The 236,866-nt window shown below is 44.1% G+C and overlaps 1 protein-coding gene and 1 pseudogene across 1 annotated transcript; one reads left to right on the top strand and one right to left on the bottom strand.

Annotated features, from left to right (window-relative positions):
- Window positions 1-23,645: 23,645 nt before the first annotated feature.
- LOC783590 (poly(rC)-binding protein 1-like) lies at window positions 23,646-24,295 on the top strand (annotated as a pseudogene).
- A 3,288-nt stretch (window positions 24,296-27,583) lies between these two features.
- Window positions 27,584-171,495, bottom strand: ABCA4 (ATP binding cassette subfamily A member 4). The gene is given in 50 exon segments (NM_174221.2): window positions 27,584-28,381; window positions 29,888-29,974; window positions 31,251-31,500; window positions 33,455-33,547; window positions 33,635-33,738; window positions 34,620-34,754; window positions 36,344-36,485; window positions 38,525-38,631; window positions 39,999-40,061; window positions 40,488-40,608; window positions 43,790-43,919; window positions 44,499-44,622; window positions 47,380-47,527; window positions 48,747-48,862; window positions 55,194-55,371; window positions 57,285-57,454; window positions 57,704-57,778; window positions 57,908-58,013; window positions 59,379-59,411; window positions 60,901-60,995; window positions 63,728-63,914; window positions 64,703-64,801; window positions 65,286-65,410; window positions 66,009-66,268; window positions 70,739-70,787; window positions 71,156-71,361; window positions 74,700-74,784; window positions 75,863-76,056; window positions 76,986-77,123; window positions 77,604-77,743; window positions 78,667-78,798; window positions 85,655-85,829; window positions 87,763-87,852; window positions 91,125-91,190; window positions 96,967-97,171; window positions 99,040-99,261; window positions 106,247-106,469; window positions 108,680-108,856; window positions 109,512-109,717; window positions 123,249-123,446; window positions 124,311-124,427; window positions 125,046-125,185; window positions 126,208-126,448; window positions 128,712-128,801; window positions 145,760-145,957; window positions 151,316-151,443; window positions 157,678-157,817; window positions 160,379-160,520; window positions 161,899-161,992; window positions 171,330-171,495. Coding segments are annotated over 50 exon segments (6,846 nt in total). The 5' UTR covers window positions 171,396-171,495; the 3' UTR covers window positions 27,584-28,345.
- Window positions 171,496-236,866: the final 65,371 nt, after the last annotated feature.

Below are 236,866 nucleotides of genomic sequence, written 5' to 3'. Positions count from 1 at the left end.
CTAAACTGCAAATGAGCATCTTTGCCACTGTTTGAAACCTATTTCTCTGTACTCTCTGTTCTGAACCAGATGTGTCTCCTCGCCTGTCCACCTGCACACAGACTCATCCTTGGAAAGCCCACGTGGCTGTCTATTCAGCTGGGCATCTTTGATTCTCCCAGTAAATTATCTCTCCCCTTCGCTTGTGTAGCCATCCTGTAGGTCCATGCAGCAGTCTCACACTCACTCTAGTTAGGGTTTCCAATCTGTTTTCTGTACTTGACCATGAGTACCTGGGATAAAGACGTGACTTCCTCATTTTTGTGGCCTGACAGAGTGATTTAATTGTCTTTGTATCACTGTATTCAGCAGGTTTCCCAGCACCTGATAGCAGATGCTTAGTTAATGTCTGTTGACTTGACCATGTGAGTAAATCATCGCAGGCTAGTGATCCAGCCAAAAGACAGGATATGGTATCTTCTCATTTCAGCAGGTATCTTGGAGCCTCCAAACAGCCAGTAGCAGCTGCATGGCTTTGCTCTGCTCTGTTAATCTGTGCATCTGACGGGGCAATCCTTCTCCTCTTGTGCTCCATCTCCTTCCCATCAGCCACCCCTCTCCATTAAGAAGCAAATTTTCCCTACCCTCTGCATGGTGCAGTGGAAGGGTCACTGAATTTGGATTAAGTCGACCCAGGAACTCATCCTGGTGCCTCTGTGTGACCTTGGACAAATCAAGTATTTTTTCTCAGTCTCAGGTCTTCCTACTGCACAATGGCAGGGCCAGTGAAGTTTGACTACAATGAGAAGTTTTAGAAGTGCTCACGGGTAGAGAGCACTTCTTTGACTTTGTAGATCACAACAAAGTGTGGAAAAATTCTTCAAGAGATGGGAATACCAGACCACCTTACCTGCCTCTTGAGAAATCTGTATGCAGGTCAAGAAGTAACAGTTAGAACTGGACATGGAACAATGGACTGGTTCCAAATTGGGAAAGGAGTACGTCAAAGCTGTATATTGTCACCGTGCTTATTTAAATTTTATGCAGAGTACATCATGAGAAATGCTGGGCTGGAAGAAGCACAAGCTGGATTCAAGATTGCCAGGAGAAATATCAATAACCTCAGATATGCTGATGATAACCACCCTTATGGCAGAAAGTGAAGAGCAACTAAAGAGTCTCTTGATGAAAGTGAAAGAGGAGAGTGAAAAAGCTGGCTTAAAACTCAACATTCAAAAAACGAAGATAATGGCATCCCATCACTTCATGGCAAATAGATGGGGAAACAATGGAAACAGTGACAGACTTTATTTTCTTGGGCTTCAAAATCAGCGCAGATGGTGACTACAGCCATGAAATTAAAAGATGCTTACTCCTTGAAAGAAAAGCTATGATCAACCTAGACAGCATATTAAAAAGCAGAGATATTACTTTTCCGACAAAGGTCCATCTAGTCAAAGCTATGGCTTTTCCAGTGGTCATGTATGGATGTGAGAGTCAGACTATAAAGAAAGCTGAGGGCCGAAGAATTAATGCTTTTGAACTGTGGTGTTGGAGAAGACACGAGAGTCCCTTGGCCTGCAAGGAGATCCAACCAGTCTGTGCTAAAGGAAATCAGTCCTGAATATTCATTGGAAGGACTAATGTTGAAGCTGAAACTCCAATGCTTAGGCCACCTGATGTGAAGACCCTACTCATTTGAAAAGACCCTGATGCTGGGAAAGATTGAAGGCAAGAGGAGAAGGGGACAACAGAGGATGAGATGGTTAGATGACATCACCGATTCAATGGACATGAGTTTGAGCAGGCTCCCAGAGTTGGCGATGGACAGGGAAGCCTGGCGTGCTGCATTCCATGGGGTCACAAAGAGTTGGAAACGACTGAGCGACTGGTCTGAACTGAAGGGAAGAGAGCAACAGCTAGAACTGGGGCCTGGATCCTGCCTTCAAGCTCTGTCTTGATGTGTTTTTATTTGCTCATATATATTAGTAATATTTAGTTTGAACAAAGTGTTCCTCAGTCAAAACATGTTTGAAAATCCCTGGCATAGATGAATTTAAAATCCTTTTCTTCTTTCTATTATCCAGACTTCTTCATTTGCTAATAAGAGAAAGGCCATCCTAGTCTTCTGAAAAGGATTACTATTGGCCAGGAAGATTTCTCCCTTTGTAGTTTTCTTAAAATTGAAAACTAGTCATAAGTCCCGCTGGTTCTCTGAACTGACTTGATTTGTACAATCCTGATGTGTTTGTATGTTTATTGTCTTTTCAACCTTCGTTCTCAGTTCATGCTGAGATTTGCCAGTTGACTATAAAACACACCTCTGTGGTGAGGTCACCCTGGAGATTAGCTTTCTGCTCTAAGAGATCAGAGGCAGGCCCAAACTTGCTTTCCTGTGAGTTGAGTAGAAAGAGAAGCATTGGGCATTGGCAGAATTCATTTTAACATTCAGCATTTAAAATGCATTTATTAAAAAATATTGAGATGCAAATTAAAATTCAATGCATTCAAGTATAAAAGAAAAAAAGGCTTTTGCTGGATACCTACCGTGTGGAAGGTGTGCTGGGGGTGATGTGGGGAGTAAAAACAATAATGTCTTCTCTTAGGGAGTCTATAGACCAGAAATCGTTCAAGAAATAATTCAATTAACCTAAAGATTTGAGGTTCATGTTTGTTTCCTACTGAAAATAAAAAGAGAACTTGTGAGCCATTGTGACCTTGTTGGTATGACCTTCAAAGATGCCTTAAGTTCAGACTTGCTGTGGGGATCAGAACCTGAATTTTCTGTTTGTTCATTAATGGTTCAACGGACAGAAGGCATGTTACTAACTCTGATAACTGTTACTCAGTGACTGAACTTCTGTTTGTATCATTTTTTAAAATGAAGCAAACTCACCAAACAAAGTGTGGACTTTTGCCCCCACATTTTTCCACGTGAAGTCACTCAGCCTGGAGCATGCTTCTCCTTATCCTCAAATCTCCTTCCTGTTGTTTAAGTCTCTGTTTAGAGTGTGGCTTCCCAGGTAGCGCTAGTGGCAATGAATCCACCTGCCAATGCAGGAGACACAGGAGTTCTATTCCTGTCCTTTGGGTTCTGTCCTTGGGTCAGGGAGATCTCCTGGAGAAGGAAATGGCAACCCACTCCAGTATTCTTGCCTGGAGAATCCCATGGACAGAGGAGCCTGGTGGGCTGCAGTCAGTGGGGCTGCAAAGAGTGGGAGATGACAGCACACAGCAGCACATCCTTTGGGAAGCCATCCCAAGTCCGGGTTTATGCACCCTTTTGGTGTGCTCCAAAATAGTCTTGTACTTACCCTTGATATAGAGAGCACTTGTATTTTACTATAGCAGTCTATTTCATTATCACTATAGTCTGTAACATTAACTTCTTTGTAGGACTTACTGGGTGCTAAGTGTAAACAGACTTAACAATGTATGAATTCACTTAATCCTCTCATCACTATGAGGTAGGTCACCATCACCACTGTACACATGGGGAAACAAGATACACAGGGGCTAAGTGACTTGCCCAGGGCAACAGTAGCTAGTACATGGTAGAGCTGGGATCCTAATCCAGGCAGGCTAGCTCCAGAGTCTATATTCCTAAGCATGATGCCAGGACAGTCTTGCTTGCAGGTGTAGCCCAGGGCCCAGAAATTTGCTTGGCACATAGAAGACATTAAGGCACTTCCTGCTGGAAGAGAGGATGAAGCATGACCCTCACCTCCAGGCACTTCCTGCTTGGTGGCCTGGTCATTGAGAGCACTAACATGAGGGTAGGACAGAGATTTCAGGAATGCTATAGACCCAGGGCTGAGGGTGTGAGGAAGAGAGAGCGACTCCTGCTATCTGGGAGCTGGAGACTGACCACGTGGGCTCAACATTCTCCCGTAGGGAGCCAGCTAGGCTCTGCCAGGTGGTGATTGCCCTTTCTGGTTTGTCTGGACAACTTGGAACTGTCTTGTTCTGAACGTTGAACTAGTCACCAGATGACTTCAATTTCAAGAGAAATATTATATATTTGATTTGTAGAAATCATTAAAAAACAAATATACTCCCATATGTAAAAATAGATACCCAATGGGAAATGGCTGTATGACTCAGGGAACTCAAACCGGAGCTCTAGAAAGGTGGGATGGGTTGGGAGGTGGGAGGGAGGTTCAAGAGGGAGGGGGTGTAGGTACACCTATGACTGATTCATGTTGATGTATGGCAGAAACCAACACAATATTGTAAAGCAATTATCCTTCAATTAAAATGGACAACCAACAATAAAACATTTTCTCTCAATGCCAAACAGCTAAAAAAAAAACAAACTTTAAACTTGCAGGAACCATTTGCACAGCAGAATTTCCAAAACACAAAGAAAGAGCAATTTTCTTTTTAGAAAGATATTGAGCCTGAACAGCTTGCATGGTGGAAGCTACCCTGACCCTCCGCTGTTCACAGAACCGCAGGTATGTGGAGGGAGCAGGGTGTCAGCACCGGTTGGCTGAGAGGAAGGCCTGAGAGGACCATCCCTGCCTGCTCATAACTCTCTCATCCTGAGTGCTAGCTGCTAAAATTAACAGGTGCTTTAACAGCACTCATTTATACAAGTTCAGGTATGTTTTAAATTAGAGATTAGATACATTACAGCAGGAATGTGAAAAAATTTTGCCTTAACAAAGTCTATGCTTGGTCTTGCCCCCACTTCCTGTACCCACCAGACTCCTTCACAGCACGTGGGTGCCTGGCCTCCTGCCCGGGACCTCTCCAAATCCTCCCCCTTCCAGTGAACCTTCTTGAGTAACTGCACGGCTCATTAATCTCTCAAGTTTTGGAAATACTACATTTGTGGTTGGTAGTAAAAAGGTAAAGGTAGTATTACCTGATGCTCTCCCACATCAGGCTGTGGGGCTTAGGATCTGCTTCTGCCAGCTTTTTGAGCATGCCACTAACCCCTCTGAGCCTTCGCACTAGTGACAGCTCCTGCAGCAAGGGGTCACTAGGAGGATTAATTAATTAACATCTCACACCACAGAGATGTGGTGTGAGGCGTGTACCACCCCGTCATGGGCCAGTCCTGTACAACAGGACCCCATCGGCCTCTCTTTTTCTCTGGGTCCTCTTTGTTCCTGGTGGTGTCCCAGAAATGACTTGGTGTTTGAGGCAGTCCCATCACCCACCACACCGCAGACACAGGAGCAGGGAAGGTGAACAGGGACTGAAGCTACAAATCTAGTGTCTTTGTCCCTCCACGCAGGAAAGATCCCTTCTGGGCTACAGAATGGAATGTGCCAGAGCAGCTTAATCACTGGCTTATTTATTAACCAGCTCAGGGAGAGTTTGGCTGAGGAAGCTAACATAGATTTGGGGCATTAGTCTTTATTAACTCTATTGCCTGTCTCATTTTGATCCTTTGGTTTGAATAAAAAAATTAAAAAAAAAGGACAGAAAGAAAGAAAAAAAGAAATTGAAGCTAACCCAAAGAGACAAAAAGGTTTATTGCCCCAGAGCTGGCAGAGACATCTGGGGTTCTGCTTCTCAGTTCCAGGTGCCATCTGTCATCATGTATCCTGAATATGCACCCTTCTTCCGGTGGTTACCCCTCTACAAAGCAGGCTGCAGGGATTTTTCATGAGATTAAAAAGTAACTATGCGGAAGGTCCCAGTATGAGTAAAGAAAAGCTCACTGGGGAGGAAGCACCATAGCCTCCAAGTCAGAAACTTGACTTTGAGCATCCTTCCCGCAGTGCTGTGCTGCCAGGGCAGAAAGAGATAGCAGATCTGAGCTGTGGGGATTCCTGGAGGGTCAGAAATAGGCTGGGTCTTTGGCTGTGGGTTTCCATTTTTACAGTTCTCAGTTGTTCAATCAAAAGTAGCTGGAACTGTGGGGTGGTGAGTGAGGTGGCATGAAGAGACCTGACTTATGGGCTGTGGGATCAGGATTCAATTCTGACCATGACTCATAGGGAAATTCTTATAAAAACACCCCATTTCTCTTGGCAGACATTTCCAGGCTGTAAAGATGCTGACATTTGCTCAGCAACTATCTAGGCCCTGTGCTGTGTGGTTGATAGATGTCGCTTCATTTGATTCCCGTAACAACTCTGCCTTGTAAGCCTCCCAGGTAGGCCTTCTGTCTGCACTCTGCAGATTCAAAACTGAGTGGCAGAGAGGTGGGTAACTGGCCCAAAGTCAAATCATTAGAAAGAGGCAGAATTGAGACCGGAAGCCAGGTCTCACTGATGCCCAAGCCTGTGCGTGTAGCAGAATAGAAGAAAAACATCAACGAACTTTCCTGTCCCCCAGTTCAGTGAAGTCACTGGGAATAGATGTGTTCCCCTCTACCTTATAGCACTTCCCAGGTGGCACTAGTGGTAAAGAATCCACCTGCCAATGCAGGAGACATAAAAGACTCAAGTTCTATCCCTGGGTCAGGAAGATCCCCTGGAGGAGGGCATGGCAACCCATTCCAATATTCTTCCCTGGAAAATCTCATGGGCAGAGGAGCCTGGCAGCTACAGTCAATAGGGTCGCAAAGAGTCTGACATAACTGAATTGACTTAGGACACGCACACTCTACATTGTAACATAGGCAGTAGCTTCCCACATCTAGCACCTTGGAAACAGGGTGTGGATTTGGCTCTGGAGTTGCCTCAGGGAGGGAGGCTCAGGCTGGTGACAGAACTGTGGGGCCGGTGACTGCCTGGTCTTGGAAGAAATAAAGTCCAGGTAAAACTTATACCCTGGGAAACGGGGTGCAAGGAGGCCTGTGTCCTTCCCTTCAAAGGAAAGGTGCCAGTTCAGTCTAGATTTGCTTGTTTGTGCAAAGCACCAGCTGCAAAGGCCTTGGTAAGATTCTTGCCCTGTGACCCAGATTGAATGTCTGCTGTGAGGAGCATTTGTACAAGGCAGGAGGATTTGGGTTGGTCTGTATCCAGGGCTGAGGTCAAGGTTGGGTGGAGCCCAATTGATATGCCTTTCAGATTGGTCAGCTCTTCTCCTTCCACCCCCAGGGTTTAGCCAGTACCTAGCCTCTACTCCACAGACCCTGGGGCGGACACAGGGGCTGCCAGGCCTGAGAGGTGAAGGCATGTGCCCACAGTCACAGCGAGAACTCCAGCCCCACGGTGCTTTTCTCTGTCCTGCCAGGCCTGAGACTCCCACTTGTTCCTGGTAAATTGACATACCAAGAACTTTGTGTGGGAGGCCTGCAGTCCCACTTAGCTCTGTGAGCATTTTAAAAATGTTAGTTATTTGTAATTGAAGGATAATTGCTTTACATCATGGTGATGGTTTCTGCCATACATCAACATGAATCAGCCGTAGGTATACATATGTTTTCCTTTCCCTCGTGACCCTCCCTCCCACCCCTCTAGGTTGTCACAGAGCCTTGAGTTCCCTGAGTCATACAGCAAGTTCCCACCGGCCATCTCTTTTACACATGGCAGTGGATATGTTTCCATGCTACCCTCTCCGTTCGTCCCCCCTCTTCTTCCCACCCTCCATCCACAGATCTGTTCTCTATGTCTATGTCTCCTTTGCTGCCCTGCAAATAGGTTCATCAACACCATTTTTCTAGATTCTCTCTCTCTCTATATATATGTGTGTGTTAATATATGATACTTGTTTTTCTCTTTCCCTTTGTGAGCATTTAACTCTCTTCTTATGTTCTCTTCCACGAAGAGACATTTTAGTAAGTGCTGTTATTTCTTGGTGTTTTGCCACTATCCTTCCCTCGGGAACTGTGAAGAGCTTACATGTGGGTCAGTGAACATGCAGGGCCCTCCCATGAGGATGCCTGCAGGGTGAGGCCAAGCCAGCATGTTCCTCTTCATTTAGCAAATGTTTACGGAGCCTCACGACCAGAACTGGAGGCCATGGTGGTAACACTCTCACTCTTGCTGGACGAAAAGCTACCAGTCAGCTGGGGGCTGCAGACATGTAATCAGGCAACCATTCTACAGAGTGGTGATGTTTCAGGGCGTCAGGAGCAGAGCTGCTGGTGTCTCACCCGGGGTGGGGGGCCCTCAGAGGGCCCCTCAGGGAGGACTCTGCAAGGGGTAATAATGCAACTGGGAATGGAAGAGTGAGGAAAGGGGCAGGTGAAGGGTAGAAAGAGGAGACCACTCTGGGGACCATACCTGGTTTAGTATGTTCAAAACTCAAAGAGGAGATAGATGAGGCTGGAGAGGAAGGCAGGGGCCAGGCCTTGTGAATCTGGATGAAGATGCTGGACATTTTCATGAGAGCAGCAGATCATGAGACCTCGGTTCCATCTCTCACTTGCAACCTAGTGTGTGTGAGAGAGAAACCCTCTGAACCCTGTGGTGACTGCCCCCAAAACAGTGAGTTTTTCTGAGATCTCGAAGGAGAACAAGTCAGGGCCTCTATGCCGGTGATAGTCACTAACCCTGACATTCCACGCTGGCCACCAAAACAACTTTTGCCCCTAGACACGGTTCAGTTCCAGAACCAGTTCAGGCCTAGGAAGCTCCTATGTATCCCTGTCACAGGTCACAAAACACGGGATGACTAATTGTGGACTGGTTCTCTTACCAGCCATGCTCTAGAGCAGGGCGCCATCCTTGAAAGGCAAATGCCGTATCCTGTGTATTTTTTTTTGTTTTTCTAAGCGGGACTATCTTTTTGTATGTTACTATTATGAAAGTAATATATGTTTCTTAAAAAAAATGAAACATCCCTGAAATGTATAAAATAGAAGGTAGAATTTCCTGTCTCCTCTCATAATTCCATTTCTCCAAGAAACCATTATCCCTCCAGACTTAAAAGAAATGTATGTATATATGTATGTCCAGACATTTTCTGTTGTAGTATCCCAAGTAAAACCAGGCTCTCAGGGCCCTCACAATGTCCTCCAGTTCTTTCTGGAAGTCCCCAAAGGGTGTCTCACCTCTGTCCCTAAACCTGTCTGCTGGTTCTGTCTCCATATGGTAACTTCTAAGTTTCTCTTTGCCCCTGCTTCTTGTGTATCTGCCCAGAAGCTTGGAGAAGTTAACAGAAACCAAATGTCAAAGTCCATGCCATGCAGTGCTATTTCCAGATGTCTCCAAAGTGTCCATTTTTTAAAAAACACTGTCCAGTTTTTTGAGGCCTATTCACTGACAGGTGCAGACCTGGACCCACAGGGCAGGGAACTCACTGGTACTTCTCCGTCCTCACCACTGCCTGGCCTGTCAGGAACTTATCCCAGGCTGTGAGCCTGCCCTGCAGGTGGGAGAGCAGCACTGTGAGCAAAGAGTGGCTCAGCAGCGCGAAGGCTGTGGGCTCCACACACGGGTGTGCGCTCACAGGTCTGCCAGCGGCTCAGGGCCGTGTGCAGGTTACCACGCCCCGCATGGTAACGCCCGCTGCCTGGAGCTTGCAGTCCCTGGCTCAGCAGCTGCGCAAGGCCAAGACGCTCTCCCAGGTAGTTAATGTAGGCCTTCATGCTGGGTTACATCAGGAAGAGCCTGTGGAGCAGGGAGTACAGGGAGGGGCTGTCCCTCCAGTGCTGGTGCTCCAAAGGTTCCAACTCTTGTTTGGCAGAGTTGGGATGTTGAGCTTCGGGCAGAGGTGGGGAAAGGGCCACCTGCTCACTGTGTGCCAACCACCCTTTGTCACTGGGGTCCCCAAGGCTGTTCTGCTTAGATCCCCAGACTCCAAACGTCTCTACTGAATGGCTTCATGAGCTTCTCTGCTAAAGACTTGTATTACCTCTATTAACCCTCTTATTGATCTACGTTGAAATATTTATGTCAGTTTATATTTAACATTGTTAGTCTTGTTATTTTTCCTTAAGAAGTTTCAAAAGTTATTTAATTAAACCCTCTAATTTTCCCTTTATTACCTCTGTGTTTTCTGTTCTGCTTATAAAGGACTGCTCCCGTCCAAGATTAAAGGTCAAGATTCTTTTGTAGCAATGTAGGAATTGTATATTTAAATTAAACACTTTCATCTACCAGGATTTGTTTTTGTGAATGTCATATATAGAGTGGAATTTTAAAATTCTCCATAGAGCTGAGTGTAGAGGCTAAAAGCTAAAAGAAGAGATGGAGGGAGCAACTCAGCTGGCTCTTGGATGCCCTGGGGAAGCTTGTTTGCTGAAAACACAAAGAATTGTGCTCTTGGCTGGCTTGGAGTTCCATCTGCTTCCTGCTGAGAATGACTCTCAAACCTTGTGTCTTTATAGCCAGTCTTCCGTGTGTGATTTTAATCCAGGCTTCAGAGGTTGAGAGGAATATGTTCAGGGCTGCATTCTGTTGATTGCGAGGGGAAGCTGAAGAATCACTGTGGACCTCACTGAGTTTCAGAGAGGGCCAGAACTCTTCTGTCCACAAGGTCTGGCTCCATCCTGGTGAGGTGGGCAGAGAACCATGAGTTCTTGAGTAGCTCCAAGACCTATGGCATCAAGTGGCATGCTTGCTACCTCCTAGCTAACTTTATTAATGTTGGGTCCTCAGTGCCTGGCGTGTGTTGGGACCTCAAAATATTTATTTGTTGAGCTGTTAAAAATCTGTTAGGAAGGAATGGGACTCCCAAGGAGATGATGGTCAAAACAGGAGAACTTTAATGGAAGTCATATATAGGATGACATCTATCATTTGCTCATTCAGTAAATATTAGGCGAGTGCCTACTATGTGCCAGACACTTTTCTAAGAGGTTGGGTGTGTCATTTTTAAAATAACAACCAATTCTCTCCTTCTCTAGCACCATCTGGGTGTTCACAGTTCAATTCTGACACTAACTGCTTAGAGTTATTGCAGACTCCATAGGTTAGGGCTTCCCTGGCATCTCAGATGGTAAAGAATCTGCCTGCAATACAGGAGATCTGGGTTTGATCCCTTGGTCAGGAAGATACCCTGGCGAAGGAAATGACAACCCACTCCAATATTCTTGCCTGGAGAATCCCATGGACAGTCAGGAGCTTGATGGGCTACAGTCCATGGGGTCACAAAGAATCGGACACGACTGAGCGACTAACACATAAAGGATAAAAATGAACAGCCAGATGAAATGGTACATAGACGAGATCCAAAAGGGTCTCAACTGCAGGAATTTTTGTCTTGGTGGAGTCAGGGTACATCATGCTCCAGGCATGCAATTTTGTTCAACAAACTGAAAAGTGCCCTGAATCTGTTGCTTAGAATTTGTATGAAAATGAAAGTGTTATTCATTCAATTGTGTCCAAGTCTTTGAGATCCCATGCGCTGTAGCCCGCTAGGCTCCTCTGACCATGAAATTCTCCATGCAAGATTACTGGAGTGGGTAGCCATTCCCTTCTTCAGGAGATCTTCCCCAGAGATTGAGCCTAGGTCTCCTGCCTTGAAGGCAGATTCATTACCTCTCAGCCAACAGGGAAGCTCTTTTGTTTAGAGTTTGTATAGGGAGTCTCATTACATAGGCACAATTGATTAAATCATTGGCCATTGTGACTGAACTCAAATTTCATCCCTTTTCCCCTCCTGGAGGTTGAGTGTGGGGCTATAAGTTCTAAACCTCTAATCATATGGTCGGTGTTTCTGGCCATTAACCTCCATCCTGAAACTATCTAGGACCTCACCACTAGTCACCTTATTAGCTTAAATTCAACTATGATCAGGAAGAAGCTCACTATGACTAACAAAATACATTCCCATAGCTCAGGAAATTCCAGGGGTTTAGGTGCTCTGTGCCAGGGACCAGGGGAAAAAATCCAGTTATATATGTACCACAATAAGATATCTTCCCTTGTGGGGGCTTACAGTCTGATGGGAGAATATACACAATAAGTCATATGATATGTTGGAAGGTGATAAATGCTTTGGGGAAAAAAAGGCAGAGCAGAGTAAAGGGGGTTTGGAGGGCAGGTGGGTAGGGGTGACAAATATGTTACAATTTTAAAAATGTTTCTGCTGAAAACTAATTTAGTTTTAGACAAACACCCAAGTACTGTGGTTGTAGCAGAATAAAGTGGTTGAAAGAAGGGACATGGAAGGAGGGCACAGTAGGGAATAAAGCATATGGTTAAAACAAATTGCTTTGATTTATTATTCTCTCTATTGATAAAGATCTGAGCTCAGTTTTGGCTGGTCAGCATAAGACAAGGGTAATGTCAGCAGTAACTCTGAGTCTGGTTCCCAGCTAATTTGAGGCAAACTTAAAGTACTGACTAAAATCCAGCATAGAAATGTGATATTGCAGTCGTGTGTTCTGCTTGGTGAGCCAAGTACAGATAGAACATTGATCAGATGGGCGTGAAAGAAGCTCCTTTAGAAATGGGGTCTGAGGGGCCAGCACTAAAGTCCCAGAATCGGCATGTTAATCTTTTCTTCCCTCTTCACAGAGCTGGATGTTGACATTCTTGTGATGTTGCACTCATTTGTTTCTGTAGGAAAAAGCTTCAAACAAACTCTGGGGTTCATCAAAACATATGCATTCCTCAGATAGCTGTATTAAAGTCTCCTTGAAATGACTGTTATACCAACCATCTACAGAAACCTAGACCTGAGGGTGGGTTTAGAAGACTTTTGGTCATTTACTTCAACTCCTGTTTTTATAGATGCAGGAATTGCCCAAAGATATGGCAGAGAATTAATAGGAATCACATTGCCTAACTTGTTATATGGTGTTTTCCCCATCCTATTGTTCTATCCATACAATAATTTTGTGCTTAGAATTTAGAGTTAGCTATATGTTATATTTTTATGAATAAATATTAGGAACAACTACTTTCCTTTGCTAAAAACTCTGCCCCTTATATGGGTGAGTCCTGGCAGCCATGTTTCTACCAGGTAACCCTGCTCCAGAACTGGCTGAATTAGTTGGAAATATTCACTTCTCATTCTGAGAATTTGGCCTGAGTCCTGAGGCTGGGAATTGAGTCATGTAAGCTGCCTCACCTGTAGAAGGAAGGTCTTTAAACTCCCTACTGAAGCCCTTACAGGTTTCCCTGGTAGCTCAGCTGGTAAAGAATCCACCTGCAATGCAGGAGACCCTGGTTTGATTCCTGGGTCAGGAAGATCCCCTGGAGAAGTAATAGGCTACCCACTCCAGTATTCTTGGGCTTCCCTGGTGGCTCAGATAGTAAAGAATTCACCTGCAATGTGGGAGACCTGGGTTCAACCCCTGGGTTGGGAAGATCCCCTGAAGGAGGGCATGGCAACCCACTCCAGTATTCTTGCCTGGAGAATCCCCATGGACAGAGAAGCCTGGCCAGCTACAGTCCATAGCAAAGAGTTAGACACAACTAACAAAGAGTTAGACATGACTGAGCAACACACTGAGATCCTGCAAGTTGTCTTGCCCTAGTTATTGAATTTCATACTTCCAATAAAACCACATTTTATTTATGCTAAGTCAGATTGGTTTCTGTTATTTGCAACCATGACATCTTAGCCAGGAATCTTAGGAGCTGAGGACAGTTTCTTTCAGACATGAATTTTAGGTTTAGAAGTCATGGTTCTTTTGTTGTATGCTATTCATCATTACCATTTTGTTTATAATATTAAATCATGAGGGTTTATATGAAGACTTAGTCTACTTGGAACTATGATGAGATTGAGCAGTCATTGTGAGGGACTTGTTCTCAAAAAGCTTTTCTTCTGTGTTATGTTAAGAGTCTTGACTTGTATATTAAAAATACTTCTACGAGACAGTGTGGAAAAATGCTTGAGTGTTCCAGAGGGGAAACTCATTTCAGAAACAACCTCAGTTTCTTTACCTGGGAAGTAGTGCTAATAATATTGTCATCATAATGTGAAGAAGAGCAAATTACATTAAATGAAATAGATGAGAGAACACATGGGTGGTGAGAGAGGCAGACTTTGGCTCAAATCCTACTCTGCCTCTCATTAGCTGTATGGATTTGGCAGATCAATCTCCTAGAGCTTGCATAGGCTCATCTAAAAAGTGGGGGTAAGAGTAGATACTTCAGAGGATTATCTTGAAAGCTTTTTTTTTTTTTTTGTCGTGGTAACTTGACAAATATCAGCGCTCCTCCCAAACCTATTATGTCTTTTCAGCCTTATCTGTTTGCCATGGGTGGGTTGCAGAGTCACAGGCTTTGCCATGTGATTATTACAGCTTAGGTAGCTGGAGGCTATGAACTAAGCTGACAGTTTGAGAACGGGGAGGACTCAGCCCAGTCCATCTGAAATACGGTCTCTCAGAATGACCATGCAGGTGCACACAAAGCCTTTTGTATAGCTGTTAAGATGAAGGGTGGCCCAGCTGTGTGTGTGTGTGTGTGTGTGTGTGTGTGTGTAAATATTGGTCTCCTGAAACTCACTTTTGTCATTTGGTGTCTGAAAACTGGTTGAGCATCTTTGAGTAGGGTCTCTGAGCTGAAGGCACTTGGGAGGGGAGGCAGTGGGGCCCCCGTCTTTGAGTCCCACCTTAATGGCACTATATAAACATGCTGTGGGGCATCCTAGGCCAGTAGGCCGCACAGAACCAATAGGTAGGGTTTTTGTTGTAATTTTTGTTTATGCCAGGTGGAAATTCTTGATTATAAGACCAAGAAATGGCTGTGTTTTCCAGACAAGGCAGCAAACCCAATTTTCTAGCAACTCATTAATTATAAATATTTTTGATACCTATGTTGAAACGTACCCTTCAAGTAAACATATCAAGTTAGATATTAGATTAGATCTTTTTAGGTACCAGTTACATACTCACAAATGTTATTAGACCTCTCTCTCACACATGCACACACACACACACACATGTGCACAAATTATATTTACATGTGTTTGGCAGATTTCCCCAGTGGTACAGTGGTGAAGAGTCTGCCAGGGGACATGGGTTCAATCCCTGGTCCGGGAAGATTCCACATGCTGTGGGGCAACTAAACCCATCCACCACAACTACTGAGCCCAGGCACTCTAGAGCCTGTTCCACAAAAAGAGAAGCCACAACAAGGAGAAAGAAGCCTGCACCCCTCAACTAGAGAGCAGCCCCCACTCACTGCAAATAGAGAAAGCCTGAGCACAGCAATGAAGACCCAGAGCAGCCACAAATTAATAAATAAATTTAAGATAAATAAATGTTTATAGACTAGAATCTGACTGGCAAGTTAACACAGAAAAGCCAAAATATTTGAGGTAGTCCCCCTGATCCAAATGCAATCACCTTCTAATGGCTATTTAAAGTACCTGAACAAGATTATTTTTCTTCTCTAGATCCCCAGTGGGGTCCTGCCAGGTGGTCAGTGAGGCTCCATCACAGAAAATACTAGTCAGGATTCAGCTGGCAAAGGGGCAATCCTGTAAGCATAAGCCAACAGCATTATTCGGGGAGTATTCAGGAAACATATGTCCCAGGCTAGAGTCTGGTGCCTGGGCAGTGGCAGAGCTGAGCTGGGAGGACTTTGGCTGGGGCTAAGAGTGGGGCCAGCCTGACCACATGAAGGTCTCTTGGTCATTTCAGACCTGCTCATTGGAGTAGCTGCTTGGCACAGGGAGCCAGAAGATGCCCAAGACAGGATTCTTGCCCTTTGAGATGGTAGAATATGAAACAAAATGTTACAGATCACAGCATGGTCCAACTTTGGAAGAGATGTGACTTTTGCTCTGGAAGAGGCACGGGAAGGTGGACAGGTTCTGGGACTAAAGGCTCACTGGGCTTGGATCTAGGTGTGGGTGTGGGTGGTGAGTTGGGGTGAACATCACCCAGCCTCCTATGCTGTCAGCCAGCATCAGTCCGCCTGAACGTTTTACCATGGTCAGAATCATCAGATTATAAGAAGGCAGTTTTTGCAGAACTGCTGCTTGACTGATTCAGCAGTTCCAGGAAATGAGTGTGGCTTTTGGTTGGAATGTCATTGTTGTAGCCATCACAAAATATTTATCAGTGTATTTATTGCCATTGGCTGCAAGAAACTAGGCCATGCTAATCAGGATGGGTTCAGCTCTCTGAGGTGACATTATTGGCATTCCAGGGGAAAATGCTGATGTGGCTTGCACCCAAATCCCCCTGGGTCTTTATTAACCAAATGAGCACAGGTTCTGTCCTGTCAGGAGCTTCTGTAGCACCAACAAGACTAGACATGGGTCTGCTCCACCCGTCTGCCCCTTTAAGAGTCTGTGTCCTCCAGCATTCAGAAGTTCATCAGTGGACCTGGAGCCCCAAAGCTTTCCTGCTTTCACAACCAGTACCTCTTGTTGCCCTGGATTTGGAGCTACAAAACGTTCAGAACAACAGGCCAGGAGCACTCAGGCATAACTTTCCCAGTGGACTCCCTTCTTAGGAGACTATCTCTTTCAGAGCCAACTCTGAGCGCTCCAGGCCCTGGGCAACAGAAGGTTACTAGGGGATTATCAAAGGATTAGGGGCTTTTGCTGAGTGAGCACGTATGCATACTTTCTGCCAGAGCGACTTTTCTGAAACAGATTTGATCATGCCACCCCTCTATGACTCCCCGTCTCCTATAACTGAATTCAGAAAAGTACTGCCCAAGCATACTCTGCATCAGATTTACTCAGCAGAGGGAGAGGTTATTAAAATGCAGATTCCTGGGTCCACTGCCTGACCTGTTGAATCTAATGTTCTATGTGCAGGGTTCAGGAGCCATAGTTAAAAATGGGGTCCCTCACTGACTCTTATGTACACCAAGAATCAAGATACATTACAGGATAAAGTCCAAACTGCTTAGCCAGGAAGACAAAACCCACCAGAATGTGGGTATGCCTGCCTCTATCTTCTCATCCCTCCTGGAAGCACTTATCCACCCCACCCCGCCACGTCTAGACAAACTGATGCACAGAATTAGGGTCTCCCTCTACCTAATGCTCCCATTGCTTAAAACACTCTCCCTCCACTACCTCCCCTTCCCCATGTTACTCTTTTATTCTTAACGGTTCGCTCCGCTGCTGCCTCCTCTAGGCGCCTCTTAGCAGCATCCACACTGACTCCTAACCATCTGGGACTTGTCTTTCTTCCCACTGGACTCTGAGCTCCACAAGTTGGGACTGTGTCTTGTCCTGGTTCCCCAGTGTGCTATGTTCCCTGGCCCTTAGTAGAGGCTCAGAAACAGTTGAGAATATATCAAAATTTCAAGTTAGAGGCACTGCAGGCTTGGGTCTACTTGAGTTGAGCACATCTTCTTAACAAAACCCAAATATTGGTGGTAGTAGTTGTTTTTAAATTCTGGTCTCTTAAAGACAACAATGGAGGGACTTCCCTGGTGGTCCAGTGGCTAAGACTCCGTGCTTCCAACGCAGAGGTCCTTGGTTCGATTCCTGCTCAGGGAACTAGATCCGATATGCTGCAACTGCAACTAAAGATCATTCTTACCACAATAAAGAACCCCAGATCCTGCGTGCTGCAACTAAGACATGGTGCAGCCAAATAAATATTTTTTAAAAAGACAGGAATGGGAATAATAAATTAAGTAATAAACCCGAGCTATGAGATTAATTATATACACTTTACTATAAATTGTTAGGCATTATATATGCAACAAATTTCAGATGGGGGTACAATCACAATTTGGTTACGTCCCATCTGTGCAAAATCCCATTCAGGGGGCCAGATTTAGATGATGAGGGTGTTGAATAGGTGGGCAGCTGCTGGGAGTTGAGGAACCCAGGGCTGAAACTAAGATAGGAGTCAGGACCTCCAAGGAGAAAGGAGTCAGAAGTCTGGGTCAGCACTAGCAGGCATACCGAGGGTTGGGGCTTCCAAGATTAAGTATCCTTACCAAAGCCTGAAGGCAGCAGTTTGTAGAGCCATGAACACCACCATTATCAAGAGTTATGAGCTGGATGAGAAGTGGGCCAAGAATGTGAAAAGTCTGGAAAAGGCAGGCTGGCACTGTTCTCCAGGAGCCCTTGGAACAGCGTGATGGTCTCCGGGATGGGGTTTTATAGTGAAGGCCCTGCTTTAAGAAGGTCAACTGAAGGTAGCTATGGGACCTAGACATAGGTTCATGGGAACATGACACCTTGGGGAAGGTGGGCATCTGGACAGGATGGTCAGGTAGCCCTGATAAAATTCTTACCAGCCTCCTTCCCTCCTTCCTTTAAAAATAAAGCTGTTTATTTCTCACGGTTCTGGAGTCTGGACGGTCTGTGATCAGGGTGTCAGCATGGGAGCGTTCTCGTGAGGATCCTCTTCTGGGTTGTATGCTGCTGACTTACTGTATCTTCGTGTGGCCGAGAGCAGAGAAGGGAGTACGTACAATTATTACTCCGCTTTGTAGATGAAGAAATGCAGGCACAGAGATGTTAAGCATCTTGCCCAAAGTCACACAACTAGGAAGTGGTGGAAGCTGTCTCTTCCCTGGCCACAATAATTCTGACCCTGAGATTCTGGAATTTCATGGTTCTAGGATGTCTAAGGGAGAAGGCAATGGCACCCCACTCCAGTACTCTTGCCTGGGAAATCCCATGGATGGAGGAGCCTTGTAGGCTACAGTCCATGGGGTCGCGAAGAGTCGGACACGACTGAGCAACTTCATTTTCACTTTTCACTTTCACGCATTGGAGAAGGAAATGGCAACCCACTCCAGTGTTCTTGCCTGGAGAATCCCAGGGACAGGAGCCTGGTGGGCTGCCGTCTATGGGGTTGCACAGAGTTGGACACGGCTGCCGTGACTTAGCAGCAGCAGGATGTCTAAGAATCTACAACTCTTAAGGTCCTGGTGGCCCCAAATTCCATCAGCTTGAAGATCTTAAAATTCTCAGATTCCAGGTTGAAAAAGCAAATGCCTGGCATCCGTGGGAGTGGGGGCCCAGGCTGTGAGGGGAAAGGAAACTTTTTTGTTCTCTCTGGCTCTGCTGCTGACCACAACTTCAGTGGTTTTAGATAAGGCCAGCATCCCTTTCCCCGCTCTGGCTAACCTTAAGTAGTGACATTTTCATCGGTGTTCTCCAAAATGAAGTCATTTCATGAAGTGGTGAGCCTCCAGGTCTGCATGTTTGGAGTTTTAGGCACACTCTGAAAACTGTGCTCCTCTTTACAGTGAGGGGTCCCTGAACACTGCTGCCTGTTTTATCTCTGCGCCCTTTGTTTTTCAACCTTGGCCTGATGGAAAGCTCATGTTTGGCCTCCTTGGATTAACCGAGTCTCTTCCCAGAGCTCCAGGGAGTGTCAGCACTGGAGTGTTATTCTGAATGGCTTCTTTAGCTTTCTTAAGTTCTTTTGTCTTATTTCCAGTTTGGCCTGTATCTGCCATTCTTCTCATCTCCTCAAAAGGTTGAATGAACAGTGTTTGTTCATGGGATATCCCATGGAACCATGCTGTTGGAGAGCATCAGAGAGGCAAATTGTTTCTGTGTCCTCCAGCCTCTGTCCCGGGCCCTGGTTCTCCCTGCGTGGCTGTGTGCATGACCTTGGGCATGTACCTGTCTCCAGATGGGTATGGCCTCCCTTACCCCAGTCCCACTACACACAGTTTCATCATCATTTCGATCTCGTCTCTAGCCAACCCTGCTGTTTCAAGCCCAGAGTTTGTTTCTCCTCGTGTTTTCAGCACTGCAGTGCTCTTTGCTGGTTATTGTAGATGTACCATGTTTTTGAGAAGAGGGTGTGACAAGTATATACATGCAATTTTTGGCCCTTTCTTGAGACTGGTCTGTTTCTCTGGTGCTTTTTTAATTTAAAAGAGTAGGAGGTATGAGTGCAGGCTGCAGACAGGACTGGGATCATTAAGACTTGAGTCTGATCCAATCTCTGACATTGAGTCTCCCTCTGGCCTTCTTTAAATTTTGAATGAAATCTGTAATGAAGGGTCCAGAAGTTTCTTGGGGGATATGCTAAATATTGTTGAAAATACTATTTATTGAAAATATCTTCTCAACGGCATAGCTGTATCCTTTGGCAAGTTACAAATTTCTGTTTTGCAAGTCCAGGGTCAGATACCCTCTGCTTGAGCATCATCAGATAGCTGACTCATTTTTTATCAAAACAGGAATATTATGGGCATTCATTACTTGTAGCTATTAAAAAAAACACAAAAAAAAAACTCCTGAGCAAATTCAAGTAGAATGTGGTTATGAAAACCAAGGTCCGTTGCCAAAAAAGATGTGTGTGTGTGTGTGTGTGTGTGTGTGCGCGCGCGCGCGCGTGCATGCATGCTCTGGGCCATGTGCTGTGTTGTATAACACCTGATCCTTGACCTCTGGATGTTATCTGATGAGTAGCTGGTTGGATTTGGGTCATTATGTGCTTTGGGAACAGTTTATAGCCTTGTTGGGAACTACATGACTATGGAGTTTCAATCTTGCTTGAAAAACAGTCTCATCCCCTGGTCCATCTGACACTGCCAAGCTCGATTGCAGGGCCAGCAGTCTTGCCTACTGTGTCTCTAGAGAAATGGTTGTGAATGATCAGCAAGGAGCGGAGCTCATGGCCAGTCATCCCAGACTTGCTGGGAGGGTTTCCAGCACTTGTGAGGACATCTATTTTTCCACACTGAGGTTTACAGGCTTTCTCTGTTAAGGAACTTTAACATCCTAAGCAGCTGCTTGAGTTTTTTGGAGGGAATGTATGTATTATTTCCCCTCTAAGCCAGGCTGTTTCTTTGGGGCTGGCCCAGAGCCTAGTGCTGCCAGTTTATAGTCCCTAGTGGGTTGTTATAGCATTGGATTTGTCTGGAAGAGTCTATTTTTGGTTGTTGGGTGAATCAAAAATAGTATTTCTATCACACCACTTAAGTCAATCAAGCTAGGCTGCTGTAATGTAATGAAGACACAGACTAGTTTGGGCCACCTAATGGTATAGGGGAGTGGGCTGCGCTGCTGGGCAGTTCTGCTCTACACACACACTCAGGGCCTTCTATCTGTGGCTCTGCCATCCTGAATCCTTGAACTTGTCTCCACGGTTACCACAAAAATCAGGTTCCAGTCAGCAGAGCTGGGGAAAGCGCATGGAGGGGCACTTCTACTCCGCTGTCATGCCTGCCACTTCCATTCCATTCTGCTGAAGAGAGCTTAGTGACCAGGCCAAACTTACCACAAGGCTGGAGAAGTGCTGACTCTGCCTGGGCAATTTGGCTCCAAATCACTGCTCTGTTATTGTGGAAGAAATGAGTGGATGTAGTACATAGTTAGGAGCCTCTCCATAGCCTATTCTTTTAAGTCATTCGGCTACTTAATGAGTTCTGTGTTCAAAGCCTGGCCTCAGGGCCGCATTCATGAGTGTGAGGCCTGTGCACTTGTGCTTGATTTAATGCTCTGCTAACGGTGGCACTAGTGGTAAAGAATCCACCTGCCAGTGCAGAAGATGTAAGAGATGTAGCTCAGTCCCTGGGTGGGGAAGATGCCATGGAGGAGGCAATAGCACCCCACTCCACTATTTTTGCTGGGAGTTGCAAAGAGTTGGACAATACTGAGCATCTGAGCACAACTGCCATCTTGAAATTCTAAATAATTTTCTAATAAGCTTTCATTTTGCACTGGGCCTCCAAAATTATGTAGCTGATCCTGCTTGCCGTTTCCCAAATTAGCATTTTCATCCTACCTAGTTCAATATTAACCAAAAATCCATTTTATAGTAAGAGAATCGTGAAAGTCATAGGAGGGATGGGATGCAAAGGCGAGTGAGATTCAGTATCTGGCATCCTCTGACCCAGTAGCAGGGGTGGGAGAAGTGGAGTAGCTGTCATTCAGAAGAGCCCTCAACACACTGCTGTGAATATTCCTGGGAGCAAAGGGTGGCCTCTGATAGAGGTGGTATTGTTAGGGGTAGTGGGTGGCAGTGTAAGATATTAGTTCTGGATAGGATAGTTTTTATTTGTTTTTATTTATTTGGCTGCCTGGAGTCTTAATTGCAGCACACAAGATCTTCGTTACACCCTCCAGTGCCGGGGACCAGCCCCGGCTGATCCAGGGTATTCGAAGGAGAGACGGCATAGGCGAGGATCAGGATACAATAGCTTCAATTAGATATTAATTAAAGATATAAAGAGTAATAGAATAAGGATAGCTCAGTAGGAAAATTCAGTGGAGAAAAGAGGCTGAGTAGCTTGGTTTACGCGGGAGACCAATAAAACTTCAAGACAAGAAGTTTGCACCACTTACGTAGGCCGCAGGCGTCCTTCCGTTCTCCCGAAGGAGAGGAGACACTGAGGCCTCCCCGGTCGGACCTTAGAAGCCCAGGCATAATTAGTAAGCATGGTGGGTTCCGCGCTCCAGATGGAGACTCAGCCAGAGTGAGAGAGAGAGCGACATGGGGAGACCAGTATTTCGAGAAACTGATCCCAATTCTTTATTTTCCAGAGTCTGTTTTTATACACTAAGATGTTATACAAAAGTCACGTGGGGACAGCAGTCCTGACTTTTATTAAAGTCAGGTGCTTCACACAAATGTATACAGAGGTCTTAGGGGTGTTACATCATCTTCTGGCCAGGGGGGCCTGCTGACAATTTACGACCCTCTCCTTGTGACAGCGGTCAGTCAATCAGGACACTTATTTCTCCAGGGCTGATTATTCTCAAAACAGACGCCACCCAAGTAAAGTTACATTCCTACAGGGTGAGGGTGTAGTGGGTTTTAGTTAAGGAAAGAATTTACTTAGCCTAAGGTCTAACGTGATTAATATCAAAGGTTAATACTTATTTCTTCTATATATTCATTAATGTGTGTAAGGGCAGGGGATGTGGAGACTTAGCAACAAACATTGGCTCAACAAATGAAAAACCCTTCACCAATACAATTTCTAATCAGCCCATTATACTTATACTAATAGTTTTCTAACTTTTCTAAGGAACCTGTTTTTAGAAGGTTTAAAGCATCTCGTGCCTCTCACGGTTGGGAGGCTGTGAGCAATCACATGTGGCCGGACGAGCCTGTCAGGCAGGCTAGAGAACCTTCAGAGGAGTTTGTAGGTTAAAACACTCTTGTCACACCCAAGAGTTTTTATTGACTGGAGCTCTAGGTTAACTCCTTCTCCGAAAGAGGTGGTGGGGGACAGCCCCCCGTAAAGTCAGAGGTGTAGGTAAGAGCACAAAGTAGTAAAGTAGGCAGGCTCTGGTTATGGGGGTAGACGCTCGAGGATTTCCAGGGGGACTCCTGAGGCTCGATCCCGCCTTTGCGTATGTCGAGCCTCCTTCCTCATGACCTTTGCCATGGGCGGAGTACCTCACTCTGGCCCCCAACACTCCAGGATCTTTCTAAATGTGGTACGTGGACTCTCTAGTGGTGCACAGGCTCAGCAGTTGTGGCACGCAGGCTTAGTTGCTCCACAGCATGTAGGATCTTAGCTCCCTGATCAGAGATCAAATCTGCGTCCCTTGCACTGCAAGGCAGATTCTTTACCACTGGACCAACAGGGAAGTCCTGTGGATAGGATAGTTTTTAAATGAACTATTTCAAGCCTACAAAAAGTAGAGAGAGTAATCTTAAAAATACCTATGTATCCACCAGTTGGTTTTATCAACTCTTGACATATGACAATGCTGGCTTCAGATATTTTTAAGAAATTTGAATATTACACATACAGTTAGACCTTCCTTGCATCTCACCCTGAATGTCATTCCCTCCCTCATACCTAGAAGCAGTCACACCTGAATTTGGTGTTCATAATCCTCAAGCATAATATTCTTCACTGCACACACATGTAACTATAAATAATCTTTAGTGCTTTCATGTGTTTTAGATTTTATAAAAATGTCAGGGTACACTATTTAGTCATTAATTCAACAAATATTGATACTTACTGAGTGGCTCCTACGGCCAGGCACTGATCTTAACACTGGGGATGGGAAATATGCTGGGCAGCTTCACCGAGTGGGCCATCATCATCGCTGGCATGCTGTGCTCTATCACCGAGCGTGCCAAGCAGCTCTGCCTGGGCATGCTAGAGATGCTCTCTGGGTCCCCAAATGAAGAGTCATGACCATTTGTACCAGCCCATGCCGGATATCTGTCATCTGTGAGGGCTGCCAAGGTGGGTGCAGTGATGCTGCAAGCTATCCCTACACTACCCATGACCCAGAGGAACCACGACTACATGCCTACTCAATTCAAGGGCAACACACCATTTCTCCACTCCATATGGCTAAGTTAAACCAGATGGCATCACTTTGCTGTGATTCGTGGTGAGACTGGATTTACCAGAATTGACTCCAGCTTTCCAGAGATAAAAGGCTATTGGGCAAGTTTGGATGCCTTTAGTCCAACCACCCACGAACGCACCATTCTAAATAGCTTAATTGGTTAGTCAGGGGCCAAGGCACCAACATTAATGAGATTTGCCAGATGTCCAGGGCCCAGATCAAAACTGCTGACCCAATGGAAGGCTGTCCTGGAAGGCAGATTGCTATCACTGATTCTGTGGCCAGTGTTAGTGTGGCCCAGAATCTAATCAATGCCAGGCTTTCCTCTGAGAAGGGCAGGTGCTGTAGCTAGAACAATGTAGGTTCACTCATAAACTTTTAATCTTGTGTCCATATAATCGAATTGTGTGATTTCTGGTCAGTGATTTTCAGGTTTTAAATTATTTCTAAGTGTTCAGTTTCTATACAACTTTTTATCATTTGCTAAAAATTTAAAAATCACATTCTCTGTTCAGCTGTTAATGCTGGGATTCGTATTTAGTTTCACAAGCTTTTCTGTTTTTAGTTTTGTTTTGGGCTTTTTGGCTCATGAAGTATAGTTATATTTGTTGATAAGAAATGTAAGAGCAGAATGTTACACTTAAGTTTAGTTCTGTAGTGCCAAGAATTTAAAAATTAAAAATGGTTTGGTTAACAACAACCAGAAAAAACAAGAAACTAAACAAAAATTTCTGCCCTCATGGAGTTTGTATTTAGGGGAGCAGAGAAACAATAAACAAGAAGAGAAAGTAAAAACATACAGTATGTTTGATAATATAACTTCCAAGGATTTAAGAAAAAGCACAGAAGTGGGTATGATGTCAGGATGGGGATGGGACAGTTGAAAATTTAGATTGAGTAGCCAGAGAAGGTCTTGCTATTACTATCCTGCTGCTGTTGGCTATTTTGCTAATCATTAAGTTTTGAGATTTATCTATTTTGAAATATATATTTTTAATTAATTCATTTCCACTGCTATATAGCATCCATTGCATGAATTGGAAACAATTCATTTAGTTCATTGCACTCTCTGGCCCCTTCAGAAAGTTTGATGACTCCCACATGAGAATGTGGGGATGTGAGAGTTGGACCATAAAGAAGGCTGAGCGCTGAAGAGTTGATGATTTCAAACTGGTGCTGGAGATGACTCTTGAGAGTCCCTTGGACTGCAAGGAAATCAAACCAGTCAATTCTAAAGGAAATTAACCCTGAGTATTCATTGGAAGGACTGATGCTGAAGCTGAAGCTTCAATACTTTGGTCACCTGATGTGAAGAGCTGGCTCACTGGAGAGACCGTGATGCTGTGAAAGACTAAAGGCAAAAGGAGAAGGGGGCGGTAGAGGATGAGATGGTTAAATACCATCACTGACTCAATGGACATGAGTCTGAGCAAACTCCAGGAGATAAGAGAGGACAGAAGTGCCTGGCATGCTGCAGGCCATAGGGTCCCAAAGAGTTGGACATTGCTTATCAACTGAACAATAACGCATGAGAATATTAATACCACAGAGACATTGGCTGTATCTTGTGCCCTGCTTTAGACCCAGGATGTGGAGCACTGGATGCTCCTGCCCTCTTCTCCCCTCCTCTCTTATCTTTTCCTTCTCTAGCTGGCATTAGAGGATGGACTCAGCAGTCAGTATCATTCAAGACCACAGAGATTTCCAAGCTCTGGCGGAAAACGAGAATAGCACAATTGCAGAGCTATGTGCCAGGGATCCTGTCAACTAGGTGCTGTGTGTGCAGTGCTTTGTAGATGACGTGTCCTTCCTGAAACTCACCACAAGCCAGGACTAAGGGATTTGGCTACAAGGTGTTGTGGTCCCTTAGGAAATTTGCTAATGTGCTGAACCAAGAGGATGACTGGTTTGGCCAAAGCTTGAGCCTTGATATCAGACAGCTGCTTGAAAAGCTGAGTATGTGTCATGGTGAGCTTTGGGAAAGGCTCTGAGGAGAGTAGCTTTGAGGGATTCCCATATCATGTATGTCTCAATTCTTAAAGTAATAAACTAAGCAAAGAAACTGCTAAATAACGCCCTCCTTGGTGAGGCAGGCTCAACTATCAACTTCTTGGATTCCTTGGAGTCCTGTGTTGGACGGTGGTGATGCAGAGCCAGCTGCCCCATGGCTTACCCCTCTTTTCATCGCTTTCCTGCTTTCCCAAGGGCCCTCAGCCATGAGCAGACTTGAACCTGAGAGATCAAGGACCATCTGTGACCCAGGAAAGAGGCCCACTGGGCCCTAGAGGCAGACTTTACACCAGCTGGGCAGGGAATTCTGGGTCTGATGGGCATGTGTCTTCAGACATGCGAGTGAAGTAACCAGAGGAGGACCAGAGTGAGGCCTGAAGGGAAGCCTGGATGGCCGGCCAAGTAGTTGAATCCTTCTGGGACTTGGTTTCCTTTTCTGTCAAAATAGTGTAAATCAAACAATTACATAAGGATTTCATCTTTGAAAACTGAGCCTTTTTTTTTTTTTTTTTTTTAGCTCTACAAGCCTTTAAGTCTCTGAATCTGAAACTTCTAGTGCCTCTGCTTTCTTGAACTTGACAAACACCTTGGACAAATGTGGCAGCAGTTACGCCCTGTGGATACCAGGAGTCTTGTTCATCTCAGAGGACCTGCTGAGGCATTGAAGTACCACACTGAGGAAACCAAGCCCCAAATAGCCTGGGTCCAGAGGGCTGAGAGCTTCTGGGGCCTGTTTCAGGAAGGGGATACTGCTGTCCTTCTAGGGGAAAACCTTTCCCCTTTCTCCACAAGCCCCTCAGGCTGCTGGTGCTAACTTCCTCCTCACTGGTCCTGGTGCAAATACTTAGGCTCTTCTCCCAAGCCCAGCGCTCTGCTGACCTGTTTTCTGCCCCGCTTTCCTCTTCTTCTTTCTCTAGGAGATCTAGAGTAGCAGGAACAAACCAAGCTCTCTATGAGCTCTTTACTTAGACTGAAAGAGATCCTCTTAATCTCAGCTGTTCTAAAATCTTGAGTTCCCCAAAGAAGAACAGGAAATTAGAAAATATGGCAGCAAGTCATACTCCTGAAACACCTCCCAAGTGGTCTTGTTTTCTAAACTGACTCTTTCCATTTTCTCCTCCTCTTCTTTGTAAATCTCTCTTATTAAACCAGATTGGGAAAGTTTTCAATAAATTAAACATGTTCTCAGGAGATTTGGGTCTAGTTTCCCACTTGAATTCTCCTCAAACCCAGGCTAAGTATGTGCATGCCTCCTCCCTCTCGAGGTTTCCCTGCTTATGTTTCACGACTAGTATTTCAAATTTTTTATTTATTTATTTTTTGTGGTACCTTGTGGCTTGCGGGATTTAGTTCCCAGACCAGGGAACTAAACCTAGATGCAAATAATACCCAGCTGACAGTGGATAATGTCTACACGCATTGCCAGTTGGGTGTTGTCTCAAACCCTGTGAAGCAGCCTTGACATGGAACATCGAGACTAGCTCATTACAGAAGCTTGCTGTGACTGGCACTCCTGGGGCAATTACTCTCACATAAGCTCAGGCAATGATGGCAAGCGTTATGGGTATAGGGAATGTCCAAAACTACACCAGATCGTGCACGCAGGGAGAGGAGTGAATTGGGATAGTTTGTTGAAAGTATGTTTGCACTTTATTTTCTCTTGAAAAATAACACACACATACATACACACACACAAAAAGCAGATCCACTTGAAATAAGAGCAGTATGGAGGCCACGGGCAGGAGGAAGACGGACCAAGGCTTCTCCTGTGGTCTGGACGAAACGCGTTTTGTACTCCTTGGTTGGGTAAGTTTCCCATCAGGTGTTTCAGGTGAGCGAGTCAGTTCCTGTTTCCTTCTGAAAAAGCCTCCATTTGGAGTCTACTGTGTGCCTCCTCTGTGTTCATTTCTGCTGCCAAGGGATTGCTTATGCTGGCTGGTGTGAATGACCATATGGCAAAGGCTCCTGCACTTTCAGCTGCCTACAGTTCTTTTTAAGCTGCAGCAGAAAACCTGGGCAGTGTAGAAGGAGATCAGGTGGACTCTCTTCATCTCGGTGTTCTGGTTCGATGGCGTTTAGACTTTAAGTCAAATAGCCATCAGTCAAGCTCTGAAGGAAGCTCAGCTGAGGGCACTGAAGTCTATCAGATCATCCAAGTTTACAGGTTATGTTTATTTCCTTGTCTGTAATGTTTGGAGCCGATGATCCTGCAGGTTCTGACTCTACGATCCAGATGTTTTAAAGATTCATGCCCCACCATGCACGTACATGTTGACATGTGTGTTAGCCACACCCTCTGTAACATTTCTCATGGTGCCTTTGGTTTGTTTTTTTAGCCCAAGGAAGTTATCATGTCCTTACTGTCTTAAAAGCCAAGAAATCATAATTAAGGTCACCCTTGAGGTGCAGAATTCCCTTTGTCCACTTCCTATAGAAGAAAATTGTTTTAAAATGGGATAATGTAAACAAAAATATAATTACTATTTGTTTCATGACATTTACTTATGTACAATGCTCTGCAGGAGGGGTTTTGCAAAGCTTTATAAAGGTTGTATGTCACAGAGTCAGGGTTAGGTTTTGAACCACACATTTATTATGGGAAAATGCTGATTTAATAAATATACGCTGCAGTAGGTTTTCTAGTATCTGTATGCTAAAATGTGACAGACAAAATAGAAAACGATCACATCTAGTAAGAGGGAAAGTTTGGAGTTAACTGCTGCAGATCACAGATCATGAATGCCCCTTGTCAGGTCCAGAGATGACCTGGTATTACCCCTTTATGAGGGCACATGCCAGCTGGGGGTGAGGAGATCACTGACAGTTTTAGGAAAAACTTTTGGAACCAAATTATGTATTTTGAGTTACAAAAGGAATTTGTAACTGCAACTACTTTCAAAGAATAATTTTCTGCTGGTGTAAACAGCAAATATAAGATTTATAAATCAGAAAGAATGGCTGTAAAATCTCAGCAGAACTAATTTTCCCTGGACAGATGCCTTTACGTAGGTATTTCTGGGCAAAGTCAGCCTTGCCAAGTAGCCATTAGGTCTCTGCTGGTCAAGAGAAATGGGGAAAATGCATCACAAATAGTGCCTTGGAAAGGAATGTTTCAATCATTACCTGCACCTGGTTTTTCTCATAATCAGGAAACTGGAAGGAATGAGAACTTTATGGGAAATTAGGCTTATTGAAAAACATACTTTGATTTTATTTGATTTACTCTCCAGGTAAGTCAGGAGAGGATGGCTGAATTAATTTGATCCTTTAACACCCCAGGCTTAGGTCGCCTCCGCCAGGACTTTCTCCAGCTCTCTTTTGTTCTCTTTCTGGGGAACTGGGATGAATGTGTTCCTTACGTGGGTGCTGTGTCAGGGCAGGAATGTGGAGGCACGTATCCCAAGAGTTATGACAGGCCAGGATACATACCTTTTACTGTTACTTCCTTCATCATCTTGAAATTTTTATAAAGAGCAAAGAGCCCTCTTCATAAAACAGAGAATGATTTTTAGCCAAATGAGACCACCAGTGAAATGAGTGCCAGTTAATTTCCTTACTTTGAAACTCAAACATAAGACCAGATGTATATATCAAGTATCCCAACAACTGAAATATTTTAATATTCTCTCCTATCTTCCCTGCTTATTTCCAAAATCCAATTTTTTTTTTTTTGCTATAAGCAAAAATATATGAGAAAGTTCTTTTCAAAAATGTTCTCCGATACCATCCAAAAGTTTCCTGATTATAAAAGGAAGGTACACAGCTACCTTCAGCCCAGACAAGTGAGGAGTGGCAGGGAGGAGGTGAGGGCTGCTATGGGTGGGACTCTCTGCAGGAGGCATGTCTGGGGCCCCTGCAGGCCCAGTGTGTCAATTGGGTCCCTGAGCCAAGGATCTGCCCCAAGCAGTGGACAGGGAAGGGGTGGCAGGGGTACCTTGGCCTGTCGGCTGGCTCCTGCAGCTCGAGGGTGCAAAGGGAGGTCGTAAGTTTCATTCTGCTGTTTAGCAAAGTTCACAAATACCTGGAGGCAAGAGAAGGGCAAGAGTAGGTGGATAGTTCCAGAAAAGGGCGCCCTCTACCTACCCTCCCACCCACTCACTTTGTTGTTTCCCACAGTTAATGTACAGCTCTGCTGGAGCAGCCTGTGTCCTGCCCAGGGCACAGGGCTTCTTCTTAGACTTGTGAGCTAAGCCAAAGGCTTGCCCACAAGAGGATTATGGGTAAACGAGGCAGAGTCTCAGCTAGTGGTAGCCTCCTAAACCTCTACAGGAATAACTAAAAAATCAAAACCAGGAAGACGGGAGCTGATCGCTCCAGTTTTCTATTCTCAATTCAATGTGCAGTGTGACCAACTCTTGTCTCTGCCTCCATCTATTTATGCTGGCAAGAAGGTGCTGGGAGCCAGAGAGTAAGCAGAGACTTGCCTGTTTCTACTGCTATGCTGAGTAATCTTTAAGGATATTTATTTTAAAAAGAACAAATAAAAACCAATGAAACCCAGAAACAAACATCCATATAGATGAATGGATAAACAAAACATGGTATATACATACAACTGAATATTATTCAACCTTAAAAAGGGAGGATATTCTGACACAGGCTCCCACATGGATTTACCTTGAGGGCATTATGTTAACTGAAATAAGCTAGACGCAGAAGGACAAATACTGTGTGATTCCACGTCTTCGAGGTATGTAGAGTAGTCAACAGAATGTAAAACAGTGGCCAGGGGAGCAGTTCTTGGGAGTTACCGCTTGATGAGTACAGAGTTTCAGTTTGGGAAGATGAAAAATTTCTAGAGATGGATGGTGGTGATGGTTGTACAACAATATGAATGTACTTAATGCCGCTGAAGTGTAATGCCACTTAAAAATGATAATTACATATATTTTACATACATATTTTACCACAATAAAAAATGATCATGTTAAAAAAACCTGACACATGGCACATACATTTATCAAAACTCACTGAATTGTACACTTTAAATAGGTGCATTCTATTGTATTTAAATTAAGCATCAGTAGAGATGATTTGAAAGGAAAAAAGGGCCATCGCCACAAACTGGGAAGGAGAAAAAACATCATAGTGTTGTGAGGAAGAATGCTGTAAAAAAGTCAGTGAAGTCTGTTGATGACTGAAATACTCTTAGAAAACCATTTCTGAGTTTCCAAGTTTGCCCTAATGGACAGAGGGACTTGGTACCTGGGCACATCCTCCCTTGCCCTTGTGTAGATTCCAGCTGAGCTGGGCACTGCAGCCCAGGCTTTGCCCAGCTGGGCACCCCCCAGCCTTGCCTGGTCCAGTGTGGTCTGCGTGACCGAGTACTCCTCGATGAGCAGGCTGTCCTTGTGGGAGACGAGCAGCCGGAAGATCCTAGCCAGGGAGGAGGAGGAGACCTGGAACTGCAGCATGTTATAGTGCCGCTCCCTCTGGACGCTGCCTGGGAAGTTGCCCTGGAAGAACTGCTCCACCGGACCCAGGTCAGGAAGCAAGTCGTCCTTTGGGGACCTGATTTTCATCGTGACAATGTAGCCGTCTCCAAACCTGGGGGATGCACATGGCGGTGTGGAACAGGCCTGTTAGCAGCTGGATCTAAGGAAATCCTGAAATGAGGACTAGACTTATCACAAATATTGGGGATTAAAGGCCCATACTATAGATCTTGAGAAGAGAAGGAAGCAGCTACCCACTCCAGCATTCTTGCCTGGGAAATCTCATGGACAGAGGAGCCTGGTGGGCTCCATGGGGTCGCAAAAGAGTCAGACACAACCTAGCAACTAAACCAAAATAGATCTTGTGTGCATGTTTAAAACTAGGACCAAAAGGGCCATGATGGTTCCTGGAGAGGTGGTTTGACACTAGTTTTTAGAGGTCTTAATGCCTCATGTGGTGAAGTAGGTCTCCAGGTCTATGTCACACCTTCCTGTGTCCACCTTCTGGAGACACAGGTGTTCCCTGCTCCATTCCCTTTAATGTATGTGCTGAAGTCAAAGGTTGTCTGAGCCCTGTGCAGAGATCACAGGCTGCCCAGGGCTTCCTCAGAGGTGGAAAGACTGCCTGGGCCTTTAAGAGACTGGCCTGGTGGGAGAAAAGGCTTGGGAAGGCAGTGCTTCCCTGGGGAAGCTTCCAGAACAAATGGAGCTGCCAGATCCAGGGCCATGGATGCCTCCCTCCTTCACTCACCAGGTCACTCGCATGTGGATAAAGGTCCACTAGAGAGTGAGTGCACGGCCAGATGGCACCCCTTCACACTTACCTCATGGTGTAATTATTTCAGTGCTCCATCCAGGTTCCAGGGTTGTTTCCCTTTACAATAAAATGCCTTTACCTTTCACCCCCAGAAAAGTGACCATCCCTCACACAGGAATGTTCCCACTCACCTGCTCTCCTACAGGAAACTGAGGACTGAGAGGGAAAGGGGGTAGGGAGCATCCGTTCTCCAGCAGGTGGACACTGGAAGCTGCTGACATGGGTCTGGTGACCTCACATGCTGAAGTCCCTGTATAGTGTCCAAGCTGTAGTTACTCAAGACATTATGGGTCTAGTGCCCAGATGCAGCTAACCTATTAGACCTTCACCTCAATTGTTGTTGCGTGTGATGTGTTTGAAGCCTGATGTGTGCTGTGCAAGACACTCCCCTGGAACATCGAGGCGAAGTGTCTTGGCACAGATGCAGTGGGTTATGTGTTCCTCCTTTCACCAACTGCCATGGTGACTTTTTCTATTCTGGGCTCTCAAAATGTGTTTGATAAATAAGTAATAATTTAAAGTCCACCCTTCCTAGTTTATAAAACATATCAGAAGGCAAGGGAGTATGGCATTATTATCCAAATCTTATTTTAAGTGATTGTCCACTTTGGCACACAAACTGTTATTAATAACACGTTATTTATAGCAGTTTACAATTTATCAGGACAGGATAATCCTACTAAAGATTACTGGCATTGCTGGTTTGTCATATAATACATGGTTATTTCCCAAACTCAAAAGCATATGATTCTGTATTTTCCAAGTCTCCTGTAAATATGTTATAATACTTACATAATTTAAAAAATAAAAAAGAAAGAGAAAAAAAAGCATATGACATGCCAGAAAGAAACTGACTGTTCAGGCTGTTTGGTCTCTGGATTGCTCCTATGTTGGTTGTGGACTCATTAAATAGGTCACGGGTTCTGGACTGTTGGGATAAGTGGTGTGATAATGAGGCAGTAGTAATGACCCTCTCTCATCCCAACTGGGCTCTGCATTTTCCCCTTTCAGAATTCCCATCTGGAGCCTCAGCAAGCCTTCAGCCACAGGCCGTTAGCCCAATAAAGAAGAGCTACATTCAGCACGCCGGTTTTCTCCACCTGCTGCTGCAGAATCAGGCTCAGATACCTCTGCCCATGGCATGGGGGAGCAGCAAGACATCTCACGTGTCAGAAAAGAGCACAGGGCCTTGTTGACTCCCCACTTCTCCCCCGAAGGTAACAAAGGCAACCCCCCACAACATCCTTACTTGGACTTGAGGTGCTGGATGGTGCCCAGACACTGAAAGGCGCCCTTCACCATGATGGCCAGCCGGGTACACAGGGCCTCGCACTCTTCCATGCTGGGGGCAGGGAGAGAGCAGGTGAGGGCTGAGAGGACTGGACTCCATCACCCGCCTGCCCCACCTCAGCCCCTGGGAATCTCTTGCCTGTGGGAAGTGAGGACCACGGCTCTCCCTTCTCTGATGATGCCCATGATAGTGTTCCACAGCATGCGGCGTGCCTGGGGGTCCATGCCTGTGGTGGGCTCATCCTGCGGGGAGGCAGAGGGCAGAGGGCCAGGCTGGGAGCCAGCCTCCCCCAGTTCCTGCACCCTCCTTGGCTGCACCTTCCTCTCTGAGCAACATTGCTCTCTGGCAGATAGTGCACAAAGTCACTCCCCAGTGGGCAAGAGCCAGGGAAGGGAGCACAGGCCATGGAAGGCAGGGGGCGAATCAGGAGCGTGAAGAAACATCAGCACGCCTCTAGATCTGTAGCCCATGAATGACTTAAAATTCATTAAAACAATGATAGAACTATGTTTAAAAAAGAAAAGAAAATTCTCTACATGTGCTTGCAAGGAAGCAGGAAGAAAGCTCAGGTGACTTTTCAGGGTCCCTTCAAGACCCATGCCCTCATGAACCCCAGACTGCCTGGGAAAAGGGCCTTGGGCCTGGTCTAGCTTTGGCGAGAACCACATGAGCCTTTGCTCCAGGCCAGCGCTCCTGTCCAATTAGGACCTCAAAGAGGCAACCCACTCCAGTATTCTTGCCTGGAGAATTCCATGGACAGAAGAGCCTGGCAGGCTACAGTCCATAGAAAGAGTTGGACATGACTGAGCGACTTTCACCTTCACAGTCCTCCTCAGGCAGAAGTAAGTTTTGACCAGTCACTGACATTCTGCAGAAGGGCTGAATTTCCCTGCTGTGAGCCTAAAGCCCCACTAGAGGCTTCCCAGGAACTCAAAGTAATACTGTGTATTGACTCTGGTTTCCCCCAAGAGCTGTGAATCAAACACTGGACTGATTCACTCAACATGAGCAGTATAGGAACAACCCAGACAGAGACTGCTGCAGTTCCCAAATCTGCCGGCTCAACCACAGAGATGCAGCCCTCGGCTCTCACAGGCCCTCAGGTGGCCTCCAGGGTCCTCACCAGCAGCACCAGTGGGGGGCAGCCTATGAGCGCAATGGCTGTGGAGAGTTTCCGCTTATTTCCTCCACTGTAGGTGCCGGCCAGGCGGTCTGCATAGAGAGACAGGCCCAGGCTCTGAATACTCCAGTTTGTCACCTAGGGAGGAGAAAGAAATCCCATTTGGGAAAAACAAACAAGCAAACACCCCACCAATTCAAAGTCTTGGGCTCCTAGATCTCACTCCTCCAGGATGACAGACTAGTGAGGCTGAAACGTGATGACTTATGGAGTGGCTCATGGCCTTCAAGGGCCAGGCGCCTCCTTTCCACCCTCAGATCCTTAGATCCCGCTATGGTTTGGTCTGCTTCACATCCATTGGATGCAACTCCCTGAGAAATAGTCTTCAGCCTTTCCAGAGCGGGACAACGCCTCTTACCCAGTGTCCTGGATGGACTATGGTTAGGAGTGGAAGAGGAAGAACTCTGGCTCCAAATGACATAAACCCACTTATTCATTTACTTAGTCCTGTAAAACATGTAAAATTGTTTCAGGAGTGCTTTTCCCATGCCTCTATAAAAAACAAATCGACTAAGAAGAGCTCATAGTTTGTTTGTAGTTCTTTCTCTCCACTCTGCCTGCCCAGGACCGAGGATACACAATCAAATATTGTGTCATCAGCTATTTGTATTAGTTCTTTTCCTCCCCTTCCGTATGATTATTACATTCATTTGAAATAAAATTGGATTAATTGGTTTTAATTTGCTTTCAGTGTTAGGATTTCTTTTTGTTTTCACTTTTACCTCTTTCTCATTCTTACTGATTTAGTTTTATTTTTTGAATATGTAGAATGTTAGTGATTCCAAATAGTTTAGTGATTCCAATAGTTTAAACTATACAAAAAAATATCCTGACAGAAGTGTTATTCCCTCCCATTTCCCTTTCACCCTATTTCCCTCATGCTGATCACCACATTCGTTGTTTTCCAGTTAATCCTTCCTGTATCTCTATTTGTAAAGGTAAGCAGACATATTTATGCTTTCTTATTTGTCCTACTTTCTTACATGAAAAAGTAGCATTCTACCTGTGCTCTTTTACACTTTGCTTTCTTCATTTAACAGTATCTGCTTGAAAAAAAGTCGGTATCATTCACAGAGCTATTTTTTTGGTTTTGATTTTTCTTTTTGGCCACACCAGGCACGGGATGTGGGATCTTAGTTCCCCAACAAGGGATCAAACCCATGTCCCTGGCAGTGGAAGCACAGAGTCTTAATTGCTGGACCACCAGGGAAATCCTGTTTTTTTTTAAATAGCTGCATAAGACCTTGTTGCATGTATTTATGGCATAAATTATTCAATTTCCTATATACCTGAACATTTAGCTATTTCCGATATTTTATGACTAAAGTGTAGTGAATATGCATTTTTGAATACGTCTTTGTGTACTGTGGGATGTGTGTCTTCAGGGTAAATGCCCAGCAGTGGGATGGCTGGATCAAAGGGTAAATGCATATATCATTTTGTTAGATAGGACGGTGGGAATTTTTTTTCATCTGCTTTGTTGACTGCTATGCCCTTGTTTTCCAGAAGAGTACTTGGCACACAGCAGACACTCAGTTGAGCATTTGTTGAATGAATTAACGGATAGCATGCTCTAGTTTTCCCATATCTAAATAAATGCATTCTCATGAAGCAGGTTCATGGTTTACCAAACTATTAACTGGACACAACAAAGCAAGCTAATTTACCCTCTCAATTTCCTCTGCTGGTACACCTCGAAGCCGGGCATAAAGGTAAAGATGTTCTCGCCCAGTAAGCAGGTCATCGATTGCATCAAACTGAGGACAGTAGCCCATACTTTGATGGACGTCAGAAATATTGGTCAAAATACTGCAAGAAGAAAAAACAATTAGTAGGTTTCCTTCACAAAATGGGTGACCAGAGATCTGGGACTGGAGGAGTTTCTGCCAAAACGATAATAAAGCTCCCTCTCCTCTTTTCCCATTTTTGCTTTAAAAATGTGAACAACATTTAGGAATCAAAGTAGGGGCTCTTTGGTTAGAAACTGATAAACTCCAGGAGTTCTGAGCTTTGAATCCAGTTGGATTCTCCTAGATTCCCCTATCTAGGATAAACTGAATACCTGTTACCCGAAGACAGCTGTGCTTTTAGATTGGATCACCTCATGTGTGAATTTAAAAACAAAGGGAAGATCAAACTTAAGAAAATGAGCAATGTTTTTTGATCCCTTTCAAATATTTGGGAAGTAGCTAGAGAAGATGCATGCTTCCCAATGGAAGTGAACTTTTCAACTTGTATTTAATGACAGAGATACTGTCAATGAAAGAGGAACCAATCAGATCACCACACAGAGCAAGAGACTGGCAGAAGAGATGAAGAGATGAAGTGAGTTCTATCAACTCCCTCTAATCAATATATTCTCCTCCGCTAAAAAATATATTGCCTTGATGAAAAAACAAACTGACCATAGACTGGTCCAATTTTCTTCCTCCTTCTCTCATAGCTTAGGGTCTAAGAATGAAGGATAGATGCAATGGTATGGGACGGAGAGAGGCCATGTACTTCCCTACTATGACAGAACCTCTTAGGTATGGCCAGTTAAAATCGCCCAGGGAAGCAAGGAGGGTACTTCACCAAGTCCACTGGAACTACTACACTTAAGAGCCCCAATCCTGTGCCTTAAACCTATAGTTTCTTTCTAGCTTCTGTCTTGACTTTACCTGTGTTTCATTTTGATGTCTCATGGTAAGTCTTATTTCATCCCCTTGCTCTCCACTCCCTGCCCTCTCCCCTTCTGTTTCCCATCATGAAGTCATTTACTTGGTTGTAGGCCAAGCTAGATCTGAAGATGAGATGGAACCAGTCATGGCCTGGCTCCACCTCTGCCATTCCCTTTGCTCTAGACCCAACATCAAGGCTGGGAAGGCTGGGGAACCAAATTCATCCTGTCCGAGCCAGTGAAGAATGCTTAGGACTCTCCTCACCCAGGGAGCATTGGGCCATGTTGATGATGGCTTTCCCAGGTAAGCAGAAGTTGGTTTCATGTCAGCAGTGCCTAACTCCACTCATAAACCAGGACAGAGATTTTCTCTGGGCACAATATGTGTGAGCTCTGCTATTCCAGGAGCAGCTTGTAAAGAGGCAGACAATGCCAGCTCATGTTTTCTGTCCTGTCCTGTCCTGTCCAAGACCAGTCTGTTTCCATGTTCCTTATTTCAGAGAGCAGCAGGCACTCTCCCAGAATCCAAGAGCACATGCCAGTTCTCCCTTTATAAAAGAATCTTGGCCAGCAAAGCCAAGTGTTGGCACAGAAATAGCCAATGCAGATTAAAGCTTCCAAGGCTCCTGAACAAGCGCCATGTAGATACTCAACCCAGAGAAAGGGTGCTTCATCACAGACGTTCTTAATCTGGGTCCTAGGGGTTCCTGTAGGGTCATAACTGTGCTTCAGGGCTCAGTTAATTCCCTGAAACTGTTTGTAAAGAACATATGAAGAGAGGTAATGGGAAGCAATTTTTATAGGTACAAGAATCCCAGGGACAGGGGAGCCTGGTGGGCTGCTGTCTATGGGGTCACACACAGTCGGACACGACTGAAGTGACTTAGCAGCAGCAGTGTTCATCACATGATCAAAGGGTCAGAGGCTTATGACCCACAAAGGATGACCACTGATTTGGTGCTTCCAGAATTTTCTGAGAATTCATGCTAATGGAGGAATATTTTAAAAATCACAATTCAATTCAGTTCTCCAGATAGTCTTAGACTTTTCAGACCGTGTTTGCTGGGAGGTCTGTACCTCCACACAGATCTTTCAGGCTCTCAGAGTCATCCTCAGGTACAGGGTGGGGACGAGGACGTGCCTCAGGACCTGGGAGAGACACCCTGAGACAGGATAAGTGGACACTCACCTCTTGCCTGCGACAGTGGCATCGCCTGAGGTCACTGCGGTGTCCCCAGTGAGCATCTTGAATGTGGTGGTTTTGCCAGCTCCGTTCACACCCAGGAGACCAAAGCACTGAGGGAGAACACACAGAATTGGCCTTGCCCTGGAGCCCAAGAAGGTCAGAGTGTCAGGCCCCAGGGCAAGTGTATGTGGTGAAGGGAGGCATGCTGGACCCATGCTGCCATATAAAGGTGATTAGTCATTTATGGCGTATGGAAGCAGAATGTGTCATTTGGCATGAGGGTGATTGTAAGCTGAAGGCAAATCGGAAGAAGCAGATATAAGACAAGCTGTCTGCCCTCTCCTTATTTGCCTCAAAGCAGGACATAAATTTACAAGGTGTTCCCTTTTCCTCTCTATCAAGATGGACAAAAGTAATCACTGGAGACAACTTTAGACTCTTACTAGCCTGGAGACGACACTGCTGCTGCTGCTGAGTCACTTCAGTCGTGTTTGACTCTTAGCGACCCCATGGACCGCAGCCTACCAGGCTCCTCCATCCATGGGATTTTCCAGGCAAGAGTACTGGAGTGGGGTGCCTTTGCCTTCTCCAAGAGATGACACTAGAGGAATCTATATCACAAGCTTTAATAACTAGCCTTTATCTGCCATTATTTACACATACAGGGCTTCTCTGGTGGCTCAGATGGTAAAGAAACTGACTGCAATGCAGGAGACACAGGAGATGTGGGTTTGATCCCTGGGTCGGGAAGATCCCTTGAAGACGGAGTGGCTACCCACTCCAGTATTCTGGAAAATTCCATTGACAGAGGAGCCTGACAGGCTACAGTCCATGGGGTCACAAACAGTTTACCCATACACTTGCCTGCAACCCACCCTGCTAGAAACTGTAAGTCTATCTCCTTTGCCTTGTAACTTCCCTAAAAATGTATTGTTCCTCTGCTAAGGTGCTACATGAGCCCAAGTTCCCACCACCCCTTTGGGGTAGTCATCTTTCCTGCGCATGTGCACATGCTAACAAGCTTTCTCTTTGCTTTTCTCTCGTTACTCCATCTTTATCAGTTCAGTTGACAGAGCCCTGGCTCCAGAACCTAAAAGGGTAGTAGGAAGCAGAATTTCCCTCCTTGACAGTGACTGCTGAGCATTTGAAATGCATCTACATGTACTATGAGCTTAAATGCACACTAGATTTTGAAGATTTAGAACAGTAACAAAAAATAATGTAAAATATAAAAAACATTTTATATAACTTACATGTTGAAGTAAGTATATCTGATACTACTTCAGATATATTGGACAAGATTAATGATTAAGACTAATTTCACCTGCTTTTTCCCCTATGGCTACTAGACAATTAGAATGACCTACGTGGCTTGTGTTTTATGTCTGTTGATCAGCTCTGTTTCAGAGGGGACCAGAGACATGCATGGGAGCTGGTTTCCTGAGGTTCTTTCACATGTGGCCCACAGAGTACCCACCTCTCCAGGGCGGACTCCCACACACAGCCTGTCCACTGCTGGGCTGGAGGTGCCTGAATAAACCTGCAAGATCAGAGAAAGTGGACTGAGGACTAACAGAGGGTTAAACAGGGGGAGGGCAGGAGAGCAAACGATGGCTTAGGTGAAGGTTACACATCGACATGATGTGCACAGAGGTGCTGTGAGCGCTGAGAGCGTTGAAGCTGAGCCTCTGTGCAGAAATGGAGTGCAGGAAGATTCATTAGCAGGGCTCAGTTGCAGCGGCTCTTGCTGAGGCCCTGTGTCAGTGCTCAAGATAAATGCTAGGGAAAGAGCATTGAAAGTTCTTGGAAGACTAGTTATAACAAAGATGACAATCTCACATAACACTGGGGAAAGGAATTGCTTGCATTAGCATGTTGCCTATTCTTCAGAAGGTAAATTACAGCTTCGTGCCATCTTAGTCCAACTGGCACCTCCAAACTAACATTCCTGTATCTATTCCCTTACCTTGGTGAGTTCATTTAGCCTTAAGATATCAGTTTTATTTCCTCCACTAATAATTCTCTGCCTTTCTTCAGCCACATCATCATCTTCATCTGTGATGGGCTCCTTTGCAGGCTCGGTAGTCCTAGAGGAAGAAAAGAGGACGGAGGGGGCTGGTTCACAGTGTCCTTAGCGCTGTCCTTTCATCTTACCCTCTGCTCATTCACTGGCCTCGACCCCAGCCCAGCCTTCCACGCCTAACGCTTGGCTCTCAAAAGGACTCTGCACAGGAAAGGTGTCGGGCATTAGGCAGAGAAGGCAAGCGCTCGAGACCAGAGTCTGCCCTGGTCTCCAGTCCTGCCTCCCTGTCTGTGACTGTGGGGATGTTGCTGAACCTCGCCTCCTTCAACCATAAGACAGGGAGGGGTGGTAAGAGTGTCTACCTCATGGGATTGTGGTAAAGATGAACTTGGCACAGGGTCTGGCATAGAGTCAAGACTCAAAACGTGGTAGCTGCTGTCATGATAGAACCCTTCATCTATGGTAAGCACTCAACAAATGATAGTTACTAGCAACCAAGCCTCCTACTTCTTTTAGTCCATCAGGTTATCTCCTGTCCCAAACTATAGTTTTCCATCAGCTGTAGGTTAAAATCCTAACTCCTCAGCTGAAATCCCAGAGACCTGCAGTCAGGCCCCACCTACCTTTCCCACTCATCCTCCCATTAATCTTTCTCCTTTTTTTTTTTTCATTCAAAAAATTGTAGAGGGTTTTATTATTGCAGTTAATGGTATTATTATTGGTAGAGTCCCTTGGACAGCACTGAGATCAAATCAGTCAATCCTAAAGGAAATCAACCCTGAATATTCATGGGAAGGACTGATCCTGAAGCTGAAGCTTCAATACTTTGGCCATCTAATGAGAAGAGCTGACTCACTGGAAAAGACCAGTGATGCTGGGAAAGGCTGAGGGCAGGAGGAGAAGGGGGCAACAGAGAATGAGATGGTTGGATGGCATCACTGACTCAATGGACATGAGTTTGAGCAAGCTCTGGGAGATGGTGAAGGACAGGAAAGCCTGGCGTGCTGCAGTCCATGGGGTCAACAAAGAGTCGGACGTGAATTAGTGACCGAACGACAACAACATTGGTAGAGAAATTACATTCCAAATGGCCTGGCCCACCCAGTTAGTGACTCAAGAAACAGAGAGTAGCAGAATTATATCCAATCTCCTTATTGTCCATTTGAGGAGATAGGTTCACAGGGGGGCAGGCGCTTCTGTCAGGTCAGGTCCTGCAGCTCAGAGCCCTGCCTCCTTGCACTGGATGGTTCCCTTGCAGCACAATTACTCTCCAGTAATTAATTCAGTAATACTCAAACCCTTTTGAATATGTACACTCAACATAACTTTGAAAAGCTTTAAGTAGATACCTAAATTTTCTCCCCACACGTTAAAAGGTGGTTTTTTTTTGGCCATGTTGGGTGGCATGTGAGATCTTACCCATTTATCTCTTGGACTGACTCCTCCACCAACCCATCTACCCATAGCTCCCTCTACCCATCTACCCATAGCTCCCAGCCCAGGTTAGGCTTTCCCAGCTCCCAGCTCCTGCAGGCATTTCCAACGGCTCAGTGTTCTTGTTCTCCTGCCCTGCGGAGCAGAATCTCACCATCCTTAACAACACAGCCTCTTCTCTGAACACCCTGAATACCCTGACCTACATGCTCTCCTCCATCCATCTCTGGCCATATCCAGTTCATTACAAAGTTTTGTCTAACAAACTTCTTACTATTTACTCCATCAACTTCTTTTACTTCATCTCCTAACACCCTCGTTCCTTTCCAGGCTACCCCTGTCTCTTGCCTAGGTAACAAAGCAGCTTCCTGTCTGATCTCTCTGTTTCTAATGCTTGCAGATCATGTCATTTCCCTGATTAAAACACCCCAACAACTTTTTGCTGTCCTCAGGCTTATATTCTAAGTCCTCACCAAGGTGAGGGGGCATTTCATGACCTGACTCTGCCTTCTTCTCCAGACTCATCTCTCACCACCCCCACCCCAACCCTCTCCTTTCACAGCCATCCTGAACTCCCCACATGTGGGCATACCCACTACCAAGAGCACCCGTTCTTCCCTCCTCTAATTTCTCTCCTTTCCTGGTTGTTTCTCAGGATGGGCACTGTTGTCTTCTTGAAGCCAGAGATTCGGAACACTTCTCTGGTCCTCTTTCTGCTCTGATACAGAAGGACACACTTGATGTGTTGACACCAGAGTTTGAAGCTAATGCGTCTGTTTTAGTAAATAACTCTTGCTTCTCTCCCACCCAAGGCCTCTTAAAGAGGTGCCTCCCCTCAAAAAAAAGAGGTGGTCAAAGCTGCAGAGCGGGGCCTGCAAGAACTGAGGGTCCCATGGACAAATCCTCATGCTAGAATCACTTTCTGGTCATGTTTTTTTATTCTAAGTGTGTTGACATTCATTATCTTATTCCACCTCTTTCCAATAACTCAATTCCCTGAGGATTAAAAGCTAAAGATAAGTCCTCTGAATCTTTATTTATATGTGACCACATTTGGCCTGAGAGGGTAAGAGGGTAAGGGACAAACACTGTCTAGGAAAGCTTGTTCTGAGTGCCCAGTGACTTGCAGTTCAGGGCTCTGAGCCGAGGCCAGTAAGTATCAACTTGGGTTGCAGAGGGGGCTGCCTTCTGGAAACCTGAGCACCCACTTCAGAATGAGGCAGGGCCTTGAGCAAGAGAATGGGAAGAAAGGCATGGCGGGGCTGGGTCTGGGTTGGCAGACAACCCTCTTGCTCCCCAACCAGGGGGGCATGACCACTGCTCCACCCCCGCCACACTGCACCTGGCCGCCTTCACCTCAAATATCACCCACCGCGTTACTCTCTTCCCCCCTCTGCCCTGTCCCGACTCTCAAATCTCTAATTAGCAAAGGGGTCTGATTTGTCTATTTCCTCATGAATGCATGTATTGATTTCCTAGTACTTTGGATATCAATTAATCATTATCATTTGTGATGCTATGATCCAATTTAATATGATTATGTTTATTAAATGAATGGGATTAAATACTAGTGATTGAAATTAATTGCACTGTATTCTAAACACTTTAAAATTTTCACAAATTCTAATGTGACTGTTTTAATGTGTCTCTCCTTGCATTATTCAGAACAAGCCAGGCTTTGAGAGCATAACAGTCTTTATGGAGTGGGGCTCATGAGGAAAGAGACGACCACATGGATGTGAAATCAAGTCCCCTGACTGACAGATGTGAGGAGCTGGGCTTGGTGCCCTCGGGGTGGTGGCGGAGCATACCATCGGCTGAAGAAGAACTGGTATTGGATGAGGAGCGTCAAGAGGAAGTACACCACACCTTCTACTGCCATGGCAGCCAGGTTCTTCCCAATCAGGTCCCACTGGAATGGATTTGAAGAGTGCTCCTCACCTGGGGATGCAGACCACCAGAAAATGACAGGTAAGTCCTGCTGCCCAGCCGTCCCGCTGCCCCAGCCGTCCCAAGACCTAGTTACAACACGAGGCTCAGCTAGACCACGCCTTATGCGAGGGATTAAGTCAGTGACAAACCCGAGTCTCTGTGTTGTGTTTAGTTTCTCAGTTGTATCTAACTCTTTTTGACCCCATGGACTGCATGCAGCCCGCCAGGCTCCTCTATCCATGGAGATTCTCCAGGCAAGAATACTGGAGTGGTTGTCATGACCTTTTCCAGGGGATCTTCCCAACTCAGGGATTGAACCAAGTCTCCTGCAATGCAGGTGGATTCTTTACCATCTGAGCCATCACCCGAGTCTCATATTGGCTCAAGTCAGAGTAGGAACTGTCCCTGATCCCTCCTATGCTCCTCAACCATGGACACAGAAGCACCCTGATTCCTTCTAGTACCAGGAAAAAATCCCAGACCAACCAGGTGCCTCCAGCCCCAGTCCGGGCTGCAGGTTGGTCATAGAAACTCCCAATGGAGCCCTCCCAGTCTTGGAGGATCCAGGGCCACATGACTGCTACCCACCAAACCGGGCATAGACGTCTGTCACTGCCTGGCTCAGTGCCAGGTCAATGAGACCCCGGCCCAGGCAGAAGTGGGGGAAGATAATGAGCAGCTTCCTCAGCATGGCATTGATCCTGAGCAGCGTCTGAAATTTAGAAAAGCAGGACAGTCAGTGATGGGGCCAAGCCTGTCCGCCCCCTCCTGAGTGGAGTAGGGCCAGGGGATGGTGTGCAGCCAGAGGGGCCTGGCTGCTGGAGGGATCTGTCAAGCAGATAGGAGGCTTGGGAATACTCACAGGAGGTGTCCCTAGCCAGCAGCCTGCTTGGGGAGCTTTCACTGCAGACTCACTTTGAAATTACACAGGAAGCCTCCCAGGCTTTTGTTACCAGGAGATGCAGCAGCTGCTGGGCCTGTGGCCTTAACTCTCCCTCCTTTGGTACAGCTGCGGGCTGCGTTGGGGCTCAGGCTCTGTCGCTGGCAGTGTCGTAGCCTAGCTTGTACCAAAGCGGAGAGGGCCCCTGAGCATCTTCTAGCTCTGCCTCTCAGCTCCCAAAGGACAGCAATGGCTGTCTGCAACTGTCACCAGCAGAAAAGATGGCCGGAGATCCTACCTGGTGCCTGGGTTGTGCTGGGGGACTTATTTTTCAGGTGGTAGATTGTATTTGCTGTATGAGCCTCAAGTGTCAGTGTCAGGCAGAGGGACACAAGGGGCTGAGGCGGACCTGCTTTTCTGGCCCATCTCTGCCGTACAACCTCCTTCCTCTCTGGCCTCTGCACTTTTGCTTACATCACCTCATCGCCGTCTATCTACCCTCCCCACCGTCCCCCCACACTCTTCCTGGAAGGCACTACGTTCTTATCTCTAGGCCCTTGCACTTGTAACTTCTATTAACCATTGCTATTAGTGAAAAGAATGCTCTTTCCCCTCCTGTTCTCTGGTAGATTCCTGGCCTTCTTTAGAAACCTAGCTCAAATACTCTCCTCTCGCCTAAACCTTTCCCGGTTCCCATGGAAAAACATCGAACCCTCTCTTAGAGGACTTACCACATCACCACGATTAATTTTTTTTCCTACCTGCATATTTTCTGCACTAGTCACTGCTGCCCAGAGAGCAGGGACTGGGTCCAAATTATTTTGGTGTCCTTCCTAAGCACCTGACACCTGATTAGCTCATTGTAGGTACTTCACTGTTTATTAAGTGGGTTAATAAAATACTACTTATTCCAAGCCAGGTATGAATTGAATTCCTCTATCGAGGCCCTGCTGACCCCACAGTCCAGCTCTTTTGGCCTACTCTGGTCTGTGGTGTTTTATCAGTCTTGCTCCTTCAATGTTCTGTCACACACTGTCTCATGGAAGGTTATGAACCTCCGCTTATATCGGTTCCTAATTCAGCATGCAGATCATTTCCTCACCGGAAGGGAGTTCCTGGGGCCACACTGGTTTATACTGGCACATTCATCACACAGTGCTCTCCTAGTGGATGTCTCTGTGACCTGAGGAGCCTCCTGTGGGATTCTGGGAATTTCTGCAGCATCCGTCTATTCCACAATTTAGGGGGAAGCAGCCAGCTTTTTTATGCAGGGGAGGGGTACGCACTCAGTAATTGTTGGCTAAATGAGTGCAGTCTGCAGGAGTGGGATGTTTTGAGTTGGTTTAAGCTCTTTATTTTGAAGTAACACACTCTATCAAGATGTGGTGAGCTGTGAGCCTGTGACAAAAGCAACTCCAAAGAGCAGCATATTCAGTCTTCCAGGATGCTCTGGTCATTAGTGGAGTCTGTGTTCTCATCCACCTCCTTTCTGGGGTCTGACTGTGATGTGGTACATTTTTTATCAGTCATGGGACAGCTGGGGTTTTGCTTCTTGCTTAGTGGCTACAGAAAGCCTGATGAAGTCAGGGAAAGAGTTGCTCTCCGGAAGCCATGGGACTGGATGGTTAATGCAGGTTTGCCTTGGGTCCTCCCAGCAAGGCCTGGAAGCAGGCGTGGGGGAGGGGCCACAGGACAGGTGTGCAGATGTGCTGGCTGGTGCCCACCCTCTCAACTGCGAAGACCTTCTGAGAGAGAAGGGCAAGAGAGGTGCTGGGGACACAGGCACACGGGAGAGCCCACTGATCCTCGGGAGTGTTTCCAGGACGGCCAGGGCTGAGACACAGAGGACCGGGGGAGCAAGCGCAGAGCAAAGACAGCCCTGGGCACTGCCACTGTGTTAGTACTCCTTCTGCCAGTTCTTGCTGGGCAAGGAGCAGTCTGCGGGTGTGCATGTGACAACTGCACCGCACAGCTCATAAAGTGGGTCGTTCAGCACTACAGATTCCTAAGCCTAATCTCAGGATTAATTTTCATATTTTTCTGTTACAATATGTGTATGAAATTGGGAGAAAGATCATATATGTATTCGTTTATATGTCAGCATACTGAACACCCATGCACGTACTCCAGAATACATAGGAAATTCAAACAAAACGTTGCCTCTGGAGAATGGAACTAGGCAAGTGGGAAACAGGAGTAAGGAGGAGACTTATGTATGCCTTTCTGTTCTTTTTAAACTCTGAAATTACATGAATGAGTTACCTTGTGTATGTAAAATCTAAGACCCAAAGTCCCCAAGGATACTTTCTTGAAGAAGTAAGATCTAAAAGCTTAGAATTATGAAAGGTCCTTTATAAATTGCAGAAAGGGTCCAGAAAACCATGACATTCAGAGCATATGAATGAACAAGGAGCTTAAAGAAACAAAGAAAGGAAGGGAAGAGGGGAGGGATAAAGGAAGGGAGGAAGCAACATTCATTTACACACTAAGAATGCACAGACACGGAGTTTGCCCCTGGCTCTGCTTGACCATCACACACTCTCTAGTGTCCAAATAATCAAAAGAAGCAGCCAAGAAAGGCACGCTTACCCGGTTATTCTCAAATAATTCCAGGACGAAAGTGATGGCACTGCTGTTGATGCCAATGAACAGATTAGCACAAGATAAGGCCACATAGGCAGTGCTGGGGATATCGAACAGGAAGGATGCCGGATACATCATGGGAATGACTGCCCACCTGTGTGAAATGACACAAGTCAGTTGATGGAGTTCCAATTTCCACCCCACCTGCTGTGCCCCTAGATATAATTCATCCCCCTTTCACACGGGGTGGTATGTTTGAACTGATGAAGAGTCCAGGGGAACCAAAGAGATACTCCCTTCCTTGGTCTTTGCTCTTCATCTTTGAATGGAGACAATAATGCCTTTCCTGACCACCTCGTGGAGTTTTTGTGAGGAGCAATGAGATAGTAGCTGTGAATGTGTCTTGTAAATTATAAAGCCTTACACAATATATAGGAGCATTCTCTACCCTGCAACACTTTCCATTCTAGTCTGGATCAGCAAAGCTGGGCTGAGATTCCAACAGGCTAATATTCATAGTTCACTGGAGCTGATATGTCATATTCACACTTGTTCCTGAATTCTCTAAGAGAGATGAATAGAGGCCATTGCTCTGGCAAGACACTGCTGGCTCCTGTAGGAAGGGCCAGGTATCCTGATCTCCATTTTGCAGATGGGGAAACTCAGGCCCCAGTGGGGTGAATTACTTGTCTACAGTTATATGTATGACTTCACTTTCACTTTTCCTTTCATACACTGGAGAAGGCAATGGCAACCCACTCCAGTGTTCTTGCCTGGAGAATCCCAGGGACGGGGGAGCCTGGTGGGCTGCTGTCTGTGGGGTCGCACAGAGTCGGACACGACTGAAGCAACTTAGCAGCAGCAGCAGCAGCAGCAGTTATATGTATAGTAAGTGGTGGGCTTGGATATAAAGTTGTATGCTCTGTAATTCTATTGGATTTAATCCTTGTGTTATTTTCTGGTCCTGACCCAGGAATGACTTTTCAGCTGTAGTCTTCTATGTACAAATAACTTTTGGCTGGTACAGGAGACACTGAGATGGACAGATTGACCACAGATGAATGAGAGTCAGAGCTGAGTGAGGAACTGGGCAGTGATGGATTCTCAGACTTTGGTCAAGCCATAGTTTGAGTGGAGGAGGATTAAGATTCAAACCATATGGGTGTCTCCATTGTTCCTGAGTGCACTGGGCTGCAGGAACACCTCCATGCATGGAGTCAGAAACAGAAGCCAGCCAGATTCCTGATCAGCAGCCACAGACCCTGCCAGGAACTAGAAGCTGATCTTGACACTGGAAACCCAGGTTTTCTGTCAGAAGAGCAAGCTCCTCCCCTGGCTTCCCTTCTCATTAGCTAAGGGCCCACACAACTCACCCATACAGCATGAGCAGCGCAACAAGGGCTGGAAGGTTCTCTGAAGAAGTGTAGGCTTTCTTCTGAAACCCGATGAAGATGCCCACCACCAGTGCAGCACTTACAGTGTAATTCATCTTGAAGAGAGAAGAGGGGAGCAAGGTCCTTAATCTCTGCACCTCTGTTTCTCATTCAGTAAGACATGGACTGGGCCAGGCTCCTCCAGTACTTACAGTTTGGGATTCTGACTCTATTTGTATAAGCAGTTCTTGGCTAGCAAACGTATGTAAAGGTGTCCTTCGTCCTCCTACCCTACTTCACCCCCACCTCCCTGCACAGGAATCTTCAGTTGTATCTTTTGAAACAATGAATTATAAAATTCCACCTGATTTCTCTTCTTTCTAATCAGTCTCAAAGTCCTGTTGATTCTACTTTCTAAGCATGTCTCCAGAATTCAGAAAAATTTATAGTATAATCCTTGGCCTCACATCACTTCCTCCCTTCTCTTCTTAACAGAATTTAGTCCATCAGGCTGGACAGGGAAAGGTGGGCAGCCATGGTGAGGGTAGGGGAGGAGTCAAAATGGTCCCAAGCAGAATGAGAACCTAAGAAGGACATCCATGGAAGTGACTTGGTACGGGGTGCTGGAGCCCCAGGCGGGGTCAGGATGGTGTCCTTACAGGGGCTGATCTGGTGTGCGATATCAGAGCCAGAGCAGAACGGAGATGGCCTGCGCAAGAAGGCAGGTGGCTGGAGGAGGGAGAGGAGGGTGTCCACACAGCGGGGAGGACGAAGGCAGAGATGGGGAACTTGCTACATACAGGTGTGTAGCTCAGGCAGGTAAATGAGTCAGGGGCAGCAGCAACCAGTTGTTCACTTTTGGAGAAGGGAGTTACAAATATGGAAAGACAGAAACCAGAGTGAACCTGTAGTGCTGGATTGGAACTGGTGGTGTTTTTTTAGTAAATGTTTTGTTCAGTTTTGTTGGATCCCCAGGTCCTTCAGTGGTAAAGAGTCCTCCTGCCAATGGCAGAGGCAGGTTCAATCCCTGGATTGGGAAGATCCAGTGGAGAAGGAAATGGCATCCTACTCCAATATTCTTTCTAGGGAAATCCCATGAACAGAGGACTCTGGCAGGCTACAGTCCATGGGGTTTCAAAAGAGTTGGACACAACTTAGTGACTAAATAGCAATAACAACAATTGTTCAGTTTAGTTCAGCATATAGATGAAGTACAGATGTAATGTGTGCATGTCTATGTAGATACGTGCGCATCTCACCTAGCTGTCTCCACCGTGAAGGCCTGGGACCACTGATACCCCAGGGGCAGTGAATATATTCACCACCAAGGTCTTGGTTTTGAAGGACATCTTCCTCTGGAAGGACCCAGAACTCCTTGGGGAGATGACTGACTCCAGGGTAGGACTGGGCAGAGAACTTGGATGAATTCAAGGAACATGTGGACACAAGTCCAAAGGGCATGGGAGCTGGGGTGGAGGAGTTCCCACCGGCCAAACGGGATAATCTGAGCACCAAAATCAGTAAGAATGGTATCAGATTGTAATCTGGATTAACGCAGGAACCGTGACTCCATAAAAGCATAAATAAACATACAAATAAATGGAAAGTTTGATTTAAAAAAGCAGGATATTTACATAACTTCAAAGTTGTTGTCCAGTCACTGAGTCATGTCCTGGGGAAGGACATTTTTAAATGTCTGTGCGTGGCTGACGTCCACGTTCCAGAAACAGACTTGAATAAAGTGACCTCTCAGCTGCCCTACAGATCTTTTTTCCTTTGAGGTAAAGCAATCTCTTGAGTATTGTTACAGTTTTACTTTTGTGTTGGATGAAATTTAAAAGATTACTTTGTTGTTGGGGAACTTACTCTGTTTCAATAGGACTCCATGAGGCTAGAAAACTTTAAAAATTGTGTTTTCTTTAGTGGAAGTTTTAAGTTTCTAAATAACTCCTCTCATCTTATTGTGGAGGCCATCTAAAAATATCATTGATACCCCAATATTTTTCATTGAAAAATATTTAGTAACCTGGAAAATTGATATCAAATTAGAACTTACTTAATTCTTTCATTTAATGGTAACTTAGGTCTCAAACCCTGGAAAGACAAGAGAGATGTAGAAATAATTTTTAAATGTCTGTTGTTGTTGTTTAGTCACTCAGTCACGTCCAACTCTTTTGCGACCCCACGGACTTTAGCCCATAAGACTCTTCTGTGTTTGTTTGTGTGTTTGTGTGTGTGAGTGTGTGCGCACTCAGTGGTGTCCAACTCTTTGTGAGACCATGGACTGTAGCCTGCTAGGCTTCTCTGTCCATAGGATTTCCTAGGCAAGAATACTGGAGTGGGTTGCCATTTCCTTTTCTAAGGGATCTTCCTGACCCAGAGATTGAACCCATGTCTCCTGCATTGGCAGGTGGATCTTTACCACTGAGCCACCAGGGAAGCCCTAGCTTCAAAGTACCTCTCTCCAAATCCTGATGAATTATAAGGGAAAAAGAGTAACTTTACAGTGAACAAGCTCAGCAGACACCATCTTAATCGAGTGACAAAAGTGATCACCAGTAATAGGACAAACTGAAATTAGAAGCTACCTGATAGCGTGTGGTGAGCAGGCTAGAGCATGCTTTCATGAAACTGCTGCTATGACCTGAATCCATCATGAGGAGACATTAGGCAAACCCCAACTAATGGACATTGTGCAAAACAACTGGTCTACTATCTTCAAAAGTGTCAAGTCATGAGTGTCAAGGAAAGAGGGAGGATCCAACCCAGGCTGACGGAGACTGAAGAGACAGGGCAACAAAATGCAATGTGTGTGTGTGTGTGCGTGTGTATCTTATGAAGAAGTTACTCTCAAATGGCTCAGAAAAAAGTTTAAAACTGTATTTTCAATGTTTTTATAAGTTTGTGGTTATTTCAAACTTTAAAAGAAAAGAAAAACAGATGATATATTAAAAATAAGAACTTACAACATCACATATGTGCTGAGCAAATGATATAAACAATGTGTTTGTTCATTTATTCAACAATGACCTCCAGGCCAATGTTATCTTTTTACCATTGGCCAACGAGGGTGCTTAGTCCCAACAATATAGCTCCTTGAATTGATTCCAGGCCATTCTTAAAATTCTAGGGCATCAGGAAGCCTGCTGGCATCATAGTCACCATTTCCAAGCTCTTCATTAGACTGCCAAGTGTCTACTTTGCTAGAATCATCTCCCATTTAGACACTCGCTTTGTCTTTCTGTCCACAAATTTGTCCTTAGGCTCAGAGATCTCTGTCTATAGCCAGGCACGTGCGTGGGTCAGCCTCAACTCTAAATTCTATTCCTTGTCTTAAAAAAAAAAAATAGGATGCAAACCCAGCACTTTAATAGCTTTTCAGTGCAGGAGAGCCTAGCTTCACTCATGTTTAAGCACAGGCCAACATGAGTGACTACAAGTGACGTTCTTGGTCAAAGGGAGGCTTATTGTCTCTGACCTCTTCCCCATGTGTTCATAAGTGCTTCCTCAGGTAGACAGAAGCTAGAGAAAAGATTAGTTGCTACCGGTGATTTCTGGTTTTACACTGTTAAATGATGGCTACTTAGTAAGTTGAGTAAGAGAGAAGAGAACATGTCTTCATAAACCCTAAATCTGTCATCATTATTAAAAATCATAGTGGAAAAGGTTGTGTTGGTCTCCATCATGACATATTCTATCTTCACATGAAGTGGAAGACTAACATCTTCATGTTAGTCTTAGAATGTTGAGATAAAACAAAGTATCTTGGTCCCGAGATGCCTGGAATAGACTGGAACTGGTGTCAAACAACTCCCACATTATAAGCAGACCTCTGCTGTCAAGTCATTTGGACCCTGTGACCTGTAGTACAGTAGCCCATCCTGACCCTTTCTTCCCCCACCAATTCTGATTCTGAGGTAGTAGTCTGCTTCTGATTTCATACATAGCTTTTTCTTCATGTTCTCTGACGTGGTAGCTCATCTAATATAATGAAGATCTGGTTGGGAAATCAAAATAAGGCCCCTGGATAGGGTTTCCAGATTTAGCAAATAAAAATGTTGAACACGCAATTAAACTTGAATTTTGGGTCAGAAACTGATAAATGTTTTTGGGTAAGAATGCAATATTTGAGGGGGAGTTAAGGTAAACTCCTACAAATAGCTGTGGAAAGAAGAGAAGCAAAAAGGAAAGCAGAAAAGGAAAGATATAAGCATCTGAATGCAGAGTTCCAAAGAATAGAAAGAAGAGATAAGAAAGCCTTCCTCAGTGATCAGTGCAAGGAAATAGAGGAAAACAACAGAATGGGAAAGACTAGAGATCTCTTCAAGAAAATTAGAGATACCAAGGGAACATTTCATGCAAAGATGGGCTCGATAAAGGACAGAAATGGTATGGACCTAACAGAAGCAGAAGATATTAAGAAGAGGTGGCAAGAATACACAGAAGAACTGTACAAAAAAGATCTTACGACCCAGATAATCACAATGGTGTGATCACTCACCTAGAGCCAGACATCCTGGAATGTGAAGTCAAGTGGGCCTTAGAAAGCATCACTACGAGCAAAGCTAGTGGAGGTGATGGAATTCCAGTTGAGCTATTTCAAATCCTGAAAGATGAAGCTGTGAAAGTGCTGCACTCAATATGCCAGCAAATTTGGAAAACTCAGCAGTGGCCACAGGACTGGAAAAGGTCAGTTTTCATTCCAATCCCAAAGAAAGGCAATGCCAAAGAATGCTCAAACTACTGCACAATTTCACTCATCTCACATGCTAGTAAAGTAATACTCAAAATTCTCCAAGCCAGGCTTCAGCAATACGTGAACCCTGAACTTCCAGATGTTCAAGCTGGTTTTAGAAAGGGCAGAGGAACCAGAGATCAAATTGCCTACATCTGCTGGATGGTTGAAAAAGCAAGAGTTCCAGAAAAACATCTATTTCTGCCTTATTAACTATGCCAAAGCCTTTGACTGTGTGGATCACAATAAACTGTGGGAAATTCTGAAAGAGATGGGAATATCAGACCACCTGACCTGCCTCTTGAGAAACCTATATGCAGGTCAGGAAGCAACAGTTAGAACTGGACATGGAACAACAGACTGGTTCCAAATAGGAAAAGGAGTACGTCAAGGCTGTATATTGTCACCCTGCTTATTTAACTTATATGCAGAGTACATCATGAGAAATGCTGGGCTGGAAGAAACACAAGCTGGAATCAAGATTTCCAGGAGAAATATTAATAACCTCAGATATGAAAATGACACCACCCTTATGGCAGAAAGTGAAGAGGAACTAAAAAGCCTCTTGATGAAAGTGAAAGAGGAGAGTGAAAAAGTTGGCTTAAAGCTCAATTCAGAAAACTAAGATCATGGCATCTGGTCCCATCACTTCATGGGAAATAGATGGGGAAACAGTGTCAGACTTTATGTTTTGGGCTCCAAAATCACTGCAGATGGTGATTGCAGCCGTGAAATTAAAAGATGCTTACTCCTTGGAAGGAAAGTTATGACCAACCTAGATAGTATATTCAAAAGCAGAGACATTACTTTGCCAACAAAGGTCCGTCTAGTCAAGGCTATGGTTGTTCCAGTGGTCATGTATGGATGTGAGAGTTGGACTGTGAAGAAAGCTGAGTGCCGAAGAATTGATGCTTTTGAACTGTGGTGTTGGAGAAGACTCTTGAGAGTCCCTTGGACTGGAAAGAAATCCAACCAGTCCATTCTGAAGGAGATCAGTCGTGGGTGTTCATTGGAAGGACTGATGCTGAAGCTTAAACTCCAATACTTTGGTCACCTCATGCGAAGAGGTGACTCATTGGAAAAGACCCTGATGCTGGGAGGGACTTGGGGCAGGAGGAGAAGGGGACAACAGAGGATGAGATGGCTGGATGGCATCACCAACTTGATGGACATGGGTTTGGGTGAACTCCGGGAGTTGGTGATGGACAGGGAGGCCTGGTGTGCTGAGATTCATGGGGTCGCAAAGAGTCAGACAGGACTGAGCGACTGAACTGAACTAGGATAAACTATATTAAAAATTATTCATTGTTTTATCTGAAATTTAAATTTAACTGGATATCCTATGTTTATGGTGACTCGATCACAGGGGAGGTTCCATTTCACCCACTTTGAGGGTGTGGTGAGATTTAAGAGGAGCATGTAGGGTGAAGGACCTCTTTTTATTACCTCTTCAGCTTCAGATTATTCCCAGGAAGGCCAGCCTCAGGCCTGCCGAGCAGTGATTTTTTGGTGGGTCAGAACATGCAGAGCACCCCCCACCTCAGTTGCTGAGCTGCACCCTGCATCTTTCCCCAGCTTGGGCCCTGGGCATGGCACCCTCTGGCAGCCCTGGCCACATAAGAGCCCCACCCTGCTGTGTTCCTTCAGTCAGAATAGACACAAACACCCTTGGGCCCAGGGTGGCGAGAGCGGTGCCGTGACCTGATACTTACGATGTCCCAGAGGAAGTTGGTCAGCCAGTAGGTGGTGGGGCTCACTCCGCTGACAAACTGGAGGTGCTTGGCCTTGTTCACCCTCTCCTGGATCAAATAAAGGACAAAGCTGGCAGGGACGAAGGACATGGCAAAAATCACGCAGATGGCCACTACAGCGTCCACCGAAGTGGTCAGTCTGCAGAAGGACGGGAGACATGGGGAGAGAGAGGCAGGTGAAGGAGGAGGCGTAGAAGCAGAAGGACAAGATCAGGCTCTGGAAAGTCCTCACCCCACCCAGGGAACAGCCTCCAGAATCCCCTTTCTTAACCTGAAGCTTGTCATCCCACGGGACTGTCTAAATCAAACTGGGTCAAGGTCAAGGTGAAGTGGAGATTTGTGTGTTTCCTGTTCTAGGTGATGTTGAATGTTAAGGTTATGTAATATATAACCATGTATGTAATATCATATGCAGTTCCCTGTTAATATGAAAGTCTAGACACATTTTCTTTGTATTACGTTTTCTAATTATTTGTTGATTGTGTATAGGAATGGATTTTTACCTCAAAAATATCATGCACTATAATGCTTTTATTAGTTCTAATAATTTGTCTATAGATACTCTTGAATTTTTAATGTAGACAAATACATGGTTTGTGAAAAGAAATACATTTTTAAAGGCAATAAGTTATTAAATCATGCATTTAAGAAACACATCAGAACACAGAGAAATGTTACATTATAATGTAAGTTTAAGTGAGAAGGGAACAGGATGGTTATGCAGGCACTTGGCAATATTCACTCTTTCCTGGATCAGATAGAAAGCATCTGCCTTATGGGGCAAGTATGGGCTGAAATCTAACCCAGCCTTCACATACGAGCCATGAACTCTAGTGTGGGCCATTGCCCACCTTGACAAAGGAACATGTGTTCATACTATGTCGCTTCAGTCATGTCCAACCCTTTGTGGCCCTGTGAACTGTAGCCCGCCAGGCTCCTCTGTCCATGAAATTCTCCAGGCAAGAATACTGGAGTAGGTTGCCACGCTGTCCTCCAGGGGATCTTCCTGACCCAGGGATTGAACCCATGTCTCTCTACATCTCCTGTATTGCAGGTGGGTTCTTTACCACTAGCACCACCCGAAGCACCCTTCACTAATTCCCACAAAAGCACTATGTGTGCTGGCCGGTGCCCCTGTTAAAATGACAGACAGCTTGATCCACACATATAGTAAGGTTAGAACAAATGATCAGAAGGAAACGCCAAAAAATGGTTATAGGAAATACCCTAAATTGTTGGGTTATAGAAACTTAGTTCTTAAAACTCTCTTCTATAAACGTTATTTAATGAACATATACTATTTTATATACTATTCTTATAATCACAAGACTCCTATCTCATATTTCATATTCAAAAGGCTTGGCAGAAAGTACAGAAACTGAGGTTAAGTGGGAATGGACATAGACTACTTTTCCTCCGTCTAGGGCGTCAGTGGGTGTCCCAAGGAAGGTCCCTACGGCTTCAGATCCAAGTTTAGCCATGACCTTGGGCATGGTCAGTGCACTTGGAGTATACAGGGCCCCCTTACTGCCTTCCAGAAGGAGTCTGTACTAACAAAAGCACTCTAACCAAATATAGACCTTTGATAAGGCAAACATGCTACAAATTGCAAAAGAGCAATGTTTTTACTGCTTGAAGCTGAGCCTATGCTTTAGGAAGGTAAGGATATGTTGACAGTTCCAAAGCCTGACCGTCTGGGGGAAATTACCGGAATCTAAGATAATCACTGCTGGGGCAATGAAAGATTTACTGAACTTCCCAGTCACTGGCAGTCATTTTGGATAATGGAAAGGAGACGCTTTGTGTAAGTTCCAGGAGCAACGTGTTACCAAAAGCAAAAAGGGAATGGAACCAAACATATGCTTACTTTCCAAATAAGTAAGGAGAAAGAATGGCCAAGCAGTTTGGCACAAGGAATCTTATGTTTCTGTGCACCCGATTAAACAAGCTTGCCATCCAGTCTGGCAGTGCCTGCTAGTGAGAATCCTCTTGCGGTGTTCAGAGTGGAGAAGGTGACAAGAACTCTGTGAGGCGGGGGGCACGGTGGCTTACACTGTGATCTCAGAGAGCTGCTCCTTGGTCAGGTTCAAGGGCTGGCTTATGACGGTGATGCCATACTCCTCGGGGTTCTTGTCCTTGTGCAGGCTAGCCCGTAAGATGGCGTTGTGGGCCACGTTGAGGAAGCTGACCAGAGCATGCCAACCTTTGTTGTTAAACCACACCTAGAGGACAGGAAGGTGGCTTCGTTAGGCTCTACTCCACAGGACACTCTGCATGAACAGCAGCTATTTAAAGAAAAAATGAGCTGCAGGAAAAAGAATGGGAGCAGGAGGAAGGTTTTGGCAGCTGGGAGACATTTCATGCCTGATTCCAACAGGAGTGGGGGTGGAATTTAATTAAGCTGGGAAAATAAAACAGCCACCAGCTCATGTGAGTTTTTAGCTCTAGGGCAGTTCAGGCAGGGCCAATACCTTAATATTGTCTTCAGTTTCTAGTTGTTTAAGGAAAGCAGGCATTTCTTTAGCAGCCTCTCTGGTCATAGGGCCCTAGAAAGCCATAAAAAACAAACAAGAGGGTTTTTCCCACTCCCCCTCACCACCTCTTCTTAGCACTCATGATCATTTCTATAAGTGGCCAGTTGAAAGTCCCACCAAATCTCCAGTCTGTTTACATACCCCGCTCACATTCATTAACTGGCCAAGGTCACTTAAAAATCCAACAAGTGCTTCTCCAGTGAAGGGGGGAGCTGGGAGCTTTCCTCCGACAGAAATTCCTCCATACCTGACAAGGGAACAAGAAGTCCTCAGTTCTATGTCATGAACCATGTGACCATGTGTGTGTACCTCATGGCTGCCATAGCTCTCAGTTTCTGTAGGAAAAGGTGCATTTTTGCAGGAATAGTCTGCACTAGTGGGAAACATGGCTTCACTTTACAAACCAACTTTTCACAGCTTCTTCCTTATCTCCAGGATGCAGTCCTGACTCCTTCTGAGCTTGGTGCCTGCCAAGCTCTCCAACTTCACCCTCCTTATGCCCGACCTCCAGTGGCCCATTCCAGCTATCCAGTCATGCCACAAGCTCAGCATGGTCTCTTTGCGTTTGCAGGGCTGCTAGTTTCTCTGGGTGCCTTTCCAACTCATCTGTCCTGTGTTATCTTCTCTTTGAGGTCTTCCCTGACTTTCCCCCCATGCCGCTTCTATACTTTGCAGGTACTTCTAGTGTGCTGGACTCACCTGCCCAGTCTGCCATCCTCTCTTGGTGCCTCTCACCCATCCCTGCCGCAGGGAATCCCTCACCACTCCCTGCGTTGACTCCTATCTGGTCTTCAACTGCGATCCTAGCCTCGGGTCTCTCCCTGTCTAACACCCCCTCCACACTGGTGCCCTAACACTGGCCTGGGCGTGTCACTCTCTGGCTTAAAACTCTTCAATGGCAGCATAAAAGCCAAACTTCTCAACAAACAAAACATATTGAGTAGGGGAGGCAGAGGAGAACTTTATTTCTCAGAGACTCAACTTGTCCTCCCCACCTCCCTACCTTTCTGCTTCAGTTGAGGCCCCTCACTACCTTTTAGGGAATGATTCTGAAAGCTGAATTTTACTTTCATGGCCTGGATCCTGCCCAGGAAATCAAGTCAACATCAGCTCCACATTCATTCTAGAGGCCCTGTTCCTGAGGGACCCTAGGGAGGCCAGCTCACTCGTAGACTGTCTCTGGAGGATTCTCAAACCTCAGGAACCTCATGAACCTCCTAGATACCCAGGGACAGGGTGAGTCAGGGGCTGGGCCAGACTCCCGGAGCCTTAAATGGAATGGGCCAAGGAATGCCAGGGCATAGGGAACTCGTGCTCTCGTTATAAACTGTTATTTGCTTGGAGGTTTTAGAACCTCCCTGGAGGGAGAGTGCTCTGGAACTCCTCTTCAGGAAGTATCCCCTCTCATTTATGTCCTCCAAGGAGATTCACTGCTGAGCATGTTCTGGGCATAGGGTGTCTGTAGCCACACGTCCCTTAAGACATGTCTTACGAATTCCTGGGCACGTACAGAACAGCTCATTCACATGACTGAGGTGTGACTTTTTTAATGTACAATAATTTAAAATAGATCACTCTGAGATTTTAATTTCTTACAAAAATAGTTTCTTACCTCTGTTCATTGACCCAGAATTTGCTCTTCAAACTGAAAGCCAAAACAAATCATACAGTGAATACAACAAATATACAGACGTGTTGACTTTCTTTCCCAAATGCCCACTGGGGTGTCCCAGTCTTCAAGGGGCATTTTTGTATTTCCTGATAGCCCCTCATAGGCCAAGGGCTGAGCCTGAAAAAAATCTGTGGAGAAAAGACTGATATTTTCTAACACTTGCCCTACAGTCACATCCTGACTGCTAGGCCTTCTGGCTGGCCCTGTTGTAAGGTCATCTATCAGATGATCTGGACCCAGGAAATATGACAATGACCATGCCAGCATGCAATGAAGGCTGCAGCCCTCCCCTCTTGCATCCGGCAAGAACGAGACTCTCATAATCACCTGCAAGCTCAGAGGAAGTTCTGAATTACTCCTAGTGCAGAGTTAAGGGACTGACTTCCAGCCAACAAGGGACAAAATTACAAGATAGGAAACACACAGAACCAGCTCTAGTCCTCAGAGTTCAGTCCTCACAAACTATCTTCACCACAAAGCACAAAATCCAAAATTCCACATTGCAAATGTGCTGCTGAGAACAAAGGGTGGGATGCGGTCATTGTTTACTGCATTATTGAATAAATTCTATGCACTCTGCTTGTATTTTCATGCTCGAATGGTGTTCCTCATTTGCTAACTGCTGGCTTGGCACTCCTTTCTCAGCAGCTGCTATCACCATCTGCAGTGTGTTGTAGTTAATTGAGTCCATTAATCCTTTGCTTAGGGACTGGGAGGGGAAGCAACTGAAAATATGCCTGAAGTTAGACAGTATGTTTTATTTTAAAATTCCAGAGAACATGGGGCTTAGACCAGGGTCCCCTACAACCCTTTCTCCATAGCATGCTCTTGTCTCACTGTTTGCTGTGATGGGGCTGCTGAAGTTGGTCCATCCTGGATGGAGCTCAATGAGAACAGCTGCAGAGCTGAGAGGAGTGCCTGGCATTGGAAAGGGCAGTGATACCGGGGCTAATTCACAGTTAGAGTACGACAGGTACAGTTAACCTGGACAACCTGTGGGCTCACACGGACTCTCTCCCACTGCCTCGCTCCTATCTTGGTCTCATTGTTTCCTTTCTCCTTGTTGCTTCTTACTTTTCCTTTTTTACTTCTCTCTTTGTCTTCTCCCTGTCCCCCTTACTCTCCTTCCTCCCTCCAAACTTCACCTCTCTTTTTGAACTACTTAAAATATGAGACTGTGTTTTGGAAAAATTCTATACTTTCTTATTTTACTTGTAGTAGTGCATGGGTTAAACTTTGCTTGGCCTAAACAAAACCAAAAACAGATCAAAATTAATCATAAGTTGCATTTGACTGGTATATGCCCCAGTTGTCTTTTCTATCAGTTGAGACTTTCAAATTAGGAAAAAGAAAAAATTCCACTGCCCTGATTGTTGAAAAGTCATGAGAGGAAATTATCTTCTGATCTTAGTTAATATTTTCCCAAGGGACCCAGGATGAAAAGTACAAAAAAGTATCTTACCTGCTTCGGATAAGAGCAGGATATGTTTTTACCAGGAAGTCGGAGACATTCCTGTCTGTAAGGTCCTGCAGAATTTCAGTGCTGCGTTGTATTCTCTGAAGCAAGGACATATCTGCATTAATTACTTCTGAATTTGAGGTGAAACTACTTGTTCTTTTCCAAAAATTATTTGTAGACTCAACTACTGGGAAGACAGTAAAGGATTGGTGTCTCCCTAGTTCCCACAGCAATGATGTGAAAGTCACTTTCGAGCCCTTTTTTTTCTTTATTCCATTGATGACCCAGGATAGTTCTCACTTCAGAATCAATCTCCAATCCAACTACATGTCTCCAGCTCTACCATATCACCCTAGACCAAGTCTCCACCCAGGCATCACCTGGGCCTCTACAGACACTTCCAAACTGGTCTCTGCTTCCTCCCTGGCCCTCCACAATCCATTCTCCATTCAGGAGCCAGACTGAGCTTAAAAAAAAAAAATCAATCAGAATATACCATTTGCCTTGCTTACCACACTCCAATAAGCCATAGGATCAGATCCAAATTTGTTACCAAGGCTGAGTTCACCTGTAGGTACCCCCTCGCTCCCTGACCTCCCCACTTCTGTTTCTCAGATGCACACCTCTCATTCCCTCCCTCTCCCTGGACAACCTCTCATGGCTAACTTTTCATCATTCAAATCTCAGCCCAAAGTTTATTCCTCAGAGAAGTATTTTCTGTATCCTGTCACACATAGTAGTATTGTCTTCACAACTTCATGTCTATCTGAAATTTTCCTTTCAATCTGTTTACTTGTCTTTGTCTGTAGGATAGGACACAAATTCTGTGAGAGCCAGGACTTTTTCTGACTTGTTAGCTGTTGTGTCCCCAGCAACCAGAATAGTATCTGGCATAGAGTTGACACAATAAATTGTGATGTGAATGAAAGAAATCAAACAGTGCCTTACAATTTACATCACTTTGAAAATCCATCTAGAACTCGAGGTAATCAAAAGATTTTAGAGAATTCAAAAGTGCGTGAGTTTGACCACCAGGTGGCACTTTAAATATAAGAATACATAGCATTTAGTTTCTGGTCAGTCATGAACCTGGGTGTCAAGAGCGCCACCCAGAGGCAGACGTGTACAGTAAGTCGCCTCAGTCATGTCTGACTCTTTGTGACCCTATGGATTGTAGTCAGCCAGGCTGCTCTGTCCATAAGGATTCTCCAGGCAGGAATACTGGAGTGGGTTGCTGTGCCCTCCTCCAGGGGATCTTTCTGACCTAGGGATTGAACTCACGTGTCTTATGTCTCCTGCATTGGCAGGCAGGTTCCTTACCAGCTGAGCCATCTGGGACCCCTAAGAAAGTGTAGTTATCTTCAATTTATAAGTGAGGAAATTATCTCCAATTTATTAGAGAGGCTAAGTAACCCATCCATGGCTCTCTGATGCCAATGATGGTGCTCATTCCACTGCCTCTTGGGGATTTCTTCATTCATTCATTGGCAAATCATGAGAGATGACCATAGAGGACCCAGCTCTGTCCTAGTCAGCTTGGAGGCCTCTTATAAACCTTAGGCAAACTAAGACTTCTCTGGCCCAGCTCACTGTCTCTGAAACCCCATGGGGAAGCTCATTGTGATACATTATGGCGTTTAGAATTCCATGAGGATGCTGCTCAGAGCCAAGATTGCTGATATCCTTGAAAAACATAGATTGCTAACTCTGTGTGGTGTGCATGTGTGTGTATGTGTATGTATGACAATTACACAGCACATGGCAAACTTCTTAATTAAGATTGTTAATAAGTGTGCACTTGAATGGACACTACAACATTGTTTATAAGAGAAAAATGGAAAACCCACATGTTCAGCAATGAGTGAAAGTTGCTCATTCATGTCCAACTCTTTGTGACTCCATGGACTATGCAGTCCATGGAATTCTCCAGGTCAGAATACTTCCTGACCCAGGAATTGAACTAGGGTCTCCTGCATTGCAGGCAGATTCTTTACCAACTGAGCTATCAGGAAAGCGCCTATCAGCAGTGTGAGCTTGCTTGCTTGCTTGCTTGCTTGCTCAGTCACTTCAGTCATGTCTGACTCTTTGCGACCCCACGGACCTCGGCCCGCCAGGCTCCCCTGTCCATGGGATTCTCCAGGCAAGAATACTGGAGTGGGTTTCCATTTCCTTCTCCAGTGATAAAGTATGAAGTGAGCAAAGTGAGTGAGTGAAGTCGCTCAGTTGTGTCCGACTCTTTGCGACCCCATGGACTGTAGCCTACCAGGCTCCTCCATCCATGGGATTTTCCAGGCAAGAGTACTGGAGTGGGTTACCATTGCCTTCTCCAATGAGAGATGAAATAAATTAAAGTAAATCCAAAGGATACGTAGGATAGTGTGCAGGCATACTATGATGAGGTAGGTGTATATTTACTGATGTGGACATATGTTCACGATATGTTATTGATAGCAGGTTTCAGGACAACATTTTGAATATAATCCTATTTGAACAAATAAAAACTAAATGTTATTGGTGGTTATTGCCAAGTGATAGGGTGAAATATTTTTGTTCTGACTTCTCTGTATTTTCTAATTTTTCTATAGTAAGCATGCATGATGTATTATTTTCTCAATACTTAAAGATATTTTCTTACTAGATTGAACGGGAGTGTTTAATGGAAATGAAACTCTTGGTCAGTGACTTCCTTCAGTTGGTGAGGACCCAGAGCCTCACTTAGTCCTTCACTTAGCTGTTAGTTTGAAATGTTAGTTGTCTAGAAACTCAGGAGGTGCAATGGCTGCTGTTGCAGGCAGGCTCAGGGCCCTGGTGGCCCCGGAGGTGGAGGTACCTGCGGGGGTGGGAGGCCCCCTGCGCCCTCAGGGCACTCAGGAAGCATGGTGAGCTTCTCTCTGGTGCTGCACCTGCAGGAAGGTGAAGGTTGGTCCGCTGTCCATTTCTGCTGTTGGAGCAAGTGGGTGACATCCGGGGACACAGATGGAGTCTTCCAGGGGCTTGAATTTCCACAGGGGAACTCCCTCATGGAAGACAAGAGCATATTCCACAATCAGATCCAAAGTTTATAAAAACTCCTAAAAATGAGAAATAGCACCCAGCCTTTTCCTTCTTAACCATTTTTGCCCTTTCCTCAGACCCATGCATTTTCTTCTACTCTTAAAGGTTTCTGCTCAAGAAAAATCAAGACTAGAATTTTGTTGATTGACTAGGGGGTGTGGGTCTGGGCAAATTTTATCTGCTGGCAGCTCTGATAAGGGAACAAATACAAGAATTTGAAATTAGTCTATTTTGGTCCTCACAAATAACTCTGAAAAAGACTAGATGAAAAAAGCATTTAAAATTATACTGAACATTTTAAATTCTTGGTGTATTTCAACCACCAATGAATAAAAGCATGACTTTTCCTCTAGAACTCTCTTCTCTACACTGAAGGCAATATTGAAAGTTGGCCATATATGTAAGTAATGCCATTCTAGATCCAATTACACAAGAGCACGCCCCCATCTCTCTCCTTCCTCCTTCAGATTCCTTTCGCATAAGTTGTGAGTAGCATATGTCAACTCAGTTTGGAACTTTATAGAGAATTATAGAAATAGAGACTTATCCAGTGATGCAGAGGCTTCCTGAAAGCTAGTGAACACCCCTGCACACAGGTGTTGAAGGAGAGGCCAGGTGAGTGCTGCTCAGGGATATGGAAGTGTCTGAGTAATATAGATGGGGTCTCGCCAACCATGCTGTCCTAGGCTCCCACTATTGGGGTCTCCCAGGGCAGCTGTTGGTGTTACAGCAGGGGAGCATAGGGACTTACGGAAGCCACTCTTCCTTCAGGCAGCGGTTGCCAAAGCCTGGCTTATTCACAAGGACATCTGCAAGTGCTGAGAGCCATTCACTGTCCAGCTGGTCCATGCTAGACAGTGAGAGGGCATAGACAGTGGACATGTGACTGGGACAGAGGAACAAAGCCACCAACATGCAACTCAACAGATGTCTACTGAATGGGTACTGTGTGCCAGGCCTGTACACAGGGCATAGGACGCTGCCTTGATGTGGCTATGGGTCTCCTGAGAAGGGGGTAGGTAGGCTGCCTGAACACACTCAGTAGTCTGATGCCACATCATGTCTGCAATTCAAAACAAGGGAACTTAAACCCACTCACCCACCATCTGCCTTCTCTTTCCTTTACTCCTGGCAGTTTTGGGTGTCCACGTGGAGGTCACCTTTCCCAAGTGGCAGGTAAGTTATCTTTCTTTCCGAGGGCAGCCTGAGGACCCCTATCACACTGGGACTGTCCCAGAGAGTAGGAAGGTCAGGGCCCTACCAGTTAGCAGGGGACCCAAGGGCCCCACAACCCAAGGAGGTGAATGATGACCTTTGGGGACGAGTCTACACACCTGAAGAAGGTGTACTGCTGTCCATACATCCAGGGGTGAAGGGTCAAAGCAGGATATTCACCAAAAGGAGGGATGATGAGGGAAAGCATTAGAGCCAAAAACACAAAAGTGGCCGGGAGCACAATCTGTGGGACAATAAACATGGTAACTTAGGCTATGGTATGTTACACACACACACACACACACACACATAGAGTCTTTTAAACATTTATCCGGCAGCCTCATAACTAGCCCCTAATAGAGATTAACATGATGGGCAGATGTGCAAGGGCAAGTTGTAAAGGAGAACAGAGAACGTTCCCCCCTTTGAAGGGTAGTTAAAGCAGGCCAGTATTGAACCCTAAAGTAGGCCAGTGCTCAGCCAGAGGTAAACCAGAGTTTCTGCATCTGAACAAAAAATCTAAAGAGAAAAAGCAGACAATGACGTAGGGTCTGCAAAAAATGAATAAAAACATGATTTTACCTTCCCTTGTAAAAATAAAACCAATATTAATATATTCATTATTATGCTATTTTCTCTGCTAAGTGTACTAGAATACTTACAAAGAAGCTTCATGTTACCAAGAAGAAGCAAAGGTTGGCAAGGAGAAAACAAAGCTGACAGAACCCAAAGATGGTAGCCGTGGCTATGTCTGACCCCACATGCCCAAGAAAGCCTGGGAGAGGATGGGGAGGCCAGGGAGGCCACGAGCAAACAGGCACAGCCAAAGACCGCAGTAATACCTGGGCCAGGAAGTCCTTGTGGCTGCGGATGGTGTGCTGGAACCTCTTGACCAGCAGTGCCTGCACGTGCTGGACAATAAGCCGAGCTCCTGAGTTCAGTCGGCTGTGTCCCTCCCGCTCCGGTGGAGGCTGGCCCTCCGGGTGAGCAGCTGGCTCTCTGGGGTGGCTGCTGGAGCCCTGGGGAGTCTGTCCGGCCTTCTCGCTAGGACCCGAACAGGGGTGTCGAAGGTTGATGTTTTCTCTTTTCTGCTGAGTGCCTCCTGGTTTGGAGGATGGAATGAGTAACTTAGAAAAACATTCACAAGGTCAATTTTTTTTCTCACTGTGTTAGTTTTCCCTTCATCTAAGTTAGAAACAAAATATCTGTCAGGAAGGTTAATAAAATTTTTTAAATTCTACTTTCTGATATCAAATATTTTTGACAGAATTGCCTGAAACTGCTTAAAAAATCTCTATACAGTTAAAGAGGACAAGACAGAGAGGTTCAAAACATATAAGCAAAAAAAAAAAAAGTTTCAGAACAATACGTGTAATAAGATCATATTTATGTTAGCACATGTGTCATTTGGAAAGAAACACGTTTTACATATACACATACACTCACGATGTATACACATGTGCAAAGTTCTGAAAGAATACCTCTTAATTGTTAAAAGATCACTTCAGGGGCAGAGCTGGATGGGGCAGGGGAGGAAGTGGGAAGGGTTAGCCTTTTTTGTATTATTTGAATTTAACAGCAAAATATATTCATGTATAACCTGTGTTTCTTTCTATATTTTTAGAGGTCACCGAGAAGTAGAAAGTAGAAAGACCAATAAACTAGGAGTTGGCAGACCTGGGTGTGAATCCTGACTCTAACTAACTAGACATGCAAATTTGTCTTAATGACTCAATCTGTCTGAATCTGAGTTTTCTCATCTGTAAAATGAAAACAAGAAAAGGGTTATTATGAAGATTAAATGAGCTAACACATGTGAATGTGCTTTATAAACCATTGCAAGTCATCAGCTATTTTGAAGCTAGAGTTAATTAAAATGTACTTGCAGAATGTGCTGTTGGACCTAGAGAGCTTAGAGGATGGCTGGCTGGCCCCCACGTCTCTCTCCTAACGTCCTCTAGGACAAGAACAACTGCAGAGGGAGCTGGGTCAGCTGAGTCATTCTTTCAGCTAATGTCCACAGGCACCTGCCGTGTACCAGGCTCACTACTCAGAGGGTGACCATCTGTAGGCTCACTGACTACTCAGCACCAGCGCCCCAGTTCTGCCTCCTTTCTCCTGATCTGGGCTTGGCTTTGACGCCTTCGCTGTGGCTGGCCCTCCCTCTGGCAGGATTTCTGCTGCCTGTCTTCATGCCTGTCCTCTGAGCCGTGCTCTCTCCCTGAAACCCCATCCAGGCTGGAGGCCACTGTTCAGATCAGAGTTGAGGGCTTCAGGCCTGTTTGTCCCTGGCTCTCTGCTACCCTCTAGAGGCCACTGGCAATGAGACATCCTTCAGAAATGGCCTGGAGTCTCTTGGTACCATGCAGTGTATGACTTCATAGACAGCCACAGCTCCTTCAGACTCTGAAGACAAGATCAGAAAAATGTCGGCCTCAAAAACAGCCCTTTCAGACAAATGCAATTAGCAATCTGAAAAATGAGAGACAGTAGGAGTGTGTAATTGAGGGCTCTAGATTTGAGAACTGAGACCAAGGAATAAGACTCAGAAGCCTATATGACTTTAAGGCAAGTCATCCAATTTATAAGAGCTGTTTCGCCAGATGTTCTTGCCTGGAAAATCCCATGGACAGAGGAATCTGGTTGGCCACAGTCCATGGAGTTGCAAAGAGATGGACACAACTGAGTGACTAACACTTTTAATTTCTTTTCCCCAGATGGGGCCAATTCCTGCCCTACCAGCCTCATAAGGTTATAGTGACAATCAAATAAAACAATGGATATTTAGTTTTTTGTAAAGTATAAGCTATGGCTGAGTTTGAGGTAAGAGATATTTGTAAGTGCTGAGATGAGGGTATTGCTGAATCATTAACAGAAATTGCATACTGCATTAAGACTTAGCATGCTTTAACTCATTTAATTCTCTCAATAACCTAACTATGACAAAGCTAGACAGTGTATTAAAAAGCAGAGACATCACTTTGCCAACGAAGGTCTGTCTAGTCAAAGCTATGGTTTTTCCAGTAATCATGTATGGATGTGAGAGTTGGACCATAAAGAAGGCTGAGTGCTGAAGAATTGATGCTTTTGAACAGTAGTGTTGGAGAAGACTCTTGAGAGTTCCCTTGGACTGCAAGGAGATCAAACCAGTCAATCCTAAAGGAAATCAGTCCTGAATATTCATTGGAAGGACTGATGCTGAAGCTGAAGTTCCAATACTTTGGCCACCTGATGTGAAGAGTTGGCTCATTAGAAAAGACCCCAATGCTGGGAAAGATTGAAGGGAGGAGGAGAAGGGGATAACAGAGGATGAGATGGTTGGATGGCATCACTGACTCAATGGACATGAGTTTGAGCAAGCTCTAGGAGATGGTGAAGGACAGGGAAGCCCGGTGTGCTGCAGTCCACGGGGTCACAAAGAGTTGGACATGACTGAGTGAGTGAACAACAACCTTCAAAGGTGGATACTATTATCATCCCCATTTGGCATATGAGGAAACTGAGGTACAAAGAAACTAAATATTAATAAGTACTAGGGATATAATGTACGACATGATAAATTTAATTAACACAGCTATATGTTATCCATGGCAGTTATTAAGGGAATGAATCTTAAGAGTGTTCATAAATAAAAAAAGAGGCTAAGTATCTACCCAAAGGGGCTTCTGAGGTGGCACTAGTGGTAAAGAACCCATCTGCCAATGTAGGAGACATAAGATGCGGCTTAGACCCTTACCTAGGTCGGGAAGATCTCCTGGAGGAGGGCATGTCAACCTACTCTAGTATTCTTACCTGGAGAATCCCATGGACAGAGGAGCCTGGCAGGCAAAGAGTCAGATGTGACTGAAGCAACTTAGCACACATGCACCCAAAGCCACTCAATCAACAAATTATAGAATTCAGGTTTGGTGTTTGGCCTGCTTCATTGTAGAGGCCACACTTAACTCCTACCTCTGTCTCTTTGGAATATCCTATTCTATTAATATATCCAGAATGATCACTCTTCTGATTTATAATTTATTCTTCTTCTGCTGCTGCTGCTGTTAAGTCGCTTCAGTCGTGTCCAACTGTGTGACCCCACAGACGGCAGCCCACCAGGCTCCCCCGTCCCTGGGATTCTCTAGGCAAGAACACTGGAGTGGGTTGCCATTTCCTTCTCCAATGCATGAAAGTGAAAAGTGAAAGTGAAGACGCTCAGTCGTGTCCAACTCTTCATGACCCCATGGACTGCAGCCCACTAGGCTTCTCCGTCCATGGGATTTTCCAGGCAAGAGTACTGGAGTGGGTTGCCATTGCCTTCTCCGAATTTATTTATTCTTCTAAGAGGACTAATTATTAAGCAGAAGCACTCTGTGCAGATTAAAGGCCCCAATTCTTGAGTTCATCATAGTTTCTAATATAAATTATCATGTTTTCACTCTGGTCTTGGTTATGGGAGTTTTTGCCCTTGGGTGAGTTGCGGGAATTTAATTCCTGTGTCTGAAAAGCTGGAAAGAAGACCTGGGCCCTGTGGTGAGGTGCTCTCACTCCCTCCAGAGCACTGTTCTTTACTCCCCACCCTGCCCAGATGGCCACCTCTTCTGGCCACCACACAATCTACCTGGATCCTGATACACATTTGGGCTGATATATTGGACCACTGATAGTTCTAGACATAGCCGGGATCACTTACAAAGCAAGATGAAAACCATGACTTAAGAGCAGGCACCAGAAACAGAGAGGAAACAATCTTTGTACAGGAAAATGCTGTGGTATGTCACACTTGGTAGAAAGAGGTAACCAGTGGCAGGTGCCCACGTCAGCAAAGGTGAATTGCTTCAGAGCTCTGCCCACGACCAAGGAGAGGGAAATGGAACAAGAAGGGAGAAGCCAGGGAGAGGATTTTAATCAGACTGGTTGGATGCCAGTTTTTCTATCAGAAGTGGCCTGTGTTGTGGCAGTTAAGTCCTCCTGCACGTCCATCCTCCCATTCTCCGTCCTCCACAGTAAAGACCACTTAAGTCGTGAGTGCTTTTTGTGGCTCTGAGATTTGGTAGAAATTGTGGAAGGGGATAAGAAACCCCCAGAACCCACAACATTTATGGTCCCCACAGTTTCAAAATTCCTCAGGGCACTAAATGAGGGCTCAGAACCGTTTTATCTCCATCTCAAAGAGGCCAGGTGTCCTAGCTGGCATCTGGATTGTACTGTCTCTAAGAACTCTGTGAGCTGTCACTCCTGCAGGCAGAGTGGATCATAGGCCTGGTAGAGAGAAGAGGAGAAGATGAGGGTGGTGATGTGGAAGGAACAGGAGACCAGGAAGCGGGATGCGAAGCTTGGGGGTGGCAGAGCTCCCAGCCTGACCTTCTTAAGACTCCCGATTCACCTAGCATCTTCCCACCTGGACCCAATTCCACTTACCTTTCCTGTGTCATATAACCAAGAACTCAAAAGGCCTGTTATTTGGGGGTCAGATAAATAGGATGCAGGAGTGTTAGTCTACTTTGTTGTTTCATGAGTTTATCCTTAGATTTTTGAGATAGAGCATAAGGGTTTAGTGAGGGGACAAACTACACACTTGGGGGCACCATACCAGCAAACAGATGTCCTGAATCCAAATCCTCTGTGACCTTCAGGAAAATCTGTCCAGAAAGAAAAAGAGAATTTGATTCAGGCGTTCCCAGTCTATAAAAAAATCTAACCCAGGCTCAGTTCTGTTGGGTATTGCTTCATAATGGGAAGGGAATACATTATGACTCTTTATCTAAGAACATATTCTTCTGTAAATACAGAAGTGTGTGCACATGGTGACCACAGCTATGTAAAATATGTGTGAGTATGGATAAAGGCAGGAGGAAGTAAGCCAAAAGTGAAGACAGCTGCTACGCTTGGGCAAGGAATTATGGCTTTTTGCTTTCACAAAATTTCCCTTCTAGACTTTTGTGTTAGACTTTGGCAAGGAACTACCTCTCTGGTGCCTGACAGAAACCAGCGGGAGTCTCTGCCTCACCTCTTCCAGGGGAGTGTCAGAAATTCCAAAACTGCTGAGTCCCAGGTCAGCCAGCGTCTCCTCCAGCTCTCTGAAAAGGCTAGCATATGCTCTCTGCTTGAAATTCTTATTTGGAAGAAGGAAGATAAGTTCTTGACCAATGCATTCTACCAGCTTCGCCTCTGGAACATGGTGGTGAACCATATCCGTCAGTTCATTCACATCCCCTAAGACAAGAAAAAGGCTGACATCAACTGTTTTCCAGAAGCTGGAAGACAGGGAGCTTACCCAGGTCCTCTACTTTCTTCTGTTTTGCGTTTGAGGAAGGCCCATCTCCTTTATCAGTAGTGACTCTTGTGGAGGAATATTGCTCCATCATGTCTGTTTTTAACTTAGTAGACCCTGTGACAGGCACTGAAAGGGAGATGGAGATGGAAGCCAACTCCCCCCAAATTAGCTGTGTAACCTTGGGGAGCTCACATAACATTCCTGTGCCAGTTTTCTCCTTTGTTTGATCAAATGTTCTGTTCTTTACTAGCTATATGGAACATCAGGCAGGTCATACCATAGTTTCTTCATTTGCATAAGAGAAAAATAGTGGCACCCATATTATTATTATGTGTGAGGCTTGGATGAGTTAATCTACAGAAACCACTGAGAATGTTGTGTCTGGCCCACAGATGAGTGATAGCTGCTCTTCTTATCATGAACATCATCTGAAGTAAGAAAGCTCTTGTCATCAATGTTGCTCATTCTTAATCACCACAAACCTGAGTCAAATTTGCTTTCATTTTTCTGGTCTGGCCAAAGGTGTGTGTGTGTGTGTGTGCACCAAGTTGCTTCAGTCATGTCCAATTCTTTGCGACCCTATGGGCTGTAGCCCACCAGGCTCCGCTGTCCATGAGATTCTCCAGGCAAGCATACAAGAGTGGGTTGCCATGCCCTCTTCCAGGGGATCCTCCCACTTCAGGGACTGAACTCACTTCTCTTATGTCTCCTGCATTGACAGGCAGATTCTTTACCACTAATGCCACCTGGGAAGCCCCAAGGTATACGGGACTTGACCAAGAAGTAGACCCGGACCTGGTGACCAAGCTAGATGAGAACCCCACTTCCTACATCACACACCCAGGCCTGGCCCAACTTTTTGGAGGACTGCGCCACTTCCCTTGGAATTGCATCTGCTTCCTCAAATAAACAAAAAATCCCAGCTCACAGGAAATGCAGAAGGAGATTGAGAAGCTGTGGAGAAGGACCAAGGGATGGAGTGCAGGAAGCACAGCATGGGGTAAAGGGAAGTATCCAGTATCAGGTATTTACCTGATATACTCATGCAATCAGAATTGAATTTTATGCATGAGCATATGTTACTTTAAAATTAAAAATCTAGGGATTTCCCCAGCAGTCCAGTAGTTAAGACTCTGCCTTCCAACTCAGGGGGCACAGGTTTGAATCCTGGTCAGGGAGTAATATCCCATATGCTGCAGGGATGGCCCCAAATTAAACAAATAAAAACACTTGTTAAAAATCTAATTAACATGCATTTAAAGAGACAGTTCCCTAGCATACTGTTCTGAGAAGCAGGTCAAAGGGGAAGGGATTCTGGGCACCCAGAGCCTAACTCTTGTGTGTTTTGCGAGTAACCCTCCCAGAGTCAGGATCACCCAGTGAGTTCTCTTCTTTCTTTGTTTCAGAAATGACTCAAGAGGAGGGATTTCGTGGCTTTCAACCCAAATCCTTCTGCCTAGCTGGACTGGAAGGCTTGTTTTATGTCAAACATGCAAATGAGGCTCAATTGTCTACAGTTCCAGATGACTTCATGCAGGGGCTAGAGGGCTCCTCGTGGGAGGAAGCAGCTCTGCCCTAACTTCTCTCCAGGGGTCACGTTCATTGTTCTCTGAGGAAGGAAATCGAACCTGAAGCTGCTGGATTCCCAGGAATTGTGTCTTAGATGTGTGTGTCAGCCTTTCCAGAAGTGGTCCTTCTGGGCGGCAGGGCTTTCAGCATCTGGCAAGGGGGTCTGCCAGTGTGTGTGGTTTGCGAGTCTGTACAAGTGGAAAGCCTCTCAAGGAGCTAATGGGAATTGAAATGATCTTCCTTCTCTTGTTTGGGGCACAACAACTTACTGTGCTTCCCACTATTCACAGCATCCCTCTTCTATTCAAAGAAAATAAACCTTTATTTAGAAATCAAGTAATAGTTAAAGAATTTACCCCACCCAGCAGGCTCTGTTTGCATATCGACTTTGGGGTGTGTGTTTCACTTCAGTCGTGTCTGACTCTTTGCAACCCCGTGGATTGTAGCCTGCCAGGCTCCTCTGTCCGTGGGATTCTCCAGGCAAGAATACGTGAGTGGGTTGCCATGCCCTCCTCCAGGGGATCTTCCCAATCGAAGGGTCCAACCCGTGCTTCTTACGTTTCCCGCTTTGGCAGGCAGGTTCTTCACCACTAGTGCCACCTGGGAAGCCCCCGTAATTAAACATGTTCTTTTCAAAAAAATTATTTGGAAAGCAGGGAGGGGCCTACAGCAAGGCAGACTAGGAAAAAGACAGAAATGTTCTAGGAAGATATGTGCGTGTTCACCACAGGTTCTGTCAGTGCGAGAGAGGGTGAGAGAGTAAATATGATGCACCTCCGGGCATTTTCCCTCAGCTTTAAGCATAGTGCACAAACTGCCTGTTTTCTTGTTTCAGATTTTAGTTAGAAAAATATTTGTGCTTAGGAAACTTTGTCTTTAAAAAGCAAATACTTTCCCCTTAACTTGGATCAGCACATAGGTTTAGTTTTGTTCCTACTTAGGAATATGGGGAATATGGTATTCCAATTCTGAGGACAACCCCTCCCCGTCCCTTCTCCTCCACCCAGGCCGCCCCTCCACTGCCCCCAACCAGGGAAGGATGAGAGGCAGGCATTAGCGGAGAATAGAAACAGCTGTTGACAAGCACTCTGGGGCCAGGAAGTCATGGCCCCATGAGTGCTTCCACAGTGAGAGTCTCTGTTTTGCATCTTTCTGGAGGTGGAGGTGCCCCTTACAAGGTTTAACACACTGTATCTAATCCAAGGGAGAATCACTCAAAATTAGGAAACTGAGAGAAAATCTGGGAGTGTAATAGGGCTATGCATTAACCCACAGATTTGGCATCTACACCATGCAACCTGACTCTCTGGAGAAGTTCACTGTGAGGGCTGTGCATCGCCGAGGCTCATAGGCTCCAGCTGGCACCATTCGAAGACCTCCTCTCCAGATACTGAGGAAAGTGGCTTGGATCCAGGCAGGGGGACCCCAGAAACACAGGCTTAGTATGGGCAAGGGTGAGGAGTAAACAAAGACTGGGTTCCTCATTAAAGGGAGAGGGCTTGTAAGCCCAAGACTTCAACATTCTTTGGGAATGGAGGAGGAGACAAAAACTCAAAGAAGAAGATGAGCAACTGCATGACTGTGAGCTTGAGAAGCACACAGAGTGTTCTCTTTGCTCCCATTGAAGTGCTCGACAGCTGGACACACCAACAAGACCTGGAGATGATGGCCAGACCAGGACCAAGGGACAGTCTGCTTGAGTCCTTACCGTCCAAGACTTGTTCTGGAGTTATCGCCTCGGCACAGGCCGGACACCTGACGGAGAAGCCCTTAGACGCACAGCTGCAGGTCGCCTACGAGAGACGGGCGGGAATCACTCCTACAGCGCCTCCCTGATGCCCCTGATGCCCACCGCTGTCACCACCATGCTTTGTCTCTCACATCAAGTGTGCTCAACACATTTTTCTTCACTGTTTTAATCTATTACTTCATCTGAACATTTGAGGGTGTGGCTGTCTGATTTTGTTCTGAGAGTGTGTGAATCAGGCACGGAGAGAGCATTAATGGATTCCTTTGGCTTGTCATCACTTATGTGACAGCTGTAGGTCAGCCCATGCGAGACTTTCTGCGTCTCCCTCTCTGGGGATGCACACTGGGCTGTGGAAATCTACCCAGAGCTGGAAAACCCAGAAGCAGCCAGACACCTGAACTACAGGGCTGAAGGCGTAAATGATGCTATAACACAATAAAACAGGCATGACAGGACAACTGGAAGGTGAGCAGTGCCTTTTTAGGAGCCCAAAGCACATTTATCATACTTGATCTCATTTATCTTCACCACATCCCTGGAAAGCAGAGTGGGAATTATCAGCTTCACTTTCTATGTGGAAAAAACCCAACAACAATGAGGAATTAAGGAATTTGCTTAAGGTGACACAGTCTGTTCACCTTGAAGCCCACACTTGAACCTGGGATTCTTGACACGCTGAGGTGGTCTCTGCTGGGTGGCACTTTTTTCGTGTCACCATTTCCAGGTTATAGTTACTAGGGAAGCTTTTTCTTAGCTTTCATTTGCCAATGGAATTTGGGTTTAGCTAGCTAACATAAATGTTTGAATGAAAAAAGAAAGCTTGAATAACTACTGTCCTTTAAACAGTGTAACCTTGCAGAGTAAGTCATTCCCTCCCTTCTATGTTGCATGAAACCATGTGTGTAGTTTAGGATTCTGGCCTGTAATAATTTCAGGTCTTTTAAGCTAGTTGGTTAAAGCATTTCTGTAGGGGAGTTCAGAATGTTCTTTTATCAAAATCTACAAATGGTTCCAGAAACAAAGAGGTCAGTTCTGCTAGCTGGAGTCTGATTTGGGTAGAAGTGTCTGGAATGACGTTCCTTCTCACCCAGGACAGGCTCTTTCCCTGGACAGACACAAACCTCGCGGCCTCTTCCTTGGCTCTGAATAGTCTTCATCCTGCGCACCAAGGTTAAGTAGAAGCCTGTGCCAAAGCAGTTCTTCAGGAACAGTGGGGTTCCAGAGCAGTAGAGCCGTCCCTGGGATATGATGGCGATGCGGTCCCCGAGGATGTCGGCCTCGTCCATGTGGTGAGTGGACATGATGATGGTTCTGCCTGCAGAGGCAGGGGTCAGGGGAATTACCAGGCAGGCCTGGGTATGGATGGGAGAAAGTGTATAGCAAACTCCATATTCCATGGGTTGCAAAACTGGGAGTTAATAAATAAAAACAAGTATTCTGCAATACAGTCTAGAATATTAGAATAAAAAATAACAGTAGCTACCATTTTATAGCATCCTGCATACTGTAAAGCGCTATTTTATAGAGTATTTCTTCCTTAGCATAGGGCCTGATGCAAATAAACCACCATGTATGGGACATATTTATTACTGTCAGTCAGTATCTATTGAGTTCTATAGTATATTCTCTGGATCATTAAGTGCTACATTTATCATCTCTGCAAAGAACACACACACACACTCACACTTACATTCTTTCATACTAGAGATGTCCTTAAAATAAAATGGTAATGAGGATTCCAAGAAGGCAAATACACCACAGGCTTAAACCACACTGTTACTTTTATGGTGGCTCTGCTTGCTGTCTTGTCTGGGTCTGTGCATCTGGTTTCAGGTGCCATGACAGAGGAGGGACCGTTCCACTGAGATATTTCCATCCACAGCACTGAATATAGGCTCCTCACCCTCACACCTGGTTTTCGTAGATAATTCGGGTCCCTTTGTCAAAGGGAATTTTACTTACAGCTGCTCCCATTGTTCCAGGCAGAAGGGTTTTGGGTTGAGAGAACTTTCTAGTGCATTTTGGGAAGTAGGCTGCTTCATCAGTAATTCCCTGCTTATATTTGGGTAAAAAAAATCTCAGGAGGCTTCACCTGGAACTTAGACTCCCCAAGCCAGTGATAATGCCACATCTGAGTGTAGTTGTGGCTGTTACTACACTGAGTTGCAAGATGCCAGGTGTAAGAGAGTAGATCACACACATTCAGCCTCAGCGAGAGCACAGGTGATGTGCAGTGGCCATTACCTGAGCGATACTTCAGGAGCAGGTCCCAGATTGAGCGACGTGAGTAGGGGTCCACCCCAGAGGTGGGCTCATCCAGAACCACCACCTTGGCATCTCCCACGAAGGCAATGGCCACAGACAGCTTCCTCTGCACGCCACCTAGAGGGACAAGGCGGCAGGGTCACGGGAGCTGTGAACCATGTGAAGGAACGGCCCAGGGCTGACGACGTAAGGAAGGTACCTTAGATCCAGCAGCAGCTTCAAGCTGCCTCCTTAGATGTCCACAGTGTTCAGAACCCTAGTGGTTCAGGCCTTATAATACACAACAGAAACTCCCTGCCTCCCAGGATCAGACCATGTGAAGATTGTTCTCACATTTTTAGTTCAAACACATAAACCTCAGAGCACATTAGAGCCCAGGCTGCTGCAGGATAGTGTTCTATGTAGAAAATAATCCAGAGTTGGGTTTCTCTTAGATGCTCAGAATAACTTTATAGATTATTCCAACCCTTAGGAGCTCTCCTGTTACAAGTTTAAGAACACACACACACACACAAGCACACATGTATATATACAAGGCCCTGTGCACTGGGAAACCGTGGATTGGCCATCCGAAGCCCATTTTCCAATACCAAGCACCTGACAGATCCTGAGCCTCTTCGTTCCTCTTGTGGTGGAGGCCTGTGTCCTCCAGCATTGCTTCCATCTCCAGCTGGGCCTTGTCCCAGGACCTCCCTTTCAGCTGCGCGTAGAACAGGATGTGTTCAGCCACGGTGAGGCTATGGGGATGGGGCAGCGAGAAACACAATGCGCTCAGCATTTCCACTTGTAACAATTTACCTTATAGAGATAATTAAAGATGAGCACAGAGGTTTAGCAATCATGATGTCATCATGGTGTTGTTCATAACAGAAAAATGAGACAAAATACTGATCCTACCAAAATATCTGGCAGCTTAAATAGCACATTATACAATGGAATAGTACATATACATTAAAAATAATTTTAAAGAAGAATACATAACAGCATGAAAAAATGTTCATGATATCTTAGGTTTAAAAAAGCATTAAAATAGCAGGTTACTAAACGGTAAGCAGAGTTTTCTCTTTTATAATTTCAGATATATGTATAGCTATACATGCATAAGAGAAAGCTTTGAAAAATTATATATCAAAGTGTTAACAGTGGTTTCCTATGGATGGTGAAATTACAGGTGATTTTTAGTTTCAATCTATATTGCCTTCCTTCCTGTGATCCCTCCTTCCTTTATTCAATGACTGTATATAATTTTTTATATAAGAAAAGTTTGGGGAAAAAAGCAACTGAAAAACTTCCTCAAAAGTCGGTTTTTAATGCCTGGCTGAAGAGTAAAACAGGAGCCATGTCCCCTCTGTGTGTCCCTTCGTGGTCCCTGAGAGTGACCAGACTTCTGGGCAAGTTCTGAGGAAGGGGCCCCAGGACCAGCCACCCTGGCAGAGAGAAGGTAGTGCCAGTCTCCTGAGCATGAGAGAAACAGTCTCATGTTCTGAGGGACCTTCTCAGTGCCAACAGGACAAAGGACCCCAAATGTGGGGGAAGTCACTGAAGAGTATGGCCTCTGGCCCCAGAGCCAGCATCCCTCAGCTGCACTCTAGGGAACATGTTAGGGGAGGGCAAGGTGAGGTTAGGGCACCGGGAGGGTCTCGGTTCCTGTTCTACTTACTGGTGGAACAGGATGTTGTGCTGTGGACACATGCCAAGGCTCTGCCGGATAGCATCCAGGTTGGTTTCAATGTCCTTTCCCCCAACAAGCACAGTCCCGGATGTCGGTGGCAACAGACCGGTCATGATGGACCTGCCAAAAGCAGAAATTAGTGGCAGAGAGCCTGGCCTTTGGAACACCTTAGGATAGCAGCCTCCACCCCGGGGTCAATGAGGACTCTCAGTAATTCTACCCACGCCTCTCAGTTAAACGCAAACCATCACTAGTGGCAGGAACCAACAGTTTCCCAGACAGGGCTTAGCACTAGTGTGTCCTCAGGACCCCCAGGAGGGTGAGTGCATCTGCCGTCCTTCTGTGCTTCTCTTACGCCCTTGTGCTCACAGGCAGGTGCCGATGGGCCTCTGGGGTTTCCAGATGCAGAATGCTCGCTTATAGCCAGAGATCCCTCCCCCACTCAGCCATCACAGCTCCTGGCGCTGTGGGGGCTCAGTTAAAGGCATTCAGCACATGGGTCTGTGTTTTGCCTGATGTCACCATCACAAAGTGCAAGGTCTTGGTGAGAAGCCCAAGCATTCAACACGTATTTGTTAATTAGTTGATTGAACCCAGGCCTGGGAATTCTCACAACAATTTTGGATCCAAAGTAAGAAAAAGCCCACCACCACTGTTAACTTATTTTTGTAAAATGGGAAATGATGACTCTCACTTCATGGGGTATTTTGTGAGGATTAAATACAATTATTACCTCTAAAGCACTTAGAACAGAGCTAGCATAAAGGAAGAGTAAAAAAGGTTATACTACTTTTATTAAGCATTGTGTTCCAGCCCCCAGGTGATGTTGCGTTTCTCATGCATGAAGTAATATACTTGTGTTTGGGGTCCTCTGACCATATTAGTTAACAAGGAGAGAAATGAGATGGGTCAGTGCTGCTCCTCCCAGCTTTGTTCCTGAGTCAGATACAATCTCAGACTCTCTAAACTTGTCTGTTGGATCAACCACTAGAGGGAAACAGAATCAAGTGGAATGGCACCAGCCCCACATTCCATTGGCACTGAACCCGCCCTCAGAGAACATTCCAACGCAGGGTGTACACGGCTGTTCCTTCCTGGGGCTCTGCAAAAAGCCAACGGACTTGATGAGTGCATTCACATGGGTTCCCTGCCCCTTGAAAGGGCCGCCCCTGCTGTTTCTTGGGGAACCTTAGATGGCCATGTTCTCTTTACTGCAGATGGCACCTGGGTCCCTTAGAAAAGCCAGGAGAGTGTCCTGAGCTGAGGCTTCCATGAAGAGCTTTCATCTTTCCTGAACTTGGTTTTCAGTTGCTCAGCTTTTTACTATTTTGGATCCAAAATTGTTGTGGTGATAATTCCCAGACCTGGGTTCAATCAGTTAATTAAAAAACACATGTTAATGCTTGGGCTTCCCACCAAGACCTTGCCCTTTGTGATGGTGACATCAGACAAAACTTGGACCCATGTACTGAATACCTTTAACTGAGCCCCTAGAGCGATGGGCTTCCTGGTGGCTCAGACAGTAAAGAATCTTCCTGTCATGTGGGAGACCAGGGTTTGATCCCCTTGGTCAGGAAGATCCCCTGGAGGCTGGAATGACTACCTACTCCAGTATTCTTACCTGGAGAATCCCATGGGCAGATGGGCCTGGTGGGCTATAGTCCATGGGGTTGCAAAGAGTCGGACATGACCAAGCAACTAACATTTTAATACAGCACCAGGAGCTGTGATGGCTGAGTTGCAGAGGGATCTCTGGCTGTAAGTGAGCATTCTTTATGTATCCTTTTCTCCAGAGCTACCACCAACCCTCACAGGTAGGAAAAGGAATGCTCTTTGAAAGTAAGTAGTGCTCTACAGGCTTCTCAGGTAGCGCTAGTGGTTAAGAACCCGCCTGCCAACGCAGGAGACTTAAGAGATGTGGGTTTGATTCCTGGGTTAGAAGATCCCGTGGAGAAGAGCATGGCAACCCATTCCAGTATTCTTGCCTGGAGAATCCCATGGACAAAGAGCCTAGGAGGCTACAATCCATAGGGTCACACAGACTTGGACACGACTGAAATGACTAAGGCATTCAGAGGGTAGCCATCTATCAGAAGACCCTAGAAACCAAATGTAAGGAATCCTTTCCATCATTGCCTTGGTTTGCATATGGATGGGCACATCATCCCTGTGTGGAGAAGCTGATGCTGTAACTTAGCCTCTAATGGGATTGGGGAATATTTTTCTCAGAAGAGTCACTGAGAACCCAAGAGGGATGTTTCTTAATGAGTGGTAGAGAAAAATCTGGTGGCATAAGATGGCAGAGTAGAAGGACGTGCACTCATCTTCTCCTGTGAGAACTCCAAAACTACAACTTGCGGCTGAACAACTGTTGACTGGAGAATGTTGGATACCACCAAAAAAGATACCCACATCCAAGGGCAAAGGAGTAGCACCATAAGATGGTAGGAGAGGTGAAATTGCGTTTAGAATCAAACCCCTTATTGGCAGAGATGCTCAGAGGGCTCAAAAAAGCCTTGTGTACACTAGGTCCCAGAGACCCCACAGAGACTGAGCCAGAACTGTGTTTGAGTGTCTCCTGCAAAGGTACAGGTGAGCAGTGGCCTGCCACAGCGGGCAGGGGCTCTGGGTGCAGCAGACCTGGGTATGGCATAAGCCGTCTTGGAGGAGGTCGCCGTTAACCCCGCCATAGAGCCACCAGAACTTACACAGGACTGGGGAAACAGACTCTTGGAGGGCACAAACAGAACCTTGTGTGCACCAGGACCCAGGAGAAAGGAGCAGTGACCCTACAAGAGACTGACCCAGACTTGCCCGTGAGTGTCCGGGAGTCTCCGGTGGAGGCGTGGGTCAATGGTGGCCTGTTGCAGGGTCGGGGGCACTGAGTGTGGCAGTGCTTGCATGGGATCTTTTGAAAGAGGTCCCCATTATCTTCATCACCTCAACCATAGTTTGCCCTCAGGTGAAACAACAGGGACGGAACACAGCCCTCAACAGACAATTGGGTTAAAGACTCACTGAGCATGGCCCTGCCCATCAGAACAAGACCCAGTTTCCCCCTCAGTAAGTCTCTCCCATCAGGAAACTTCCATAAGCCTCTTATCCTTACCCATCAGAGGGCAGACAGAATGAAAACCACAATCACAGAAAACTAACTAAACTGATCACATGGATCACTGCCTTGTCTAACTCAATGAAACTATGAGCCATGCCATGTAGGGCCACCCAAGATGGATGGGTCGTGGTGGAGAGTTCTGACAAAATGTGGCCCACTGGAGAAGGGAATGGCAAACCACTTCAGTATTCCAGCTTTGAGAACCCCATGAACAGCATGAAAAGGCGAAAAGATAGGGCACTGAAAGATGAACTCCCCAGGTCAGTAGGTGCCCAATATGCTATGGGAGATGAGTGGAGAAATAAGTCCAGATAGAATGAAGAGATGGTACCTAAACAAAAACAATACCCAGTTGTGGATGTGACTGGTGGTGGAAGTAAAGTCCAATGCTGTAAAGAGCAATATTGCATAGAAACCTGGAATGTTAGGTCCATGAATCAAGGCAAATTGGAATTGATCAAACAGGAGATGGCAAGAGTGAACATCGACAATTTAGGAATCAGTTGACTAAGATGGACTGGAATGGGTGAATTTAACTCAGGTGACCATTATATCTACTGTGGGCAAGAATCCCTTGGAAGAAATAGAGTAGCCATAATAGTCAACAAAAGAGTCCTAAATGCAGTACTTGGATGCAATCTCAAAAACGACAGAATAATCTCTGTTCGTTTCTAAGGCAAACCATTCAATATCAGAGTAATCCAAGTCTGTGCCCCAGCACCAGCAATGCTGAAGAAGCTGAAGTTGAATGGTTCTATGAAGACCTACAAGATCTTCTAAAACTAACACCCAAAAAGATGTCCTTTTTTATTAGAGACTGGAATGCAAAAGTAGGAAGTCAAGAGATACCTGGAGTAACAGACAAATTTGGCCTTGGAGTACAAAATGAAGCAGGTCAAAGGCTAACAGAGTTTTGCCAAGAGAACACACTGGTCGTAGCAAACACACTCTTCCGACAACACAAGAGGAGGCTCTACACATGGACATCACCAGACGGTCAGTACTGAAATCAGATTGATTATATTCTTTGCAGCCAAAGATGGAGAAGCTCTGTACAGTCAGCAAAAACAAGACCAGGAGCTGACTGTGGCTCAGATCATGAACTCCTTATTGCCAAATTCAGACTGAAATTGAAGAAAGTAGGGAAAACCACTAGACGATTCAGGTATGATCTAAATCAAATCCCTTATGATTATACAATGGAAGTGACAAATAGATTCAAGGGATTAGATCTGATAGACAGAGTGTCTGAAGAATTATGGATAGAGGTTCGTGACATTGTTCAGGAGGCAGTGATCAAGACCATCCCCAAGAAAAAGAAATGCAAAAAGGCAAAATGGTTGTCTGAGGAGGCCTAACAAATAGCTGAGAAGAGAACAGAAGCTAAAGGCAAAGGAGAAAAGGAAAGACATAGGCATTTGAATGCAGAGTTCCAAAGAATAACAAGGAGAGATAAGAAAGCCTTCCTCAGTATCAGTGCAAAGAAATAGAGGGAAACAATAGAATGGGAATGACTAGAGATCTCCTCAAGAAAATTAGATACCAAGGGAACATTTCATGCAAAGATGGGCACAATAAAGGACAGAATGGTATGGACCTAAAAGAAGCAGAAGATATTAAGAAGAGGTGGCAAGAATACACAGAAGAACTATACAAAAAAGATCTTCATGACCCAGATAACCACAGTGGTGTGATCACTGGAGTGCAAAGTCAAGTGAGCGTTAGGAAGCATCATTACAAACAAAGCTAGTGGAGGTAATGGAATTCCAGTTGAGCTATTTCAAATCCTAAAAGATGATGCTGTGAAAGTGCTGCACTCAATGTGCTAGCAAATATGGAAAACTCAGCAGTGGCCACAGGACTGGAAAAGGTCAGTTTTCAATTCCAATCCCCAAAAAAGGCAATGCCAAAGAATGCTCAAATTACTGCACAATTGCACTCATCTCACACACTAGCAAAGTAATGCTCAAAATTCTCCAAGCTAGTCTTCAATAGTATGTGAACTGTGAACATTCAGATGTTCAAACTGGATTTAGAAAAAGCAGAGGAACCAGAGATCAAATTGCCAACATCTGCTGGATCATCGAAAAAGCAAGAGAGTTCCAGAAAAACATCTATTTCTGCTTTATTGACTATGCCAAAGCCTTTGATTGCGTGGATCACAACAAATTGTGGAAAATTCTGAAAGAGATGGGAATACCAGACCACCTGACCTGCATCCTGAGAAAACTGTATGCAGGTCAAGAAGTAACAGAACTAGACTCAGAACAACAGACTGGTACCAAATCGGGAAAGGAGTATGTCCAGGCTGTATATTGTCACCTGGCTTATTTAACTTACATGCAGAGAACATCATGTGAAATGCCAGGCTGGATGAAGCACAAGCTAGAATCAAGATTCCTGGGAGAAATATCAATAACCTCAGATATGAAAATGACACCACCCTTATGGCAGAAAGCGAAGAACTAAAGAGCCTTTTGATGAAAGTGAAAGAGGAGAGTGAAAAAGTTGGCCTAAAACTCAACATTCAGAAAAGTAAGATCGTGGCATCTGGTCCCATCACTTCATGGCAAATAGATGGGGAAACAATGGAAACAGTGAGAAGCTTTATTTTGGGGGGCTCCAAAATCACTGCAGATGGTGACTGCAGCCATGAAATTAAAAGATGCTTGCTCCTTGGAAGAAAAGCTATGATCAACCTAGACAGCATATTAAAAAACAGACATTACTCTGCCAACAAAGGTCTGTCTAGTCAAAGCTATGGTTTTTCCAGTAGTCATGTATGGATGTGAAAGTTGGACTATAAAGAAAGCTGAGCACTGAAGAATTGATGCTTTTGAACTGTGGTGTTGGAGAAGACTCTTGAGAGTCCCTTGGACTGCAAGGAGATCAAATCAGTCCATCCAAACGAAATCAGTCTTGAATATTCATTGGAAGAACTGATGCTGAAGATGAAACTCTGATAGTCTGGCCACCTGATGCAAAGAACTGAGTCATTGGAAAAGACCCTGACGCTGGGAAAGATTGAAGGCAGGAGGAGAAGGGGACAACAGAGGATGAGATGGTTGGATGGCATCACCAACTCTATGGACGTGAGTTTGAGCAAGCCCCGGGAGTTGGTGATGAACAGGGAAGCCTGGTGTCCTGCAGTCCATGGGGTTGCAAAGAGTCAGACACAACTGAGTGACTGAATTGAACCAAAATGACTTAGCATGCAAGCACACACAATGCTCTACAGATGGAGGGCATGTGATGGTAGTGGTCAAGACTTTATCACCACCATCATGATAGAAACGCTGGGGATGCTGGGGATAGGGGGACCAGCTCACAGCATCAAAGACAAGAGACGATCCGGTTCTTGCGTCCATGGAACCACTACAACGTGGCTTCCTTGGAAAGTCACTTCGCTCTCTGGATGTCCCCATCCCTGGCACCAAGGGGGCAATGAACTTACTACTCCACCTCTCTCTCCAACTTCATGATCTAATAAAATGATAAATGTGAGCAAGCTTTGAAAACTGCAGTATACTATACCTTCCTTGCACACACATATAGAACACATTTTTCTCACTAAACTTCTGTGGGAAAGAATGTGAAGTTGCTCAATTGTGTCTGACTCTTTGTGACCCCATGGACTGTAGCCTGCCAGGCTCCTCTGTCCATGGGATTCTCCAGGCAGGAATATTGGAGTGGGCTTCCATTTCCTTCTTCAGGAGATCTTCCCAACCCAGGGATTGAAACCGGGTCTCCCACACTGCAGGCAGCCTCTTTACCTGAGTCACCAGGGAAGCCCTGGAGTGAGAAAGAATAGACTGAAGCTAATAGAGGAAGAAGAGAGTCAGAAAATGATCAAAGACTCACAAAGTCGTGGTTTTCCCTGCTCCATTGTGACCGAGGAATGCGGTAATCTGACTTTCATAGAAGGTAATGTTAAGACGGTCCACGGCTGGCCTGCCATAGGGCTCAAATATCTTTACCAGATTCTTCACACATACTCCGGGAACCAAGCCTGGAAGCTCACGTTCAAAGAAGCAGTCTTGGAAAAAATGAACATGATGTAACAATGGCTTCACGTACACACTACCCAAGGTTCCTTGTTGAGACCATTGTCTTCTGTACCTATGGCTTTAACTATAGCTTTATCACGGTGACTACAGAATAATAATGGTAATAATAGTGTCTAACATTTGTTGAGCTGTTACTCTGTGCCAAGCATTGTTTCAAGTGCTTTATATATATTACCATGCCATTTCTACAGATGAGGAAACCTAAAGAGATATCAAGAGTCCAATCAAGGTCACATGGTTTGTGAGTGGCAGAGCTGGGATTTGAATGCAGATGTGCTCATTGTCTGTATGGAGAGTTAGCCCTAAGCTCAGCCTTCAGTCCCAGGCCTTCATTTCTGACAGTCTGCAGGGGATTTGCTCAGGAATTTCTTGGAACAGCTCAGGGTCCTCATTCTCTTTCCCAAACAGTGTCTTCCTTCAGGCTATCTTATGTCCATTCTCCTAGTCACCTTGGCTCACATCTTTGAGTTAACTCTACTAACGCTGACTACTTGCTTTTAGCGCTCCAGTTTCTCCAATTAGGGTAGGACAGTCCACTCTTTCTCACCACTGTCCCTCAAACTCTGTCCCTCCACTTTTAAACTCCATACTCCCCTCCAGTTTGAGGTCCACTTGGTGTCCACTTCTCCCTGCTTTAGTTCACACAAGACAGTGATGGGGCTTCCCTGGTGGCTCAGATGGTAAAGAATCTGCCTGCAGTGCAGGAGACCTGGGTTGCATCCTTGGGTTGGGAACATCCCCTGGAGAAGGGAATGGCTACCCACTCCAGTATTCTTGCCTGGAAAATTCCATGGGCAGAGGAGCTGATGGGCTATAGTCCATGGGGTCACAAAGAGTCAGACATGACTGAGTGACTAACACTTTTCATTTATATGTGTTACTTAATTTGTCACCTTAATATTGTAATTCTGAGCACTTACTCCCCTGCCAAAGAAAGGGGGGAGGGGGAAATCCCAGTGCTGCTTCTGTGCTTCCTCTGGCCTTGCTGACAGTTGAGGTGGGACTGGACCCCCACCCTCTGATTTTGGTCTTGGAATTCCACTCTGGGAGGAGGGTCTTCCCAAAGGTTCTGCTGACTGGAAACTGCAGGAATCACAGGTCTCCAACCTCAGCTTTGTGAAATGGCACCTGGGGTGCGTCAGACACACGGAGGCTGGACCTTCTCCTGCAACAACAGGTGAAGTCCAGAGGTCATGCTGCCTCTCTGCACCCAGGGTGACAATAGCGGAGCATTTCAGAATCCATAGAGGAATTCTAGAGAAATCCATATGCTTGAGGAAAGAAGAACATGGTGGGGGTGGGGTGGGGGTGGGGGAACCGGGACAGAACTGGTTCAAGAGGGAAGGTAAGGGAGGTAAAGGCCAAGAGAACACTTGCAAACTTGGTCTATGAGTTGAGGAATTATTAAGTAACTTCCATGGTCAGGAAAGGCCTTTGATGGCTTGAATGAATGGACCTCTAGATTTGTAAATCACAAATGAAATGTAGTCAGCTCCTCTAGACACGCTCCCCCTGTGCACAGGAGCATTTATTTTTGTCTTTCCTTATAGCTCATATCCGCTTGAAGTCCCAGTGACCCAAGTTATTGTTCTTGCTAAATCCTCGGAAGTCAGCACATTTGTGCAATTCACTGGGGGTTTGCCTAACAAGGGCACAAACACACCATATACTTGGGATTTGCTTTCTCCAGGAAATATGTGTTAATGTCTGGCTGGACCATTCCTTCCACACATGGGCAGCTGGACCCTACAGAAGGTATCAGGTTTAACCCCTGTCAAGAGTCAGCTTCCTGGGTTCCATTTCACCCCACTCAGGAGGTGTTCTGCTCTAGCCCTTTGCAGTATTCTAAATCTTCTCTTGCCTCTGTTCTGCATTCTTTATTGAGGGTTTTTTGTTTTTTACCATTTATTCCTTCTGGGTATTCTGGGTCCTCCATTTCCTCTGTTATTGGTTCTGTCTTTTCCAAGGCTCTTTCTTCTCTGGTTGAACAGCCTGCACAAACCAAAAGCCACTGTTACTCTCCTGGTGAAGGCTGAGAATCAGGAAAGACAGGAAACAAGAGAAGAAGAGGGGAGCAGAGTTTCCTACCATAGCTGGAAAGCACAGTTCCCTCAGAAGGCCAGGTTGACATTACTAGGACCAGCCCTGAGGAGGGCTCTGCCAGCCTCTGACCTGTGGGGCTGTGAAGTTCCCACAGGGTCTGGGGAGAGGGGGTGCTTCCCAGAGGTCTGATTTGGCAGCTGTTGGTGAGCACAGAGGGAATTTTGTACTAGAAGTTTCACTTATCCTCAGGTGGAGCCCACAGTGCCAGAAATTGTGATTTAAAAAAAAATTAAAACCAGGATTGACTTTTAAATGGGTTAATTTTTTTTTCAGCTCACTAATGGTACTTTTCACTCCAATCCAAAACACGTCAAAGTCATGGTGAATCTCCAGTAAAAGTCCATTCAAGCTGATATGATGGGCAGGCAGACTGAGACATTGTTTACCTGAGAAATCTGTCAATACTTTCATGGGCATTCAAGTATTTGGGGATTAACACCAGAGGTGAGCCTGGCTACTGGACAGGCTTACACAAATTGTGGTGTAAACACTCACGCACATGTTCTCACACTCACACACACCCTGACACTCACAACACCCATACCCCTAGCCCTCACAGAGGCGCTTTTTGTAAACTTCACCTTTGGTTTCAAAGGACAAAATAGATAACTAATGAGAACACATTATACAGCACAGGGAACTCTACTCAGTGCTCTGTGGTAATCTAAACGGGAAGGAAATCCAAGGAAGAGGGGATACATATACACACATGTGGCTGACTTGCTTTGCTGCACTTAGAAACTAACACAACGCTGTAGAGCAACTATTCTCCAACACAAAAAATAAATTCATTTCCTGAAAAAAAAGGACATCACAACACCCTGAAAGGGGAATAGAAGCAGAAACACAAGCCAGCTAGAGAAGAAAGCAGAGGCGGGAGGAAACCGTCGTCGCCAAGCATCTAAAGGCCCTGGCTACAGGTGCACATCCGCGAGCAGGCTGGTGTCCTAATGCTGCAGTCGGCCGAGGCCTCTCCGCCCACACTGCTGTCTGTAGACCGCAGGCTGTGTGGTGGGTGATGCGTACTGGGCCCTGCTCAGGGACCGGCCCCCGCTGGCACTGCTGTTTCCTGAAGGACTTTTAAATCTATTGCCCACAATCCCTTTGATCACTTTACTAGCCATCATACTGCATTAAATGTATAATAATAAAATAGCAGGAGGAAATATTCTCCTAGTCACTGGAGTGAGTTCCTTGCCAGGAAATACATGTCCCAATTCCAGATTTAGTCCAAAATGGCCAACAGGAACTGGGTTAGACATTAGATGTCTCTTGGGCTCCATGTCTTCATCTATGAAAGGAGCAGATTAGGTGGAAAAACTCAGCTCTTTTCTAATTTTAGAGAAATTTAGGAATCTATTTCAGTCTAGCTTGTGAGACAGGTGAAAAGTATTTAGCTTCTGTTGGCAAAAATACATGTGACTCATTTTTGAAGGAGCACATTTGTCTTAAAATTTTTCTTTTTAGAGGCAGCATATCTGTTGAGATTATAGAGGGAAAAACAAGCCCACAAAGTCGTGATACTGACTGAAATTAGAAACATTTCAGGAACAGACTTCTGTGTTGAAAATTCCCATTTATGATAGGTTATAAGTTTATTATAGTAGAAGTTTAAAAGTTTACTAGATAGACAAGAAAGACAGACAAGGCAACATAATGGGAAAAAAACCCACAAAACACTGAGCTGTTGAAATGTTGTTTGAATCATTAAAAAAAAAGGCAACCCCCACTGCAAACCTTTTAAAGGTCCTAGACTAATCCCCTAGAGAAAACAAACATTTATCTTAGTGCTTAAAGGCTAAATCCTGGCCCAGGCCCAATAATACAAAGTAAAGGGCAAGTAGGTAAGGAACAAGCAGATTGGAAAGCATCTCCTTTGCTTCCAGAGACTCCTAGCTCCAGGGGCGCCTCCAGCTCTCAGCTCTGGAATTTCTCTATCTCCTCATCCCTCACAGGAGTCTATAGTACACAGCTCCCCTCTCCACCCCCCACTTCTAGAACTCTCCCTTGGCTTCTGTCCTGTTCAGGAAAAAAGGTAAATTTTACTTATGATGCATTCTGGGCAAATGTCCTTTTAACCCTCTTTTCCAGTCACAAGAAAGACCAGCGCTAAGGGAATCTGGGAGTCTGCCCCAGCCTCTGGATGCCAGGAAAATAAACTTATTGCTTTGGGAAAATAAATGTATTTATATTTGAAAAAGTGGAGAGGACTAAAAAACCACACGAGGAGACACAGCAGAAGATGGATTTCTCTGTGATTCTCTAGATCTGTCTGCTTTATTATTTAATTAATTATTTTAATTGGAGGTTAATTACTTTACAATATTGTGGCGGTTTTTTGCCACACATCGATCTGAATCAGCCACAGGTGCACATTGTCCCCTGGTCCTGAACCCCCCTCCCACCTCCCTCCCCATCTCATCCCTCTGGGTTGTCCCAGTGTACCGGCTTTGAATGCCCTGTTTCATGCGTTGAACTTGAACTGGTCATCTATTTGACATATGGTAATATACATGTTTCAGTGCTATTCTCTCAAATAATCCCCCCCCTTGCCTTCTCCCACAGAGTCCAAAAGTCTGTTCTTTATGTCTCTTTTGCTGTCTTGTACATAAGGTCGTCATTATCATCTTTCTAAATTCCATATATATGTGTTAATATACTGTATTGGTGTTTTTCTTTCTGACTTACTTCACTCTGTATAATAGGCTCCTGTTTCATCCACCTCATTAGAAATGACTCAAATGTGTTCTTTTTAATAGCTGAGTAATATATACACTGTGTATATATACCACAACTTTCTTTTCCAGATTCTATAGATCTGTTTGCTTTAAATTGAGAAGTTGCAAACCTCGTTTTCACCCTCAAGTGGTCTGGCTTTCTTTTAAGCGTGCACTTTAATCCACTGGGCACAACCAGGATGCAAGGGCTTATCAATGCTCAGCCATCACCCTGGTCCAGTCACTCACAAAACAGGGGCTCCCAGAGGCCGTGATGATGCACTAAGGAACAGAGCCCCCAGCAGACAGCTAACTAATCAGGAATCTCACATTTCATGTAAGAACCACCTCTACAATGCACACATATCCAATATAGAGACAAAGGAGTTAATTTCAAACATTTGTTTTTCTTTCTTAATTAAAAAAAAAATTTAAACAACTCACCTTCACCACCTAGCCAGTAAGACTCTTGTAGAAGGAAGTACCAAGGAAGTGGGGTTCCATAGTCCCCTAAAGATAGATAGGCAAATAAAGGGAAAAAGTCTCAGTAGTTCAATCTTACCATAGTTCTATAAGATCTAGAATTTATCTACCTGAACCTCAGGTTGTAACTATATATATTTATAGTTCATAAGCATTACATAGCTATCCATATGGTTCCTCTAAGACTACTTCTAATATGCTTCAATTCAAAAGGTCATGTTTCGGGAGTGAAATCAGCAACACCAAGACTGATGATCTTAACTAACAGTAGTTTTCCAAGAAACCATTTAATTAAAGAATTTAAGCATGCTCTTTTCAACAGTTACCAGATAATAATAGTGATGATAACCACTAACATTTGTTGAATGTTCTTTCTGTGTCAAACATAACTGTGAGCCCCTTCAATGTGCTAAATAATTTAATCCCCAAAATAACACAAAGGGATAGGTAGTATTACTATTCTTGTGGATAAAGAAATTACGGCACACTGAATTTGAAGCTTCTGCCCAATGTCACAGCTAATTTAATAGAGGTGTAAGAATTCCAACAGTGGTAGTCTGGTTCTAATACCACTGATCTTTTTTTAAAAAATTAATTAATTATTTTTGGCTGTGCTGGTTCTTTACTGCTGCAGGGGCTTTTCTCTAGTTGCAGTGAGTGGGGGTTACCCTCTAGTGTGGTGCATGGGCTTCTCATTGCGGTGGCTTCTCTTGTTGCAAAACACAGGCTCCAGAGCACACAGCCTTCAGTAGTTGCAGTGTGTGGGCTCAGTAATTTCAGTTCCCAGGCTCTAGAGCAAAGGCTCAATAGTTTTGGCACATGGGTTTAGTTGCTGTATGGTATGTGGGATCTTCCTGGACTAGGGATCAAACCCGCGTCTCCTACATTGGCAGGTGGATTCTTCATCATTGAGCCACCAAGGAAGCCCAACACCACTAATCTTAACCATACCATCCTACTGGATCCACTTGAGTTTCAAAGAATCAACTACCAAGTTTCTAGTCCAGTTCTCCTAGCTTGCTGCCTATAAATGTTGATTTTGTGAGAATATTATCTTTGCTTATTTAATAGTTACCCTGTGCCTTATGGCCAATGCTAGACTGTAATCCCTGAAGGACAGGCTTGGGTCAGTTTTTTTCACTTTTTCTTCTCTGAGTACCTGTGCTACTGAGTCTAATACATTAGTGCTGCTTAGTACATAGTGGTTGATCATATTAAAGCTTTATCTTGGCTAAAAGAAAGCTCTTGAAATATGCACAAATTATATTTTCAATCTAATTAATTTTCACTTATTATACCTCTCTCTAGTGGCCCAGTGAGATGAAAAAAATGGAGGCTGAGAAAGTCAAGTATATTTCTTTGAATTCACTGTTATAAGGTTGAATTATATCCCTTGACTCTCTCTTCCCCCAAAAGAGATATATTGAGGTGTGTGTAGAATACAAAATAATACTTGATCTTTGTCCACAGTTCCTGGTACAGAGCTCTTAAAACCTCTGGAGTTTCCTGAATGATAGAAGTGCCCTTGTTATTCATCAGTTCAGTTCAGTTGCTCAGTCATGTCCAACTCTTTCTGACCCCATGGACTGCAGCACACCAGGCTTCCCTGTCCATCACCAACTCCCAGAGCTTGCTCAAACTCATGTCCATCGAGTCAGTGGTACCATACAACCATCTCATCCTCTGTCGTCCCCTTCTCCTCCTGCCTCCAGTCTTTACCAGCATCATGGTCTTTTCCAATGAATGAATCAGTTCTTTGCATCAGGTGGCCAAAGTATTGAAGCTTCAGCTTAAGCATCAGCCCTTCTAATGAATATTCAGGACTGATTTCCTTTAGGATGGACTGGTTTGATCTCCTTGCAGTCCAAGGGACTCTTGAGAGTCTTTTCCAACACCACAGTTCAAAAGCATCAGTTCTTCGGTGCTCAGAGATTTTTGTGTATGTAATTTGTATCCTGCAATTTTACTAAATTTTAAAATTAGTTCTAAAGTTTTTTTTTTTTTTTTGATGGAGTCTTTAGAGTTTTATAAACTTTAGAGTTTTCTAAAAACTTCTCTGGAGAAGGAAATGGCAACCCACTCCAGTGTTCTTGCCTGGAGAATCCCATGGATGGAGGAGCTTGGTGGGCTACAGTCCACGGGTCACAAAGAGTTGGACACGACTGAGAGGCTTCACTTTAACTTAGAGTTTTCTATACATAAAATAATGTCATCTACAAATGTTACTATGTATAAATGTACCTCTTTTCTGATTTGGATGTCTTTAATTTCTTTTTCTTGTCTGATTGCTGTGGCTAGGACTTCCAATATTATGATGAATACAATTAGCAAATGGGTGTTGGGTTCTGAGATCCCTCCTGGTTATGGATCACTGTGCCAAGGGTGGGGATTATGGTGAAACTGTGTCTTAAACTCCCCTACCTGCTTTGCCTGATGTGTAGTTATCACTCAGCCAGACTTTAGGTTTTTTTAAAAGAGGAAATGGTGGCATATGAAGCTGAAGACTCGGTTCTCTATGAGGGAAGGTGAATTCAGCATCTTCTTACCCTGACATCTTCTGAAGAATTTGAACAGAGGATTGACACCACCCGACCTAGATTCTGAAAGGATCTCCCTGAACACAGTGTGGAAAACAGACTGGTAAGAGATGATGATGGAAGGAGGAGGCTTGGACTGAGAAGGTTGTGTAGAGGTGGTGACAAGAGATCATATTCGGAATCTGTTTCTAAAGGTGAGTCAAGCATTCACTGATGGATTTTTGGTTCCTGGATTTAAGATTTAAATATGGGTTCTGAGAGTTCAAGCTGAAAGACTTCAGAAAGAATAAGATTTTGAAAAATATTGAAGTATAGTTGATACAAAATGTTGTGTTGGTTTTGGTAGAATCACTTTGCTGTACACCATACCTATATTTATACTCCTTTTTTTATTTCTTTCCTATATTTCTTTCCCATTATAGGTTGTTATAAGATATTGAATATAGTTCCCTGTACAGCAGGTCTCTGTTGTTTATCTACATTATATATAGTATTGTGTACATGTTAATCACAAACTCCTGATTTATCCCCCCACTCTGCTATCACCTTTAGTAAGCATAGGTTCATTTGCTTTTTTTCTTCTTTTTAAAAATATTTACTTATTTTTATTTATTTATTTTGCTGCTCTAGGTCTTAGTTGTGGCATGCAGGATATTCAGTCTTCACTGTAACATGTGGGATGCAGGATCCAGTTTTTTAGTTGTGGAGTGTGGGATCTGGTTCCTGGACCAGGGATTGAACCCAGGCCCCCTGCACTGGGAGTGCAAATTCTTAGTTCCTGGATCATCAGGAAAGTCCCTATAAGTTTCTATGTCTGTGAGTCTATTTCTCTTTTGTAAATAACAAAACATTTGCACCATGTTTTTACATTCCACATACAAGTGATATCATGTGATATTTGTCTTTCTGTATCTGACTTACTTCACTCAGTTTGACAATATCTAGGTCCACCCACATCACTGCAAATGGCATTATTTCATTCTTTTTATGGCTGAGTAGTATTCCATTGTATATATATTCTTTATCCATTCCTCTGTCAATGGACATATAGTTTGCTTCTATTCCTTGGCTATTATAAATACTTCTGCTTTGACTATTCGGGTGCATGTATCTTTTCAAATTACAGTTTTCTCTGGCTATATGCCCAGGAATGGGATTGATGAATTATATGGCAGCTCTATTTTTAGTTTTTTAAGGAACCTCCAGACTACCTTCCATAGTGGCTGTATCAATTTACATTTCCACCCATAGTATAGGAGGGTTCCCTTTTCTCCACACCCTCTCCAGCATTTGTTATTTGTAGACTTATTAATAATGGCCATTCTGACTCAATTCAGTTCAGTCACTCAGTCGTGTCCGACTCTTTGCAACCCCATGAATCGCAGCACGCCAGGTCTCCCTGTCCATCACCAACTCCCGGAGTTCACCCAAACCCATGTCCATCGAGTCAGTGATGCCATCCAGCCATCTCATCCTCTGTCGTCCCCTTCTCCTCCTGCCCCCAATCCCTCCCAGCATCAGAGTCTTTTCCAATGAGTCAACTGTTCGCATCAGGTGGCCAAAGTATTGGAGTTTCAGCTTTAGCATCAGTCCTTCCAAAGAACACCCAGGACTGATCTCCTTTAGAATGGACTGGTTGGGTCTTCTTGCAGTCCAAGGGACTCTCAAGAGTCTTCTCCAACGCCACAGTTCAAAAGCATCAATTCTTTGGTGCTCAGCTTTCTTCACAGTCCAACTTTCACATCCATACATGACCACTGGAAAAACCATAGCCTTGACTAGACAGACCTTTGTTGGCAAAGTAATGTCTCTGCTTTTGAATTCTGACTAGTACCTCACTATATTTTTGATTTGCATTTCTTTAATAATTAGCAGTGTTGAGCATCTTTTCATGAGCTCATTGATCATCTGTATGTCTTCTTTGAATAAATATCTATTCTTCTTTGAATAAATGTCTTCTGCCCATTTTTAGATTTGTTTGTTTGTTTTTGCTGTTTAGTTGTGTAAGCTGTTCGTATGTTTTGGAAATTAATCCCTTGTCTAATGCATCATTTGCAATCATTTTCTTCCAGTCCATAGACTGTCTTTTTGCTTTATGCCTTTTTTGCTATGCAAAATCCAAGAAGTTTGATTATGTTCCATTTGTTTATTCTTGCTTTTATTTCTTTTGCCTTGGGAGACTGACCTGGGAAAACATTCCTATAATTTATGTTCAAGAGTGTTTTGCCTATATCCCTTTCTAGGATTTTATGGTATCACGTCTTATATTTTAAGTCTTTAAACCATTTTGAGTTTATTTTTGTGTACAGTGTGAGGGTGTGTTCTAATTTCATTGATTTACATGTAGCTGTCCAGCTTTCCCAACACCACTTGCTAGTCAATCTGTTCAGTCGCTCAGTCGTGTCCGACTCTTTGTGACCCCATGAATCACAGCACGCCAGGCCTCCCTGTCCATCACCAACTCCCGGAGTTCACTCAAACTCACGTCCATCAAGTCAGTGATGCCATCCAGCCACCTCATCCTCTGTTGTCCCCTTCTCTTCCTGCCCTCAATCCCTCCCAGCATCAGAGTCTTTTCCAATGAGTCAACTTTGCATGAAGTGGCCAAAGTACTGGAGATTCTGCTTTAGCATCATTCCTTCCAAAGAAATTCCAGGGCTGATCTCCTTCAGAATGGACTTGCTAAAGAGACTGTATTTTCTCTATTGTATATCCTTACCTCCTTTATCAAAGATTAATTGGGTGTAGTTGTGTGGATTTACTTATGGGCTCTCTATTCTGTTTCATTGATCCATTTGTCTGTTTTTGCTCCAATACCATGCTGTTTTGATTCCTATAGTTTTGTAGTATTGTCTGAAGTCTGGGAGGTTATGCTTCCAGCTTTGTTCTTTTCCCTCAGGATTACTTTGGCAATTTTGGGTCTTTCATGGTTCCATATAAATTTTAGGATTATTTGTCCTAGTTCTGTGAAAAATATCTTGAGTAATTTGATAGTGAGTGAGTAAGTGAAAGTCACTCAGTCATGTGTGACTATTTGCGACCCCATGGACTATTCAGTCCATGGAATTCTCCAGGCCAGAATACTGGAGTAATTCAATAGGGATCACATTAAATCTGTAGATTGTTTTGGGAAGTATGGCTATTTGAACAATATTAATTCTTCCAATCCAAAAGCATGGGATATTTGATTAAGATTTAAACTAGAGTGAAAAGGCAGAGGAACTAAAGAACATAATTACCTTTACCCTATGGAGGAGGACCCTTACCTGGGAACACCTGGTCAAGATACCAGGCAAGCAAGCCATACAGAGCAGCATCAAGGAGCATCATCTTCATGGACATCAGAAAACTGAATTCATCCCCTTCCATGGGACTGTTCCCAATATTGCTCCACTGCAGCCCCACACCTTGCTCTTCAAAACGAGCCAGGTACTCAGTGCCAAACCCAAATGCCACAGGAGACAGCAGGCTCTGCAGTGGGGCAAAGAAGGCATAAAAGATGAGCAGAGGATCTTTAACCCAACCCAACAGAACCCACAAGGTATGGAGGAAGGCCGATGGAGGGTCTACAATGTATTCCGGTCTAAGACCACCCCAGGGAGGGGTTAAGGCAGTCTTCCCACAGGAAGAGAGTTCTGGGAATACTTCTCAGGCCTCAGGGACCCCTGCCCAATACCTACTTGGCACCTTTCACCTGTCCAGTGGATCACAGTGGTACACTAGGGGAGACAGCACAGCACAGCACAGCGAGGGACCAAAGGTCCTCAAGCTTGTCTTCCTACCTCTCCCTGCCTCTACCTGCCTCTTCTACAAAATCTCACAGGTTTTGGTACAACAAAGAAGCTAACTGGAACTGCTTTGTGAGAATCCCAATAGAACTGTCCATAAAGTCATCAGTGTTTTAGAGCAGACTAGAAGGCTAGACAGGATATTGTCTCATGACCTCCTGAGCAATGTTAAGCCAAAAATCCTCAGCTTATAATGACTATCACCTTTTCTCATTTCCAGACTAGGGGAAATCTTTTTCTTAGAATCTCCTTGAAGAGCACAAGTAACTGAGTAAGTGGTATGCAGAAAGTCTAAAGAGGAAGTCCCCCAGCCATATCCCCACAGTTGCTCCCTGGCATGACAGAAAGCACATACACACATACAGAGGGATGAGCTATTCCCACTTGCTCTGCTGGGAGGCCTACCTCTAGTTTGCAGGACATAGGATGGGGTTCAGAGCATCTCTCTGCAGAAGGAAGGGATTCCCTAGCTATATCTTCACAAAAACCATTAAAAAAAATCTCAGCCCAGCCCTGGTCCACAGAGCAGCCAGAACTATAGCTTCCTGGTAGATCCACACATGCAAAGAACTAGTTGTGGCTTCTAAGTGCCAACTGTCTACACAGTATACCAAGATAGCCCAGCTCTGCCAACAGCCAGAGTCATAAGAATTTCTTGCCCATTGTGATAACGTTAGAAAATTAGGTGCCATAAACGACAGTAATTAATTCTTATTTAACATGAGAAATAAAAGGCAGATGCCCTGGCAGCACTTGAGCCAAATACGCTTGAGTCTTGAGAACAAGTTCAACTTAAATTTTCCCCAGTGAGATGCAGGTGACAGTCCTTTCTCAACTGCATTGTACAAAGAACCGTGCACAGGGAGATTTTGGAGGACAAAGAAATTTGCATCCTACAGGGCTTAGAAGCTATTTAGTCTGTTTAATGACAGAGTGGACATAGATCATTTGAAAACAATTAGAGAAAAAAAAACAAAACCATGTTGTTTGGGCATTGTGAAGAGGTCTTTCAGGCAATCCAGAGTCAATTTCTGAAGACCTCTCCTGGGAAGAGGGCCCAACTGGCTCGTTTGTGCACCCCTGTCTGAGTGCCCTGGTAGAACATGACAAAGACACATTAGAGCTACTCTGATTCAAATTCTTTTACAGATAAACAAAAACTTTTAATTTATGGAAACATCTTTCTGGGCAGATTAGTAAAGGAGAAGCTCCCTCCCTTATGAATTTTCTCAGATGTTAGGGGAAAAAAAAGAACTGAGTGAAATGGGCCCCATTGTTCTCCTCTTATGGATACACAAAGGGACCCACGAGCTGAACTGATTTTCGATTACTTCCCAGGGCAGACTTATCAAGCAGATGTGGTGAAGAGGAACTGTTAGGTTGCTCAAGATGAAGACTACTCCCACTTTTGTACCTGTGCCTTTAAACCTTATGTCCATTTCTGCCAAAGGCAAAGTGGACCCCCTAAAGGGCGAGCCAGTCCTCTCAGACTGCTACATACCCTGCAAGTGGAATGCATCGTATTCTAGGTGTAAGCCCAGGGTCCCTTACCACAGCCATCTTCATGTCGGCTGTAATTCGGTCCTGCCAAGCGAAGCAGAGAATGTGTGGCAGGTAGAGGGTGAAGTAGATGACACCACTGCAGGCTGCTGCCAGACTGGCCCTGGAGAAGAAGGTGCTGAGCAGGAAGCACTGCATGATCGTAGCAATGGAGAAAGCCAACAGGAACAGGAAGAGGATGAACGGATTGCTGTAATGCAGGATCCTTCCATGCTGAAACCAAAGTGGCCACTTGAGTCAGTAATTTCCATCCACATCCAGGAGCCCCACCCCTTTAGGAAGTGATCTCTATGCGTTCAGAAGCCCTCCGCCACAAAGGGATCTTTCCCATGAGCCCAGTGTGTGTTAGCTGCTCAGTTCTTTCTGACTCTTTGTGATACCATGGACTGTAGCCCACCACACCCCTCTGTCCATGGAATTCTCCAGACAAGAAATAATGGAGTGGGTAGCCATTCCCTTCTCCAGGGGATCTTCCCAATCCAGGGATCGAACCCCAGTTTTCTACATCTCAGGCAGATTCTTTACCGTCTGAGCTACCAGGGAAGCCCTGTTAGTGTCTAATTTTCCACACTTAATACTCAATATGTTGCTGCTGCTGCTGCTAAGTCACTTCAGTCATGTCCGACTCTGTGCGACCCCATAGACGGCAGCCCACCAGGCTCCCCCGTCCCTGGGATTCTCCAAGCAAGAACACTGGAGTGGGTTGCCATTTCCTTCTCCAATGCATGAAAGTGAAAAGTGAAAGTGAAGTTGCTCAGTCGTGCCCGACTCTTAGCGACCCCATGGACTGCACCCTACCAGGCTCCTCCATCCATGGGATTTTCCAGGCAAGAGTGCTGGAGTGGGGTGCCATTGCCTTCTCCAACTCAATATGTTGAGGTCCTTTAATTCTGTCATTTTCTCCTAGGAGGGTAACATATTGAGCTACCCAACAGTACTGAGTAATTGTTATGGTTCAGTAATGAAATCCTTGGGAAGAGGAAAGTGTGGAGGAAGGAGCCTCAAGCAGGGAGGAAGATCTGCAAAGGGGGTCTTGGAGCATCAATAGTTCCTGTGATATACTGAATTTATGAGGAACAAAAGAGGGAGGTGGGAGACCACCCAACAAGCTTTAACATTTTGCTTTGGTTCTGGGAAATGGCAATCCACTCTAGTATCCTTTCCTGAAAAATCCCGTGGATAGAGGAACCTGGCAGGCTATAGTCCATGGGGTCGCAAGAGTTGGACATGACTTAGAGACTAAATCACCACCACCTGGTCTGCTGACTTAATCATTTATACTTATATTCTGAGATTTGCCTCTCACATTGGTGAAAATGTCTGTAGTTAATCCACATCACTTGAAAGTGGATTAATCCTTGCAGCACATGATATTATAGAAATACATTTCACAGAATCTGTGGACAATATTCAGTACCTTTCATGTGAACTAATGGGTCAATCACTGGCTATGTAGGAAATAGAACCAAACTAGCTATTTTTAATGAGTGAGCTACTATCCAATTACATTAGCAGATAAATTGAGATGTTAAAATTGATCAAGTCTACTTGTTTCTCTTTTGCGATAGGCCTCCTATGAGGATTTTTACGCTTTGCACATAACTCCAAATATGTATAGATCATCCTGTTCTTTTCTTGGAAACATAAAGGTACAAATTGCTTTACCTCTTGAATTGGTTCTGATTATTTGGTGGTGGTACCCTAAAGCACTGGGTTTCTCTAAGTAGAGAGGAGAAACCAATTAGCAATCTGTGTGTGTGTGTGTGTATGTGAGTGTGTATGTGTGTACTGACAGAATGTGGTCCACTGGAGAAGGGAATGGCAAACCACTTCAGTATTCTTGCCTTGAGAACCCCATGAACAGTATGAAAAGGCAAAAAGAAAGGACACTGAAAGATGAACTCCCCAGGTCAGTAGGTGCTACTGGAGATCAGTGGAGAAATAACTCCAGAAAGAATGAAGGGATGGAGCCAAAGCAAAAACAACACACAGTTGTGGATGGGACTGATGATAGAAGCAAAGTCTGATGCTCTGAAGAGCAATACTGCATAGGAACCTGGAATGTCAGGTCCACGAATCAAGGCAAATTGGAAGTGGTCAAACAGGAAATGGCAAGAGTGAATGTTGACATTCTAGGAATCAGCAAACTAAAATGGACTGGAATGGGTGAATTTAACTCAGATGACCATTATATTTTCTACTGTGGGCAGGAATCCCTTAGAAGAAATGGAGTAGCCATCATAGTCAACAAAAGAGTCTGAAATACAGTACTTGGATGCAATCTCAAAAATGACAGAATAATCTCTGTTTGTTTCCAAGGCAAATCATTCAATATCACGGTAATCCAAGTCCCCTGACCAGTAACACTGAAGAAGCTGAAGTAGAACAGTTCTATGAAGAACAAGACCTTCTAGAACTAACACCCAAAAAAGATGTCCTTTTCATTATAGGGGACTGGAATGCAAAAGTAGAAAGTCAAGAAATACCTGGAGTAACAGGCAAATTTGGCCTTGGAGTACAGAATGAAGCAAGCAAAGGCTAATAGAGTTTTGCCAAGCGAACGCACTGGTCATAGCAAACACCCTCTTCCAACAACACAAGAGAAGACTCGACACAGGGACATCACCAGACGGTCAATACCAAAATCAGATTGATTATATTCTTTGCAGCCAAAGATGGAGAAGCTCTATACAGTTGAGCAAAAACAAGACCGGGAGCTGACTGTGGCTCAGATCATGAACTCCTTATTGCCAAATTCAGACTGAAATTGAAGAAAGTGGGGAAAACCACTAGACCATTCAGGTATGACCTAAATCAAATCTCTTATGATTATACAGTGAAAGTGAGAAATAGATTTAAGGGACTAGATAGACAGAGTGCCTGATGAACTATGGATGGAGGTTCGTGACATTGTACAGGAGACAGGGATCAAGACCATCCCCATGGAAAAGAAATACAAAAAAGCAAAATGGCTGTCTGAGGATGCCTTACAAATAGCTGTGAAGAGAAGAGAAGTGAAAAGCAAAGGAGAAAAGGAAAGATATAAGCATCTGAATGGCAGAGTTCCAAAGAATAGCAAGAAGAGATAAGAAAGCCTTCCTCAGCGATCAATGCAAAGAAATAGAGGAAAACAATAGAATAGGAAAGACTAGAGATCTCTTCAAGAAAATTAGAGATACCCAGGGAACATTTCATGCAAAGATGGGCTCAATAAAGGACAGAAATGGTATGGAACTAACAGAAACAGAAGATATTAAGAAGAGGTGGCAAGAATACACAGAAGAACTATACAAAAAAGATCTTCATGACACAGATAATCACGATGGTGTGATCACTCACCTAGAGCCAGACATCCTGGACTGTGAAGTCAAGTGGACCTTAGGATGCATCACTACAAACAAAGCTAGTGGAGGTAATGGAATTCCAGTTGAACTATTTCAAATCCTAAATGATGATGCTGTGAAAGTGCTGCACTCAATATATCAGCAAATTAGGAAAACTTAGCAGTGGCCACAGGACTGGAAAAGGTCAGTTTTCATCCCAATCCCAAAGAAAGGCAATGCCAAAGAATGCTCAAACTACCACACAATTGCACTCATCTCACATGCTAGAACAGTAATGCTTAAAATTCTCCAAACCAGGCTTCAGCAATACGTAAACTGTGAACTTCCAGATGTTCAACCTGGTTTTAGAAAATGCAGAGGAACCAGAGATCAAATTGCCAACATTCGCTGGATCATGGAAAAAGCAAGAGAATTCCAGAAAAACATCTATTTCTGCTTTATTGACTATGCCAAAGCCTTTGACTGTGTGGATCACAATAAACTGTGGAAAATTCTGAAAGAGATGGGAATACCAGACCGCCTGACCTGCCTTTGAAAAACCTGTATGCAGGTCAGAAAGCAACAGTTAGAACTGGACGTGGAACAACTGACTGGTTCCAAATAGGAAAAGGAACACACCAAGGCTGTATGTTGTCACCCTGCTTATTTAACTTCTATGCAGAGGACATCATGAGAAACACTGGGCTGGAAGAAGCACAAGCTGGAATCAAGATTGCTGGGAGAAATATCAATAACCTCAGATATGCAGATGACACCACCTTTATGGCAGAAAGTGAACAAGAACTAAAGAGCCTCTTGATGAAGTGAAAGTGGAGAGTGAAAAAGTTGGCTTAAGCTCAACATTCAGAAAACTAAGATCATGGCATCCGGTCCCATCACTTCATGGCAAATAGATGGGGAATCAGTGGAAACAGTGGCTGACCTTATTTTGGGGGACTCCAAAATCACTGCAGATGGTGATTGTGGCCATGAAATTAAAAGACACTTACTCCTTGGAAGGAAAGTTATGACCAACCTAGACAGCATATTAAAAAGCAGAGACATTATTTTGTCAACAAAGTTCCGTCTAGTCAAGGCTATGGTTTTTCCAGTAGTCATGTTTGGATGTGAGAGCTGGACTGTAAAGAAAGCTGAGTGCAGAAGAATTGATGCTTTTGAACTGTGGTGTTGGAGAAGACTCTTGAGAGTCCCTTGGACTGCAAGGAGATACAACCAGTCCATCCTAAATGAGATCAGACCTGGGTGTTCATTGGAAGGACTGATGTTGAAGCTGAAACTCCAATACTTTGGCCACCTCATGCGAAGAGCTGACTCATTTGAAAAGACCCTGATCGAAGGCAGGAGGAGAACGGGACGACAGAGGATGAGATGGCTGGATGGCATCACTGACTCAATGGACATGAGTCTGGTAAACTCCAGGAGTTGGTGATGGACAGGGAGGCCTGGCATGCTGTGGTTCACGGGGTTGCAAAGAGTCGGACACAACTGAGCGACTGAACTGAACTGAAACTGATGTGTGTGCTCAGTCGTGTCCAACTCCTTGTGACCCCATGGTCCACCAGCTCCTCTGTCAATGGAATTTTCTTTCTTTTTTTTTTTTTTCATGGAATTTTCAAGGCAAGAATAACAGAGTAGGTTGCCATTTTCTCCTCTAGAGCAATATCTGTAATGGGCATGTAAGATTTGAATATAAAGAAAATGTGCCACTTACCTCCTGCTGCTACCATTTCTTCTTCCTTCATGCTGTCGTGCCTGCTGGGCACTGACAGAACAGATTGAATAATGGAATAAAACAAATGGCAAAGGATGTGGAAAAGAGCCATGCTTTTAACTAAAAGCAAACTTTGAGGAAATCTAAATAAAATCATGATTAAGACTCAGAAGCCTCATTTTGTATCAAAGAGCTCTCCACATTACCCTGGAAATCTCACTCCTTATCCTTAATGCCATGCAACTCAATAAAAGCAAGTCCCAGACTGAGCACATGGCTTTTGGCTGGAAGACCTTTAAGATGGTTGTTAATCTCAAAAGAATGAAATCAATTTCTTATCTCAAATCAAAGTAAGGTCCTACAAACTTCTAGGCTATATAATTTCTCATTGGCTTAAGACAGAGATGAAAGTGGTTGGCCTTGGCTTTTTCTTATGACCACTTTTCTTTTTTGTTTTAATAGCTTGAGTAACAATGGAACCCTTCCATTGTCCCCGCTTCCAGCTTCTTTCCTGCATAGTTGAGGTGGGAAGTAAGGACAGGGGAAAGATGAGAACGTCATTCAAAGGAAAATCCTATTTTGTTGTGGAAAGCTCTGTTTCCGCCATCACTGGAACAATGTCCTGGTTCCCACAAGGAGAAACCCCTTTGTACAAGAAAGTCTTCATAAACATTCTTTACCTCACATCCTAAAAGCTTTGAAGTCCTAATGCCCATTCTCAGGGAGGCAACTCTCAATGCCACTTATCAGCAACACATCTCAGGGCCATTACAAGGCGTCATGCATGTTTATGCATTTTGCATGAGTCAGATGCTCATGTATTTTGACTCCTTTGATTCTGAGGACACTAAATGTCTTAGTAGTGAGGAAAAGAGTAGACTGAAGGGTGGGAAGGAACAAAGATCCCTAGAGGAAGACAAGTTACTCAGCTTCTCCCCTCCTCTCCGTGGAACTCCAGGGCCCTTTGAGTACTTAATGCTACATCTGGGTCTGGTCAGACTGAGCAGGCTGACTTCAAAATCAGCATTGGTTTTGATAGGGCTCTAGACCAGGGTTTGGCTAAGGCCACTGTTCACTGACTCTCAATGCAACACTTACACCAAAACCATTCAGACTTAGTACATTTTACTGCAAAGAGAAGGGACAGGATTTGGTTTAACTGGATATGTGTTGGTTGGCCAAGATATGTGATGGAACATTCTTGGATCAAGTAGCCACCAGGTATGGTCCAGGAAAACAAGGGACACACTTAGCCAGAGCCTATGCATCAGCACACATATTGCTTAGTGCAAGGAGCTCTTAATAGCATGATGCCAAAGAGGCATAAGTTATCAGAAGCTTGCAAAGCCTGAAGTCTAAGCCTTATACTAAAGCCCAACAAATAAATGTAAAAAACTACCTAAATTTCTGTCCCATCACTTAATAAGTACAAAAGTTCATCTACTGTAGAGGAGTTGAACATGAAGCACAAAAGGGTATTATGAAATAAAGTTTTGTATATAAGTTTAGCTTGCATGGGAGCTGTAAATTTGTGGACAATGACCTATGCATGCTGTCTGCGCTGATTAAATATCTGTCACTTGGAAAGGATGGATTCCAAATTCTATCCAAGATTTTGTAGGCATCAGAACGTTCTTTGGTCAAGCAATGAATGGAGTGACCATGATGGTTATTAATAAACAGTCCAGATCTCCTCTCCTAATATATTGAAAAGGCTCTCAACATTCCCACTCCAGCTAGTGGTTGGGATAGTAATCCCAAGAAAACACTCCTTAGATTCATTTCTTCTGTATTTGACAAGATAGAACCCTTTGCGCATACAACCACCCAGTTAGCAGAGTCTGGGATCTGCTAACAGCAGCTTTTCCAGATAGTTCATGTAATGGGGTTAAATAATCTATCTATTAATAGATTGTGGCTACCCAGGCAGGAAGTGGGGACAGGGAAGATGCTCGGATACAGCGGCTCCTTGGAGAAGAATTTGTCTCTCTGTCTTCCACCTTGGCCTAAATGGCAAGACAGCTACATGTGATGCTATCATTGTTGGTGAGATGACTAATCTAGGTACAAGTTCATTAACAGGAAGGGAAGTAAGAGGAACAAAACTATTCGAGGTTTTCTGGACCTTCTCCATCTGGCTTACCATGATGAATATTGTCAGCAGGCAGATGCTCATCGACATGATAGAGAAGCTGTCCAGGAACCAGGTACACCAAATCACCCTGTTGGAGACACCCTGATTTTTCAAGGTTTCCTTCAGTCTCAACTCCTTCTCCAAGACAATGCTCTTTACAGTCATGGAGACAGAGTAGATCCAGGCCAGCACCATGAAGATAGGGAAACAGCGGTTCAGGATGATCATAAAACTAAAGCAAGAGGAGAGAAGCAGAACAGTAGATTTCCCTGAATCTGGTGGAGTAAATGTTTGAGTAATGAAGTAATGAATTGACAATGAAGCACAGGTGGAGGGAAAAGGCAGAAAAGTCTCCACAGGGCATTCAATCTTTTAATATATTGGACTCTGCCTCCTCCCAAATAGTATGTTAGTTGTTCAGTTGTGTCTGATTCTTTGCAACCCCATGGACTGTAGCCCACCAGGGTCCTCTGTTGATGGGGTTTTCCAGGCAAGAATATTAGAGTGGGTTGCCATTTCTTCCTACAGGGGATCTTCCCGACCCAGGGATTGAATCTGGGTCTCCTGCATTGGCAGGTGGATTCTTTACCGTCTGAGCCACTAGGGTAGCCCCAAAGGATTACTTTTTTCCTTAGAGCAAGTTGGTAGCCTTTTGGTTAGCCCTGATGAAAACTCTGTGAGTAAAATGTATAAATAAAATTGTACTATGTATATTACACAGCATTCGTTATAAGATCTCAGCTTTTTGGTTAGTACAGATGAGTTCTCTCTAAACATAAAACATGTAAATTAAATCATACTATATGTTACATAGCTTCTTATAAGATCTCCCAGGAAAGGACTGATAATACAGGATGTGACTGGAAGAGATACATGCTAACTGATGTTGAAGTCCAAGAAGGTGGACCAAGGGAACTGGTTGTGGTGAGATCATTAACTGAGCTCACAAGGGGTCAGCCAGTGAAGCACTACCTACCCTGAAGATCAAACCTCAGTTATACAGGAAGCGGCACAAAATAACTAATCACTGTGGCACTTTTAGAAGGCAACTGACCCACTGACAAATCAATCAGTGATTCAATGGTCACTGATTCCACCGGCCTATACTCATGGAGTACATTCATGGATATTCATTCCAGCAAGCAGGGCAAATTTGGTATTCTGGAATTACTCTAGTGGGAACTTTACATATGTTTTCCCTACACTTGACCTTTATAGTAAAGCCCTTGAGGTTATTATCTATTGAAAACTTCTGGGTAACACAGTAAGGGCCCAATTCGAGGGTGGGAGAGTTTCACTAAGATGGCCCTAGGAAGAGAATCATACATTCATAAAGCCCGCCCTTCTGGGACCTGCCACCAGAGGGCTCTCCCACATTGAATGGCCAGAATTCCTGCCTCCTCACTGTCTACCTGCCACTCATTTCTATTCTGATCATAAAAGTGGAACTGGGCTTTTGCTCCTGGTTCCATTTCCCATCTCTGCCTATTGTCCAACCCTAAACTGACTGTGGAACAGTCCCTGTTATCTCTTTCAGTCTTTTGCAGAGCTGAGCAAGAAGAACTGATTGGACTAAGGTATTACACCCATACAGGGTTTTATTTATACAACCTGGCCAGCTGGCAATTTGACTCTTCTTTTCTTCAGGCTGTGCACATTTCTCTCCTCCCTGAACCCCACAGACCCACATATACACTATGGTGAACTTGCCAGTTTTTTTTTTTCTAAGAGTTGAATCCCTAAGCCAATTGCAGATCTCTGCTCCTGTCCTGGGACATTTCTGCCCCCACCCACCACAGTAAATGAGCCCTCCCAGCCCCTTCTTCCTCTTTGTCCCTCCCTCTACTGCTCCACCCCCAAATGCATGTTCAGAAAACAGTAGGATACTAGCATGTCTTGCTACTGGGCAGCAAATGTACAGGCTTGGGGATGGGGGTGGACAGGAAAGGGGGTCCAAGCTCATCCAACACCCCTCCACCTTTTCATGAAGCACACATCATGGGAATGCTAATTAGGGAAGGAGCTGCATTATTCCAAGGCTCCTAGGAACCGGACCTACTTGTGATGCAGAATCCTACTTTGCTGTTTTGGCAATCACTGGGCAAACACTCTGACCTGAACTCTTCCACATACCAAACATATTACATAGTGGAAATTTTAAAAGCCTGTGTTCCCTCCCCCAGCCTCACTTTCCCTGCTTTAATTTTCACCTTCCCTTTTCTACCAACTCCTTTTTCCCACTTTACTTATCCATCTGGCCCTGCCTGCAGCTGAGGGGGCAGGGCAGATTCCTCAATCAGAGCTCTATTCTCCCCGAGCTGGCCCCAGGACCCAAAAAGATTTTTCTCCAAAGAGATTGAAGCCTGGGGAGCACCTCCCCTTCATCCCACCCCAGAAACCTGATTAGCTTGTCCTGGAGGGGGCCTGGGACCTCCGACTCACGAGTCATCCACGAAGCAGGGGTAAGGCATCTGCTGGAGATAGATTCCAACCGGAACCTCCTCCTGGGCCTGACTCCTCGTGATCCCATGTTCAACCATGTCCTGCAGATAGGCAAACCCTCCCCAGATGTATCGGAAGTCTTCCACAGGATCAGCTCTGGGGCCAGAATCCCAGTACCTGAGAAGAAACCAGAGACAGGGACAAGGGATGTGGGTGGGAATGGACAGGACAACTCACTCGTTATAAGCATGAGGGGACTTGGCATTCACTCTCCTGAAACTCTCTCCTGAACTTTTCCACACTCTCTGATTCTGTTTTCTGGGTCAAAGTTTAAATCTCAGTGATGAATATTAACCTCAGCATGATTTGTAATGGCTTTCATTCAAGGACTCTACTTTGAGCTTTACAAATTATCTTACTTCCTTTGATTTAACTTAATTTTTACTGATGTATAGGCTGAGCCCAGTTTCAATCCCTTACTCTGTAACAAATGTAATTTCCCAGTGACTCTGGTGAAACCTCATTTGCAGGATCTCTGTGAAGATAACCCAATACCTAGAGATTTTCATCTCCAAATTGCTCGAAGGCCAGCCAAGGACAAGTGCTAAGGTGAGGAAGTAAACACATGTAGCTGAATTCGCCTGGTCCCACCAACTAGCAGGGTCAACTGTCTAGCTTAGTTCTTTGATACCAAAGTGCTTTCCTGTGCCTTTCCAAGTGACCCTTCTGTCTCAGGAGGAGATGAGTGGCCTGAGCCCACAGGAGCCCCCTTTCCTTGCCTCATACATCACTGGGGATACCCAGGGCCTTCTGAGATCTCCTGAAACATCACCTGTCTTTGATCTTATTGGTTTTCTCCACCACATCTATGTCCATTCGGATCTTGTACTTCACATGGGGTGGTAAGGAACTGGTCCAGGGGTGCATGTCCGGAAATACCACTCCAGCCCAGAACCTGTTTTCCTCCAGCAGGGACAGGGCTCGCTGAGTGAGTTGAAATTCATCATCGTAGCTTTCAAACTTATCCAGGATCAAGCACTGTGCATAATCACAAAGGTTGAGAGTCTGAGGAACACCAACCGCAAAGACTCAAGGGCAAAACAGGACAGAGGATCAGGGTTGCTGCCCCAGTGGATGGGTCAAAAGCAAGAAGACTTATAAACTTGCTGTTTGCTTAACTCTGGGCTCTGGTGTCAAGTCTTCAATATGTGTAGATTTGGGGGGTGAAAGGGGGCTTAGAAACACTGACTTGCTCTCATCCCTGCAGATTTAGTAAGGACTGCACAATTGGGCTGTCCAAGGCTGTCCAAACATGCAAGTCATCAAAATGACAAAAATACTCCCAGCTCTCACTCCCCAGTACATGGAGTCTAGGGAGTGGGGTCACATCAGATACAAGCTGCTTTGAAGATCAGAAAGCCAGCCGATAAAAGAGTTTTAAAGGGAGACAGAAACAGTCCCAGCAGTTAACCTTCCTGCCTCTCTGCAAACACACAAGGATGCCCAGCTGAGGGAAGAGTGAGGAGGAAGAGAGAAAATAACAGAAAACCAAAGGCATTTCGTCAGAGAAATCGTTTCCAGTTACAATTTTATGACAGGTAATGAGGATAGAGAAGGAATCTCCTAACCTGTCTTTTTCTTTTCTCCCCCTGGAAGAGAAAAAAATTGTTATCTAGAAAAGAGCAGAACCAAGAATTTCTTTTAATTTGAATATTGAGTGTTGTCCACTTTTATAGATTCATTAAAGCATTGTATTGTACTCGGGTGTGTTTTTTCCTTAATCTCCTGTTTCTATAATACACTGGGGTTATTGTGCGATGTTTCTTTCTTAGAATGTAACTCACAAGAGGTCAGCTGGCCTTGCTTTGATTAATCTGTTCACGGAATACTTACTGAGAGCCTGCAAGGTGCCAGAGCCTGTTTGGCTCCAGGGATACAAGGAAGAAAGATAAAATCTCTTCCTGAAAGAAACTCCAGACCTAACGAGAGAGAGTTGGTGTAAGCCAACAGTCAGAATGCAGGTTCTGGTGGAAGCAGGCCTGGGGTAGTCAAGCAGCCCGGTGGTGGAATGAAGCTAAGTCTACCTGGAGGGGATCCTAGAGGGCTGCCTGGAGGAAGAGACTCTTGAGTAGGACGAGAATAAGCAGGAATTAGCCAAGGGAAGAAAGCAAGGGAAAGGTCAGCTCAGGCATGGAGAATCACTCACAGAATTTCTCCAGACCTGCGAGAACAGAATAGAGATCCCTTTCCCTGGTGCTTTCAAACCACTATGGAGATTTTAAAAGACAACTATACTTAAGTCCCACTCCAAACGATGAAGTCAGATTCTCAGAAGGCAAGATCATGGCATCAGTATTTTGTCAAACGCCCACACCCAGGTTGTCCTAGGGTATAGAGAAGAATGTAAGTGAGCAGAGGTGAGTGGTGAGAGGTGTGCACTAAAAAGGCAGGTGGGAACCAGGTCAGTTGCTCCGCTGGGTTTGCAGGGTGATTGGCCAACTGAAAGGTTTCATGGGATGCAGGGCTTTCCATGCTAGTCAGGAGTTTTCCTGGCAAAACCCTAAAAAGCCACAAGAAACCACTGTGGGGCTCTAAGCAGAGGTATGACATATGAGATTAGATCATATTTCTCAAAGTTCACTGGTGGTAGGAAGGGGAAGCTAGAAGCCTGGTTAGAAGGCTGCTGATGTAACACAGGCTTAAAGGAACACATTAACTCTCCCACAGAGCCTGGTGAGTGACCTGGAACCCTAGTTTTATTGAGGAGGAGACCTGGCAGAGCTCACATAGCTAGATGGTGGCAGAGTCTGGCTTCTCTCCCCATTTTTCAACTCTAGGTCCAGACTTCTTCCCACACCAGAAGCCACTGGTACAGCCCAATCTATGGGCTCTCCATGTGCTACGATTGTCTCATAAAGTAAGAGAGCATGCTTGGATGGGGGAGGGTTGGGAGGAGAATGGATACACATGTATGGCTGAGTCCCTCTGCTGTTCACCTGAAACTATCACAACACTGTTAATCATCTATGTGTGGGTTAGTCACTCAGTCATATCTGACTCTTTGTGACTCTATGGACTGTAGTCCACCAGATTCTTCTGTCCATGGGATTCTCCAGGCAAGAATACTGGAGTGGGTTGCCATTTCCTTCTCCAGAGGATCTTCCTGACCCAGGGATTGAACCCAGGTCTCCTGAATTGCAGGCAGATTCTTTACCATCTGAGCTACAGGGATAACCCAATACAAAATAAAAAGGTAAAAAAAAAAAAAAAATAGAGCATAGCTATTATTTTTTATTCCAATCCCAAAGAAAGGCAATGCCAAAGAATGCTCAAACCACCGCACAATTGCACTCATCTCACACGCTAGTAAAGTAATGCTCAAAATTCTCCAAGCCAGGCTTCAGCAATATGTGAACCATGAACTTCCTGATGTTCAAGCTGGTTTTAGAAAAGGCAGAAGAACCAGAGATCAAATTGCCAACATCCGCTGGATCATGGAAAAAGCAAGAGAGTTCCAGAAAAACATCTATTTCTGCTTTATTGACTCTGCCAAAGCCTTTGACTGTGTGGATCACAATAAACTATGGAAAATTTTGAAAGAGATGGGAATACCAGACCACCTGATCTGCCTCTTGAGAAATTTGTATGCAGGTCAGGAAGCAACAGTTAGAACTGGACATGGAACAACAGACTGGTTCCAAATAGGAAAAGGAGTACGTCAAAGCTGTATATTATCACCCTGCTTCTTTAACTTATATGCAGAGTACATCACGAGAAACGCTGGACTGGAAGAAACACAAGCTGGAATCAAGATTGCCGGGAGAAAGATCAATAACCTCAGATATCCAGATGACACCACCCTTATGGCAGAAAGTGAAGAGGAACTAAAAAGCCTCTTGATGAAAGTGAAAGTGGAGAGTGAAAAAGTTGGCTTAAAGCTCAACATTCAGAAAATGAAGATCATGGCATCTGGTCCCATCACTTCATGGGAAATAGATGGGGAAACAGTGGAAACAGTGTCAGACTTTATTTTTCTGGGCTCCAAAATCACTACAGATGGTGACTGCAGCCATGAAATTAAAAGACGCTTACTCCTTGGAAGGAAAGTTATGACCCACCTAGATAGCATATTCAAAAGCAGAGACATTACTTTGCCAACAAAGGTTTGTCTAGTCAAGGCTATGGTTTTTCCTGTGGTCGTGTATGGATGTGAGAGTTGGACTGTGAAGAAGGCTGAGTGCTGAAGAATTGATGGTGAATTTTGAACTGTGGTGTTGGAGAAGACTCTTGAGAGTCCCTTGGACTGCAAGGAGATCCAACCAGTCCATTCTGAAGGAGATCAGCCCTGGGATTTCTTTGGAAATTCTTTGGAAATTCTTTGGAAGGAATGATGCTCAAGCTGAAACTCCAGTACTTTGGCCACCTCATGCGAAGAGTTGACTCATTGGAAAAGACTCTGATGCTGGGAGGGATTGGGGGCAAGAGGAGAAGGGGATGACAGAGGATGAGATGGCTGGATGGCATCACTGACTCGATGCACGTGAGTCTCAGTGAACTCCGGGAGTTGGTGATGGACAGGGAGGCCTGGCGTGCTGCGATTCGTGGGGTTGCAAAGAGTTGGACATGACTGAGTGACTGATTTGATCTGATCTGATCTGATTACTTGTCTATTTTAAAATAAAAACGTCTCCCTTTTTTAAAAAAAAATCAGTTTGTCAAGTTTAGGACTGCACATACAGAGTTTTAGCATTGACAAATAGGGTGAACTTGAAATTAAACTTCCAAAATAAAAAAGAATATTATTGGGGAGATGGGAATTCTTTGCAGTTTCTTGTAGCTGTGACACACACACAGAGAATAGTCTATCAATTCCCTCATAGCATTACAAGGCACTTGGCCAGAGGAGTCATAGAGGTCTTACGGTCTGATGTCTTTGCTTCCCTGATGAGGAAACTGGTATCCGATGGGCAAAGGTCCTTGTCTAAGGTCAATATGGGTCAGAAGCAGAATATGGATCCATGTCTTCAAATGTTAAGCCTGAAGGGTGGTGCTGTTCCTTCACATTCCTCTAAGAGCAGCCACAAAGTGGGAGTAACAGAATTCTTGAACAAGATCTCCTGCTTCTGGTCAATAGACCAGCACTGTCCAGTAGAACTTTCCACAACAATGGAAATGTTCTACTTTTGCCCTATCCAACATGGTAGCCAGGAAGCACACACTGCTATTTTGCACTTGAAATGAGGCTAATGCATCTGAGGCACTGGCCTTTTCACTTTATTTAAATTTAAATAGTCACATGTGACTGCTGGTTACTGTATTGTTAGCACAGCTCTAAAGATAGTAAATTTCCGGAGGTCAGGGGCCATGTCTTGTTTACTAAGTCTCTGTAACAGTATTTCCTCATGAAAGGGGCTTAATAAGTGTATACTGAATTGAGTTAAATTTAGAAGTCCCAAATGCTGCAAGAAATACAACCTTACTACTGTGTGTTTTGAACATAATCCTATGCACCTGAAATCAGATGACAAACTGGGAGAAATTAGTGAAAGGTGAATTTTTGGTATAATGTTAACAAGAGTATAACTCTCATTAAAGCAAAAATAATAATAATAATAAAAACAAATACATTTTAATAATATGACTTTCTGAGCAATCTAACCCATTCTCTTTGAATTCTTCTTTCATGTCTTAAAGGGAAATCTTTAATAGTAGAGTAAGTGCTGATTTTTCAGTGATATTGTTTAGTCCTGCAATGACCGGGGCTCCATCCTGGCTGTTTTATCAGGCAGCTGATTCACAGCCATGTTTCCTGCTGTGTCTCTCTAGATTGGTACTCTGATAGTCTCTGGAAAAACAAAATCTAAATGGTTCTCACTCATTTTCACCCTGAAACATTTGACCCATTTTCCAAGTTAAATTATCATCTCTAGAAACATGGTACAGGGTAGTGTTTGAATGCCATCCCTACTTTGCTGTTTGCTAACCATGTGGCCTCTCTTTCTCTATTTGCAAAACGGAGATGTGCCTACCTTATAGGTATGTTCTAAGCATCATATGAGTGTGTTTGGGAAGGGCCAACCACTGCCTTCTGGTAAGAATAACAGTTGATGCTTAATGAAGGCTTACTATGTACCCAAAACTGGTCCAAGGGCTTTGCTTGTATTAACCCCGTGAATCCTCCCAACCACTTTATGATGATCACTCCAAGCTCTCTTATGAGGGAAAGAAGCAAACTTCCTCTGGAGAGAACCTGTGTTTTAACTATGTAGGATCCTAAGAGTGAGTGAGTGTTAGTTGTTCAGTCGTGCCCAACTCTGTGTGACCCCATGGACTGTAGCCCACCAGGCTCCTCTGTCCATGGGATTCTCCAGGCAAGAATATTGGAGTTGGTTGCCATTCCATTCTCCAGGGGATCTTTCTGACCCAGCAATCGAACCCAGGTCTCCTGCATTACAGGCAGATTCTTTACTGTCTGAGCCACCAGGAAAGCCTGTAGGATACTAAACAATTTCACAAATAATGAGGACTTGATCAATACCATTTTAATCACTGTTTTTGCAAAATATCTTCAAAGTTAAAAGAGTCTAGTGGCATTTAAGCCCAGCCATTTATAATAGCTGTTTGTCTAGGGAAGAAGACGGTTATTAAAAAAAAACAATATGGCTGGGAACACAATCCATCCCAAACTTATCTGCAGCACCCCATCTGGTTAGAAGTATGCTATGAACAGAAGCCAAAGCTTCCACCTGGGCAACAGGGGTGGCGGTGGGATGGATCCTAAGCCACTGGTGTTCACTAGCTTGCTCATTGTCCATTAGTTGAAAGTCAGACAACTCTATCCAGAGGAAGGTCTTATGAAACTAATCCAGAGGTCAAGGCAGAGCAGCTGTGGAAGCTGGTTTGGACATGAGTCAGAAGTCCCTAGGTCATACCCTGAGGTATGATTCATAATGTATCCTTGCATTCTCATGGGGAGGCCACCTGCCTCACAGCAAGTGACCTCATTCCCTACTGGTACTTACTCTGGGTCCCTGAAGTGAAGATCTTGACTAATGAACATTTATACTCATGTGAGTAGGTGCATGAGTGTGTTTGGGAAGCAATGGTGAATGACTACACCCTTAACCAAGGTCATGAATTTTGACACATCTGGTCTGGTCTGGTTGGCTTGTTAAGTTAAAACATAGTAGATTCTAATGAGACTGAAGCCACAGAGTCTGTTTACAAAAGCTCTTTGGTTCTAAACAGAGAGAAACAGTGTGAGCATGAATACTGGGAAGAATATTGTAGGTAGATAAGAACTGGCTAGTGAGAGAGGCTCAGCAGAAAGATAGCATCACGACTAGGAAAAAATTCAAAGGGCATCTTCACTGATTAAAAAGACAGTCTCCGGGGTCTCAGGGCTACAGTCTAGACAAATTTTGCAACCAGAGTTGAGAATCTCAAAGAGAATTTTTAGGATGCCCTGTGATAGCCAAGGGCAGTAAAGCAGAGAAGAGGTTTCCTTGTCTCATTCAGTTTCCAACTGCTGTGGCCAAAATCTGGGTGGCAGGGTCATTGCCATTTGAAGTCTATACAATTCCTACCATTCCTTGTTGGTTGTTTTGCTGATTCTCAGCAGGAAGCAGAGTTCACCCTGCCGGAAGAGGTGTGGCCTTCTCCAGGGCAGACAGCTGTGTTCAGGACCTCTGGAGAATGCAGTCATTTGTTTATGCAGCTAAGTCAAACACCACCTTGGGAGAAGAAGCTGCAGTAGCAGCAGGCTTCCTTCTTCAACTGTGACCCCTCCAATGCTAATTCAAACACATTAAGTAATAAATAAATTAAATTATCTCTTAAGTGGAAAACTATATCCAGTAGAGGCAAAGAAAGAAAGAACCATTCTCTTGGCTTGAACTTGATAATCAAAGGAGACTGGTACTCTGGGCTGACCTTTTTTGGCTAATACGTTCAGGACATGTGAGGCATAAATCTTCTGGGAAAAGAAAAGCACTGCACCCTTAGAGACGCTGGCTCTGCAACCTTGTCTCTTACATCTTTAACTTCCACACTCAGGCCGAGAACAAAGTGGCTGATGAATGCCTCAAGTGGTCCTGCTGGTGTTAATGTAGACACCTGGGGTTCCTTTTGAAAAATGCCAATGGATGTGGGCAAACATCCCAGAATGAATTTCCTGGCAGATCTAAACCTTAACACTCAAGATTTGTTTCTCCCCACATGGAAAAAGCCACTGGATAAAATAGCTTTGGGCTGTTTGTGTTGGTTGGGATGGTGAAGTCCAGGCCAGAGGCGCCGCAATAAATTTTATCTAACACACTGGGCACCATGAACAGACATCTGAAATGTTCAACTGTAAAAAGTGAGGAAATGCACCATGACTGGAAAACAAAGGGAGAGGAAATGCACAGCTGTTTAAAAATGTCTGTTTCTAAAATAAATACAATAATGAAACAAATAAAAAGGTCACGTTGGAGCATGAAGACTCACACTCCACCAAAGCCCCCAGGTGATGCTTCCTGTGTAGCTGGGTTCAAGGAAAGAGAACAGTCTGGCTGACTGCAGGGCACTTTAGCTCTCAAAGCTTTCTTGTTTAATCATTCCAACAACTTTGGGAGGTGAGTGTTATCATACTTAAAATATTTAATAAGCAACAGAGCCGGGCACTAACTGTTGAAAGCACATTCCAATCACAAACACCCAGTCCAGCCACACTGGTAAATGCTGCCCTGGCTGTAACTTCACTTATCATCCTTATTTTCAGCAGGCAGGGGAACAATATTGCCTGAAATCACAGAACCAGTAAGTGATGGCAAGATGAGTTTCAGAAAATCTCACTGGGCAGTGTGGGAGCTGAACAGAAGCAGTAAGAGACCAGAGGCCCAGAAACCAGCGAGGAGAGTTGGTACCAGTCCCTGTAAACAGAGGCTGTACATGGAGAGAGTGAGGAAGGGGGGTTTCAGAGACAATTTGGAGGATAACTGACAGTGCTTGGAGGATTTGTGACATTTTGGATTTGCGCAACTTGCTTCTCCATTAGATTGAATTGTAGCAGTTCTCTGAGATACTACCACTACGAAGGCCTTGGTAGCTCAGACGGTAAAGAGGTTCAACCCAGGTTCGAGCCCTGGCAGGTGGGTTCTTTACCACTGGTGCCACCTGGGAAGCCTCTAAACCTAGCTATTTCCAACCAGAAAAGACTGAAAAAGAATAGTATCTGCTATCCTGAACTTTACAAAATAATTATTGTCCTTATCCAATTTATTAAATGGGCTTCCCAGGTGCTCCTAGAGGCAAAGAACTAGAGTTCGATCCCTGGGTCACAAAGATTCCCCGGAGGGGGAAATGGCAACCCATTACAGTACTCTTGCCTGGAGAATCCCTCAGACAAAGGAGCCTGGCAGGCTATGGTCCATAGGGTTGCAAAGAGTTGGACACGACTGAAGCGTGCATCCAACTCATTATATAATTTATCCAAACTTACTGAGCTCCCTACTAATGTGGCCCCTATGGTAGAAGAAAAAATTTCCTCTTCACAGCCAGACAGTTCTGGGTTAGAATTCTGAAGCCATCTCTTATCTGCTGTGGTATATTAGGCAAGTAGGTCTTTCATTCTATAAAATGGTAACAATTATGCCCGCTGGGCAGGTGGGAGTGTTGCACGAGATGACATGTAGGACTGTCCAGCACAGTGGCTGGTCACAGCAGGCTCAAACGCACCTTCCTTCCTTCCACCTATGACTCAAGCCCTCCCTATCCCCGACCTGTGTTCTCCTTCCTCCATCCAGTTCTATGTTTCTGAAAGACTGATGAGACATAAAATAAGATCATTGTCCATAAGCTGTTTGTGATCCAGTTCATGGCTCTTGAAATAATATGCTTTCATGCTGTAGACTTTTGTACCCTTCTGGAATAATCTGACAGTCCTGATTCTAAACCAGTTCATAAGGTTAATATGAAGAGTGGCTTCATATCCCTGGTTAATGCTTACGTGAAATGAGAAAAAGGGACATTCCTCACATGGCCTGTGGTTCAAGGGTAGACATCCTTGTGGTTCACAGCAAGAGCTGCCATGCATCAAATGGCTAGGTGCCCAACCCTCTCCAGTCTCATCCTCACAGCCACTTGGAAAGGAGGGCACTGCCAGCCCCACCTAAGATGTGAGGAATCAAGGGCAGAGAATTTACACACAGGCTTAACTAATCAATGGCACTGAGTGAGTGCCATCATTCTAAGTGCATCGCACACTTCACTCACTTCATCCTCCACAGCGATTCTGTGAGATCTGTTGTGTTATTACCTATATTTTACAAATGACAAAATTGAGCCTTTGCAGGTAAAGTAGATTTCCCAGAGGGATACAGCTTATAAGCCAGATCCAAGATGTTTATCCTCACTGGTGGGTGAGAAGATTCCCCAAGCAGTGACCTAACATGGTATACAATGACCCAGCAAGGCGGCTCCAGAGGCATGGTACGCTCTCCAGCCTGCTCCATGGAACGTCCAGTAACTAAGGCCTTACCCCAAGCAGAGAGAAAGAAGATTTAGCACTTCTATGAGGTGAGGAGAGAACCTATTGAATCACTCCCCTTTCCTATAATGACAAAATGTATAAAAATTTGGTCTTAGTTCTTGGAGCTGCTATTGTTCAATATCACTTCTGAATGCCACACTGACCTGTGAAAGTCGCTCAGTCGTGTTCGACTCTTTGCAACCCCATGGACTGTATAGTCCATGGAATTCTCCAGGCCTGAATACTGGAGTGGGGAGCCTTTCCCTCCTCCAGGTGATCTTCCCAACTCAGGGATCAAACCCAGGTCTCCCACATTGCAGGCAAATTCTTTACCAGCTGAGCCACCAGGGAAGCTGACCTGGATCAACATATTTTATGTTTTACAGTATTTTTTGCTGAATTTTCCTGAAATGATTTTCTTCTTTTCTTTTTTTTGGAACAGGCAGGGAAGTAGGCTTTGAGTCTGGCCCAGAAGTTCTCAAAGCTCTTTAACGAAAGTCATATTATTGAAGAGGGGAGAGGCTCAGTCAAGCCTTAAACAGCCTGTGCAGGAACACGCTTACTGCCCTGTCCTGGAGAAGTCCTGCAGCCACTGTGAAGGGGTTTTCATGCCCTGTCTGCTCCTGAGGATAAGAACTGGGGAGTTTCCAAGGCTCTGCCTTGGACTTCCCAATTCCAAGGCTCTTCCTGACTTCCCAAAACACAAGGACAAAAACAGAACATCCCGGGACCAGTTGCAAGGATCAGATTCTTCTTCACTACTCTTCACCCCCTTCTTCTCTTTTCAGGTCACTGGTCCTCACTTTTCCTCCCCCCACCACCCCTGAGGGCAGGAAGATCAGAAACCTCAGCACAGTTAGTTTCTGCCACCATCAAAACCCCTGTTAGGAACCCCTGGGGCAGGCCACTAACTGGTGGCTATCCTAGTCTTTGCTTAGGAGCACTTGGCTGGGCTAATGGGATTGCAAGTCCCTGGGGACATGCTGGTGGCTGATGTTAGATGAGATTATAGCTTTGAAATCCCTAGAGGAGCAGCAGGAGGGGCTCAGTGTCTGGGCCTAATTTCACTAATTCCACTCGCCTCCTCCCAAGCAGTAGCTTCTGTTTGTTTGTTTGTATTTTACTAAAAAGTTAATATTAAGTGCTTACTAATTGCCAGGCACTGTCTTAAGTGTTTTGCAAGAATTAACCCAGTTAATTCTCCTAACAAGCCTATTAGATAAGTATCAATATATCCATTTTACAGATGCAGAAATTGAGGCACAATTAGCAGGGATTTGAACCCAGGTGGTCTGGTTCTAGAAACTAAATTCTTAACCATCTAATATATATTAAGTATCTATTTGGTATCTGGTACTATATTAAGCACAAGATATGTGGAAAAACTGATCTTTCAAGAAAAGAAGTCCTTTACATCACTATACAAATATCAAGTCAAACAAAAGGTAAGAGGTATTCTGACAGGACCTCACAAAAAAGACTGTGAGACCCAGTGAACTCCATTCAGCAAGAGTAAACAAATAGAGTGCCTCTGTCCAGAACCCATCCAAAAATCCTGCCTATATTATAACCACAGTGGCAGACGGGGGTGGGCATGGCCAGGAATGGGGGCTTAGCTGGCAGAGGCATTGCAAGAAGAAAACAGCAACTGAGTAATTGTACGAGGGACTCCGAGGCCCCACCAATCTAATAGGTCTGTGAAAGCACAGATTACTAGGCCTCTTCCCTGGTAATTCTGAGACAGTCGATCTGGGTTTGTGTCCAGAAATCTGTCTTGTAGAAAGCACCTATGGTCACTGCTGCCTTCAGACAAGTGGGAATCACTTTGAATGACCTGAACATTGGTTGTGTTGCTGCCACGCCTGGCCCCTTCTGAAAGGCCTCCTAGGAAGCCTGTGCTGACACATCCACGGTTCTGGAGAGGAAGTGGCGCATACACTGGGAGAATTCTGGTGGCTCCAAGAGCAGCAGGGAGTCTTTAAGAATGCTGTGGTGACAGATGAAGGTGGGCTTTTTTTTCACTAGTCAGTTATCCTTAGGACCACGGAGTATGGGGGAGATGGGCTTGCTCTTGGGGGCCACTGGCTTAATTTCCTCTCCTATTTCCTTGAGCATCTTCTCTGTGTCAATGTGCTGTATGACATGAGGCCCATTGGTAGCTGCAATAAGCTCCCAGACAGAGATGTTCCCTGGGAGTCTGAGGTTGAGAATTTGAACATAACTAGGATATGTTCCCTGACTCTGATAACTCCAGTCTGCTGATCAGCTGGAGATGGACATGTTAATAGCTGACACGAATCTAACTGGAACAAGATCTAAGAGAGATGCGAAGAGAGGGCCAGGGAGGCACAGAGGAGTGAATGACTAACCCTACGTTGAAGCAGAAGTGACATTTGAGAGCTAAGTCTCAAAAAATGAATGAATAGTCACTCAATCGATGGGGAAGGGAAAGCTTTTTGGACTTCTCTGCCCTGTGTTTCTTCTTTGGGGGAAAGACCTTCCCCCACTTTACAGTAACCCTGCTCAGTCCATGAGACTCAGATGAAGCTAACGCTGCCTCCCTTACCCCTGGGTGGTACACAGTCCCCTAAGGGGCTGGTGATAGGTAGAGTGGCCAGGCCAATACTGTCCAGGAGGACTGTGAATGCTATGGGAAAGCCACTCCCTCTTTCCGCAGAGATTTTGGTATAAGGATGACCACTGAGGGCTGTGAGCAGCTGACTCACTACCCAGTGGAGAGGATCTGGCTGAGATCAGAGTCAGGCCAAGGCAAACAGCAAGGTAAGAGGGGGAAGGACACAGTGTCCTAGGTCCCCTGAACTTCCAGGTTATGTCAACCAATAAATTGTCTTTATTTAGGCAAAAAGCCTCCAATACTTTGGCAGAGAAACAGCCATTTGTAAAGAATGACACCATGAGAAGCCAGGGTGTGCTTTAGGGTGGTGGCAGGGCCAGTGGGGCAGAACTGAAGATGTGTGAACGAGCAGAGGCTGGGAAGGCGGGCTGGGGCAGGTTTGGAAGGGACTTGTCTTCTTGGAGGGTGGGTCATTAAGACTGTAAGTGTGAGAGTGATATTAGCAGATGTGAGTTTGGAATGTAACTCTGGTGTCATCATGGAGAAGAACCTGAACCAACAAAGAGTGGACTCTGGAGTCCAGGGAGGGAGGATTTAGGAAGGACTGGTAGAGAGATGAGAAGGCCTCTGGGGTTCAGAGAGCCTAGAAGGTAAGAGGAGGAGCTGAGAAATACTAAGAGATGAGAAGACAAAGCTCAGTGACTGGGCATGACAGAGGCAGGGCAGGAGTCTGGGCAGCAGGCTCTACCTCCTGTCTACTCCACCTAATAGCTAATGGGGATCTTACCTAAACTCTTTAAGCCTCAGCTTCTATATCTGTAAAGTGGGAATGATGACAACCGACACTTGATGGAGCTGTCGGAGGACTGAAGGGACTAACGTACGTGAAAACACTTAGCACGGAGATTGGCACAAAGTTACACAATTAATGAGAAGTGTTGTGTGGAGGGCGATTTAAGGGTGACCCTAAAACCTCTAATTTAAGAATCTGGAAAAATGCAGAGGACTTGATCAGGGTAGGAAATGCTGAAGGAGGATGCATTGTACAGGGAGGGTGAACGCAAATTTATTTTGGGACATGTTGAGTCTGATGTGCCTGTAGAACCTGGGGGTGGGAGTGTCTAACAAGCAGGGGGACCTCATAACTTGAGGTTCGGTGACACTAGCAGTGGACAGCCGCTGAGGCAATGCAGACAAGAGATGGCTAAGGACAGACGTGACACCATGAGGGCTACAAGGGAACAGCCAAGAAGGATTTAGGGAGCTGTCAGGAGGCAGGAGATGTGAAGAGGGAACTGTTTCAATTGTGGATAAGCTGATAGAGAACAAGATCCATCTCTGTTTGGGGACTGTGGCAATCTTTGAGTGAGGAAAATGAGATTTGAAACCCAAGACCACTTGACTTGCTAAGGAATCTCTGGCTCCATGTACAGGGCTGTCCTGAAGGGGTCTTGGGTGGCCCTCAGGTGACTTGCTACCCTTACCTCCAGATATTGATTAGCCAGGCGTAGGGCACGATCAGTGATGTTAAATATATCCCTCCAGTTGAAGTTGTCCACATCGTCAGCCTGGCCCTCTCGAGGCCCGTTATAGAGGAAGTTCAGGACGGCTTCAGCAGTGATGCCTTCCTCACCAAGCTGCCTATTCCAAAAAGCTTTTACTGTTGGGTTCTCCAGAGTGTCCTTGGGAAGAAGCAATACAATTACAGCATTTAGAATTCCACAGGATCTCTGGTCTTGTTTTTAGGCCATTGCCAATTTTTAACAAATAGGATAGACTCTAAGTTTCCCTAAAAATCTAGTGGGTTTTCTTCTATCATAAAGCATATCTAGCTATATCCTGTTTTCCCCCTATACATAGGTCTCTATAAGAAAGGAGAAATGGGGGAGAGGGGTAGGGACATGGTATATTGGAAGCTTTCTTTTTCTTAAGGATTTTCTTTGGTTTCCTTTAAATTATTTCTGCTACACAGGACTCTTATCTCCTGATTTTGCAAAATGGAAAATGGGACCAGGGAGACACATTTGACTATCTTTGTAGTTACAGAACTGGCCCCTTGCGGAGATGCCCCTTTGAATCGGAGGCTCTCATGTATATGCATAACAGTGAAGAACCTCAGGAGGTCACTTGTCTTATGATGGTTCTTGTATTTCCCCAGTTTCAGAAACCTGTACTGTACTTAGTCGCTCAGTTGTTTCCAACTCTTTGTGACCCCACGGACTGTAGCCCGCCAGGCTCCTCTGTCCATGGGATTCTCCAAGCAAGAATACTGGAGTGGGTTGCTATGCCTTGCTCCAGGGGATCATCCCAACCTAGGGATAGAACCCAGGTCTCCCGCATTGCAGGCAGATTCTTTACCATCTGAGCCACCAGCAAAGCCCTAGGTCCCATGCAAAGTCAATGATTCCACTTAAGGACAGCTTCAAAAACTGGAGCCTGTTATATTTTGATCTAATTCCAGGGAAAGTTTTGGGAAGAGGAAACAAATGGAACTTTCCTGGCCCTTCTCTTCCCCTCTCCCTCCCGACCTCTAATGCCATCCGTACTCTGATCATGCTCATCTGTGTGCTCTTGTCAAAGAAGTACCAGATCTGGGGCCCTACTTCTTCCCAGACTTTGACCAACTTCCTGACACGCTCCAGCTCTTCAAACGTCGAATTAGCCTAAAATCAGACAGAGACAGCAAAAGAATGGAGAGAGAAAAAGTAAGAGACAATCTTTGGTTGTACCTTTCCTGTCACTAACCTTCAATGTTTAGGAAAGGGTTTTCAAGGAAGTGTCTTTATTTTTTCAGTCAACTGATATTTCCCAGAACAATCGGCTATTTCCCAGCCTCCAGGACTGACAGAATCTCATTTCTCAGTGGTATTCCTAATATTGATGATGTATTGTCTCAGAATCTCATTAAAGCTAGATTTGGACTCCCTGTGAGCAAATGCTCTCCCTCCCTTCCTCCCTATCTTTGTCTATTCCCGGAAGCTAGGCTTCAGAGAACTGTGAACTCCTCTCTAAGGGATAGAATTTAGGCAATGAGGAAGAAAATATCATTGCAGGCTCCATAGAGAAGGGAGGGTCCAGGCAGGGGCACCGGTGCAAAGCCTTCCCAGGGGAGGAACCCAGTGTCCACTGAGCAAAAAACAAACAGAAGGCTACCACCAGGAGGGCACAGTAAAACACACACACACACTCACACATACACACACATGCATGCACATACACTCTCATTCTACTGGACAGCCAGAGGCAGAAGGCAGAAGGGACAAGACCAGCTGGGACCTTACATTCTTCAGTATCCTGCGTGTTGCAGGGGAATCTGGAGTAAAGAGGATTTTTCCCATCAACAAAGGCTTTGCTGCCCTCCAGGCTATTTTGGTTAGAGGGTTTGACTCCAGGCTCTGGATCAATGCGTTACAAAAGGTTGCTGTCAGGAGAGAAGGGATGGATTTTATAGAAACTCCCTGTTGCTCAGCTAAACATAGTCATTAGTGTGTTCAAATCACATGTTTCATTCAACTATATGCTGGAGGATTTGACAAATAACCTAAATTAATAGGCTGCACTCCACCAATAACAAGCTCATCATTAGTAAGTAACAAAATGCCGCAGTGCATCTCAATAAAGGCCTCATCAGAGAAACAAAGGACGGGGCTTGCCCTCGCTTTCTTTTTTTTTACCCCCCTGCTTTAGAAGAAGGTTGAGAAGACTGCTTGCGATTATTAAAAGGAACAGAGGACATTCTCAGATGAAAGGGACCGAGAGGCCAAATGAGGCCTTCACTGGAAATCTCAGCTTTAGTTTCAATAATTTCCCTTCAATTAGCCGCTTAACTTCTTTGTTGTGTGTGGCTATCTTGGGGCCCAACTGCTTTGGGTGCGTGCCTTATTGCCTCTTTAATTTTTAACTAGTGGGCTAAGTTGCATTTCGTCCATACCCCACCCTCCTTTACCCCACAGGAGCCAAAAAAAATAGGGAAAAGTGGGAAAGATAACTTGCAAGCAACTTGCCATTTGGAACACAATTCAATAGTACTCACACGGATTTTCACCGTATTGTGTTTGTAAAAACATCCCCCAGCCATATTTATTTGCCAGAGCCCTTCTGACCCCAGCTCTGCTTGCAACTCTGGGCTGCCTCCTCATTTATCTTTCTCTTCCTCTAGAACTTAACCCTAGTTCAATCAGATCAGTAGGAAATGTCCCCTCTGTTCCCTTTCCAAGCGGGTCTCAGTTCTTTCCTTGACTCACTTCCAGATTTCTTTCTGAGCACTGCCCCTCTTCCTACTTGGGGAAATGGACTCTGTGCAAGGAGAAGCCTCTTTGCCCAAAGCTGATCAACAAGACCCAGGGTAAGTCAACCCCAGGATTAATTTCACCTGCAAGTGTTACCCTATCAGCTTAACCCAACATTAGAAGCCAATTTATATGCAGGACTTAGAAAACTTACTTGTTCTTTCATCATAAGAATAGATAGGATCTTTCCTTGTGGAGTCGATCCCTAGAAAGGCCTTATAGTTATTGTCTTCATACCAGTTGAAGGAGAACACCCGAGATCCTCCTCCCTCGGGGTAGCCACACAAGAGGTCAGACAGGATGCCCATCAGCTGCGTGAAGGTCTCCGGGCCACCAGTCTGCACGAGTGGCCTGGTCACCCACAGCAAGTCTTGAACACTTGGCCGGTGGATGAACTATGGCAAGGCAAAGGCTTCAGGTCATTCTAAGGCAGTCAGAGTCACAACCCACTGTGAAGCCAAAGCTCCAAAGTTTGGGGAGATCTCAGCATATGCGTTTGATTTCCACATTTAAAAGAAAATATAAATATTCTTGGCGATCTTTAATCCAGGTGTGAAATAAAAGCTACTGCCATCCACTCAGGCCCTAGGAGGAAACTAGGATGAGCCTTAAAGAAGATAAAAGAGTTAACTTCCAAAAGCATTTTAATATTACTTCTCTTTCCCAGTCTGTTTAGCGTGAATTCCCTGGGAATGTATCCTTAGCGAAATGTAGAGAATATTTCTTTGTAAGTCAGTTCTTTGGTTCTGTTATTCCCACCAAGATGGAGCTACTGGAAAAAACTGGGAAATGAAATGAAGGAGTAGCTCTGTCTTAGAAAGGCAAAGTCAGGGCAAATTTGGTCTTTGGCCAAAAGTTTAGAAATTAGTTTCTTATATTTGGAAAATTATCTTCTTATTAGCTTAGCTTTACCAAATGTGGACTGTTCCATTTACCTGAAATGTGTGGTTTGTGGTTTCTTTCCGTCTGTGTGTGTGTGTCTATATTTTAGGATCGAAGCAAATATAGAACAAATGAACTCTCCATTCCTGGAAAAACTCTTTAAATTCTGCACCAAACTAAGAAGAGGCTGGTGGTCCTCTCTCCATATGGGTACTGGTGGCACTCACTGGCCTCATTTTTTGAAGGTGAATCTATAATGCTGAGAACTAAGTTAAGGGCTGCCAGAGTTGCCAAGATATCAGTTTCCATACTACCATTTGACTTTAAAGGAAAATACAAAATAAAAACCATGCTGCTTTTATTCCCCAAACACACTTGGTTACCTGTTTTCAAAGGCATATGGAGGTCTTAAAAAACCATTCAATCTGGTGAGACTGAAAATAGTTCTCCTACTGCAATAAGTGATGTTTACCTGTCATCTCCTCTCTGTCCACATGCCAACACTTGCCCTCTGAGACTGTTGAGTGCCGTGGAGAATCCACATAGTGAGTCACGCCTATAATCACAGTCTAGGCTTCAATAATAAAGATGGAATCTCAAATTGCTTTAATAGCAGTAAGCCTTATGACAGTCTTGTAAGAGGTTATTACCATTATTATGTTGCTCATTTAATCAAAGCGCTCAGAGATGAAGAGGCTGTTCCAGGGTCAAATGGTCTAGTATCAGTTAATGTAAACAGGGCCATCTGTTTCAGTGCAGTTCACGAATGCTAGACTTGTTATCTAGTCAGGCAAGAAACTTTCTGGAACTCCCACATGGAGTTAAGAGTGTTGATTTGCTTTGGAGATTAAAAAAAAAATTCTCTATCAACTTCAACCCTATTATACTGATATACATTTTTTAAATGCTTATGAAGAGAAGAATGTTAAATAGAGACTCCCACTACAGCAGGTGGTCATCAGTACAATGGGTCCTTTTCTAACTTGCCCTGCACAGCACTCTGCCCAGGCTGAGCTTAGTTTTATGAGGACAGATTCTAACCATGCAGATTTCAAGGTTGGCAAAGCCCAAATCAGCTGAGAATACTGGAGGGAAAAAAGTTGGGGGAAAATTATGTTTCCCCTTTGCCTCTCTTTCATAATATTCATTACACATGAAGCTAATTGTTTATTTCACAGCTCTCCTCCCTGTTGGACTACATATTTCACAAGGCAGTGACCATATATCTGTCTCTTCATCATCGTGACCACAGCACCTGTCATCTGTTGAGTGGAAAATCGTTTATATATGGGCAAAGGCTTGTGTATTTGATTAAAATGTGCACATCATTTATAAAACAACACCAAAAAGTCACTCTCTTTGTGATGAAATGAGTAATGTATATAAGACACTTAGAGTCTGTAAGTATATGCTATTACTATTAATGGTATAGATTCATGTGGATTTTAAGGACATAAGAGAATATAGGATCATGTCAGAAAGAATGAAAAGATTTGAATTCAGTTGTCAGTCCCCTGATAATCCACTATACCAGTTAAAGTGTTGTTTCCTTCTAGGTGTGAAATTAGACAAATGGTTCCTTTTTGTCTGCCTCCCACTCAGGAGCATGGATAATTAAGGATATATGAACAGGTGTTTTGAAATTGCTAGATGGAAAAATCAAATGTATTTCTCCTTGGACGGGTCCGAAGTACAATTAAATTATTTGATATATTAAGTGTGATAAAACAGTGAAAAGATATAATGGAATTATATTACTATCATCAAGCCACTTACTTCTTGAATTCTTGGTGACATATCAGATAATATTCTTCCCCAGGATCTCAGATTCATACCTTGAGAACGGCTGTCTAGGAGTCTGGGAAACTGTAATTGATAGGAAAAAAATATTTTAAAAACATATATATATATGTGTGTGTGTGTGTGTGTGTGTATAGGTCTACATATGCACGTTTGTTGCTATCTGATCTCCGGTATGCTGGTAAAACATTTCCTACCTTCTTTCTGATTACAGGACCTCTTCTGCAAGATTGCTTTCAAAAACAAGTTTTTGTCTAAGAGAAAATCAAAGGTTCTTATTCTCAACCCTACTGAAGTAGTCAATCACAAATAGTTTTATGGTGACATTAAATACACCAAAGTGATTCTGATTGTTGGTTTAGTGATACCAAACAAGACTCCTGGAGGAAGGAAAAGAGAGCAGCTGCTGGTGCGTAAAGGAGGCTGCCCATCTGTTCACCTGGGCTTTGTGGACACTCGCAGGCTTCCTTGTCATTGTTGTCCCTTTATGTCCTTTCCAGACAGGTTGTGTTTCTTCCTCTGTTCAGCACCAATCTGTTATGGATGTGCCAACTCCAGCACCTTTCTTTTCAAAGCTGCTGCTGGCAGCCTTGAATAGAGAGAGTAGTTCCCTCTCAGAGTCTCTGTCTCATGCTAGTGTTCTAGTGATCCCAGGCCTGTGCAGCAATACAGGGCTGTTTGCATGTTTTCCACCGCTGTGGGGAAGGTGGAAGTTCACGAGTTTTCTGGCTCTGAGTCCCGGAGCCTGATGTGAACACCTTGTTTGGCAGAAATCAAGTTCAAGTCCTGAATGAATGACTTCATTCTTCATAGTTTCAAAATGATTGAATCACCAGTTCTCTGTTTTTTTAGGATTGAATTCTAACTTTTGAGATGGTGATTCAAACTCAAGTGTGCCCCTTGAGTAGGCCTGGAGGGGATCTGCGTTTTAACAAGCTCAACATATAATTCTCATTCATATATTTGTGGACCACAAGCCACAAGCCTTTGCCTTCTCATTTGCCAGTACCGCTCTCCTAAATGCTGGGGGTACTGACCCAGCTGCAGCAAAGCAGAGAAGCAGGTGGAGTTGGGCTTTGAGCAGCCTGGCTCTTTCTAGCTGTGGCCCTGCTCCCCTCTCTCCTGGCTGTAGGTGCAGGAGCCCTCATATTTCTCTCTGACTCTGAACTGAAGAGTAAGTGTATGTACACTTATGGAGCATTAGCGTTTCAGACTTACTTTATAACTGCAGTATGAAAGACCTCCTTATGCATGCGAGCTACAAAGCAGCAGCAGGAGAATTTTCTAGACTAAGGAGCAGTAAAGCCACCATTGAGACTGTAACCTTGAGAAAAGTCTTTTCTCCTTAACCTTTACACTGGTCCCAGACTTTGGTCTTGCCATGACTACTTTGCAAACTCCTTGAAAATAGCTTCAGTGTTGGGCAAAGTACTTTAATTCCTGTTTTCCCATAAGATGGTGGGGCTGAGAAGAGTAGGTAGGAAGGGAGGAAGCCAGCAGGTAAAAATATATGCCAGTGGTAAGATATCACTCAGTCCTGCTGACTCGCCTTCCAAACTACCTCCAATAAGAACTATTACAGATGAAAGGGGATATAAGACATAACCAATTACAATGCTACTGTGAACCTTATTTTGACTTTGATCTGAACAAACCACCTGTAACAAGCAAAGGGAAAGTTAACGTAACAGGGTATTAGGTATTATTGAGGAATTAATTTTGTTGGGAGTGATCATAGAACTGTGGTTTTGTTAAAACAAGTAAGTTTTTATGTTAGGGATACATAGGGAAATATGTGTGGGTGAAATGTTGTGTATAATTTGCTTTAAAAGACTTCAGGGAAAAAAGGAACAGATAAAACAAGAACAGCCAAATGTTAATAATAGTTGAAGCTGGGTGATGGGTACATGGGAGTTTATGATGTTATTTTCTCTATTATAGTTATTTCTATAAAAAATTCTAAAAATAAAAAGGTTTTTGCATGCATAAATAAATTAATATTGCATGAATACTCTCGCCTCTCTTTGTTCTTTCCTCACTAAACTGTTTTGCTTAAGTTCTCTTTGCTTCTTTCTCAGAACATCTTATGAGAACAGCCTTCTTGCTGGCCTCTTGACCCTAATCTCCTTCCTTCAGATGCACCCTCCACACTATAGCCTGAGTTACCTGACATGACAATACAATCATGTTACTTCTCCCGCACAAAGATCCTCCGTGGCTCCCTACTGTCTCCAGGAGAGAAGGTCAGTACCCATGCTGGACACACATGACTTCTCATGAGCTGGTGCGTGGCTCCCTCTCAAGCCTTCTCTCTTACTTTTCCTTCAGAGTCTAGACTTCATTCTACACTCCCTAATGTGCCAGTCCCTTTCTCATGCTTCCTGGCCTGTGCACATTGTCTGCCTCCCTCCTCTGCTTGGTAAAGTTTTCCTCATTCTTCAAGGCTGATTCCTAAGACCACTATCTATAAAGCAGTGTTCTCATGGTAGATTCAGATGATGCTTCTTTTTATATGCTTCTTCACTCACCCTTGCTCTGTTGAGTTTTTAAGGTGCCCTGTTTATTTCCTTCCTTGCACTCTTCACCATAGGTAATGATTCTACTGTTCACATGTTATCTGTCTCTCTTATTATACTCTAAGCTCCATGTAGACAGGAACTATGTCTGTGTGTTGGGCACATAGTAGACATTCAGGCACATATCAAATATGATGAATGAATGCTCATAGCAACAAGCAGGTGCCTGCTACTTCATGAAATGGTATGCTTACTAAGGGCAGTGCATAGGTAGATAGGAAGATAGATAGATAGGAAGACATTTATTATAAGGAATTGGCTCATGAAATTATGGAGGCTGGCCAATCCCAAGATCTTCAGGGTGAGTTGGTAGGCTAAGTGTGTATTAGTCGCTGAGTCATGTCCAACTCTTTGCCACCCCATGGACTAGTTCGTCAGACTCCTCTGTCCATGGAATTCTCTAGGCAAGACTACTGGAGTGGTTAGCCCTTCCCTTCTCCAGGGGATCTTCCCAACACAGGGATTGAACCTGGGTCTTCTCCATTGCAGATAGATTCTTTACCATCTGAGCCACCAGGGAAGCCCAAGTGGGCTGGAGACCCACAAAGAGTTGGTGTTTCAATTTGAGTTCAAAAGCAGAAAAAGAATCAATGTCCTATTTCAAAGCTAGTAAGGCAGGAAGAATTCTCTCTTACTTGGGAGAAGGTCTTCCCTGCTCCACCCTTTATTCCCACATTTCTTAGAAGAACAATTCACATTCAGTGATTCATTTCCTCACCAGCACTTCCTAGTCTCCTACCTTCATCATCCTACCAAGATGCTTTCACTAGAATCCCCAGTTTTAGAGGCTAAAGGATGCTTTCGGTTCCGGTCTTTTCAGACCTCTCCGCTCTTGACAATTTGGTCATGCTCTTTTCCTCCATGACACTCGGCTTGCCTGGTTTCCTCTGTTCTCTCTCTGCCTGTCCAAGTGCTTCTGCTTCCACCTTCTGCATTATGTGCTGAGGTTCCCGAGGACCTCCATACCCTTGCTCTTCTCACTCCACACACTCTCTCTGGGTTTTTTCATTCCCTTTATCATTTAATCCGCTACATTTTTGTTGATGACTTCTAAATCTGCATCTCCAACTTTCAATTGTTTGCTGGATAATTTGCTCAAATCCAATTTGTCCTAAACTGATCTCATTATGTTCTCCCAAACCAGCTTCTGTTCTGGGATGCCCTTCCTCAGTTGGTGGCACTGCCTCCTGCCTGTCACCAGAGCTGGAAGCCTGGGAGTCACGGGTGATTCTTCCCCATCCCATTGTCAAAATCCAAGCCTGAAGATCTAGAAGCTGGTGCTGGATCTGAGTGTGGGCCAGGATGAGCCATTAAAATGCAGAGAGGGGAGCAAAGAGAAATAGGAAAGACAGCCTTAGAAAGAAGCTGGAATCAAGGGATGGAGACTAAAGAAGCTGTACAGAGAAAAACAAGCAGGGTCCTAGATGATGGGAGGCACCTAAGAGAGACGAGAAGCCCAGAGGCACAGAAGATAAGCAACTGTCACATTCATGCACCCAGAGACTGGACAGCAATCAGTCAGTCACAGCTCCTATCACTTTTAAGTACTTTCTCTTCTTTGTGAGTTTGTTGTGTGTTTTCCTCACTTAACTGTGGACTAGATACTATCTATGTCTGTGCTTTGCCTCAGCGGACAGCTTCTTTTCATCCTCTCTCCTTCATCTCCATAGGCTCTAGGCATGCTCTGATCTTAAAACTTGATCCTGCCTCAAATTCACATGTTTAAAGCATGTGTGTCTCTGTCTATAGCTATATTGATACAGGTAGATAGATACACATTTTTAAGGCTCTTAATTTTACTTTTGAAATTTGACTTTGACTAACTGCTTTATACAGTCAGCAAAAACAAGACCGGGAGCTGACTGTAGCTCAGATCATGAACTCCTTATTGCCAAATTGAGACTGAAATTTAACAAAGTGGGGAAAACCACTAGACCATTCAGGTATGACCTAAATCAAATCCCTTATGATTATACAGTGGAAGTGAGAAATAGATTTAAGGGACTAGCTCTGATAGACAGAGTGCCTGATGAACTATGGATGGAGGTTCGTGACATTGTACATGAGACAGGGAGCAAGACCATCCCCATGGAAAAGAAATGAAAAAAGCAAAATGGCTGTCTGAGGAGGCCTTACAAATAGCTGTGCAAAGAAGAAAAGTGAAAAGCAAAGGAGAAAAGGAACGATATAAACATCTGAATGCAGAGTTCCAAAGAATAGCAAGGAGAGATAAGAAAGCCTTCCTCAACAATCAATGCAAAGAAATAAAGGAAAACAACAGAATGGGAAAGACTAGAGATCTCTTCAAGAAAATTAGAGATACCAAGGGAACATTTCATGCAAAGATGGACTCGATAAAGGACAGAAATGGTATGAACCTAACAGAAGCAGAAGATATTAAGAAGAGGTGGCAAGAATACACAGAAGAACTATACAAAAAAGATCTTCATGACCCAGATAACCACGATGGTGTGATCACTCACCTAGAGCCAGACATCCTGGAATGTGAAGTCAAGTGCGCTTTAGGAAGCATCACTATGAACAAAGCTAGTGGAGGTGATGGAATTCCAGTTGAGCTATTTCAAATCCTGAAAGATGATGCTGTGAAAGTGCTGCACTCAATATGCCAGCAAATTTGGAAAACTCAGCAGTGGCCACAGGACTGGAAAAGGTCAGTTTTCATTCCAATCCCAAAGAAAGGCAATGCCAAAGAATGCTCAAACTACCACACAATTGCATTCATCTCACACGCTAGTAAAGTAATGCTCAAAATTCTCCAAGCCAGGTTTCAGCAATACGTGAACCGTGAACTTCCAGATGTTCAACCTGGTTTTAGAAAAGGCAGAGGAACCAGAGGTCAAATTGCCAACATCCGCTGGATCATGGAAAAAGAAAGAGAGTTCCAGAAAAACATCTACTTCTGCTTTATTGACTATGCCAAAGCCTTTGACTGTGTGGATAACAATAAACTGTGGAAAATTCTGAAAGAGATGGGAATATCAGACCACCTGACCTGCCTTTGAGAAACCTGTATGCAGGTCAGGAAGCAACAGTTAGAACTGGACATGGAACAACAGACTGGTTCCAAATAGGAAAAGGAGTTCGTCAAGGCTGTATATTGTCACCCCGCTTCTTTAACTTCTATGCAGAGTACATCATGAGAAACGCTGGGCTGGAAGAAGCACAAGCTGGAATCAAGATTGCCGGGAGAAATATCAATAACCTCAGATATGCAGATGATACCACCCTATGGCAGAAAATGAAGAGGAACTAAAAAGTCTCTTGATGAAAGTGAAAGAGGAGAGTTAAAAAGTTGGCTGAAAGCTCAACATTCAGAAAACTAAGATTATGGCATCTGGTCCCATCACTTCATGGCAATTAGATGGGGAAACAGTGGAAACAGTGTCAGACTTTATTTTTGGGGGCTCCAAAATCACTGCAGATGGTGATTGCAGCCATGACATTAAAAGACGCTTACTCCTTGGAAGGAAAGTTATGACCAACCTAGATAGCATATTCAAAAGCAGAGACATTACTTTGCCAACAAGGTCCATCTAGTCAAGGCTATGGTTTTTCCAGTGGTCATGTATGGATGTGAGAGTTGGACTGTGAAGAAAGCTGAGCACCAAAGAATTGATGCTTTTGAACTGTGGTGTTGGAGAAGACTCTTGAGAGTCCCTTGGACTGCAAGGAGATCCAACCAGTCCATCGTAAAGGAGATCAGTCCTAGGTGTTCATTGGAAGGACTGATGCTGAAGCTGACACTCCAGTACTTTGGCCACCTCATGTGAAGAGTTGACTCATTGGAAAAGACTCTGATGCTGGGAAAGATTGAGGGTAGGAGGAGAAGGGGACAACAGAGGATGAGATGGCTGGATGGCATCACAGCCTCGATGGACATGAGTTTGGGTGGACTCCGGGATTGGCGATGGACAGGGAGGCCTGGCATGCTGCAATTCATGGGGTCGCAAAGAGTAGGACACGACTGAGCGACTGAACTGAACTGAACTCATTTAATGAATGATCTGGTACAATGTCTAAGCAATCACTGCAAATACTTACTAATGTTTGTAAAGGGAAAGACTGATCTATAAACCAGTTTTTTAAATTTAGAATTTCATGAATATTAAACTTAACCATAAAGTTGAATAACATTACCTTTCTTAAGGATTCAATTTAATGTTTATTAACTTTAATTCTAAGCTTTTTCTTTGTATTTTGAAGCCATTATTTTTATTTTTAGTAAAAGGTGAAAGATTTATGTGATCTGAAGAGAAACCAGAGTATGATTAATTTTTTATTTTTAGATCTCAAACATTTTTGTAGGCCTCTGCAAACCCTGTTGCCTTTAGTTACTAGGTTATCATTTTAGGGCCTAATAAAACAGCCTACCCACTCCATCTCACCCCATCCTCACCCTATTGGCCAGTCAGGTCAGGTAAAACCACCTCATCTTCTCCAGAAAGCTTTCTTCCCCTTCACCATCATGCTCTTCTTGCCCTCCTTCCCCGTAAGTTAATGTACCCCGTCTAGTTGCTCCTAAATCCTCTGTCCTTTTATCACTTTTACACTGGTTTGCTATTTTTTTTTTTAAGTCATCTCTCTTTCTGTTGTTGTTGTTTTAGTTGCTAAGTCGTGTCTGACTCTTTTGTGACCCTGTGGCCTGTAGCCCATCAGGCTCCCCTGTCCATGGGATTTCTCAGGCAAGAATACTGGAGCGGGTTGGAGATCCAGGGGATCTTCCTGACCCAGAGGTTGAACCTGCATCTCCTACATTGGCAGGTGGATTCTTTATCGCTGAGCCACCTGGGAAGACCCTCTGTCTTTCTACTATACTGTAAATTCATTAAGCATAGGAATACATTTTTTTTTATATATATCTTCAGAGTATGGTACATAGTAAATGTGCAATAAATGTGTACTGTATCACTTAATGAGAAAATAAACACAATCTAGTGGATAAGAGACAAAGTCTATTGTGATTTTAGGTTCAATGAGAGATATTTTTACAGGATACAATGGTGACTTACAGAAAGGGTGTGGTCGGCTCTGCCTAGGGATGGGGGAAGCTAACACTTGGTTTTGCTTTGAAAGAAGACAAGGTAATGATCGTGAGAGTGAGGGCAGTGTTTATGGACAGAACAGGAGGGCCAGGAATTTCAGGAGGAGGAGGAATGTAAGGAGAGATGGCAAGAGAGACTAGAGGGCCAGCCAGTCAGAATAAGACCAGAAATTTGGGGAAGGGGGACAGGAGGAACAACTGCTGGAGGTTTTTGTGTTTGGTTAACATTTTCCTTTTCAGTCTTGTCTGTTATATAGAGTGAAGTAAATCAGAAAGAGAAAAACAAATATTTTATATTAGTGCATATATATGTGGAATCTAAGAAAATGGTACCCTATTTTCTGGGCAGGAATAGAGACACAAATATAGAGACTAGATGTGTGGACATGGTGGGTGGTGTGGTATGGATGAATTGAGAGATTGGGACTGACATATATACACTGCCATGTGTAAAATAGATAGCTAGTGGGAACCTGCCATATAGCACAGGGAACTCAGCTCGCTGCTCTGTGATGACCTACATGGGTATAGGGTGGGAGGGAGGCTCAAGAAAGAGGGGATATATGTGTGAATATAGCTGACTCATGTCGCACAGCAGAAACTGACAATATTATAAAGCAACTATATCCCATTAAAAAATAATTTAATAATATTCATTATGTTAATATAAATATTTACTGAGTTCCAGCTGTATCCCTGGTACCACAGCTGCAATGCCTTTCCTAGCTCTTTCCAGTGGAGATGGTAAATAATGAGGATCTTGTACTCGAACCTCTGTTTTAGATACCACCTACATCTCAGAACAGTGCTCCCCCATCCCGTCTCCCCAGGGAACACTTCATATGTGTCTAGTCACCAACTGTCTGATTGATGTTGCCATAAATTATAAAATAACTTTCCCAGGCTCCCTCCCCCAGTATCTATTCAAATTTGCATGGATTGTTCCTGCCAAAAGAACCGGAAGGGACTGTAAATTTATTTGAATGGAAATATGAAAACATTTCTGGAAAAAAAGGTCACAGACCAAAATGGCAAGTATCATCATCTCTCTCTCTCTCACACATACACACGCACACCACTGTTTCCTATGCCAAATAAATTCTCTCAATTTCCCAAACAACAAGTAACCCTTCTATGTCACGCCTGTCCTCAGCACTCAAGTTGAACTCAACCCGTTTAAGACCTGATTAGATCTCATAAGGAAGATTGGATATACAGATAGGGCTATAGAAAAGTAGGTCTCTATCATCTTCCATCAGCTTTGGGAGGTCTGAGGGGTTCCTGGGCCTTGGTCCAGAACTTGAAAAATGGATACAAGGTCCTACCCAGTAGCCAAGAAAATTCTGGTTACATGAGGTCTCTGGGTTCTCAAGGGACGAGGTACATGCCTATCCTTTGGGACTGTGTAATATTTTTTCTTGAGGCAGAATAAACTATATTCCCTACTAACAGAGAAAGCAATGGTAACCTACTCCAGTACTCTTGCCTGGAAAATCCCATGGGCGGAGGAGCCTGGTAGGCTGCCGTCCATGGGGTCGCAAAGAGTTGGACATGACTGAGTGACTTCACTTTCACTTTCATGCATTGGAGAAGGAATTGGCAACCCACTCCAGTGTTCTTGCCTGGAGAATCCCAGGGAAGGGGGAGCCTCGTGGGCTGCTGTCTGTGGGGTCACACAGAGTCGGACAGAACTGAAGTGACTTAGCAGCAGCAGCAGCTACTAAAAAAGTCTCACTTGAGCAATTCTTGCTGACACTTTGGATCCGACAGGTTAATCAAACAGATGCCACGCTGTCAGCACAAAAAAAGACATGTTTTAAGAGTTGACATTTTTGTTTTACTTTCTCTGATTCAAAGAAGGCCATCTGGAAACCAGTATTGATTTCTAAGTTGAGGATCTAACACAAGGGTGAATAGGTAACCTTGGGTTAAAATTGTCTTTACAAGGATAACGTGGTCTCTGGGAACTGGTGGAGGGCTCTGGAGTAAAGGGTGAGCTTCTGTCTTTAAACCACCCAGACAGAGGTGAAAAGCAGACGAAGCGGTAGACAGACAGTGAGGGGCCCACTGTGTTTAATTGTGGGCTGCTACAGGAAATCCAGATTTATCCGGGAGGGAAGTTGTTGCTAGGCAACTGGAGGAATGTAGATTTGAAGCATGTTTGTTGCAACCTGACAGTTGTGAAGCATCAGATGAAAAGAGAGGAAACCAGCTTCAGTGGTGAGGGGGCAACCAGGAGGGGACACCCTGAGTACCAGGAAATGCGTCATGAGTAGAGAATTCAGACTAAATCACTCAGAGCAGTGGGGAAATGCCAAACTGTCTCTACCGGGAGAGGTCACAGAGACAAGCTGTCTCCCAGAACTGGGGAGGAAGGAGGGGCAGAGAGTCTGAATGAGAGGGTGGGCTCTTGAACAGACAAGTAATGGGACTCTCTCCGGCTCAACAGAAACTGGGCCTTTTTCTTTCCATGGTGACTTCAGTTTTGTTTTCAGTATTTGTGGCTGATGAATGCAAAACTGAGTTTGGAATCTAGGGGCAGCCAAGAGACTACCCCTTGAAATAGTCCTCTTCCTAGTCTGAGGGTCTGGGGGTCTGGGGAGGAAGAATGTCCCACCTAAGTGTTTGAGGAGGACACTTCTGGGAGTGGAGCAATGAGGCGGCCCCCCACAAAGCAGCTACATTCTTATTTTTGTAAGAGCAAAAATGCTTTTTGTTTCAAAGTGCTTTTCTACCTCTAATGTAAATTTCACCACTGAATCCTATGAGATCCAGGGAATAGGTTTTGCTGTCTCAATTTTACACATGGGGAAGCTGAGTTCCTTGCAAATGACAGCAAGGAAGGGGCCAGTGCAGAGCCAGGACCAGGCCCCTGACCATCAGGAGATCTTGTGCACCCCAGCAGGCTGTCGGCCTTCTGGTCCTTTCTCTCTCTCTGGGGTCCTGTGCTCAGGGGAGAAGCTGATTACTTGATAAGGAGAATTAAGGAAGAATCTGTGGCTGTATTTTAAATCTTTTGGAAAGGATATACATGAATGGTAAGTAGGAAAGAAATTTTAATGCAAAAGCTCTTAACTTGGGGTCTGACTTCAGAGGCTTCAAGCGCCCCCACCTGCTGTGTGTCCGTGTGAACTCACATTTCTGTAGGGAAAAGGCTTAGAGCTGTTGTCACGTTCTCAAAGGCAGTCCTAATCTATAAAAAGATTAAGAACTACTGTTCTGGAGAGATAAGAAAACTCAGAGGCAGAAATCCTTCTTTAAACCAGTTTACCTTGGAGAAAACCGGATGCCTAACACGTTGCTACTCTATCTACAGCTACTGAATAAAGGCCAGAACCCCAGGACACTTTATCCTAAGAGCAGTCTTTGCAGGGGACTGTTTGTGTCCTAAGTGACTTTAGTTTTGACCTCTAAGTCTTTTTCTCCTTTTTAAATTCATAAAACTACAACTCATCTGGTAAGAAAATAAGCCCTGGCCTATTTTAGGCTCCAGGCACCTACTGGTGCCTGGAGCCTAAAAGAAACCATTGCAGGCCAATGCCAGTCAAGCCCATAATCCTAATATACATTTAACATACATTAATGTCCCTCTCTCTTCCATTTCATTTCTTTATCAAAATCAGCTTGCCAAAATTTTGAATTATAATAGACACATAATTTTGTAGCTGTAGAAAGAACAAATACTAATGCTATAAATCAGCTGTATTTGCTGTGGCTAAATAATTTTCAAAAAACAATCTATTTTCTAACTTGATTTTCTTTTTGCTCAGCCTGCTGCGCTTCCCTCCACATTGCTGACACCGAGCACCACTGCTTTCTCTTCCTTCCCCCGAGACACCCTGCAAAAATGGGAGAATGTTGACAGCCCAAGGATTCAAAGATGGGAGGAGAGAGATCATGAAGTGAAGTCACTAATGGGAGAAACCATCACAAAATCCTGGAGACATGGGGCTTTTCCAGAGAATTTTGAGGTGGCAACGTCACCCGAAAACTGAAACGCATAGTTGAAATTTAACAAACTGCAACGAATGATCCAAGAGAGCAGAAACCACGGCCAGCTCACACTGAGCAGGGGCAGTCCACCCACGCTTATTCCCAGTGATTCAGGAATTTAGGGAGCAGAGCCAAGAACAAAGCAGGACATTGAAAAGAGCATGTAGCAAGCACCCCTAAGACTGGCCTTTCTCCTATGGAACTCAATCAATGTTCAGCCACCCCATAGTCACAAAGACACAGGGAAAATGAAGTCAGAAAACTAAAAATGTTTCAGAGTAGTAGTTGAGGGAAAGGAAAGAAAGCTGAATCATGTCACATTGGAAGCGACTGCAAAGGGGAAAACCACGGGCCAAAATGCCGGGGAGGCCAATTTCCTCTATCAGTGTCCATTGAGAGGGGGAAGGGAGGGAAACGCAGATTTCCCAGCAGCGTGGCAGGTCTTGGCACCCGCCTCAGTTCTCCTGCCGAACTTCCACAAATAAACATGCAGAGCTGAAGGGACAGATTTGCTTCTCAGCAAGATTTCAAAGCTGTGCACCAGGAGTCAGGGAGAAAACAGGAAGGATTGAAGGGGGAGGAGGAGGGGGAGGGACACACACGCCTTGGGCCAGATCAGATGGGAAACAGCCCAACCCCTCACCCGAAACTGACACACCGTTTTTTATGAGGTGCAAGACGTTTCAGGTAGCCTCGGCAGTCTCAGTACCTCGGCCCAGGCCTGAGCTGCTGGGTTTCAAGCTGGGGGTGTTAGGTCTGAAAAGGCCACAGGTGAAGGCAAGCTCTTTTAAACCATCTCAACCCAGGTGAAAGCAAGAGGGGCTAATTCTTCTTGGAGTAAATCCAGTCAGCTGGCTGCTGTTTTTTTCCCAGTCTGCCTAGGTTATTGGGCACAGAGAGAGAGAGAGAGAGGAGTGTGTGTGTGTGTGTGTGTACACGCGAGCGTACATCTGGGGATGGGTGGGGTGGAGGAAGGCGTGGGTACTGCACTTGGATTATTTGAGGATGACAACACTCACTTCTGATCTCCAAGGGGCTGAGGAAAAACACAGCTGGCCCCAGTTGGTGCTGAGTCCCCAGCCCCCTTCTCCTAGTTTTCTTGGCTGTATGGCCAGTTTGGGGGTTAAACTTCCACCCACACGCCCAGGTCCTGACACAACAGGGGTAGGTGTCATGCAGTGGTTTAGTGAGTTGGCCCCTCTCTCTTTGTTAGTGAGCACCAATTTGGCAATTACTGAAAGCTTATTTATACACTGATACACATGTGCCTGAAAAACAGCCCAGGAGAACGGAAGACGCATTCCGCGCACAGGACCTAAGCTTGGCTGCTTGCCAACCAGCTGCAACAACAGCCCTCTCCCAGGGAGGCCTCTGCCCCGGCCTCCGAGCAGCTATGCCTGGCCCATGCCCCTCTGAGAGGGTTGGAGGGTCTGCCCTGAGCTTTTCTGTGCCCGTTTCATCACTGTTTTTCTAAAATCATTGATAGGGTGGGTATAGGAGCAAAAGTTCCATCTTACTGCAAATAATTCCTTATAGGTTTCCTTCTTCATGTTGGTGTTAATCGCTCAGTCATGTCTAACTCTGCAACCCTATGGACTGTAGCCTGTCAGGCTCCTCTGTCCATGGGATTCTCCAGGCAAGCATATTGGAGTGGGTTGCCATTCCCTTCTCCAGGAGATCTTCCTGACCCAGGGGTCGAACCTGCGTCTGCCTGCAATACAGACAGATTCTTTACCATCTGAGCCACGTAGGTTTCCTTCTTTGTAGATGTTTAGTTACTTAGTCCATTTGTCAGCTGGAAAAGCACGTTTCAAGGTCATCACCTAGGTTGTTTGTCCTCTTTGCTTGGGCCCATGTGTCCTGTCTTGGTCAGGTCTTCCCCCACAGACAAGCAGGAGCAAGAAGATGGAAGGTAGGGCAACCCTATCTGCAGGGTTAGCCCATCTCCTGCCAGGGCTTTCTCCTCTTGGCAGTCTCTGGGTCAACAGCAGGGAAGACGCTTCTGCACAACACCCTGGTCTTAGGGGTGAAAAGTGAAAGTGCTCTGAGGCCTTCGGGGCATTTGGGTACTATTATTATTACGCTTGGTCTTCCCTCATAGCTCAGTTGGTAAAGAATCCGCCTGCAATTCAGGAGACCCCGGTTCCATCCCTGGGCCAGAAAGATCCCCTGGAGAAGGAGATGGCTACCCACTCCAGTATGCTTGCCCGGAAGATCCCATGAACAGAGTAGCCTGGTGGGCTACAGTCCATGGGTTGCAGAGTCAGACACAACTGAGCGACTAGCACTCATTCACATGCTTGGTCTACAGAAATTAAGTCTGTAAATCAAACTCCTATATTGTAGGTCCACAACTCTCAACGCTGGCTGGAATGAGAATGCCTGGGAAGCTTTTAAAAATGCTAAAAGAGAGCTTCCCTAGGGGCTCAGTGGTAAAGAATCTGCTGGCCAAATGCAGAAGACACGTGTTCAGTCCCTGATCCAGAAAGATCCCACATGCTGCATACCAACTAAACCTGTGTGCACATCTATTGAGCCTGTGCTCTAGAGCCTGGGCGCCTCTATTACTGAACCCACATGCCGCCACCACTGAAGCCTGAGCTCCCTAGAGCCAGTGCTCCGAAACAAAAGCCATCACAATGAGAAGCCTCTGCACTGCAACTAAAGGAGTCCCGCTCTCCACAACCAGAGAAAAGCCCACACAGCAATGAAGACCCAGCACACCAAAAATAAAATACGTAAATTTTTTTTTAAATGCTAAAAGCAATTGAATCAAAATCAATCAGCTGTGGGGAAAGGTGGTATTCGTAACTTTTAAAAGCTCCGCAGGTAACTCAGTATGCAACCACGCTGGAAACCACTGTTCTAGAGGCCAAATGTCCTAAGCCTCAGTGCTGTGACATGGCCTGTTTGTCTCAGGGTAGCTGGGAATTCAGTAAGGGTGTGCAGACCGTGGCTGGGCCCTTGGCCTCAGTGCCTGGTCCAATTCAGGTTTGAGTGCATGGACACATGTACGTGGGTGGTGGGCAAGCACCCAGGGTCCATCTCAGGGAGGTGAGGGTGACCAACCAAAATTCTCTGGTTTCTGAATGCTGACACTTGCCAGAGCAGCATATAAGGACAGAAGAAAAAGCATGCTGGTCTTTCTTATATGATAAACATCTAAAGTCAGTAGCCTAAGTTATGGGTCCAGACCCTAATGAACCATTGTGCCCAGGTCGCCCTTGTCCTGCTGTATCCAGGCTGTCTGTCTTCATGCCCCAAAGGTACATTTGCTATAAAGGTGCTTCAAAAAGAGACACATGCCCCTACCCCTTTTCTAGCGCCCAGAGGATTGCATATCCCAGGTACTCAGGGAACCTCCCACAGATCTTCAAATACAAACCTACAAATGCAGGAGCTGGTCTCCCACGGTGCTGGGGTTCAGCTGTCCAGAATAAGGACCTTTATCACCTACTCACTCTCCTGTCTGAATCTGAAAACAAACTGAGAACTGTCTAAAATTGGGTTCCTCGAGGCACTTTGGACAGAGAAGTTAGAAATGCGTGACTTTTTATTCTCCTGGCAGAGATCTTTTCTGGGGCCCTTGACTCTCAGTATCGGTGGCATCCATAGATATGACCCCTTTACCCACTCTGGATCCCCAATGAACTGGGAAAATTATGGAGTGACATTTCAAGGAAAAGTCACACTGAAAGGAATGAAGTGTGAACCTTGCCATTAACTGTGGGGTCTTGTTTTACTTTGTTTTTAAAGGCCTTCACCTTGCTTTTAAAGACAAGCCTAGGGCAAATTTTCTACTTGAGAGAGCAAATTTAAAAAAAAAAAAAAGCAAAGCAAAGCAAAAATCCACAGTGCTTCGCTTGTGGTGCAGTGGTTAACAATCAGCCTGCCAATGCAGGGGACACAGGTTTGATCCCTGGTCTGGGAAGACCCCACGTGCCATGGGACAACTAAGTCTGTATGCCACAACTACTGAAGCCCACGTGCCCCAGAGCCTGTGTCCTGAAACAAGAGGAGCTACTGCAGTGAGAAGCCCACAGACCACAACTAGAGAGCGGCCCCCGCTCCCGCAACTAGAGAAAGTCCACGAGTAGCAACGAAGACCCAGAGCAGCCAGAAATAAATCAATTAATAACTCTCTTAAAAATATACTCAGAAGCAGTTTGTTTTGTTTTTTTAAGACAAAACACAAATTCCTCCGGCAAGTTCTCAGTTGACTGGCACTCCCTGAAATATAGTTCCAGATATTACAATGTAGGCGAAAGAGAAAACACAATTCAATGCTAGAAAATTCTAATTCTGAGTGTTTCTTGAAGCGTGGCCTACAAAGACCTCTATCAGAATCACCTGTGTTAACAGCAGATTGCGGCCCAGCCCAGGTTTCCTGAATCAACCTCTGGGGGTAGGAATTTAGAGCTTGCATCTTTTACCAGCTTCCCTGGTGATTTTCAGGCACTCTGAAGTGCGAGAACAAATGCCTGAAGCCTATCCCTCTCATTGTGTGTGTGTGTGTGTGTGTGTGTGTGTGTGTGTGTGTATTAGTCACTCAGTCGTGTCCGACTCTTTGAGACCCCATGGACTGTAGCGCACCAGGCTCCTCTGTCCTTGGAATTCTCTATGCAAGAATATTGGAGTGAGTTGCCATTTCCTTCTGCAGGGGATTTCCTGACCCAGGTATTGAACCTGGGTCTCCCGTGTTGCGGGCAGATTCTTTACCATCTGAGAGCCACCAGGGAGGCCCCTTCGAGCAAAAGAAGAGATACAATTGAATCCCAAGACTATGTAGGATGTCTTTCTGAGCATAGCGTTGTGCTAGATCAGGCATGACAAATTTTTGCAAATTTTCTGTAACATTTTCTCTGTTCTTTTCTACCCATAAACAGTAAGCTCTGAGGTCAAAAGCAGACCCAGAGAAGGGAGTGTAAAGCTCTCATTCACTGACATTTATTAAATGTTTTGCATATATTTTTAATGTATCTTTTCTACTATTCTTCAAAGTATTATATTTGTCTTACAGATGAGTGATAGGGCCAAGAAAGGTTAACCATCATGTCCATGACGACCTAGCCAGGAAGCCAATCCAGGGGTCCCCCCAGGCCTCCTCCTTTCCATACTGCCAGTGGTGGCGAAGAGGGCTGGTCCCACATTTGGCGTGGGCCTAGGCCTGCCCCAACCCAAGTCTAAGGGTGAACCTAGTGGTGACTGCTGCATGTCTGGGCCATGTTCTGGAAACACTGTCAGCTGGTTTGGGGACCTCTGGAGCCTGTCTTGAACACCAAGTTTATGCCTTCCCTGACTGTTCATTCATGAGTTCCCAGTGGCCTGTCTCCAGGCCATACTGCCTCCAGAAATTACCTCCCAAGGGGCGAGCAGCTGAACACCTCCCTTACCACATGGAAGAGCTTGAAGAAGTCCACGTTGGCGTACAGGGTGTCTTCCATCCACTGTAGGGTTCCCTGAGAGAGGGAGCACAAGCTGCCACGCACTGTCTGGGCTGCACGGCGCTGGGGAAAGATCAGGAAACGCTCCAGGAGGGCCTCACTGCAGGCGATGTCCTTCAGCATCAGGTCTGGGACTCCACGAGCAAACTGCAGAAAGGAAAAGCAACACTGGAAACCTCCCTGTGTAGAAGAATACTGGCCCCCCAGTGATTCCATGTCCTAACCCACAGACCCTGTGAATATGCTATGCGGCACAGCGAGCGGAATTAAAGATTGCAGATGAAATTAAGGTTGCTATTCATCTGACTTTAAAATAAGGAGATGATTTTGGATTATCTGGGTGAACCCAATGTAATCACAAGAGTCCTTTAAATGTGGAAGAGAATAGCAGAATAAACAATGTCAGGATAATTTGATGCGGGGAAGACTGGACCGGCCACTACTAGCCATGAAGATGAAGGGAGGCCACCAGCTGAGGAATGTAGACAGTCTCTAGAAGCTAGAAAAGGCAAGAAATTGAACTTTCCTCTAGACTGCCCAGTAAGGAGCACAGCCCTGCTGGCACCTTGACTTTCAGAATGTGATCTCTGGAACCATAAAATAATAAATGTGTGTTGTTTTAAGCCACTAAGTTTGTGGTAATTTGTTACAGCAGCCACAAAAAATGAAAACACTCCCAAGCCTCATTTTAACAGAGAGACTTTACGACATGAGCCATTCCTTCTTAGCACATGATGCTAAGGTACCATCAGGACCTATTGTGGGCAGCTGAGAGGGGCGAGTAGCTAGAATGCATTTGGAATGATGGTGAATGACCACCTCTCCCCCTTCCTGTCTCACCAGATTTACATATACAAATACTGGATGCCCAGTTAAATCTGAATTTCAGATAAACAGTGAACAATTTTTGGTACAAGTATGTCCCAAATGGAGTCCAAATAGAACATCCTTATGCTGAAAAAATTATTTATTGTTTATTTAAAATTCAAATTTAACTAGGCACCCTGTAATTTATCCAATGATGTTAACCCCTGGAGCACCCACATCAGAAACCTCCCGTGGGCAGTGACTCTCAAAGCACAAGCTCCCTGATGGCTTCCAGAGGCAAAGGAGGCCTCAGCCCTGGCCAGGGACCTTTATCCACCCAGCACAGTAAATGGCCTCCTGGAGTCCTGGACTCCCAGTGGACAAAAGCATTAAATACCATGAACAGAACAGCCTCATGGACTTCCTTGGCCTCCACAGTCCCATGGATTCTACACAGGGGAGGGAATTAATTAACTCATTTTGTCCAAACCTCTAGTATCTCAGAGGAGAGAAGTGAGGCTGAAGGGGTTAGGTGACTTGATAGGGTTATACAACAGGCTGGAGGAAAGCTGGGACACCAGACGAGTGCCACTCATTCATTCAATGCTCATTCACTGTGTTCCCATTCTGCAAGGACTAGGAGAGTTACCAGGCAGGCAGAGAGAATGAGATAAATTTTCTGCCCTCCAAAAAGCTCATGGGCTAGCTAGAAATGCAGGCATTTAAACAGCAGCAGAGTATATCATGAGAAACACTGGGCTGGAAGAAACACAAGCTAGAATCAAGATTGCCAGGAGAAATATCAATAACCTCAGATATGCAGATGACACCACCCTTATGGCAGAAAGTGAAGAGGAACTAAAAAGCCTCTTGATGAAAGTGAAAGAGGAGAGTGAAAAAGTTGGCTGAAAGCTCAACATTCAGAAAACGAAGATCATGGCATCCGATCCCATCACTTCGTGGCAGATAGATGGGGAAACAGTGGAAACAGTGTCAGACTTTAATTTTTTGGGCTCCAAAATCACTGCAGATGGTGACTGCAGCCATGAAATTAAAAGACGCTTACTCCTTGGAAGGAAAGTTATGACCAACCTAGATAGCATATTCAAAAGCAGAGACATTACTCTGCCAACAAAGGTCCATCTAGTCAAGGCTATGGTTTTTCCAGTGGTCATGTATAGATGTGAGAGTTGGACTGTGAAGAAGGCTGAGTGCCGAAGAATTGATGCTTTTGAACTGTGGTGTTGGAGAAGACTCTTGAGAGTCCCTTGGACTGCAAGGAGATCCAAGCAGTCCATTCTGAAGGAGATCAGCCCTGGGATTTCTTTGGAAGAAATGATGCTCAAGCTGAAACTCCAATACTTTGGCCACCTCATGTGAAGAGTTGACTCATTGGAAAAAACTCTGATGCTGGGAGGGATTGGGGGCAGGAGGAGAAGGGGACAAGAGAGGATGAGATGGCTGGATGGCATCACTGACTCGATGGACATGAGTCTGAGTGAACTCCGGGAGTTGGTGATGATCAGGGAGGCCTGGCGTGCTGCGATTCATGGGGTCACAAAGAGTTGGACACGACTGAGCAACTGAACTGAACTGAACTGAACTGAAGTGCTAGACTGAACGTAGTGAAACCAGAGCACAGAAGAGGGAGCATTAAGAATCGTTAGTAAAAGTAGCTGGTATTTATTAAGTGTTTACTATGTGCCAGGTGTTAAGTGGTTTATAGATACTAAGTCTTTAACCTCCCACAACCACTGTATATGGTAGGAAATTTTATTGTCTCCATTTTACACATGAGGAAATAGAGTGATTAATTTAACTTGCAGTTAACTGTGTGACCTTGCTGAGATTTGAACCCAGAGCTTTTGCTTAGCCATTTTGAACAACTTTTGCTCTTAATTCTCTTGTCAAGTAGGGCAGGGGGAGGGGCGGGACAAAGAAGGGAGAGTTTATGAACCATTTGATTGAGGAAGTAACATTTGAGCTGGGCCTTGAAGAAAGTTCAGGAGTTTCCTGGGCTGTGGGTAAGGGGTGTGGTGAGGGATAAGCCAGAGTACTCTGCTACTTCAGTCATCTAATAATTCCCTAGATGGGGCGAGGGGTGATGCTATTCCCTTTGGAGCTGTGCTCAGATTCTAGGCAGAGGGATATCCAGTCTTGACAGTCAAGAACAAAATCCCATGTATAATGATGATCAATTAGAGAGCAGCACACCCTATGTGATCGATTAAGGTAATTAAAATTAAATGGCATTTAAAATTCACTTCCTCACTTGTACTAGCCTCGTCTCACATGCCCACTAGCCACACACGGCTATGGTTACCCTATAGATGGCACAGAGAGAACTTTGCCAGCATGGAGGAAGTTCCAGGGGACAGTTCTGTCCAGGAGTTACAGAGTTGGTTGGAGATGGAGAAAGAGGTCAGGAGGAAGGCTCACAGGTCACTGGGGCTGAGAAGCAGGGTGGGTAGGAGGCATGGAGGGAGCTGGGTCCACATGACTGGCCTCTGGAGTGCAGGAGCTGAGCTCCTTCCTAAGCTCAGGGAAGCCTCAGCTAATCAGAGCCTGCAACACTAAACACAGGCACACCCCAATGGCCCTGTCTCCTCCCCACATGAAAGGCTGTTGCCCTGATGTTAGCAACACAGCAGCTGGAGACCTAAATGTCACAGAGGTGAGGAACTGGAAAGAAATTTCCCCTAAATTCCTGCCCTTATCTCCATCTCCCTTGTGTTACCAACTGGAAGTCATCACAGGCATTTCCAGGACTTGAGTTTTATGAGCTGAAGAGAAAGCAAAGGGAAAGTGAGCAATCCATGCTGCCTGCCATTGGGTTGGAGTGGGAGGGGGAGCCAAGCAGAGCTGGGCAGCCAGCCAGGCCTGACCCCCAGGGCCTACCCAGGCGTGCACTGGGGCCGCGCCTGGGCACTGCCCTCACTCCAAGTGCCCTGATGTGCTGTGTCAGGGCTGAACCTTATTTCCCCTTGTCTAGTTTCCATGAAAACCTCAGGGACTGAGAAGCCAGAAAGGCAGGTATGGATTTCTTCACTGTTGTACTGGGAACCAGCTTGAAAAGCCCATCCAACAGAACCAACCTCAACCAGGCAGGTGGGTAAGTCCCCTCCTCTCCCCGGGCTCAGACGGCACCCTGTGCAGACCTTTGCCTCAAGACTGACACAGGCCCTGAAATTTCTGTTTACATCTCCGTCTTCCCTGGAGTCTCTAGTGGCTCAGAGGTAAAGAATCCGCCTGCCAATGCAGGAGATGCGGGTTTGATCCCTGGAGAAGGAAATGGCAACCCACTCCAGTATTCTTAACCGGGAAATCCCTTGGACGGAGGAGGCTGGTGGGCTACAGTCATGGGGTCAGGATGAGTCAGACAAGACTTAGTGACTAAACAACAATTCTTCCGGAGTCTAGAGGAGGTGCCGTCCTGGCCAGGAGAGGCAGGCAGGATGTCTGTGCTAAGGCTCCTGCTTATCATGCATTCTCTCTGTGTTTATCACACTAGGAACCCACACACCCAGGATGCTGGGCCAGGAGCCCATGAGGCCCTAGATTAGAGCCATGGTTCTCACCCCTGAGCTGTTAGAACCACCCAGTGGGTTTGTTAAAGTGGAGAGTGCTGGTCAGTCTGGGGTGAGGCCTGTGAATTTACTCCCAGTCCTTGCTGATGCTCCTGGTCTGGGGACCTTGAGAACCAATGAAAGGGCCCAGGACTGAGAATGAGAAGACCCCGATTCCACTCCAGCTCCAGCAATTCCAGCTCTCTAGCTGGGCACCAGTCTCTCGGCCACCAGGCATGTCAAGTTTCTCATCTGTTTGACCCATCTTGGGATTAGTGTGAGGAGCTCAGGTGCTCAGAGAGGTGGAAGTCTTACTTTAGTGGTAAAAATGCTCTGAACAAATACAGGAGATTATGAAAACAGATGACACAGGTTTAGCGGAGTTACAAGCAGTTTGCCTGGCATTGAGGAGACACGGCCCAGGAAAGCAGAGGTCTGCTCTGTATGCAGCTGTTATCAGGCTCCATGACCTTGAAGGTCACCTCAGCACACTTGATCCTGGCTTTGCCTGTTTCTCAGCTGGCACTCTCCTCTCACAGGCATTTGCACTGGGTCTACTGTTCAGTAAGATCTGCTTAGATAGCATCTCCTCAGGAAGGCCTTCTCTGATGATTACATTGAAAACTGCCCCCCCCCCGTCCCTTCCTAACTCAGACGCTGCCGGACCTTCCTCACGACCTGGGAACGCACGTAGGTGCCCTTGGCTTACGTGGTCATCGCCTGTTGTCCCCACTGGAATGTGAGCTCCTGGAGTCAGGGGTTTCCTCGCATTGTTCCCACTGCATTCTGGTACCTAAAACGTCTCTATGTATTTGATGGCTACATGAATAAACCTCAGTTTCCTCAACAATAAAGGGAGTTTGAGTCACGTGATCTCTTAGGTTCCTTCCAGTCTTAAAGCTCTGAGGTGTTTCAAGTGCTGCCAGCTTCTGTGCCACTTCAGAATCCCATCATGGGGACTGTATCATCTCACTGAACCCGAGGTGTTCTCCTGAGCATGTGGCATGAATCTGAATGCTTCTGAATGTGAAAGCAAGAAAGAAAAAAGAAACTCAAGGTCTCCCTTGCCTTTCTCAGGCTCAGTGCCTACTCCTCCCCTCCAGGGACCACTGGGCCAATGACATCCACCTACCTGCTCTGGACGGACTTGGGAGTTGACCAGAAGGTAGACGACTGAGTCAGACAGACCAATGTTCTTCACGAGAAACAGTGTCAACATTTCATCATCTTTTAGGACCTCCCGAATTCGTATTCCTCTTCCTGCATACGAAAGAGAAAAAGAGCAGGGTGTTGAAGGAAAAATGGGTCAAATAAGGGAAAATATCGAGAAGTGATTTCTAACTGGACTCTCAGAGGAAGGCTCTGTTTGGGGGCTCCATGGGAGCACCTAAGGGTCAGGCCTGTCACCAACACAGTCACAGCATTTACTGCTGGAGCAGATAGGCAAAATTTGTGAGAAGGCACACAAGCTGGAAAAAGCTAGGTTGGCCTGGAGGTGGTGGTGGTCATCAGATCCTTTGCAGAGTTGGTGTTGGGCAATGGGGTGGGGTGAGGAGTAGTTTTGTCCTCCTGGGAATATATGGCAATGTCTGGAGACATTTTTAGTTGTTACAACTTGGAAAATACTGGTGGGTAAGTACTAGTGGATGCCACTAAACATCCCACAATGCACAGAAGAACCCTGCTTCCCTGACCAAACAAAGAACTATGCAGTTCAAACGGTCAATAGTGCTGAGGCTGAGAAACCCTTCAGTTCAGTTCAGCCGCTCAGTCATGTCCGACTCTTTGCGACCCCAAGGACTGCAGCACCCAGGCCTCCCTGTCCATCACCAACTCCCGGAGTTTACTCAAACTCATGCCCATTGAGTTGGTGATGCCATTGAATCATCCCATCCTCTGTCGTTCCCCTCTCCTTCCACCTTCAATCTTTCCCAGCATCAGGGTCTTTTCAAATGAATCAGCTCTTCACACCAGGTGGCCAAAGTATTGGAGTTTCAGCTTCAGCATCAGTCCTTCCAATGAATATTCAGGACTGATTTCAAACCCTAGACACGTGGAATTGGAGGAGACACGTGCTCTGTCCACAGGGCCATTGTCAAGGGGTAGACGACCCTTCCTGGTGTTTCTGTCACGTCAGCTATGGCTCTAGGTTCAGGGTATGCACTTGGACTAAGACTTACGGGGCTGTCTGGGGCAAGAAAATCTTCAAGTGGGGAAAGGGGAGGGTCTATTGCCTGGGCTTGCAGTCTCATGCCCTGATCAGCCCAGTCACATTCTTTCCACTCCACTCAAACCCACTGGAAGCAGAAATTTCTTTATAAGGAGGCATAAAGGATTCCTAACCATTACAGTGACCCTGGGGCAAGTGATTGACCCTCTCTGGGTCTGCATTTTCCACATATGCCTCTTAGGATTGTTGTGGGGGTGACTTGGAATAAAGAATGTAAAGTACTTAGCTGCCAACTTAAAAAAAAAAAAAAAAAGCTTGTCCTAATTGCATTAATAGTATTCTTACCCTTTCTAGGGAATTCCCACTCACCTTCTCTGCCTGCTTCCAGGGCCAACCTTCAGTCTCAAGCTGGCCACTGCTCCAGTTCTGGAGGCACCAGCCAGAGAAGATGGCAGAGGGTCCAGATATTTAAGAAATCATTTCAACATGCAGTTCATTTCAGTTCCAGTTGCTCAGTTGTGTCAGACTCAAATATTTGGGTTGCATGAAAATGCTTATCTCTACATCCTATCTTTGCCAGGAGCCTGGTTGACTGCTTATCTCTTAGTTCTTCTTTAACTTTAACCATCAAATGTCCCTGCTCCTTCCAGGTTCTAATACTACAGTGCCTCATCTGCTCTGTCCCCAAATCCTCCCTTCCCCAGGCAGCCAAGAGGTTCCCTTGAGTGCTTGACAGCCACCCTTCATGTTCAGGTCGTGACTTTCTTTGTATATGCCGCCTCCAGATTGATGTTCTGCTAATTTCCTCTTGAAAGGGGATGGGCCAGCCACAGGCCTGCCCATGCAGCTGGGGCCAGCTTCGGGGAACCAACCCTGAAGTTCTATCACACGGACACCTCCCTCACCACCATGGAGCGTGCTGACAGTTGTACCACCAGGGAATCCAGTGTCACCCAAAGCCTTAAGGAGGACCTGACTGCAATAGTCCCTTTATCTTCAGTGGATATATTCCAAGACCCCCAAGGGGATGCAGATAGTACCAAACCCTATATATATATATACTGTGTTTTTTTCCCTATACATACATACCTATGATGAGGTTTAATTTATAAACTAGGCAGAGTAAGAGAATATCTGAATTGCCAGCATCATTGGTCTTGCACTTTGGGGCCTTTATTAAATCAAATAAGGCTTACTTGCACATAAACACTGTAATACTCTGACAGTCAATCTGAAAAAAGCCAGGGAGTAAGTGACTAATGGGCAGGATACCTGGATAAAGGGATGGTTTCCATCCCAGGCAGGTAAGTGCAAGAGTTCATCATGCTACTCAGAAAGGCACACAGTTTAAAAACTATGAGTTATTTACTTCTGGAATTTTCCACTTACATTTTCAGACTGGATGACCTCAGGTAGCTGAAACCATGGACTGGGGACACTACCCCAGGAGAGAGCAGTGGTTCTGAGAGGGGCTGCTCTATTTTCTTCTTGCTTTCTTTCCTTTTCAATAACTTATCTTCCAAACCTAGATTCCTTTTTTTTCTTCACCTGGGGCTCCAACTTGGTAGTTCATCTCTAAATCATCTCTTTGTATACAGCATCATACTATATCCTCTGACCTCCAGCAACACAACTCCCAACACACACACACACACACACACATTCACAGAGTCTCTTGAGAGTAGAGAGCCACAGATACTGCTCTTATCACACTCCCCATCATACCTAGCTGGGCACAGAGATGTAAGCCCTCCAAGTCATCTCTATGTGACACCCAGCACTAGAGCCTGACATGGAATCAGGGCTTTGGTGAATGTCTATGGAGTAATAGGAGACACCCAGTAAATAACTGTTGTCTTGACCTGAGAGTCAGGACCCTATCTGACTATTGAACTCTTCGTTATTCTTTAACTCCCTCACCTGACCTTACATACAAACATCTACAAACATCTCGCTTGGGAAAAGGGACAAAACAAGGGGAACTGGGAGCAACTTTGCCCTGGCCTAGATTCCCACCCAGGTGCCTGGGCTGCCGTGGCCCCAGGGAGAAGGTGCATGAAAGAGCGTGCTGGTTCAGCACACCTGAGGAAGGGTGGGGGCCACCCTGTAGGGAGATGTGGGGCCAGAATGTAAGCAGTGGCCGATACCAGACAGCAGGATTCCCGAGGGAGAAATGTGAACTGGGGGGCCCTGAGGAAAAGAAAATAAATGTAGTTTAAAATGTTGTTCTTCTTGTTCTCTTCCCTGGGAAGATTAGAGGCTGGGGGAAGGGGCTGCTGAGGCCCATGGAGCTCAGAAGGCTGGGATGGGGGTGGGGAGACCAGGAAAATGCGTGCGTGAGGCTCAGAGGGCAATGTTTAAAGATGACTGAGAGACTGCAGAGCTTGCTCGGGGGTAAGAGGGGAGGGGGCTTCACGGCTAGTGTTTTTTTTTTTACCATTAATCCTCCTCTGTGGAGAATGCAGTACTACAGGTTTGCTAGGAAAGGAAAATGCCCTAGGTCACTGTTGGCATACTTTCCCAGGTGACTGGGGAACTGACAGGCAAAAGTACACACCAGTGACAGCCGCCCATCTCGCTTTCAGAGGCTTAACCCTCCACTGCAGCCTGGGGCTGAGGATTCAGTGCTCACAGCCAGCAAGGTCCTGGGAGCCCAGGGACAGACTCTGAAACTATCTTCACTACTGACTGTGGACTTTAGTGCTCGGCCAGAAGTTCCTTCAGACACCCTGTCCTTTTTGTTGGGGATGGTCTGTTTTCCCCTCTCATGGCCACCAAGGACAGGGGTTCTGCAGAGTCCGTGTTCTCAGCCCCCAAATTCCTTTGGACAGTCTCAGCTGGCCTCCTCTAACGCTGTTTTCCCAGACCCCCCCGAAGCCAGTCTCATGAGGGGAATGTTCCCCCACAGCCCGAAGGCTGACACAAGAAGCACCTGTATGGCAATTCGAAACTAGCATTGTGTTGGCTTGTAAGCAGTGATTTCGGTCCTCATATAAAGGCTTGAAAGACCACAGAGACACTGTGGTTTGAAATGACTTCCTTTTTGCTTCCTTCCAGCCAGACCATCTGACAATGAGAAAACGCAGTGAAACGTGCACTGATGAACAGGGTGGATAGTCATTCCAGGCGTTGGGCAAGCCCGTGTTCTCATCTGCTGTTCAACCTTGGGAAAAACTGCTGCCTTGTTGGTGCTTCTCCCCCTTATTTCCCTCATATTAAAATGTCAACTGTGCCCAGACCCTGCAAGGCCCTGCGGTTCTTTCAACCCTTACTCTTAGTAAACTCCTGAGCAGCAAAGAAGGTCGTGTTTGTACTCTAGTTTTACGACATAACATGTATGCATTACTGATTTCAGAAGCAGTAGAATGTAATGAAGGAATCTTAACCGTCATCTGGTCAGACTCCTGTGCTTTATTTTTCCAATAGGGAGAGAAGGGAGAAGGTGGCCCAGTGGCAGGAGGATTGGGTTCTCTTTGGACCTACTCACCTATGCTGTTTGGCCCTCTGCTTCCCTCCAGCAGCCCCCACAGGGTGCGGACCTGGGCCTTCCACTTCTGCCCAGGGATCCCTCGGGGGAGGGCACTGGTCTAATGACTCTGTCACCAGGCACCAGCACACGGCCTGGCTTGCATGGGTGAGGAGCCCTGGGCGACTGTTTCGTACCATTCTCCCTAGCCAGAAGCTGTCCGATCCAGCCCCTTCTGTCTCCTTGGACATCACCTTCCTCACCGTTGTCATCCTGCAAGGTCGTCCTCATGGTCAGTTCATCTCCATTCAAAGAGCTGACATTTCCCAGCAGCCACAAACCACTTCCTTTACAGCCTCTGAGCCCATCCCTGAACAAACTTCCCCACCCGGGCAGCCTTTTCTCCACCCCCACAACCACACTGACCCCTGGGGTCCTGGCCAGCCTGCTGCCTTCCAGCTGTTCATTTACCCCTGAAAAGCGGGTGTGGTCCACCTGGTGCCCAGGCTGTTTCCATAGCCAGTAACTCCAACCACCTACAGAGGAGTCTATGGCGGACGCGAAAACCACACAGCATCCACTTGTGCTCTGAAAAGAGGTGTCCGAGATTTTCTGGGTTTGGGTTTTGCTTGTTTCTAGTTCTTGCCCTGGAGAGGGGGGCATGGGAGAGGGAGCTCCTTCCCCCTCTGTCCTCAAGCTTCTGGATTCCAGGGGGCTCTCCCACCCCCGCAACCTCTGTGTCCATCCAGCCTGCTTTCCTTTGCCTTCCCGTCGCCTAACCTTCACCTCTGCTCCACTTCAACCTCCATGGCCATGCCTGGGGGCTTGTTCTCATCTGTCCTGCATGCCTTTGAAATCCTGAATCCACATATTTCACATTCTGACCACAGCTGTCAATCTTTCTATCCTGTTGTTTTCTCAGTCTGTAACCAGCGTCATGGAACCCTCTGAGGCCTCCATTCTTTTGCCTCTCCATTTCCCTTGGGCAATTCCAGTCCTTCTGGCTTCTCCTTCATCCATATGCAGCCTGGACCCTATCTGTGTAGTCCAATCACTCCCCTCAACGCCCTGACCTCCTGGACCTTCCCTGGCACCTCCCTACCAGCCCCCAATCCTACTTCCCCCAACTTTGCACCTGCTCTGCCTCAGGGCCTGGGACGCTGAATATTACCAGAATAAAAAGAAGGACTATACATATTTATGTCGTGATAAACACATGCTCTGGGCTTCCGGTGGCTCCGTGGTAAAGAATCCACCTGCGAATGCAGGAAATGTGGGTTTGATCCCTGGGTAGGGAATATCCCCTGGAGGAGGAAATGGCAACCTACTCCAGTGTTCTTGCCTGGGAAATCCCATGGACAGAGGAGCCTGGTAGGCTACAGTCTACGGGGTCACAAAGAGTCAGACATGACTTAGCGACTAAACAACAGAAATAACAACAACCAACATGTGCACTGATCTTCCTGGCTCTTTACTGCTACTTGGCATTGCTTCTGCACAGTCCTGGGTAGCTCACTCTCTAGGACTCTGTGAATATGGTCCACATCTTTTCCAGGCTCCATGAACTCTTTCCCCTTCACCTGGCCTCAGACTTTCCAGAGCACATATCTTTCCACATTCTCCTATCTCGCGACTTACCTGGGATGAGATCTTTCTTGCCCTCCTTCCTAACTTTCTACCTTCAGGCCTGGTAAAAAGAGGAGTTCTTACCAAGGTAAGCCTCCTCCTGTCTCTAGATCCCTTCCTACACCCTCTGGTATCTTTTCCAACCAAATCTAATTCCTTTCTGTATTTTCAGTTTGGTGGAGGAGGCAAACGAGAAGCAAGTGATACTTAAGAACACTGAAGCCCACCTCACCTGCAATCCTCTCGGGGTGCATTCGGAGGGTGTTCATGAGCTGGGACAAGGTGCGGAGTTCTCTCCAAACCTGACCAAGGTGCTGGCTCTCTGGTGCATCCATGAGGAGTTCTTGAAAATCTCTATACACCCTTGCCAAGCTGTAAGAATGAGCCTCATCATTAAAGACATAGCTGTCATTTTCATCATTATTATAATACATTGTGTAATTTTTTAAGATACCACCTGCTTGACCCCGCTGCATATACTTACATTATATATCCTCTCAATATTGCCAAGACAAAAGGAGATATTTTTACTTCCTTATACATATAAGATAACGGGGGCTCTGAGCAATTTGTTGTCAAAAGTCTTCCAACTTTGTCAGGGCTGGGTCACTTCTCAACTCTTTTCACTATGTGTTTCCTCCTCCAAGAAGTCTTAGGATGATAATAGGAGATATTAGTAGGGGCTCTTTTCAGCCAGTATCCACTTCTCTGAGACCTGCCCTTCCAGCCATTCATATGCTCAGGTTCTAACAGCCATACTTAATCTACAAAGCCCTCCTTGCATGTATGAACACACACACCTCTGCCAAGGCTGACTGGACAAGGGAAATAAAGCTGGGGAAACAAATTTGTTCCCAGGAATTTGAATGGTACTCAGAGATGCTCTTCTGATTGCCCAAGCCCAGGCATCATGAACTGGGCAACTAGCACCAGCCGAGGCATTGAGAAGCAGGGCAGAGTGCTCAGTGGAGAGAGGCAGATGGAGTAGAACCCCAGACGGTGGTGGAGAGGCTGGACCTTGTAGGCCCAGACAGGAGGGAGCAGCTCCTGGTGGTTCTTCTGTTCTTGTCCCCCTCCCAGAGAACTGCTTGCTGCTCTTGGCTTTTTAAGAAGGTCTAGTGTCCAAATCATGTCTTTCCTTCTGAGGTTTAAACTTGTTTAAATGTGTTTCTGTGCCTTGCAAGCAAATGAATTTTGAGTAAGCCAACATCTCACGTATACTATGTGCATGAAACATGAAACTCAGATTTCCTGGCTCAGATGCTGAACACAGCTAGAGTCCAAAGCTGCTTCCCCTCCCCAGTTCCACTTCTCAACCTGTGGACCCTCAGAGCCAGTCCCACCAAAGCTCCACGGAGCTGCCGCTGAAGCACCTCCAAAGCGCCCCTGATCCCATGACGTGACTCATGGGGTCTCTCTGGATAGGCAAGTGTTTCTTCTTAGGCACCTCGAGAAGGCTCAAGCTGAAAGTACAGATTGTAAATTAAGATGTTTGCGGCCAGGGGAGCCCAGCTAAAATGCTGTCTTCCAGGAAGATGGGTGTTCTGTGTTCCCTCTTCTGTCTTCCAATAAACCAGGGGTTAGCAAACATGTTATAGGCTTGTGGACCAGGCAGTCTCTGTCACAACTACCCTTGCCTTGTACGGCAAAAGCAGTCACAGTTTGTTCCCAGTGGGGAAGGTTACCTCTGAGTATTAAGTGGAATTACCAAATGTTCTTTTTCTTTTTGTCAAAATGCAGTTTTGCCCTGGCGGAATTATATCCAAATCTCCTCTAAGGAAAGAACTGGAGCAACCCAATATCTCAGTTTCCATCTGACTTGATGTTTATACAAGTAGGTGAAGCCTGCACTCCAACAAGCCCTTGTTGGTGACCCTTGGGCATAAGCATCACAAACTGCAGCTGGAGGTCAGCCCAGTGGCTGAAGGACAACCGTGTCCTCATTCCTGCTGCTGCTGCTGCTGCTGCTGCTGCTGCTGCTGCTGCTGCTGCTAAGTGCTTCAGTTGTGTCCGACTCTGTGCAACCCCATAGACGGCAGCCCACCAGGCTCCCCCGTCCCTGGGATTCTCCAGGCAAGAACACTGGAGCCTCTGTCTATAGAACATGCTACATCAAGTCCCCCTATCTACTTCAAGGGAATTCCAAATATAGACTCTCTTATGGAATTTGACTTGAAATTCAATCCCAGACCAGAGGTTATTAACCTGGAGTCCACAAATGCCCTGAAATCATATGCACGGTGTAATGTTCTGTGGGTATGTGCGTCCTCATTTTCCTTGGGAAGGGGAACATCAGTTTTCATCAGCTTCTGGGAATGGTCTTCAGCCCTACAAGTTAAGAACTACTGCTCTCAAGCAACATCCTAAGATCTGGCCAACCAAGAGAACTAACGACATTTATGACAGAGGATTTGGAAATTGTCTCTTTTTCTTCCAAGAAGCAAATTTCACCTTGTAAACTTGGTTTCATTCACCCTCAAAAGGTCCCCTGACAATTTTCTTAGCTTTTAGATGTCCAAGAAGACTTTTAAAAGAACAGAGATCATTCAGAGTTGATCCAGGGTGGAGAGTGACATAAGGAATCAGAAGGGGAATGGACTGTTTCTCATGCAGTGACTCCGCTTGAGCAGATGGATGAGCTGGAGGCAGTAGACACATTTCAGCAGGGTGCTGGCATCAGACTCCTAGTCATATCTTTGGGATATAAGGACCAAGAAATTCTGTCATCTGGCCGAAGTTTGTAGCCTTTTCCTCAAGTGCCCTGACAGCTGATACAGAATGTTCCAGAGTGGAAACATGCCCTGCTCCTTTGAATTTAAGGTTTCCACAAGCCACGAGACCACTTATTCAGCAGCACATGCTCTGTGTGCACATACACGAACTCCGAGGCAAGAGGAGAATAAAGGGTGTACTGTGGGAATCCCAGCACTTACATGGAGTTGTTATAGTTTGACACAATTCCAGGAGATTCTCCTGCAGTGGGACTTTGAAAACAAGGATTGTTCACATTGCAGAAAATTCCCTGGAGCCATGGCAACATTCCTGCTGAGGGCATCGCCTTGTTGGGAAAATGGCCTTTAAGAAAGGAAATGAAGACAAGGAGTTAGACATTGACACTAAGAAGGATGCAGGTCCTAGGAGCTAGAGCCTCTGCAGGATGGACCCTGGTCCTTCTGGTGCTTTCCTTCATGTACCAACGTTTAAGAAGCAGAAGCATCTAATGTACGCCTGGCCCTGTGCTGGGTGCTGGAGACAGGGTCTCTTCTCTCAAGCTTCCAGGGTAGTGGTGGGATGGAAACATACCTAACAGAGGCATGGATGGACCTGTGAAGGGCGAACAGAAGAGGAGCACACTGTGTTGTGGGGAGATGGAAGGGGTGGAGCGATGTTCGAGCGAGAAGCCTCCATGCGTTGCTGATGTTTAACGAGGAGAAGAGGTTTGTCTATTCCTTCCACACCTGTGTATTGAGCATCTAACCCCAAGCATTAAAGAGGGAGCACAGGTTATAGGCTCCTTGAGGGGTCAGGTACACAAGCAAGGGTTTAATGGGCAGAAGGCTGTCCATATGCAGAATATGGGGCCTGAAACTCACTAACAAGAGGATGGAAAACCAGAACAGGGGACTGAACAGCTGGTATGACTCCTGAGGATCCCACACCGGCTGCCAAGAGCCCAGAAGAAGTCATCCCAGCCAGAAACCAGGCGAAAGCTTTCTCTGAGGAGCATAGTATAAGAGAGGCACACATACCCTCATCCTCGGTCCCAGGACACCTCTGGGGTCCAAGAAATATTACATTATTAATACACTATTTTCTGTCCCTTCTTATTTATTTAAATTGGAGGCTAATTACTTAACAATATTGTAGTGGTTTTTGCCATACATTGACATGGATCAGCCATGGGTGTACATGTGTTCCCCATCCTGAACCCGCCACCCACCTTCCTCCCCATCCCATCCCTCTGGGTCATCCCAGTGCACCAGCCCTGAGCACCCTGTCTCATGCATCAAACCTGGACTGGTGATATCCCTTCTTATTTTTTCTTTAGCACCATGCCTAATATATTTCTAAACTATCTTCAAAATATAGGGCTGGCCAAAAAATTTGTTTGGGTTTATCTACATCTTAACTGAATGAACTTTTTGGCCAACCCAATATTTCAAAGAATTCATCTATAATCTGCTCCCTTTAAAAGTACAAAGAGTTTAGGTGTAGAAAAAACCAACCAAACAAAAAATAATTACACAATTCTTTAGTAACCACATGTATTTGTGTAGAATGTGCAGGATTTAAAAGTTAGTTTGCATAATGTGTTTTCTGCATTCTAGGCATGAAATGATGATAAGCAGATCAGATCCTGGCACCCCCCAGTCCCCAGACCCTTTCTTAAACAAAGTGATAGGGACCTCCAGGCATGCCAAGGCTCCCCCTACCCCAGCTCTGTTATGCTTACATTCATGTTTGCTGTAGAGGGGGTTGACATTCCTTAACCAGATCAAGACCAGAAATAAAGATAAAGGCCACACGAGTTCCACCACAAAGCGAATCTGGAAAAACAAAACACAAAGTGAGAAAGACCAGTGATACTAAGTGACTACAGGAAACATACCCCGAGCAGACACACTTCATTTCCATGTCTGTCTCTGCAACAGGACTCTGGTTGTGGCATATTTAAAGGACTTCCTTTTTTAGACCTTACCTTCCATACTGCCTCTACTCTGATATATTGGACCCCCAAGACTTGGTGTCATCTGGGTTCCAGTCTGCCTCTATTTTATTGGGTTGGCTAAAAGGCTCATTCGGGTTTTCCTGTAAGATGATATGGACAAATCCAATTGATTATTTTGGCCAACCCAACTGAAAACTTTGTTAGCACAGTACATTCATCAAAAATCATCAGGCTAAGTGCTTCAGTGCTTTTTGGATGTTGCTATGCACGTGAATGCAAATTCTGATTCTGTAAGGCCCTTTCAGATCTCACATGTCTAACAAGCTCCCAGGTAATGCTGATGCCGCAGGTAGTAAAGGTATCCTGATAACCTCTCCTTCTGCAGATGAGGAAACAGGGGCCCAGGAAGGGCAGGTGACTGGTGCAGTATCTCATGGGCAGTGATGGCATTGGAGCCAAAATCCAGCCTCCTGTCTCCAGGCCCAGAGCTCTGCCCCTCCTCACTGCCCTGTTTTCTTATGGTGCCACTGGACTTCGCATGTGTGGTCACTGAATGAATGAATGAAGGTGCAAATCCTTCCATGAAATACTGTGATTCACAGTAAAGTCAAACCCAGAAATCTAAATTTACCAACATTTTTCTTCAATAATTTCTTGTTGCTTAAATAAACAAAGAAGGGCACACTGCAATGAGATTTTACAATACTGGAAGGAGTTATCAATATCAACATATGACTGAATGTCGGTATTTAATTTAGGTTCAATTTAGAGTTTAAGGACTCTTGACTCCAAAGAAGAACCAGTTGGTTGCTGCAGCCCACACTCCAAGGCATGTCAGGGTGTGGTTGGAGGTGTGGGATTATTGGTATTGAGAGATATGTATTGGGGAATGTAATAGTTCTTCCACCCAACCCCCATTCAGAAACGCATTAAAACTAAAGCAGAATTTAAGCAGATGGCTGAAAATAGAAATGTAAGCCTATATAGATCAGCTAGGGGCTATTCATGTGGCTTTAAATTTAACCCTTTATTGTTCCTTCCAAAGAAATGTACTTAAATTCTCAGCAGAATGGTGGACACCATATCAGGTGCTCAATAAACCTTTGTTCCATTTCTATGGGTTAGGACTAATGTACTTAAATTCTCAGGAGAATGGCAGACAACATCAGTTCAGTTCAGTTCAGTTCAGTCGTTCAGTCGTGTCTGACTCTTCGAGACCTCATGAATCGCAGCACTCCAGGCCTTCCTGTCCATCACCAACTCTTGGAGTTTACTCAAACTCATGTCATCGAGTCCGTGATGCCATCCAGCCATCTCATCCTCTGTCGTCCCCTTCTCCTCCTGCCCCCAATCCCTCCCAGCATCAGAGTTTTTTCCAATGAGTCAACTCTTTGCATGAAGTGGCCAAAGTATTGGAGTTTCAGCTTTAGCATTAGTCCTTCCAATGAACACTCAGGACTGATCTCCTTCAGAATGGACTGGTTGGATCTCCTTGAAGTCCAAGGGACTCTCAAGAGTCTTCTCCAACACCACAGTTCAAAAGCATCAATTCTTCAGCGCTCAGCTTTCTTCACAGTCCAACTCTCACATCCATACATGACCACAGGAAAAACCATAGCCTTGACTAGACGGACCTTTGTTGGCAAAGTAATGTCTCTGCTTTTGAATATGCTATCTAGGTTGGTCATAACTTTCCTTCCAAGGAGTGATCATCTTTTAATTTCATGCCTGCAATCACCATCTGCAGTAGACAACATAGCATATGCTCAATAAATCTTTGTTCCTTCTCTGTTGGTTAAGTCTGCTGGCAAACAGATTATTACAAATCATAACATAAGTCAATGAGAGAAAAAAGACAATACATTGAAGAAAAGAAAAAAAATGTTTAGGATAGGTGGTGATTATGCTGTTGTAACATTTACAAAACCTTTTATCCAAAATATGTCTAGGGATGATGTATTAGAAGACAAACTCACACAAACATTACGGGAAGAAGAAAGAATAGTAGATTTTTCCTTAAACCACTCGTTTTTAAGACTTCTCCTATACATTCTCCCCACAAATGGCTAAACACCAATATCAGACAAGTCCCATCCAGTATTAAAAGGACTGGCTCCGAGCACACTTGATAGTCATAAAAATGTTGGCAGTTCCCCCAAGCCATGCAAATCAAGGGTGGAGGGGTAAAAACTGTCCACAGTTACCCTGTTTCACTGTTAAGGACGCACCCATTCTTGCTGGTCACTAGAGCTCTTCCCATGGCACTCATCGTCATTACTCCTTCATGCAGGTGGACCCCTCCCTGGCTATAAGCTTCCTGAGGGCAGGGACCATGTCTGTCTTTGTCAGTACACCCAATACAGGGCCAAGTTTATAAAAAATGTCCAGTAAATATTGGCGGAATGAATGAATCTTTGTCAAGACTGGTCTAGGAGGCTCCTCTAGAAAGTTGGAGGTGACTCAGTGGCTCAGGTAAACAACAGTTTGCAAATTGAACAAACTGCTTCCCTCATGGACAGTACGCTGGCTTCACAGCTTCCATCCCAAATTTCCCCATCCCACCCACTCTCCAACCAGTCCCCATCACTTGGTAAGGTTGGAGAGCAAGTTCTGCAAGATAGTAATGTGAGTGATAGGTGCAAACTATGAAACCAAAACTTTTTCCTGGTGTCCTCACCAAGGAAATGAGACAACCAGTCCAAATTCTACATCTTTGATTCTTCCTTAAGACAACTGCTTGCGGCATTGGCTGTCTATCGTCTACTAAGTCAGCCACCTTCCATGTAGCAATGCCTACCTGGGAATAGGCTGGTATATGAAACATTGCTGCTGATTTGGGAATGGGGAGACCTAGGTTAGGAATCACTTTGGGGCTTGTTTTATCTCCAAGTCTCAGTTTTCTCATCTGTGAAATCAGCCTATTCTATCCTATAGCTTATACTGAGGGTTAAAAGTGTGTCAACAGCAGAGGTTCTTAGCTGACTTTTCTGTCTACTAGCTGTACAACCTTGGGTAACCCATTCGATCTCTCCATGCCTTGGGGTCTCATCTGTAAAATGGGAGTGCTATCAGGACCTACCTCTCAGAGCAGTTGTGAGAATGAAGTGAGTTCAGTTTGTAAAACACCTGAAGCAGAGTCTGGCACATAGAAACATACTATGGACATGAGACGTTTATTACTGACCCTCACTTCCCACAAGGGTCACAGGGACATTATAAGTGACAGCACATTGTAAAGTCTGAACAGCAAGGAGCTATAATTTAAATTATCTGCAAGGTCCTAGGTCTGCCCTCCACTCACATTCACGTTTCCTCCTTTTTCTTCCTTTCTGGAGTCAAAACTACTCAGTTTTCAGTTTGGAAGCATGGGGCTTTCTGAGAAAACTAACCACACACTGTCCCCTACTCCATGGAGGATCCTGGGCCAGGGGAGGGTCAGCCAGCCTGGTCTACCTGTCCTGTGGATAAAATTCCCAAACCCAGGCTAGTGGATCTCATCCCTCTTTGTCATGTAAGTCACACATTCTCTTACCCACTTACTCACTCACACTTGTAGTTTTGAAATATCTGGTCTTTGCAAGTCCACCTATTCGGGGAGGCCAGTTCAGAACTTTACTTTCCTCCTTCACCCTTTGCTGAGGGTAAGGACTAGTACAGCTTTGCAGGTTTTCCTCTTTACCACATCTCTGAATTAGGGCCTCTATTTTCCACCTAAAGTCCCTGCCTCTCAAATGATCACCTTCATCAACTTAGGTCTGCGGTTCTCACATGGCTGAATGCAGGAATCTGTAGGGAGCTCGGGCCATGCCCCACATCAATTACACCAGGGTGTCTGGCCATGGGACATCAGTTTGGTATTTTTTTGTTTGTTTGTTTTTTAACACTTCTCAGGTAGTTCCAGTGTGTGGCTGGGACTGAGACCCACTGGCCCAAGTAGTAGTTGGTAATCTTTGAAAAGCAGTTTTGGAGAAGTCAGTGTTACTGTTCAACTCTGCGAGTATTTGTTTAGATAGGGCTGCATTTCACACTTCACTTCCTGCACAAAGACCACCAGCAATTCTTTTCTAGCCTTTCTAGCCTGACAAGTCCCCACAACAACCTCGTCCCCTCCCCCAGAACTGTATGTGTAGCCCCCATCCCAGAGCGGCATCTTTGTCCTTGATGCTCAACTGTGCACAGGCATACCCTAGGGAGAAATTCCACAGTATAATTAAACACATGTTTTCGGAGTAGCTCTCCCTCCCCACACCCCTCGTCTTTAAACATGTCTGTAACTAATTAAGCCCAGCCGAAGCTCAGAAGGGGCTGGTGGAAATTTTTTTTCTCAAACTGGTATTTCCTTGTTCTCTTTTTTTTTTTTTGCCCCCTCCTCCCCCTTTACCACTCAATCTACTTAGGGGAGGAGGGGGTCACAGGGAAGGGCAGAGTCATGCTTGTTGTTTGAAACCTTGGTCAGCTAGGTTTTCTTCCCTCCTACTCTGTTTTCAATGTGAAAGCCGGTGGCCAAGGATCCAAACAGCTGCATGATTTCCCCTTTTGCACTGAGAGCCCAGACAGGATTGTCATCCTGAATGAATATGCCCCAAGACCTGAGGAGGTTTGGAACTAGCTGCCCAGCCTTCCCTCACCTGCCAGGTTCTCCTCACCTAATTCTGGCCCCTAGGTCAAAGGTCATGGATATACCAGATGCCCAGGTCTGGGGCCCAGGAAATGATAAGCCCCCTACTCTCACAAATCCTCGTGTGCGCCTGCTAAGTCGCTAAGTCATGTCTGACTCTCTGCGACCCCGTGGACTGTAGCCCATCAGGCTCCTCTGTCCATGGAATTTCCCAGGAGAGAATGCTGGAGTGGGATGCCATTTCCTTCTTCAGGGGATCTTATGGACCTGGGGATCAAACCTGCGTTTCCTGCATTGGCAAGTGAGTTCTTTACCACCAAGCCACCTGGGAAGCTCCATGAATTCTCAGGTTTCCCCAAATATCCTGCCCTGATATGGAAGCTGGGACCAGAGAGATGACACCAAGGGGCCCTAGACTGTGGGCTCTAAGGGGCAAGAGACACACCTAATATGTCTTTATAAACCCACTCAACACAGTGCCTGCCTCATCGAAAGTATGAGCAAGTGTGTACTTGCTAGGGAACAGAGGGAGAACTCTTATCACTAGAAATGCATACTCTGGGGAATGAACTCCTTGAGGAGTCTGCTCTTACCCCTGCCAACCCCATTCTCTCTTCTGAGCTCCCAGAGCTCATCTTCATCTCCTGCCCCATGCCGCCTTCCTCTCCACTACTGCACATGTTTTGCTGCTCAGTCATTGTGCGCAGATACCCGCTCCCACCCCGGCTCTGAGTTCCGTGAGGACAGGGGCTATCTAACGCGCAGATGACTAGGCCACAGAAAGTGGAAGTGTTAGTCACTCAGCCACGTCCGGCTCTTTGCGACTCCATGGACTGTAGCCTGCAGGCTCCTCTGTCCATGGAATTCTCCAGGCAAGAATACTGGAGTGGATTGCCATTCCCTTCTCCAGGTGACCTTCCCAACCCAGGGATTGATCTTAGGTCTCCTGCTTTGCAAGTAGATTCTTTACCATCTCAGCCACCAGGGAAGCCCCTAGGTCACAGATAGTGACCATAAAACCCACTTTCCCAGGTCTGTTATCACTTTACACTCGTTGTTCTGGTATACTCATCATTGGTGCCTCCTTTCACTTTTAAAGCTACCCTGGATTGGATGATAAACTAGATGGTCACCCTATCTTTGTTGTCTTCCTGACCAGCTTACTACACAGGGCTTGCTACCTGGGGCAGTGTGGGGTCACTGGCGTGTCTGCCTGTCCTGGAGCCCTGGGTCCAGCCCCACCAGTCACTAACCTCCAAAGACTCAATAACGTCACTGATGCCCATGGTGGATAATAGTGGAGGCTGTCTCACAGAATTGAGATGAGGGTTAAATGAAGTGATACTTAGTGCCATGCCAGACATTCAGTAATACTTGATAAATGTCAACAGAGGAAGGAAAAACAAAGGGATGGGGGTGGGGGAAGCAAAGATCTGAAGACTTTCCTTTTATGACCTTAAGGGATAAAGAGAGGAGGAAGGGGGAAATCTGGTATCTGGTTTTTGCTCTTGCTCTGCCCACAATAGTAAACATCCAAAACCATGAAAGTCTGAGGAATTAAAAACCTAGGAGCTGGGTTATGGGCTGGGTGAGTTTTTTCTTTTTCTTTTCTTTCTTATAGTCATCATTTTGTGGAGGCAGAAGCTTCCAAAAAGTTTACAGAAGGGGCCACAGATCCCTATCAGAGCTCTTGGGGGCTGTGGGGATATCTCCATCATACCCAGACATCCTGGAAATTCCTGGAATGTAGCAGTGGAGAAGCTAGCTGGAGGCACACCAGACAAAGACTTCAATCTCCATCATCCCAATGGCACCAAATGATTGTCAGGCCTGACTATGTGCACCCTGGGAGATTCCCCCAGCCAAGGTCCTCAGCCTGAAAGGCCCTGTCTCACCACAGAGGCGCTGGCAATGCTGCCTCCAGGAAGCACACTGGGGAGAAGATAGAATCCCTGAACAGAGACCACCCACCAGCACCAGGGAAAGCAAGCAGAAACCGTGAGGGCCTCTGAGCCAAAAGGGTTTTGAAGATAGGGTTTTTGAAAATAGGGTTATTCTCTGTAACAGCAACACACTTGCCACAGGAATGGAATCATTTCAGGCCAGCAGCTATTGTCCCTGGGTGCATTTTTAGAGGACCATGAAGAGCACATTGAGAGTAAAACTGAGTGAAAATCTAGGCTAAACATCATGTAGGCAGAGACCGTGATTGTCTTGTTACTGTGTGCCCAGCACCTGGCCAAGTGCCTGGCTATTACTGTTGTTGTTTAGTCACTAAGTCGTGTTTGACTCTTTGCGACCCTGTGGACTGCAGCACGCCAGACTTCCCAGTCCTTCACTGTTCAGGCCCACTGAGTCGGTGATGCCATCCAGCCATCTCATCCTCTGTCGCCCCCTTCTCCTGCCCTCAATCTTTCCCAGCATCAGGGTCTTTTCCAACGAGTCGATTATTAAGTATTTGTTAACTGAAGGAGCAAATGAATAAATGAATGAATTTAATAACGAGTCTGCTTCAGTTTTTGCCTATTTGCATTCTACGAAGGAAGCTCCTGGAAATAGAGATTAAGTTTCTGATTACTTTTAGTATAGCGTTCTTGGGGTAACATATAACTTCAGTGCTAGTTTGAAAATCACACCAGCTTTGACAAAGGAAAGCAGCCTGAGGATAGTGGTGTCTCCCAGTAGGAAGGGGTCCTAACTTGGCTTCCCCTACAGTCTCCCTAAATCCTGTCCAAGACACACAAATGGGAAGAATCATCTGTCCACTGGTTGACTGTGGCCCTTGCTGCTCCCTTTCGTGCCAGTTATTAACCTATCGTCTCTCAGCTCCAAACCCTCTTGCTAGCCAGGGCTTCCTCCTCTTGGGTCTGAGCCTGAGACTGGGCTCAGAGACCTCAGCAGTGGCCTCGTTGTGTCCCTTCCTCACAGATCTGCATTTCGGCTCTGCTGACATCACCTCTGTGTTTCTAATATTTAGCAATCCCACTTTCTCCCTGGTTCTCTCAGGTGTAGGGGTGGTAATTGTATCCTGCAATTGCTGCCTCCATGTCACCTGGAGCTCTTTTACATCCTCAGGTACCAGCTTGCTGCTGCTGCTAAGTCACTTCAGTCGTGTCCGACTCTGTGCGACCCCATAGACGGCAGCCCACCACGCTTCCCGTCCGTGGGATTCTCCAGGCAAGAACACTGGAGTGGGTTGCCATTTCCTTCTCCAACGCGTGAAAGTGAAAAGTGAAAGTGAAGTCGCTCAGTCGTGTCACACTCTTCGGGACCCTATGGACTGCAGCCTACTAGGCTCCTCCATCCATGGGATTCTCCAGGCAAGAGTACTGGAGTGGGTTGCTATTGCCTTCTCCTAGGTACCAACTTGGTTACCAGCTAATGCCTCCTTCCATTAGAGTCCCTCTGACTGGACTGTGACTGAGATACTCATCAGGGGTCCTCAGATATTACATCTGTTGGCCCCCTTCCTTCTCCAACCTCCTTTCCAATACCCATGAAAACCCTGTCCTGACCACAAAAACCCACACGGAACAGATCCGTTATCTTCCTCCCCATAGCCCATCTTCCTCCCCGTCTCCTCCTACCTCGCCTGGCTCTATCTCAGTCCTATCCACTCAGTCCTCCCCCGCTTCTTCTTCTCTTGGTTCCTTTAGTCACCCAGCATTTCCATGCCCCTGAGGCCGCAGCAATGTGCATTATCTATAGTTACGTATTCACTCTGTATCGTTTCCCAGAAAAAATTGACAGAGGCCAGATGGATTTACATGTACACCCTTGGGGTCCTCTGATCTCTTGTGGCTGTTGGCTGTTCTTCTCAGGGGATATTTGGCCTGTGTTCCTTTTTCTTGCTCTTGGTCTCAAAACATACTTCAGTTTCTCTTAGCCAGACTAGAAATGAGTCCAGGGTAGGATCTGTGCCTTTTAAGTCCCTGGTCCAGCCCAGTACATGTGTGCTCACTGGAAGGCTCAGTAAACATCTGTGGTGCTGATAAGATATTATAGCTCATCGAATCTGACACCATCAAGATGCGTTGTTACCTTTTTTAATGGGTTGTTGTTTTTGCACACTAAGAAAAGAACGCATCACTTGATTGTGAGCTGTAGTTCAATTTCAGAAATGTGAAAAAACAGTGTGCCGTTTAGAACCAATGAAATATAGTATCATTGGTTTGGGAAGCTCTTGGAAACCGTAGTTTTCCTTTGAGCCTGATTTTTAGGACTTTGGACTCTTTCCGCCACACAGTATGAATGCACAAGGGAATGCCGACAGAGACGGAGGCTTAAAAACCAAGGGCGGGGAGGGATGGGCAGGCAATGGGTTCATGTGCAGGACAGGCAAAAGCACACTTCACAGTACGGCCACGCTGGGCTGCGGATGGAGGGCGGCTACCTCAGGACAGAGAAGCACATCTTCCTGGGAAGGACCCTCGTCAGAGCGGCACATTGAGGAGCCAGACATTACTTGCTGCTTCGGTGACAAATAGCAACTAACCCATCGGCTTCTCACCCTCCCCGCTCCCACCCCACCCATTCTCTCCATTGTCTATTTGCTCCACACCTCCTCAGTCCAAGACCACAGAGTCTCCTCTCTTACCTTTTGCCTTTTCCGCAGGGTCCAGTTCTTCCACAGCAGAAGCTTGATCTGTCTGGCAAAGCCCATGCTGGTGATCACAGAAGATCGGAGATCACTCCCAGCCCTCTGTCTGTGACAGGGGCTCACAGGCAGCAGTGGACATAAATGGTGCCCAGAGCACCTCCAGCTTAGGCTGCTGTGTCCTTCACGGGGTGATTAAAGGCTACTTTCTTCAGAGCATAATCCCTTTTAATTACACATAAGCCCTTCATGGAGGAAAGCAGGCTGACACTCTGTTGGCTTCTTTTTGGGAACACATGAGTGACGCAGCACTAAGGGAATCGAGGTGGGGGCATTTCATGGGAAACCAAGACCCTCAGGCTCCCTGTCCATCAAAGGGGTTCCTAGAGTTCCTGAAGGGGATATGCCTTTGGGAATCTGACCTTTCAGTTTGGGACAGAATCTCTCCCCATAAATATAGGGTGGGCTGTGTCCTCTGAAATAGCTTGCCCTGAGCAAGCACCCAAGGACTGACGACTACTTTAAAGCCCAGTCAGATCACTTGCCAGATCTGAAGTCATCTCTCCTTTTAAAAAACCTTTATCTTGCTCTGTAGTGACTTTAGGTCAGCTATTTGTAGGCATCTCTGAGTTTAGTGGATGGTAAAGAGTTTTTTTCTCCTGTGCTGAAATTGATCAGCTAGTCATGGCTACCTGGAGCTGTGGTGGAAAAGTTGCTGGAAACCTCCATGCTCAGCAGAACAGACTGTGATTGGCCAGTCATGCCTGACACAGTCTAGGCTTGAGAAGAAATAGTGGGTGGATAAGCTACTATATTCCAGCTCATGGTGGATGGACTCGTCATTTGCAGGTGGATCCATGATCCCAAACATCTCAAACAGAAGCCTTTCTGCTGCTTCACCACTGGGAACTTTTAGTCTCCACCATTTCAAATCTTAGTAGTTACTTTTTTTTTTTTTTAAAGACTCTAGACCCTTGAGACCTTGATAGGGTGGAGGGAGAGTCATAGAGTAGGAATGGCTGCTGACTTCATGGAATTAATGATCTGGTTGTAGACATGAGACATGAACTTGGATAAGTTAAGGAGTGTGATGGAATCCATGAGCACAAACAGGCTGTGTACGGTAGGGTTTCCAAGAGGAAGAGAATGGTTTCTGGTTTGGTGTTCAGTAGCTAAGTCCTGTCTGACTGTTTGTAACCCCATGGACTGCAGCACTCCAGACTTCATTGTCCTTCACTGTCTCCCAGAGCTTGCTCAGACTCATGTCCATTGAGTTGATGATGTCCTCCAACTGTCATCCTGTGTTGTCCCCTTCTCCTCCTGCCCTCAATCTTTCCTAGCATTGGGGCCTTTTCCAATGAGTCAGCTTTTTGCATCAGGTGGCCAAAGTATTGGGGCTTCAGTTTCAGCATCAGTCCTTCCAATGAATATTCAGGATTGATTTCCTTTTAGGATTGACTGGTTTGATGTCCTTGCTGTCCAAGGGACTCTCAAGAGTCTTCCCCTGCACCACAATACAAAAGCATCAATTCTTTGGTTTCTGCTTAGGATATCAAATAAGTTTGTTGGAAGTGGTGGCATTAAAATTAGGCTTTGATGAATTACAAAATAACATTTTATTTTTATGGTTTACAGACCACTTTTGCATACGTCATTTCATTATATCCTCACTATAATTTTGTATGGTAGGTGTTTACAAGACAAGGAACAAGAAATCTAGTTAGATTAAATACTGTGCTTAGGGTCACACATGACAATGCCGGATTTCTGAACATCTCGTTTAAACCCCATGCAAAGCCAGAGAGGCAGGAATAGCTTAATCCTGCCCAGGAAAACCAGAAGTACAACAGACTGAAGTGGAGGATATGGGTGGAGAAATGCTGAAAGAAGCAACTAGAAAGGAAACTTGACCGACAAATTGATGATTACCTTTGACTCGACTGAGGTTTCCTGGGCCCCCATGAAGTGATCGCTCAGTGGTCCACAGTGCAAGGCACACCCAAACAGAAGGGGGCGCTGTGCAGAGTCATTACGACATTGCTGCATGCTACGGAGTATGGGTTTAATCATGCAGGAAGCTATTGGAGATTTTAATCCAGTGGCTGCCAAGAGGGGTAAATTCACTCTGGCAGTAGGGAGGGAGTGGTGGGGGAAATAGAAGGCCTGAGCCAAGGCAGCAGGTAATAGGGGAGGGACTGGACTGACAAAAGGAAGACGGCACAGACGGCTGGGTGGCTAACTGGAAGCGGGTGAGGAAGAGGAGGGAGAAGTCAGTTAGAGTAACTAAAGTTCAGGGCTTGGCTGGCTGTATAGTGAAGTTGGTGTTGCCCGTAACTGGGAGGAGAATGCCAGAGGAGGGCCTAGGGAAGTAGGAGGAAGCGGGAGAGAAGATGGGCTCAGATTTGACATATTGACTTTGAGGTCCCTATGACCTCCCTATCTGACTGGAGGTATTCAGCAGGCCGTTCTGAGATGGAGACATAGATTTGGGACTCATCAGCATATAAACAGAAGATTAAGCCCTGGGAGTGATTAAGTAGATTCCCCAGGGAGGATAAACTTGGAGAGCGTGTGGAATTGCTGTGGGGAGCTACAGCTGGTGAAAAAATATGCCTCTTTTCAAATTCCCAAAGGGAAGAAGTTGTAGTCATCAGATATCTGCTATGTAAATTGTGTCTTGTCACAGTATACAAATATTCTGTTTTTCATTGAGTTACACCAGAAAATTTTAAACTTTGAGCACTTTGCTAAACTCAACTGATGATACTGCAGTGGCTTTATTCCCATGTAACTGATGTTCTTGTCTACACAGATATTTGTTGATGTTGATACTATTTTTATTGTGGCAAAATATATGTAATATAAAATCTACCATTTTAACCATTTTTAAGTGTATAGGTCAGTAGTGCCAGGTACATTTATATTGTTGTCCAACCATTACCACTGTACACTTACAGAAGTTTTTCATCCTACCAAACTGAAATTCTGTCTTTATTAAACAATAACACTATTCCCTCCTCCCCTGCCGAGGCCCATTCTATTTTCTGTGTTTATGAATTTCACTACTATAGGTACCCACATAAGTAAAAATTAGTGTTTGTCCTTTGTGTCTGGCTTATTTTACTTAGCATAATCTTTAAGGTTCATCCATATTGTAGCATTATGTTAGAATTTCTTCCCTTCTCAAGGCAAAATAATATTTCATTGCTCTTTGATCCACAGTAATTTGTGCTGTTTCCACATTTTGGCTATTGTGAATAATGTTGCTATGAACATAGGTGCACAAATATCTGTTCAAGTCTCTGCCTTCAGTTTTTTTGGATAAGCACCCAGGAGTGGAATTGCTAGATCAAATGGTAAATCTACATTTAATTTTCTTAAAAATGACTGTTTTCCATAAGAGCTGCATCATTTTACATTCCATCTGTAGTGCGCAAGAGTTTCAATTTTTCCATATTCTCACCAACACTTACTACTTTCTGTTTTGTTTTATAATAGCCATCCTGTGCATGTGTGCTAAGTTGCCTCAGTCGTGTCTGATTCTGTGCAACCCTATGGACTGTAGCCTGCTAGGCTCCTCTGTCCATGGGATTCTCCAGGCAAATATACTGGAGTGAGTTGACATGCCCTCCTCCAGGGGATCTTCCCGACTCAGGGACTGAACCCAAGTCTCTTACATCTCCTGCACTGGCAGGCAGGTTCTTTACCAATAGCACCACGTGAGAAGCCCAATAGCCATCCTAGCGGGTATGAAATGGTATCCTGTGATTTGATTTGTATTTCCCTAACGACTGGTGACGTTGAGGACAATTACTCTTCAAATATTATAGCTATTTTTAAGTGTAATTCCCCCACCTTACTCCTTGCAGGTAACTATAGTTGTTTAAAAATTATGTCAAAATAAATCCTATGTTGTTTTCTCAAATGCTTCTGAGAATATGCATAGTTAATCAAGAATGGTGCTAATAATTTCATATTTTATTCTTATCAGTTCAGTTCAGTTCAGTCGCTCAGTCGTGTCTGACGCTTTGCAACCCCATGAATCGCAGCACACCAGGCCTCCCTGTCCATCACCAATTCCTGGAGTTCACCCAGACTCACGTCCATTGAATCAGTGATGCCATCCAGCCATCTCATCCTCTGTCGTCCCCTTCTCCTCCTGTCCCCAATCCCTCCCAGCATCAGAGTCTTTTCCAATGAGTCAACACTTCGCATGAAGTGGCCAAAGTACTGGAGTTTCAGCTTTAGCATCATTCCTTCCAAAGAAATCCTAGGGCTGATCTCCTTTAGAATGGACTGGTTGGATCTCCTTGCATGCTGCTGCTGCTGCTGCTGCTAAGTCGATTCAGTTGTGTCCGACTCTGTGCAACCCCATAGACGGTAGCCCACCAGTCTCCCCCATCCCTGGGATTCTCCAGGCAAGAATACTGAAGTGAGTTGCCATTTCCTTCTGCAATGCATGAAAGTGAAAAGTGAAAGTGAAGTCGCTCAGTCGAGTCCGACTCTTAGTGACCCCACGGATAGTTATCACCAATAACACTAATTGATTGGGGGTAAATCTAGAATTGATGTAAATGTAGGGAATGCAATGGTTTCATGCTAGGACCCTACATGAGGATTGAGAATTGTTTGTGGTTTGGGAATTGTGAAGTTAAGTGATAGATTATATCAACCTATATTTATCTTCAAAAGTACAGAAATTCAAGACAAATGGTGAAGTTTAAAGATTTCATTTCTGTTTCTGAGGGTTGAAATGCAGTGTGATCAAGAAAGAAACATTCTATTACTTATACCAGTTATTCTGCAAAAATTATGTAGCAGAGAAAAATAATTTATAATTTTAATAAGTTTCTTCTTGGAGAAAATACTCAGGAAAATATGTAAGCTAAATGAATTAGAAACACTATAATGTTTGAGTGGAGATAAACTTGATAATGAACTAATACCAATAGATAACAATAGTTCATTTGAAAGAAGCTGAAGAAAATAGAATATTACCCTAATCCATCATTGGATACATATTTCTTTGAAAACAGTGATTACAGGTGGGGTGGGAAGCAGTAGGAATCTATGTCATAAGCATAAAGACAGTTTTGAGACATCACAGTGTAAGACAAAAGGGAAAATATTTTGCTTTCTAACTTTGAGTTTATTCCTGCTGCTGCTGCTGCTAAGTCACTTCAGTCATGTCTGACTCTGTGCGACCCCAGAGATGGCAGCCCACCAGGCTCCCCCGTCCCTGGGATTCTCCAGGCAAGAACACTGGAGTGGGTTGCCATTTCCTTCTCCAATGCATCAAAGTGAAAAGTGCAAGTGAAGTCGCTCAGTCGTGTCCGACTCTGTGTGACCCCATGGACTGCAGCCTACCAGGCTCCTCCATCCAAGGGATTTTCCAGGCAAGAGTACTGGAGTGGGGTGCCATTGCCTTCGCCAGAGTTTACTCCTACCAGATTTAAAACTAAATAATTGGCAGTTAAATTCTCAAACTCCTTCAATTGTAATGAATAACATCTCCTCAACTTATTCAATAATATTTGATAAGGTAATAGTGTAGTGTGATGTACTGTGCTCAGTCGATTCAGTCTAGTCTGACTTTGCAGACTGCAGCCCGCCAGACTCCTGTGTTCATGGGATTCTCCAGGCAAGAATGCTGGAGTGGGTTGCCATGCCCTTCTCCAGGGGATCTTCCTGACCCAGGGATTGAACCCATGTTCTCTTAACTCTCCTGCATTGGCAGGTGGGTTCTTTACTGCTAGAGCCGCCTGTGAAGCCCCAATAGTACAACAAATGAATACAATTCAGTTTATGTAATTTTCTCCAAAAAAAATTATCCAAACCTGGGTAGGAGCTGCCAACAGATTGGCTGCCTGACTCACAGACTTGTTCTCTTCTGGGGGTGACCCCAATGCCAAGGAAAGGGTCTACAGTAGCTAGGAAATGCTGTGGGTCTGTGGTCAGAGCTGATTGGTCACGAGTGGTTTTCTGACCTTAGTTGGGTCAATCAGAGCCTAATCACAGAATGTTTTATTGTGAGCCTGAGAGAAGCTTGAGTTTATCATTATGGAAGCACAGAAGTTGGTAGAGAAATCAGAGGCCATGCTAGGTCGTTAGGTCCAGCTGGTACTTTGTGCAGGTGAAGAGTGGAGTGGGTGCAATCTCACTTACTTTTACTGACTAAACCATGGGCCCTGGTATAGGTTGTTCTTGTATCCAAGAAAAACGTGTGCATTTTTCAATTCATGAAGATGCCTCTTCTCACCAAACTATGCAACTGTGGAGCTGTCTCCGCCTTCTAATTTGTTCGAAAGTGCTATAGGGCGTGGATTCGATCCCTGGCTTGGGAAGATCCCCTGGAGAAGATAATGGCAACCCACTCCAGTATTCTTGCTTGGAGAATCTCATGGACAGAGGAGCCTGGCAGGCTACAGTCCACGGGGTCACAAAGAGTCAGACACAACTGAGAGGCTCTGTGGGCATGCGCATGCACACCCACATGCCATGGACCGGCAGTGGCCTCGAGGCTGTGTACCCCACTATGGAGAGAAATCTGATCTGCAGTGAGAGGGAATGATGGGAATGCACAGGAGAGACTGAGGCTGAGAGCAGCAGTCTCAGCTGCAGCTGTGGCCCTCCTTCTAGCTATGGCCCTGCTTCCAGCTGTCCCCAGGACACAGCTGCTCTCCTGCTTTTCTTCCAGGCAATTTAGCTGTAAGACACCCCAGTCCTTCCAATAAAATCCACTTTTCCTAACTTAGCTCAAGTTTGACATCTATCACTTGCAACCAAAAAATTCCTGACTAATGTGAGTTATTGTAATCAAGGAGAGGCTATCACCTGGACAACTGACATAGGGCAAAAATTGATTTGCAGCCTGTGAGATGTATATGAATAAAGTACCTAGGTAGGTACATAATTACAATATTAATATAGCAGAAAACTCAACAGAATTGCAGCAAAGTTTAAAGAACTACACTGTCAGAGTTCCAAAGAATAGCAAGGAGAGATAAGAAAGCCTTCCTCAGCAATCAATGCAAAGAAATAGAGGAAAACAACAGAATGGGAAAGACTAGAGATCTCTTCAAGAAAATTAGAGAAATCAAGGGAACATTTCATGCAAAGATGGGCACAATAAAGGAGAGAAATGGTAGGGACCTAACAGAAGCAGAAGATATTAAGAAGAGGTGGCAAGAATACACAGAAGAACTGTATAAAAAAGATCTTCACGACCCAGATAATCATAATGGTGTGATCACTCACCTAGAGCCAGACATCCTGGACTGTGAAGTCAAGTGGACCTTAGGAAGCATCACTACAAACAAAGCTAGTGGGGGTAATGAAATTCCAGTTGAGCTATTTCAAATCCTGAAAGATAATGCTGTGAAAGTGCTGCACTCAATATGCCAGCAAATTTGGAAAACTCAGCAGTGGCCACAGGACTGGAAAAGGTCAGTTTTCATTCCAATCCCTAAGAAAGGCAATGCCAAAGAATGCTCAAACTACCACACAATTTCACTCATCTCACACGCTAGTAAAGTAATTCTCAAAATTCTCCAAGCCAAGCTTCAGCAATACGTGAACCGTGAACTTCCAGATGTTCAAGCTGGTTTTAGAAAAGGCAGAGGCACCAGAGATCAAATTGCCAACATCCGCTGGATCACTGAAAAAGCAAGAGAGTTCCAGAAAAGCATCTATTTCTGCTTTATTGACTCTGCCAAAGCCTTTGACTGTGTGGATCACAATAAACTGTGGAAAATTCTGAAAGAGATGGGAATACCAGACCACCTGACCTGCCTCTTGAGAAATCTGTATGCAGGTCAGGAAGCAACAGTTAGAACTGGACATGGAACAAGAGACTGGTTCCAAATAGGAAAAGGAGTACGTCAAGGCTGTATATTGTCACCCTGCTTATTTAACTTCTATGCAGAGTACATCCTGAGAAACGCTGGGCTGGAGGAAGCACAAGCTGGAATCAAGATTGCCGGGAGAAATAGCAATAACCTCAGATACACAGATGACACCACCCTTACGGCAGAAAGTGAAGAACTAAAGAGCCTCTTGATGAAGGTGAAAGAGGAGAGTGAAAAAGTTGGCTTAAAGCTCAACATTCAGAAAACTAAGACCATGGCATCCAGTCCTATCACTTCATGGCAAATAGATGGGGAAACAGTGGAACAGTGGCTGTCATTATTTTTCTGGGCTCCAAAATCACTGCAGATGGCGACTGCAGCTATGAAATTAAAAGACGCTTACTCCTTGGAAGGAAAGTTATGACCAACCTAGATAGCATATTCAAAAGCAGAGACATTACTTTGCCAACAAAGGTCCGTCTAGTCAAGGCTATGGTTTTTCCAGTGGTCATGTATAGAAGTGAGAGTTGGACTGTGAAGAAAGCTGAGCACCGAAGAATTGATGCTTTTGAACTGTGGTATTGGAGAAGACTCTTGAGAGTCCCTTGGACTGCAAGGAGATCCAACCAGTCCATCCTAAAGGAGATCAGTCCTGGGTGTTCATTGGAAGGACTGATGTTGAAGCTGAAACTCCAATACTTTGGCCACCTGATGTGAAGAGCTGACTCATTTGAAAAGACCCTGATGCCGGGAAAGATTGAGGGCAGGAGGAGAAGGGGACGACAGAGGATGAGATGGCTGAATGGCATCACTGACTCAATGGACATGGGTTTGGGTGAACTCCGGGAGTTGGTGATGGACAGAGAGGCCTGGTGTGCTGCAATTCATGGGGTCGCAAAGAGTCGGACATGACTGTGCAAATGAACTGAACTGAACTGACACTGTCATGAGGATCTTTTAAGAAAGCAAAGGAATTTCAAAATATTCAACACTGTCAGTTCCTCTTCTATTAGGAAAATGTTGACAATTTTTTAAAACATGCTGCAGGCATAACAAGTGGGAAGATGTGTGGCAGGTTCAAAGCACATCAGCCATTGTGAATTCTTAGCTGGGACTATACTTTCATCGATGATCTAAACTGAAAATTATGTCAACTGATTCTTTACATATTATACTTTGGTGGCCAATGAATCAAGTGTGATATTGATATTTGTTTCCAATTTTGAGCCAGCTTTTTGTTTAATATTTATTTACAGTTCACTAAGTGTTACAAGAATTCTTTCTAAAGAGCCTCAAAGGGAAACTGTAAACACATTTTTTCTTTGTTTTTAAAAGTAGAAGCAATATCACATAGTTTATCATCAGAGGGAAACGATGACTATTTCCAAACCATTTGGCACAGAGTAGAAGAATTTCTTCAGAAAATAATCTCTACATGTCTTATATTTGAAGGATAAAAATAATCTCTATAAGTCTTATATTTGAATATTTATATTCATGAAATTTTGGGAAGTGAGAAAAATCATGAAATATTTTTTTTCTACCTCCTCAGGATAGTATAAAATTAATATCTTTTTCTATGGATTGCTAATTATACTACTAGATTTGAATTGACATTTTTTTTTGAGAATGGTTATACCAAAATAAAAATAATTTCTGAATTGTCAAATAAAGCAGTAGCAAAATACATTAAAAATTCCTTTACAGACTTGATGCAAGTATAATCCCAGAACTTTGGTTTTACCTACAGTATCTACAGCTCAGTTTCATCTATTAATTGATCTTGACTCTTACTTGACGTGGTCTTATCAGTGAGCCTTGTGACTTGGAGCTGTCACAGGTTGCTTTGACTTGGTTGACTACTGCGGCAAGGTTGGCATGCACACTGTCTACTGTACCTTGCTAGAACATTTACACTGTGTCATCAAGAGGTCCAAGCCCTGCTAATTTTTGTGGAGTAGAAGCTAATAACCAAAATAAGAGAATGTAAACTTTCAGTAGTACTATGGAATCAATGGCCCTATATGCTGAAAAACAAATTTTCTAAATTAATCTCTCTTATGAGAATCTTGCACATTACCTATATGCCTGGTCACTCATTCACGTCCGACTCTTTTCGACCCCATGGAGCTATCCATGGAATATTCCTCTATCCACGGAATTCTCCAGACAAGAATACTGGAGTGGGTAGCCATTCCCTTCTTCAGAGGATCTTCTTGATCAAACCTGGGTCTGCTGCATTGCGGGCAGGTTCTTTACCACCTGAGCCAACAGGGAAGCCCTTGCACATTACCCGGCACTACTTTAATCTTTGGTATAAGAATTTTGGAATTCAGGTTGTTGTTGGGCTAACTTGAAGATGCTAAATTTAAACTTTCGAAAATTGTAATTGAAAAAAATTATGTGAAATACTTCTAGCAGCTTCTTTCTTATTTAGTGAGAAGGGACACTGGCTTTCATGTCTAAGCCATCTTTGCCCATCTGCCCCTCAAATATTCCAGAGCTTCTCTGGGTGACAAGGTAGAGGGAGAGATTTAGGATGGAAATCTAGAGAATTCACCATTTAAAAGCAGGTGCATGAGTGTTCTGCTGTTATCATGCCTTCTAATAGCAAAAGCTTGGAAATTCACCAAACAGCCATCACAGAAGAAGGGATAAATGAATTGTGGTGTGTTCTCTCAGTCAAAGCTCATACAGCAATGAGTGGGAACAAAGTCAGAAAATGATAGCTAATTCTCCCATATACACATGACAAGCAAAAGAAGCCAGATACAAAGCATTCATAGTTCACATTTATATGAAGTTCAAGCCCAGGCAAAACTCATGCCTTATTTTCAAAATCAGGAGGGTGGCTACTCTTTGCGGGGGCAAGTTGGCTGCATGGCAGCTGCAAGGGTGATTTCTGGGGGCACTGGAAACAGTGTTTTGACCTGGGTTCTAGTTATTTTGGTGTGTTCAGTTTGTGGAAATTATTAGCCGGTAAACTTAGGACTTGGACACTTCTCTATATTATACTTCAATAATAATAGTTTCTTAAAAAGCAGGTGAACAAAGAGAACCCAGCAAAGGCACTTGAGCAGGATTAGCTAGAGGTGATGGGGAAAGGTCTGGAAAAAGCGATACCCTGGAAGCCATGGAAACAGGATGTTTCAAGGAGGGGGAATTGGTTCAAAGTGCCAAATGGCTCAAGAAAGGAGGTTGAGTAGAATGAAGACTGAAAGCTGTCTATTGGGTAGGATGACTGGCCTCTGAGAGAACAGTCTCGAGGGAGGTAGATACCAGACAGCAGAGGACTGAGGTGTGAGACACATGGAGGGACATCAGGTCAGTCAGGCTTTCTTTCCCTGAAGACAGGAGAGATTTGACCTTGTTAATATGTGGGGAAAAGAATACTTTGAAAGGAAGATGCTAAAGCTAGTGCGGATGATTAATGTGGCCCCAAGGAAGGGGAGGAAGTAGAATTAGCCTTGGGCAGGGGCAGGGACACCTTGCATCCCACAATCATTGTGGGAAGGATCTTTTTTTTTTCTCCAATTCTTTTATTTTTTAAAAATTTTAATTGGAGGCTAATTACTTAACAATATTGTGGTGGTTTTTGCCATACACAAGGAGCAGGGGCAGATTCACTTAAGAGAGCGGAGGCCAGGAGCTAAGGGACCTCACTCTAGTGGTTCCTGTCTTAAACGTGGCAAAGGAAAAATAAGAGGATTAAATGAGATAATGTGAAAATACCTTGTGAACTGAATGAGAAACAAATATGCAAGTTTATTTCTCATCTTTCTTTTGTCCTCCTTTGAGCTTTTTGTTAAGCAAAGTGCATGTTGAGCCATTTATAAAGGGAGAGTAACGGATCTGCAGTGTGTAGAGCTCTTAGGGGTGAAATTATTCATTGAACCCCTCCTCCCCCAAACATACTTGTCACTATATTCACCTAATGAATTGGCAAGTCACAGGTAGGGTCTTGTTATTAATTCAACTTGACGGTTTAAACCGATAACCAGCACCAACTGAAGTGTTTTCTGGAGATTCCTATCCCAGTCACAGTTACTTCTGCTCTGGGAGGGCAAGACCCTATGAAAGGTCAGCTGTCCCTGGGGAAACAAGATCTGGGTTCCTGGGTCTCACCTCCACCTCAAGGCATGCTCCAAAAGGCCGCGTGGACTCACATATCGCCCTCCTCTCTTCCCTGGATGCCCAGTCCCAGCCTTGTTTGTAGAGTCGGTCTGATTTCTTCTCATTCTTCAGCCTGACTGGCATCCTCATTTCCATCAAAGTTAGATAAATTTGGGGAAATAATCATATGGAAATTGAAGCTCTGGAAATGTATCCATGTCAGCTGTCTTGGTCTGGTATCTTTGGAAAGTCTTTGAGGACTCTTGGAGGTGGGGGAGGGGGGTAGCCCACTTGCCCCAGTATAAAGGACTCTGTTCTAACAGAATAAATAAAACTAAATCAAGCTGTTATCAAAAATGAGGAGGCAGGTTGCTATTCCAAGCACATTCTATGCACTCACTTCAAAAGCTGTTTAGAGTTGTGCTGACTTGACATTCAGAAAACCCACAAGAGCCCAGAGATTTCACATTTTCTGGGAATTAAGTACAAAATACTTGTCAGATAACAGAGTTTTAGGGGATGCTGAGGAGTGTTTCATAGCAGACCATTAGTCTGGGATGTTATCACATGGGCCTCAGTGGGGGTATGAGCTGCTGGCTGTGGGCAGAGTCTGATAACACCTGAGTAACCTCACCCCCAGGGCCAGACCTGCCAATCTGGAATCTCAGGGCATCATGAGCTCAGCTTCCAGAACCAGACATTCCGAAGGACTCCAGCTAGAGGCAAGCAGCACAACCAAGGGGTAAGCTTAAAGAACAGAGGAAAAGAGGTATTTCAGTGCCAAAAATAACTGAGACTCAGGGACCCGGACTAATTCAGAACAAGTTCTTTGTGGTGATCCATTTAGTGAGACAAATAATAGCAACAATTTGAGTGCCCATGTGGAAGATATATCTTCCTTATAACACCAAGGAAGGCTTGGTGCCCCTCCTTGGGAATTTGCTGTCAGGAGGTAACAAGTTAAGTCTCTGCAGACTCTGCCGAGAGGTCTGCATAACTCAACAATGGGCAACTCACCACAGGCGAACCAAGAGGAAGGGCTTGCTCCGATTTACCCGCCAAGTGGCAAAACCACGCAACGGCCAACAACGATGTCAGCTTTCCAGTAACTGTTTGACCTTGAGCATAGAAAAACAGGAGGAAAACAGAGACTATTGAACACTTAGGCAGCGTTCTATGAGGTGGTGAAGTGGCGTGGGAAAATATTTCACATGATTCTTGCCTGCTCAGCCTGACAAAGCAAGCTTGTGGTTTGCTGTCAGATTCCTTCAGCTAAATTTGTCAAAGGGAGAAAAACCTGTGTCGGGTGAGGGAAATCTTTCTCTTCAAACAGCTCCATATCACCCCCTGCCTTAATGATTCCCAGCACTCAGGGCCCCCCTGGCCCTCTGTCTCGCCTGCTCTTTGCATCTGTTGGGGCCGGGGGATGGGGCAAGATCCACATGCAGAGCTGCGGGGTGTGTGCCAGCCTTCGCCCCTGCTTTGGATTCATTTCTAGCTCAGCCCCAGCGAGAATGTGGCTTAGTCATTTTATCTAACACAGAGAGCCGAGGCAGTGATGGGGTCCCAGCATTTCCCCAACAGTCTCCCGGGAATCCCCATGAATGCTGTGCAAGCATTTCCGTCTCCATAGCTTAATTAAATTCTGATTCTCTTTTCTTCTTAATGAAATTAAATGATTTTCAAAGTGCTACTCTTTGATATCAATCAATAAAGATTTGAGTACAAGGACTGTGGTATGGGGAAAAGTCCCTGTCTTTGGAACCAGAGAGACCCTGGTTTGGATGTCAGACTGCCCTTAGCTGTGTGACTGCTAGTAAGAGAAAATGTCTCTATTAGACCAGGAACTTCTCAGGAAAATACATGAAGGGATTTTTTCTTTTCTTAATAAATGATGCTTCTTTATTTTAGTTTTAATTGCTATTTAAGTTACTAGACTATATTTGGAGAAAAATCCAACATGGTCCACTGAAGTCCCTTAATATAGAAGACTGTGTTGCTTTCTTTTGAGGTCACATCAGGTCAATACTGGTTTCTCAACAAGCCTGGAGAAGCCATCCTAAATGAAAGCCCTGTCATCAAAGGCTTGCAAAACAAGCCTTGCAGTAGAAGAGTTGTCACTAGCTTTTAACCTTTAGCAGTTAAGATGCAGCTGCTGCTGCTGCTAAGTTGTTTCAGTCGTGTCCGACTTTGCGCAACCCCATAGACGGCCTTCTACCAGGCTCCTCCATCCCCGGGATTCTCCAGGCAAGAACACTGGAGTGGGTTGCCATTTCTTTCTCCAATGCATGAAAGTGAAAAGTGAAAGTGAAGTCGCTCAGTCTTCTTAGTGGCCCCATGGACTGCAGCCTACCAGGCTCCTCTGCCCATGGGATTTTCCAGACAAGAGTACTGGAGCGGGTTGCCATTGCCTTCTCCATAAGATCCAGCTAGGGCCTGGCAAATATTCAAGGCCTGAACTGAGCAATCAGTCCCAGTAGGACTGTTACAGACCCTTCCAGAGCACTTAGGCTTTCTTTCTGAAGTATGTTTATGATACTAAGAGTAAATTCTCATTTTTCAAAGTAGAGACTCATGCCCTGTGTAGAGGTGCACCCATGGTTTGAATCCTGTGTAATGTAGGGTGAAAAGTGTATTTTTTGGAGAAGAAATAAAACAATACTTTGGCTCAAATTGGCTTCCTTGTGGGGCAAGTACATTCAACCAGAGTAGGGAAGGTGGGAGTATGGGGTGAGCTTTGGAGAGAATGTCAACAGAGCTCTTTACTGTTATTATTACTGTTGTTGAAGACAAGAGATCAACAGAGATCAACCGGACATAGCTCCAACAAGCTCCTCTGACATCAGACTCCGTTTTCAAATAGAGCGCTTTTGTCAGAGCTTCCTAAAATCTTTTGCTTCTACTTTTGCCATGTTTGCTGGATCTGTGTAATACCTGTACTTCATTATATTTAATTCATTTTAAATTGCTTCACTTTTTATACTTAGCTGAATTCTCAAAAATAATTTGGGATATCACAGTATTTTGATATTTTTCTATTCTATATTGTTCTAATAAACAGAACTATTAAAATACATTTTCAAGTACCTCTTGAAATAATCTTGTGTCTCACCAGTTGGCACACCATACTTTGAAAGCCACTTTTTTAGATAATCAGACTATTGTATACTGAGGCAGCGTTCTGTGAGGTGATGGAAGTGGCATGGGAAATAAAAGGAGTGACTATTGCAGAGGATTAATGGTTCCTTTTTTTTATATTACTTACCAAACCTTCTCTCAATCTCTTACTGGTTGAGAAACTCCTAACAACACCCTCCCCTTTCTTTAATATCTAAACATACTTTTATGCGCACCATTCCACTTGACTCTCACAACTCCCTATGAGGTGGGTTAGATAAACATTATGACCTTCACTCAAAGCAGATATTAGGGCTTGGATTTTAAATCACTTACTCAAAGATACATAGGTAATCAGCAATATGAGCTAAGCTTTCTGGCCCTTTATCAGTCAGTTATAACACATGTCTCCTTCATAACAAACTCATGGCTGACAGGAGCCAGGTATAAAGGAGGAGTGTGTGTTTGTGTGTGTGTTTGTGTGTGTGTGTGCCTGTATCTAAGCTACTCTGATCATCATGTACCGATTTCAAAGACAGGACCTTAAGTCAAGGTCAGCTTGTCACAGAGACAAGACTTCTGTTCCAATTCAGTGGAAAACAGTGTGGTTTCCATTCTCTTCAAGATTTTGGTAGTTAAAGACACATGATTTAGGGTCAGATATACTTGGGTTAAAAAGTCTATTTCTCTGCTTATTAGGTATATGCCCTTGGGGAATTTTTTAAAATTTAATTTTGATCAGTTTCATTATCTCTAAAGTGGGCATAATAATACTTACTGGTGCAGGGCTGTTGTCTACAGTGTCTGGGAAGAATGCTTACATTTTGGGGCTATGGCTCAGTCTGATGGTATAAAGGGAAGAGTTTGTTATCACTATGCTCAGTCTAAAGAAAACATTAGATGATGGCCATTATTATTACTTTGGTAAGAAATGCCTACTGTTGATGCATTTGCTACCTAATATTTTGAAATGAAAGGTGATATAATTGAACTTTCAAACGGAGGTCATCTTCATACTTACAAAAATAAATCTATGATAATGAGTATCTTCATTTAAACACTATTTCCCCTCTAAATGCAATAACAGTACACTGACCTCTCTCTTACCTTATTACTGTGACCAAGTAACCATGGCCAACCCCTCCAAATACCTTCACAGCCACAAAGATGCTTTACATTTTTATAGGGCTGAAAATGTACATTAACTCAAGTATACTAATTCACCTATCCGTCACAGCTGCCTTGTCATGCAGATATTATTCTAATTTCACAGATGAGGCAGCACTCTCAAAGGGGCTGAATGACCTGCCAGTGTCACACAGTGCGTAAATAGAAAAGCTGGGATGGAAACACAGGACTTCTCATTCTTTCCTGCCATATGAGTCTCTGACAAAGCAGGAAATAACTACATGGTTGAATCTTCCTTTGACTTATATCTCCTCTTGCGGGTAGATAATGTCATTGTGTGTGTGTTAGTCGTTCAGTTGGGTCCGACTCTTTGGGATCCCTGAACTGAGCCCACCAGGCTCTTCCGTCCATGGATTCTCCAGGCAAGAATACTGGAGTGGTTGCCATGCCCTTCTCCAGGGGATCTTCCTGACTCAGGGACTGAACCTGGGTCTCCTGAATTGCAGGCAGAGTCTTTACCATCTGAGCCAGCAGGGAAGCCCAACAAAATGTCATAAGCTTCTGCATAAAGTTCCCCAGCGCCCCAGTGAGTGCCTTTCGATTGATACGAATGCAGGTAGCGGTTATTACTCTCCGTCCTAGATGCCATTGGCCTGTGCGGTTTTATCCCTTTTATTTAAACTGGGAAATCAGGCAGCTGGAATTGAACATTTTCTAAAAAGGAAAACTGAGTCATCTGTTTTTCAGTGATTTCCATCCTAACCTCCTTCTGTCTCGCTAGATGGCAAATAGCTTCCAGATCGTTTAGTGACTCAGCTACAGGTTGGCAACTTCTCTGGGATTCCAATTCAGCTTCAGGATGTTAATTTCCTATTTCCTCCCTGTTTCAGAAAGTATCACAATAGACTTTAATTACTGCTGTAGGCACTCAAAGAAAGGAAAAAAAATGGGTTGGTTTTACAAACTGTTGTGCCCTTTCAATCCTGAAGAGGAGACCTTTGGCTGAGAACCTGCAGGTCAATGTATCACCCAGTCATCTTTTAAAAAGGTCAAATAACCCCCTTCAATGGGCTCTAGGGCCCAGACGTCACACATATTCTCGAGAAAAAAGACAGGAAAACAAAAATAGAGAGCAAGGGAGAAAGGAGGAAAATAACTAGAAAAGTTGAGGGCAGAGAGAAGGGGCACGTGCTAACCTCAGGTCCCTCTCACAGTCCCTAAACCCCAAACAGGGAAAATCCCAGTGGCACGCAAACAGTTGGAGAGCATCATTATTCCTTGTTTTCTCTCCTCTCCGACCACAAAGCCCTCACAGTCTAAATCATCATCATTACTACTGAGTACTTTTGCAACATGGTTTACCAACTGCTGCTGCACTTTAGAGAACTGCTATTGGGTCAGATTACTTGGCAGTGTTTTCTCTTGATTAGATTATGAATTATATCTGCAGTTGTTTTAGTACTGTCTGTATTCTATTTTCATTAGGATTAAAGGGTAGGATTTGTAAAAACATTCCCAACTGCTTTGGTGAGAGTTTAATTCACTAGACTTGAAAACATTGGCTTCAAGACTGAATTTCAACTAGGAATAAATATGTCCAAGGGCATATAAATTCTTTGGTATACAAATACATGTGTTAAAAAACAGATTAAAACAAAAACCAGTTTAATACCTGCCTAGCACAGGAAAACTCCCATGACGGCTTCGGCTGTTAAGCCCTTGCACAAGTTACCTTCAGATATTGGAAAGAGAAAAAAACAAGAAAACAAAACAGCACAATCCAATCCTTTTATAGGTGTCACACCCCCTGCATCAGAATCAACAGCTGTTAAACATACATATTCTCAACCTTGGTGGCTAAGCCACTCAATCAGAGTCTCTGGGGGTGAGGCCAGGAATCTGCATGTTTATCGAGGTTTCCAGGTGATTCTGCTGCACCTCACCTTTGAGGAACAACGTAAAGAACAGAAAGATGGGCCAGCCTTTCACTGGGGTGCCAGGGTTTGCCTTCAGACACTGTCATCCAAGTCTTATTAATTCTCATGACTAGGATTACTACAAACCAATTGCTGCTGTAGGAACTACTTAAAAGTGGAATTAGTTTATACTAAGAAAATGTAATACTGACTTCCAATCACAAACAAATCTTTGGGAATGTTATAACTCAGCTCTGGGATCTTTTATTTGAAGCTCTTCTTTGAACACATGGTTATTTACTCATTTTTAATTCAAAGAAAAGGACTCCATAAAGACTGTTTACGACAACAAAGGCATATTCTTTCTGCAAACTCAGACTGCTGGCAACCAGAATCTCCTTGAAAAAAAAATTTTTTTTTAATTACAAAAGTTTAGGTCTGTCCAGGTTAAGTCAATAATTTGGTTGGCTCAAATGACACAATTCAAACAAGTGCAGTTATGGCTTTGTCAGTATTTTATTTACTTGGAATCATTGGACTTACTTGACTTACTTAATTGATATTATGACTGTCAATTACCTTTCAAGTGAAGCTCCATGTCAAACCAGTTCACCAATTACATAAATATCACCAGCAAAGTCCATTAACAATTTTCAGGACATAAAAATAGAATCTGGATGATAAAGGCTAATCCCTTTCTTCCCTTTGTACTTGGTCTAGTCTCACTTGCTCATGGGGTACTGCCTGCAGAGGACTGCAGAGGCTTTGGAGGTTCACGTGAGGATGACTGACTCTGATCTTTGAGTATACCCTGATGGGGTAAAACAGTGGCAGCCTTCAGCCAAATTCAAAGCAACTCAGCCCAGCAACCCAACACTTCCATATGGTACACACACAGTGTAGCTCCCAGAGTAATCTGGACTGTGCCCCGCTTCAAGGGATCATAATATGGAATCATTGGGGATTGGAGATTGAAACCTCACACCTGTCTGTCTATTGCCTCTGGCTGGTCTTTCATGATATCAGAAGCCCAGGGACAAAGGGAACCTGTGGATGAGAGGGAACCATTGCAGTCTTGTTTCTGCTTTGCCAGTAATGCTATCCTCTTGACTTCTCTACAAGGCAACAGTGGCTGCCCTAGGGCTTTCTGCTTCTTTGCCAAACTCTGGGGATCAACAGTAGCATTCTCCATTTTCACTTGCGGTTTGGTTAAGGAAAGTGGCCAGCCCTGTGAGCCAAGAGGTGAGACTGGAAAAGGGAGTAGGTAACAAGGACCACCTGCTAACTCAGAATGAGGACACTCAATCCGATGCTCAAATGTGAAAGTGTCCCAAGGTAGGAATGGGACTGTGACTTGACCTCTTCCAGGCAGCGCTAGTTTCTCTGAAGTGGGCTGGTGAGCATGTGAGCCACTTGCAGAACCAGGAATCCCATGATCAGGAAGCCCTGTGAGCTACTGGCAAGAACAGGGAACACCCACCCTCAATCTCTTCTCCCCACTCTGCTTATGAGGCAAATTGGGTGATTCTTGACTGACGTTCCATGGGCACTCCTCCTGTTATCAGCACAGAATACCACCTGCCTCAGTAATCTGGGCAGTCAGTCCCATCTAAACTTCTGAGGAATGTTCTGACCCAAGTACAGATCATTACAAACTCAAGGGGGACCTCCAGTTATATCAGAGTCCACGCCATTTGGACCTTCTATTGTGATCTTTTGAAGAAACCATTAGTAGTTGGTGCTGCTTCCCAAAATTTCCTGAGCTGTGAATCATGTAATATAGCCTGGCCCCAAACTCTGACTGGGAGTTGGCCGGCTGATAGGTCTCTAAATTACATTATTTTACAGTTGGACTTGTTATGTGAGAGACAAAAGAAATCAGGTGAATTCCCTATGTCCAGTTTTTTATAGCCTTAGAACAAAGACCTTCAAAAGGAATGTGGACTCTCCTCCACTGGGGTAATACCAGTCCTTGACCCTCTCCCTGAGGACCTTCTTGATCTCTTTTCTAATCCTCTTTCTACTGTTCCCTCCCAAAACTTTTCCTTTCATATATCACGATTTGGATTACAGGCCCAAATCCCCCAGAACCCAGTCCAGCAAGTACATTAAGCAGGGCTAATTATTAGGAAAAGTACTGCATTTGAGGCAGGTCTCTGATAGAGAAGGAGGGCTTATCTAGGTATACATTCCATTTACCATTTCTGGTCTATATAACTAGAAAAGTCACAGGAAGTCATTGAGAGAAGATCCAGAGGGGTTCCTGCATATGATTAGGGGAATCTTTCAGATCCATCACCCCACGATAGGTGGGCTAACATCTAGACCCTCCTCAGCTTACTCCTAAGAGAGGAAGAAGAGGCCACAGTCTTCTCAAAAATCCAAGAGGAAGTAGACATAGAGAACAGAAACAATGCTGGTCATGCTATTTTCAGACCAGGGAATCAAGTGATCCCAGATAATGAACTTACCTGGGACCACTGAGATAATAAAGAAAGAAATGGAAGACAGAGTCTGACCCACTATAAAAATGTGATCCTAAAGGGAATCCTGGAAAAATCTTGTCAATTGAAACAAGATAAAGGAAATCAGTCAGGAGCGAATGGAAAACCCTTTGGCATTACTAAAGGACCTCAGGGGATGCCTCCAAATCTATAGTATCACCAACCCTTCCTTCATTGGAAGCAAATGCAATCCTGAGGTTATATTTCATTTCCCAAAGCACATAAACTTGAGAAACTGGAAATAGACGCAGACACCCCTACCACTCGCCTGATCAAGATTGCCTACCAGGTGTTTAATAACTGAGATGCAGAGGAGGAATTCTCTATTTCTAGCCCATTAGCAGCCAGTATTCTTGGGCTTCCCTGTGGCTCAGCTGGTAAAGAATCGCCCGCAGTGCAGGAGACCTGGGTTTGATTCCTGGGTTGGGAAGATTCCCCTGGAGAAGGGAAAGGCTACCCACTCCAGTATTCTGGCCTAGAGAATTCCATGGAGTATATAGTCCATGGGGTCGCAAAGAGTTGGACACGGCTGAGTGACTTGCACTTTCACTTTTCATAGAGGAGAAGTCAGAGGATAAAAAGGCCCAGAGGCAAGCCCACCTACTGGCTGTTGCCTTCCAATGTCAGGAATCTGGACTAACCACCCATGAAGACTCTCAACTCCTTTGAGTGACTCCAGGGCCCCACTGAGGGCTAGCAAGCCAAGGAAACTAGGATCCAATCTTCACCATATATAAATAAGAGGGACAAGAATGCCCTTGCCACTCCTGAAGGAGGACAGAAATGGCAGATCCCAACCACTGCCCTTGAAGATAGATAGTCAACAAAGATGAAGAATGATGGGGCCAGGAGACTCAGGCTGGCATTCCAACTGAACCCTGAGGAGCCCTGGCTGACACTGGACATAGTGGGAAAAACAGAGGAATTCTTAGTCGACACCAGTGCCACTTACTCGATTCTGAACACCAGATCAGGCAAATTCAGTGACAAGAGTTATAAAACAATAGGGGGGATAACAGGGAAGGTCTAAGAATGGGCATTCATAGAACCTTTAGAATGTTAATTGGATCAACACACATCACTCATTCCTTCCTGTATGTCCCTGAATGCCTTATACCCCTGCTAGGAAGAGGTGTCCTGCATAAATTTGGGGTTACTATCCACATATTGGGAGACAAACTGGAGATTGGCATCCCCTTAGACAAAGGGCACAAGATGATAATATTAATGACTAAAGATAAACTTCCCCAGACAGAATAAATCAATCTCTCCAGAGTAAATCCTGAGGTCTGAGCCCAGGGACTGGTGGGATGAGCTATAAAAGCCAGTCCTGTGATAGTCCATATAAAACCCTGACATACATGACTCAACGGCAAACAGTACCCTCTCTGTTGGGAGGCCTTATTGGGCACCACCCCTGTTATACAGGGTTTAACTCACCAGGGCTTCGTTAGACTATGCCAGTTGGACTGTAATACCCTATTCTCCCTCAGGGCTGTCAATGAAGCAACTGAGAAAATGCATCCAGTAGTCCCTAATCCCTATGCCCTGCTGGTCACTCTACTGTCCACCAGGACCGGGTATTATGTGGTAGATTTAAAAGATGCCTTCTTCTGTACTCCATTAGCCCCAGAGTCACAAGCCATTAGCAGCCTCACCCCTTCTAAAACTAGAAAACAGCTTTGGGGTTTCCTGGGGATGGCCAGGTTTTGCCACATTTGGATCCTTAAGTATGATCTAGGCCTCTATATGAAAAGTTGAAAGATGATGATCCCTTTGAATGGAATTCAGAAAGCAAAAAGGGCCCTTCAAGAATTGAAAAAACAATTATTTCGGACCCATCCCTGGCCCTCCCAGATTTAGCTAATCATTTCGACCTTTACATTCATGAGAGAAGGACTGTACCAGCTACTTGTGTAGTTGCTAAGTTGTATCCGATTTTTGCAGCCCTGTGGACTGTAGCCCATCAGGCTCCTCTGTCCATGGAATTTCCCTGGCAAGAATACTGGAGCAGATTGCCATTTCCTTCTCCAGAGGATCTTCCTGACACAGGAACTGAACTTGCGTCTACTGCATTGGCAGCTAAAGGAGGCTGAAAAGTTGAGGTTTGGTCAGCCAGTCACTATATGGACTCCACACCGGGTTCAGGCCTTAGTATGTTCTAAGGGAACAGAATGGCTATTCCTCAGAAGATAGATAGAAATTCATGTTGGACTTTTAAATAGTCCAGTGGCTGCCATAAATACCTGTTACATGCTAAATCCTGCCACTCTGCTCTCCCTGGAGCATGACTCTATAAGACAACCTACTCTAGTCACTCTAACCTAAGAAGTGAGCCTCTCCCAATGCCAAAGAAGAATGGTTCACAGGTGGGAGCAGTTTCACAGGAGAGGAAAAAGCTGGTGGGATACACAGTAACTTCCCAGACCCATGTCATAGAAACAAGACGCCTACCCCTGGGACTTCTGGCCTGAAGGCTGAGCTGATAGCCCTCACCTGAGCCATAGAGCTCAGGACAGGGATGACCTTAGATGTTTACACAGATTCCCAATATGCATCTGGCATCCTACATGGACACAGGGCTATTTGTAAAGAAACAGAGTATACTTACTGTGGAGAATAAACAGGTGAAACATGGCTTAAGCATATTGAAGCTCTTGGAAGCACTATGCTGCTGTTGCTGTTAAGTTGCTCAGTCGTGTCAGACTCTTTATGACCCCATGGGTTATAGCCTGCCAGGCTCCTGTATCTATAGGATTCTCCAGGCAAGAATACTGGAGTGGGTTGCCATTTCCTTCTCCAAGGGATCTTCCCAACCCAAGGATCGACCCAGGTCTCCTGCTTGGCAGGCGGATTCTTTACTGCTGAGCCACCTGTGAAGGGAACCTGGAGAAGACTGGTAGATTGATTTCACTGTCATGCCAAGACATGTCACTGCCATTGCCAAGTACCAGAAAATTTCAGATTTCTCTTGGTGCTGTGTGCATGTGCTAAGTCACTTCAGTTGTATCTGACTCTTCACGACACCATGGACTGTAGCCCGCCAGGCTCTTCTGTCCAAGGGATTCTCCAGGCAAGAATACTGGAGTGGGTTGCCATGCCCTCCTCCAGAGGATCTTCCTGACCCAGGGGTCGAACCTGTGTTTCTTATGTCTCTGGCCTTGGTAGGTGGGTTCTTTACCACTAGTGCCATCTGGGGTGCTAGTAGACATATTTTCTGGGTAGATACAAGTATTCTATGCTAGAACCAAAATGGCAGCTGAAATGGCTAAGGCATTACTAAAAGAAATAATCCCCAGGCTTGGGTTCCCAATATCCCTCCAAAGCAGTAATGGTCTAGCATTTGTATCTCAAGTGATAAAGGGGATTATGAGTGCCCTGGGCATAAAAATTGACCTTGCTCTCAGTCTGGAGACCCCAATTGTCAGGTAAAGTAGAGATTCAATCAGACTTTGACAAGAGTCTCAGCCAGACTAGGTCAGGAGACTCAAGAAAATTGCATTAAGTTGCTTCTGATAGCCCTGCTCTGCATGTGGTTAGCACCAAGGAATAAGTTAAAGTGAAGTCCATGTGAACTCATGTATGGTAGACCCATTCCCCAAGCCTGAAAGAAGGGACACCTTAACCCTCTTATCCCCTTAACCTCCTTAGTTGAAACAGAGCAACTGAAGTGTGCCCTCCAGGTAGGAGAAACCATGCAAGCCCTCATGGTATATGATAACCAGGTGCTATCTGCACCTGACCAGGAAACTGGGTTTATCTAAAAACCTGAAAAAACCAGAAGCTCACAAGATCAGCTCAGTCCTATGTGGAACAGATCCTGCTTGGTGATCCTAACTACCCATTCTGCCCTGCAGTTGCAGGGATCACTCTGTGGGTACATCACACTCGGGTGAAGAGGGCCCGCAAACCCAAACGTCCAGAGACACAACCTGGGGCAATGAACCTCCTTGACTACTCATGGAACTTCTCTTTGACCTGAAGTTTCTCTTCTGGAAAACAAGAAAAGTTTGACTTGGGGAGATTCGGGCCACAGCAGTGAGCCTTGTCATCAGAGCACACTTTTGCCTATGGGTAAAAGACCTAGACACCTTCACTTTCAGGAAAAAATTGACATGTGACCATTATTCTTCAGTTCAGTTCAGTCACTCAGTCGTGTCTGACTCTTTGCAACCCCATGAACTGCAGCACACCAGGCCTCCCTGTCCATCACCAACTCCCGGAGTTCACTCAGACTCACGTCCATCAAGTCAGTGATGCCATTCAGCCATCTCAGCCTCTGCCGACCCCTTCTCCTCCTGTCCCCAATCCCTCCCAGCATCAGAGTCTTTTCCAATGAGTCAACTCTTCCCATGAGGTGGCCAAAGTACTGGAGTTTCAGCCTTAGCATCATTCCTTCCAAAGAAATCCCAGGGCTGATCTCCTTTACAATGGACTGGTTGGATCTCCTTGCAGTCCAAGGGACTCTCAAAAGTCGTCTCCAACACCACAGTTCAAAAGCATCAATTCTTTGGCGCTCAGCTTTCTTCAGAGTCCAACTCTCACATCCATACATGACCACAGGAAAAACCATAGCCTTGACTAGACGGACCTTTGTTGGCAAAGTAATGTCTCTGCTTTTGAATATGCTATCTAGGTGGGTCATAACTTTCCTTCCAAGGAGTAAGCGTCTTTTAATTTCATGGCTGCAGTCACCATCTGCAGTGATTCTGGAGCCCAGAAAAATAAAGTCTGACACTGTTTCCCCATCTATTTGCCATGAAGTGATGGGACCAGATGCCATGATCTTTGTTTTCTGAATGTTGAGCTTTAAGCCAACTTTTTCACTCTCCACTTTCACTTTCATCAAGAGGCTTTTGAGTTCCTCTTCACTTTCTGCCATAAGGGTAGTGTCATCTGCATATCTGAGGTTATTGATATTTCTCCCGGCAATCTTGATTCCAGCTTGTGCTTCCTCCAGCCCAGCGTTTCTCATGATGTACTCTGCATAGAAGTTAAATAAGCAGGGTGACAATATACAGCCTTGACGTACTCCTTTTCCTATTTGGAACTAGTCTGTTGCTCCATGTCCAGTTCTAACTGTTGCTTCCTGACCTGCATACAGGTTTCTCAAGAGGCAGGTCAGGTGGTCTGGTATTCCTGTGTCTTTCAGAATTTTCCACAGTTTATTGTGATCCACAGAGTCAAAGGCTTTGGCACAGTCAATAAAGCAGAAATAGATGTTTTTCTGGAACTCTCTTGTTTTGATGATCCAGCAGATGTTGGCAATTTGATCTCTGGTTCCTCTGCCTTTTCTAAAACCAGCTTGAACATCTGCACATTGAATAATAAGAACCATTATTCTTAATGTGTCTTATATTGTCTGGTGTCTTAATTTGGCCATGTGTCTTATTAAATTGACTGGTGCCCTTTGTCTCTAAAAGATTAGACAACTGGTGATTGCCTAGAGATAGGAACATCAGGACTGAGGTCTGGTGACAGTAAAGTGTAGCTGGGGAGAAGTTCTGCTCCTCCAACTGGGTTCATGATGCCCAAAGTAGCAGAAAGTGGTTATAGAAAGATGGACCTGCCTCTCAGCACCCCTCGCGAATGAGGAGTAGGACAAACGGCAGAGGCGGGACTTGTCATGGGCAAAATCCATTAACAATTTTCAGGAAATAAAAGTAGAACCCGGGTAATAAAGTCTAACCTTTTGTTTTTTCTTTGTGCTTCACCTATTTTCACCTGTTCATAGGGTACTGCATGCAGAGTCCCTCTTCAGGCCAGTGTTCCAAGTACAAAATGGCTGCGTCAGACACAGCTCTGCAGGTATGTGCACGTGACACCTCAATTCAAGATGGCGGTGGCCGTTGTCAGCGGGAGTGCAGAGACCCTGCGCCTGGCACTGCGACGACCTGGCGTGAGTGCCGTGAGCAACACGCCTGCGCCGGACCAGCAGGAACTCCCACCGGTCCCCCTCTCCTCCTCACCACCATCACCTCCCCCCAACCCCCACTAAGGAGAACCCTATAAAGCAGCAGTGCCAACGGTCTTTCTGGAGAGTGTATACACTAGAGTGAGACCTTGCCCCGCTCCAGTCTTAGATAAAAGCTTGGGACTTCACTGGTGGTCCTGGCTAGGACACTAGGCTTCCAACGCAGCGGGTGAAGTTTGATCCCTGGTCAGGGAACTAGATCCCACATGCTTCAACTAAGAGTTTGCGTGCCACAACTGAAAAAGATCCTGCACAGTGCAACTAAAGTTACCACTTGTGGCAAGAAAGAAATAGCATGCCACAAGTAAGGCATGACACAACCACCATAGCCAAATAAATAAATATTTTTAAAAAGAAGAAGGAGAACAAAGCTTTCCTTTGCTTCCAAACTGAACTCAGTCTCCTTCTATTGGTATGAGTGACACAGGACAGGAGGACCCTTGTTGGGACCTGACTCAAAAGGGTTTGTATCATAAGCAGTTTTTGAGGGTTGTCTATGGGTCAGTTATGCTGGGTGCAATGGATGGAATTAGGCATAATATTAAAAAGAGTGCCTCCCAACTCTTACCTATATGTCAGAATTACCTATAACACTTTTTAAAAAATACTGAAGTATGGGGCCCACCCAACATCTGCTGATTCATCAGGAGCAATATCCTTGCGACATAATATAAACCTCCCAGGTGATCTTAATGAAGAGCCAAGGTTCAAAGCTGTGGTGTTAAAAATCCTACCATCCATGAATTTTAGTCTACAACAGGTAATATTGATGTAAATAAATCTGTTATAGGACAAGTAGTAAGGATACCCAGAGAAGGCAATGGCACCCCACTCCAGTACTCTTGCCTGGAAAATCCTGTGGACGGATAAGCCTGGTGGGCTGCAGTCCACGGGGTCCCTAAGAGTCAGACACGACTGAGCGATTTCAATTTCACTTTCACTTTTCACTTTCATGCATTGGAGAAGGAAATGGCAACCCACTCCAGTGTTCTTGCCTGGAGAATCCCAGAGATGGGGGAGCCTGGTGGGCTGCTGTCTATGGGGTCGCACAGAGTCGGACACGACTGAAGCGACTTAGCAGTAGCAGCAGCAGTAAGGATACCTATTAGACAAAAGACAATAGTGGTAGATAGCATCAAGTCCGACGCAGAAACAAATGAATAGATGGAAGGATAAATGCAATATTGTCAGAGGTTAGGGAAATCACAGAGATTTCTCTGGGTAGGTTCTATTACATTTGGTTGACGGGAGGAATAATACACTCTGCTGTTGTTACTGCTTTTTGTGTGTGTGTGAATTTCAAATTAAAGGTTTATAGTCAGAAAAAGTGCTTCTGGTTTAAAAGGCAATGCTTTAACATCTTCAGATGTATTTGAAGTTGTATTAAAATTACATAAAAGGTATACCTACAGTGTATACAATTTGTATTAAAATTATATGATTTTTATATTTTAAGGTAGAACTGCAAATAACTAATTTCTGCAAAAGACTATATATTTTGTCCACGAAAAATTGAAAAACTAGACCAATATGCTGTGAACATATATGAACATATATTACATCCATGTTTAAGTGAATTCTAGGCAGTTGTATATCAAGTGAAAAGAAATCAAAGGTTTGCAGTCTGGCTAATGAGAGGTTCTCTGAAGGGCATTCTGTGGAATGCATTTCTCTTGGCAGTTGCTCTAGTGGATCCAATTCAGTTCTAAGCAGATTTCTTTAATCCTTAGCTCTAACTGGGTCAGCATCATCTGATTTTAAGTATTATTAAAGCAGACATATGCACAATGATTATTGAAATAGCTGCAACAACCTTGCCTGGAAAGTTGCTTTTTCTTTCAAAATGCTCAAAAGACCCTATTCACATAAATTGAAAAGTTTCAGGTAGGACCACTATTATTATAGGGGAGGGAACAAAGCCAAGGTAGTCCTCACATGATAAAAATACCAAAAATTCCATTGAGTTTTTTTTAATAGGCTACTTAGAAAAAATTGCTTAATTACCTTATCATAGTCTCTGTTTTGGTTTAGGAAGATTTCATTGGGTGATTTGAGGACATCTGCTTGAGGATTTTTCAGAAAATCCAAACAAAACAGTCAGTTTTGTGTTTATTCCTCAGTAGAAACCATTATCAACAGCTGTGTCAGTGATACTAGTTCAATATAGATGTTAGGTGCTCTTCATTACATTCGGATTTTATTACACTCCACTGTTTTACCAAAGTCCCTTATTATTTGCAGTTTGTCAGTGATTCTCCTTGAGGTTTTAGGTTTACGATCATGTTTCATCTACAGATAGTGATCATTTTATCTTGTCATTTCCAAGCTTTTTCCCTCCACATTCCTTCTCTTGCTTAATTGTACTAGCCAATATTTCTAGTACAATATTAAATAATAGTTAAGTAATAGTAGTGATAGGTATTTTTGCTATGTTTTTCTATATCAGGATGCCTCTGGTATTGTTCATCCACAAAGTATAATGCATATTGATATTTTAGGCTGTTACTCCACTTCATCCCTAGATAAAATAATATTAATAATTTTTAAATTACAGAACCATCCATGAATTCCTGGTGTAAACTCCAGTACTGACAAATATAAGAAGCATTATACCTGATAAAGTCATGGTATCATTTCTCAAGTAAGTGAACTAAGGAAGAAAGAATTTAATTCCATTTGCTTTTGAGATCTCAAAATAGAGAATTCATCACAGGAAACACTCATTATCCATCTCTGTATTCATTGCCCAAATGCACACCATAAGAAACATTTCCAAATGTCTGCCCATCTTTGTAACTAAGTCTTCTAGTCATAAAGCCAGATTAAACTAGAGTTCATCACCTCCTCAGACACTCTCCTTTACACTGGCATAGTACACTAGCTACCAGGACTCGTGGTAGTCAGTAGGTTTATAAACTCAGCGCTATTATTGTCTTTTTCCCTCAGTCAGATATCTCTGCCCATTTGTAATAAATCTCTTTCCAAACTAGTGACTTCCACAATAGAAATAGCAACATATATTCTTATTAAATGGCTTCAGAAGCTGGAAAGTGTCTATAAGCTGAGGATTATAGATAGAATGAGATACTTGAGACCCCTGAAGCAGGACTTCCTGACTCACCTCAATGTATGTAGGTTGGTAAGTGTTGGGGAATGGAAAAGGGAGATGAACTAAGAAGGAAGAAATGGCAGCAGGAAACGATACTCCCAAGGAGGTTTGCCAGTGAGGGCAAACGAAGATGTCAGTTCACCAGGTAATTCCATTATATTCTCTGACTTGGTTGTCTCAACATGTTAAAAGACATGTGAAGGTATTTTGAAGTGCATAAATACTAACACCTATTATTTAATGGTAAGATTAAGAGTCCTGATTTTGTAATCTGACAGTTCATTGTGTGAGTCCTTGCTCTGTCGATTACTGGTTGTGTGATCCTGGACAAGTGTCTTCATTAAGCCTTCATGCCCTCATATGTAAAACAGGCATAATACAACAACATATTTTTTAAGCTTATGTGGATGAAATGAGATGATGTGTGTAGAGTACCTAACAGGGCCTGACATGTTGGAGGCTCAATAAGTTGTTACTGTTGTTCAGTCGCTAAATCATGTCCAACTCTGTGACCCCATGAACTGCTGCACGCCAGCCTTCCCTGTCCTTTGCTATCTCCCTAAGTTTGCTCAAACTTGTGTCCATTGAGTCAGTGATGCCATAGTTACCATGATTTCTTTTAGGTTTCCATAAACAATACAATGCTTTTATATTTCAAGCACTAAGGACTAAAAACAAAGCTATTAAGGCAAAGAGAGTGGGCTATTTTTTTCCCCTCTATTTCTTAATGACATTCAGTACTATAATACAACTTCCCGTGAAATTTATTTTATCTCATAGCCAAAAGAAGTATGATTCAAAATGTTGAAAACCATGTGAGTGGCTCAGACTTGAATAAAGTCTAAGAGATCACAATTTCAGAGGAGCCATGAGTCCTTGAAATAGGTTACAAATACTGAGTTTACATATATATGAGATATATATATATAAACGAGCTATAACAAGGTCATATAAAACATTTGCTATGGGTAGACATAATATGCACATACTAATATGGACATTTAGGCTATCTTGGCCAGTCTTATATTCTATTTTAGACACATTAGTCAAAACGCAGAAGAGGGAATTCCTGTACGTAAAACATTTATTGTAATAGCAAGTGTAATATTTAGCGCACCATCTGACTCATCAAATACAGAGGTCAGCAAATTTTTTTCTATAAAGGGACAGACAGTAAATATTTTTGGTTTTGCAGGCCGTAGGGTCTCTGCTCCAACTACTCAACTCTGAAGGAAAGCAGCCACAGACACTGAAAATGAATGGACACGATTGGGTCCCAATAAGATTTTATTAACAAAAATATGTGGCAAGTCAGATGTGCTCTGAACTAAGCCATGTATCATATTCTAAATAACTTGACTTAACTAATCAGAAGCAAGCTTAAATTAACCTGATCTCTATAGTTAACAATCTGTGCACTGTTCACATATGAAAAAATAAAATTACACATTATATATATCTATATGTGTAAATATAAACATAACCAAGTTTTAAATGTCTTATAAAATTGTGAAAAAGCTTAAAACTGTATTTTATTTATTTTTATGTTCATATTTCAGTTGTTGACAGTTTTATTTTTTTAATTGAAGTATAGTTAATTTATAATGTGTGAGTTTCAGGTATATAGCAAAGTGATTCAGTTATATATATATATATATATATATAATTTCTTTTTCAGATTCTTTTCCACTGTAGGTTATTATTAATACAAGATATTGAATATAGTTCCCTGGGCTTTACAGTAGGTCCTTGTTGTTTATGTTATACATAGTAGTGTGTCTATGTTAGTCGTTGACAGTTTTATATCGTGTACTTCTACAATGAAAAAATGCAAGTAATCTCGTCTGAATTGTGAAGTTCAGGAAATAGTAATATTTGTAATGTGGTTTGATGGCTTTAAAACACTCATCCCTCTCCCAATATTTCTTCTTTCCTTTTTGTACATTCTGTTTTTTTAATATGTAACTCAGTCCTGGACTTTTTCACCATTATACAAAATATTTATTGTATTGAAATAAATGAATCTAACTGAAAGTTTAAAATTTACATATATCAAAGCCCAAGTGCTGAATGGTAAACTATTAACATTTTAAAATCTAAGTAACGAGCTATAACTAAACCATGTGATTCAGAAACAGGCCTCTGTGCATCTTCTTTGTACAATCCAGATAACTGTCACTGGTAAAAACTTCAATCCTGAAATAAAAATATATAAATATATTTGCTAGCCTTTGACTATTACAGAAAATATTAGAAAGAAGCTGTCTACATTTGGAATACAAAAGCTTATGTTTATTAACAGGACAACTGTTAAGTCTTGTCATCTCTTTTCATAACTTTGTAATTTATACCAGTAGAGGTTTTTTTTTTTTTAACCAATGTAGTCAGAAATTCAGTTCTATAAATAAGCGCTTAGTTGCACTCAAGAAAGTGAAACTGCTTCTTACTGAGTGTATCTTTCAGCTTGACAACTGTACTTTATTGAAGGTAGATTGAGTCCATTTTACAGGAGCAAAAAAAAAAAAAAATCAATGAAACTTTACAATTTAAACATCAGTGTGTTCTATTTATGTTTCAAAACACAAAATATACTGAAGCTTGTACTGCTCAGAAGTCACTCAAGAGACTAATCAGTTCAGTTCAGTTCAGTCCCTCAGTCGTGTCTGACTCTTTGCGACCCTATGAATCGCAGCACGCCAGGCCTCCCTGTCCATCACAAACTCCTGGAGTTCACTCAGACTCACATCCATCAAGTCAGTGATGACATCCAGCCATCTCATCCTCTGTCGTCCCCTTCTCCTCCTGCCCCCAATCCCTCCCAGCATCAGAGTCTTTTCCAATGAGTCAGCTCTTCGCATGAGATGGCCAAAGTACTGGAGTTTCAGCTTTAGCATCATTCCTTCCAAAGAAATCCCAGGGCTGATCTCCTTCAGAATGGACTGGTTGGATCTCCTTGCAGTCCAAGGGACTCTCAAGAGTCTTCTCCAATACCACAGTTCAAAAGCATGAATTCTTCGACACTCAGCCTTCACAGTCCAACTCTCACATCCATACATGATCACAGGAAAAACCATTGGCTTGACTAGACGGACATTTGTTGGCAAAGTAATGTCTCTGCTTTTGAATATGCTATCTAGATTGGTCATAACTTTCTTTCCAAGGAGTAAGCGTCTTTTAATTTCATGGCTGCAGTCACCATTTGCAGTGATTTTGGAGCCCAGAAAAATAAAGTCTGACACTGTTTCCACTGTTTCCCCTTCTATTTCCCATGAAGTGATGGGACCAGATGCCATGATCTTTGTTTTCTGAATGTTGAGCTTTAAGCCAACTTTTTCACTCTCCACTTTCACTTTCATCAAGAGGCTTTTGAGCTCCTCTTCACTTTCTGCGATAAGGGTAGTGTCATCTGCATATCTGAGGTTATTGATATTTCTCCCGGCAATCTTGATTCCAGTTTGTGCTTCCTCCAGCCCAGCGTTTCTCATGATGTACTCTGCATAGAAGTTAAATAAGCAGGGTGACAATATACAGCCTTGACATACTCCTTTTCCTATTTGGAACCAGTCTGTTGTTCCATGTCCAGTTCTGTTGCTTCCTGACCTGCATACAGATTTCTCAAGAGGCAGGTCAGGTGGTCTGGTATTCCCATCTCTTTCAGAATTTTCCAGTTTATTGTGATCCACACAGTTACAGGCTTTAGCATAGTCAATAAAGCAGAAATAGATGTTTTTCTGGAACTCTCTTGCTTTTTCCATGATCCAGCAGATGTTGGCAATTTGATCTCTGGTTCCCCTGCCTTTTCTAAAACCAGCTTGAACATCAGGAAGTTCATGGTTCATGTATTGCTGAAGCCTGGCTTGGAGAATTTTGAGCATTACTTTACTAGTGTGAGATGAATGCAATTGTGTGGTAGTTTGAGCATTCTTTGGCATTGCCTTTTTTTGGGATTGGAATGAAAACTGACCTTTTCCAGTCCTGTGGCCACTGCTGAGTTTTCCAAATTTGCTGGCATATTGAGTGCGGCACTTTCACAGCATCATCTTTCAGGATTTGAAATAGCTCAACTGGAATTCCATTACCTCCACTAGCTTTGTTCATAGTGATGCTTTCTAAGGCCCACTTGACTTCACATTCCAGGTTGTCTGGCTCTAGGTCAGTGATCACACCATCGTGATTATCTGGGTCGTGAAGATCTTTTTTGTACAGTTCTTCTGTGTATTCTTGCCACCTCTTCTTAATATCTTCTGCTTCTGTTAGGTCCATACCATTTCTGTCCTTTATCGAGCCCATCTTTGCATGAAATGTCCCCTTGGTATCTCTAATTTTCTTGAAGAGATCTCTAGTCTTTCCCATTCTGTTGTTTTCCTCTATTTCTTTGCATTGATCACTGAGGAAGGCTTTCTTATCTCTCCTTGCTATTCTTTGGAACTCTGCATTCAGATGCTTATATCTTTCCTTTTCTCCTTTGCTTTTCACTTCTCTTCTTTTCACAGCTATTTGTAAGGCCTCCCCAGGCAGCCATTTTGCTTTTTTGCATTTCTTTTCCATGGGGATGGTCTTGATCCCTGTCTCCCGTACAATGTCACGAACCTCATTCCATAGTTCATCAGGCAGTCTATCTATCAGATCTAGGCCTATTTCAGATCTATTTCTCAGTTCCACTGTATAATCATAAGGGATTTGATTTAGGTCATACCTGAATGGTCTAGTGGTTTTCCCTACTTTCTTCAATTTAAGTCTGAATTTGCCAATAAGGAGTTCATGATCTGAGCCACAGTCAGCTCTTGGTCTTGTTTTTGTTGACAGTATAGAGCTTCTCCATCTTTGGCTGCAAAGAATATAATCAATCTGATTTTGGTGTTGACCATCTAGTGATGTCCATGTGTAGAGTCTTCTCTTGTGTTGTTGGAAGAGGGTGTTTGCTATGACCAGTGCATTCTCTTGGCAAAACTCTATTAGTCTTTGCCCTGCTTCATTCCGTATTCCAAGGCCAAATTTGCCTGTTACTCCAGGTGTTTTTTGACTTCCTACTTTTGCATTCCAGTCCCCTATAATGAAAAGGACATTTTTTGGGGGTGTTAGTTCTAAAAGGTCTTGTAGGTCTTCATAGAACCGTTCAACTTCAGCTTCTTCAGCGTTACTGGTTGGGGCATAGACTTGGATTACTGTGGATATTGAATGGTTTGCCTTGGAAACGAACAGAGATCATTCTGTTGTTTTTGAGATTTGCATCCAAGTACTGCATTTCGGACTCTTTTGTTGACCATGATGGCTACTCCATTTCTTCTGAGGGATTCCTAGAACATCATTAGCATATTTGGGCTGCAATGTTCTCGGTGCCCTGAAAGTAGCTCAAGAATTTAAAGCTGAGCAAGATCTAGATACTTACTGATTTTTTAAAAAAGAGTATCTTGTTTCAAGGCCAAAAACCTAATTTTTTAAAAAAATGGAATGTCAACTAATTTTTTACAAAGCAAATTTGAAGGGCATTTAATTAGTAGCTAAGTTTGACTGAGTTCATAGATGTATAACCTTATAAATCAATAGAGAACTCGCTAAAGTTTGTTGAGAGATAGATGCAAAGTGCTTAGAACAGTACCTGATCTAACAAATTCTCAGTACAGTTAGCTATTTTATCACGATCAACGTTTCTTGGAATGAACTCTATATCATGAGGTAACAGAATGACCACAGGCTTGGAAGCCCACCAGCCTAGGTTCATATCCAGCAAAACTAAATTGCTTAACTTCTCTTGGATAGTTTCACCATGATGGACAAGATGGTCATATTCCAGATTCTACAGAAGAACACTTGCAAAACTTGTCTTTACATTTCCTATTTCTGTCTTTCTTTCATTAGAAGAACTTAGAAGAAGTCTGTGTATAGGCAGAGTTACAAGTATAATCAGATTTTAAAGGAATTTGATTAGAGATTTTTCATTTTAGAGAGGAATGATGTTTTGAGCACTTCAAGTAGGTATATGATTTCATCTTTTGAAAAAAATTTTATTGGAGTATCAGATCAGATCAGATCAGATCAGTCACTCAGTCGTGTCCGTCTCTTTGCGACCCCATGAATCGCAGCACACCAGGCCTCCCTGTCCATCACCAACTCCTGGAGTTCACTCAGACTCACATCCATCGAGTCAGTGATACCATCCAGCCATCTCATCCTCTGTCGTCCCCTTCTCCTCCTGCCTCCAATCCCTCCCAGCATCAGAGTCTTTTCCAATGAGTCAGCTCTTCGCATGAGATGGCCAAAGTACTGGAGTTTCAGCTTTAGCATCATTCCTTCCAAAGAAATCCCAGGGCTGATCTCCTTCAGAATGGACTGGTTGGATCTCCTTGCAGTCCAAGGGACTCTCAAGAGTCTTCTCCAACACCACAGTTCAAAAGCATCAATTCTTCGGCGCTCAGCCTTCTTCACAGTCCAACTCTCATATCCATACATGACCACAGGAAAAACCACTGGAGTATAGTTGCTTTATAATATTGTGTTGGTTTCTGTCATTCAGCAAAGTGAATCAGTGATCAGTTCAGTTCAGTCACTCCGATGTGTCCAACTCTTTGTGACCCCATGGACTGCAGCATGCCAGGGCCTCTCTGTCCATCACCAATGCCTGGAGTTTACTCAAACTTTAGTCCATTGAGTTGGTGATGCCATCCAACCGTCTCATCCTCTGTCATCCCCTTCACCTCTCACCTTCAGTCTTTCCCAATATCAGGGTCTTTTCAAATGAGTCAGTTCTTCGCATCAGGTGGCCAAAGTATTGGAGTTTCATATTCAGCATCAGTCCTTTCAATGAATATTCAGAACTGATATCCTTTAGGATGGATTGGTTGGATATCCTTGCAGTCCAAGGGACTTTCAAGAGTCTTCTCCAGCACCACAGTTTAAAAGCATCAATTCTTCGGTGATCAGTTTTCTTTATAGTCCAATTCTCACATCCATACATGACTACTGGAAAAACCATAGCTTTGACTAGATGGACCTTTGTTGGCAAAATAATGTCTCTGCTTTTTAATATGCGTCTGCTGCTGCTGCTAAGTTGCTTCAGTCGTGTCCGACTCTGTGCAACCCCATAGACGGCAGCCCACCAGGCTCCTCTGTCCCTGGGACTCTCCAGGCAAGAACACTGGAGTGGCTTGCCATTTCCTTCTCCAATGCATGAAAGTGAAGTTGCTCAGTCGTGTCCAACTCTTCGTGACCCCATGGACTGCAGCCCACCAGGGTCCTCCATCCATGAGATTTTCCAGGCAAGAGTACTGGAGTGGGATGCCATGTGTCTAGGTTGGTCATAACTTTTCTTCCAAGGAGCAAGTGTCTTTTAATTTCATGTCTGCAGTCACCATCTGCGATGATTTTGAACCCCCCAAAATAAAGTCTCTCACTGTTTCCATTGTTTTCCCATCTATTTTCCATGAAGTGATGGGACCAGATGCCATGATCTGAGTTCTCTGAATGTTGAGTTTTAAGCCAGCTTTTTCACTCTCCTTTCACTTTCATCAAGAGGCTGTTTAGTTCTTCTTCGCTTTCTGCCATAAGGGTGGTATCATCTGCATATCTGAGGTTATTGATATTTCTCCCAGCAATCTTGATTCCAGCTTGTGCTTCATCCAGCCCAGCATTTCTCATGATGTACTCTGCATAGAAGTTAAATAAGCAGGGTGACAATATACAGCCTTGACGTACTCCTTTCCCGATTTGGTACCAGTCTGTTGTTCCATGTCCTATTCTAACTGTTGCTTCTTGACCTGCATACAGATTTCTCAGGTGGCAGATAAGGTGGTCTGGTATTCCTATCTCTTGAATAATTTTCCACAGGTTGTTGCAGTTCACACAGTCAAAGGCTTTGGCATAGTCAATAAAGCAGAAGTAGATGTTTTTCTGGAACTCTCTTGCTTTTTCCATGATCCAGCAGATGTTGGCAATTTGATCTCTGGTTCCTCTGCCTTTTCTAAAATCAGCTTAAACATCTGGAAGCTCACGGTTCATGTATTGTTGAATCCTGGCTTGGAGAATTTTAAGCATTACTTTGCTAGCCTGTGAGATAAGTACAATTGTGCGATCAGCTATACTTATACATATATCCCCTATTTTTCGGACTTCCTTCTCATTTAGATTGCCACAGACCACTGAGTGGAGTTCCTTCTGCTATACAATAGGTTCTCATTAGTTATCTATTCCCTACATGAAAATGAAAGTCACCCACTTGTATTGGACTCTGTGACCCCATGGACTATACAATCCATGGAATTCCAGGAATTCCAATACACAGTCCTGGAACTCCAGGCCAAAATACTGGAGTGGGTAGCCTTTCCCTTTTCCAGAGGATCTTCCCAACCCAGGGATTGAATCTAGGTCTCCCACAATGCAGGTGGAGTCTTTACCAGCTGAGCCTCAAAGGAAGCCCATTCTATACCTAGTAGTGTATTATGTCAGTCTCAGGCTCCCAATTTATCTCACACACTTCCTTCTCTTAGTATCTGTAAGTTTATTCTCTACCTCTGGGTCTCTATTTCTGCTTTGCAAATAAGTTCATCTGACAAGAAGAAAAAAAAAGGATCATCATTTTATGTATCAAAATCAAATGTGAAGCTTAATAAAAAATGTGGACTGACAGATGGACTCATTCACAGAACAATGGAGAGATAATTTATTAAAACAAACTGTTCTCAGTTTAAAAAGTACATAGGAATTAGTGAATATTTCTTTCTACTAAGTAGACAGAAACTGTTTCCTACTCAATAGGAATACCTATCCCTAAAGATATATTAAAGGATTAAAAGTACACTTTGAATGAAATTGTAAAATTATGTATGTGTGTGTGGGTATTTAAATTAATGTAACAAACTACAAAACATGCTTTAAAAAAAAGAAGAAAAAAAAACTCTCCTTCTGAGAAGTTCTATTTATAAAAATTTCAGTAAGAATTTCCACAAGACAATTTCACAGAAGTAAACTTGTTCCAAAGAGTTGTCATGATTTCAATAGGCAGATATTGGTAATTAACTTCAGAAAAGTTACACCAACCAAACGCAGGTGCCCTGAATCCCAAGGCTTTTGTCAACTCCCTTAATCCACTTTTCAGATACATCAAATCCATAGCACAGTGAGAGCTATCATATTAAATGCTTTAGATGCCCCTCTTAATCTGATCAACTAATACATGGACTGTAACATTCATCCTGTCTGATTAAAACTGAATAGCTTTTTTTAAATTTATTTTTTAATTGAAGGATAATTGCTTTACAGAATTTTGTTGTTTTCTTTCAAACCTCAACATGAATCAGTGAATAGTTTTATTTTAGGTAAAAATTGCCATTCTTCTCATTTACAGTTTACTCCCAGACTTAACCCACAGTCCATGTGTTTTCAAACTAGTTCCCTGAGCTTCTTCAAACCCTGACCCTTTTTGCTAAGTCTTCCCTGAAAAATTCCCAGCTGGAAAATTCCAGCTGTTTGCTCACACTCCTTTTTATTGCTGAAAAACATCAAACAACTCTGGCTTTGAACTTCAGCTTCAGAACCCTGAGCACAGCATGCTCTGTTGCCAGGTCCTTCTTCCACATTTTGGGGACAGCAATCTGCAGACAGGAGCCCATCAGAATGACTTAACAGTTACCACCTCATCTGATCTTCCTTCTTACCTGAGACTATGGAGCTTCCCTGGGCTTCCAGTGCAGTGCTCTCTTATTTTGATTTCCCAGGTCCTTTTCTATGTGTATAGAATACCTTAAGGGACCTGATGCATTTCAGTTGACTATTGTTCAGTTGCTAAGTCGTGGCCAGCTCTTTGTGATCCCATGTACTGCAGCACACCAGTCTTCCTTGTTCTTCACTATTTCCCAGAGTTTGCTCAAACTCATGTCCATTGTGTCAATGATGCCCTTAGGCACCAAAGTGCTTTCTTTTGTTCTAAGGGAAAAAAACTACAGAGTAATGGATAAGAGAGGGCTTCCCTGGTGGCTCAGTTGGTAAAGAATCTGCCCACAATGTGGGAGACCTGGATTCGATTCCTGGCTTGGAAGAGCCCCTGGAGTGGGGCATGGCAACCCACTCCTATATTCTTGCCTGGAGAATCCCCATGGACAGAGAAGCCTGGTGGGCTATATAGTCCATGGGGTTGCAAGGAGTCAGACATGACTAAGCAACTAAGCACACCACAGCACAATGGATAAGAGTGCAGTCTCTGAAGCCCAGTGTTTGGGTTTAGCTCAGTTCTGCCCCTTTGCAGAGGGCAAGGTGATCTAGCTGTCCCTCAGTGTCTTCATCTGTCAAGAGGAATCATAACTGTATCTATGGCAATGTGTGGCCTAAATGATCTAATCATGAAAAGTGCTTAGAATTATCTAGTATATTGTAAGTACTTAGAAAGTGACATTTTTCTTTCCTTCATGTGAGGGTATATCAAGAAAACGGCATTATGGAAACCAGGAAGAAGGTTCTCTGCTGCTGCTGCTGCTAAGTCCCTTCCGTCGTGTCCGACTCTGTGTAACCCCATAGACGGCAGCCCAACAGCCTCCCCCGTCCCTGGGATTCTCCAGGCAAGAATATGGAGTGGGTTGCCATTTCCTTCTCCAATGCATGAAAGTGAAAAGTGAAAGTGAAGTCGCTCAGTCATGTCCGACTCTTAGCGATCCCATGGACTGCAGCCTACCAGGCTCCTCTGTCCATGGGATTTTCCAGGCAAGAGTAATGGAGTGGGGTGCCATTGCCTTCTCCAAAGAAGGTTCTCACCAGACATCAAATCTGCCAACATTTTCATATTGGACTTCCCAGCTTCAACAATCATGAGATAGAAATGTCTGCCTTTTAAACTGAAAAAAAAAAAAAAAAAAAATGGCATTTACTATTATTCATAATTGGGAACCCTAGGTAATGGAATAGTGAAATAAACACATATATAAGAATCAGACTGGGTTTTCACATTCTGATTGAACAATTTAGTAGGGGCATGATATAGGGGATCTTATGAAACTGTTCTTGGCCTGCTGCACTATGAGTTTACTGGGGTTAATTCTACCTTTTTTTTTTTTAATATTTCAGAGTTGTTATATGAAATAAAATCAATGGAATTAAGCACCTAGCACAATATGGAGAATAGAGCAAGTAGGAAATTGCTGGTTTTTTTGTCACCATCCTTTTGGACACCGTGATTATTGATACTATTTTATCATTGATGCTAGCTTTTATTATTGATGCTAGATTGTAGATCAATATAAAATAGAATTTAGTTCTACTAGTAACCCACTCCAGTACTCTTGCCTGGAAAATCCCATGGACAAAGGAGCCTGGTAGGCTGCAGTCCATGGGGTCGCTAAGAGTCAGATACGATTGAGTGACTTCACTTTCACTTTTCACTTTCATGCACTGGAGAAGGAAATGGCAACCCACTCCAGTGTTCTTGAGAGGAGAATCCCAGGGACGGGGGAGCCTGGTGGACTGCTGTCTATGGGGTTGCACAGACTATGCGGACACAACTGAAGCAACTTAGCAGCAGCAGCAGTGTATAAAACTGCAGTTAACAGTGGAGACATTTCTATCAGCATGTATGAACTCTGAAACTAAATAAATTATAAAGAAAAACAGTGAATAAAATGGTATAATGAAATAAAAATATACATTCAGTTCAGTTCAGTTGCTCACTCGTGTCCGACTCTTTGCGACACCATGAATTGCAGCACACCAGGCCTCCCTGTCCATCACCAGCTACCGGAGTTCACCCAGACTCATGTCCATTGAGTCAGTGATGCCATCTCATTCTCTGCCGTCCCCTTCTCCTCCTGCCCCCAATCTCTCCCAGCATCAGAGTCTTTTCCAATGAGTCAACTCTTCACATGAGATGGCCAAAGTACTGGAGTTTCAGCTTTAGCATCATTCCCTCCAAAGAAATCCCAGGGCTGGTCTCCTTCAGGATGGACTGGTTGGATCTCCTTGCAGTCCAAGGGACTCTCAAGAGTCTTCTCCAACACCACAGTTCAAAAGCATCAATTCTTCCCCACTCAGCCTTCTTCACAGTCCAACTCTCACATCCATACATGACCACAGGAAAAACCATAGCCTTGACTAGACGGACATTTGTTGGCAAAGTAATGTCTCTGCTTTTGAATATGCTATCTAGGTGGGTCATAACTTTCCTTCCAAGGAGTAAGCGTCTTTTAATTTCATGGCTGCAGTCACCATCTGCAGTGATTTTGGAGCCCGAAAAATAAAGTCTGACACTGTTTCCACTGTTTCCCCATCTATTTCCCATGAAGTGATGGGACCAGATGCCATGATCTTCGTTTTCTGAACGTTGAGCTTTAAGCCAACTCTTTCACTCTCCACTTTCATTTTCATCAAGAGGCTTTTTAGTTCTTCACTTTCTGCCACAAGGGTGGTGTCATCTGCATATCTGAGGTTATTGTTATTTCTCCCGGCAATCTTGATTCCAGCTTGTGTTTCTTCCTGTCCAGCATTTCTCATGATGTACTCTGCATAGAAGTTAAATAAGCAGGGTGACAATATACAGCCTTGACGTACTCCTTTTCCTATTTGGAACCAGTCTCTTGTTCCATGTCCAGTTCTAACTGTTGCTTCCTGACCTGCATACAGATTTCTCAAGAGGCAGGTCAGGTGGTCTGGTATTCCCATCTCTTTCAGAATTTTCCACAGTTTATTGTGATCCACACAGTCAAAGGCTTTGGCAGAGTCAATAAAGCAGAAATAGATGTTTTTCTGGAACTCTCTTGCTTTTTCCATGATCCAGCAGATGTTGGCAATTTGATCTCTGGTGCCTCTGCCTTTTCTAAAACCACCTTGAACATCAGGAAGTTCACGGTTCACATATTGCTGAAGCCTGGCTTGGAGAATTTTGAGCATTACTTTACTAGCGTGTGAGATGAGTGCAATTATGCAGTAGTTTGAGCATTCTCTGGCATTGCCTTTCTTTGGGATTGGAATGAAAACTGACCTTTTCCAGTCCTGTGGCCACTGCTGAGTTTTCCAAATTTGCTGGCATATTGAGTGCAGCACTTTCACAGCATCATCTTTCAGGATTTGAAATAGCTCAACTGGAATTCCATCACCTCTACTAGCTTTGTTCGTAGTGATGCTTTCTAAGGACCATTTGACTTCACATTCCAGGATGTCTGGCTCTAGGTCAGTGATCACACCATCATGATTATCTGGGTCATGAAGATCTTTTTTGTACAGTTCTTCTGTGTATTCTTGCCACCTCTTCTTAATATCTTCTGCTTCTGTTAGGTCCATACCATTTCTGTCCTTTATCGAGCCCATCTTTGCATGAAATGTCCCCTTGGTATCTCTAATTTTCTTGAAGAGATCTCTAGTCTTTCCCATTCTGTTGTTTTCCTCTATTTTCTTTGCACTGATCGCTGAAGAAGGCTTTCTTATCTCTTCTTGCTATTCTTTGGAACTCTGCATTCAGATACTTATATCTTTCCTTTTCTCCTTTGCTTTTCACTTCTCTTCTTTTCACAGCTATTTGTAAGGCCTCCCCAGACAGCCATTTTGCCTTTTTGCATTTCTTTTCCATGGGGATGGTCTTGATCCCTGTCTCCCGTACAATGTCACGAACCTCATTCCATAGTTCATCAGGCAGTCTATCTATCAGATCTAGGCCTATTTCAGATCTATTTCTCAGTTCCACTGTATAATCATAAGGGATTTGATTTAGGTCATACCTGAATGGTCTAGTGGTTTTCCCTACTTTCTTCAATTTAAGTCTGAATTTGCCAATAAGGAGTTCATGATCTGAGCCACAGTCAGCTCTTGGTCTTGTTTTTGTTGTCCGTATAGAGCTTCTCCATCTTTGGCTGCAAAGAATATAATCAATCTGATTTCCGTGTTGACCATCTGGTGATGTCCATGTATAGAGTGTTCTCTTGTGTTGTTGGAAGAGGGTGTTTGCTATGACCAGTGCATTCTCTTGGCAAAACTCTATTAGTCTTTGCCCTGCTTCATTCCATATTCCAAGGCCAAATTTGCCCATTACTCCAGGTATTTTTTGACTTCCTACTTTTGCATTCCAGTCCCCCATAATGAAAAGGACATCTTTTTTGGGTGTTAGTTCTAAAAGGTCTTGTAGGTCTTCATAGAACCATTCAACTTCAGCTTCTTCAGCGTTAACTGGTTGGGCATAGACTTGGATTATTGTGATATTGAATGGTTTGCCTTGGAAACGAACAGAGATCATTCTGTCATTTTTGAGATTGCATCCAAGTACTGCATTTCGGACTTTTTTGTTGACCATGATGGCTACTCCATTTCTTCTGAGGGATTCCGGCCCGCAGTAGTAGATATAATGGTCATCTGAGTTAAATTCACCCATTCCAGTCCATTTGAGTTCGCTGATTCCTAGAATGTCTACATTCACTCTTGCCATCTCCTGTTTGACCACTTCCAATTTGCCTTGATTCATGGACCTGACATTCCAGGTTCCTATGCAATATTGCTCTTTACAGCATTGGACCTTGCTTCTGTCACCAGTCACATCCACAGCTGGGTATTGTTTTTGCTTTGGCTCCATCCCTTCATTCTTTCTGGAGTTATTTCTCCACTGATCTCCAGTAGCATATTGGGCACCTACTGACCTGGGGAGTTCCTCTTTCAATATCCTATCATTTTGCCTTTTCATACTGTTAATGGGGTTCTCAAGGCAAGAATACTGAAGTGGTTTGCCATTCCCTTCTCCAGTGGACCACGTCCGGGAGGACCAAAATATACATATATGTGCATAATGAGCATAAATCAGACCACAGGCAAATGCATATTAAAAAATAACATCTAGTGATTTCATAAGTCTAATTTGGCCCTTTTTTTTTGGAGCAGTTAGACCAATATACCTAACTATGAAACTGGATAGGTCCTGGATAATTCTCACTTTACACAACACATCCCTTACTTGGTATTGATTCATGGCAGAATTTCCCATCTGTTATAAAACATATTAGATAAATTAGTTTACTGGTATCTTTGTAGTTGAATTTGTAATATTTGATTAATACATTATCAATGCATATTTGTACAAACCATCAAGATATATTTTACATATACAGAATAAAGTGGCTTTCCAAATTATCTGTTTTCCGAATATCATGTATTGCTGCTGATTCAAGTCATTTAGTGGAAACTAAACTACTTTAGGAGAAGGCGATGGCACCCCACTCCAGTACTTTTGCCTAGAAAATCCCATGGACAGAGGAGCCTGGTAGGCTGCAGTCCATGGGGTCGCTAGGAGTCGGACACGACTGAGCGACTTCACTTTCACTTTTCACTTTCATGCATTGGAGAAGGAAATGGCAACCCACTCCAATGTTCTTGCCTGGAGAATCCCAGGGACGGGGGAGGCTGGTGGGCTGCCGTCTATGGGGTCGCACAGAGTCGGACACGACTGAAGTGACTTAGCAGCAGTAGCAGCAGCAAACTAATGACATTCTCTATTGATAGTATGCTAAAGTCTTTATCATAAATAAGTATTAAAGTTATCAAATGCTTTTGTGCTTTTAAACATCTTCAAATCCAGCTTCTAAATATAATGGTTCTTTAGGTCAACACCAATAGAACTTTCTGCCATAAGAGAAATGTACAAAATCTTCATGGTCAAATATGGTAACCACCAGACACATGTGGCTATTAAGCACTTGAAATGTGGCTATTATAACTGAGGAACTAAAATTTTAATTTTATATAATTTTAATGAATTTCATTTTAAGTAGCCATATGTGGCTTCTGGTTACTGTATTGACAACTCAGATCTAGATGGGCAGCAGAAGACATTTCCAGTTAGAGCTCATGATTGTTTTCAACAAGTTTCCTAAAATTGTGGACATGACTCTCCTAATTATTCACTGCAGAATTTTAGATATGGGTAATAAAACGAAGATCACGGCATCCGGTCCCATCACTTCATGGGAAATAGATGGGGAAACAGTGGAAACAGTGTCACACTTTATTTTTCTGGGCTCCAAAATCACTGTAGATGGTGACTGCAGCCATGAAATTAAAAGACGCTTACTCCTTGGAAGGAAAGTTATGACCAACCTAGATAGCATATTCAAAAGCAGAGACATTACTTTGCCAACAAAGGTTCGTCTAGTCAAGGCTATGGTTTTTCCTGTGGTCATGTATGGATGTGAGAGTTGGACTGTGAAGAAGGCTGAGCGTCGAAGAATTGATGCTTTTAAACTGTGGTGTTGGAGAAGACTCTTGAGAGTCCCTTGGACTGCAAGGAGATCCAACCAGTCCATCCTGAAGGAGATCAGCCCTGGGATTTCTTTGGAGGGAATGATGCTAAAGCTGAAACTCCAGTACTTTGGCCACCTCATGTGAAGAGTTGACTCATTGGAAAAGACTCTGATGCTGGGAGGGATTGGGGGCAAGAGGAGAAGGGGATGACAGAGGATGAGATGGCTGGATGGCATCACTGACTCGATGGACGTGAGTCTGAGTGAACTCCAGGAGTTTGTGATGGACAGGGAGGCCTGGTGTGCTGCTATTCATGGGGTCGAAAAGCGTCGGACACGACTGAGCGACTGATCTGATCTGATCTGAATAACAGTATTTTAGGAACAAGTCATACTATGTTAGTTTCAATATATAATGTTCTTTCTATTCTCAGACTGTATACAGAGAAATTCCCTATTCATTCCTTAAAAAAGCCATATTTAACAATTCTGGCTTTTCCAAATGTGAAAAAAAGAACCGAGAGCCAATTTCTAATAATATTAGGTGGTAAGATCTGCAAGGACAGGAAGTGTTTTTTAGTTTCTGTTTTGTTTCTATGATCTGGTTTAGTGGATAGATGATTCATGGTAAGTTGTCATTAAATGCTTGTTGAATTAAGTGACAAAGAAATACAATGTACCCTAAAGCTTTCTATAATAAAATATACAAAAATCTACAAACATAGAAATACAACAGCACCATCACATTTATGTTGCCAGTAGGCCAGGAACCTGGGAACCAGGAACAATGATCCTGTCCTATGACAGCTCACAGGACATGAGCTGTCAGGCAAGGTCTCTGCCAGTTGTCTCAAAGCATGTTCGGAAGCAGCCCGGCCAGGTAATGAGGTTTATTTGCTCCTTGCTGATCCTGCAAACAGGGCTGTGTCTAAGTAGAAGATTAGACTTAACTCAAGGCCTTAACAATCTTTAGTTCAGTGTTAGAACGTGCTTTGCTGCTGCTGCTGCTGCTGCATCGCTTCAGTCGTGTCCGACTCTAGCGACTCCATGGACTGCAGCCTACCAGGCTCCTTCGTCCATGGGATTTTCCAGGCAACAGTATTGGAGTGGGGTTTTACTAATTATTTAAACCACATCCTCTGTCCCAAGAGATTATTTCCCCATTCAAACTATGCTTAAAAGGTGGTCATCTAGTTTTTGTATTGGATGTGTCCCCCACATCTTCATTTTATATCTATTCCAGCTGTATTACTTCTTTGTAATACTTCCTTGTATTACTTGTATTACTTCCTTGTATTACTGAGCAGACACCTGTCACCTATAAATCCTAGCCGTGGTCACATGTCTCCCTACAGGAGCAAACAAGCATTCTTATTGTCATCTCTTTCCTCTTCCACTGTCTGAGCATAACTGTCATGTTCCCAGCTCTCCTCTTTTCCAGGCTATGTGCCTCCCAGTCTTCAACCATTTATCATGTGACCAGTTTCTAGATTCTGACTATTCTCTACCTTATCCAACTCCGGTCTCACCTTTTCCAACTCCACATTCCTAATAGGTCACTAAAATCAATTACAGTTCCTCAGTTCCTTGAACAAGTCTTTAGTGTTCCCTCTCCACTGCCAACATGTATGTTGGTGGTTTTATACATTTATATATTGAATTATGACACATTATACTTCAAATATTATCTGACTGGCGAGGACTTCAGAGTGAGTCCAAGGAAGTCAGATAACAATGAGGAAACCCTGCGAAGCTCTGGTCACATTCTTTTATGGGGAGCCTTCTGTCAGATAATAGCTTAGCCCAAGCAAGATTACCAGCTTTAAACATTTCTCTTTGATGAACTTCCCTGGTGGTCCAGCACGTAAGACTCCATCTGCCAATGCAGGGGACGTGGATTTGATTCCTATTTGGGGAAGAGTCCACATGCTGCAGGGCAACTGAACCCATGCGCTTCCACTACCTGAGCCCACGTGCTACAACCACTGAGCCTGCGCACCTAGAGCCCGTGCTCTGCAACAAGAGGAGCCACTGCAGTGAGAAGCCTGCACACCGCAACTAGAGAGTGGCTCTCCTTGCTACAACCAGAGAAAGCTGGAGCACAGCAACAAAGACCCAACATGGCCAAAAACAAATACATTTTAAAAACTTCCTTTTGAAATTAAACTTAGCTTAAGGAGAGCGACATAGTAAGGAAACAAAAGGCTTATTCAGTGAATAACCAAAAGAAGATGCGATTAACACCACTCACTCAACTCTCACATGCTAGGAAAATTTTTGTCTTTATTATGAAAAATCTTTACAGGATCCCAAATAATTTAAGGCTTGCTCTAGATTGGGTCTTAATTTCTGGGGGTAGCTAGAACTTTGTTTTTACAAAGATAGTTAAAACAACATTCAGTTAAATATTTAGGCTCACATCTCCAGAATGTCCCTGAACAGCAACTCAAAGTATTTGTTGACAATCTGCCTGTAAACCCCAGTGCTGCATGGAAGTCATTTCTGACTTTAAATTCAAAGACTTTATTTATAAGAGTAAAATTTCTATAATATGTAGAACTCACGTGGTTCAATGGTAAAGAATCCGCCTGCCAATGCAGGAGATGTAAGACATATGGATTCAATTCCTGGGTCAGGAAGATCCCCTGGAGAAGGAAATGGCAACTCACTCCATTATTCTTGCCTGGAAAATCCGATAGATAGAGGAGCTGGCATACTGTAGCCTGGCTACAGTCAATGGGGTCACAAAGAGCCGGATATGACTAAGCACACATTCTTTCAGCTTTCCACATGTTATTCAATATATCAGTTCAATTCAGTTCAGTCGCTCAGTCGTGTCCGACTCTTCGAGACCCCATGAATTGCAGCACGCCAGGCCTCCCTGTCCATCACCAACTCCCGGAGTTCACTCAGACTCATGTCCATCGAGTCAGTGATGCCATCCTGCCATCTCATCCTCTCTTGTCCCCTTCTCCTCTTGGCCCCAATCCCTCCCAGCATCAGAGTCTTTTCCAATGAGTCAACTCTTTGCATGAGGTGGCCAAAGTACTGGAGTTTCAGCTTGAGCATCATTCCTTCCAAAGAAATCCCAGGGCTGATCTCCTTCAGAATGGACTGGTTGGATCTCCTTGCAGTCCAAGGGACTCTCAAGAGTCTTCTCCAACACCTCAGTTCAAAAGCATCAATTCTTCCCCACTCAGCCTTCTTCACAGTCCAACTCTCACATCCATACATGACCACAGGAAAAACTGTAGCCTTGACTAGACGAACCTTTGTTGGCAAAGTAATGTCTCTGCTTTTGAATATGCTATCTAGGTTGGTCATAACTTTCCTTCCAAGGAGTAAGCGTCTTTTAATTTCATGGCTGCATTCACCATCTGCAGTGATTTTGGAGCCCAGAAAAATAAAGTGTGACACTGTTTCCACTGTTTCCCCATCTATTTCCCATGAAGTGATGGGACCCGATGCCATGATCTTCGTTTTCTGAATGTTGAGCTTTAAGCCAACTTTTTCACTCTCCACTTTCACCTTCATCAAGAGGCTTTTGAGTTCCTCTTCACTTTCTGCCATAAGGGTGGTGTCATCTGCATATCTGAGGTTATTGATATTTCTCCCAGCAATCTTGATTCCAGCTTGTGCTTCCTCCAGCCCAGCATTTCTCAGGATGTACCCTGCATAGAAGTTAAATAAACTGGGTGACAATATACAGCCTTGACGTACTCCTTTTCCTATTTGGAACCAGTCTCTTGTTCCATGTCCAGTTCTAACTGTTGCTTCCTGACCTGCATACAGATTTCTCAAGAGGCAGGTCAGGTGGTCTGGTATTCCCATCTCTTTCAGAATTTTCCACAGTTTATTGTGATCCACACAGTCAAAGGCTTTGGCAGAGTCAATAAAGCAGAAATAGATGTTTTTCTGGAACTCTCTTGCTTTTTCTATGATCCAGCAGATGTTGGCAATTTGATCTCTGGTTCCTCTGCCTTTTCTAAAACCAGCTTGAACATCAGGAAGTTCACGGTTCACATATTGCTGAAGCCTGGCTTGGAGAATTTTGAGCATTACTTTACTAGCGTGTGAGATGAGTGCAATTGTGCGGCAGTTTGAGCATTCTTTGGCATTCCCTTCCTTTGGGATTAGAATGAAAACTGACCTTTTCCAGTCCTGTGGCCACTGCTGAGTTTTCCAAATTTGCTGGCATATTGAGTGCAGCACTTTCACAGCATCATCTTTCAGGATTTGGAATAGCTCAACTGGAATTCCATCACCTCCACTAGCTGTGTTCATAGTGATGCTTTCTAAGGCCCACTTGACTTCACATTCCAGGATGTCTGGCTCTAGGTCAGTGATCACACCATCATGATTATCTGGGTCATGAAGATCTTTTTTGTACAGTTCTTCTGTGTATTCTTGCCATCTCTTCTTAATATCTTCTGCTTCTGTTACTGCTACTGCTAAGTCACTTCAGTCGTGTCCGATTCTGGTGACCCCATAAACAGCAGCGCACCAGGCTCCCCCGCCCCTGGGATTCTCCAAGCAAGAATACTGGAGTGGGTTGCCATTTCCTTCTCCAGTGCATGAAAATGAGAAGTGAAAGTGAAGTCGTTCAGTCGTGTCCGACTCTTCGAGACCCCATGGACTGCAGCCCACCAGGCTCCTCTGTCCATGGGATTTTCCAGGCAAGAGTACTGGAGTGGAGTGCCATTGCCTTCTCCATCCTGCTTCTGTTAGGTCCATACCATTTCTGTCCTTTATCGAGCCCATCTTTGCATGAAATGTTCCTTTGGTATCTCTGATTTTCTTGAAGAGATCTCTAGTCTTTCCCATTCTGTTGTTTTCCTCTATTTCTTTGCATTGATCACTGAAGAAGGCTTTCTTATCTCTTCTTGCTATTCTTTGGAACTCTGCATTCAGATGTTTATATCTTTCCTTTCTCCTTTGCTTTTCGCTTCTCTTCTTTTCACAGCTATTTGTAAGGCATCCCCAGACAGCCATTTTGCTTTTTGCATTTCTTTTCCATGGGGATGGTCTTGATCCCTGTCTCCTGTGCAATGTCACGAACCTCATTCCATAGTTCATCAGGCACTCTATCTATCAAATCTAGGCCCTTAAACCTATTTCTCAGTTCCACTGTATAATCATAAGGGATTTGATTTAGGTCATACCTGAATGGTCTAGTGGTTTTCCCTTCTTTCTTCAATTTAAGTCTGAATTTGGTAATAAGGAGTTCATGGTCTGAGCCACAGTCAGCTCCTGGTCTTGTTTTTGCTGACTGTATAGAGCTTCTCCATCTTTGGCTGCAAAGAATATAATCAATCTGATTTTGGTGTTGACCATCTGTTGATGTCCATGTGTAGAGTCTTCTCTTGTGTTGTTGGAAGAGGGTGTTTGCTATGACCAGTGCTTCTCTTGGCAAAACTCTATTAGTCTTTGCCCTGCTTCATTCCATATTCCAAGGTCAAGTTTGCCTGTTACTCCAGGTGTTTCTTGACTTCCAACTTTTGCATTCCAGTCCCCTATAATGTAAAGGACATCTTATTTGGGTGTTAGTTCTAAAAGGTCTTGTAGGTCTTCATAGAACCGTTCAACTTCAGCTTCTTCAGCGTTACTGGTTGGGGCATAGACTTGGATTATTGTGATATTGAATGGTTTGCCTTGGAAACAAACAGAGATCATTCTGTCATTTTTGAGATTGCATCCAAGTACTGCATTTCAGACTCTTTTGTTGACCATGATGGCTACTCCATTTCTTCTGAGGGATTCCTGCCCACAGTAGTAGATATAATGATCATCTGAGTTAAATTCACCCATTCCAGTCCATTTGAGTTCGCTGATTCCTAGAATGTCGACATTCACTCTTGCCATCTCTTGTTTGACCACTTCAATACATAGAACACTAAAAAAAAAAAAAAAAAAAAAACGCCTGGGATTTTGAGGCAGGTTAAATCCTATAGCATGTCTCTGGTAGTGTCAAGATTCTAGGAGGAAGCAGCATAACCAGGAAGAATAGGACTGGAGCAGTCTTTGGTGGAAGAGTAGAGGAGAAAAAAAAATGTCCCAGTAAGAATCCCACGGGTTCATGTACCACCTCTTCTCTGCTAGCTGTATATTCCATGGCAAGTTATCCCCTCTGAAGACACTAAGGGCAAGTTCAAAACACCTGCTCTGCTTCTCTGGGAATCATGACACTATCTTAAGTATCTTAAGGCATATTTGTCAAAAATTAACACAAATAAAGAAGACTGGGTTGGATGTACAGACTAGTTTGGTGAGAACTCCAAATGAAGAACTCCAGTCTTCATAATATTGAATTTTCCAGTTCATGAAAATGGCATATCCCCCTGTTTAGTTCTTCTTTAAATTGTATCAAATATATTTGTGTATGTATATATATCAATGTTTATGTATATGTATATACCTATACATACAAATGTATATGTATCAATTATTTCAATGTATAAGCATCTCTACATATCCCATGGTAGATTTCCTAGCTCATTGATGTTTTGACTTTAAATTCCATTTTCTGTTTGGTGTTTATATATGAATATTAATGACTTTTGAGTACTGACCTGATAAGAAGTTTGTTAAATTGACTTACTAATTCTAATAGTTGGTAAATTCCTTTGGATTTTCCGTGTACGTAATTAGATATCATCTGTAAACAAATGGTTATTTTATTTCTTCCTTTTCTATCTTTATGCCCTTCGTTTCTCTTTTCCCCCTTTATTTCACGGCTAGAATCTCTAGAACAATGTTGAATAGAAGTAGTAATGGCAGGTAGTCTATCTCAGGGGTAAAACTTTCAGTGTTTTACCACTAAATAGATCTGTATTTCTATCAGTTTAGGGAATTTTTATGCATAGTTTAGGGCTTCACAGGTGGCTCAGTGAAAAGAATCTGCCTGCAGTGCAGGAGACATGGGTTTGATCCCTGGGTCGGAAAGATCCCCTGGAGAAGGAAATGGCTAACACTCAGTATTTTTACCTGGGAAATCCCATGGACAAAGTAGCCTGGTGGGCTAGTCCATGGAGTCACAAGAGTTGGACACGACTTAGTGACTCAACAACAATTCATAGTTTGCTATTAATTTTTATCATAAATGTTGAAATTCATCAAATCCTTTTTTCAATTTGCATCTGAGATAACTGTGTTTTTCTCCCTCTAAGAAATCAAGGTGGAAAATTACATTGATGTTTCAAATGTAAATTACATTTGCATACAGGGAGAGTTAACCTCACTTGCTTATCCTCTTTATGTACAGCAAGTTCTTTTTCTGTGTATTTGATGTCCTTGACAGATTGTGATATCATGGTTAGATGGACTTAGAAAGTTTGGAAACGTTCCCTTTTTCTATTCACTGGAAGAATGTATATAAAATTGGAATAATTTCTTCCTTAAATGTTTGAAAGAAATCACTAGTAAGGCTTTTAATAAAGCCTCCTTCAATTCCCATTAAGAGAGGAAACTCTCCAGATTTTTCTGTCAGTTTAATTTTTTTGAGAAATTTGTCCTTATTCAAATTTTGTTGTTCACTATAAGTTGTTCATTATGGCATTACAGCTTTTAATGTTTGCAGTGTCTTTAATGATATTCTTGATTTCATTCCTAATGTTACTTTGCTTTCTCTTTTACTGATGTCTTACTGGGAATATATCAAACTTTTCAAAGAACCAGCTTTTTACTTTACTTTGTTTTCTATTTCACTTATTTCTAATCATTCTTTCCTTTTTCTACACTCTTTAGATTTATTTTTGTCTCTTGAGATGAAGTTTAATTGATTTTAACCTCTCAACCTTCATAGTAAATGTAGTTAAAGCCATGAATTTCTAAGCTTTGCTTCAGTTGTAGCCTACAATTTTTGATATGGTACATCTTCCTTATCATTTGGCTTAAAATATTTCTTAATGTCTGCTCCTTCTTTGATCCATGGGTTATTTAGAAATGTGTTCTATTTCATTTCCAGGCACTTGAGGATCTTCTAGCTTTTATTACTGATTTCTGGCATAATTTCCCTGAGGTCAGAGAGCATAGTTTGAATTATTTCAATGCTCTGAAATATTTTGGAGCTTTCTTATATGGACTGCTTATTATCAGTTTGGATAAATTTTAAATATGGGCCTAACCAAAATATGAATTCTGTCATTGTTGGCAGCGTTCCCTGCATGTCAATTAGGTCAAGGTTGTTAACTGTGTTCTTCAGATCTACCTTTTTACTGCTCTTTTTGTCTGTTCAGAAGTGTGTTAAAGTAACCCTATGGTTGTGAATTTCTCCGCTTTTCCTTTTACTTGTCTATTTTTGCCTTACATATTTGAAGCAATGTTCTTAAAATTTTTTAATTTTCTTGGTAGATTGACTTCTTTATCATTACAGAATACCCTCTTTATCTCTAGTAATGCTTCTTGATTTAAATCTGTTTTATCTCACATTAGTATAGCTATATCTGTTTTTTCATTAGTAGTTGCATGGTTTATCATTTTCCATCCTTGTACTTTCTGTGCATCTTAAGGTTATGTCTCTTGTAAACAGGATATATTAATGCATTGGTTTTATTTTCTTCTGTAGTCTGATAACATTAGCTTATTACTTGGGATATTTAGTCTATTTTCATTTGACATAACCACTGATTTAAGTGCTTTCATATCTACCATCAATTTGTTTTCCATTTGAGGCACTCTTTCATTTGCTTTCTTCTGTCTTCTTTTGGATTACTCAAATACTAATACTTCACTTTTCTCTCCCTTTATTTTACCATTCTTTTTAATGTTACAACACACATCTGGATTGCATTTATTACAAATTAGTACATTTGCCCCTGATAATGCTGGAAATTTATACTTCCATTTTTTTACTTTTCCATTATTGTTGCCATATATTTTAACTCTATATAAATTTTATACTCTATATTACTATCATTTTTATTAACAGTCAATATTCATTTATATTCAACCTTTCTAGAGGTCCTCATTCTTTCCTGCATTTCTGTATTTCTATATGGGATCAGCTTCCTTCTGACTAAAGACCTCTCTATAGAATTTTGATTAACACAGGCATGCTGGTGACCAGCTCTCCTTTTTGTTCGCCAAAAACATCTATATTTCATCTTTGTATCTGAAAGGTATTTTAAACTCTATATAGAACTTTTAGTTAACATTTTTTCCCCTAGCACTTTAAGGATGTCCTGTAGGTCAGTCAGTTCAGTTCAGTCGTGTCCGACTCTTTGTGACCCCATGGACTGCAGCACACCAGGCGTCTCTGTCCATCACCAACTCCCGGAGTTTCCTCAAACTCATGACCATTGAGTTGGTGATGCCATCCAACCATCTCATCCTCTGTCATCCCCTTCTCCTGCCTTCAATCTTTCCCAGCATCAGGGTCTTTTCAAATGAATCATCTCTTTGCATCAGGTGGCCAAAGTATTGGGTTTTCAAGTTCAACATCAGTCCTTCCAATGAATACTCAGGACTGATCTCCTTGCTGTCCAAGGGACTCTCAAGAGTATTCTCCAACATCACAGTTCAAAAGCATCAATTCTTCGGCGCTCAGCTTTCTTTATAAAACCACAGCCTTGATTAGATGGACCTTTGTTGGCAAAATGATGTCTCTGCTTTTTAATACACTGTCTAGGTTGGTCATAGCTTTTCTTCCAAGGAGCAAGTGTCTTTTAATTTCATGGCTGCAGTGATTTTGGAGCCCTTCAAAATAAAGTCTGCCACTGTTTCCCCGTCTATTTGTCATGAAGTGATGGGACCAGATGCCATGATCTTAATTTTCTGAATGTTGAGCTTTAAGCCAACTTTTTAACTCTCCTCTTCCACTTTCATCAAGAGGCTCTTTAGTTCTTCACTTTCTGTCCTGTAGGTAATGAGGTTTAAATGCTTGCTTGCTGACATCAAAAACAGTGGCATACTGAAAACACTGAAATCGCTTAATACAGTGATTTTAGGATTTGCAGCACCAATAAACATCTCCTTCAGTTTAAATTCAAGGTCACAAAATCATGATCAGAGTTTGAAAAGACTACAGATCATCTAGCCCAATTTCCTCCCTAGTAACAAAGGAGGCTATTTTGTTTTTGCCTTGAACTTTTCCAGTTTGGGCAAGCTCAGCAAATCACAAGTTAACACATTCCATTCAAAAACTGGAGCCTATTATACAGAGTGAAGTAAGACAGAAAGAAAAACACCAATACAGTATACTAACACATATATATGGAATTTAGAAAGATGGTAACGATAACCCTGTATGCGAGACAGTAAAAGAGACACAGATGTATAGAATAGTCTTTTGGACTCTGTGGGAGAGGGCAAGGGCAGGATGATGTGGGAAAATGGCATTGAAACATGTAAATTATCATATGTGAAATGGATCGCCAGTCCAGGTTTAATGCATCCCAGAGGGATGGGATGGGGAAGGTGGTGGGAGAGGGGTTCAGGATGGGGAACACATGTACACCCATGGCGGATTCATGTCAATGTATGGCAAAACCAATACAATATTGTAAAGTAAAAAATAATAATAATAAAATTAAATTAAAAAAAAATTCTAATGATAAATGACTTCCTTGGAGTGTACTGAAATGAAATTTGCCTCTGTTTAACTCCCAGTGATGGAAACTTATCCTTCTAAAGGAGCAAGTAAGATATTTAACTTAAATTGTTTTCACTTAGGATAATGAAGAGAGGTATTATGTTCTGGCTTCCAGGTTAAGTACGTCTTTCTCCACCCAGCCCAAGTCCATCCTCAACCTTTACCAACTCCACATTCATGATGGGTCCCTAATCCCTGTCAGTTATGTTCCTAAAAATAAATTGGAATTTAGGTCATCATCCCCATAGCCAGTGGCTTAATTTAGGACCCATTTCTCACCTGTACTGCTGACACCTTCCCCCATTACAAGCAGATGGTAAGAGATCTCAGGCAAACCCTATTCTCTCTATGTAAAGAATCCTCAGCAGCTCTCCATTACAGAATTGTTTTCCAAACTACTTTTTTGAGAGAGAGTGTGGAGGGGGTAAAACTGTTTATTTATTGTTATCTGCTCTTTTGTTCTCTCATTATCAGCAAAATTTACCTACAAAACTCACTATAACCCAGGAAAATTTCAGCAATTTTAGACCCGTTTTAATCAAATAAATAAAATACACACATACACATACACACACAAATGACCTTGACGTTGGATGGATAACCCTAACTTCAATATCCTAGCAATTATAAAGAAAAAGATAAAAGCCTGAAAGTACACAATATGTCACAGCTTTTGGCTGAAAAAATGAAGATGAAATAATTTAGAAATGACAGAATTTGTAATCTTAGCCACCAGGTAAGTCCAAGAATACTGGGGTGGGTAGCCTATCCCTTCTCCAGGGGAACCTCCCAACCCAGGAATTGAACTGGGGTCTCCTGCATTGCAGGCAGATTCTTTACCAGCTGAGCTACCCGGGAAGCCTGAAATAAAGACACCTGGGCTCAAGTCTTATTACCCTTTCTTATTAGGTGTATGACCAGTAATAAGTTTTTTAATCTCTTTGAAGTCTATTTGTTCATCTGAAAAAAGGCAGTTAAGAATACCTGCTATGGTAATGGTTAAATGATACAATGACAAAACATTTTTTTTAAGTGAAATAAAAAAAAAAGTAAAGACTAAGTTTTCAATGCAGTATTGTTCATAGTGGTGAAAAATCAGAAGCAAATGAAATATCTATCGGTAGTTAGATGAATACTAAATCGTATGTATTTTCCACAGGAACACTTCAGTTTTTAAAAAAAACAGGAAAAATGTTTGCAGCTACAAACATCTACATGAATTAATCCCCAAAACATGTTGAATGTAAGCAAGCCAGCCACAAAAGAATCAATGATGATTCTACTTGTAAAAGCTTCAAAAACAGGCAAAATTAAATAATACACAGATTAGTAATTTTTTTAAAAAGTCAGATAATGATTAACAATTCAAGATGGCGGTTACACCTGGGCGGGGAGAGGCAGTGACTGTCACATGATCAGGGAGTGGGCTCTGGTGGCTTCTTAACATTCTATTAAAGGGGATTGAGGGTTAACGGGAGTTCATTCTACAATTATTCTTTATATGTGACATACACCCATATACATACTTATGCATTTGAGTCAAAACAAAAAATCATTTAAAATTCTGATTCTGAATTATTAAGTATGTATCTAAACTTGTAGATGGAAGATTCACTGCTTTCCCCTGTGTTTAATCACTACATGTTTTGACTGGCAATTGACTAGTCACTACTTGGAAGAAAATAGTTGGATATAAAAAAATTTTATTTCCTTGGATCTCAAAAAGCAAACTTCTGATGTGAAATGAAGTAAGATATAGAAAATTGGTTTAGAAGACAACAACTATTATACTCCAGGCTCTGTGCCTACTAGAGTAAATAAGATCTTACCACACTTAGTCTCTTAAATTTTTAAATTTTAGAGCCATATTCACTTATTAATCAGCACTCCTTAGACAATGAAAAGCTCACTGATCTATTCACAGTGCTATACCATCCCTTCAATTCTTTCAACACGATAAGGAAGGCTTGATATTGCGTAGTGAGTGGGCAGGACCATTAAGCCAGGTTTCCATGTGATGTGTGAATATTATTTATTTGGTGTTTACCTAAAAGCTGACAAAGAATCCAAATAAAACATATAACTCAGAAACATGGACAATTAGTTGCTTTTACTCTATCTTCTGAAAAGTATGCTAATTTAATGTATGCAGAGTAATTAAACTGATTTTAAGAAATAGCATAATATATGATATGATTTAGTTATACAGGAAATACTAAAACTTTAAAATTATTTCCAACTATTTCGTGACAAAATTCTGAAGGAGATCAGCCCTGGGATTTCTTTGGAAGGAATGATGCTTAAGCTGAAACTCCAGTACTTTGGCCACCTCATGCGAAGAGCTGACTCATTGGAAAAGATTGATGCTGGGAGGGATTGGGGGCAGGAGGAGAAGGGGACTACAGAGGATGAGATGGCTGGATGGCGTCACTGACTCGATGGACGTGAGTCTGAGTGAACTCCAGGAGTTGGTGATGGACAGGGAGGCCTGGTGTGCTGTGATTACAGGGGTCGCAGAGTTGGACACGACTGAGCGACTGATGTGATTTTGAGACAAAAAGCAAAATCATAATTTAAAACTTTATATGTAGTTCATAAATCCATGTTTAGATGTTTCTGATAAGTATGTATAACAACTCATTTTTAAACTTTTCCTAGTAAATTCAATAAACAAATATTTAATAGCTATTGTTCGGCTGCTAAGTTGTGTCTGACTTTGAGATCCCATAGACTATAGCATGCCAGGCTCCCCTATTCTCCACTATCTCCCAGAGTTTGCTCAAATTCCTGTCCATTGAGTTGGTGATGCCATCTAACCATCTCATCCTCTGCCACTCTCTTCTCCTTTTGCCCTCAATTTTTCCTAGCATTGGGGTCCTTTCCACCTTTCCAGTGAGTCAGCTCTTTGCATCAGGTGGCCAAAGTATTGGAACTTCACCTTCAGCATCAGTCCTTCCAATCCTGACTATTCAAGATTGATTCCCTTTAGGAATGACTGATTTGATCTCCTTGTAGTCCAAAGGACTCTCAAGAGTCTTCTCCAGCACAATTCAAAAGCACCAATTCTTCAGCGCTCAGCCTTTTTTATGGTCCAGCTTTTACAACCATACATGACTACTGGCTATCTTTGACTATACAGATCTTTGTCAGCAGAGTGATGTCTCTGCTTTTTAATATGCTGTCTAGGTTTGTCATAGCTTTCCTTCCGAGAAGCAAGTGTCTTTTAATTTCATATCTGCAGTCACCGTATGCAGCGATTTTGGAGGCCAAGAAAATAAAATCTGGCACTGTTTCCACTTTTTTCCCATCTATTTGCCATGAAGTGATGGGACTGGATGGCATGATTTTTAGTTTTTTGAATGTTGAATTTCAAGCCAGCTTTTCACTCTTTTTCACCCTTATCAAGAGGTTCTTTAGTTCCTCTTCACTTTCTGCCATTAGAGTGATATCATTGCATATCTGAGGTTGTCGGTGTTTCTCCTAGCAATCTTGATTCCAGCTTGATATTTATGCAGCCCAGTATTTTGCATGATGTACTCTGCATATAAATAAGCAGAGTGATAGTATACAGCCTTTAATAGCTGCTCTTTATCAAAAGATCATCAATTTGTCCCTTCCTTCCTTTCAGGTTGGGGTCAATTCAGCCAGATGACCAAGATCTGGAATTAAAATGTCATGGTTAGGGTTGACATCACTGGAGTCAAGGATTCAGCTGGCCTGGTCTTCTTGTAGTTGAAGCTAGGGCTCTGAGTGGCATGTTAGTGAGCAGTGTGGCCAGGATCAGTGCAGCAGTGGCTGAGGACTTACTTGACGTATCTGGGGCTAGTGAATCAATGCTGCAGCTGGTGCTGGCAGGAGGTTGGAACATGAAGAGTAAGCAAATGATGTATTCAGGACTATGGGAGTCAGGTTTTTCATTATGAGAGAAAGAGTTACAAGTATAGAAAGGAAAAGACTAGATTAAACCCTGACATACTGAATTAGAAATGAGGGTATCAATGTGAAGTCAAGGATTTCAATTTATGTGATAGAAATATATAGTGTATACATGCATGTATCTTTTTAATCTGTCCATCAATTACGCTTAAAACCAATGACTTGTGAGTAGCAATAAGTACTTCTCAGCTCTTGGTTTCCATATACTACTCTCTAAAGGAATCAGAGGTCCTTGGAAGTATGATTAAAGGCAGGAGGAAAAAAAAGTACTTTTAAGCTTGGGACACCTTGATGCGCCAAAAATAAAAGCTCAAAAAGTCAAAAGGACAGAGATGTGAGCTTGAATTTCAATAGACCAAGTCTAGGGAAAGTTCAGTATCAAAATAAATGGCAGTAATGTATTGTAACTTACTGTATAAAGCAGGAATCTGAGTCCGCTAATAGAGATGGATAAACAAATGAGCAAACATCAGTCAAAACCTAAGAAAGAATGAACTCACCATTTGACAACCAGAATAGTAATAACTGATTTAGGCAAGAAGTGTTATTGGACTCAAACTAATTGGGTGACAATCTGATGAGAAAAAGGACACTTACACAGTCTCAAACAATCTTCTCACAAAGTTCTTTTAACTTTTACAATGGAGAAACCTGATAGACACTATCCTAACCAAGTGATCAAAGTTAGTATTATTAGCAATGGGACAACTTGACGTGGTACACTACCTGACATGATATAGTGAAAAGAATACAACACCATTTCTGTGGTATTTCTGGGGGGGGAAAATGCATATATCCCGAGTTTAATCATGAGGAAACATCAGATAAACTCAAACTGAGAGACATTTATACAAAGTACTTGGCCTATATTTTTCCAAATTGTCAAGGTCATGAAAGAAAAGACTGAAAAATTGCTTCATATTGAAGAGGAAAAAAGGACAACTAAAATGTACCATGAAATTCTGGACTGGGTGGGACGCTAGAGCAGAGAGGAACATTATTGGGGCAATCAGCAAAATCTGAGTGTGGTTTGTGGGTTAGAAGTCATGGTGATTTAGTTGCTAAGTCATGTCCATTATTGTGACCCCATGGACTGTAGCTTGCCAGGCTCCTCTGCCCATGGGATTTTCCAGGCAAGAATATTAGAGCTGTTTACCATTTCCATACGTCAATGTTAATCTGATTTTGATGGTCATACTATGGTTAGTTATGCAGGAGTATTCTTGTTTTAAAAAAGTATCACTCAAGTAGTATTAATGGGGCATCATTATACAACTTTCAGATGGTTCAAAAATTATATTGGATGGGATCACAATGAATCTATAAATAAGGTAAATGAATATCTTTACAATATTGTGACTTCCAATCCATATGTTATAATATTTAAGATCTCCTTCAATGCTTCTTGATGTAGTCTAAAATTTTTTCCCACAAACATCTTCTGTATATTTTGTTACTTCTTCAAATTTTTAAAATCAAGAACGTATGATTCTATTTGCTTTTGAGACCTCTAGGCAACAAGTCCCTTTCAAGGATCATATCTTTATCTCTGTTGCCAAAAGTAATTTTAAATGTGCACTCAAAGGAATTTTAAATACACATAAATTCTAATTAAGTTCTCAGCATGTTCAGTTCAGTTTCTCAGTCATCTCTGCCTCTTTGTGACCCCATGGACTGCAGCATGCCAGGCCTCCCTGGCCATCACCAACTCCTGGAGTTTACTCAAAATCATGCCCATAGAGCCGGTGATGCCATCCAACCATCTCATCCTCTGTCATCCCCTTCTCCTCCCGCCTTCAATCTTTCCCAGCATCAGGGTCTTTTCCAATGAGTCAGTTTTTCGCATCAGGTGGCCAAAGTATTGGAGTTTCAGCTTCAGCATCAGTCCTTCCAATGAATATTCAGGATTAATTTCCTTTAGGAATGACTGGTTGGATCTCCTTGCAGTCGAAGGGACTCTCAAGAGTCTTCTCCAACACCACAGTTCAAAAGCATCAATTCTCTGGCGCTCAGCTTTCTTTATAGTCCAATTCTCACATCCATACATGACTACTGGAAAAACCACAGCCTTAACTAGATGGACCTTTGTTGGCAAAGTAATGTCCCTGCTTTTTAATATGCATCTAGGTTGGTCATAGCTTTTCTTCCAAGGAGCAAGTGTCTTCTAATTTCACGGCTGCAGTCACCACCTGCAGTGATTTTGGAGCTCAGAAAAATAAAGTCTCTCACTTTCCATTGTTTCCCCATCTATTTGCCATGAAATGATGGGACCAGATGCCATGATCTTAGTTCCCTGAATGTTAAGGTTTAAGCCAACTTTTTCACTCCCCACTTTCACTTTCATCAAGAGGCTTTTGAGTTCCTCTTCACTTTCTGCCATAAGGGTGGTGTCATCTGCATATCTGAGGTTATTGATATTTCTCCCAGCAATCTTGATTCCAGCTTGTGCTTCATCCAGTCTGGCCTTTCTCATGATGTACTCTGCATAGAAGTTAAATAGGCAGGGTGACAATATACAGCCTTGTTGGACTCCTTTCCCGATTTGGAACCAGTCTGTTGTTCCATATCCAGTTCTACCTGTTGCTTCTTGACCTTACAGATTTCTCAGAAGGCAGGTAAGGTGGTCTGGTATTCCCATCTCTTGAAGAATTTTCCACAGTTTGTTGTAATCCACACAGTCAATGGCTTTGGCATAGTCAATAAAGCAGATGTTTTTTCTGGAACTCTCTTGCTTTTTCTATGATCTAACAGATGTTGGCAATTTGATCTCTGGTTCCTCTTTGCCTTTACTAAATTCAGCTTGAACATCTGGAAGTTCATGGTTCATGTACTGTTGAAGCCTAGCTTGGAGAATTTTGAGCATTATTTTGCTAGTGTGTGAGATGAGTGCAATTGTGTGGTCGTTTGAACATTCTTTGGCATTGCCTTTCTTTGGGATTGGAATGAAAACTGACCTTTTCCAGTCTCGTGGCCACTGCTGAGTTTTCCAGATTTGCTGGCATATTGAGTGCAGCACTTTCACAGCATCATCTTTTAGGATTTGAAATAGCTTGGCTGAAATTTCCATTACCTCCACTAGCTTTGTTTGTAGTGATGCTTCCTGAGGCCCACCTGACTTTGCATTCCAGGATGTCTGGCTCTATGTGAGTGATCACACTATCGTAAAACAAGTCTATCTAGGGAAGTTATGATCAACCCTTCACAAATGACTTCTTGGAATCTTGAACAGTATGCTTTCCACAAGCTTTCTGGTGGTCTGGCAGCTCTTAAAGGACTCCCAACTCTTCCCTTTTCCCTAGGCTCACATTCTTTCCATGTGACATAAAACAACTTCTAATGAATGACTGCCACCACATTACTGGGTAGCAGAGTGGATGTTGTAGGTACTCTGGAAACAGCAACATCCCAAGAGATACTTGCTTAATGTCGTAGGAAACCACGAAATATCTACAGGCTGATAGCTTTAGCTGAACAAGATGCCAGAGAGCTCTCAAGGCAGACAGGAGCCAGAAGTGGAACTTGAACTTGTGAGGTTTAAAAATTGAGGGGAAACAGAGAGGCCACTTGTTGATGAAATACTATTTGGCTTGTCTCAGTAGATTAAAAGAAAATTATGAGTTTATGCCAACAAAGGTCCATCTAGTCAAGGCTATGGTTTTTCCATTGGTCATGTATGGATGTGAGAGTTGGACTGTGAAGAAGGCTGAGTGCCGAAGAATTGATGCTTTTGAACTGTGGTGTTGGAGAAGACTCTTGAGAGTTCCTTGGACTGCAAGGAGATCCAACCAGTCCATTCTGAAGATCAGATTGGGATTTCTTTGGAAGGAATGATGCTAAAGCTGAAACTCCAGTACTCTGGCTACCTCATGTGAAGAGCTGACTCATTGGAAAAGACTTTGATGCTGGGAGGGATGGGGGGCAGGAGAAGGGGAGGACAGAGGATGAGATGGCTGGATGGCATCACTGACTCAATGGATGTGAGTTTGAGTGAACTCCGGGAGTTGGTGATGGACAGGGAGGCCTGGCGTACTGCGATTCATGGAATCGCAGAGAGTCGGACACGACTGAGCAAATGAAATGAATGAATGAGTTTATGCAGTAATAAGGAATAAGCCTGCCAATGCAGGAGACGCAACAGACCGGGGTTCGATCCCTGGGCCAGGAAGTTCCCCTGGAGGAGGAGATGGCAACCCACTCCAGTATTCTTGCCTGGAAAATCCAAGGACAGAGGAGCCGGGTGGACTACAGTCCACGGGGTCTCAAAGGGTCGGACACAACTGAGCAAGAATTTAAAAGTACATTTTCTACTGAGTGAAAGGTCACCAGCTGGTATTCCTTAAACAAATGTGGTGGAAGGTACAGGTTACTCATGATATTCCATTTCCAGAGTTGGTATGCTGTATCTGCTTTGTGCTCCTTAGGAAAAAAGATAAAAGACTTGAAAACCTGGATGCAATTTTCCTAGTAGTTTCTAGTAGTATTAGCCTAAGGGAGATCCCACCTGAGAACTTTATCCCGTGGTGGTGGTGTTGCCTAGGCACTAAGCTGTGTCTGACTCTTTTGTGATCCCATGGACTGTATCCCACCAGGCTCCTTTGCTAGTGGGCTTTCCCAGGAAAGAATACTGGAGCAGGTTGCCATTTCCTTTTCCAGGGCATCCTCCCAACCCAGGGATTGAACCTGCATCTCTTACACTGGCAGGTGGATTCTTTACCACTGAGCCACCAGGGAAGCAACCTGTGGTGTACACTACTCTTCTTTTTATCTGGTCCACAAAGGAAAAATAAAGAAGATAACTTAGTGTTGAGATGTGAATTAGGGGGGGTTATAGGCTAAAGGGAAAATTTTAAAAACAAACATAAAACTCTATGAACATTATGAAAAAATTATGAATAAAAAGTCTAAAAATTTTAAAAGCACATTTTCTAAGTCACAAAATGAAATGATGAGAAAATTCTAGACATGGCAGTGGTTATGGTTGCAGAACAACATGAGTGTACTTAACGCCACTGAACTGTACACTTAACACTTGGTAAAATGGTAAATTCTATGTTACGCAGGCTACTACTGCTGCTGCTAAGCTGTTTCAATCGTGTCCGACTCTGTGCTACCCAT

This window comes from Bos taurus, chromosome 3, assembly GCF_002263795.3.
Source record: "Bos taurus isolate L1 Dominette 01449 registration number 42190680 breed Hereford chromosome 3, ARS-UCD2.0, whole genome shotgun sequence".
Classification (NCBI taxonomy): Eukaryota; Metazoa; Chordata; class Mammalia; order Artiodactyla; family Bovidae; genus Bos; species Bos taurus.
This window is presented reverse-complemented; position numbering and strand designations above follow the sequence as displayed.